Below are 241428 nucleotides of genomic sequence, written 5' to 3'. Positions count from 1 at the left end.
GAGCTCTAAATTAACTTTGGAGATAGAATGGGATACAGAGAATTATATTGACCCGAATTCCTCTCGAGGATGTCACTATCCTTACTCAAAGATGATACTTTAGAAAACCGTTTGGGGCACTGGGGAGGGGGCAGATGATTTGGACTCTTAAACAACCTTCTAAGGAAGACGGGTCTGCTTAACCGCAGCAGCTCCAGCTTCTAGCTTCATTCAGCCCGTCATGCAAGCTGGGGGCCAGAGCTGAATTGCTTGTTGCCACAAGGAGTCCTTCTCAACTCTACCTTCATGCACCACCCAGTCTCTCTCCTAAACCAATGTTGAACAAACATGTACTTAAAGAGACACTAAATTATTACAATAGTTGCTCTGGGCACTTACACATCTCAGGCTGGCGAAGGGCGGTGAAAAGGGATAGTCGGTAACAAGGGGTCCTGGCGAGAATGGAGCAGAAGCCCAAACCCAGAGGAACCGGGAAACCAGGTAGACCACCACGCTGGGAACTTGGAAATGAGGGCCAAGGGCCAAGGCCAAAGCCCTCGTCAGAACTGCCACCCACGCAGGACAGAACAGGGCTTCTTGGATCGGGTAGGAGTCCAGTTACTAAAACACCAGCACACGCCACAACAGAAAAAAAAATAGCAAAAAAACAGACCAAGCAAATGTCCAAATGAGGAACAACAAATGGCCAATATAAAAAAAGAAAATGTTCAACCTCACTAGGAAGCAAACCAAAATAAGGGTTGCTTTTTTCTTATGTGATCAGCAAGGTTTCTTTTTTCTTTTTCCTTTGTCTTATACTCTCTGTCTCTCTGTCTCTCTGTCTCTCTGTCTCTCTCTCTCTCTCTCTCTCTCTCTCTCTCTGGATGAGACCCACAGTTTAGAGAGTAGTAAGGGGACACCATTCACTGCTAACATATTTCTGGCCCTTTCCTTGCCCACAGCTGCTAGTTCTGTGAGTTGGCACAGCTTCTCTGGAGGGCAATTTGGCAGGCTGTGTTCAAAAACCCTAAAGAGAAGCATTCTTTTTGATCCAGCAATTCTACTTCTAGGAATTTTTTTCTAAGGAAATAATTAGAAGTGAACACGGAGATGAGTAATGGTGGCTTAACATTTACTGGGTGTTCACCCTGTGCCAGGCCATATGCTAAGTACTTTACACTTACACCTTCCAGCAACACATAATGAGACGAATATTATTGTGTTTATTCTCGGGTGGGGAAACTGAGGCTCAAAGAGGTGTTATAAGTTGCGCAAGTTCAAGCAACTGATAAGTGACAGGCTGGGGCTTGAACCCTGGTCTCTCTAACTCCAAACCCATGTTCTCAGCCACTGCTATTCTGTGTGAAAGAGGACGCTCCAAATAGTACTGTTTAAAACATCGAAATTTCAGGGGTCATTAAGCAAATCACATAGAGTCCTATGATAAAATACATGGCCACAAAAAATAACTTTTGAAAGAATAATGACATGGAGAAATAGTCATGATACATTAATTAGAGAAAAACATGATGTAAAATAGTTATGTCTCACTTTAATTTTAAAAATGCAACTATGCCATTTTCGTGAAGTTTAAAATTAGGAAAGACCAGACTATGATGATCAAGATTTAGTGGGGGATTAGCCCTGGCTGGTGTGGCTCAGTGGATTGAGTGCCAGCCTGTGAACTGAAAGGTCACCGGTTCGATTCCCAGTCAGGGCACGTGGCTGGGTTGCCGGCCAGGTTCCCAGTTAGGGTGTGTGTGAGAGGTAACCGATCTATTCTCTCGCACATCTATGATTCTCTCCTTCTCCTTCTCCCTCCCTTCTCTCTAAAAATAAATAAAATCTTTTTTTAAAAAAAAGAAGGATTGTTAATTGGGACGCCTGCTGGGGTACTGGAAATGCTCTAGATCTTGATCTGGGTTTGTGGTCACATCCATGTATTCGTATGTAACTCATCCATTTGTAGTTGAAATTTGTGTACTTTACTGTAAGTTTGTCTATCTCATTAATAACATGCATAAATGAATAGAAAAAGTCCTGGAGGAAAAGACCAGGAGAATTTTAGCAGTGATTATTGCTAAGTATAATTTCCATTTTATTTTTCATAATATTCTGCATATTCTGTATATCTTTTTTTTTACTATGAGCTCATATTATCTTCATAATTAGCAAAAATAATGCCAAGTTCATTATCAGAGGGCATGGGAGAGGAGGACACACACGTGAGAGCTGGTTGCTGTCCAGACCTGGAACTCCGGGGGTGGGCAGCGCTGGTCAAGGGTCTGCAGCCCTGGGCGCCCACCTGAGTCTGGTCTCGCAGGCAGGACTCTCCGGTTCCTAGAACAGAGAGAGTGAAGGATTGAAGCCCGGGCCCAGCCCTGTTTGGAAGGAAAAGGGGAGAGGCCCTGAGGTGCCTGCAATGGACTAGAAACAACGCCCTTAAGACAAATTCCTTCAATTTAAAAATCCTGCTGGCGGGTGTTACACAAACCCATCCTGGACAGCTCACACTTCTGTTGCCAGTCAGATGCCAGGCCCTCAGGGGGCACCTTGGCTGTCAATCAAAAGCCATTTCTGATGGCAGTGAGCCACCGCTGCCGTCAGCTTCTTTTAAAGAGACAGCTCCTGCCTGGGTAAGGGAAGCAGGTCCGGGCCACCTTGACTCTTTCCACTTAGAGTCTGATTGCAAGGCCATGGACAAATTAGGGAGATGCAAGGCAGGTGTCCATGGGTGCTTCCTGAGATTCCAGCCTCAGCTCCTCCCAACAATGAAATCCTGCAAACCGAGAATTGTACCAAAAGAAAAAATTTAAGTATGAAGAAATTTTGGTATGTAAGATTACCTGTAAGTATTAAATATATTTAAATACAAAACAAAAAATAACTGAGAATCAGCATTTCTTCCTTTCTTCCTTACTAAGAAATACTAGTTTTATTGGGGCCATCAAATGTAACTAGTAAAATATTCCCTCTTTCCTAGCCTCTGTTGCAGCTTGGGGCTGCCATAATACAGCTGTGACCAATGAAACATAGACTAAGAATTCGTGGAAAGCTTTTGTTTCTTGATAGAGTACTTTTGAAAAGTACTTGGTCCTTGGTGGAAGAAGAACATGATGGCTGGAGTAGCAGCAGCTGCTTTGCAACCATGAGGAAAACTGCCGAAGAACTTCAGAGAACACAAAGCTGACATCCTTGAGGCACTGAACCAGTGACAGCAATTGCCTAACTCTTCACTATTTGTTTATTTAAGCTACTGTTTGCTTAGATTTCCTGTAGCCCATGACTAAATACAATCTTTAACAGATTCATGCAACAATGTAAAAATATCAATGTAACTACTATAAAGCAGGAAGTTGTGGAGATGTGGTCAGGAAAAGTGTAACAGTGCCAATGTTTCATTGCAGGTAACCACCAACTAAAATTGAAATACAGAATGTCAACTGTAATTGGAAAAAAGACAAAGATGATGGCTACGACCTCTTGATGTTTTCCAAAGGGACTTTTGAGGAGCTAATGTCTCTTTGGTAGAAGGATACTTACCTAATGTTCAGAAATTCCTTTATCTTTACTTTCATTTAAAAATTTTGTTGAATCAAAATTAAACATCTTTCAAAAGGTAAGAAGAGTATTATAATATGAAATAATTAAAGTTATTTCTGATTATCTGTATATATGTTTTGAAAGATGTTTGCCACAGTGTTCATCTCATTTGAATTATGTGAATTTCAAGGGTTTTTTTTTTTGTTTTTAAACTTTTTTTAATTTAGCTTTGTTGTTTCTATAACTTTTTTAAAAGATTTTATTTATTTATTATTTTTAGAGAGGGAAGGGGCAGAGAGAGAGAGAGAGAGAGAGAAAGAGAGAGAGAGAGAGAGAGAAACATCAATGTGCGGTTGCTGGGGGTTATGGCCTGCAACCCAGGAATGTACCCTGGCTGGGAACTGAACCTGGGACACTTTGGTTCCCAGCCCATGCTCAATCCACTGAGTTATGCCAGCCAGGGCATTTTTAAACTTTTTTAAAAATATTTTATTTATTTACTTTTAGAGAGAAAGAGGAAGGGAAGGAGAAAGAGAGGGGGAGAGAAACATCAAGGTGTGAGAGAAACATCAATTGGTTGCTAATTGCATAGTGGCCCAAAACCCAGGCATGGGCCCTGAGCAGGAATTGAACCAGGGACCTTCTGGTTCACAGGCCAGTGCTCAATCCATTGAGCCACAGCAGCCAGGGTTGTTTGTTTTTATTATTTTTACTTTCTTACTTGTATTTTTCCATGGTGCTTTAATTCCTATAATGAGTACATGAAAATAGGGAATCTGGAAGTGCTTCTTAAACCAAAGAAGCCCACAAATGTAACAGTTCAATTTTTTTTTATTTGAAAGAACTGATGTCCAAGTTTCGGCTGGAAGAGGGGGAAGAAGACAAGTATAGCTACAACATCAATGTTTAATTGGTCTGGAGGCTAGCCAGGGCGGCAGGGGAAGATAGAGATGACTTTAGGATTTATGTAACTACCAGCAGAGCAAAGAACTGGGGCCTTGTCCAGATATTTTTAAAATAATTGATTTCCCTTTACCCTACAGCCCGGGTGAGAGCGGAGGCCGCCTCACCGGTCAAGTTGAAGACGACGCAGCGGAGGAGAGCTGATTCTGCCGAAAACTGAGTGGGTAGGGAACTGACATTGACTAAGCACTGCCGATGTCCCAGGCGCTTCACACTCATTGAACCTTCCCGACTCCGCTGTGTGTGCCGATCGTCTCCATGTTACAGACGGAAAACCGAGACTCCGAGAAGTGAAGCGAGTTGCCCAAAGCCACACTGTCAGTTAACCATCGCACGTGTCATCACGTATCTATTGGGTAGGCACAGCAGAGCCACTGTTTGAACCTAGATCTCTGTGGCATCAAACCTACGCTATGTCTCTTTCCTGTCACACCGCCTGCTGCCCAGGAAGAGCCATGAGTGAGTACAGGAATTCCAGTCACGGGAAAAGAAGGTGAGCTTTGGCAACGATCCTCCATCCCTGAGAATCTTCACCTTCGTCATCATCTCTCTGTCCCCTCACTGACCACAGAGTCACCTGGCATGGCTCCCTGGGTTCAGGACTGTACTGCCCTCTGGGTGCCTCGGACAACTGCCCTCCGCAATGAGATGGGGCTGGGGGCCCGGGGCAGCGGGGGCAGCTTTCCCCTGACCTCTCCTCGGCAGGATGCCAGGATGCAGACAGAAACGGAGATGGAGAGAGTGGAAAATGGGGAGGAGAGGAGAGAGAATGAGAGTGAGAACTGCTTGGGTTTGGATTCTAGACTCTTCCTCCAGCCAGTCCCAAGCCCAGCCCATTCTGCCCCTCCCAGGGATGGATTTGAGCCCATGAAGAACTCTCTTTTTTGTTTTTCATCAAAGCTAGTGAAGTTTGGTTCAAACCAAAGCATCCTGATGAGCACATTCTCCTTGCTTCTGGAATGTGCTAGGTTCCTAGCTTCTCCTAGAAGCTAGGTTCTACTCTCTCCCAACATTGGGCCTGCGATTTTTGCCCGTCTAGGCCCCCAGATCCCCTTCCTGAGTGGTTACAACTGCAGGCTCTGGGGTCCGAAGGTGTTTCTCCACCAACAAGCGATGTGGCCTTGAGCAAGCACTGCACCTCCTTGAACTTACTCATTCTGATAAAGGGAGCTGATACTATTCCTACAACCGGTATTATAAGAATAACACAAGGTAATGCATGCAACACAAATGCTTAGCACGACACAAATTTAGCTTAGCATCCAATAAATGGTAGCTATGATTATTGTCATTATTCAACTCTCCTTGTCAACTGACCACAATTTATCGGTTTCCCAATGCCACGAGACATCTGCTGGCCTAAGCCATTTTGTCTCAGCAGGCCACATAACCTATGCACCCCTGGCAACTTGTGGATCAGTCTCCCCATGGGTAGGAGTCTATCTCGGACCCTTAAGTTTCAACTTTGGGCTGGAATTTCAACAAAGGTTTGGAATTGCATGGCAGCCTGTGCCCAGGGATATGCCAGTAAATATTAACCACCAGCATGCCAAAACAAACAAACAAACAAACAGCAGCAACAAAAAATTTTGCCAGTTTCCATGGTGTAAACACCCACACCAAGGCTGATTTCAAGCTACCGAAGTGACGTCCCTGAACGCAGAGCCGGGGAGGATGTGCGCGGTGGGCCCTGTACTGCCTGTGCAAGTGGAATCTCCCCAAACCTGTCTCCCAGAGCAGCGACGAAAGCGGCAGTAGCACATCTTACGCCGAGTTCTCTCGAAGCAAAGTCTGAAATGGGATTCTTGACTTCTCCAGGTGAAACCTGGGAAGGGATGAGGGGAACCGAATAGGACAGGAGGAAAAGCTGGGCCAAAAATATGGGGGTTCCACTGAGGTCCAGCCTCAGCCTGGTGGCGCGAGAGCTCCGGAGTGTGACTACTACCACAGACTTGTCCCAGAGCGAGTGAGACTAGGGGTCAGGGGATTTATGCATCCCAGGGAGCCGGTCACTGGGTGCAGGTCGCCTGCAGGGGTGGGACTTCCCGGGCATTTCCTGTCGAGGAAGTTCTGTTGGCTGAAGGGAAGTCTTGGCAGCAGGGAGTAGCTGTGACCTGTCAGTAACCGGCTCTCCCAGCAGCTCGAGGATGGGCGTACCAGCCTGGTGAAGGGGCCCCAGTATCGTTTACTGTGTAGTGATAGCAACGCTGATGATACTTTTCACGGTGAAGATGATGGTGACAGAGATGCTGGAAGTGGTAACAGTGGTGGTGGTGGTTTCACCACGGGTGGCAACATCGGGCTGGTTGGGCTGGGGGCAGTGTTGATGGCAGTTGGTGACATCCTGGTGACAGTGGTAATAATGGTGGTGTGACAGTAGTGTGACAAATCGTGGTGGTGATGGTGGTGCTTGGGAGGGTGATGATGACTATGACGAAGATGCTGGTTATTGGGGGACCAAGGCTACCAAAAATACCTATTTCTTCCAGGTTTGGCTCTTCGTTGTATGCTTTGTGTCTCTACAGCAGCCCTGGGGAATAGAACAACGTAGAATTTCATCTTGTGAGGACCCGTGGGTGAAAACATGACTGACAGAGAGGAAAGACCTTCCTCTCACCAGTAACATCCTCCCCCGCACACACCACGTGTATTTTTGTAAACAAGGCACACATTCCCCGGGGCTGCGATCTACTCTGTACGCCACTGTATGTCCTGGTTCACTGCGAAACGGAGGGACCTGGTGGCTTCCGCCTCCTTCACTTGCCAAACCGACGAGCAGAGTGTGATACCCCAGCATCATGTCAGGAAGTGCTGGGGATTTCTGCACCGGAGCCATCCTGCACTTAACATGGGCTTGTCGTCCTCGGCTAAAGAGCCTCGCCCGGGGGGTGAGGGCAGAGTGACTGGTGTGAGTGAGCAGGTCCGCGTGCCCGCGGTGAGCGTGTCGGGGCAGAGCCTACGCGGCGGAGTCTCTCCCTCTATCTCGGCGTCTGCCTGCGTGTCTCCCGCTCTCACCTGCTCTCTCCCCAGAGTCGGGGTGGGGGGGCAGTGAGACAAGTGGGAATGTTCACTTTCCGCTCCAAGCACCTGTCTCATTATGTTTCCAACAGCACAGCTCCCTACCGAAGAGGCATTCTGGGACAAATGTAAGGTTTGCTCACTCCTCCAATAAATAGGTACTGAGCATTCACTCTGAGTTGTGTCCTGGTCTAGGTGATGAGGTTATAACAAGGGGCCCGGCAGGGTGGGGGCAGGAGAGATGAAAATCTCTGTCCGCAAGGGCTTATGTTCTTGTGCCTTTAAATGTGTCTCATTCTCATCACTCACAGATGAGGACATTGACTTGACCAAGGACAGGGAGTAAAGGGAAGAGCTGTGATTTTAACTAAGGCCAGCCACTTCCCCCAAACCCAAACCCTTGACCAGTTCTACACTACCTGCAGTGAACAACTTTTGTTCGCTTGTTTTCACCACCCAGCATCCTCTTGATGTTCTTCTGGTCCTCAAACGCTGGGGTTACTTCTGGAACAGCACTCGTCCCCATGCTGTCTAGAAAGACCATCGGGCAAAGCGTCCTGCCCCCTGACTGTGCCGTGGGCTCATGACCTAAGCTGTGTCATCCCAGTGCTGGCTCCTGCTCAACCCAGAGCTCCCGGAACTGCGTTCCCTTGGCGTCCAAGCTGGTTTCTCAGGCTGGGCTGCCATTCTGGGAGCCATCTCGTATCCTTCCCCCATACTTCTTTCTCCAGGTATAGAGTCCGCTTCTGTTACATGCACCCAGATAACAGGGCCGACACCTGGTCACTCCGCCTGTTAACTAGGAGACATGACACCCGCCTTGCAGGAAGCAGGAGGGAAGGTCTTGCCAAAATCTCTGGTTTCTAAGCACCTTCTCCAGACCCCGTCTCGTCTCAGCTCCCTTCTCCCAAGAGAAGCTTCCCCATTCTTTCCTGGGGCCGCCAGACATAGATACTGCACGCTCAGCAGAAGCAGAGGAGGAGTCTGAGCTATATTTGAGCTTCCCTGAGAACGCAGACGTAGCCTCCTGTGCGCTGGCTGGCCGAGGACAGTGTAATTAATGGTCCTCGTCTTCAGAGCGTGGACAGAACAGGTGAAGGCTCAGCAAGTTCAGAATCGCAGCCATGGCCAATCCCTCCTCCCCCCAGGTCTATTTTTGGATCACCACAGGTGCTAATCAAGGCCACATGTCAGGGCTACAGGGCAGAGGAGAGACGTTTCTTGGAGGACTTCTCAGTTAGGATGGCATGGAGTTTCATGGAACCAAATAAAGCTTTATTTCTCTCACGTGACGGGAAGTCTAGGGCCCTGGCTGGTGTGCTTCAGTGGGTTGAGCATCAGCCTGTGAACTGAAACATCACCGGTTTGATTCCCAGTCAGGGCACAGGCCTGGGTTGTAGGCCAGGTCCCCAGCTAGGGGAGTGTGAGGGGCAACTGATCCGTGTTTCTCTCACGCATTGATGTTTCTCTCCTTCTCTTTCTCCCTCCCTTCCTTTTTCTCAAAAAAAAAAGAAAATCTAAAAAAAAAAAAGAAGTCTAGGAATAAGCAGTCCAGCCTGGTGCACAGGCTCAAAGAAATCATTAAGGGCTGAAGCTATTTCTATCTTCCTGCTCTGTTATCCTTAGCAAGTGGCTCACACCCTCATAGTCACAAGATGGCTGCTCCACTTCCAGAAATCTCACCTACTTCCCAGGCAGGAGTGAAAGCAAAGGCGATGAGATAAGGCATGTTACTGCTGAGTTCCCCTACCCCTTTGTGTGAGGAAGACAACAGATTCTCAGGACGCCCCATCCAAGTTTCCACTTACATCTCATTGGTCAGAACCAGGTCAGAGGACCACCACTGGCTGCAAGAGATGCAGAGGGGTGTTATCAACTAGGCACACTTTATACAAACAAAATTGGGATTTTGTTACTAAGAAGGGGAGAGTAGGTACTGGTTAAGCAGCTAGTAGTCTCCGTTGCCAAAGGTGAGATGGGAGACAGAAGGCTCTGAAGGGCTGAGTGAGAGGTTCTCAGAAACACAAGAGATGGACCAGTTTTGCCCTGGCCGGCTGGCTCAACTGATTGGAACATTATCCCATAGGCCAAAGGTTTTGTGTTCGATCCCCGGTCTGGACTGTCCAGAGACAACTGATCCACGTTTCTCTCTCAGTTGATCTGAGGAGGAGTCTAGAAATCAGTGTTTTTAATGTTCTTTAAGGGATGCTAATGTGTCTCCATGGCTGAAATTCACTGCCTTGGACCTCCTGAAACAGAACCTCTGGGACGGCGGGTCTGAACCCTGACAGTTTGGGGACATACTGATGCTTCAGCTGCGCACCCAGAGACTTGGATGTAGTTAGACTGAGGTGAGGCCTTGGCATCAGATTTTCCATTCGTTATTATACTTTTCAGCTCCAGGATTTCTATTTAGTTCTTTTCATCATTTACATCTCTTTTGGTAGAATATTGATATTCTCGTTCTGTTTCATACATGGTCTTTCTGATTTCTTTTCATTCTTTGTCTATGGTTTCCTTTGGTTTCCTGAGAATATTTAAGAAAGTTGAGTTAAAGTCTTTGGCTAGTAAGTCCAATGTCGAGTCTTCCTCGGGGACACCGTCTGTCAGTTTATTTGGTTCCTTTGACCGGACTGTACTTTTGTTTCTTTGGATGCCTTGTGATTTTTTTTCCAAGAATTGGACGTTTGAATATTATAAACCCTTCTTCCCCAGGGCTTGCTGGTCTTGATTGCTGACAGCTGCAGTCATCCATTTGTTTAGTGATTTTCCCAAGCTATTTTACGGAGACTGCATTCCTTGTCATATGTAGTCATTGAAGCTGCTGTTCCTTCAGCTCACGTTCAACTAGTGCTTTGACAGAGATCTCCTTGACCGCCAGGAACTAAAACCTAAGCACACAAACAAAACGAACACCTCTCCGTGTTTGGCTTCAACACTTCAGCATAGCCGGGGGGTTTTAAAAAACTCTGCCTTAGGCTGCTTGCTCTGGGCTTTTTTAAAGTTTGTTGTTATTGCTTTTTTTTTCCTTTTTCTAAGCTGAGCATTCACTTGGTTGCTATAAACCTCAGTGGTTTTCCAGAGTTCTGGTAACATTGGTTCTGGCAGCTCCTGCTCATCTTTCCAGTGTTTCTGTGGAGGAGCCTGGAGCACCTTGCCTTACCAGCAGTCTGGGCCGCTTTAACGTAACTCCTGCAGACCAGGTGGCTTGTGAATGGCAGGCACTTATTTCCTACAGTTCTGGAGGGTGGAAGTCCCGGATCAGGGCGCCAGCACGGTCGGGGCTGGTGAGATCCCTCTTCCAGCCTGCAGACTGCCATCTTCCTGTTGCATCCTCACACGAAGGAGAGTGGGAAGGCCAAGCGAGCTCTCCTGTGACTCTTATAAGGGAACTGATACTATTCACGAGGGCGCCACCCTAAGGACCTCATCTGATTTTAATGACCTCCCAAACCTCCCCCACTAATGTTATCACATGGGGAGGGGTAGGATTTCAACACGTGAATTTTGGAAGAACACAGACATTCAGTTTACAACACACATGCTCTGCCATTTTATTTTTTTTAAAGATTCCCTGGTGTTATGAATATACGTCTGTAACTGCAAGCAGGTCCAGCCACCCGCGTCTTTGAAAGCATTGACGAGGCAGGGGCTGATGTAGAGAAAAGTGGTTTGTTTTCAGGTGCCAGCCACCTGGAAGACGGGGGACTCTTGTCCCAAAGCTCATCTCCTGGGAAGATGGGGCACTCGGGCCGCAAAGCCCATCTCCGCCTCTCAGTGCGGGCAGAGGTTTTTATAAGGAGGGAGAGGGGGACAGACAACGAGATGAAGGAAGAGAGTTGAAAAGTTCTCCATGTGCAGACGAAGACGGTCCATTCCGATAAGACCAGTGATGGTCCGGAGCACGTCATCCTGGCTTAGTCATTCTGGCTTCCCATCATCTCAGCTTCACATCGTCCTGACCCCACAGCAGAAGGTCAGCAAATCTCCCCGAGCTGGCATGCCTGAAGGTCAGAGTCTGTGCCTTTTGAAGTTAGTTCCTAGGATTCCTACACAAACATGCTGTTTATCTACAAGCCACATATTAGTCAGCACTTACGGAAACAACATCAAAGGAATGGTGGGGTGGGCTACAACTTCCCACCGTCACAATTCCCTACTGTTACATGGCCAAGGTCGGTACCCACTGCTCTGGGAGTGAAACGTTGGCATCACTGCGTTCACCAAGCTCTTCATGTGATTCTGATGTCGCCCATCCAAGCTTTCGGATCCTGCAGATGAAATAAACACTAGGATTGACCTTAGAAAGTCCAGCTTCTCTCATCTTTCTCCAGTTCCTGGGAGCCAAACCTGAACAGGTCAACGTTGGTGTGAAAGGCTCTCTTCCCACCCACTGCCCTACCTGGTGCCCACAGAGACACCTGGTGGTTAGTCGCTGCATTTGGAGTTCACGAGAGGAATTGGCTCAAAGATCCCGTTTGCTTCACAAAGGAATCAGAATGGAAGTAAGGCAAGGAGCCAGGGTGGACCAGATTCCCCTCTCTGTGTGTGACAGTTCAAGTTTTTCAGCAGCGAATCTCTGTTAAGACTTGGCATATGGGTCACCTGTCCCCAAGCTACAGTCCCCTGAAATTGCTAAGACTTCCAGCTATACTATAAGGTGATAAGCTTTCAGGTAGATGCAGCTGGAAAGAGGAAGTCTTCTCGGTCCAGCTGAGCTCTAGGATCCGCCCCTTCCCCCCCACCCCCAGAGATGAGTGAGGTCCTTGAAGAGTAAGCAGGTCTGCGAAGACCAAGGGAACTTCCTCCTCTCTCACCAGGCCTGACCGTAGACAAGGCTTTAATGCTCTGATCTCAGTTCCCTTACCTGCATGGTGAAAATACTTACCTGCCTCATTCTTACTACACCTTAGAAAAATAAATGCAGTATGCTATGTAGTGAAACAATAAAAAATAAAATAATGATAAATGTATACTTTGATCCTGTTTTGTTAATAATCACGTGTGTATCTTTACAGATGTAATTATCCTTATATAAGTCAGCGTGTGCATGTGTAGATTTATGTGCATGCCCACGCAGTGCTGTCCAGAACGACATTCACGGAGCAGGCCCTGGAGCGGAGGTGAGTTTTGCTGGTCTGTGTACTTCCCGCACTTGTTCACGAGGGGCACGTACCGTTGTTACAAAAGAAAGCGGAACTTCCAGGTCAAGAGGGCTGATGAAGCGCATCTGTTTCTCTCTCCTCCCTCCCAACAGCCCATTGAAAGGACAAAAGGCGAGTGGCAAGGTACTAATGAAAGCCACTGAGATAATAACCACAATGATACCTACTCTTGGAACGATGAGGTCTAAAACTGGCGCCGAGTGCCTGATGACCATTCCTTCCGCGTCTCTTCCACGTGCAGCCCTAGAGAGAACGTTAACGCAGGGGCTGGGCCGTGGACCCCTCCGCAGTCTGATGGAGTCTCGGAGCCTCTTCTCAGCATAACACAGGGGCGAGCAAAGGTCGGTTCGAGGTTGTGAGCGTGCAAAACGCAGGGTTTATTCTTGTGTTACCATGTATTCATGATTATATTATTTATTTGTATGAAAACTGTAAACCTGCTTTTGCCCACCCGTGTATTTTTAAACAAATAAACTTCCATACATAGGATTTCCAAGGAAATTACTTTTCTTGAAATGCAGTTATCAAAATATTAAAAAAAAACAAATCTGTCACGTAGTAACATATGTGCTTCTATATTAGAAGATTCAGCAGTGTGCTAATAAGTACTCTAAATTGCAAGTCGTGATGAGCATAAACGGTATTTTGAGAAAACTTCAGCGACGGCAGTGTGGTGGGAAAAGGTCTGGTTTCTATTGGTGGTGAAGCCCCAGGAATAGCTACTACAATGGTGGTGTGTGGCTCATGTTTGTAAGTGAAGGGAAGGCTGGATTTAAGTGGGACTTAGTGAAAATGGAGACCATTTTTTCTCATCCAACTTCACAGCTCTCCAAGTTTAATGAAGCGTGTGTTCCCATCGATCTCTGCTTAAGCCTGTGAATCTGTTTGTTTGGTCTCTTTCTCGTGTCCCTCTGTCCTCACAGGTTCGATGATCCTGGGCTGCCTTCTCAGAGCGAAGGGTGGGGCCCAGACTGAAGGGCTGGGGAAGCCTGCGTTTGCGCGGAGGCATCGTTAACCAGGAGCTTCGGTGGGACCCTCCATTAGGCAGCATCTTCAGGCCTTTCCTCCTGAGCTGGTCACACTGGCCAGAGAAGGCTCTTCTGGCTTCTCTTTAGGAGAGTGTAACCCTCCCTGCCAGCATCCGGGCATGTAAGCTGGGACAAAAGCCTGAGAGGAGGAGGCTGAGCAGCGCCTCTCAGTCCTCGGCTGGAAAGCGTTCACGCACCCCTCTGCTTGGAGGGCGACGTCCTGCCTCCCACAATGCGTGGGGTCCCCCGTCTCCACGCCCTCCTGTCATCCGCACAGCCGCGTCATCCGACACAGCAGCCTCTGCCACGTGTGTTACTTAAACGTGATTGTAATAAAATAAAGTGTATTCAAGGAAATAAACTCTCGGGTCCTTTGCCACACTCACTAGCCGTATTCCCAGCATTCCACGGCCGCAGGGAACTGTGACCGGCTCCGGTGCCGGACAGCACAGACCTGTCCGTCCTTCCCAAAATTTCCATGAAACAGCGCTGCTCAGAGCAGGGGTCGGCATATGGTTCTGTACGAGGCCAGAGAGTAAATATTTTTGGGTTTGCGTGCCATATGGTCACCACGGCACCGACTCAGCTGTCATTGTCACGTGAGAGCAGCCACAGGTGGCAACACACGGAGCACGCATCAGAACACGTGGCGGGTGCTCCAAGGAAACGTCTTCTGACATGGAAATCCAAATTTCATGTCATTGTCATGTGCCGCAAATATTACTTTTCTTTTGATTTTTCTCCAACCCTGGGCACAAGTAAAACTATTCTTAGCTTACAGACTGTCCCTAAATTGGCGGCAGGCTAGATCTGGGCCCAGATTATGGTGTGCCTGCTGCTCTCTCGGTGCTTTGCCTTTTAAAAACCCTCTTTGTGCCATTACTTTCTCAGGCTCAAAGGGGAAGCAGAGGCTGAGGTGAGCAGTCTTTTTTTTTTTTAACCTAGAAGTCTCATTATCTTTCCAGGGCCTGTCTTCCCCCTGCCCCTTAGGATGCATGAGCACGGGGCCGTGTCTTATTCCCTATTCTCCTCCAAGTGCCCCGCTCAGTGACTTGACGTGTAAGAGGCTTTTAGTCAATAGAGCTGAATGATCAAATGCTCACCGAGCTGCCTTCTTTGTATAATTTGACTTTTCACTTAGGCCTTTCAGGAAAGAATGTGCCGGCCGTGCTGATCAGAATGCCGCAGCCCGCTTAACACTTGCGTTTCTTGTTATCCGAGAGAACGCGGCCAGGACGGTTTTCCGCATCGGTCGCAGGAGCGTGGGAAACGGAATTCCAGCCCCAAGAGAAGGCATCAGCCCCTAAGCCTGTGTAGAATCAAACAAATCCCGGCTATGAAAGTGTAAGTCCCCGTTGAATTTGATAAGAAGGTTTGTAGAGGGAGGAGAAGTCGTCTGGTGGACCTAAGTACTTAGAGATTTTAAATGCTGCTCTGAAATTGCCTTCTCAGCAAGAGAAGGTCACAGAGTGTTCGAGTTACCGTGATAGCGAGAGGACAATGTGCCAAGGGCATTGTGGGAAGCCAACCGCAAGGGGCAAAAGCCACAGGTTGGGATAGAACCACGCATACCCTAAACCCCTAGCAGGTAACAGGAGAAAGCCTTGGGTATGGTGATGACCTTTTAGTTCCAACACCAAAGGCGTGATCCATAAAAGGAATCATCGATAAGCTGGACTTCGCTAAAATTAAAAACTTCTGGCCCTTGGCTACACAGCTCAGTTGGTCAGAGCATCGTCCCGACATGCCAAGGTCGCCGATTCCATCCCCAGTCAGGGCACATACAAGAGGCAAACAATGAATGCATAAACAAGTGGAACAACACATTGAGGTTTCTCTCCCTCTCTCTCGAATCAATGAATTTCACAAAATTAAAAACTTCTACTCTGCAAAAGACAATGTGAGGAGAATGAGAAGATAAGCTACAACCTGGAAAGACAATATTTGCCAAAGGCACATCTGATAAAGGGCTGCTACCCAAAACATACAAGGACATGGAACTCTAAAAACTCGACAATAAGACAACAAATAATATGATTTTAAAAAAATGGGTCAAAGACCCTAACAGACACCTCACCAAAGAAGATACCTAAGTGACAAATAAGTATATGAAACGATACTCCATATCATACATCATCAGAGAAAAGCAAATCCAATGGAACAAGATACCCTTAGAACAGCCAGATGCTGGAAACGCAGACACCACAAGCTGGCGAGGATGTGGAACAGCAGGAATTCCCGTTTATTGTCCAATACAATGATGAAAATGTTCCTCTCCTATTCCGTGGCTTTCCGCCTCTGAGTCTCACTGTGGGCTCCCTGAAGAATGACGTTACCAGACGTAAGATAAATATGTGGAAGTGATTTAAGATACAGTGAACTATACGTGGTATAACAAACACATTCTAAGCCCACTACGGTCAGGTCCAAGTGGCCTGGTCTTGTCCACAGCTACAGGAGGGGTCAGTCTGCAGGACCAGGACAGGAACCGGCTCCTGACTCCCAGCCCAGGGCCCTGCTGGCCCAGCGCACCTCAGAACCATAACTACATTTGGCTCTGGACATAGAGGAAAGACAGAGCCATTTGGGAAGAACGGAAACATTTCTTCCATGTGCAAATTGTTCTTTTTTGTGCTGGCAAGCCCAAGATGTTCTGACAAAGGTCAGACGCATTTATTTACTGTGATACTCTAAGGCTAAGAGTGAGACACAGATGAAGGGGAGTCAGAGTGGGAAAGGGAGGAAGAAAGAGATCTGTTGCCAACTTTGATAGCTGCACGGGCTTTTTTACCACAGGCAACGGTTGTTCGGGAGCACAGAGACAGCCTCTGGTTTGCTAGGAAAAACAGCAGAAATTACAAAGGAAGGCATATGAAGAAATCGTTGAACAGACAGATGACATGATCGAGGCCACTGTCCATCTGGCCCCGCCCACCTCCCCGGCCCTCCCCGCCCCTGTGTGACACTGGAGCTTGGCTGGGCTCTGGGCTTCTGACCCCTGAACTCCCTGTGCTATTCCTGAGACCAGACTGCCCGCCCCGGGTGTCTTGCCCTGCTGAGTCCTCCTGCAGGGATCCAACCAGGTGTCATCCGCTCCTCACAGACCCCCCTGCCCCCACCTCTGTGCACCCATCTTCGCACTTCTTAAGCAGGGTTGAAATCTCCCATGTGCCCATCTGTCTGTCCCACTGGGCTGGAGATTATCCACTGAGCACTCGGGCTTGGGTCTGGCAAATGCAAAAAATTTAGAAGTACCATGTGGGCCCAAACAGTGCACTGTTTAATTTGTTGCATTTAGTACCAAAAATAAAAAATCAAGAGATTTCACATGAAAATCCAGATTTCTGGCTTCTCTCGACAAATTGGAAATTCAGCAACATGAGTGTGTTTCTTCTCCATGCTCACAGCAATAGTCCCCTTTGGAGAGAGCGTGGTTTCTCCATTTTTCCACAGTCCCCACCATGCCCTACTGTCTCGGCATTAAAACCTCATACCAGAGCCATTCGTCATAGCTTTTGCAATATCATTTTTTCCTACAGTGGATTAAAGGAGAATGCAAAATATTTATTTTAACCCTGTTCCTTCCTCGCACCTGGTCTGCTTCCCTCATTTACATCACCAGACCAGACCCTGGGGGTACCCGGGCTTTCACCCTTGCACTAGGCTGGGAGCTCCTTGAAACCAGTCACACTTGTGTATTCATCTCCGTGGCTCCAACAGCAAGCCAGTGCCTGGCTCAGAGTAGGTCCCTATCAGTGCTTGTTGGAATTATGGATGTAACTCTCTGAATTGGTGTTCTCTGTATCTCTGAGTCCTGGATCTGCTTGCAACCCTCAAACAATCAAAACCTTTTTCTAGATCACCAGCTCAGCTACCTCTTATAAAACCTTGCTCTTAGCAGTTATGTGAGGGAAGCTCATAAAGAACCACTGGTCAGTAGAGGTAGTTACCATTTATTGAGAGTTTCCCATGGACCACGAACTCTACATGCAGTTTCTCATTCAAGCTTTTGCAACAACCCTGTGCCATGTGTCATGGGTCTTCATGTTAGTCGAGGCTGTCGGTTACAAGTAGAAAAACAAAGCAAACCAACCAACTCTCAAAATGGCTTGAGCCAAAGAGTTCACATAACTGAAAACTCAGACCTAACATAACATTCATTAAGCCAAGATATGGCTGACACAGCTCTAACAATTTTACACATATATGTTAATTCCTTTAATCTTCTAAACAACAATTTGAAAAAGGTCCTAATATTATTTCCAGGTCACGCATGGAGAAACTTGAGTACTGAGAGTTCAACAACTTCACTACAGTCATCACACTAATAAAGCATTAACGTTTTCCCTTCCCGGCATCTGAACCACATGCTTGGGAACCTGGAGTTCAGTTCTCACAGAGGAGGCAGAACATGCCAAAGGCTGGCTTCCCAGCATCCTTTGCACCTCAGACATGAGCTGTCTCATAGCTTCTGGCCCAAGATAACCCATGTTAACAACTAATGAGTATATTTTCAGACTTTTTTTTTCTTTTTTTTAAATATATTTTATTGATTACGCTATTACAGTTGTCCCATTTCCCCCTTCACTCCCCTCCACCCTGTACACACTCTTCCACCCAAATCCCCCCCTTTAGTCATGTGCATGTGTCATACTTATAAGTTCTTTAGCTTCTACATTTCTCATACTGTTCTTACCCTCCCCCTATCTATTTTCAACCTACAATCTATGCTACTTATTCTCTGTACCTTTTCCCCCTCTCTCCTCCTCCCACTCCCCTGTTGCTAACCCTCCATGTGATCTCCATTTCTGTGGTTCTGTTCCTGTTCTAGTTGTTTGCTTAGTTTCTTTTGGTTTTGCTTTAGGTGTGGTTGTTAATAATTGTGAGTTTGCTGTCCTTTTACTACACATGTTTTTTCTGTATCTTCTTTTCTTAGATAAGTCCCTTTAACATTTCATAAAATGAAGGCTTGGTGATGTTGAACTCCTTTAACTTGACCTTATCTGAGAAGCACTTTATCTGCCCTTCCATTCTAAATGAAAGCTTTGCTGGATAGAGCAATCTGGGATATAGGTCCTTGTCTTTCATGACTTGGAATACTTCTTTCCAGCCCCTTCTTGCCTGTAAGGTCTCTTTTGAGAAATCACCTGACAGTCTGATGGGAACTCCTTTATAGGTTACTATCTCCTTATCTCTCGCTGCTTCTAAGATTCTCTCCTTCATTTTTACCTTGGCTAATGTAATGATGATGTGCTTTGGTGTGTTTCTTCTTGGGTCCAACTTCTTTGGGGCTCTCTGAGCTTCCTGGATTTCCTGGAAGTCTATTTCCTTTGCCATAATGGGGAAGTTCTCCTTTATTATTTGTTCAAATACGTGTTCAATCCATTGCTTTTCTTCTTCCCCTTCTGGGACCCCTATAATTCGGATGTTGGAACGTTTAAAGATGTCCTGGAGGTTCCTAAGCTTCTCCTCGTTTTTTGCTTGTTTTTTTTTTAATTCTTATTTCTTCATTCTTTCCTGATTGGTTGTTTTTTTTCTTCCTTCTGGTCCACTCTATTTTTTTGAGTCCCAGTTTCCTTCCCATCACTATTGGTTCTCCGTGAATTTTCCTTCATCTCTTTTATGGTAACCTGCATTTTTCATCTAATTTGCGCCCAAAATCAACCAATTCTGTGAGCTTCCTGATCACTAGTATTTTGAACTCTGCATCTGATAGATTGGCTATCTCTTGGTCGCTCTAAAGGATGAGTCCTGGGGCATTGATCTCTTCTTCTGTTTGAGACATGTTTCTCTCTCTCTCTCTCTCTCTCTCTCTCTCTCTTTTTTTTGTCTGTTCACTCCTGTTACAGTGAGGGTGGAGCCTTAGGTGTTCACCAGGGCTGGGCACCCCAGTCACTAGATTGTGACGTTGTATGGGGGGCTAGGGCGGGAGGGAACAGTGGTGGTAGCTCCGTTCTCGGTGGGACCTCAGTCCCTTCTCTGGGATCCTGGGTTGCGCACTCTGCCCTGGTCCACAATCACTGCCTCACTGGGTCTGCCAGCTGCCTCTTGCGTACTCAGGGTCCACCCACTGCGATCTTGTGCCCCCCAGATGCCTTACACGCTCCTGGTTGCCTTGTGCGCCCAGTTCTCCCTGTTCTCCGCGCACCGCGACCTGTGCCCAACTGCTTGTCTTCTCCCCTCCTACCAGTCTGGATGAACGGGTCTACTTCAACTTCTTGGCTGTCCGACTTCCATTCAGATAAATTCTCTGTCAGTTCTGGGTGTTATTCTGCCTCTAAATGGTTATTGTTCCAATCTTGGTTGTGCGTGGAGGTATGGTGGGTCCATCTTGCCCATATTTTCAGACTTTTTCCCACATCCATATATGCTTACACACACACACACACACACACACACACACACTGCCTATACAGAAATCCTGCTCTTAACTCCTCAAATATGCATGTTAAGGGGCAATGCATCCCCAAATGGTGGCATTTTAGGCACCAGAGATTACTTGCTGAGGGAGAAAGGGATTTCACCCATGGAGGGAACCCTTCTTGGCACCCTCAAAATTGCACTGCTGAGGTGACCTTCAGGTGAGCTCATTCCCCCACTGCTCTGGAGTGAGTGTGAGAAGGCTGAGGTGGGCACCCTTGGTCCCCCCTTAGAAATAGACCTCAGCCGGGGCCCCAGGCCCGGGCCTGTGGCTCCCAGGAATGCCTGCTGGCTTGCCTGCAGAGTCCCTTCGGTCTGGACCTCCTGCATCCAGGCCAGCTCACCGTGTGTCCCCCACAAGCCCTTCAACACTTGTTTGATGGATTTTTTTTTCCTTTCTCCTACTCAGCAATTTTAATCGGTCCAGGGACCAAAGGCCCTGCCCTCAGATCAATAGCCCTGGGGAAGGACTGTAGATGGTCCCTAGGGAAGCACCTTGACTTTCCTCCTGACTCAGTTTCGGTCAAATTAAGCTTCTTCTGCTTCATTAAAGCAGACTCCTTCAAGAACACGAGTTGGCACCAACCTGGAACCCATGGCTAAAACTTATCTTTTCATCTCGTAATCAAGCTTTCAAATGGGACTTGAAATTTTTCTCCCTCCATCCATCCCTTCCATTCTCCCTTCCTCCCTTCCCCCTTTCTCCCTTCCTTCCTTCCTCCCTTTTTTGTTTTGTTCCTTAGCCACCATCATGTTTTAGAAGGGATTTAAAGCTGGAGTAAGTGCTCAGTAAGCATTTGTTGAGGAACGGGTGAAAGAATAAATGATAGAATAGCTAGCACTTGGTAAATGGTTTGGAGGAGGATCAAATGAGATGATGTGAGTAAAACTGATGTGTAATCTATAGTAAAAAAAAAAAAAAAAGAACTCAGCTAGACGGGGCTGCAGATTTATCCACTGGCGCCATCTGCTGGAAATAAGTTAACTCACCAAAGTCTGCATTAGTGAGGCAAGAGGACATTGGCTTCTGGAAATGCCTGCAAGGAGCTGAGGGGAAAGGGTGCTAAAGTGCTTTACATGCACTCTTTCTCTTTATTCTCACATGACTACAAGAGACAAATACTATTATCATTGACTCTCTGGACATTAAAAGTTGGAGGCTTGTTGAAACTTGTAGTGGATTTATCATGTATGAGGCAGTATAGCTAGTGCGTATGTGGGACAACACTGAAACCCAGCTCTGTCTGACTTGGGAGTCTGGCACGGGTTGGGTTCCCCAGGAACCAGACCCCAACACGAAGGCGTGCTTGCAGGGAGTTTGCTGTGGAGCGCTCTCAGGGCCACAGGTGGAAGGGAAAACCCAAACTGCAATGCAGCCAGCCATTTTCCTCAGCACCTGTGGCAGAGACCACTAAACGTCACCTAATAATTGTCTTCCTTTCCTCCACAGAGCAATGAGAAACTCCAGTGTCCTCAAACTGTTGGGAAACAGGGTGATAAAATCTGTGCAGTCCTGTAAAATGGGCCATAAGGACACCGGACAAGGAAGAGTCTCATGGGGACAGGGACTCTCCTCCTGGAAAGCAGAGCCAATGCACCTGTCAGATCAGGATGTGTGTCCAATCCTGGGCTTTGAATGGCATATACAGGTCATTTCCCTTGTGTCTAGGCGGATGGTTTCCCAAGTCAATGTTAATTTCCCCAGCCTCCCTTATAGCCAGGCACAGCCATGTAACTGGGTTCTATCCAACGGGATGAAAATCAGATAAGTATATAGCAGATTCTAGAATATTCTGTTAGATAACTGGGTTGCACCATATACCTCCACCTCCCCGCCTGCCCTGCCCCACCATGTCTTCTCCCTTCTTTCTGGCCTTGGATGCAGATGTAATGGCAGGAGTTGCAACAGCCATTTTGGATCATGAGATGAGTTTGGAAGTAGTAGCTATGTAGAACAAAGCAGCAAGATTAAAGGGCCTAAGTCCCAGAAGACTTTATGGCACAAACCTCCAAATAAACTCCAAACTTCCTATCTACAACTTTAACAGAGAGGGGAAGTAAAATAACTTTGAATTTGTTAAAGTCATCGATATTTGGTATCTCTGTTATTCATAGACAAACTTAACCCTGACTGATACAGCATTCAACTATTGATAGTTCATTTAACTAGATGGAAAGAAAGAGAGTTTTCTTTTGTTTGTTTTGTTATTAGTGGAAACCATAACACTCTGAAATTTTATAACTGTAAGTGGTTCAGTGTGCTGGAGAAAAGACTTGACTGGAGTTAGAAAATCCAAGTTCTAGACCCAGTCCTGTTGCTGATGAATTGTGTGACCCTTGCCATATTTTCCTCACTGGTAAAATGGGGGAGGGGTTGGAAAAGGAAGCAGAATCATTAATAAACTTTTAAAAAGGGCTTATCTTTACTAAGAATAAGAGAAATGCAAATTAAAACAAGTAGATAAAATTTCACACCAATCGGATTGGCAAAATCAAAAAGCCAGGTATTGATGTAGGTATGGAAGAAACAGAAGTTTTCATACAATGATGCTGGAAACGTAACTTGGCACAACCAATGTAAATTAACCATGGGCGTAAAGCTGAAAAAGGTGCATATCTTGTGATCCAGCAGTTCAACTTCTAAATGTATACCCTAGAGACCGTCTCAACAGTGTGTCCCATGAGATGCACCAGGATGTTTATTGCAGTGTAGAGAAAACAGCTTATAATCTCCATGTGGATTATAGAAATAAATTCGATAGGTTCATTGTGCTATATGCAGGCAATGGAGCACAAAAGAACAATGAAAATGAACCATATTTGTGAGTATGAGCATGCTTAGGTCTCGAGAGCCTGATACTGAGTGATAAAAGCAAAGGACACAAGGACACATATAACAAGGTGGCGTGCTTATAAATTTTTTTAACCCACAAAGCAATTCCATGTACTAGTCATTGATATATACATGTGTGGTAAAAATATTAAAATATGGTAGGGAAAGCTATATAACCAATTCGTGATGGCGGTTCTCCCTGGGAGAATGAACCAGAGAAGGATATAAAAGTGATTTTGACTTTATTTACAATGTTCTTTTTCTTTACTATTTAAAACTAAAAGCAAAAATAATAAAATATTTGTTACCCATCCCTCTTATGTCTTTTAAAGATTTTATTTATTTTCAGACAGAGAGGAAGGGTGAGACAAAGAGGAGAGAAACATCAATGTGTGGCTGCGTTTCATGCACCCCCAACTGGGGACCTGGCCTGCAACCCAGGCATGTGCCCTGGATGGGAACTGAACCTGTGACCCTTTGGTTCACAGGCCAGTGCTCAATCCACTGAGCCACACCAGCCAGGGCTCTCTTATGTTTTTCTATGTTTAAACTTTTGAATATATAAATAAAAATAAGGGTTGGACTAGAATAGTATCTAAGGTTTCATTCAGCCCTAAATGTATATGTACAAAACATATATGACACTTGGTATGAGATAAAGAATGACATTCAAATCCGAGGCCAATTGGAGTCCTTTCAGTTATGAGTAACCAACACACACACATGCATCACCACCAACAACAAACTGTCTGTTGGCTCATGTCACTAAATAGTCAAGCATAGCTTCAGGTAAGGCTTGATCCAGTACTCAAACTATGCTACCAAATCCATTTCTTGGCTCTTCTTCTCTCTACTGACCTCCAATATGACTACACAATGGCTGAAGCAGTACCTGGCTTTATGTCTTCTCACCACTGTGTCCCTGCGTTATCAGCAGAAGTCTTCACTAATAATTAGGGTAATGCAAATTATTAAAATGCACTTATATACTATTTTTCACTTATGATATTGGCAAACAATTAAGTCATTTCCTGGACTGTGGGTGGAAAAGTGGTGTTCCTCCAGATTGGCTCTGTCCTCTCCACCTCCTCTATGTCCCGGGAGGCAGGCCGCATGGGTCACGTCAACAGACTCCTTGGCCCTCTGTCATCTGGTTGAGGTCAGCCCAGTAGGAGAGTGGAGAGAAGAGTGATTTGAGGCACTTATTCCCTTGGCTCCTTGTAACGGGACCACATTGGTCTGGCTTCACCCATCCCTTCCCACACCACTCTCCTCCTCCGTGTCTGCTACCCGCTCTCTCCTCTTGCTCCTTCAGGCCCAAGGGGAGTGACATGCCCCATCTCACCAACCCTGGGGGACTGCGCTGTTCTTTGTAAACAGTCCTGTTATTAAACTTTCTTTGAAATTCTCCTAACGAGTGTGCCACACACGTTAGGATACGGAGAGAAAATTGGCACAGTTCCTTTGGAGAGCTACTCATCAGCAATTCCACTTCTGTTCCTACCCTAGAGGAACGCTTGCTCATATGCACAAGGGGCGAGTAAAGGGTATTTGCTACACCCTTGTTTGCGATAATAAAAAATTAGAAGCAATTTAAATGCCTTCAAATAGGGAAATAGCTAAACTCTAGTACATCCATCCATGTGACGGCATGCTATGCAGCTGTTTAGAAAGGAGACGGCTCTATTTGCGTAACGTGGAAAGACTTCTAAAACATATTTTTGCAGGAAGAAAGTAAGGTTCAGTGCCGTAAGAAATTTTATAAAAACCATAACTATTTCTATAGCTTTGTAAACTCTAGAAAACTTTGGAAAAACGTTCACTGCCCGTCTATATGGATGAATTACACATCCCCACCCCGCTGGAGTGAGGGTTGGCCACACCATTTGCTTTGACCAAGGAACTGTGCGTGAAAGTGACGTGAGACTTCCAGGGGGAAGCTGTAAGAGGTTCCGCCATTCTTTTCCCGATACTGTGAGATTAGTATATCCCAGCTGCTCCTCTGACCTGTGTCCAGAGATAAGATGCCTGAAGCCCATGTGTGGTGAACAGGCAAGGATCAAGAAATAAACCTTTGGTGTTGTAAGGAGCTGAGATCTGGAGGACGTCTGTTATTTCAGCATAAGCTAACCTACCATGATTAATGCATGAGGCTACATAATTGATACTTGGTTACTTTCTGGGGAGGAGGAATGGCATTGGGGTGGTGGTGATCGCAGGGGACACTAGCTTTTATTGTTAACATTCTCATTCTCTTAACGATGCAAACATATTCATGCTCCACTGTGTAATACAAGTGCATTAGTTAAAAGGTGTTTTCCTACTTAAAATCAAATGCTAAAAAATATCATTCTTAAAATACACACCCAAACACCCAATAAAGTAATGGTTCTTTTGGCCCAGTGGGCACTCTGAAGAAAGAGACTGGAGGTGGATGGCTCTGTGAACTTTCCAAGGCCAGAGGAAGTGCTGGAGTGTGACATGCCTTGTTGCTCTCTCTGCAGGCAGAAATCCGCAAAGCCCAGACACACTGTGCAACTGACTTCTGGTTCAGCCACCATGCGATAGAAATACACATTGATAATCTTTATTTTTTTACCTTAATGATGTCTGTCTTTCTGGTGACCTCACTGATGTGAAAGCAAAGGTGACTACTTTAATCCAGTGAGTTTGGAGAATGCTGGTCTCCTTGAGACAGCCCACCTCATCTGGCAAAGTTAGTGAGAGCTTTGGAAGCTCTGTTTCTGATTATACCTATAGGTCTCTCAGAATCAGCATTTCAGCCTTTGTTCCATTAAGATGAAAAGCCAAAATTGGCTGGACAGATATCAAACATCAACATATCATAAACAACCCTGCAATTTCAACTTCCTATTCAAGCCAAACAATAGCCCTCTTGTCTTTGAACTTCACTCTTGAGCCGACTGTCAGTGGCCAGACTCCCGATGCAGGGCCCAGTGCCCAGCTGCATGTGACCGGGAAGTTATGGCGGCAGTGGCAGGAGGAGCGGCAGCCACCCCGACCTCTCAGTCGTGGCTCTGGTGAGTCCGAAACAAAGTCCCTCCCTGACTTAGAATGATAAACGAACGCTGGGTGAGGGGTACATGGAGTTTACTGCACTATTCTACTTCTGGGTTTGAAAATTGTCATCATAAAAAGTGAAAGAGAGGAAGAAGCAAGGGGGGAGAAGAAAAGAAAAAAGGAAGAAAGGGGAATGGAAAGGAAGGGAGAGAGAAAGAAGAAAAGGAAGGAAGGAAGGAAAGAAGGAAGGGAGGGAGGGAGGAAGGAAAGAGGGAAGGGGACCCATTGTATGGCTTAAGGTCATTGGTCATGCAATTTCAGATTAAGAACAAAAAGAAACTTTTGGAGAGACAAACCAGGTTCTTACATCACACATCTATCTAAGATTGACTGAAATTTAAAAAAAACAAAAAACACAAAAAAGACAAAACAAACCAGTACCTGACAGTAGCAAATGCAAGAACTCTCTTTCATTGCTGGGGAAATGCAAAATGACGCAGCCCCTTCAGAAGACAGTTGGGCAGTTTCTTACGAAGCTAAACATAGTTTTCATGGGCGATCTAGCAGCCATGCTCCTGGGTATTTACCCAATGAGTTGGAAACGTACATCCACGCAAAAAACCTGCGCGGAGTTGTTTACGGCAGCTTTATTCATAACTGTCAAATGCTGACTCAACATACCCCCCCGAGTACGTGTGCGGTTCCTAGGGTTCCCGTAACAAAGAACCTCACACCAGATGGCTTCAAACAACCGAAAGCACTCTCTTGAAGTTCTGGAGGCTAGGAGCCTGAAATCAGAGTTTTAGCAGGGCCGGGTCCCCCAGAGACTCTGGCAAAATCCTTTCTCGCCTCCTCCTAGTTTCTGGTGGTGCTGGGCCCTCAGTGCTCCTTGGCTGGTAGCCGCATCACTTCGCTCACTGCCTCCATCATTCCACGGAACTGTACGACAGTTCCCTGGGACCGTTCCCTTCTCCCCCTGTGTCTCCACGTGGTGTTTTCCTCTTTTTTTTTTTAAATTATTTATTTTTAGAGTGAGAGGGAGGGAGGGAGAAAGAGGGGGACAGAAACATCAGTGTGTGGTTGCCTCTCGCACACTCCCCACTGGGGACCTGGCCCGCAACCCAGGCATGTGCCCTGACTGGGAATCGAACCGGCGACCCTTTGGTTTGAAGGCCTGAGCTCAATCCACTGAGCCACACCAGCCAGGGCTGTTTTCCTCTTTTTATAAGGACATCAATCGTGACGGATTGGGGCCCAGCCCAATGGCCTCATCTTACCTTGCTTACATCTGGAAAGGCTTTCTTCCAAATAAGGTTACATTCACAGGTACCACGGATTGGGGCGATGGAGAAACTGGAATGTTCATACAGTGGAATAATACTCAGTGATAAGAAGCAATGAACTCTTCAGCCATGAAAAGATATGGAAGAATCACATTGCTTAATAAAAGAATTGTCAGCCACCCTGTGAACGAGAGAGACCTGGTTCTTTTTCCCAGCGCTGTAAAGAATTATACAGATCAGCAAATCTATTAGCGTGCAAGCAGGGTTTACTGGAGATCTGTTCTTCTGGAAGAGAATGGGCCTAGTTAAGGTGGGGGTGGAGGCTGAAAGGCATAGGTTCAGGGTGAAGCGGGGTAAGGGTGGTGCAAGGAAGGGTGGCCAAAGGCCAGAGTGGCAAGTGCAGGGGTGGTGAGGGCCAGGGTGGCAAGCACACGAGTGGCCAGAGGCCAGGTGGTCGGAGGCCGGTTGGCCTGGCCCAGCGGCCAGAGAGCCAAGAACGCCAAGCAGGCCAAGCCCTTTGTGCTGAGGACTTATACAGTTGGTGGGACAAGGGGTGAGAAGGAAGTGACATATTGATTGATAGGTAAAGGTGGTGCCAGTTTTGGGGGAACAGGTGAATACCCAAATGTGTTAATGGGCTTCTCCCTTTGGGCACTATGGGCTCTTTCCGGCCTTTCCGGCCTTGGGACGAAAGCACAGTTTCAAATGCTTTCTTTCCCAGGGAGTGGAGACCATACCTAGAATTTCAAGGGCTTCCCTCCTTCCAGCCTTTATTTCCCCTCAGGCCACTTATTCTACCGTCACAGCCCTGGGCATTGTTCTGCAAAGTGCAAGGTCCCTGGATTCCTGGTCATTGCACACACCTGGGTTGTGGGTTTGGTCACAGGTCAGGGTGCATAAAGGAGGCAACCAATCCACATTTCTCTCTCACATCGATGTTTACCTCCCTCTATCTAAAAATAAATAAAATATTTGAATGAATTGTCAGTGAAGGCTATGATTCCAACCACGTGACATCTGGAAAAGACAAAACTGAGGAGTGTAAGAGGTTACTGCCAAGGGCTGGGGTGAGGGGGTGAGGTTTGAACAGCTGAAGCAAAGATTTTTACAATAGTGAATCTGTTCTATATATGATACTGTATGGTAAATGCCCAACATTACGTATCTGTCAAAGTCCATGGAACTGTACAACAGAATGAACCCTAATGTAAACTATGGACTTTATGAATAATAACATCAGTATTGATTCATTAGTTACAACCACTATACTACATAATGTAAGATTTTAATAACAGGGGGAGCTAAGGGTGTGAGAGACTGGGTATATGAGAACTCTGTGCTCTCTGGTTAATTTTTCTGTAAACCTAAAACTGCTCTAAAAAAATAAAGTATAACTTTTTTAAAACTTCATTATGAAATCTAAGGTTCAAGTATCATCTCCTTCAGGAAGTCTTTCCTACTTTCCCACCACATCCCCAGGATGGGTTAGATGCTTTTCTCCCAGGCTTCCTTAATACCCTGGGCATTCTGATGGTTGCCTCTGCCAGATTGTATGTTACTATCTCTTTATGTCTCTGTCAGCTAACAGCTGTGGTTTGCTGACCCCTGGCCTGGAATGCAGGGATGGTGAAAGCAGCTAATCTATGCAACACGTTAGCGGGCGCCCAGGGATGCCTGGCAAAGGGCACTTGTGTTCGCTCAATGCACCGATGACATCCTTTCTGGCATAATCATGAGACCTGTGACCCACTCGGCTATTTTCTGGATGAGGGCATGAGGCATAGTCATCTCATGTTAAGGCTTAGTCCAACCTGAGCAGTCTCTGGATTACTGATCTTTGATTCGCCAGAGATGGGTCCCCATGGGGAAGTTTTTGCCCTGAGAACCTTTTCCAGGGTGCCAATCCTGTGGTTTTGATGTCGAACCCATGCTGTTTACATTACACAACACTCTCTTTCAATCTTGCTCAGATTAAAAGGTGGTATGGCACGGGGGCGATTGGCACAAATGCCTTCGTGACAGGTAACACAGACGAGGAGAACAGGCTCAGGCAGGAGGGGTCCCTGGCACTTTGAAAAGTCCATGCCCCATCTAGAGTGGGCAGCTACTCCTTGGCGTCAGCCAACTGTTGCCACACAGAAATGTGGACACAGTGTTACCAGAGAAGGCAGAGATGCAGATTTCTGTGTGGACAGAATTTCACACAGAAATAGCTTAAGTCTTTAAAAACTGTTGGCAACGAACACAGATGGTTTAGAAATCCTGGAGCTAGCATTTTGGGAGGAGAAGGAATCATCCAATTGAATTGAGGCTTATGATGGGGGGAGAAATGGCAGGGAGAGGCTACAGGTTAAGGACAGCTTCCGGAGAACCTCGGCACACTGGAGGTGCTCATCCCTTGTCTTCTGGCCCTGAGTAATCACCAAACGATGTAAGCAAGAAAGGGACTTGATAAGAATGGCCGAGGGTAAAGCGATTAGCTGGAAGTCTATCCTCTAGTGAGTCAGGGTGAAGGAGAGATGACAAAGTCCTATTCACTTTGTTCTGTCTGCTGCCGGACTGTGAGGTCCGAGGCGGCAGGCTGTCTTCTGTCGGGTTCTCGCTGTGTCTCCAAAGGGAAGCACAAAGCCTGCTCCGTACCTATTTGTTGAAAGATTGGATGAAAGCGAGTGGAGGTGAGAGGCTCTTTGAAGAACTGTGTTTAAGGACCAACTGCCTTCCCCTGAAACCTGTATAATTGTATTAACCAATGTCACCCTGATAAACTCAACTTAAAAAAAAAAAGAGTCAACTGCCTTGGGAGGAACCTGATGTTGATGACGGACAGGGCAGTCACGGGAGTGGGGGACCTGTTTCCTTTCCCTAAGTTTCCTCCAAAAGCTCGGGAAGAGACCTTAGTTAGGCACACTTCTTAAAAAGATCTTCATGGGTTCGATTCCCCGGCACCTCTTCGGACCATGAAAGGAGGAAGTAAGTACCTTGAAGGACTGAAGCGAAGATTAAACGAAAATTCGGGGATAAGCAATTTCTGTCCTTCCCTAGGTCCAGTATTCCCAAAGGACGGAGCAAAAGGGGACAGACCTCAACCTCGGATCCCTAGGCGATTACATTTTGGGTGGGGTGGAAACCGGTGGCCTCGGAATTTCTCGGCCTGGCCCTGAGAGTTCTGGCTTCAGAGAAGAGGGCCCCAGGCCCGCCCAACCTCAAAGCTCGCCCGGTCCTCCTTGTTCCCATACATCCCAGTTCTGGACCCTCCTCCGCGCCCTCCACTACCTACCCCCTCTCCTCTACCTCCTCTTTCCGCTCTCCCGCCCCCATTTCCGCCCCCCTTCTACTCGCTCCAGGACCGGGCTCTCCGCCCTCCGCTGCGAGCCGGCCCTCAGCTCCGCTTCCTTCTCCCTCCGTCGCGCCCCTCTAGGGCGGCCCAGGCAACCCCGTGCCCCGCTCGTCCAATGAGGAGAAGGCGCAGGGGCGGGGGCGGGCCTCGGCCCGGAGCGGAAGTGGTGACCGGAGCGGAAGTGGAGCTGCCGCCACCGCCGCCGCCGATTCCGGAGCCGGGGTAGCTGCCGCGCCGCCACTTCAGCCGCTGTCGCCGCCGCTGCTGCTGCCTGAGGAGTAGGCCTGGGAAGGAAGCGGTCACCGCGCACGGAGCACCGCCCGCGAGCGTCTTTGTCTCCCGCAGACCTCCCACGGTGAGTGCGGCGCGGGGTCCGCCCGGGGCCCCCGTGGGGCCAATCCCGGAACTATCCCGGAGATGGTGGTGAAGGTGGCGACCGGGGCGACCCCCAGGTGGGCTCGAGGGTGACGGCGCGCGCCCTCTTCGGCCCCGCGCGGCCGCCAGCAGCGCGGGCCCAGCCTCGCCGCGGCCCCTCCCTGTTTCCGGGGCCGGCCCCACCGCTCCTGGAGAGGCCCGAGCTGCCCTCGCCGCTTGCGTCTCTGCCCGGCGGGCTGGGTGCGGCTCTGCACCCGGCCGGAGGGGATTTCGGGGCGCGCACCCCGGGACCTGCTTCACTGCCCAGTTTCGATCCCCGTGCGACCCCTCCCTGTGCCTTGGCCGTCGAGATCCGACCATTTCAGCCCTGTCACTCCTGCTGCTCGCTTTCCGGTTTCCAAAAATTAGAATTGAAGCAGATGCGGGCGAGTTCTCGAGCCCCAGTGCCCCTGGCTCCGCTCTCCTAGGATGGGTAAGGGGTTTAACCTTGGGAGAGAGACGAGAGAAAACCCCCTCCCGCTTTGCAGTAAAGCCATTTCATCATCGTTCGCTGGTTTTGGAGCCTGGCAGGACTCGAGATTCCCTGGGAAGCACAGGGTTGAGGTTTGAATCAAGAAATTGCCTTTATTGGCACCGGTTACTGAGTCAGGCTGGGTCCTCGAAAAAAAAAGAGAGAAGCTGGGCACTGAATATTTTCGCACGATATTTATTGTCATTACCGCCAGAGTCTTTTGTCCTCGCCCAAAATTCCCCCATACTGTGTGTAAGCATGTTCTAGAACTGAAATTTGCCTGATGGCCTCCCAGGTGGTAGGGAGGGGTGGGAGTGATTTGGGCCCCTTTTCTTCATAAGATGAGTACATCTTTGTCTATTGCAAATGGAGACTCGCATGTAATGGGGTTTTCAAAGGTGGCAGTATTGGTAAAATAATTTGCCGAGCTTTCTGTAAAAATCTATGTCTCATGTCCTTGCCTTCACTGCTTGTCTCTTTGGTGAAGCCAGATAGCATCAGGCCCTGATTTCACTTGCCCTGTGTGGGAGATGGAATTTGGCAAGATGTTAGGAACATAAAATCAGACGGCCACGGGAACCCGAACAGAAAGATGAAGTTTTTGTAAAACTATAAAAATTGCATTTTTCACTTTCTCAATGGTTCATATGAAACCACACACATGCAGTTTATAGAACAGGACACGTGGCTACTTAGCTTTTTGCATTTCCCTGTTAGAAATTTAAATGTATAAATAGTCCTTCGTTCTTAGTGATTCTTCCTCTTGAACACTTCCAGTGCACGCCATTCCTTATTTAGGAGTATGTGTCTCAGTTGCCCGAGTCCTCATTTTTCGTGGATTGGTGTCTTTAGCAGCACATGGGGGATGATAAGGATATAAAACCTGTCAGTTTTCTGGACCCAAATTAGAATTGTACGTGTGGTCTTCAGAACAGAAGGCTAATAATTTCAGTAGCAACTGCTGAACTATTTTCCTAGCCCCTCCTTTCAGTGAGATAAGAAACCATTCACCCATCTTACAGATGGAGTCTTTATGAGAAGTGAGGTGATTTGGCCCAGACCACACACCTGGGTTTCGGATTGAATATCTTCATTCATCAGTAGTAAATATTTATGGACTGTCAGCCCCTGGGGTATGGCTCCTACCCTGTAATCTTCTGTGCATTTCCCGTCGTGCAGTGCTAGTGTGGTGCTGAAGCCATTTTAGAACTGGAGCTCTGGAGATCCAGGAGGCAGCTCCATAAAACCAGGCTGAGCCCATTCCCATGATGCCAGTTACCGAGGCAGAGTCTCCGGATTTCCGGGCCAGTGCTGAAAGTGTGTTTTGCCCATTTGGCTATGGATACAGAAGCAGAAAGAGCACTGGACTTGGAGTCAGATCAGTTTGATTCCGGTCTTGCCTGCAGCATTTTCTAACTGTGATTTTTCAGTGTGTTGAATTCTCTGCTTCTTGGTTTCTGTATCTCTAGGGTTGTGAGGCCTTTTCCAAACTGTAGATTATTAAATACAAGCTTTTGGTTTTGTGTTCTAACCAGAGTTCACTGTTAATGGCTTTCTTTTTTTTCTCTCCATTTGCATTCTGATGAGACCAAACCTTTTTATACATGATGATTTCAAAAATTGACACAGTATCATAGAACCTTATTTTGTGTCTAATGTAGCCAGTCTTTCCAGCACATTCTCTTGTCTCTATAATGCAAATGGTTACAACCTTAAAGTGTTACTGTGACAAACTCAGAATAATCTGAGATATCGTAGGTATTTAATCAATGTTATTTTCCATGTAAATGAATATATACATACACAGATTAGACATATGTGTGTATGTCTGTATAGCATAGGCACATAGAGAGTTCATCCATCCATTATTTACCGATGAGGTAGCGTCAGACAATGTATAATAATAGCTACCACTTATATCGATTATTTTGTTTTAAGTGCTTTACACATATTCACTAATCTTTATAACCAGCAGTAATCGCTAAGTACTGTTAGCCTCATTTTACAGATGAAGAAACTGATGCACAGAGAGCTTAAAATAATTTCCTAGGGATATAAACACACACACAAAGGTAAGTGTTGTAGCCAGGAATCAAACCCAGGCAGTCTGGCTGTAATGATAGGGTTCTACTTGTAGTAGAGCAGTACATATATATATATATATATATATATATATATATATATATATATATATATATATATATCTTACATGTGAACACTGTTTCTCCTTCATGTTTTTTGTACACAAGTGCTCCGTTTTTGAAAATAGGTACAATGTAATTTATTGGGGCCGGGTTGATAGTGCTTGTGAAAGACTTTTTTCCTAGTATTTGCTTCATAGGAGAGGGAATGTCATCAGTTACTTGGGGCGCACTGATTTATCCAGTCCTGGTTCTTCCTCTAATTGAATCAGTCCAAGCCACCTTTATTAGCTTTTCTTTATCACGCTAACCTTTTTTGTAGAGTTTTCGATTTTCTGTGTTTTGTTAGGGAGGAGATCAGGAGTGTGTCTACATAAGTAGAGAGAAAATTCCAATCTGAATTCTAACATCTGCTATGCTGCCTGTTCTGTCAGTGGTATCAGACTAAGCAGTTTTCCTTTAAATGAGAAAGGGTACCCTAGAATGAACTAAGATGTACTTTCAGAGGAACTTGATATTTCTGGGTTCCTACGTTTTTATAGGGAGAGGTGACAGTTCATTAGCTGGGGAGAAGACATTAATTGTATAATAGAAACTTTAAGATTTGGAGCCATCTTGGTCTCAGTACAAATATGATCCTGTAGTGATCGCGATGGAGAAACTAAGAGTTGGATTCTGAGGGAATTTCTCTAAAAGGACTGCTTAGGAAGGAAATACAGACTGATGTACTTTCTGTTTTGTAATGTGTATGCCAAAATGCAGTCATCTTACTGCTTTCTCTGCTAAAAGAGCTAATGTGGGCATGCTAAAAGAGCTAATGTGGGCATCATTATGTGTTTGTAATACTCACAATGAGATGAAATTGATCGATGGACTCAAGAAAACAAGCCATTCCCAGCAGACTTTGGGTGAGATGACTTTTAAAAGAATCTGGTCATTGCTCTATTATGTAAGTTGCATTGTTTTCCCTAAGAGACCCAACAATAAAAGTTATTTTCGAATGGCCTTGACAAAGACAGAGGTTGGAGGCAGCAGTAAAGGAGATGTGAGCGCCACCGGTGGTGTTTGTGGCACACCTTGCCCCAAAGCTTGTTTAACAGTCTGCTGAGTTTCTGGCATATGCTGTTTCCAGCTGCTTGGTTTGATTGGGGGTTTTAAAGCTAGATAAATTAAGGCCAGTTTTCACACCTCATTGTACTAACTTCTTAAGAATTTTTGAAGAATTGTCTATTCTTTGTTTTCCTTAAGTAAGCAGTGACTGTTATAATTGATCTTTAGAAGTAGTGCTACATAGAGGAAAGAGTAGGTCCCAGATTTGCCTGTGTGACCCTGGGCAGATAGCTCTTGGCATCTGTAAATGGGACAATGACACCTGCCTCACAGGATTCTTGGGATTAAATGAGCTGATACAAACCCTTAGTGCTTTGCACATCTACACAGACCACAGTTAATGAAATTTTTTGTTTGTTTTTACTAAACCATTTAGCTGGTATGGCGTTTTTACAGCTAAGTGATTGAACTTTTTAGTAGAGGAGATGGACAGGAAGTATTCCAAGGGCTTGTTGAAGCTCAGTTTCAGTCTGTAAATACAATAATTGGTAGCTAAGAAACATTCAAAAAGTGTAGTGTTTTCTCCTGATTGGAGCTGAAGTGGCTCTATTACAAATAAAAAGCAGTGAACAGACTCACAGACACAGACAACAGTGTGGTGGCTACCACAGGGGAAGGGGGTCGAAATACATGGAGACTGAAGGAGACTAGGGTCTGGGGGGTGAGCAACAGTGTAGCATACAGGTAGTATATCTGTATATTACATATCATAATGTTGTACACCTGAAACTTACGCATAATGTTATTAACCAAGGTTACCTAATTTCATTTTTTAAAAGAATAGAAGTAGTCCAAGGCAGAGTTAGAAATACTGTCTGTTTTATAGGTGAGGTCTGCCTGCCTCTGTCCACATAGGAAATAGCAACGTGTTCATTTCCTTTAAAAAAAATGCTTCACTTGATAAAAGTTTCATATTGAGCGTGACAGGCACCCACAGATAAAAACCTGGGTTCCTACCTGAAGCTCACAATCCAGAGTGGGAGCCAACGACATTTACGGTAAAGTGTGATAACTGCTGTTGTAGAACTAGGCATGGGTAAGTTGACACGTGCCTCTCTTTCATAAAAGCCTTTAAAGAAAGCCACCTGAGTTGCAGAGAAGCGAGGCGTGGAGTCAGTGTCCCTTCACCAGCTGACCATCTGTTAGAATCTGTGTGGCGTGTACCAGGGCTGACGTCGGAGTGCTTACAGTGTGCAGACACCGTGCTGAACGTTTGCATCGAGAACGGGTGTGCCCCTTATACGAGCCCTGCTGAGGGGTTTGCCTGCGTGATGCGCGAGGACAGACTCACAGAGGTCTCGGTCACCTGTGGAGGTGGGGTGTGGCTCTGGCCGGTGGGACTGGGCCGCTCCCACTCTGTTGGTGGGCCCGGAGCTTTTGAACCCAGGTTGTAAGGTCGACCGATTGAGCTGTCCTTATGGATCAGAATTACCATATTGTCTTCTTAGATTGATCACTTAAAGCCAGGAGATCGATTTATTGTCCCGTTTGCTATTGATTCACATTGCGTGACCTTGGGCATATCACCGACCACCTCCATTGTTTTAGGTTATATTTTGGCTAATCTGACGTAATTACCAATGATACTCAGCAACTGATGTGAGAGAGGGAAGGGGTTTTCAAATAGAAATGCGGTTTCCCTCCACAATTCTGTATTCTCTGGACATGGTGCTAATGATTTTGTACTTGAGACATGCTGTGTTTCATTCTCTAGCAAAGGGCCTGCAAATGTTTGAATGGAATTAAATTTATTACAGGACTCTGAATTTTGCGTGTAGAACAGCACACAGACATTTTTAGAGTGGGTGTTTGCAGTGAGTAGTTTTCTTTAAGAGCCAGGAATGCGTTTTCTGGGGAACACCCACTAACCACCTGGTCCCACCGACTTCCTCAGTCCCTGCTGTGGTCGCTTGGCGTTGGTTTTTCCTGCAGCAGAGCGACTCCGGAGCTGTGCCTTTCTCTGTGGTGCTCTGGGTGTTCTGTCTGCAGGGCCCCGTCTGTGGACACTACTCAGAGTTTGCTGTCAATTCCTCACCCTGGGCTCAATCTGGGAACCTCGGAGCCTAGATTTTTAAGATGTTCCTGGAGGTTTTCCTCTCTCCAGATTGATACCTGTTCTCACTTCTGTATCTGCCTTGGCCTTTGATTTCTGTTTCATCTAGAAAAACAGAGTGCACTTTATTTAGACATCTGTGTTTTCGGTCCCTGTGCGGAGTTTCCTTTTTCTCTCCTGTGGGGAACCCCACCCCCGCCCACAAAGCCAGGCGGGACCCAGTCACCTTTGAACTAGCCTGTCCCCTCTCATTCTAGCTGGTCCTGCTCCAGGAAGCAGCCCTGTAACCCTTAAGTATGCGTTGGCTTCTCGAGCTCCTGCCGTGGAACCGCCCTGTCAGCCACTGGTCAAAACAGTTCTTGGAAACGCTGGTCGTTTCTTCGTTGTACTGTACATTTTTGTGAAGTAGTTTAAGAACATTTGCCTGTCGAGCCTTTTCTCCGACCAGCACTGTCTGGGCATTTTATGTACGTCATCTCGCTTGTTCGCTATTAATGTCTCCTTTTAACATTTGAGGAAACATTTAGAAAAGTTACTTTTTAAAATCACCTAGTTTCTTTGAGAAGCTCAGATTTGTTGTATGTAGGGCTTTCCTGATAACGGATCCCGCTCATGTATGTTTCACTTTGGGGCTTCGGTAATCCCCACATGTGAAAGTAGATGTAGAGTCCTTGTTTTAAACTTGAGCAAATTATTAAACTCAATTAAATTTTGAGGCTATTCTTTGCCTTGAAAACAAAACAGGTGAAAGTTAAGACTTCCAAAAGCCACGGCTGTCATTTTCAACTCTTGTTCTTTGCGGTGCCTTTTTTTTTTTTTTTAATATGGATTGACAGTGGATAACTGTTTGTTTGTTCCTTCTTATCCTTGGATCCTTGCTTCTGGCCACTGGGAAATAACCTCTCAGTATTCTGACCCTGGCTAGAAAAATATTCCTTGGGCAAAGAATGGAGATAGAGAAGCTAGGTTAGTTTATAGGTGTGCTCTTGTTTCAGCATTTACTGTCTGATTTGGGGTTCCATTTATTTGAAGGAAATCCTATAATTTCATGGGTACTTGGAAAATTATTCTTCATGATGTTTGTTAGGGGATATTTTACAAAGATGAAATAATGGTGGTACAGCTTTACCCTCCTCTTCTTCATGTCTTTTAAACGAAATTTTAATGACATTAAATTCTTTTGATGGCCATGTAATCTTGTAACATTTCTCTCTCCTTGAACCACTCCCCTGTTAGATGTTTAGATTGTCCTCTGACATGCCCGCATCTAGTGCCTTTGCACCCGAGACGGCCGGCTGCGGCCTGTGGCCGTCGTCCTGCTGGAGCTGCGGGCCTCCTCTGGTCTGTGCTGCACGAGGAAGTCTCCTGGCCGCTGCAGGCTTAGACCTCTTTCGGCCTTCCGTACACTTTTCTGCTCTGCGGTCTTGCCTGTGCTGCTCATGACAGGCTTGATGACGGACTGTGGCCTTTTAAAGGCATTTTAGGAGGCAGGTAAAGGCGGCCCTGCCAGTGTCTTGGTCTGGGCCCTTCCTTCACGAGGCTCAGAAGAAAAGTCCTGATAACAAACCATCACTATCACCACCTGACATCCAGGAAATTCAGTTGGGAACTGTTGAGTAAAACTGTTACAGTTACCATTTGTGTCCGTTTTGAGGACATTGAAGGGGGGAGTTTTGTCTAGGATGTTAACATTGTGACAAGTTCACTTCCTGTGCAGTAGTAATGTAGACTTGCTCTTCCTTCCCATGGGTTGCATATTTTTTAAAAAATCCAGGCTCACCTTTTGTGGGCTAAAAGAGTGATGTAAAGGTACTGTGAGAGGAGTGCTGTGCACTGTGCATTTTTAAAAAATTAGTTTGGATTTACTGTTCTTTAATTCTCTGCCCTCGTCTTCCCAGCACCACATCCTCTCAGGTCGAAGCCGTTGCCTCCTGTTCACAGGTGGGAGAGCTGAGACTGAGATGGAATGAGCTCCTGTGGCTGTGCAGTGGCAGACCCTGCTGTCGCACGCTGTCCTGTTGCCCTCTGCCGTGCCCCGTGCAGGCAGCCTGTGCTCTTCCTGCCCTCCCGGTAATGATTTGTTGAAAAACTTCACAGGTACTTGTTTAGGCATTCGTTTTGTGATTGGCTTGCTTTAGGCATTAGATGAGAAACAAATGTGACGTTTTTCTTCGAGGACATGCACACATAAAAATTACACGGTGCACCGCTCATCATCTGTACCACAGAACACACAGAATGTAGGTAAAGAGAAGCCCGTTGGCAGGGTGGGTCAGTGGGGTGGGGCGGTCAGGGAAGGCCTGCTGGCCTGAGATGGATGGATGGAGTTTGCATGGGCAGGAAGTAAACAGCATTCTAGAGGAAAGGAACTGTAGTACTTCCCCTCTGAAACCACAGGTAGTATCTAACCCTATATGTGCCGTTTTTTTCTATACATAACATGCCTATGATAAAGTTTAGTTTGTAAATTAGGCACAGTAAGAAATGAACAACAGTAGCTACTAATAAAATAGAACAATTTTAACAATATACTGTAATAAAAGTTAAGTGAATGCGGTGTGTCGTTGCCCCCCCCCCCCCAAGATGGCCACTGAAGGAACCCTGGCACTGTGGATACTCTGGACAAAGAGGGGATTTACGTTCTGGGTGGGCCAGAACCAGACATGACGAGATTTCATCACACTACTCATAAAACTTAAGAATTGTTCATTTCTGGAATTCTGAGAATGCATTTGACTGCAGGTAACAAACTGGAAAACGAAACCACAGATAAGACGCCTGTGCAGAAGCAGTTCTAGGCATGCTCGAACATGCCTAAAATGCAGTGGCGTCCGGCCCGGGAGCAGGGCGCGAGTAGTGGATGCGGAAGTCTGGCTGGTCTGGGGAGTCGAGTTGGGAAGGACTGTGAAAGCCAGTAGTTTAGATTCGATGGAGTGGCCAAAAGAGTTGTTGAAAGTTACTGAGTAAGGGTGGAGGCATGATGAGCCTCGTGTAATTTAAATTTTCCTGGTAGTAACATTTAAAAAGTCAAGAGAAATGAGTGGAATTAATTTTAATAGTTTTTTAACATTTAATTCCATATTCCAAATATTATGATATTTTAAACATGTGGCCCTAGCCACTTGTGGCTGGTGGCTGTCATGTTAGCTCAGGCTTGGCAGCTTGTGGACGGCTCCATGGAGGGGAAGACACAGGAGCCGTGGCCGGAAGGAATTCTGCATGCTGAGTAGATGGGAAAGGACGTTCCAGGAAGAGGAGTGGCTTGGTGCGCTCCATCCTTTGTATGAAAGAAACCCATTTTGACAGAAGCACATGTTGTGTGGAGGGCATGCTTTGGCAAAAGGCCAGGGAAGATAGTTTGGAAAGTGTTTTCTGATGGGAGGAAATCTGACTCTACTATTGGCAGTAGGGGGCTTTAAAGAATTTTGAGCAGGAAGTGACTTGATGGGAACCACTAAGAATGGGTCTGGTAGCAATGACATGAAGCGGGGGGGGGGGGGGGGGGCTAAAGGTAAGGAGCGGTTGAAAGCAGCGGGGCTAGGGAAAGGGTGTGCATGGGAGGGTTATTGTAGATGTAGAAATAGGAACAATTTAATTTCTCTGTTGTCTGCTGCCTTCCTCCAAACTGCTGGGTGTTGTGTAACCCATTTCCTGTTGAAATTGGTCTAGCTGCTTCAGAATCCATGTTATATAAGTCTAAAGTTACGTTACGTAAGCAGCAGGCATCAGGACATTTAGCCATGGCTTTCTCTTGTTGTAAGTTGTTTTGTGTGTGATTCAGAAATTTTAAACAAATGTATACTTTGTTTAAGGCATGTATTATATTCAGTCTTACCATATCGTGATGGGTTCTCAATCTCCAGGAGCTTCTGCAGCGATCCCAAAGAAGCTTGAAATAGTTGGCCCCAAACCAGAAAGATCAACATTTCATTTTGAGAAATAGGGCGTGTACTTTGGGAGGTCTCAGGGAGTAGTCAGGATTCCTCAGAGAGGTATGATTTAACTTTCAGTGTTTGGGAAGGGGGAAAGGAGGTGCGCATCTTCATGGGGGTGGGGGACGCGGAGCCTGGTAGGGCCGAAGAGTCCCCAGGCCTCCTTTAGCAGCATTGACCCTCCGTGTGTCTCTCTGATTCTTGGACAGCACTGCCTGCGGTGGCTCAGCTCTGCCTTGGCTTTCGGCCTGTGCTTCATGTATGGGAGCCTTTCCTAGGAAGAGTTGCACAGGTGCTGCTTTATGAGCTTTGGGAGTGGACCACTGGGTGGCTGCTGACTCTGAATTAGTCTGTAGACTGGGAAATTTCTAAAGTCCGTTTAAAGTTGTCGTCTTTCTGCTTCTCTCTTTTAGGAACGATGGAGTGGGGTTATTTAGTAGTGATGGAGATAGTGTCCTGATCCCAGATACTTTATGGTCAAGAAAGTTAGACATACTGAGAGAGTAGAACATTTTAAGATGATGAATTAATTTTTGATGTGCCTGTATTAGAGTAGACGAAGTTGTATTGTGGTAACAAACAGTCCCACCATCTCAGTGGTTTAATCCAACAAAAGTTTTTTCACATTGCCTGTCCAGCACAGGTGGGCAGGAGTCCCTTCACCTCACAGACACAGGTCACAAAAACTCCAGTTTTGTGACAGCACCGTCCAGAACATATGGCCTTCTAGGTGGCTGCTGTAGGAAGAGAGCCGGGCGGATCCCAGGCCTCAGTTTCAGCCTGGAAGTAGTATCGCTTCTGGTTACGTTTCATTGGACAGAACTAATCACGTGACGCCTCCAAAGTGCAGGGGTTGTTGGGAAATGTAGGAGAGTAAATGGAATATTTCATGAGGGTTATTCTCTCTCCTACAGTTTTGCTGTAGTGATGTGGGTGAACTTGTCAAATGGGTCAAGGTGAGACTTTTTCACTGAGTGTGAGCTCAGAGTCAGCGAGCTGCACCTGTAACACAGCTCTGAATGCGACGTAGGTGACAAGCGGGGGGGGAGAAACACCATTGTTCTGAACGAGAGAACCAGCTCTTTCTGCATTGTCTAGATTTGGGGTGTATCTCCTCATTGTGCTCTGTCTCAGAAAATGTTTTTTTGTGTGGTAGGGTCCTGTCTGTAGAATTTCTTCCTTGAAAATACAGAAATGACTTCTGAGAGGCAAAACCATTTTGTGAGTAGGGGTTATATTTCCTTTGCTATTTTAAAATTATTAACCATTTTCAGTCTTAAATTGTGGTACATGTATATAGTAATGAAAGAATTTGTTTTAAAAACACCGATACTGTGCTACTGTTTAAAGTGGGTTGTTTTGTACTTTAGTATATTAGTGCATTTTACATTGACGCAGGTGGATATATTGAAATTTAAGCCAACAATACATAAAACTAATTCATATTGGTTAATAAATTTTTTAGCTACATGTTATCCAAAACTTGCAGTATTCTCTATTGATGATAATTACAGTGGGGAATTGACTAAAGTGAGGTGAACAATTTAAGAGGTATTCACTGATTGGTGTATAAAGGGTTTGGTAAAATGATAAAGTGAAGCCACTAAGAGTTTTGTCTATTTCAGAGAAAGTTTTAAATGAACTCAGTTATCATTTGAAGTTCTGTTGCTGTGCATATTGTTAAATACACTCTCTTATGTCTTGAGACCTGTACCATGTACGGAATCAGTGCCTGAGACTTGTGAACAGCATAACGCTGTGAGCCTTTCAAAGCGTCTTCACGTGGATTCGGTCTGTTCCTCGCGGCAGCCTGTGGAGAGTTGGTAGCTTTCTTACTTCCCTCCAGGAACACTGAAGCGAACAGGTTAGGCGATGTGACCAAAGTCCTACACTTGGGGAGCAGCAGGTCTGGGGCTAGGTGGGGCCAGATCTGCCTGCAGGTAATTCATGCTGCAGTGTGTTCCTGTGTCCAGTTCAGCAAATTGCAGAAGATATGGTAAAAACGGCGCATATTTTTAGGTACCTACTGCCTGATGGGCACTGCCAACTACATTTAAAGTCAGATCTTTTGCTTTAAGATTGAAAATTAAAGCAACCATCTCACTCAAGATGTTTTTTTCCTACGCTATAAGAGCAAACCCAGATTCGGTCAGAACCAGGACTTTTATTTAGCATGTGTTTCTAAAGAAATAATTGCGGAGCAGTCTCAGTGTGTTGAGGCAGTTCAGGAAAGCGGAAGAAAAGAGCTCTACAGACAGACTTGAAGTTGGGTTCTGGCTTTCTCATCTCCAAACAGTGTTACCTTCTCTGAACCCCCATTTCTTCACCTCAGAGAAGGGGGAAGCGGTTGTCGTGAACACAGCTGCCCTGTAGGACTCGGGGGGGTGGGGGGCAGTTAATAGACCAAAGTAATGGGAAGACTGTGCAGTGCACTGAAGTCCATAGGCACTTCGGGTCAGTGTTCTCGAGGGTGTCTGGAAGTAGATGGTTCACGTGTAGGTGTGTTTCTTTCCAGGTGGGTGGTGAGAAGGTGGTGCACACGTGGATTTCCTGGGTCCCGAAGCCTGACATTTGCTCATTTGCTTCCTCCCTCTCCATCTCCCCCCGCCCCCCACCCCTGTTTTCCTTTTGCTGCTCTTGTTCCAGGGAATGACCATGGATAAAAGTGAGCTGGTACAGAAAGCCAAACTCGCCGAGCAGGCTGAGCGCTACGATGACATGGCCGCAGCCATGAAGGCAGTCACGGAACAGGGCCACGAACTCTCCAACGAAGAGAGAAACCTGCTGTCCGTTGCCTACAAGAACGTGGTGGGCGCCCGCCGCTCTTCCTGGCGCGTAATCTCCAGCATCGAGCAGAAGACAGAGCGGAACGAGAAGAAGCAGCAGATGGGCAAAGAGTACCGTGAGAAGATAGAGGCGGAGCTGCAGGACATCTGCAACGATGTTCTGGTAAGGCTGGGGTTTCTGTTCTGAAGTGACTTCTGGGTTGTGTTGATTTAATGTACGAACAGCTCAGAACAGCTTATGAGGCAAAGGTGTCCGAATATGCTGGAGAACTACAGATCATTTGCAACTAACTTTCAAGCATATGATGTGATTTTTCCCACCTCTGATTTGATCAGAGGTTGCTTATCACTTTTGGGGACTTTTCCTCTCCCTTCAAAAAGACCTGTGAAAAACAGGAACATTGAGTCAGCATCCCTCCATCTTTTCTTTACTGATTGAGTCCAGATAGGCAGGGTTACAGATGGATGCAGCTACAGATACGCTACTCTGGATTTCAGGAGCAAAGAGCTGAGTTGCCTTTCAGCCTTTCCCCAGTCATGCCTACCCAGTGTAAAGTCCCGTTTTTGTCTGAGAGGTAGCCACGTTGGGCAGCTCAGGCCTGTATCGCAAAGCCAAATCACAGTGGTTTGGGGTTCTCCTGTTCCGTGTTTTATAGAAGCCGTACTCGGGGGTTGATTCCTAACTGCTTTTGCTCTGACCACCATCTGGGGTGGGGCGGGGTACGCATCCTATCGCAAATTATGATCATACTGTCCCTCCCTCATCCTGGGCCCACTGGGAAAACTCTTTCTTCCAGGTGAAATCAGGTAAGAAATGAATGGTGAGGGCTGCTCTGAAGGGAAAAGGAATTCACACTTGGGGGTCCACCCCCCCACCCCCGCCCCGGCTGCCTCTCTGGGTTACTGCCCATGACACCTTTCTTTTGGAGACCTGCAGAGAGTGTGCCAGCGTCAGGCAGCTCCCACCCCTCACCCATACGGAGTTACACCCTGCCGGTCTGCAAAGAGTATTGAAATGACTCCTGCCCCTTGCACCTCCTCCCCTGGATTGACCCAGTCCCCTTATAACTAAGCCTTTGCATTGAGCTGCTCTTTTTGTTCGACTCACAGTGTAGGACTGTCGTGACTGAATGTGTCTCCTGTCGGTACCGCGGGGGTTGTTAATGGTGCACTGCTTCCTGAATGTTAGGTGCATCTGGCACTCAGATGAAGGATGGCATGTATTCCGAGGGCAAGGAAGTGCTATAATTCCTGAAAATGTAGACCAGCTTTTAAGAGCACCTGAAAGAATGTGAAGAAAGCATGGTACTTACTGCCTCTTAACCAGTTTTTCAGGATGCCACATTCTAAAACAACTCTTCGAAAATATTGCTCTGTTTACGAAGCTTGGACTCCTTCAGAACTGCTTTTGTTGTAAGCATAAATGTTTAAAGGAATTTATTCTCAGTACTAGTAGTAGCTACTTTTTAAGTGCTTACTGTGTGCCAGGCAGCCTGTTAAGCACTGTTACGTACGTGAGCTCTTTCGCACAGCTGCCCTAGAAGGTGGCTGTTGTGCTTCCCGGTGCAGAACTGAGGAAACCGAGGCTCAGGGTAATTAGGGCATTTGTCCAGGGTCCTGCAGATAGTTCCTGTTCCCTAGAGAACCATTGTTAACATTGAGAAATAGAAATAGCCCTCCAGACTTTTTCTGTACCTATTTTTGTGTGTGTGCACACATATTTTTTAATATTAAAATAGAATTGATGTGTTATTTATAATCTTTTTTTTTCCACTCAGACTTCTTTTGAGAACCTTTTCATATTATCACTGTAGTTCTGCATTGGCATTTTTAAGGCCTGCCTAGCGTTCCATTGTACGGCTCCACTTGAGTCAACCAGCCCCGTGCGGATGGCCGCAGGGGTTTCTAACAGAAGAACACAGACGTCCGCTGTTAGGGCCTGGGCTGAAACCCATTGAAAAGCTTTGGATGGAAAATTTTTTTTAATCTACAAAAAAATTATTTAGAAGTGGTAGTGTGTATCTCCAATCTCATAGTTTTAACGTCTTGTGAATATTTCCAGATTCTTAACAAACTGAATCATTTTTTAGGAGCTGTTGGACAAATATCTTATTCCCAATGCCACACAACCAGAAAGTAAGGTGTTCTACTTGAAAATGAAAGGAGATTATTTTAGATATCTTTCTGAGGTGGCGTCTGGAGACAATAAGCAAAGTAAGTAACTTTTTTTTTTTTTAAGAGAAATTTGACCAGTAGTGCAGCTAGTCTTCCTTCATAATAATTTTAACATAGTTTTTCCCTTGTTCATTCACCATGAACACTGACACTGCAGTACTCAGAATCCAAAACATCACAGCGTCGTGCTGACCTGCGATAGGGTCATGGGGGTCGACAGATGAAATGTGTCCAAGGGGAAGAGGCGGTGGAGGGCATTAAACGTCGGGTGCAGTAGTGCTTTTAAAGAGAATTTTATCTTGGGATTATTTGGTAGCTCTTTTTAAATATTTTATTTATTTTTATTTTTAGAGAGGGAAGGGAGGGAGATAGATAGAGAGAGAGAGAGAAACATCAATGTGCGGTTGCTGGGAGTTAGGGCCTGCAACCCAGGAATGTACCCTGGCTGGGAATCGAACCTGGGACACTTTGGTTCCCAGCCCGCGCTCAATCCACTGAGCTACACCAGCCAGGAAAGATTTTATTTCTTTATTTTTAGAGAGGGAAGGGAGGGAGAGAGAGAGAGAGAGAGAAACATCAATGTGCTGTTGCTGGGGGCCATGGCCTGCAACCCAGGCATGTGCACTGGCTGGGAATCGAACCTGCGATGCTTTGGTTCACAGCCCGAGCTCAATCCACTGAGCTACGCCAGCCGGGTCTTTTTATAGGTGAAACTTGAAATCAAGTTGGATGACATGAAACCACCGTACAGAGATGCATTTCTTTTATCACATGAGTTACTGTAATGGTGGTAATCGTAGGTTGTTTTATTAAGTGCGTACTGTGTGCCAGGTATTGTTGAGCTTCATTTATTCCTTACACCCCTGGGAGTTTAGGTGGGAGTCACTTCGTTTTTCTGATAAAGAAACCCAAGTCTGGAGATTCATACCATAGACCTGGGGAAGCCATACACCCAGTGAACACGAAGAGTTGGTGACTCGAGTTTGGGTCTCAAGTCTGTGGCCTTTCCACTGTAGAGCATTTTGGTTTTATGTTCAGTCTTGTTAAAGGTTATTTCTGTGTTTCTTCACTACTTCAGTGGGCTTCATCTTAGCTGTCTTTGTTTTCCTTCAAAACATTTAATATAGTACATCAAATGGCGGAGACACCAGTCCCCTCATTTGATAGCTCATTTAATCCAGCCAAGTTTGGTAAAATAATTTGATATTATGCAGCCTGTGAAAGAACCCAAGACTTTAATATTTTTTAATCTTTCTTTTAGCCACTGTGTCAAACTCTCAGCAGGCTTACCAGGAAGCATTTGAAATTAGTAAGAAAGAAATGCAGCCTACACATCCAATTAGACTTGGCCTGGCTCTGAATTTCTCGGTCTTCTACTACGAGATCCTGAACTCTCCTGAAAAGGCTTGCAGCCTGGCGAAAACGGTGAGAAGGCCCCTCTGTGGTCTGTGATAATAGGAAAACAGTGCTGTGCTCTTCAGTAACTTATTGCCTGAATGTAACTCATTGTCCTCGATTTATTTGAAGACTTTGGGGAGGTGTGGGTAGGAGTTAATGAAATAAATTCAGACCTACTTTTTGATTTCTTAACATCTGCTATTTTTGTTTTACGTTTGTTGTTTGGTTACTATTTTAAGGGCATGGTTGTGGGAAAATCAGGGTGAAGGTAGTTTCTTGCCAAGCTCTGGACTGTTGGGCTCTTGTACGTGTTACCTGTCCCTGGTGCTGAGGTTTGAGGCTCCGGCCGTGTAAGGGGGAGAAATAGGGCCGTGGTGTAGTGTGTGTGCCGGGCTGCCGGCTGCCTCCTCATCTCTCACTGACCCGGCTGCCCTTTCTACATGTTTTTGTAGTCACTGACCATGCACACTGTTACTTTAAGGTTTTCTTTTTTTTTAATTTAGAAAAGGGATGTGAAATGAATTTTCAAAGTTCCATTACTGGGTCAAATCAGATTTAATGGTGTGAATTTCCATTCTCCCTTCATCTCTTGTATCCAGACCTTTTGAGGTTTTTATTTTTGTTTTTTAAGGATTGATAGAAATGTCTTTGGTAATTAAGAAATTAGATGAATTTGCCTGGAACGAACGTTCCTTTAACAGTATACCTGCTGACTTGCTGAGTACAGTAAAGTCCTTACCTAGGAATTTTGGTCCTTCTTGGTTGGTGCTTCACAAACATGTATTATATGTTTGCCGAGACAACTGGCAGATGAAGTAACAATGGCCTGGGTTCCCCAGAGTACTGGACAGGAGGAGAAATTGTATTTACTTGTTAGCAGGAAGAAATTGGGCTAAACTTGCTCGAGAGAACCTGTGGCTTCTTTGCTAAAGGCTCTTTGTTGTAGGCGTTTGATGAAGCAATTGCTGAATTGGATACACTGAATGAGGAGTCGTACAAAGACAGCACGCTGATCATGCAGTTGCTTAGGGACAATCTCACTGTGAGTACCGCTGGCTTCGGTGCCTGCTTTGGAGGGTTGACGGTCTCTATTCACCCACCTCATAATTCACTGGTGCCTAGGACTCAAGAGGGGTTTGGCATCTTCCAAGTACAGTTCACATTGTTGAACTGGTTAAATTCACATGTTTAAATGAGCACGCAAGTTTTGACCTTTGTGTGGCCATCACTGTCGGCAATTTTTAACGCCCCGGGGAGACCAGAGGCTGCGGGCCAGGAAGCCTCCCCAAGTGAGTTTCAGTGGACCTGTTTTGACCACCGCTCTGTTTTTCTCTTGCAGCTGTGGACGTCGGAGAACCAGGGAGATGAAGGAGATGCCGGGGAGGGAGAGAACTAACGTCTTTCGTGCTTCGTGATCTGTTCAGTGTCACTCTGTACCCTCCACATATAACCCTTTGTGCGATAAAAAAAGAAAAAGGAAAAAAAAATCGTACATCGACTTTTCGATTTTTCACAACCTCAGCCTAGGAAAAATGGTCCATGGGATAATCAGCTGGTATTTGTATCTCAAACTCAGATTGGTCACATAAATGCCACGGCATTCTGAAGTTTCAATTTTTAACATTGACAGGATTACTGTGTGTTTAATTTGTTTTGAAACTGAACACTGTGATTATGGGGTTTTGTAACTAAGCAGAACTCTTACTGGTAGAAAAAACTAGACCTGAATTCTCTGAACTTTTTGGGAAGTTCATCTGATACCAGAACAGTCACTGAAACACAGCCCCATTGTAAAGTTGTGCAGAAAGTTACACAGCTTGTGTCGTAATGCTGGGACTCGGAGTGAGACAGCTGTCACTCACAGTCGAGTCTGGTGGCAGTTCACAGCAGCTCTGCCTGCCGTTTAGGGCTTCCTAGACACTGGACCGGTTTGGGCTACTGCCACTCAAAAGTTTATGGCCGCAGATGTCCAGTGTCTTCCTCTGCGGAAGCTCAAAGTTGAAGTTGATCATGGCAGGTAACTGGGTTGGGACACCATGAGAAGGTCCAGTGCTCAGAGTGCCACACGTGGCTGAAACCCCTGTCCCGCAAACAGCGCCACCGATGCGCGGCCTGCACTCCAGTCGTGGAACCCGTTTTCCCTGTAACCATGAGCTAAAGAAGAATGAACGCCGCGTATCTTACGCGTGGTCCTGTCTGTCTCCTGGGTGGCACCTTTAAGAATAATGTTCTGCAGAGATTGCCTTTCACATGAGTAGTGCTAGGTCTTTGGGTTCTTCCTGGCTCCGGGCTTTTAAATTTTCAAATCTAAACATTCTTTCCCACTTTCTGACTGTTGACTTTCTTTTTCTCTTCCCTCTTTAAATTTCTGTCCTCCTGCTTCTTTACCTTTTTTCCTTTTTTGAAGTCTACGTGTCTTGTTCACGGTGTAATACTGTATGGGCAGGGATAGGGGGCCGGAGGGGGTGAGCAGCGAAATCAGAGAGCACTTCGGCGAGTGGGCCTTGTCTCGGAGTGGCGGAGAGCTTCCAGCACCATAGCTCTGTCTTCCTGTCTCGGCACAGCTGCTGCTCTTAAGTCACACCACAATCTGAATCCAAAAAAAAAAAAAAGTATTTTTAAGTGTCCATGACTTCCTGTATTACAGCCAGCCCTGATAATGCTTGTTAGTGCCTGTCACCAGATCTCCCAACTCATCCAGCCGCGTTCACAGACATGTTTAAACAAGACCCTATAATGCAGGAAAGTTGCATGAATGCTTGCAATGGGGAGAATCCAGAGTACCCGGGCCTACCAGTCTCACAGTACCCCCCCCGTCTGTAACATTCCACACAGCTGTAGTATCCATCTGTTTGTCCATCTGCTGAAATGAGAGAAGAAACATTCATGCACTGATGAAAACAAACCAAAAGAAAAAAGAAAAAAAATCCCCTCTTTCTAGCCGAACAAAAATGTGCAGTTAAATACTTGGCGCTTGAAAATGCAGTAGTGAATGTGGAACGAGCCTGTCTGTATATCTGGTAGCTCTTTCTTGCTTTGTTTTTTCTTACCAGTATTCTGCCTCACGTTTGCTTCTGTGATGGTTATATTGCCTAGCAAGCACACCCGTGGTTGTGAAAATAGTGTAGAGCAAAAAAAGAAAAATCCCTGGTTATTGATGTACTAGATTTGTGTATGTCTTTTAAACAGTTCTAGTTTCCACCGTACACGGAATAATCAGGAAACGTGTAAAAATTCAAACGTGAAATAAAAAGTTTTATCAGTTAGTTGCCTGTGAATTGATGTGTGGAACTATCTGTTACTGCCAGAATTAGCTAACTTTCTGGCTACCCTTTGGGCTCTATAAAAAGGAGGCAACAGCCATGTCATCCTTTGGAACCAGAGGTCAGGGTGCTGGGGGAAAGAAATGACCATTAACACAGAAGCTGCCCACCTTCCAAAAACTGGGTGTTAGGTCTTTGGGGGCTTCAAAGATTGGTGTAGCCCGTGGATTTTGCATTACATTCAAGTCCCCACTCTTATTTTTTGAAAATATTCTACGTTCTTATTACTGATTTTTAGGGAGGAAAGGAGAGAGACATTGATTTGTTTGCTTATTTGTGCATCATTCGTGGTTTGAGTCGTGTGTGTTCCCTTGGATGGAACTTGCAGCCATGGCTTATCTGGCGATGCTCTGAGCCACTGAGCTACCCAGCTAGGCCCCTGCACCCGGACCTGGGCTATTACACCCTGAGATGGAACCAAGACAGAGAGATGGTTGCATAAGGCCTGGTCATCTCCAAAGTAATACCAGTCTGTCGTCTGCCCCAACGCTGTTTATGGGAGCTGGCAGCACTGGGCTTCCTCGGGGGATTTGCCCCTTTCTAAAAATGTCCGCAAGGAGAGAAGAAATAGGACAGAGGGGGTATTTTTTAGTCCCAAGATTAGAACTGGTGCATTCTTGCTGCTGTAGGCTGGGCAGCCCGACCAGCCCCCGTCCTGTCAAAATCACATCCAACCAAGGGTCAGTGGGAACCTCCCCGCCATGTTGCAGCAGGGAAATCGGGAGTACTGTCCTGCAATGGGGTGGAATTCCTTGGAGGTGAACCCACGCTACGGGTCGAAGCTGCACACTCAGACCGACAGAGGGGTCTTGCTACACAGCTTGGGAACATCACCCTGACATTCTGTTAGGTCCTCAACTTTCCATACAGGCTTGGGTGAACCTGGTGGCATGCACCTGCATGGAATGGAATCTGAGAAAGGTGGGCAGGGAATATCCTAGGCATAAGAGCCAGTGTCAAGGAATAGTGGTTGGACTCCCACATGAAGGGAAGGACCCAGAAAGGCAATGACGTTGAGGATTAGAACCCAGGTCTCTGCCCCTCCCAGAGGACTCGGCTCCACCGCCTCTCCGCAGCCGCCCCCCGGGGCGGGGGGGCGGGAGGGCTCTCCCCGCCTCTGGAGGCGGGGCCAGAGATGCCGCCCACCTGAGGCTTCTAGAACGTTGAGGGGGTTCCAGGTGGGGAGCTAAGAAGGGAGGGGCCCCGAGGAATACCGATTGGCGCGCGGGGCGCCGGGGATGGTAAAGAGAGGGGTGGCCAGCCCGGGGAGCGGGAGTCCCGCGCTCCCCGTTTCCCGCGCCGACCGCCATGCACGCCAGCGGAGCGGGTCTCCCGCTCGCCTCTCTCTACGTGGGCGACCTGCATCCAGACGTGACCGAGGCCATGCTCTACGAGAAGTTCTCGCCCGCGGGTCCCATCCTGTCCATCCGCGTGTGCCGCGACGTGGTCACCCGCCGCTCGCTGGGCTATGCCTACATCAACTTCCAGCAGCCGGCCGACGGTGAGCCCCGGGGGAGGGGGGCACCGACAGACGGGCGGCATCTCGGCCATCCGCTCTTTCATCTCTTCTGCAGCCAGGAAAACAGGCCCAGAGACGCCCCTGAAGCAGGAACGAGCAGTTGGTGTGCGTCTGCTGTTCGTTTTACTGGTGCTCCTTTTTGCAGAGGGGAGGGTATGAAAGGCTGCTTAAAAACAGGCAAGGACTTGGGGGCCAGGCCGACCTTGGATTTGAAAGCCAGCAGCTGTGTGACTTTGAGCAAATTGCTTAACCATTCTGAGCTTCCGTTGCCTGTCTAAAGAAGGGGGTGGGACCTGCCTGACAGAGTGGTTGGGAAGAGGAGAAAATTCAAAGCACCTGGTGAGGACGATGTGGAAGGCGTCGCAGGTGATGAGTAGGGAAGCCAGGGGAGCTGGGTTTGGGGCTCCGCCTCTTCCAGCAGGGTAACCGGAGGTCTGCACCCGGTGCCTCCCCCTTGGCCAGCCCTGAGAAGCCACCTCCCCTCTAGGCTCGGCAGCCCGTTTCTCAGAGCTAACAGAATTGCCCAGAGCTTTCCAGATGGATATGTTCACACTTCCGTTGAGAGGGTTTCAAGACTAAGAGCACCGGGTTTTGTTTGAGCTCTACCACTAGGGTGTGAGCTTGAGCAAGAGTTCACACTCCACGCTGCATCTGTGAAATGGGGCTGAGGCTTAATCCCCAGCAGCGTGGAAGGAGAGCTGTGTCTATGAAGTATCTCTAGTACATTCGAAGGCCTCAGTAAGTGGTCATTTAAGAACAATAATAGTAACTGTATCGTTCAGGTGTTAAGTCTCTAGAAACAACCAAAAGAGGCTTGCCTGGCCAGCTCCAAAAGAGAGCGCCCTTACCCCAGTCTCCTGGGTGGATGGGGGGGCTCCCTGAGCTGGGGGTGATTCAGCCTGTTTCCCAGTGGGTGAGGGATGACTGAGCTGGATTCCAGGGGGACTTCCCCTTTGCTCTGCTTTCCCCACCCACTGCCCTTTCCATCTTCCTCCAAGCCTTGCACCACCTGACCTTTTGGCCAGACTTCATAGGTGCTGAAGCTGAGCTCCAGAGAGGAGGGGTTTTGCCCCTGGGTGGTCATTGGCAGGACTAGATGGAAAAAGCAGACTTCCTGAAATGCCAAGTTCCTCTCTCTACCTGTGAACATGGAGGAATCCTTGGAGCAGGAGACAGCATGTTACCTGGGAGAGGGACAGGCCGTAGTAGTGGCAGGAGGACGGGCAAAGGCTACTGTTTTCAGACGCGTTGCCATTTGCCAACCACCTGTTTTGTGCTGGGCGCATAGGACAAGGCACCTTGCAGACCTTATTTGACTTCCAGCCTGTGCAGCAACATGGAAGTAGATGGTATTATCTCCCTTTGCTGAGTGTGAGACGGTGGTTAATATTATCACCATCCCTGCTTTACAGGAAGAAGCCAGCTCAGAGAGGTGATGTGCTCCTCCCCCAGAACCCTGCTGCTCGGGATCAAATCTCAACTCCGCTGCTCAGCGCCTTGAGCTTTAATTTCCTTAGACTGCCGCCACCACCGTTTGTCCTAGGAGTCCTCCTTTACATTTTTATCTGCTCAGTGTGCTTTAGCGACCACAGGAGACCTGGCTCTGCCACCGATCCTTCCCCTCTCTGAGCCTCAGTTTTCCCTTCTGTAAAGTGGGGGTAGGAATTTGTGCTCACGTGGCTACAGGGAGGAGTTTGAATGAGATCATAAAAAATGGGAGGAATGCCATACATTTCATTTTTATCCTTCCTGGGTCTTCAAGCTCTTCTCTCCAGTGAGACCCAGAGACTGGCTTTTTGTTTTTTTCTTTTGGAGGCGGCTCCCAATTAAGCACCTGAGGACCCAGGGAAAGAAAGTCCCCTTATCTTGCTCCTTTCTCTCCTCCTCCTGTCCAGCCGAGCGGGCACTGGACACAATGAACTTCGAGGTGATCAAAGGCCAGCCCATCCGCATCATGTGGTCCCAGCGAGACCCCGGGCTTCGCAAGTCGGGCGTGGGCAACATCTTCATCAAGAACCTGGAGGAGTCCATTGACAACAAGGCCCTGTATGACACCTTCTCCGCCTTTGGGAACATCCTCTCTTGCAAGGTGGGTGCGCCTCCTGAGGGGGGGATGTCTGCGTCAGGTACCTGTGTGGTAGAGCAGCCCCTCACCTGACAGTATGTGAGGTCTCTTCACGTAAGCAGCAGGTTCAGGGAGTACCTGAATGATAGTGACCCTTCCAGTTCCGTCTTCATAGACCTGTTGGAGGCCTGTGTTTCAATCCACTCCGGCTGTGTACCCGCCCTAAAGCTACGGCACTGTCGACAACCATTATTTAGCTTATAATTCTGCACTTGGCGATTTGGGTGGAGTTCGGCTGGGCAGGTCGTTTGGCCTTGGCTGAGCTCCTTCCTGTGCCCGTGGAGAGCTGATTGGCTCTGCTTTGAGGCAGTGGCTGGCTGTCAGCTGGAGCATCTCAGCTTTCCTCCCTGTGGTCTTTCCTCCCCCAGCAGCCTAGCCCAGGCTGTCCCCATGGCAACGACAGGGGCCCGGAGGTAGAGTGGGAGCTCACCGGGCCTCTTGAGATCTGAGTGCGGAACTGGCCCGCCGTCACTTCCTCTGCATTTTATTTGCCAAAGCAAGCCACAACACCAGGCCCAATTCAGAGTGAGAGGACCATAGAAACTATAGGACAAAAGCTGTGATTACAGCAAGGCCATTAATGGAGGCTGTCATGGCCGGACCTTGTTTTTATGATTTATAAGAGAATGGAAGTTTTGTATGAGTAGTGAACCTGTTCTTCTTCACCTTTGTGTCCCAGTATCTGGAATGAGATGTGACACATGGTAGATGCTCAATAAATCTTTATTCCCATTTCCCCCAATCAGGCTTAGAGGTTAAGAAATGGCTGAAAAGTGTTCTTATGGCAACTATTAACAAGATAAGTACAGTGCCCTTAGCAGGTGCTTGGCCCAAAGCAGGAGCCCAGTCAACATGACTGAATCCGAATGGAAAAGCTGGCACTTGAGTCGAAAGTGCGGGAACCCTGTTTGGGGCTGGAAAGTGGAGGAGGGTGTGGTGGGCTTGGATTTGGAAGCAAGACTAGTCCAGGGCCAACCAAAGAGCCTCCAATGCCAAGTTGATCTAGTTCCATGGAGGGCAGGAGCTGCTGGAAGCAAGGTCCCAAGGGGACACGGTCGCAGTAACATTTTAGGAGAAGCATACCAGTGGTCAGCATGGAAGCTGGGTTGGGAGGCGGGGTGGTTGCCTAGGCAGAAAATGCCACTTAGCTGAGCTGGGCACTGGCTGCAGAGGTGGGCGGAGCCAGGGGCACTTGAAATGGGCCTTAGTGGTCTTAGTGCAGGTTCAACCAGAGGGCTGGGAACTGTGTGACCCAAAGACTTTTCCCGGTCTCAAGCTTTGTCCTTCTCATTTGAGCCAGGAGGCTTGCAAAACGGGGGGAGAACGTTTGTAGGTCTTTTACAGAATTAAAACAAGTTTGTTGTTGGAACAGTACATAAAGTGGTAGCGTTTAAACAATGTAGAAAGGAATGAGGTGAAAAAGAAGGCTCCATCCTTTTCAATCCCAGTCCCCAGAAATAGTCGTTGTTAACAGTTTTGTGTGTTTCTGTTTAAAATTTTCCCATGTGTAGATTGCCACTTTATTAACCCAACGGGGCTTGATTTTTTTTTCCCCCTTAATGATATGCCCTCCAGATCAGTGTGTGTCAGCTGCATAACCTGCCGGTTCCCTTCAGCTGCACACACGCAGTCAGCCAGTATGAATGTAGCTTACCTCACTCGTCTCCTTGATGGGTACTCCGATTGTTTCTAGTTTGCTGTTACAAACAAGGATGCAGGGCCCTGGCCGGGTAGCCCAGTTGGTTAGAGCATTGCCCCCATATACCAAGGTTGTGGGTTCGATTCCTGATCAGGGCACATACAAGAAGCAACCAGTGACTGCATGAATGAGTGGAATGACAAATCAATGTTTCTCTCTCTGTGTGCTGCTTTCTCTTCTTCTTGCGCTAAAATAAATGAATAAAGACAATTTTAAATATTTTTAAAAAGCAAAAAAAAAAACAGGGATGCAAAAATAGAGGTTTGAATCTGATCCTCTTGCCCATCACCTTAGCAAGATAATTCACAACTTGTCTTTGGTACAAAAGACCTGTGCTCAATTTGAGGACCCTGTTCCTCCTTACTGTGTGATCCTAAGCAAGTGGATCAACCTCTCTGAGCTTTAGTTTCCCATCTAAAATGGAGTGTTGTGCACAAAGCAAGCCCTCTGACGTGAGCTCTTATCGTCCTGCTGTTCTCTCCTACCTGAACCCTCGGTCGGATGCTCTCCTTGTCCCTTTTCTGTATGGCCCAGGTGGTGTGTGACAGTCACGGCTCCCGAGGCTTTGGCTTTGTCCATTTTGAGACCTACGAGGCCGCACAGAAGGCCATCCGCACCATGAATGGGATGCTGCTGAATGACCGCAAAGTGTGAGTGGCGGGCAGGGGGGCGGGCTGAAGCTGAAGGGACAGAATCATGGCACTACCAGCCGGGGACCCATGCGACCCGCCACCATCTCACGGGCACCAGGCACCCAGCAGCAACCTGTGTCCTTCCTGGCGGTGTGACCCTGGGAGAGTGGCTCGGCCTCGCAGGGCCTCCCTTTCCCCAAAGAGAGATGGGGCTGCTGGTACGCTTGGAGGGCTGTTCCGAGCAGTAAGTGAAGAGATGGTCCTGAAGTCCTAGCAGGAACAGCTGACGGCCAGATCGTCCGTGGACTCAGCCTTCCTAGCTGCTTGTGAATTTTTTCTCAAGCCTTCTGTGTCGTTTCACGGGGGTTTCGGACAGGAGGGAAAGTAGGCGTGTGCTTAGCTGGTGCTTCTTCACCCGGTTCAGTTTGGCTTCGTCCTCACTTCACAGATGGGAAAGTTGGGATGCGTGTGCTGGAGGGAAGGGGCTCTGGCGGCGACCCCCGCCCACAGCTTTGCTCCTGCCCATGGGGTGGCGGGGCCCCTGCTCAGGGCTGTGGAGGCTTTGAGCTGGGAGCTGCCCTCAGAGTCTTCTGTCCGGGGTTTCCCCGGGGAGGCTCCGGTCCACGAAACTGAACCACGGCGGGCTTTTCCCAGAAGGACGTTGTCTTTGTCAGCTCCAGTTTGTCCCAGGTTACCTATGCCACTGTTTTTTCCGGTTTTTAGTGGCAGCTACAATTTGTTTGTGCTACATGGGCTGTGGAAACCATCAGATTTTCTTATGCTTTTTTTTCTTCATCTATGACACTTTCTTCGATGTGTTGACATGAATTTGGACGTGACCACTTTTAAAATTACTGCTGTTTTTAAGAGACGCCAGTTCCCCCAGAGCACCACTGGTGTGGACCGCGCCTCACTCTATCCCCACTGTTCTCCCAGCATGCCCAGTACACAGTAAATGAATGAGCATGTCCCTCTGGTATGAGTTTGATCCCAGTTTTACCAGAAGGAACATGGAGGCTCGGAAAGATTACAGAACTTGCCACAGCTAGGCAACCGCAGAGCAAGGATTCAAATGTGACTTCCAAGTTCATGCTCTTATCTGCTGTGCACTCAGCTGCTTGGGGTGTCTGGTAGGAGTTCCTTGGGCAATTGCCACAAGAATTAAGTCTTCTTAACCTTACGCTGGCATGTATAATCGTGGCCTTGGATATATTCCATCTAAGAAGTGTTGCCCTACCCGGTCTTCTGATGAGGGAATCAGAGGCCTGGAGGCTGGTAGTAATTGACCCCAACGACCCAGGCTTGCCGGACGGGCTGGGGTGGAGATGGGGGTGGCTGATGGCTGGCAGCTGCCTACCCTGTCGGTGTGTCTGCAGCTTCGTGGGCCACTTCAAGTCCCGATGGGAGCGGGAGGCTGAGCTGGGGGCGGGGGCCGCGGAGTTCACCAACGTCTACGTGAAGAACCTCCAAGTGGACGTGGACGAGCAGGGCCTGGGGCAGCTCTTCTCCCCGTTTGGTGGGTGTGTTTCCCGAGGGAGTTTGGGGTCACTTTCTCTTCTGCTTCCTGGTCAGGCTGGGAGGAGGGACTTCCCTGGGGCTTCCTGGGGAATTGTGGGAGGAAAGGGGGAACACCTTGGGCTCCCCAGCCTCCCCTTTGAGCCAGGTTGGGTCTTCCCAGGGAAGATGCTGAGCGTGAAGGTGATGAGGGATGACAGCGGCTGCTCCCGAGGCTTTGGCTTTGTCAACTTTGAGAAGCATGAGGAAGCCCAGAAGGTAGGAGCCTGCCTCCCCAGGGCCCCGTTTTAAGGAGGAGGTGCTGAGCCAGGACTAGGAATAAGGGAGATCAGGAGCAGAGGGCTCCAGCTGCCTGTGGAAGGAAAGGGAGTCCCGCCCCTGCCCCGGCCACTCGAGTCAGGGCCTTTCCTGCCTGTGCTGAAGGCAGAAGGCTTAAGCCTCCTTCAGTGGCTTCCAAGCCATGAGGCTGGCTTATTTGCATACATTCTTGCTGGAAGGTGGAAGGGGCCTTCGAGACAGCCACTACCCTCTTCTTGAATTGATGGCAGGATGGAGGCCAGGGAGGGGAAGTGCTATGCTATTTCTTGCTTCCAGGCATTTGCAAATGCTGTTTCCTCACAATACTTCCCTTTCGTATTTTTTTAAAGATTTTATTAATTTATTTTTAAACAGAGAGGGAGGGAGAGAGAAAGGGAGAGAAACATCAATGTGTGGTTGCCTCTCACACGCCCCACACTGGGGAACCTGGCCTGCAACCCAGGCCTGTGCCCTGCCTGGGAATCGAACCAGTGATCCTTTCGTTTGCAGTCTGTTGCTCAATCCCCTGAGCTACACCAGCCAGGGCCCTTTCCTACTCTTTAAGAAAAAAAAAGATTTATTAATTTTAGACGGGGGGAGGGAGGGAGAAAGAAACATCAATTTATTGCTCTACTTATTCATGCATTCATTGGTTGCATCTGGGACGTGCCCTGACCAGGGATCAAACCCACAGCCTTGGTGCATCAGGACTGTGCTCCAGTCAACTGAGCCACACGGCCAGGGCATCGCTTTCCCTACTCTTTGGACTAGTGCTTTCCAATGGAACTGTAACATGAGCCACAGGTGCGATTTAAAATTTTCCAATAGCCCTGGCTGGCGTAGCTCAGTGGATTGAGTGTGGGCTGTGAACCAAATTGTCGTAGGTTCGATTCCCAGTCAGGGCACATGCCTGGGTTGTAGGCCATGACCCCCAGCAACCACACATTGATGCTTCTCTCTCTCTCTCTATCTCCCTCCCTTCCCTCTCTAAAAATAAAAATAAATAAAATATTTAAAATTTTCCAATAGATAAAAAAAATAAAATAAAAATTTCCAGTAGCCACATTAAAAGGGGTAGAAAGAGGAACTGTGAAATTAATTTTCATAATACAGTTTATTCAACATAACATTTAAATTAGACCACTTCAATGAATATTTCACATAAAACTTGAGATTTTTTTTTACATTCTTTTTTACTGTACTTAATTCTTTGAAGTCCGGTACTGACAGCACAATCCAGACTACCCGTATTTCCCATGCGTAGTAGCCACAGTGGCCACCGTATTGGACAGCGGAGCTTTAGACTACTCGGCGCCTGCCCTTTGGGTCTCGGCTTATCCTTTTCCTCTTTCTGGAGCTGCCTCTTCCTGTCTTCCTTGACTTGTGACTGCGTCTGTCTCTCTCCATCGTTAGCACAGATTTCCACTGTGCTAACTGTGCCACTGTGCCGCTGTGCAGAGCTGCAGGTGGGGCCTGGGTGTCGTTTCATTGTTGAGTCTCCAGTATCGTATCTGCCAGGAGATACCAGACACGTGTCTGCTGAACGAATGAATGGCACGCAGTCACACAGTGACAACGCTGCAATAACAGGTGCTGTGTCTGGCCTCTCACCAGAAAGCTCTTTCCGTGGCTGCGGCCCCGTGAAGATCACTGGACAGGGAAGAGCCCAGCTCACGGTGGGTCCTGGCTGGACACCTGGATCCTGGGTCCATCTTGGCAGCAGCCACCTCTCACTGAGCACTGGGATTGGGCCAGGCACGGTGCTAAGGGTTCTGCGTACACTTTCATCTCTGCTCCCACGAGGGTGGGCTCTGCCGTTGTTAGGAGGTTCCATGGGTTGGAGCTAGTAAGAGTGATCACTGGGATTAGAACCAGCTCTTTCTGACTCTGAAGTTTGTATTTAAGTAAATGGCTCCATCGAAAGATAACTTCTTGTGAGTCCTTGGACGAGTCCCGCCCTCTCTCTAGGTTTTGCTTCCCCCAGCTGTAAAATGATTAGAGAGAGTAGATGGAAGAAGCTACAGGGGTCCATTAACTCCAGGCTCTTAGAGACTTTGGTAATGGCCTTTAAGACTGGTGTAGAACTGGCAGTTCTTGGGTCCACAGTGTATATTTACATATATTTGCATATATTTCTATATTTAGGCAAGAAAGCAAAAGTCATCATTACGGGAAACTATTTATTAGTGAAGTGACCACTAAAAAGTCAGTTCCCACCGTGGCTGGTGTGGCTCAGTGGATCTAATGCCGGCCTATGAATCAAAAGGTCACCGGTTCAATTCCCTGTCAGGGCACATGCCTGGGTTGGCAGCTGGGTCCCCATTTGGGGGCGAACAAGAGGCAACCACTTGATGTTTCTCTCACACATCACTGTTTCTCTCCTTCTCTTTCTCCCTCCCTTCTCCTCTCTCTGAAAATGAGTAGATAAAATTTTTTAAAAAGTCAGTTCCCTTCACCATTTCTCTTTACTAACACTGTTTTGTGGTCCTGACCCTTGAGTCAGGCACACGGGGCTCTGCCTTTTGCTGATGTGTGGGGGTGAGTGAGTGCAAATTCAGTTTCGTGTAGAAGGGTAGCTGAGAGAAGTTGCACACCTCACCGAAGACGTAGGATTTCATGCAATCAAAGCCACAGACAAGTTAGGGCCCGGCAGGCTCAGGCCGGAGAAAGGAAAAATCAACAAGCGTGAAGACAAAAGTGTTTTCTGAAACTAAAGTCTTCATAATTAGCAAAAGGACTCTTTGTGCCATGAAATCCAACATGAAGGAAAGGATATCGATTAGGCTGTCATGCCATTTTGAAAGAATTATGCGTGCTGCTTTATTAAAAAAAAGGCAGCGTGTAGTCAGAAACTAATGGTCAAATATGGGAAGCTTTGCAAATGTCCATTTCCCTTTTTACAATACAGTCAAAAGCAAGTTTTTTTTTAATCTACAGTTTATGCTGAAATTCTGTCCCATGCTTTTTTTTTTTAAGTGGATGACCTTTATCCTGCTACTGATTTTCTCAGCTAACAAGATGGCCTGGCTGGCAGGTGGCCCCCTCTAAACCAAGGAGGGGGGACTGGAGGCCAGGGCCTCGTGAGGATGGTCACCCAGCACTCTAGCTCCATTTCCTCTGCACAGGCTGTGACGGACATGAATGGGAAGGAGGTGAGTGGGCGGCTGCTCTTCGTGAGCCGGGCCCAGAAGCGGGCGGAGCGGCAGAACGAGCTTAAGCAAAGGTTCGAGCAGATGAAGCAGGACCGGCTGAACCGTTACCAGGTGAGGGCGAGCCTCCTGGAGGCGGCCGCGTCTGTGTGTGGAGGGCCCTGAACGTGACTCCCTCCTCTAGCAATCCCACTCCTGGGAACTTGGCTTTAGGGATGGTGGGGGCTCCAGCTTCCAGGTGATGGGTGTGCTACATGACTGGTGGGGTGCCTGGGTGCTGTGCCAGACTGGGGACAGGAGGCTTGGTGGCCAGGGCTTCCACTGCCTGCAGCACCCCACCCTCCCCCCTGCAAGGCAATCAGGAGCTGGGAGCGGAAGGCGTATCTAGCAGTGTCCTTCCCTTCCAGGGCGTGAACCTGTACGTGAAGAACCTGGATGACTCCATCGATAATGAGAAACTGAGGAAAGAGTTCTCTCCCTACGGAGTGATCACCAGTGCCAAGGTGAGGGCCGTGGGCGCCTACCGGGGGCAGAGTCTCCCCCTCACATCCTCTCACTGCCCACACCCTCCCCCCCCCTCCCATGGTGCCCAGGGAGTCGGTGCTGAGCTGCACATTGTGGGTTTGGGGGCTGTGTCTGATGCTGCTGGAGCTTGCTGTCCATCTGCAGCCTTGTCTGGGCTGGAGGGGAAGACGGTAGGAGCACAGTGGGTCTTACTGGGGCTCACCATGACCTTGGTTCATTCACCAAGCATTTCTTGAGTGCCTACTGTATGCCAGATTCCAGAAATTCATGTCTGAGCCTTTCTGTTGACTTCAGTTGTCCGGCCATGGCCGGTGTCGTACCTCTCCTCCCTGGGCCTCGATTTCTCCGTCTGAAAAATGAGAGGGGTGGACTATACCATTTTTTATTTATTCTTCCCCATCTATGAAGCCCTCTTAGCACTGGAGGTGTGCCGATGGGCTGTTTGACTCAGTAGCTCCGTGACCTTGAGCAGATCTTCTGAGCCTCATCTTCCAGATGAGGGAGTTGAACTCGCTGGTCGGTTCTCAACTCGGACTTCTTGCTAAAATCCCCTAGGGAGCTCTTAAATGCAGACGCCTGAGTCAGAAATTGAGTGTAGCTCTGCGAGGGTAAGGACTGGGCATTTTATTTTTAAAAGCAGCCATCTTTATTTTAAGATGGCCCAGTGTTCATTCATTTCATAGTTAAGCACCTGCTGTTTTACCAGGCCCTGTGGGAAGAAACGAACCCTTGTCCTTGAGTAGCGTGTAGTGTAGTGGGGAAGTCAGATGCATCACCAACTGAAATCTGTCATAAGGCAAGTATTGGAGGCAGAGCTGTGGTAGCTCAGTGGAACAGAAGGGAGGGCTTCTTGTAAGAAGTGGCAGTGGCAGCAGGATTTGACTTGGCTGTGAGGAGGTAGGGAGCTGCACATGGGAATGAGGAACTTTCCAAAGAGATCCGTGTGGATAATGGGCTGGGACCTGCACATGTATTGTGATGGCTGTGGTCTTAGGAAGTGGCATAGAAGTTCTTTTGCATGTTAAATCCTACTTTAAATGTCCTTTATGGGTCCTAGTATTTGGGAAAGAGGTTTGAACAGTTTTTGAGTTAAGGAGCTTTTGAAAAAAAAAAAAGTGACAGAAAGCTGTGGGGCATGTAAATTAGGCAACAGGAAATTTGATTTCACACCAGAAGAAGTTGTGGGCCCTCTTTTCCGGCAAGCGCACATGTGGTGCAGTATTGTGGTCAAAAGCTGGGATGTTCAAGCTAATCAGAACTAGGTCTAAATCCCAGTCCTACCGTTAACTAGGTGTGGAACCTCAGGGAAGGGGCTGTGCCTTCCGGACTCTGTTTGCCTGTCTGTAAAATGGGGGCAACGGTCTCTGTCTCTAGAGGTTTCCTGAGAGCTGAAGAACCTGCATATAGAGCGCCTGCCCGCAAAAAGCAGTGATGTCATGATCTAATTATTTATACACGTTGCGTATAATTTCAGGAGATTCGCCCACCTCCTTGAGGACTCCTTGAATGAAGGGAATTGTAAAACTCTGGATTTTTAGGTTAGAGTTGAGGCACACCTGTTTTGTTCATTGATTTTATATGTTTATATATTTTTATAGAATTTAATATCTTTACTCATAAAACAGTGATTAGGAAAATCAAATGAGTTAATGTATATGAAGTATTTTCGTTAAGCATTACTATTAAGTTCATAGTAAGCTTTGAGTAAGTGTTAGTTGTACTAATTATTATTATTATTTTTTACTATCTAACATATGTTCTTATTAACTTGTTAGGACAATATTTTTGTGCCAAGAAAATCTGGCTGTCTGATGAAGCCTATGGACCCCTTTGGAGAATAGTTTTAAAAGCATAAAGGAAAATTCATAGGATTATAATCAACAGTTATACTGAAAGAATGATCAAAATACCAAGGTGATAGCAGTATGTGCTTCTTTATTTATTTTTATTTATTTTGTATTTTACTGTTCATCCTCACCCGAGGACATGCTTGTAGATTTTAGTGAGGGGGAAGGGCGGGAGAGAGAGGGAGAGAAACGTTGATTCCAGAGAGAAACACCGATCCGTTGCCCCTTGTACGCACCTCAACCAGGATGGAGCCCACCACCCAGGCATGTGCCCTGACCAGGCACCGAACCCGAGACCTTTCGGTTTGCGGGACAATGCCCAGCCAACTGAGCCACACCGGCCAGGGCTGTGCTTCTGCATTAGTGCATCAAACTGTAAGATCCAGGGAAGTAGCAACTAGCATAAAAGATATTTTGAGATCAGCAATAATGACTGTGTTATGAAAAGATTTTCTCTTCCTGTCAAAATCACAAGCACAGCTAATACTGCTATGGTGTTTTTTGTTGCCCGCATTCAGAATAGAGGGGAATGCTAATATGAAAACACAGATGCCATTTTTTTCCCATCTGCGTTTACAGGCCCCACGAATTCCCTGCATGGGCCTCCCTGTGGGTCTGTGAACTCTCAGGGTAAGGCCTCTGTACCAGCAGGTGGCAAAGTGCAGTCGGAAAATCACTGATGCGGAGCCCGGGCTCCAAGGGAGGAGATTTAAAAACGATCTCGGCTCCATTGCTCAGGGTGTGGGTGAGCCTGGCCAGTTTCTTGACCCTAAAGAAGATGAAGAACCCTAAATAAAACGTGGACTGGATCCTGGAAGAGGAAAGGAACACCAGCAGTAAAACTGGTGAAGTCCAAAGGAAAGGCACAGTTTAGCTGACAGCATTGTGCCCGTGTTACCGTGCTGGTTTGGACACACATCCCGTGGTAACGTTGAGGGAGAGCTGGGTGAATGGTATACAGCAACTGTGTACTATTTTTGAGACTTTTCTGTGGACCTAAAGTTACTCCAAGATAAAAATATTGTTTTAATGAAAAGTTTAAGAGCCTTTTCCCCAGACTCCGAAAGACTTGACTCAGGGCCATGTGGAGGCAACAGGGAGTTCCCCAGGTTGTGCCTTGGGCTGGAGTCCTGGCTGATGCACCATCCGCCGGCTGGGTGACCCCGGGCAAGTCACTGTTTAAAAAATGGTACAAAGAACTTTTCTCTCTCTCTTTCTTTTTCTTTCTTTCTTTCTTTCTTTCTTTCTTTCTTTCTTTCTTTCTTTCTTTCTTTCTTTCTTTCTTTCTTTCTTTCTTTCTTTCTTTCTTTCTTTTCTTTCTTTCTTTCTTTCTTTCTCTCGCTCTCTTTCTTTCTTTCTTTCATTTTATTTATTTATTTTTAGAGAGAGGGAAGGGAGAGAGGGAGAGAAACATCAGTGTGTGGTTGCCTCTCATGCGCCCCCTACTGGGGATCTGGCCCAAGGCATGTGCCCTCACTGAGAGTCAAACCAGTGACCCTTTGGTTTACAGGCCGGTGCTCAATCCACTGCACCACGCCAGCCAGGGCAGAACTTTTATTTCTAGTAAAAAGAAAATGAACAGATCAAAGCACCAACAATAGAAATTCAAATTATTTCATACTCCCTACAAATCGAACTCTTTATTGGAGTCTCCAGGAAAGGCAGCTGTCGGGAGCACCTTTCTCAGGTTCCTCGTTCACAGGTGAAGCGGAGGATTGTGCGAGTAGTCTAGCAAAACCCGAGAGGTGGTCGGAATGCAGACGGTTTCCATCACGGTGACCTCACCTGGAACGGTTAAGACTGTGGCCCTGGCTGAACAGCCTGCCCTGGTCTTAGATTTCTAACCCTAGACGACACCTCACCTCATGAAAGCCCCCTCAGTGACAGTGTCCCTTTGCGGCCTGAGAGATCTTTTCAGAGAGAAAATCGAGAGATAAAAACACGGTCTGAAATGCAGCTGTTCTCCAACTCCGGGGAGCAGCAGCCTGTGAAACCCGAGCAGCCCTCTGGTGGCCAGGGGCCTGGTCTCCGGCCTGTCACTCTGGATCCCCAGGCTCCTCCCCTTTCAAGAGGGAGTTGCAGCAACATGAGGAGTGTATCTGGCATCTGGCATGCGGCGGCCCTCAGTGAATGCGGGGGTGCCAGTACACCCCTGATGGCACGTTTCTCCTGGGCCCGCCCCGGGCCAGGATGGGCCCCCGGGGGAGGTGGAGGAACAGGCCTCAGGAGTGTTCCTTCACCTTCCCAGCAGCCCTTGTCTTGTCTTGCTTTTAGGTGATGACAGAGGGTGGCCACAGCAAAGGGTTTGGCTTTGTGTGTTTTTCCTCTCCAGAAGAGGCAACGAAGGCCGTGACCGAGATGAACGGGCGCATCCTCGGCACCAAGCCGCTGTACGTGGCGCTGGCCCAGCGCAAAGAGGAGCGGAAGGCCGTCTTGACCAACCAGTGCATGCAGCAGCGCCTCTGCGCGCAGGCCCTGGGCGGCCCCCTCCTGGGCTCCTTCCAGCAGCCCACCAGCTACTTCCTGCCCACCGTGCCCCAGGTGAGGGCCTGCCTGCGGCCCCAGGTGGAGCGGGAAGAGAGCTCACGGGGAGACATAGGTTCCCAACCTGCCTCTGCCAGAGACAGCAGGTCATTTGAACCCCACCTCTAACGGGGCTAACAGTGTCGCTGTCAAACAGCGCTTCCCAAAAGGAGAGAGGGATTTGTGAATGTTATGCAGAAAAGGATTCTTTGGGCAAACTTAAGGTTGGGAAGTATTACAGTAAACAAAGGAAGCCCAGGCTTCTTCCCCACCTACGTTGTTCCACTCTGTGCCTGCAGACAGTCTGACTTTGCCAAACCAGCAGAGAGTAGGTCGTGCTCCCCCAGTTTAAATGGTCGTTTTTGCGGAGTACTAACACCGCAGAGGGGCATGGTTTGGGAAAGGAGGTCTCGTGACCCAGAGGAAGTACAAAGGTGTTAGCCATTAAAGGCTACTAGACTGGGACATTCCTTCTTCTTTCAGCAATTGCCTAAGGAGGCGTAAGTTTTGGTGGGACCTGTCGCAGTTTTATCCAAATTATTGGGTTAGTTGCTCCAATAATAAGGGGCAAGGGTTGGACCTGAGATCTCACCCTTCAAGGCTGAGGGGTAATGGACATCCCAAAACGGGAAGCAGGCCGTCCTCCTGGCTTTGTGGGTCTTTCCCAGCCAGTCCGTTGCGGGGCCGGTGGAGCCCCTGCGGTGGTGTCCCCGAGGGGATGCGGTTTCTAACTTCCCCTGCCGCAGCCCCTCACTCTGGGCCGTCTTCTCCCACACAGCCTCCAGCCCAGGCTGTGTACTATGGCTCTGGCCCCCCTGGCCCCCCTGTCCAGCCTGCCCCCAGGTGGATGGCCCAGCCTCCTAGATCCTCCCGTGAGTGACGCCGCCCCTTCCACCCACCAGTGTGGGCCCTGGGGGGTGGTGTGCAACATAGTGGTTGAAAGGTCACGAGCTTCGGGGTCAAGCCTGGCTCTCTGTCACTTCCTAAGGTGTTAATCAGGGTGGGTAACTTCGTCTCCGAGCCTCAGTTTCTCCTTCTGAGTGTGGGCCTGAATGAGACACGCGGAAGCACCAAGCACAGTGCTGACCTGTGAAAGGCTCACTTACCTTCAGTCAGCGCCAAAGATCTGTCTGATCGGTGGCTGAGAATCCTTGCAAAGCTGAGAAAATGAACTCCTTTCGCTGTGTTGCTGATGAATGATGGTTTGTCTCTAAGAGCGAAGTCCCCCCGACTTGAAACTGTCGGGGGGAGGGGACGAAGGTGTGTGATCGTGACACCTGTGCATCTTGGGGCTTCGGGGAGACGCGAGTCGGTTTGTAATCGCAAATTTCCACGCCCCCCTCCCTGGAGTTGTGGTTCTGCCCGAGGAGGTGCATCCACTCATCTTTCCGCTGGGAATGTTCCAGCTCCCCTTCCGCACCCTGGCCCCGTCAGGGTGTGGTGTGCCACTCTGATTAACACGCCCCCTTCCCCCCAACCTTTCCCTGTCCGTGTTCTCTGTACCGCAGCCACCTACCCTCCAGCCGCCTCAATGGGCCAGCCGCCAGCCACGTCTCCGTGCCCCCTGGCCCCCATCAGCAGCGTCAGGAAGGGCCCCCCCCAGATGCCACAGCAGGTGGCCCTCACCCAAAGAGTGGGTGAGTGTTGGCAGGGCCGGGAGGAGTGGGTGTGCAAGGGTGCTGGGTTGGCGGTATTGGGGAGTCAGAACTGGTTTCCACAGTGAGCCTGCCATTCACCCTCCTAGAGGGCAGGCCTGGTGAGACGGGGAGGGAGAGAGGGGGAGAAACACTGATGTGAGAGAAACATGGATCAGTTGCCTCTCTAATGAGCCCCGACCAGGGACTGAACCTGCAACCCAGGCATGTGCCCTGATTGGGACTCGAACCTATGACCTTTCGTTCTGCGGGACGACACCCAACCAACTACACCATGCCGGCCAGGGCCGAATTGGCTCATCTTTAAATTGGGGATGAGAACAATTTTCCCCGTTTTGTTGCGTGGGTGGGTGAATGGGATCGCACATGCAGGGACTTGGTTAGCGCCAGGTCTGAACTCAGTACTCACAGCAGCAGCTGCGACCGAGCGAGTAGATGGAGCCTGAAGGCAAGCACGTGTGGCGGGTGTTGGCGCCTCTGTGTGTGCTGGCCCTGCACTCGGTGCTGGGGTTCTGCGTGAATGCTCATCTTCAGGCTCCACGGCTTCAGGTGGGTGCCCGGCCCTAACATCCCTGCTCGTTCCTTCCAGCCAACATCGGTACCCAGACCACCGGGCCCAGCGAGGCAGGACACTCTACGCCAAGGAGGCCTCTCCCGACACACAGATGCTCCAGCACCCATGGGGTGAGGCCGGCCCAGCTGCCCTCTCAGTCCAGGGTCCCGGGGGCCTGCCTAGAACCTTGGCTAATGCATTGGTCCTTCCTGGGCCTTGGTTTCTTCCTTTTCTTGGCTTGTAAAGTTTCATTTATTAACATGTGCAGTTCAGAAGAGATCACTCCCTTACTAACAGGAGGAGGAAAAGGGCCAGGGTTACGTTTTGATTATTAGTCACAGTTTGGATTGTCTCAGCATTTATGTGTTGAGAAGCAGAGCCGTGATTAATCTGCACAACAGAACTGAAAATGCCTACTGTCATTAAGTTTAAAGGCTGAGTATTTTTCTCCCTGCTACCCCCCAAAAGTCTCAACCTCAGCAATTTCATCTCCCGTCTAGAATGTCAGTATGTATACTTGGAACAATCTCTTGTGGAAGGACCAAGAGTAGTCTTTAAACAGCAAAATGCTTTTAAAGTTATCAAGATGTGAAAGGGTCAGAAGTATGTTGGGAGCAGGGCCATAAAAGCTCCTTAATCAAAAGTGCTTTGTCTGGCACGAAGGGATTCCTAAGGTGTGTCTTCGCTGGGCAGCGTGCATCGGGGGCCTTTAGTGGTTCTAGCGCTGTGGAAACACCCGTGTTGGAGTGGACCTTCGTTGTCTAGTCTGCTGTGCCCTTGCTGGGGACTCTGTCCTACCTGATGGTCCTTACCTTGTCCCCTGCTCCCCTCTTCCAGAGCCTTCCTGGAGGCCTGTGCTCACCTGGCGGGGTCAAGTGTCTCCAGGCCTTGCCTGTCCGTGGTGGTGAGGGGCTGTGTCCCTGGCACTGTGCGCAGGTCCCGGAGCCTGCTGCGGGCCTCCCCGGACGGGAGCCCCTGACTGCGTCCATGCTGGCCAAGGCGCCACTCCGCAAACAAAAGCAGATGATTGGTGAGTGGCTGGTTCCCCTGCTCTGGAGCAGGAGGAGGGGGGCTGGGAGCTGGCTAGCCTGGTGGGAAACACCCTGAGTGGGGGTCAGACGTGAGGACAGGGTCCAGCTTTGCCGCTGACCAGCCTGCTGGGTGACCTTGCCCGAGCTGTCTTGTCATCCAGGCCCCATTCTCTCATCTTAAAATACTGGTCAGACCAGATGTGCCCAGGATTTCTTCAGCTCTGCTGTTCTTGACTTGATGTAGGCTGGGAGAGACCCCAGATGTGGGGAGGTCGGGGGCCAGGAGGAGGAGTAAGAGTATGGAGGGTGTGGTCTCGGGTTTCTGCTGAGACGTGGCCCATAAGGGGCGGCTCCTCGCACCTCGCCTGCATGGGGAGCAGCTCTCACCACATTGCAGCAGCCACCCAGAGGAGCCCGCTGCAGGGGGAGGACATAAGTGTGCATCGGAAAAACGGGTGCCGCTCCCCACTGGACCCTGAGTTCCCGTGCAGTTCCTCCTGTGTCTGGGACAGGCCCTGTGCGAGGGGGCCGCCAACTGTTAGTGAACGAACGAGCAAGCCTGCTGGTGGTGGGCAGGTTCCTTTCTTCCAGGCCATTGAGATCTCCTGGTCCTTCTCTGTAGCTCCCCGCTCTACTGCTCCTCAGCAAATAGCAACGCTGCTATTGCGTTGTTTCCTCAGCAAACAGGGGTCCTCCCTCTTCACTCCTGCACCTCAAAGGAAAATGCTCAGTGTGCTTCATGGAGGTGGAAGGCTCCGCAAGCCGTGCCTTGAAAACATCTGCACTCTCCTCCTGGGGAGAGCTCTCCTCCTTAGGGCACCCAGCAGCGCAGCCTGGCTGGACCCTCCACACATGGCCGGGACGGGCTAGCCGCCGACCCCGGGCCCTTCCCCAGAAGTACCTGGTGGTGGAAAGTGAATTTATCTTGTGTATTTGGCTTGCCATAAGGTCAAGTTCAGCATTATCATATCCTGTCTAGAATCTGTGTGTGTACTTAGAACTATTTCCTGCAGAATAAGCAAGCACCCTGTGCAACTGGTTCACATCTGGTGTCAAACACGACCCTGTAGACTAACCTCCAGAGCGGGGTTTTCATGCCCTCTTCACAGTTGGGGAAGAGGCTTCTGGTCACCAGGTTAAGTGACACAGCGGTACTGTGACGGCCACCCAGACGCCTCACTGCTCCGTTCCACAATAGCCCCTGGGATGCTGGGGTACCAGCCAGGGGTGCGTTCATAAGCCAGCAGGGGCTGTTCCGTACAGGTGAGCATCTCCACCCACTTATCTACGATGTCCACACCCAGCTGGCTGGCAGGATCACGGGCATGCTGCTGGAGATCGACGACTCGGAGCTGCTGCTCATGCTGGAGTCCCCGGAGCCCCTCAGTGCCAAGGTGGGCTGGGGCCTGGCTGGCAGGGGGGCCTGAGGGCAGGAGGAGAGCTCAGGGCCAGGGCGTCTCCTGGATGAGCAAGCAAACTGTCGCTTGGACGGATGAGGGTTATCGTCTCGCTAATACCTGCAGAACGCTGGAGTGGGACAGATGATTCTCTGCAGCTCCACAGGCAAGGTGTTGGCACAAGGAGCCGTGTCCTGCCTCAGTGCAAGGGTTGGGGTTTTCCTGGCTGTTCCGCAGTGAACATCTGTCTCGGGAGCTGGAAGCAGCAGTCAGAGGAGGGCGCTGCAGAAATGCTGTGGAGGGCGGGGAGGGGGACGGCTCTCCTGGGACCCGGCTGGGGCAGCGGCACTAAGCCCCTCCCACCGCCCCACAGGTGGAAGAGGCGATGGCGGTGCTGCAGGCTCACCAGGCCACCGAGTGGGCGAAAGTGAACGTGACTGAAACCAGGTGGGTGGCTGAGGGTGTGCGGACTGGTGAGAGTAGCAGCCGAGCCCAGAAACAGCGAAGAAGGAGGCAGGGACTTTCCCCAAGTCCCCAAGAGCCAGGTCGTGTCACTGCTTTCTCTGAGGTCCCAGGAACAAAGTTGGGGGAAGCGTGTGACTGGAGCAGGTGTTAACCATCAAGTACAGGGAAGGCGTTCTCTGCCAGCTGCCCGGCTGGGCCTCCCTGGGGCTCCCCCACTCCCTGCTGCCTGCCCGAAGGCCTGGCTTGGCCCGTCTCTGTTCCTAGCTGAGGACCAGGTGTCTGCCATACGTCAGAAACACTGATTGTACCCTTTCATCCCCAGAAAATGGAACTCTCACTCCCTTGGCTGACAAGACAACGGCGTTTTCTACTCCTGGCTCTGTGATCTGGAACTTAATTCCCAGTGGGGCTGCGTCTGTACCCAAGCTGTGTGTGTGTGTGTGTGTGTGTGTGGCGTGAAGGCTGGTCACCCGGCCAGCCATCACCTTTTTTGCTTTGTGCATTAAAGTGCTGCAAACTGCGGTTTGTCTCCCAGGAGGCCTTGTGTGAGGGAGGTGGGGCGGAGCGAAGGGCAGGCTTGGCTGGGTCGGGGCTTCGGCCGCAGGGAACAGAAACGCCACCACACGGAGGCCGAAGGTGAGGGTGCGGACCATGGCAGCACCGCCGGTGCGAGCCCCAGAGGAGCAGCTGTGACTCCCCAGTGGCGCAGTGAGGGCCTGAATGGTTGTCACCACCCCGAGCTGAGAAAGGAACTCAAGCCACAGACACCCACGCCTGGACGCCGGGCGGGAGCACCGCCAGCCAGGGCAGGCGAACGTGCAGGAGGCGGCCCTGCTCCCAGGCCCTGGGCCAGGGATGGTGTAACAAAGAACACGTGTGTGGACAGGAACCGCTCCAGGCTACCTTCCCAGGTCACGGTTTTCCTCCCCTGCGGGGAGGGGAAAGCCTCTTCAGGTTGTCCAGGCCTCGGCTTGTATTCATTACTAAATCAAGGTACTTGCTCTCTGGACCTCAAGAAGAGAGACAGCTGTGACTGAATGTCACCACTAAACCTGCCTCCAATCAGGTAAAAACATGCCTGCTTAGGAGGGGGCAGTAAGAGGGGACAGCCCCTTTGAGATGGTCACCTGGCCGTGGCGTTTGTGGACACAGCCTGCAGGTCTGCAGCTCAGGGGACCCCTTCCAAGGCCAGAAGCAGCGTGCTGGATGCCGTCCCGCACTGGGAGGGATGAGTCGCAAAGGGACAAGGAAAACGCTGCTCCCCTCAATGGAGCCACCAAACTGCTGATCCATTAAGAGGACGCAGCCCGGGAAAGGCAGGCAGCCCCCGGCTCTGGCTGGATGCTGAAGCACTCTGCGGCCTCGCCCGTGCCCGCCCGTACCGCGTCTTGTGAGCAAGGGGCATTTCCGGCCCCTGTCCTCCCCGCGAGGGCCTTTCCCTCCCCTCTTCCCCCAGCTACTCTCCCGTGTTGGACCTCAATTCAAGCTTACTTCCTGAGGCACCCCCTTCCCTCCAGGGGGTCAGATCTCCCCCGTTAGGTCAGGAAAGCACTGTGCGATGACTCCGTTAAAACACGTGAGTTGGTGACTGGCACTTGTTCTGGGGAATCATCTGACGTCCCGCTGTCCCATGCACTGTCAGCCCTCCGGGCGCAGGGACGGTGCCTTCATCCACTGCTCTTTCCCCAGCACGGCACGTCATGCCTGGCCCAAGCAGACTTTTCAGTGAATCTGTTCTATGAATAGATGAATGTTCAAAAAGAGGTAGCTTTTGTTACTGCAAAATTCCAGGCACTACGCTGAAAAAGCATGAATGAAAGTACACCACGTTTATGTAGAAGAAAGACGTTTAATGGAATCACTTAAACACACAGTTCAACAAAACCGGAGTCAGTCAGTTCAACGTAACCTCGGGGAACAAAGAACTACGAAACCTGGAGGGAGCCACAGTTGGGATCAAAAGGCAGGTCCCTGCCCAGAACAGAAGGACGCCGACCTCAAGGAGGCCTGTCTTCCCGCCCCGCCTTCAGAAGAGGTCACACGGCCAGGCCCCTGCAGCAGCGCAGGAGCCTCCACGCAGGAGGCAGCCCACAGCCCGTCAGAGCCACCCGAGAGTCGCGGCTCTGCGTCCCCACCAGAGCGGGTCCTGGCCAGAAGGGCCTGGAGCTCAGAGCCCAGGGCGCTATGCCAAGGACACGGCAGGATGGCAGCCCTGGAGAACCAGCTCAACAGGCTGCTTGAGGTGTGGGTGGGACAGGGTTTTCTGGTCCCGTGGGCACCCCCTACCCGCTCAGTTCGCACAGATGAACCACAGTGAGGTGAGGCTGGTGAGGTGAGTGAAAGGCAGCACTCAGCCCGGGGCATGCTTGGGGCGGGGACGGGGCCCGCGCTTTACTGAGGGCCTGTCTTCTGATCCGCTAGCTATCGGGGAAGGGGGAACGGAGAACACGGCTTCAGCACAGCGGGGGACCTTTCCAGGAAAACGACGTCTGGTTTTTGGCTACACTGACCTTCATTTGAACAAAACCTCTTAAGGGGAGGGAGGCCGTTACCTCTTCGAGGGGCAGAGGGCGGTGCTTCAGAGCGCACTCGGGGGCATGCCGGGGCCCAGGAGCAGGCACGGAGGGAGGTCGGCCAGCAGAGGTTCCTGCCGCCCCCTTGGGTGTTTAGTTTAAGCTCTGGTTGACCTCCTGCTGCAGCTTCTGGGCGGGGCCGTTCCTGGGCTCAATTTTCAGGAGGCTGTTGATGTCTGCGAAGCTGGACTTATAGTCCTAACGGGAGACAAGGGTGTGGGCATGGTGCCGTGACCGAGAGGAGACCCACTGGGGACAGCTGCCGAGATGGCAGAGGCTTTTCAAACCCCAGCTGCAGCCCACCCTGAGCTGCCCCCACCCCGGATGAGAGGCGTGTAACACGTGTCCGCAGCTGGTGCCTTCCGGTGGGGTCCGCTTACCTTGAGAGCCTTGTAGGCTTGAGCCCGCCTGTAAAAGGCTTTCACGTTCTTCCCGTCCAGCTTGAGGGCTTCGGTGCAGTCCTTCACCGCCTCCTTGTACTGCTTCAGGACGAGGTGGCACAGTGCTCTGCGGGGGGAGAGGCCAACCCAGGGGTTTCGGTCACTTCCGAGGGGCCACCCAGAGCCGTGGGGCAGTTTGAGGAGTGATCTCGGTTTCCTGAACACCTCCTCTGTGCAGCTTACTTTACACCTCCTCCAGTCCTCACAAGAACCCCAGCCCTTTTCACAGGCAAAAACGCCAGCTCGGGGTGGGGACGAGGCAGGGGGGACAGCGACGTGCTCACGGCGTGCCCACTGCTGCAGGGCAGACCCTGACCTCGCCGAGGCCAGCACTCTGCCCACCACCCCTACACTGTGCTCTTCCAAGCAATGAAATGGCCTTCTGAGACCTTCCCCTCGACAGACTAGAAAGTCACCTGCCTTAAGAACCTAACAAACATAAATACTGGACTTTAATCTGTGACATGTGTGCCAATGTGTTAGGGATGAGAGGTAAAGGTGTCTGCAACTCTGAAACACGTCACCAATGAGATGGGTCAACAGACAGCTAAATGGTGATAAAGTGAAAACATAACAGAATGTTAAGGATGAAGTTAAATGGTAGGTATGTGCATGCTCAATGAAAAATCTGTCAACTTTTATTTTGGAAATTTTCAAAATGCTGGGAAAAAAGTTTCAGAAGTAGACGCTGGCAAAAAAGCAAGTCATGCACAGCCATACAAGAGGCCACGCTGCATCTGTGGGGAGGAGAGTCTGCGTGAACCCTCCTCACCAGGGCTAGCCCTCCCCTCCCAAGACAGGCACTGAGACAGCCAGCCAGGTGTCCTGGAGCTCAGCATGGAAGTCCATCCATTCCACCTCACCGTTTTTGGGTTTGTTTTTAAAGATTTTATTCTTATACAGAGGGGGAGGGAGGGAGAAAAACAGGGAGAGAAACATCAATGTGCATTTGCCTCTTGTGCTGGCCCCTACTGGGGACTTGGCCTGCAACCCAGGCATGTGCCCTGACTGGGAATCGAACCAGTGATCCTTTGGTTCACAGGCCAGTGCTCAATCCACTGAGCCACACCAGGCAGGGCCACCTCACCATTTTGAATGGGGGCAGAGTAGTCGCCGGCTGGCTGCACCTGATTTACTTCTCAGTACAAAGCAGTCTGGGAGACAACAGGACTGAGCGAAGAGGCACTCAAGCTCGGAGTCACAAAGACCAGGCCACAGTCACAGCCCTACCATGTACGGGTTAACTGCTTACTCATCTTCCTGCACCTGTCTTCTCACAGGTGAAATGGAACCATGACCTAACCTGAAGAGCTGTTGTGAGGACTGAACGAGGCTCTGGAGGTCCATTCAGAACCTGGCGAGCTGTAGGTGCGGGGGACCTGAGTGGTGGTGTCCTCTGGGGTGTCCCGTGCACCCAGAGAACCACGGTGAGCCAGAGATGGCACACGGGTCCGCACAGACACTCACGCACGAGGTGGAGCGCCACAACAGCATCCAGCATGCGGGGGAACTTTGGCCTCAATGTTCTGTGTCAAGTTACCAGTCCTCCAAGTTAAATTTATAAAGTCAGTGTCATCACAACCAAAACCCAACAAGATACTTTTAGAAATTTGTCAAAATGATCCTAAGGTTTAGCTGGAAGAGCTAATCTAGGAAAATAGGCAGGGATACTGACTGAGCATGAGGAGAAGACCAGCCCTGTAGATATTATACAGACGAGTAATTCCCTGGCTGGTGTGGCTCAGTGGATTCAAACAGAGGGGTCACCGGTTCGATTCCCAGTCAGGGCACATGCCTAGGTTGTGGGCCGAGAAGTAACCCATCGATATTTCTCTTCCTCTCTCTCTTTCTCCCTTCCACTCTCTCTAAAATAAATAAATAAAGTATTTTTTAAAAAGTAATGAAAACAGTGTGGCACAGATACATTTTCATGAAAAACGATTTTCAAACAAATCGTCATCTCAAAACGTGGTAACTGTTGTGGAAAACGGGCTAGCGGAGGTCTCCAGAAAGCCGGGCCAACAAGGCCAGAGAGCCCGGCAACGGGGGGGGTCAGAGGACGGCGCTGCACGAACACGGGGCCAGCGGGCCGCAGCCTCTTTATCAGGCCAGCCTGGCGGACGGAGGCACCCTGGCCACTCAGCCAGTAAAGCCAGAGGTCCTACATTTAAGCTTTAAAACGGCAAGTTCTCTCTTTAACTCAGGCAGTGAACCCCAACCTGAACTGGCACGAGGCCAACCTCCTTTTATACCGTCCCACGTGGAAGTGTAACTTCCTTACGTTTCACAGCAGAAATGCTACCAGTTAGCTTCACAAGCTGCCCCAGACCCCGAATGTCACGTGACTCAGTGCACGGACCGCATCACCCCGAGAGACTCTGAAACGCAGGTCTGGCTAAGGCTCGGCCTGCAACAGACACAAGGTTTCTGAACTCAAGGGTAACAGGCGGTGCAGGTGCAGGCCCCAGTGCGGCGCCAGGGGCCTGGCCCCTTAGGCGAGACGTCACCTGTCCCCCGCTCCCGGGCTGGGCGGTAACTACCCCACACCCCACTTCTGCCCCGTGTTCTCAGCTCCAACACTTCCGGCAGGGAGGCCTCAGAGCAGCCGTGGGGTGGAAGCGGGGAAGGTGGGAAGCCTGCAAGACTTGCGCTGGGGTGCTGTCTGTGCAGCGAGACATCTGATGTGGGTGGTTAACGAGAATTCTGGGAGGGGGGCTGACAAAGCCCGGGCTTCCCTTTGGCACCCCTCAGTTTCTATCACTTTGAGAGAGAGGACGCCACTGGCAACGCCTGCCTCACGGTGAGCAAAATGGGTGTGACTGCACGTTCTGAGCGGTAACGCAGTGACGAAATGCCAGGGAAGAAGAGCCCGCCACAGGCCACGAGGAGATTATGGAACAGGATGGCCAATGTCTGGTATGCCCCGGCCAGCAGCTGGGGGGAAGGTACCTGTTGCTGTAGGTGGCAGATTCCAGGTTGCTGAATGAGAGGCTCTCACTGTACTTCTCAATAGCCTTCTTGTGGTTCCCCTTCTTTACCAGCTCGTTGCCTTCTTCCTTCAGAACTCGGGCTCTCTCCACATCCCCAGAGGAAGGCACTAGACACAGACACAGAAGCGGAAAAAGTCACGGAGTGGATGCCCAACTGAGGTCAGTGACATAGCCTCAGCGTCACCTCTTCTAGGCCCCACAGCCCTGGCCCCAGCGGTTTCCTGCGCTGTTGGAAAGCATCCTTCCCGACCCAGGATAACTTCGATCAACGGCTTCTGGGAAATTAAACACGGTTCTTCGTTCAGAAGAGGATGGGGACTCCTGGTGTAAACACATACACACAGAGTAACATGCACACGATAAAAAGCAACCCGGGTGCCAGCCCTGGCACTGCACGGGCAGCTGGAAGATCCCGTGTGGCCCACTGCTCCGCTGAGCCTCAGTTCCCTCAGCAACGGGCTGGAAATCCGAGACCACACACGGAGGAGCACAAGCCCTCTGAACTTAGAGCAGGAGAATAACTGTGTAAATAAACAAGCATCTGGTAAAGAGAGGGCCTCGCCCCCAGGCGTTCAGGAAAGGGAGATGAGCGCCATCCTCATGGCTGCTGCGGTCTGGGCCCTGCGCACCCCCCTCGCCCAGCACGCCCGCCCCAGCTTCCCAGGGGAAACGGGAGGAAGAGGAAGACGGGGAACCTGAGCCGCTAAGCCCGGCCTGCAGGCCCGAGTTAACCGTTCCAGCCCCAGCTCCCATGTCGCCTGCTTTTTTAATTTTTAAAAACTATAAAACACTAAATATTTATGACACGGGTAAGGTTTTAGGAGTAAAGCAACACCCTGGCGCTCATCCTCACCTGGGGGAACAGGACATTTCCAGGACCTCGGCAGCCCTGTGGGCCGTTCCCCAGATCAGTCCACCCCTGCGGGGGGCTGTTATCCTCGGTCCTGGGCACCCTCCCCCCTTTTTGTTTTTGGTGGTTTATTACACAGTAGTATCCATAAGCCATTTGTTTTTCACTTTACGGAAAGGGACAAATATTTCTATGTATTCCTCCATGACCTTGTTTTCGTTCTCCCCTCAAAGCTCCATTCCTGAGCTGGACCTGTGCTGATGCATTCGGTGGTTCGTCCAGTCTCACTGCCGCAAAGCAGTCGCTATGGAGACACGTCACTTCCGGTTTTGATTCTTGCTATTATAAACATTTTGCTGTGAACATTCCTGTACGTATCCCCTTATGCACATGTGCATGAGTTTCCCTAAAAGCAGAGCCAGCAGGATGCTATGTACACGCAGCTTTGCCCCTCCCCGCCCCAGAACGCGCACCATACTTGCCGTCACGCCTGCTCCCGCTGTCTGTCAGCAACACCCCGACACGCGCTGGCTCTCCACTGTCCCTGCCAGGGACTCCCGTCCCTCCTCCCTTTCCCACCTGAAGAGCTCACCCTGTAAGGCCCAGCTCAACCTACCATCTCCACTGTCACCTCCTCTGTGAGCCTTTCCTGACTCCCCCGCACACGTCAGTTCTGATTTTGGACTCCCCAAACACTTTACGGAAGCACTTGCTCTTACTCCGGCATCTTAAAACACTGCCTACGTGTCTCAGTCTCTCACGAGACCGAGGGCTTCCAGGGGCAAAGACCGCCCATCCATCCTGTCTCGGTGTTGCAGTGCTCAGCACAGGGCCTGCCGGGGCACCCAGGGCTCAGTGACTGCAACAGTGAAGTCAGTGGCAGGGGCACTGAAGCCATATAGTTCATCAGCACCCCCGTCTTCATTCTAGGGGAGAGTGGGGAACAGTTACCAGGCTCCCGCAAACCAGAGTGAGCACTACCTATGGCCAGGTAGGTTTCCTCCTGGGAAGGGTAGTAACTCCTGCCGGCCACGCCAGGCTCCAGCCCTGACCCTTCTGCACTGTCCGGCCTCAATGCCTAGCTTCCGAGCTGGGCGGCTCCCCTGGAGCAGTATCGGAAGGTCAGTGTGCCCCCACCCAAGGGGGCACAGGCGACCCAGGCAGATCACCTCCTGTGCAGGGCTACCCGCCTTTGACCTCCCTTCCCTTACTCTTCCTGCCCGGGGACTCGCACAGGGCTCATTTCCTGGGGAAGCACCACCACCGCCCGGCCGTGGAGGTCAGGGCTGAGCTAACCACAAAATCGCAGGCCTTGGCCTCAGGGACTAGTTCGGGGGATGGCCTGTGACCAAACAGGCCAGAATCAGTGAGAAAATAAGTGAGTTGGGGATTTGTGGAGAGGAGCTCTCAGAAAAAAAGTTTTCCCCTTCCCCTAGGTGATGAGGCATACGGATGGGTATACGGATGGGGGCCCGGAACCCCAATAGCTCTTTCACACTAAGAGGGGAGCCTGCGCAAAGACAGCCCTGAGCACCCCAGAGAAGGGAGCTGAGCGCGTACGGGGAAATGGGTCAGAGCCTGATGCTGCAAGGAGCTGGTGGGCAAACCCTGCCCAACCCTGAACTCTCGACTTCCCAATCGCATGAGCCGATAGCATCTCTTTCATTATTTTCACCATGGTGAGTCTTCTGACCTTGTAACCAAGGAGTCCAGTGTTATATATCCCAAGGGCTGCTGGAAAAGACGGGAACTAACACCGTACGGTTCTGTGCCAGGCTGGGAGTTCGACGCGCCTGAATGCCTGCAGTGGCGGGCGGAGGGTTTCCTCACAACCCTCGTTGTGGAGCTGAGACAGTCCCTGAGAGGTGGAGACTCTTTTTGTGTTAATCTTATCTTGATAACTCGGCTTAAACGAGGCTGATTTTGACAAGATTTGGCTACGGGGAAACTGTAAGCGGGAAGACACAGCTTACCTCTGCCCTTGGCAGCTGAGATCTGTTTGGATTTGCTTTTAGCCGTCTCTTTGTGATGCTCCGAAGACAAGGGATTCCACTTCTTCTGGATGGAAGCAGGCACCAAGGGCACGGAAGGCACCTTCAGGCGCCAGTCAGGCCCCATCGAGTCCATGAGAGCTTTGGTCATTCTGGAAACAAAGGCAGGATTACAGGGAGGTCTCTGGTGGGGTCAAGATGACGTGTCTCCTCTCATAACCCCGAGGGGAGTGTGTAAGAGACGGCTGATCATCTTCCCCCAGTTTGAACCATCTCTTTCAATCCGCCTGACACGCAGCAGGAAAAGAGCGGGAGTCTGCCACCCACGAAAGTCTTCTCCGTTCAGCCCCGGGACGCTCCCCCTGGCCTGGCCCTCACTGGTCACGCTGCGTCAGCTTCAGAGCGGAGAGCTACTGCTTGTTGCGAGTACTCCCACCCACCTTCACCCCAAAGGACCACGCAGTCCCTAGAAGAGGACTGTGTGTCTCATCTTTTCTTTTCTTTTTTTTTATTGGTTTTTAGAAAGTAAGGAAAGGAGAAAGAAAAACACTGATTTGTTGTTTCATTTATTTATACATTAGTGGTTGATTCTTGCATGAGCCCTGACTGGGACTGAACCTACAACCTTGGTGTACAGGGATGATGCTCTTACTCAACTGCCTTGCCTGCTGGGGCCTGTGTGATACTTCTCAACGGATCTATTAGGAAGCCACGCAAGCACCTGGCATGTGATTAATGCTCAGAAATATATATATTTTAAATTTTATTTTAATAGTTGTTCAAGTACAGTTTTCTGTCCTTTATTCCCATCCCAGCTCACCCACCCTCAGAAATTTCTTTCTAAAAGCAAATCTCTCACGTCATTCTCACATTTTAAAACCCTTCAGTGGTTCCACTTCCCTAGGGCACGAGACTCGGCCCCTTCCCACCCGCCCCTCTTTATCAGGTGCCGCTTTCCCTCTTGCTCCTTCTGTGCAAGTCTCTGCACACTGCTGTCCTCCCCCTGGGAAAATCTCCCCCTCTTCCCAGTCCCCCTCCCCACCTTCTCAGCCCAGTGAACGTGCTGAAAACCATGTCCGACTGTCAACTGAACTCTACTGCCTAGCTCATCACCGCCTGGCGCCCACCAAGATCCAATACGCATGTGTGGAAGGAATGAGTCAGCAAAGCCAAGCGTACACTTTTCCTGCTTTTGCAGCCACGTTCCTACGACACTAGAATGCAAATGACACGACGACAAAATCTCGGTCTCTGACTAAACCCCCAGAGCTGTTTTTCTCATTGGCCCGGCCATTTCAAACCCCCACTCCCCCCACTCTACCCCCACCCTTCCTCCCCCCAAATACAGATGCACCTGCACGGGCACCCGACCCTTCCTATTTCTCACCACAAAAGAAGAGCTGGCAACGCCAACCCCCCACCTAGGCTCTGGACCCCATCTCCTCCTGCCTCTCTCAAGGACCACCCTCAGCCAGCTCTCCCCCTCCCACCCCGCCCCCACCGTATCCTCATTTCTCTCTGCTGGCTCCAACGGTGGCATCTGACCCTTCCCCCACTCGATTAAACCCTCCTGGAAGCCTGCGCCCCTGCAGCCACACTCCTCTGCCTCCTCGCAGCCCGCCCGGCCAGCCTTCTGGATCCCACTGCCACCTGGCCTCTGACCCTGCTAAACCCCCTGTCAGCATGACCAGTGACGTCATTCCAGAACCCTTTGTCTGCTTAAGCTCACTGCAACACGTGACCTGAGGGACAGCTCCATCCTTCTGGAAACACTCCTCCCCTCGTAAGACTAAACGCTTCAAGTTTCCTCCAGCCGCTCTGGCTGCTGTTCCTCCATAGGTCCCTGAGGTGCTGGAATTTCTTGGAGCCCCTCCTCCTTCCGCTACACACAGGTGCATGCTCTTTCCCCCCACAGCACCTCGATCGCCTGTGCTGACAACCCCCAAATCTGTACAACTGGCCTATACTTCTCTCCTTTGCTCCAAGCCGCGCACACACACAGGGCCCTTGTGAAGGGGGTGTGGTCCGATACACCGAGCCACACCCACAAACCACACCCCTGCAGCCCCAGGTCCGAGGTGTGCTGTGCCTCGGTCTGTCTTTCCCCACTCTAGTTAGCTCTTTGAGGCCAGTGGGGTCTGTGTCTCTCTTCTGCTTGTGCATTCCCACTGAACCTGGCACAGCACCCCAAACAGGGCTCAACAAATCCCTACTGTGTGAATGAATTTGAGCACCTAGGCGAAAACAAACAAAACAACTCAGTAATCCTGATCCCTTAAATGCCTACCAAATACGACAGCAAATTCTCCTTCCACGCTTTCCCCACAAGGTTATTAGGGTTTTTAAAAAAAGATTTTATTTATTTATTTTGAGAGAGGGGAAGGGAAGGAGAGAAATATCAATGTGTGGTTGCCTCTCGCGCGCGCGCCCTAGTGACAACCTGGCCTGCAACCCAGACATGCCCCCTGACTCGCAATGGAACCCTGGACCCTTTAGTTCACAGGTGGGCACTCGATCCACTGAGCTACACCAGCCAGGGCAAGGTCATTAGAAATTTCTAAGCTGATCCCAAAGGGATCCTGCCAGAAGGTATCAAAGTGACAATTCCAAGCCAATGACGAGGGCAAGGAGTGCCAGAGGGAAGGACCGCAGCGGCTCAGGCTCACCTGTTGACGCCTTCCAAGGCCGACAGCACGCTGCCGTCGACCTGCAGCACAGTCTTGTAGTCCACGTAGGCCAGGGCGTACTTCTCCAGAGCCTCGTAGGCCGACGCTCGCCGCAGCAAGGGCTTTATGCTGAAGGGCATTAAGGACAGGGCTCTAGGGGAGGAAGCAGAACTGTCATCTGGCTGCCAAGTCACCAGGGCTCTCCCCCAGCCCCATGCCCGCAGCTCCGTCCAGGCAGGCTCGCCTACAGCATTCCATGGCAGGGGGGTACTCGGGGGGTGCGGGGCATTTCTGGCACAGAGACACTACTAAAAATGTCACAACTTAGAACAGGGACTTCTCAACTCAGACTGAAGTGGAGAAGGGAAAGAGGGCAGAGAGCCACTAACACTGTAAAATCTGTGTGCGTGCGCGACACTTTGCATACTTGCAGTCCCCCCAAATCAAGAGCAAGTGCCTTGTAGCTTTTATGCTTCTGCTGCTTCCAGAGTTGGGGCCCAGTGGGAGGACCATCGAGGCTGTGGACGCAGATGGAGCGGTGTCTGAATTCCGCCTGTACCACTGACCAAGTGGTCCCACTGTACCCCCTTGGTCCTCTGCAGCCCGGTTCCAGCCTGGGAAGGACGGTCAACTTAGCCCACAGCGTGGCCACGAACAGTCTAAGGACACCTAGCACTGGGCCTGGTACTGGTCGACTTAGCTCAGACCGCACGAGCGTGCTCACCTCTCTGCCACCTAGCGCTAGGGCGTGACTCCAAGGCAACGGATACCAGGTCTAAGAGCACCTTAGGTATGCACGGTAATTTAGCAACGATGAAAGAAGGCAGTATCAGACTTGCTTGAAGAAGAAAGAAGTATGGAAAACTGTCTAATGCCCTCTGCACCTGGGCACTGATGTGCACCGTCTCCTCCCATCTCCTTGCTTCTTTCCCAGCTGTTAATCTCTCTCTTGCTCTCTCTCCCCTTCCTCTCTCACCTGCATCCAGCCCAGAAAAAGCCTGGGCCAGCCACTCCCTGGCCTGTAACCCTACCTCACCCCCACGTCCGTACTCTCACAGACTGCAAGGCCACCAGAAGTGCCCTCCCTCCTCCTTTTATAGCAGTAGAGCTAAGACTCCAAAGACACAAGACATGGACTCCAAAGACCAAGTACAAAGTACAGCCTCCTATTCTCAGTGACCTGGTGACACTCAGTGACACTTCCCAGTATCCATCACAGACGTAACTGGTGGGATCACTCCAAAGAGGGAGTAGGCCAGGTGGACCCAGCTTCCTCGCCCGAGCCCCTCGGGCGCCCCCGAGGTCCCCTCGACCCTTACGCAGTGCAGTCTTTGATGCAGTCCCTGCAGTTCCCATCCTTCAGGTGGCATGCCGCTCGGTTGGAGTAGAGAACACTCTCTTCCTTAGGGTCCGATGCACCTGCCCAGGTGGAAGCAGAGGGTGTGAGGCCGGCAGGGGGGGAAGTGGATGCCTGGGGCTGTGAAGTGCACCGAGCTCTCTGGGCTTTGGTAAAAGGGAGCAGAAGTGACCGTGACTTGATCGGCTTGCCGGTCTGGTAGGCTGGCATTTGCCGTGAGCACACGGGAGCGAGAACACCAAGCGTCTTACTCACTCACGCCGGCACTAAACTCGGTACCAGGCAAAAGAGAAACATGAAACAGGTGGCTTCAGCCCCAAAGAAGCCCATGCTGTAACTACTGGGGAGGAGGAACGGGGGTGTTAATTCTATTACAAAAAGCATGTAAATCAAACAAACAAACAAAAAAAGGAAAAGATAAAAAAGACTAATTCTACCAGTCCAATCAGACAGGACTTTGCCAGGAAAAGGTGCCCTGGGCCTGGCAGGACTACAGAGGACTTACGGGGGAGGACTCAAGCTCCCCCACGGGGAGGATCATTCAGGCATTTCTCTAAAAGCAGTCCTCGCCCTCGGGGAGCTCAATAGAGCTCACGTCCTCTATTGTGGCCACGATGATTTTCATTTTTTGTTTCTTTCTCTCTTTTTAAAATTTTCATAGAGGACACTTTTTCATTGCTTTTAGAGAGGGAGGAAAAGAAACATGGATGCGAGAGATATGCATCGATCAGCTGCCTCCTACACGTCCTGAACCAAGAATCGAACGTGCAACCCTTCGGTTATGGGATGACACTCGGACCCAATGAGCCACGCCAGCCAGGGCAATGCTTTTCATTTCTAAAAATAATGTTTCAACTACTGCACACCCATGAACATGGGCCATAGTTTTGAAAAAAGAAAAGGAAAGTACTATGTGTTGACCCAGTAATTCCATTCCTAGACATATACCCCGAATAACGGAAAACCAGTTCTCTTGGGAAAACTGTGAAACATACAGAAGACGGTACAGCAGATACTCAGCATCCGTCCGTCACTAGACTCGGCATACATTACATTTGCTTCCAGCCTTTTTCTTTTTTTTTTTAAGATTTTATTTATTTATTTTTAGAGAGGGAAGGGAGGGAGATAGAGAAAGAGAGAGAGAAACATCAATGTGCAGTTGTTGGGGGTCATGGCCTGCAACCCAGGCATGTGCCCTGACTGGGAATCGAACCTGTGACACTTTGGTTCGCAGCCCGAGCTCAATCCACTGAGCTACGCCAGCCAGGGCTAGCCTTTCATTTTCCATATGGCTGAAGCTCCACTCATCCCCACCCCTCCCCCTCTGCTCAGTCCCCAGAGCCCCGCGTCAGCACAACCCTGAAGCCAGCACAATCCTGAAGTGGGTGTGGAACCTTCTCACCCCTGCTCGTCTATCTTTATCATGTATGTCACCACAGGGGAGATACCATGTTATATCTTCTAAAGCTTTTCCGACAGTGGCACCCTATTGTCTACCCTTCTGCAACTTGCTCTTTCTACTAAACATCATGCTACCACAGGGATGCGTATCTTTCACTCAATACCAACAATAACAATACAATGTAACTTTTTCTTCTTATTTTGTCCGACCCTGAACGACACAGTGCTGTACAGAGTCAAGTAAAATTTATCCTTGCCCTTAAGGAACAAGTACAAGCCAGAAAACTTGTAATCTATCGCGGGTCCCCAGAGCACAGGGGCTGGGGAGCAGCAGTGCCGCGGTGGCAAGGACATGGGAACCTACAAACCAGCCTGTGTCGCTACGCCAGTTGCCGACCCCTCTGCCCCTGTGCGCTCACGAGCCACAGAGACACCCCTGCACAGACTGGCTACGAGGGCTCATGCGTCAGGCTGCTCCCTGCTCTCCTTTCAAGGGAGAGCTGATCAGAGAAATCAAGGGCTGTGCCCACATATTCTTTAGAAAAGGACGAGAACCAAACTCCGGTCCTCTCCTAGATCTTCTTGAAACCAGGCCAGCTCTTCTAGGGACCTGGGGTAAGTTCATAAAAAGCACACACTTTTCCATGCAGGCTGGGGCAGGATGAAAGAAAAAAAACAGAAGTATCAGTATCTTAGATTCTTCAGCAACTTCAAGCGAGGCTGAGGGGAACAGGGGGACCTAAAAAGGAGTGTTCTAGAAAAAAAGAAGGGGGCAAGATGGCTGAAACTACAAAACTTCAACAACAACAACAAAAAGACTGCAATTTGGAGAAGATTTGGGGAGAAGTCTAGCAAAATGATTAAAAACTTGGACTTGGGAGTCAGACCCATATTCGAATCCAGCCTATGACATGCCTTCGTTGTATAACCCTGGGACAGGCGACTTAGTCACGGGTTAGTATGAAGCCACAAAGGGGTGATGTTTGTAACATCCAGCACACGGTAAAGCACTCTACAAACACTAGTCAAAAAAATGAGAAAGAGAAGGCAGGCAAAGGGGAATCGGTACGCTGCAAAAAAGGGTCCCAATGAGAGCTCCTTGGCAAGAGACCTTGGAAGAGGGTTTGGGCAAAGGGCTGTGGTTGGGCAAAATAAACCAGAGCCTGGGAGAACTAATAAGAATGTGCTTCCCCTGTTTAGAACTCTCCAGTAGCTTCCCATCAGGGAATAGAACCCAAACCCCTTGCCATGGCCTATCATGTAAAATGTCCACACAATAAGGTTCTGCCTGTCTAACTGACCTCATCTTTCTTCTCCCTCCCCTGGCTCAGGATGCTCTGGCTCCTGGAACGTAGCAAGCTTATTCCATCTGAGTGCCTTTGTACAGGCACATCTCAGAGTGATCGTGGGTTCGGTCCCACAGCTCTGCAATAAAGCAAGTAGTAATCTTTTTGCTGGGGGAGGGTCTTGTCTTCCATTTGTACAAAACACAACATCCGTGAAGCGCAACAAAGAGAAGCACGACAAAACGACGTTTGCCTCTACTTACAATTCCTTCCACCTGAAATGCTCGGCACCCAAAACTGTGTGCACCTGGCTTCTTCTCATCATTCAGCCATCACCTCAAATGTCACCTCTGCAAAGAAACGGTCCTTGACCTCCCCATTCTAATGGAGCTCCCTAGTGAACTCGCCATCACGTCATCCTTTGTGCCTTCTATGTGCCCCCAATCATTATCGTACAGATCTCGTTTACCAGCTTAAAATCCATCCCCTCCTTCCAAAACAACAATGTATGATTGTTGAGAGAGGGGACCTTCTACGCCTGGTTAGATACTCAGTACATAGATACTCAACAAATGTTAATTTCAATAAATGGCCAAGGAGAAAGGAAGGCTGAGCTATATATATCCTCAGGGATCAGAACGAGGCCTGAATAACAGGATGCTGGCTGACAGAAAGCAGGCAGCTCACACCCATCAGGATGGCCACTATCAAAGGAACAGAACACAACGGCGTACGTGCTGGTGAGGATGCTAAGTAGTGGAACTACTGTGCATTGTGGGTGGGAATGTAAAATGGCGCAGCAACTACGAAAACAGCATGGGGGGTCCCCCCAAGTTAAAAACTGAACCACCCTATGATCCAGCAATCCCACTTCTGGATATTTATCCAGACATTCAAAGCAGGATCTCGGAGACACCTGCACACCCATACCATCACAGCATTAGCTAGGAGGGAGACACAAATGCCTCTCAACGGATAAATGGATGAAAAACAATGGTATATCCATGCGATAAAATATACTGGTGCCTTAAAAAGAAGGAAATCCTGTCACATGCTACAACATGGATTAAAACATCCTCGAGGACATCATGCTAAGGGAAATAAGACAATCACAAAAGACAACAGCTGTATGATCTCACTCATTTCAAGTATCTAACGTAATCAAAAGCCTACGTACACAAGGTAGGAAGGTGGATACCAAGGGCTGAAGGGAGGGGAGAATTAGTGTTGAATGCATATTGAGTTTCAGCGTTGCAGGAAGAGAAAGTTCCAGAAATCCGTTGCACAATGTGAACAGCATATATTTGCCACTACACTTAAAAATGGTTAAGATGGTAAATTTAACGTTTTTTTACCACAACTAAAAAGAGATAAAACATCTATTAACATGGAAATGTTTCTGACATGTCATTAAGAGAAAAAGAACCAGTAATAAAAACATATTGCTTTTTTTTTTTTAAGGCGGGAAGAATGGAGCATGGAAGTTTCTCGTAGGATGCCCACCGCAGGGAATGGGCCGGAAGGGTGGTGGGAGCGCCCAAGCCAGGAGGCGGGGGTGGGGGTGTTGGGGGTGGGGGTGTTGAGGGTGGGGGGAGAGCTGGGGGGGGGGCGGGGGGCGGGGGGGGGGCGGTTGTAGGGGGACACAGTCGGCTCGCAGGGCAAGAAGGCCCCCCCAAAACAGGGACAGACAGAGCGAGGTCTGGGTAGTCGGGGTGGGGGGAGACGGGGGGAGAGAAGCAGCCCTGGCCGAGAAAAAAGGAGAGGGGGACGGGGGCAGGGTCGTACCTCGCTCCAGCATCAGCCTCAGCGCGAGGCTGTAGTACGTGGCGGCCTCGCAGAATTGGCCGTTGCGAAAGCTCACGTTGCCGGCGGTGCGGAGCTCCTCCACAGAGTTTGGGAGTTTGGGGGCCATCCTGGGGGTCCGGCCAGCAAATGGCGGCCGCCTCCGTTCGCGCCGAGTCTTACGGATCAGAGCCCGGGGATAAAGCCCAAGCGGAGAGGACTCGGCCCGACTGCTACGCTGGCCGGGGCGGGGGAGAGACGCAGAGGGCCGGGGGTGGGGCCTGCGTGCCTCGGGGGTCCGTCGTGCCTGGTCCTTGGCGCACGGCGCATGCCCGCTTTGGAGCTGACGTCGCCAAACGCGGTGTCTGGAGCTACGCAGACCTCCTTGAGTTGCTAAAACGTTATGGATGAAACAGGGAAAGAGGCCGGATCCCAGTTCACCTCGCGCTTACATTTAGTGGGAGCTGGCAGGCAAAGACCCCTGAGCACATAAAAAGGATAATCTCATGTTATTAGTGCCGTAAGAAAAGCAAAACACTAATGCTCTAGAAAGGGACCACGTGTAAACTGTTTTACATAAGGGGGTTGGGGAAGGCATCTCTAAGGGACTAATAATTGAGCTGAGACCTGAGAAGATGTAGGCAGAAGTATAGCAAGAGCAAAGGCACTGCCCTGAGGGGTGTGGCTCCGTTGGTTAGACGTGGTTCTGCAAAGCAAGAGGTTGCTGGTCCGATGCCCAATCAGGGCATGCGCCTGCGTTGCAGGTTTGGTCCCCAGTTAGGACACATAGGAGGGGCAATCAATGGATGTTTCTCTCTCACATTGAGTTTCTCTCCCCCTCTTTCTCCCTCCCTTCCCCTCTCTAAAAATAAATGAAATCTTTGAAAAATAAATACAAAGACCCTGAGGCTGTAAACCAGCACCTTGTGCTTTATAGATATTATGTATACATGATAGCTGAATGTACTGACAAGTTGATAAAGATCTTTCGCTGAGGGAAATCAACTTATCTTCAGCCTCATCTGACTTTAATGTTCCACTTAATACCCCATTTTTAAAAACTGCCTTTTGCTATTTGCATACATTATGCTTTTTCTCTTGCTTCCTAACCTTTGCCTCTTCTCCCCTCTCCTGGAATTTTTTCCCAAATACTTTTCTCTTGCCTTATCCTGACTCAACCTATAATCAAGTCAAATGTCTTCTCCCATGAGAGCTCCTCCAAGGAATGAATACTCCTGCCTCTGCTCCTATTGCTCCTGTGGTTTATCCCTAATTCAGCATTGATTACCGTGTGATTGTCAGTTTTTAGTTTTTCTCAAAGACTTTGAGGACTTTAAAGGAAGGAAGTGGGTCCGTATCTATGCCTGCCCAAGACTTAATGGACCTGGCACCCAATAGGCACTTAAGAAATTTGCTGACAAAGACCTGGTCTCTGCCTTCAGGAATCTAGTTAAAATTATTTGTTTAAACTCTTAACCCACCAGACTATAAACTTTCTGAGGGTTGGGTGACCATTCCATCTGAAGCCCATCAGCCCAGCTCAGGTCCCATAGAAAAGGAAAGAATGAACATTTAATATGGCAGGAGAACCAGATAAGACTCGCGGCCAATGTAGCACCAATATGGGGCATGGTAAAGGGGGGAACTTTGTTCACTGTGAAGTGCTCAATTGTGAAACAATTCAGTGGTTAAGCGGGCTGGGCTTGCCAGACATGAAAATGCTGCCTCCAGTGGAAACCAAAAAGTGAGCCCCGAGTAGACACAGGGGAAACTGGACTTACATTAAGAAGAGTGCCCACCCCCTGCTACCGATTGGCCCATTTCTATGCAAATAAGGACTCCAAATCCTCACAGTATGATTGGTCTAAATAGCACTATCTTAATTGGTCAAAATGGAGCCACTTTGATTGGTTGATAGGGATGCAAATGAGGATAGAGATGTGCGATTCCAATGGCCATGGAAAAATCTCAGTCCTATTGGTACAATTTAATCCCAGGAACTCTTCTTTTAAAAAGGTCAGCTCATCCGCCAGGAACACGGTGCAATATGAAGGCAGTTCAGTGTGGCTTTTCTGTGAAGCACGGCATAAATGAGACACCCATGTTTAGCACCAGCTGCTAGGCTCTGTTTATAAATTTGAGCCCAGTCAGTCACCAGGAGCCCCTCTTAGCAGGTACATTCATTTCTGGGGGTTGACAGGTACCAACAATAATCTTATTCTTTCGCCAGTGATTGGTCAAGGGGTTAGAATGTAATCTGATCTGACCAAAAAGATAAATAAGATGTCTGCTGGGTGTTCATAGGAAAGTTTTTCTTCCCTGTGACGAGGTACAGGACTTCAAAATAGCTTCTTTTGCTCTTTCTCTGCTTTGGGTAGTGTGGGGTTAAGGGCATGATACATGGAGGTGTGGTACATTTTGTAAACAATAAATACACAAACGTGAGAAGCCAACATGTTGAGTAGGAGAGAGGAGGATGAAGTTGACATTGTTAAGCCACTGAGTCAACCTCAAATTAAGAAACAAGTGCCATGGTGCCTTAGGTCACCATTTAGATGTTTGGTGTGTGTTGGTTTTTTTTTTTTCCCCAGTTGCTTGCAACTGAATACATTCTAAGTAGTATACCATCCAAGTGCACTTGTGGCAAATTGTAGTTTCCAAAAATGGCTGAAAAAATATTCCCACTCCCCCATCAAGAGATAGGATGTGCCTGCTTTCTTTGAACCTGCGTGGGCCTTCGGGGCCTCCTTCACCAGTGGAAAAGGTGTTATGCACCTTCCAAAGCTAATGTCTATCTTCTGGGAAAATCCTGGGAAGGAGACAAAGAAAGGATGCTTGACACTGTGTATTGATAAACTGACACTTACTTTAAAATGTTTACAGAGTACCTACTCACGTACAGGGATGAACATGTGGGCACAATAGGTCAGATCCTTCCAGAAGGAAAATATTCAGTGGGAAGTGGGGCCTGAACATACCGTGAAAAGTAAGATCATATAGGAAAAGTGCTTGGGGGTTTCAGAGGACAGAATATTGACTTCTTGCAGGAGGGACCTGTGACGGCTTCCTGAACTGTCGAAACTCTCCTCGATCTTTAACTTCCTCAGGGTTCCCAGTGCCATCTGTACAGATTCCTAATAGAGCAAAGTGGCAAATAAAACATGGGTTTTTGTGGAATTAGGAGAGTCTTGGGTTAAAAACTTTGCTCTCACTAGCTGTGCATGTATGAGTCTTAGCTTCCTTACCTGTAAACCAGAGATAGTAATTCTTATTTCATAGTGTTTTAATAAAGATTCAGTGACAATATAGGATTAACTGGTACACAGTAGATCCTCAGTAAATATTTTCTTCTTGTGTCAGGATAATGGCTCCACGATCCCATTTTTAGAATATGGGGTACCATACACCAAGGTGGCCTTCAGAGGTAGTTGCTTAGATGTTAAATTTCGTAGATGGCATCACTTTGGGAAAAGCAGGACAATTACAAACAGTGAAAGTTGCTCTGGGCGCCTTCTTCTGTAACTGTCTCCATGGTAAATTGGTGGCATATGCCTTTTTCCTAACACTCGCTGATGGCGTTGGCACCTGAGGATTTACCAGCGGCAGTAGCTGAAACCAGAGCCCAGAGAGGAAAGGAAGCTCTGACTCTCGTGCCCAGTTGGAGGGGACACATCAGTGGTTGCCCCGTTTGGTGGCACAGGGTCTAAAGTCAGACTAACTTGACTTTAAATTCCTAAACCTATATTATGAGTTTGCGATCTTCACCTTTGTGGCCTTATGAGAGTAATAATCGGACTTACGTTATGGAGTTGATCGGAGCTTTAGATGAATTCGTATTAGTAAAGCACTGAGGGCATAGTAAGGCTGTGTGTCAAATAATACATAAGACTGGGAATAAAATTACAGGCTTGATATACTGATTAAATGAAATAATATATGAAAGCAAGTACATGGCAAGAGCTCAATAAATATTAGCTATTTTTATGTCTGCAAAGGGACTCAAAGGTGAGGCAGTTAAGCAAGAGGGTGGGGCAATTTGCAGGCCGATGCTCTGTGACATCCAAGGACAGAGTATGCTGGGTCCAGCTTCCATCTGGAAGAATTCCGCCGGGTAAGAAAGCTAGAAAACCACCAGTACCTCCAGGAGTCCCTGGAGCCGCGCTCCCCAGGAATCGCTTACAACTTGGCTTGTTAAGAATCCACAGCTCTTATCAAGTCAGCGCTTCGCACGAAGCCTCAGTATCTCCGTCTGAGAAATGAGGGCCTGGGACCGAGGCAGAGACGTGTTCCGGGCCGGGGGGCCGACCGTCTTCGGCGAACAGCGTCGCCACGAGACAACGCCCGAAGACATCTCCATCCTGGCTGAAAACTCCCTCGGTAGGGCCTGCCTGCCACCACAGTTCCGGGTCCACCCCCACCCTCGGCGCACCACGTGATCCGGGCCGCGTCCTTCGGCCTCGCCCAGCTCCCCGCGCATGCTCCGCTTCCGGCTTGGGCGGAAAGCGGAAGTGTGGGAGGGTCTGCGGGGCGGGCTCGGGGAGGTCCCAGGGGAGGATGGAGCAGTGAGCGGGTCTAGGCGGCTGCCGGCAGCGCCATGGAGACGGTGCAGCTGAGGAATCCGCCGCGCCGGTGAGGGGCCACTGGCTAAGAGGAAGGGGATGCGGGAAGGAAAGGCGGGAGCTGGCGGAGGAGAGACATGCGTGTGCAAGCCCGCAGAGAGAAGGCACCTGCGGGGCGTGGCGACCCGGCTCATAGGGCACCTGCTGAATGGGGACCTCTGGCGGGTGGGGGTCCGATAGAGAGGTGCACGCGAGGAGGGGCGGTAAACGTGGGGTTTGTTGGGGAGAGTACTTGCTGTGGGATCATTCCAGGGCACAGGAGGGCACCGCCAAAGGGAGTAGCAGCCGAGGAACGCGGGGACAAGTTAGGGAGAGCACCTGCTAAGGGTGCGGTGGATACTGGGGGAGGGCGATCCTAGAAGGGACTCGCTGAGATCGGGGGAATACTGAAGCAAGATGAGATCCTATGAGAGGTCTAAAGGATGGATCTGAACAAGCAGAGAGGAAGGCTGGGTGGACTTTGTAAGGGAGGGAGTTCCATCTGAGGGGTGCAGTGGCGGGGAGGATCTGATGAGGGCGAAAGCGCTGCTCCTGAGGCTGAAGGTGTACCAAGAAAGGGTAAAGGTCTAGCCAGGGAGGGCTTCGTCGAGCAGAGCGTTTAGGAAGATGATCCTAATCCTAGAATGGTGATGGCATCTTTCATTCCTGGTATCCACTGTCTTATTTTCCTTACATCCTCCACAGCCCTTAAAAACTCAATGCTGGGAGGTAGATAAGGAAATAAGAGAATGCTTTCAAGGTGGCAAATTGAGGCCTGGGAGAGTTGAAACACAGTCCTGTGAGTTTCCTTCTTTGCTCTGGGTCTGGGTCATTGCCTTTTTCAGGCCTCTATTGTTTTGTGAGTATCAGCCCCAGATCTGAGGCTACCTGGAATTGTTTTAAGCCAAGCGGAGCCTAGAAAGTCTGAACTCCTGCGTTGGTTGCGGTTGTATCATTGCTTTGCTCTGTGGACACCAGGGTCTTATGTCACTCGGCCACATCTGGAGAAAAGTAGACAGTAGAGATTGAGGGAGTCATGCTTCTCTGAGGTGCAGAGTAGTTAACTTCTGTTTCGCAGAGACCTCTGACTTCCTGCAGCAGAAAGAGCACTGAAGTAGGAAGTGTTCAGTGTGTGGGAGTGCAGGGCAATAAAGAGGTGAAGGGAAGGGATTGGCGGCCTGGGCTGCGCACTTGGGGTTTGTTTGAAGTGCACAAGCTCTGCAGAAGGCAAATAGCTGGTTGGGACGGACATCCTACTGGGGTGTGCTGAGACTGAAATAATCATGATTATCACCCTCATACAGCACTTACCGAATGCCAGACACTGTGCTCAGTGCTTTCCAAATCTCCTGTTGAACCAAATGAAATTGCTGATATTTGACCATTTTTGACCTATAAAAATGGTAATGTCATATGATTCGACTTCTTTTAAAAAAAGATTTTATTCATTTATTTTTAGAGAGAGAGAAAGAGAGGGAGAGAAACATCGATGTGTGGTTGCTTCTTGCCTTCCCCCAACCGGTGACCCGGCCCACAACGCAGGCATGTGCCCTGATTGGGAATCGAACCAACGACCCTTTGGTTCACAGGCCGGCACTCAGTCCACTGAGCCACACCAGCTAGGGCTGATTCAACTTCTTATTGACTCATTTGGTCCCCACAACAATCCTATGAGGTGGTTATTTCTGTGTCTGTATTTTACAGATGATAAAACTGAGGCACGGAGAAGTTAGTGATTTGCTGGGGGCCCCATGGTTATTAAGTGGCAGAGCTGGGATTTTAATCCAGGCAGCGTGGTCCAAAGTCCCTGCTCTTAACAGCTTCACTCTGATGCCTCTCTGGAAGTACCTTGTTTCCCAGGGCTTTTCGTATGTCAACAAGATGTGCTAAAGCTCCATAGTGATCCAGTTATAAATGTACACTGGTTATATAGCTTTCTGAAACGTGTTCATTTTTTTCCCGAGGCTTAGCTTTAATTGAAAAGAGGATTAGGCATCTGAGTTTCGTTTCTACCTTTGCTTTGTGTTGCGTAATCCTGGGAAAAAGAGTACATTTTTCCGTTTTTTTTTTTTTGACACTATTCCTTTGACTTTTGGATTTTAAAAATGCATTCAACATGCAGGAGAAGAGCGTCGCAGGGCCGAATTTTCGAACGACTCGTGCTTTCTTGCTCTCATAACTAGGGGACTGCCTAGTTAGCAGCAGATTAATTTATTATCATTTGTACTGGTTGTTAGGACTGCAATTTGGTTTTGCAGACTGAGTGAGTTAGATAATGGAAATGTATTTTCTCACGGTTCTGGAGGCTGGAAGTCTGAGAAAAAGGTGCCCGTGGGATGGTTTCTTTTGACGCCTCTCCCCTTGGTTTGTAGATGGCCGTCTCCTTTTTATGTCTTCCTACCATCTTCCCTTTGTACCTGTCTGTGTCCTCATGTCCTCCCTTAAGGTCACCAGTCATGTTGTATTCGGGCCCACCCCATATGACCTAATTTTACTGTAATTAACTCTGTAAAGGCCCTGCCTCCAAATAGGCACACGCAGAGTTACTTCAGCATATGAATTGAGGAGGTGGAAACACATTGCTTTTATTTTCATTAAAAAGGACTTCATCGGTTTGCCTTCTGTTCTGTGTTGTAACCCACCCGCATCAAATGCTGTGTGGAGGGCGGGCTGCAGATGCAGACATGAAATGAAGCTCACGAGAGCCCTAAGGTGGGAGAAGGAAGTTTGAGACTTAGCCAGACCTGTGAGTAACTACTTCACAACCACCCTTATTTGTGTTGGGAAAGGTACTGTATCTTTTCAGGGATCTGGATGGTGTGTGTCTCCAGCAAGGGACAGCAGTCCCAATATGTGAAATGCTCCTTGTGTTCACGCATTTGACATTTGCGTGTGACTCAGTGGGTGATGATAGATTAATGTTGATGGTCACGTAGGAGGTGGATTTTTTTTAGTGGTTTGCCGTTAGGTAATCGTGTGGCGGAAGGGGCAGAATGCATTTCTGGGATGCGAGCCATCCACGTGGCCACCTGACTTAGGAGAAGAGTATCTGTCGGTATCTGGTCCACAGAGGATGCGCTGGCCAGGCCTGTTCATTTGTGAGCGAGCGCTGAGACTGCCTAGGACCTGGGGAAGTCCTGGCTGGGAGAGCTGAATCACCAGAGCCGGCTGGTGGGTTCCAGCGCTGCTTTCACAAAGAGTCATGGTATAAAATATCACCACGTCACTTATCAAAACATTTCCCATAGAAATCCTGTTTGGTGATAATAACCCCCTGATACGCCTTAGGGTGAAATTCTGTTTTATTTTGAAAACCCACAAAGATGGCTGATAAAGGTTTATGATTCCCCTCATTATAGTCCTTAAGCCATTTAACAAATATGTGTGGACCACCTCCGGGTTATCAGGCACCAGTGATACAGAGATCTCTTACGACCAAGCTAAAACAAACTAAAAAGCACTTAGCTTGTGTGTAAAAAGTATCTGAGCAGCCCCATAAAGTTTGCTGTGCGCATATTATCAGGGGCCCACAGCTGTCTCTCTCCCGGGCAGTGGTGGTTTCCTCCGTTGTGCCGCCACGGTCGCCGGGTACTCGAAATCGTGAGTTTTGCTTTTTGCAAACCACAGACTCAGTACTTCAAAAGAGCACATCTGATCTTCCTTTTCATAAGCTGTTTATAAAACTTTTAATTAAACTTGAGGAATCAGGTATTGTCTGTTGTTCACGCAGTTATAAATGCAGCGCTTCCAAAAACCCCCTGATTTATGAGATGCCGTTCTAACCTCGGAGTTCATCGAAATTTGACTTCTGAAGTCTGAGGGGGAGTTTCACTTCAGCCCTTTCTGTTGGGCAGCTGGGAGTTTTTGGTGATGTCACTGGCATTTAATTTTTAGGACCTATTGAGTTTTCAAAGGTCAGCGCGGTCATTTGTTACGTTAATTTTTCAAGTTCCGGCAATTACTGACTTGGAGCAAAACTGCATTTCTCGAGTACATAGTCTTGGGTATTTAGAAAGTTCTAGAAGGTTGTCCCTTTGCGATCAGTGTTTGTTGACACTGTTTAGAGTTTTGTTGTTGTTGTCTTCTGGTTTTATTGTTTTCTCTAGGAAGTTACACATTTGTGTGTGTGTTTTAAATTTCAGGGTTTTTTTTTTCCTTGTCAAAATTGGTATTGTTCAGCTAGTTTAAACCTTTTTCTGTACAAAGAAATCACCAGTGTGACTACTCCGTATTTCACCATTTCCTGAGCTCTCTTTTCTTTGTTGTCTTTTGTAGGTTCAGGAAGTCACTGTGTAGAAGACACACACACACACACATATTCCTTTGCAAACTCCTTCAGTAAGCCCACTCATAATTTTCGGAGGTCTCAGGGTTTTAAAAATATTGTTAATTTATAACCTCCCGTGTTTATTACCATTGTCTAGTGTGGTCAGAAAAATCTGAATTACCTGGAAGTTGTAGCAACCACATGTATTTGATTTGGGGGGGCGAGGCAGAGGTGCATGGCTACTCAGGAGAGAGTCGTCGTGATAGGAATCAAAACCCTCCGCTGCCTGGCTATCTTTCACTTTTGGTCACGTCCAAGCGTGTATTTTCCATTTCCCACTCCTGTGATACCTGTAGAATCTCTGTTTCAAAAAAATTATCAACAACTGGCTAAGGGAGACCCAGGGTCTTCTTTTCTGAAGAGCGAGTTAGACCATTTTAATTCACGGAGTCTTAAGATTTAAATGACTTCTGACGGTTACGTCTAATGCTTGAATCCACTCCACTAGCATTTCAGTCACGTGACAATTTATTTTCTGTTTAAAGTCTAGTGATGAGGACCTAGGGACTCCTTAAGGCCGGCTAAGCCACTTTGGAACCACCTTCATTGTTAAAAAACTCGAACACTCGTTGGACTGGAGTTAGCCTTGCAGTAGCTCTCCACCATCTGGTCCTAATTTTGCTCACCAGAGGGACCGTGGTATACCGCCCTCCACCCTCCCTTAAAATTCTCTCAGTTAACCTTTGTTGTTGTGCACTAGGGAAGACTCCATAGAGACAGTCCTAAGACGCTACTTTTAAAATAAACACTGTATTTCGTGTTCTAGTTGCTAGCATGTAAAATGTATTTTGTGTTTCTATTTCTTCATTCACAGGCAGCTGAAGAAGTTGGATGAAGATAGTCTAACTAAACAGCCAGAAGAAGTGTTTGACGTCTTAGAGAAACTTGGAGAAGGGTGAGTGTACAGAAATAGGGGCGGGCCAGGAGGCCGCCGTCATTTTCTTCCCCCAACACCAGACCCCTCCTGTGGCGAGCTCTCGCAAAGCCAAGGGGAAGAAAAGGGAGTGAAGCGCCCTGGCCCTGCCCTGGGTGGGGTGGGAGGTGACTTTACAGCGTGGAATGCTCTTCCCTCTTCTCCCCAGTCGCTGCTGTAGGGCGGGTTCAGTGATTCCTGGTCTTTTCAACACCAAGGACGTCTTTTTCTTTTTTTCACTCTTGTAGAATCCATGATTAGCATGATTTTTATCTGTTTAACGGATGGCACTAATTAGTTGATACTTCATTAAAAATTTTTATTAGACATTTTCATTTGTAGCTCATAGCTTCTGATTGATATGCAATCGTTTATCCCCTTAAGAAATGTAATTCAGCATTTTAGCTAGTGCAACCTTGTGAAATATAATAAATAAATCAAGGACTACCACTAGTTTTATAGTTTCCTAAGAGATCCAAAACCCCAGGTTGGGAACTGGCGGACTTCTTGAAACACAGCTTTGTGAATGAGTTTGTAATATACCAGAGAAGCGATACTTAGTAATAGCTAGTGGCCATTATTGACTTTCATGCTACATAAAGCTTATGTCATAATTTTTGTACATTTTCATTCTTGTGTGTTTATTTATTCTCCTCTAGTTACCGGGACATTTAAAATACTAAGGATACCCTTCTTAAGTGTTCATTGTTGTTAATTTTTGAGTAGGTAGTTCATATTCAAAATTTGGACAGCATAAAAGTTCGTACAGTGGAAAAGTCTGCCCCTTCTGTCTCAGCCATCCAGATGCAACCAGTATAACAGTGTTTTATGAATCCTTCAGAAATAGTTTGTATATATGAGCAAATAAGTGTGTGTGTGTGTGTGTGTGTTTTCAGTCTTTAGGGAGGACTGGTTCAAGGGAAGACCTGAAATACTAACTTTAAAAAATGTCTATTTACTGTATGTTCAGATTTCAAATGTCTGTTGTCTAATTACTGTGCGCTTGTTAAAACCAGATCTTATATGTGTCATTAAATTATCTGGGGGGGTTAGTGTCATTTATGCCTAATATAGATCAGTAATAATGTTAAGCCCCCTCCTGGCTGATATGGAGTAGGTTTTTTTCATGGATTATCTCCATGTGTGGGAAAAAATTAGTCATCACCTTTTTGTGAGTTGAAAACATAGTCTCTGGAGTCGCACGAGAAATCCAGCCGAGGAGGGAAGTGAAAGAGGACACCATCTGCGCTGCGCGAAGACAAGTGCAAGATGACTCTGAAGGCTGCAGCTGTCTCGGCAGCGTGTGAAGGTACGGGGTGGCGACAGTCCTCTCCACCTCATCTCCTGCCCGCCACATAGAGCTTTCGCTCGGCGTCCCTGCTCTCTTCCTCGGAGAAGTGAGTCAGAGGCCCTGCACCTAACAATGCTCACGGGTTCGAACAAGATAAGGATAAGACAAGGCATAACCGACCATGTAACTGACTTGTTCTCTCGCTTTTTAATAAAAGTGCGTGGCAGTAGTAAGGGTGTAGACCCTGACGTTAGGCAGACCCGTGTTAAGACCCTTGCTCGCTCTGCTGTGTATTAGTCATAATACATGAGTGAGCCTGAGCACACTGCTTAGTATTTTGAAGCCTCACAAGCCTCAGCCATAGAACGGGGACATGACTATCTCCCTCATAGGGCTATGTCAGGTACTAGTTACTTAGTGCAGTGCTTGTCACATAGTAAGTGCTCAGTAAGTGGCGACTATGACTTTATCTTTAACTGTATCGACTGCAGCATTTTTCAGGCCTTCTCATGTCCAACGAAGTTAAATCTCCAGTCGTTAAGCATGTTTAGGTGTTGAAGGGAGCTCTGTTTGGCTTGATTGGGTTTGGGGAATGTCAAAAGAAAACTACAAACAGAACATACCAGGAATATATTGTAAGGAAAGACTAAGCTAATTATGATTTTTTAAAATTTTGTTTTAGATCTATGGATATCCTCATCTATGGAAACTTCCCTATGAAAATATTACCAGGGAGAAAACAAATGATGCTTCAAGTCTGTCTTCCCATGGTGTGTTTTTAAAGGACAGCGCGAATACTTGGATTTTTGTCGTCATGGCTGAAGGGACCTCAGCAAGCCTCTTTTAACTAGCAAAACCCTGAAGGAAGATTTGACCACACTTTCTCGGTGCAAACTGCCACGCCCTCCTGAAACTGTTCCGGAAAATGAATGGATCAGGAACTCTCACTGGCTCCTCCGTCTGTGTGGGAGGAGCTACGGCTAAAGGATGGTGTTGGGTGTTGGGTCGGAGGCTGCAGTCCGCCTGCTCTTTAAGGAAGCTGTGTGGGTCCCTGGGACAGCAGGGCCAAAGCTCCAGACCAGAATGCCTGGGCCGCACGTGGGGAGTGTTTTGAATTAGAGCCTCGTGCCTTTTGCCTTCTATTTCATATAACAGTCTACACACTGGCTCCTTTAGGTTTTTATCACAGGATGATAACATCGTGCCTGTGGTTGCATGGCCAATGCGTGGAAATGTGAAGATTTGTATCTGGTTAATTTGCCCTCAAATATTTCTGGTTTTCTACGTTGATCCTTGCCTTGTAGGGCTTATGGGAAACACCTACTTCCTGACTTTCTTTGCCAGTTAAAATTCATTGAGCCACTTAGTTTTTGTTACAGAGAATCAGGTCTTAAAAAGAGACTTGCCTGTCAGTGAGCATGATTGCTAAAGCCTTCTAAACCCTCTTTGGCTTCCCGTAAGTGCAGTGTGTAGAGTTCTGAATTTTAATTGCTCCAGTGAGCTATCAGAGTTTTCTTTGCTACCGAGACAGTGTAGGGAAGCATGGGGTTGTTCTGGGCAGTGTTGCTGAGTGAGTGTATGCCGAGACCTCTCCTTTCCATTTTGAATATATAAGAATGAGTGAAAATTATTTTTTAAATATTAGGACACATAGCCAGGTGTGTACCAGTGATGGAAAAGATATCTGTAATAGTAAGAGGGGGGTTAAAGCATGCCTGTCCTCATCAGGAGATGGCAGGTGGGCTTCCTACATGAAGTTGTGGGCTGGGGCAAGGCTCTGCATCTGTGAGCTGAAGCTTAAATAAATGCGTCCGATCGCCACTGGATAGTACAATACCATTTGCCGGTGGCCTGGGGAACAAGGAGAGATACTGGTCTGACAATAGGAACTGGACCTGACTGCATTCAGGTGTGATCTCTTGAGGGGGCACGGCCCCCGAACTCCTGAAACAAGATCTGGTTTGAGTTGGACAGCCTGGACGACTGGGCGGAGGGACCTCTGAAACCATCCTGATGCCCTGGAGTCCTCGTGACGGTGAGCACCGTGCAGAGGAAAATCATTCAAGGTAAAAGGAAATGTGTACCAGGAAGAGAATCCACTGTCCTGAGATCCTGACAAAGAAGTGGAAATAGTGGAGCAATCTGGCATGGGATTCAACACGTTTGTTGATGATTTTCAAAAAGATAAAAGGAGGACATGACATTCTTAACAGAACACAAGACCATGAACATGAACAGCCCCATGAATAATTAAAAGTTGGGAATCTTGACAATGAAAACCACAATTATTGAAATTCTAAAGGCCTAGTAAATTGGAGAAACAGCAAACTAGAGAAGCCGAAAAGAGAACTTGTGAACTGAAAGATAGAACTGAGACCGATCACAAAAGATAGCCCAGAGAAATACAGTGTTAGACACCAGGAAGAAGCACGGATTGAGGAGGTCCGGTACAGGTCCCAGGGGAGTTCTAGAAGGACATATTAGAAGAGACAAAGAGGAAGGAAAGAGATGATGCTGAGGATTCTCCAGACTTGAAGAAAGACACGTGCCTTCAGGTTGAAGAAGTGTCCGCAGTGCCAGATAAATCAGCTCCTGGTTAAATTATGGTAAAATCAGAGAATGTTAAGGGTAAAGAGGAAATCTTTAAAGCTGCAGAAAGTGAGCTCACCTATGAGATGTGAGGCTCTGGTGATAGCTGGAAAACCGCAGTGAAAACGCTGAGGCAAAGCTGTTGTCGAAGAAGAATTCTATACCCACCAAAACTCCTTCCAGAATGAAAGTGAAATAAAGGCCTTTTCACACATATGGGAATTAGTGTATCCAGAATAACGTTGGATGAAAGTGACAGAATACCCACCTAACAGTGGCTAACCAAGGAGGACATTTAACAACTAAGTAATAATAAACCTGAGGGTGAAGGATTCCCGAACGGTTCAGTGGCTGGGTAACAGTTTAGCATTTGTGTAATTCTCGTAGTCGCAACATGACCGCATCAGTTTCAGGCCTCATGCCTCTCATCTCAGAAACCAAAATGGGAAAGGAAGTGACAAGTAAAAAGGGGCCTTCTCGTGTGCTTCTCTTTCACCTGGGAAGAAAGTCTTTCCCAGAAACCCGTCAGCAGAATTCCCCTTAAATTTCGTTGGCCAGAGCTGGGTCACTTGCTGATAGAAATAGGATTACTGTGGCTGGCTTGGACCACCGTGCTGTATCCCCTGGGACCAGGGCCCACCGCCCTGACAAATCAGAGGGTTATCTTAGCAAGGAAGTAGGGTCTTCTCCATGTGATCAATGGTTACTTTACTCTTGCAAAAAAAAAAAAAAAAAGGTTTTATATGACATTTAAGGATCATGATACTAGTTTTGCCAATGTATGGGATTTTGAAGGAGTGGGATTATGTGCTCCACATAGATTTTTAAAAACACCTTGAAATTATTTGTAAGTACGATTTTGGCAGCTCAGAGCACTCAGCTATTTGGATATATTAGGTTGCACTGTTGTTCTGATTTTTGCTCACCAAGACAATAGGAAGAAACAGGTGTATTTGGGAACCATGAAAGACAGTGTACTCATTATTTCACTGACAGCCACCAGGATTTCAATGAAGATACAGTCTGGCCAAGATGATGATGGCATGTCATTTGACCACCACAATCGTCTCGTAAAGTAGTTTGTGTTGTCATTTTACAGATGGGAAAATGGAGGCACAATAGGGTTAATACTACGTCTGTAAATGTGGTGGTAGAACTAAAATCCCAGGTCTTTAGATTCTAAATCTGATACTCTCGTAGCCTCCAAATGGAATGGGTACATATGCTTTTTGTTTATTTGGTAATAAACTCTTTACGATAGAGTAGAAGGCAAAAAATATGTATGTGCTCTGTTCACCTGATACTAGCCTTTAAAGAGGCTGAGATATTTAATTTGTTTCCATAGTGTTTTAAATTTCATTGCAAGTAAGAGGAGCAAGGAATGAAAGACTTCTTTCTCGGTATTAGAGTGGATGCAAGTAAACAAAGACATCTACTTTTATGACTCAGGCTAGGTGTGGAGCGAGCATAGACTTGTGTCCAGTCACAACTGGACCCAAATTCTGGACTGACCACTTATTTATCACTTATGTGACCTTGGTCAAGTCATGTGATCTCTGAGCCTTTCCAGATTTACCTGTGAAATAGGGATAATAACCCCCCCTTCATTGTTTTTTGCAAGGATGAGCTGAGATGGTGCACAGTTTCTGGCAGACATCAGGCATGCAATAGTGGCTACTATAATAATTATTTTATACTGATACACTTAGCACAATTTAAATGTCAAGTTTTTAAGATGCCGTTTTGTGGCAGTTCTCTTGATGCCAATGCTTCCTCCCTAAGTGCTTTCGCTATCTCAGTTTTGCAAATGTAACTAAGTATGTATGTATTAGCACTTAGGCATATGAATTAGAGCTGTAAGTTGTCTGTGTTTTACCAGCTTTATCTCTTGGCTTGCTCTGACTTTATAAATGTTCTCTCAATTATAGGTCCTATGGCAGCGTCTACAAAGCTATTCATAAAGAGACCGGTCAGATTGTGGCCATTAAGCAAGTTCCCGTGGAGTCAGACCTGCAGGAGATAATCAAAGAAATCTCCATAATGCAGCAGTGCGACAGGTAAAGGCATGTGGTGTTACTTTGGCGAGAACATGCTTTTGAATTTGCTGTGATTATTTAAATAGAGTTTGATGCCTAGAGTTGCATTTACTTAGATGTTTGGCAGAAGGGAAAGTTTAATGGAATCACTATGCATGTTTTTTTCAGAAAAGTATGAAAAACTTTGTGTTTTAGTAGTTTATCTTTTATAGTTTCTATTCCTGCATAGGTTTTTGTTTTGTTTTGTTTTGTTTTTTCAGTAAGCCCTTTTTAAAACTAGGAAGAAGAGGCAAAGAGGGAGAAGATGATGCTAGTTGTTTTTTTTTTTTTTAATAATCTTTTACTTCCTATTGAGAAAACATTTCTACAGCGGCAACTAAGAAGAGATCATTCAAACGCTTTAAGCTTTAGAAACCTTAGAATATACAGATAGATCTGTAAAAAGAGAGGACTTGTTTTTGTATTATTGTTAGTATTTCTGTGTTACTGTTAATTTTTAAGAACTTATTCAAGCCAAGAGTAGCTAAGTATTTTATTTTTGAGGAACTAAGATTTGTCAAATGCCGTAGCAGGAAGTCAGGCCAACAGGCGACCGCAGAAAAGCACGTGGTTTCTGCTCCGACACTCCGTGACAACAGGGGCGGTCACAGCGACGGAGCAGACTTCCTCAGTGCCGTTGAGACTTGAGAGAAACACGCACTTAGGGCGACGCCGGCTCCGGGGAGTTGAAGGAGAGTGAGACGGGCCTGCACTTGAGGTTGCATTCATTGTTCTGCGGCCTTTTTGGTCAGCAGATGAACTTGGTACCTATTTTCTTTTTTAAACACATAACCCTTCAACATTAGGGCAGGTGGAGATTCTCCGAGGAGCCCTTATGTCTCACAGACTCGTGAATACAGTCGTCTCTCTTCTCCCTCCCTCTTATGTTCTAAACTTTGGTGGTTACTCAATATGAGATTTTTTTAAAAACCTCGTATTTCTTCATTGGCTTGACCAGAGTAAGTGAGCAGTGTTGCTTTTTCTCCTCTGTCAGATGCATTACAGGAGCTTTTTCCAGTTGGCAGATTGGGACTTCACCACTTTTTTTTAATAGTCTATTTTTATTGTGGGTTTTTTTTTTTTTGCCACTTTTGAGCAGCTCTGCAAGAGTTATGTTCCAAACAGGGTACACTGATGTCTGTAATTCGTTAAGAAGAGATATTTTGAAGATCCTACTCTGTGCTAAGTGCTGTAAGAAATATCCAGAAATACAGGGCTGAGTTCTCATCCTTGGGGAGTAGGCTGATTGGACGGGCCAGGCATCTAAATGGACAGGAAAATCCAGCTGAAAATGCAAGGTGGACAGGACGTGTTCCGACAGGAAGTACCTGACAGTATTACCTCGCAGACGCTGCAGTACCACGGGGATTTATGGAAGAGGGAGCGAGGGTGGCGATAATGCACCTTAAGAGATTCATTCATCCGTGTCTTCATTAATAGCCACTTGCGTGGTTTTATTCCTGTTGTCCTTGTCACTGGCGTGTTTCCCAAGGATACAGGGACCTGAAATTCTGAGAGTTAATAAAGCTGAGTGGATTTTAACATCTTTAGTGATTATGTAACATTGTTTAGCCCTGGTAATAAATGTAGCCAGTTAAAGCTGGTGGCTCTTGGATGGCAAATTATTTCCTTTTAATGTGATGTCTGGCTTTGAATTTCCTCATTTGGTATTTCTCTTCAGGCTTGAAACCCCTGATTTTTTCTTTATAATACATTGTAGTGGTTTTTTTTTCCCCCAAAGTACATGTGACTTTTGGAAAAATGCAAATAAAAAGAAAAAAGTAAAATTACTTCTCCCTTTGGAGAAATAATCATTGTTAAATACTTCTTGGTATACATACCCTTCCATATTTCTTTTTGGAGTTCCACTATTGTGTAATCTCCATTTCGTGTGTGTGTATGAATAGGATGTCTTCCGCTATCAGTATTTGGTAACATTTTCCATGGAATCGTGGCTATTTTATTATATGGATAGATCATTACTTTTTAACTAAACTTCCTAATGTTAGACATTCAAATATTTTATTTACTTTTTTATGGAGGGGGAAGTAAGGGAGGAAGGGAGGGAGAGAAACGTCCATAGGTTGCCTCTCACACACCCCAACTGGGGACCTGGCCCACAACCCAGGCATGTGCCCTGACAGGGAATCGAACCAGCAACCGGCCACCTTTTTCAGTTTGCAGGACAACGCTCAATCTATTGAGCCACCCTGGCTGGGGCCCTAATGTTGGACATTTAGATGGCATCTAAATTTTCATTTTTATAAATACTACTATGATAGTGATCATTTCTTTTTGAATATCTATACTTTTTAGGATGAATTGTGCACTTAGAAATGCCAGGTTAAAGCACCCATACATTTTTTCCCACTTTTATTATATAGTGCCCTGCAGAAAAATTATGCTAGTTTACATTCTTATCAGGAGGGTGTGCATTTTAACCATAAATATGACTACGTGATCTTTTGAGCGGAGACATCTTCAGGTATTTAACAGCACCAATTAATGGAGGGGTGTGAAGCCTTTCCCACTAATTTGTATTGTCTCTCTCTCTCTAGCCCACATGTGGTCAAATACTACGGCAGCTATTTTAAGAACACAGACTTGTGGATTGTGATGGAGTACTGTGGGGCCGGTTCTGTGTCCGACATCATTCGATTACGAAATAAGACAGTAAGTTTACCTTCTAGAGCGATGCCACCGCGCCAGTCTCTCATGCCACCCACCCTCTTCCCGCGGCCTGTGCCGGTGCGTGCTCTCCTGCCGTCAGCTTTCCCCTTTCCGTGGGCCCCCCCCACCCCACGTGTGCTCCTTGATGTCTCTTAAAAGTGGCAGTTTTGACAGCCCAGTCCTGTGATATTTACATGCTTCCCTTCTTTTTGTATTAGGAAAAAAATGACTATCCAGTCTTGGTTAAACAGGAAATTTAAATGTTTAAATTTGGATTGAGCTTTCTTCTCCCACTCCCAGTGTTCACAGATTCACTTTCTCTATAGCCTGTCAATCAGAGAGCCCTTTCTGTGAAAGACTGTTTGCTGTACAGGGATTGCATGGCCGTCCCTAGCCACGTACAGTTACTGAGGACTTGAAATGTGGCTTGTGTGAACTGAGATATGCCGTAAGTGTAAAACACCAGACTTTGAAGAATTATTCCAAAAAAAAAGAGTGTAAAAAAATATTAAATAATTTCATATTGAACTTATTTTGAAATGATAATACTTTGGATAAATATGATTAAGTAAAATGTATTATCAAAATTAATTTTGCTTGTTATTTTTTTTCTTTTTCAAGTGTGGGTACTACAAAATTAAGAGCTGTTACTTGGGGCTCACATAGGTTTCTTTGGGCCCAGCTGTTTATAATAAAGAGCCGGGAAGCAGTGGCGAGCTTTGTCCCCTCTGGTCACAGAAGGGACCCCAAACTCTTGTTCGGTGCCCTGCCGCTAGTGTCTGCTGGGACTTCAGTGAAAGCTCTGTAACCTTTGGCACAGATTACTTAATTTGGGCTTCAGCTTCATCATCTATAAAATGGTGATGGTAATTATATACATGTACCTCATTTGATTATTATAAGGATTAAAGGAGAAACATTAAAGGAGAAAAGTATTACAGAAATACTGCCTAGTGTAGATTAAAGGCTTCATCATTGTTAGCTATTTTTAAGCATAGTACCCGGTTCATAATACATGCTTCTTAAAAATTTGTTGATTGGTTGATGGTGTAGTAGTTCTTAAACCGTGTGCATTCTCACATGCCTTGTATCCTTTCATTTGCATGGCACTCTTGAAGACAGGAGATACTTTTATTCTGTAGTTTGAGAAACTGAGACCAAGAGAAGTTGGATAACTGGGTTAAGTCACACGGCTGGAAAGTAGAGCCCGGAGCGAAAGCTGGGCCTTTCTGCTTCCAAATCACATGTATTTGGCGCCACAGTGCCCTCCCTCCCGAACGTGAGTTGTCAGTCATGAGGGCAGCTGAGCGAGAGCCTGTGGATGGAGCGTGTTTAGGGCTGGGACTGGTCGGGTATTCCGTGTCTGTCTCCAGCGTTCTTTTATGTGTTCCTCATCATTCAGCAGGTATTTTTTCAGGACCCTGCTTCGTGTCAGCTGGCTTTCTTGGTGCTAGGGATTCAGTAGTAAGCAGATGAAGGGCATTTGTAAATGTGGCGTATGTTTCCAATAGGGAAGACATCACATAAATGGGTATGCACATAATGTGTAATAGGTCAGGTGGTGGTGATGCTGCTTTGACCAATTAGATAGGCTAAAGGAATAGAGAGAATGACGTAGGAGTGGAGGGAGCCAGGGAGGGCCGCTGATTTTCTGACGAGGTGACATTTGGACAGAAACAGTGAGGTAAGGGAGCAAGTCACACAGAGATCTGGGTGACGAGCACCATAGGGAGAAAGAACAGCAGGTGAAAAGGCGCAGACGAAGTGTGCTTGGAGTGTTCGAGGAACACCGAGGAAGCCTGCAGAGCTGAGATGGAACGAGCAAGGCGGGAAGTGGTAGAGGGTGCGGGTGGCTGGGGGCCAGGCCGTGGGAGACCTTGGAGAAGACCGGGCTGCCTTTTAACTTGGGGTGGCCTAGGAAGCCTTAGGGGTTTTGAGCAGATCTGGCTTACATTCTGAAAGGTTTGTTATGGCTTCTGTGAGGAAAGTACATTGTAGAAGGTCAAGGGCAGAAGCAACGAGACCAGTTAGGAAATTGTTAGACTAGTTCAGGCAGGACATGATAGTAGCTTGGACCAGGGTGATTGCAGAGGATATATTTAGATATATTTTGAAGACACAGAAAAACCAAGGATGACCTCAAGATTTTTGGCTGGAGCAACTGGAACAATGAAATTGCCTTTTTTTTTACTGAAAGAGAGGAGACAGGGAAGAATAGAGCAGGGTGTGTGGTAAGAAGAGGGTAGGGTGGTGGCAGAAATAAAGAATTTGAGTTGGATGTACTGTGCTTTTGATAACTTGTTAGGTATTCATTGGAGACGTTGCGTAGGCAGATACCTGAGTGTCGTGTTTGGGGAGAGATCTGGGCCAGGGACGTAACTTCGGGAGTGGTCTGTGGAGTGATGCTATTACAAGTTGTCAGATGCCATTTACAGGTTGAATGAGATCTTGTGTTTATATTCTGGGAAGGGAGTTTGGGTCGATTTCTTTTTTCCTCTTTCAAATATGCTGATGTGCACTGACAGAATTTTGATTTCTCATTTTTTTTTTTTTCAGTTAACAGAAGATGAAATAGCTACGATATTACAATCAACGCTTAAGGGACTGGAATACCTTCATTTTATGAGAAAAATACACCGAGATATCAAGGCTGGAAATATTTTGCTAAATACAGAAGGACATGCAAAACTTGCAGATTTTGGGGTAGCTGGGCAACTAACGGTAAGTATGAGTGTTACCTTGTACTGGTAGCTTTCAGCGGTGTCCTGAGAAGGAATTTGTTTTATTTATTTGTTTTTAAAATATAACATTTGATGTAATTTTATTAGTGGGAAAAAAAAGAAAAATCATAGAAGATAACCAATAGCTTACCAAAGAGCTAGTAGGTTATTTTAGATTCTTTCCTAGGGTTCAGGTCCCCTAGTTTAAGTTTGGTTAACTTTGATAAAAAAAATAAACTCTAAAAGAAGAAATGACAGAGTAGAAGTTTAAATTATATTGGGTCCCATGGTTATATTTCTAAAAGGAAGAAAAATTAAATCCAAACTGCTTTCCTTGAATAAGACATAGTGTCTTCTCATTGAACATGCGGGCAGCAGTTGGCAGTCACTGAAAACACTGTCCTTGTGTGGTGCCAGGATGCAGCCTCTTGGTGCGCCTTCTGCCTCACCGGTGCGTAGCAACAAAAAGTTTTCAAAACAGGAAGTCTACCATTAATTATCTGATTTTGTACAATATGTAAGTGTATATGGAATACATGTAGAAAAAATAAAAACAGTCTGGAGAGGTGTATACTAACAGTTGCAACAAAGTTATAGCTTCAACAGTTTTCTGGGGTGGTAGATTATATAGATACGTTTTGTCTGTTTGCTTTTTTAAAGCTGGTATTATTTTTGAAATTTGAAGTCTGCCTGGAACATGTTAGTCTGTTTCTGGACTTAGTATTTTACGTTGACCTAGTTGGTTTAGTATCTACTCATCACTTTTAATTTTCAAAGAATTTCTAGTTATCCAAATGCCTGTTTCTAGTTATAATGCTTGAAAACAACTTTGACTACCACCGTTAGAAAATACCCCTGCAGATTTCGAGTTTCAGAGCAAAGGAAATGACTAAGCAGTAAGATAGTTCCTGTGTTAATTTTTTTACATAGGACTGCCACAGTGAGATCGATTTAACAGTATCACCTGTCCTTCGCTCCTGACTCACAGAACCTACCGTGAGCCACGGGCGCTTCCGAAGGAAGATGGGTGAAGATGACAGGAAGTTCTTTTGCATATTTAGTTGTTTAAAATCCTTCTTTTCCTAAAATACAGGAATTCTAGGAAGGCTGTCTTTCATTAGGGCTTGCCACTCTGGGGAAGCATGCAGGTAGTCAATTGCCCATGTGTACTTTATCTGTTTATTCCTCTTGACTCCCTAAACTAGGACTTTGTGTGTGTGTGCGCATATTACATAAAAATATATGTATGTACTATGTAAAATATATTTTAAATTATATGTGTACATATGTGTGCATTTACATATATGCATATATAATTTTCTTTTTTTAAATTTCCCATTTGCACATGTAATACATGCTCATGTAAACCATAGAGTGTTACAGAAGGATATGGGATGGAAAGAAGTCTTTAGTGATTGTAACTTCTGCCTATAATTGTTAATAGTTCGATGTATTTTTTTTAAGATTTTATTTTTTATTTTTAGACAGAGGGGAAGGGAAGTAGAGAGGGAGAGAAACATCCATTTGTAGTTGCCTCTTGTACGCCCCCTGCTGGGGACCTGGCCCACAACCAGGTATGTGTCCTGACAGGGGAACTGGTGACCCTTTGGGTCACAGGCCAGCACTCAGTCCACACCAGCCAGGGCAGTAGTTTGGTGTACGTTATTTGAGCTTTTTGTTTTTTTGCTATCCATATAACAACAATATTTATTATTATTGGTTGTTGCTCCATTACTTTTCTTTTATAAAAACAGGTTATATTATATATAATTTCACGGCCTAATTTTTTTGCTTCACAATATACCTTGTATGATTCTTCCATGCCAGAAAAATGTATTTATCTCTTTTTTTTTTAAATGTGGCATTTCATTGTATGGGTATTTATTGTTTTTAACTTTAGATGGTCCTTTGGGTTATTTCCTTTTTCTTCCCTCTCCCCACCTGTTACAACTATGTCTGCAAAACTTGCGTGTGCGGAGTGGGGCCAGAGCGGCTGTGCAGTTGTTCAGAGAAAAGATTATCTGATAGTGAACAAAAATACAGGAATAAACTCTGGGCTTCACGTACTCCCAACTGTAAACACCCTTTGCCCCCTCTGTGTATCTTGGGGTGCCTACACGGAAGATACAGGTCTAGAAATAAATTTGGATCAAAGGATATGGACATTTAAATTTAATAAATTGTGCCAAATCGCCCACTAAAAGTTGTACTGGTTTATACTTGAATAACAGTATAATACTGGTATATTGGCAACACTAGTTATTAGTAATCTTTTTAATTTCTGTCCATCTTATTTTAGTGTTTGATTGATTATTATTTTTTATGTGAGACTCTTTTATGTCTCTAGGTCATTTGAATTTCTTTTGGGACTTACTTGGTCATTCCTGGAGTATGGTTTTTATATGTATTTCAAGTAGAAGACATGTCTTATTGTTGGAAAAGCCTCTTTTTCTTAACAGTTTCAATGCTTAGTGTTCATCTCTCTCCTTCCTGTTTCAGGACACCATGGCCAAGCGGAACACGGTCATAGGGACACCGTTCTGGATGGCCCCCGAAGTGATTCAGGAGATCGGGTACAACTGCGTGGCAGACATCTGGTCGCTGGGGATCACTGCCATAGAAATGGCTGAAGGCAAGCCCCCCTACGCCGACATCCACCCGATGAGGGTAAGGACACGGACGGGAAACGTGGGCTGGTTAGTTACTGTCATCGCCGGAAAGTTAGTTACATGACATACTTGGTTAGGTGCCAAGTGATAAATGAATTAATTGTATATCATGGCTAAGTGTCAGTCTGGACTCCAGCTGAGACACTTCTGCCAGCTGTAGCCTCTAATTAATTCAGGTAAGAGTTACTCCTCTTCGTTCTGGAAGCTGTGTACCACCAGCCCTAGGCAGGCTGTGGGCCACAGAATGCTTGGTGTGACCTGTACAGCGTCTGATTTTTCAGTTTGCGTGCTCACGTTTTAACATAACAGTATCCACTGGAGCCGAGCAGCGGTCCCCTCCTTTACATGGGGCAAGGGCTTCCCTCCTGTTCAGTCTCCGCAGTTCCGTTTGCCGAGTATCGGTTGTCACTTACTGCGGTGTTTTCTCTAATGTTTGACTTACAGTGGTATTCAGAGGACAGCAGACTGCTCTTTTGAACTCATGTCGCTAACACCCAGGCTGGTTCATGTGTTGTCCTTTTCCTGCCTGGCCCTCACAGGGGTTCAAATATTCAAGGACTGGTTGGTAGCTCCCCAGACCCTCTTCAGCTGAAGGTTCTGTACTCTCGCACCTCTGTCTGCTTCTGGAGTGTTAGGGGCCTGTAGGTACACTCTCCACTGAAGCGCCATAAGGGGTTTCCAGGCCTTGCCCACCCCCAGGACCCCTCACCATTGACCCCTCACCGTCGACCCTTCCTCAGGGGCTTTATGGTTTTCCTACCTCCCAACCCAGCTCCTTCCCTTTGCTGGTTAATTACTTGTCGTATTGAAAGGCTTAACAGTTTATTTAAAAAGTATCCATGGACCTAAAGGTAAGCTCCTCTCTTTGTGGCGGGCGGTGGGGGGGGGGGGCAGAAGTGGGGAAGGTGGGATGATTTACTGGTTATATTTTTAGATTGAAAAACAGTAATTTAAGCTGAATATAGCTTAATTGCAAATAGCTTTTTTAAAAAAAATTGTGGCTCTTTTATTGAAAACTCAATATGTAATAGTTTTCTTTTATGTTTTTAACTAATTGCAGTGTAGTAGGCCATTTTTATTTTCTCAAGTATGTTGAATTGGTTTGCTTGGAAGTTAATGAATCGCTTGTAACTTCGGGGACTTCTGGGTTCACGGTCTCCTTGGAGTCACTGCTTACATCCAGGGGTGGCGGGAGCCTCTGGGGGGAGGGAAAAGTGACAACTCTGGGGCTGAGGTTTTATCTTCAGGATATGGTGCTCTTAGGTCTTGTCTATTCACTTTGAAAGGCAGTGTCCTGTGGTTAAGAAAAATCAAAAGCTTGGTGGGTTTTGTGAGGTTTGGGGGACAGGAACACGTATGTGGGAGAAGGCGAGGGAAGGGAGGGGAGGGAGAGTCGTACGTCTTACTGTGAAGACTTAGACTTTTGTTGGAATTTGGGTGGGCTCTTCAGCGGATAAGAGAAAAATTATATTATCGAACTTCAAATGTATTTCTAGTTCCATTTTTATTGGAGCATCACTTTTATTTTACCAAACCTTTTTTTTGTTTGTTTTCACCAGGCGATCTTCATGATTCCCACCAACCCTCCCCCCACATTCCGGAAGCCGGAGCTGTGGTCAGATGGCTTCATGGACTTCGTGAAGCAGTGTCTCGTGAAGAGCCCCGAGCAGAGAGCCACGGCCACGCAGCTCCTGCAGGTGAGAGTCCGCTAACCCACCTGCTGCACACGGTAAAGAAGCGCGAACCTTACCGCCTCTCGGGAGCCTTGGATCTAAGTAGGGAAGACTTAGAAAAGAGTGTTAAGTCACTGAAGGAGACAATGTGACCAGAAAATAGAGGGCTCTCTGGGTTAGCGGTGGGGGCTGACAGTTTGTGAGTGCCTGCTGGGTGCTGGGTGCTGGGTGCTTTTCACGTGTTGAGTCATTAAATGATGACACAGACCCTGGGAGGGGTGGGATCATTTCCTTGTCATAGGTGAGACGTGGAAGCTTACACAGGTTAGCTCTTCTGTGGACACTCAGCAGGTAAACAGCGGCGCTGAGATTGGAACCTAGGTCTTTTTGATTCCAAGGCAGGAGTGCCATCAGATCTACCCAGTTCTGGCAAAGAACGGAGATGGGTGGTAGGTGGTGTTATAGCTCCGGCTGGAAGGAGGTGCTTTGGATTGGAGACACTAGGAGGGCTTTCCTGCAGGAGGTTGCCTGGACCTTGAAGGATGGGTGGCATTTGGCAGGCAGCGTGCTTAGTGGTTAGGAGCTTGGATTCTGGAGTTCAGACGGCCCAGGTTCGAATCTGGGCTCCCTATTTAGTAGCTTCATGACCTTAGGCAAGTAATATAATTTCTGTGTTATGTTAGTTCTTTTATTTATAAAATGGAGATAAAGTGTCTCACATGTTATGAATGTTAAGTGATGTATAACTTTGAATAATAATTTACATGTATTAAAGATAGTATGATATGGATTTGGCAAATACTCCCTGTTATTGGGCTAGGCCAATGGTTTTCAACCATATCGGACCCCATATATATGAGGTCTGTCCAGAAGGTATCCAACCATGTAATATGGAAAATAGAGACATTTATTGAAGAAGATACAAGCTACAGAAAACATTGTACATAGGATAGTGACACCTTGGTCCCCTTCAAAGTAGGCACCTTGGGACCAGTTCCCCTAATCTCACACAGTTCTCCCAGTCTCCATCAGCTGCCCTGTTATAGTTTTCTGAATCTCTTCAGCAGTCTGAAATCTCTTCCTTTCAAAGGTGGTCTTAGTTTTGGGAAAGGCCAGAAGTCAGAGGGCACCAAATCTGGGCTACAGGGGGCTGAGACACCTGGGTGATTTGGTGTTTCACAGAAAAACTGCATGAGACGTAGTACATGAATTGGGCACGTTGTCGTGATGCAGCTGCCAATCACCATTTGCCCATAGCTGTGGCCTTCTGAATCATACATATAGATTCCGCAGAGGAATGTTCAAGCTTAACGCAAAATTTGATGCAGATTTGTTGTTCTACTCGCTTAGTTATTCTCAATGCGATGGCCACACAGTACACGTGCTCACTCTACAGCGTCTGCCACCCCCACTGACTAGTACAGTGAAGTTGTCAGTGTTCACACATGCGCATCCCAGTCCACTCTCCTTGGTTGCCAGGTTACATTGAGGTCACACAAACCATTCCTGTGATGTTAACAATGGCTGGACTGTTTCCAGACAGACTTTGCCATATATATGCATGTATTTTTTAACACTCATTACTCTCCTGGACTGAAACTCATAGGTGATAAATCTATTAGTGTCCGTAATTTTAAAAGAATCAGTATAATGTCTGTGGTACAACAGAGACATGTAAAGATAATAATTTATAATGAAATAATATATTTGTCAATATAGAAATGCTTCAGCTTTACTCAACTTACAGACATAATGAAGTAGAGACCTGTACCTGTCATCATGAAGGAATTTAGATTTAAGAGCAGTAAAGAGGACAGAAACCATTCCATTCACGAAATGTGGGAATATGAAGGGCGGACACTTGCATAAAACTAATACTAAGTAATAGCAGCCCAGACTTTTTGTATATGATGAAGGAGGGAAATGATTTTATAGGTTTTCTAAGTAGAGGGAACAGGAAATACGATATTCTTGCAAACAACTGGGTCTTATTTCCAAGTGTAGTGGCAAAATTCTTTTCCTGCCTGCCTGGGGTGTTGATAAAGTCTCATGGAAAAGACATCTGCTGCATTGTGACCCTGCCCCCCCGGTGAGGTATGTTTGCAATCCATAGAGTATTTACAAAGAACCTGGAGACCACAGCCTTCAATAGGTCGTGGGGAACAGAGAATGGATTACAAAGAGAAACACTGGGGACAGTATCAGAATGAGTTTGGAAGGCTATAAGCAACCGCCCCCCAACCCCCGTGAAGAATTTCTATATGTAACTTTCACAGCATAGATTTCTTACATTGTGCTTCAAACAACTGTAAAGTGCTATCAATATTTAAAAACTTCATTTTTATAAATGAAACCCAGCAATATTCCTATGTTTCCAGTGTTTGCTGATTGAATATTTGAGCCTACATCTATTACAATGTTTGTGGTACTTCTGCAGTAACTTCACCTTTACATTGAATTCATTTTTACCTAAATACATAGTTGGAAACACTGTAGCACATTGAATAGAAAGAATAAGCAGGGTGAGTAAATTACTCAGTGATTTCTAAACTGAGTGAATAAATAAAAATGATTTATTCCCTTTAAGCCCCTACTCCAGACTCACCTCCCAGATTACGAGACCGTTTGCTTATCTCTTGGAAAAGTTTCCAGCATTATTTATCAGAAGGCGCGTGTGTTCTGAGACATTAAAAGATGTGCGGAATGTGCTCGAGCTTATTGTTGTGCCCGAGTGTGGCGTCCCTGCCTCTCTTCCCGTGCTGTTCGTGTTCTCCCAACATTGTCACTACAAGCTCCCAACACTGTACAACTTCCTCCCCGGGGTGGCTGCACCCTGTTGAGAATCTCTAGATTTGGCAGAGAAAGAGGGGGAGGCAGTGCCAGCCAGGCCAGACAAGGCGGGCAAAGCCAGAATGTGCATCTGCCCTCTTGTAAAGTGAGTGTGGTTTAGCCGTTGTCCAGAGACCAATGAGAAAGATGAAATTCATTGGCTGACTCGACAGCTATTATCAAGTAGCTACAGTGTGCCAGGCACTGTTTGGCACCGTCGCCCATACACTGTCCCAGCCAGCGTCGCCCCCTTTCTTGTTTCAGCACCCATTTGTGAAGAGCGCCAAAGGAGTGCCGATACTGCGGGACTTAATTAACGAGGCCATGGACGTGAAGCTGAAACGCCAGGAAGCCCAGCAGCGGGAGGCGGACCAGGACGATGAAGAGAACTCGGTGAGTGGCAGGCCTGGCCGTGGGCCTCAGGCGAGAACGTTTCTTATTTCACGGTTGCCAAGCCAGGCCGGACGCGTGGAGGTTGGATCAGCCGGGAGCTGGAGACTCCTCTTGCGTGACTGTCCCGTCCTCGCTTGCTCTTCCCATGACGCTTCCTGAGACACTTGCAATTTTTAGTTTTCATTCAATGTAATTTGTTATTTGGGAAAGAGAATGCTCAGGCCTGAGACTTGGTTTTTCCGTGTCCTTTTGGGGAGTCTAGGGTTCGTACTAAATATGTAGATTTGACACTGCCAGACTCCTTGACAACCCTGAGAGTCCAAGGGCGTGCGTCTCAGCTCCTTAGGTCTGTGTCGCAAAGCTCCATTGAGAAGGGGAGAGGGAGAAGGTCCTTTAGGGTGAGGTGTGCTGCTCTCACATGGGTGAATTTACGTTCTTTGGATGAATAAGAGTGCTCTCAGTTCTACCAAGTGGGCTTAGAACCTGAATAAATGTCAAATCCAGAAATACTTGCCCCAAGATGAGTAATAGCAGTTCAGAACACTCGCTTCTGATCAGATCAGCCCCAGTCTGAGATTTTGCCCTTTTACAGGAGGAGGACGAACTGGATTCTGGCACGATGGTCCGAGCAGCGGGTGACGAGATGGGCACTGTCCGCGTGGCCAGCACCATGGGCGATGGGGCTAATACCATGATTGAGCACGATGACACGCTGGCGTCACAGCTGGGCACCATGGTGATCAACGCCGAGGATGAGGAAGAGGAGGGGACGATGAAAAGTAAGGCTCTGATGAAGTGTACTCACTTCTCAGGCGGACTGTGCACGTTCCAGAGAAGACAGGTTCACGCGGTCCACGCAGGCTGGCTCTCCGGGCCCTTTTCTGCTGCTGCTGCTGCAGGCAAAGCAGCCAGAACGCTGGAGGGAGCGGGGGAGGCTGCGGCTTTGGGGAGGGGAAGGCTGACACGTGGAGTCAGAGGCAGGAAGCATCAGCAATTAGAAGGGACTTGCTTTTGAACCTGAATGGCCATTCTCTCATTGCATGATGTCATTTTTGCCTCCTTTTCCTGGATCGGTGCAGGCAAGCACATGCATTGTTTTGATGCATAATTCTGAGCTGTTGACTCTGCATATCTTTAGCCTGTTTTCGTAATGTTCTGTGTGTCTCCCCCAGGTTTACCAATACTTAGTCTATTCAGAATGATTGCACAGATGTAAAAGTCCCATCAAATTCCTTCCAGGTTGAGCCCATCTCCACTTCTCATCCTGCTGATCCTTTTATGCCTATGGCTAAGGCCTAACTAACACCTGTGTGCAGCTCTCGTTGGGGTGCGCCCTCTCCTGCCTGTTTCAGTTGTTTCCCTTCTTCCCTTCGCTCTGCATTGCAGACCAAGTCACAGAGAAAAGGAATTTGAGAGTACGGAGTGATGATAATTGAGTTGTATAAGTAAAGCCTAAATTTTACACAGGTTTAAACATTTAAATCTCTTACGATCTTTTCATCATTATCTTTTTCCCTTCCTTTTTTTTTTTGTTTTAAACATTGTATGTGTTTATTTTTAGAGAGAGGGGGAGAGAAAGAGAGAAACATCAATGTGTGGTTGCTTCTCTCACACCCCCTACAAGGTGACCCGGCCCACAACCCTGGCATGTGCCCTGACTGGGAATTGAGCCGGCGACCCTTTGGTTCTCAGGCCATCACTCAATCCACTGAGCCATACCAGTCAGGGCTTTTTTCTTCCTTTTCTAAAATTTACAGTTTCTTCCTCTAAACCAGGGATTGGCGAACTATGATCCACATCCCAAACCTGGCCTGCCACCTGGTTGAGACAATAAAGTTTTACTGGAACATGGCCACGTCCATTCATTTACATATTGTCTATGACTACTTTTGTGCTACAAAGCAGAGTTGAGTATTTGTGACTGAGGCCACGTGGCTTCCAAAGCCAGAAATTTTTGCTGTCTGGTCCTTTACAGACAGAAAAAGTTCTCGAACCCCTGCCCTAGACGCTTTGCTTTGCCAATGATAATTCATTTAAGAAGTTTTTCTTCCGTGCGGATTGTATCCCAGGTACTTCGGTAGCTGCTGAGAGTACTGCAGGGAGTGAAGACACAGTTCTTGCCCTGGAGGAACTCCCTGTCTAGCGTGAGGGACAGACCATTAGTTATATTCCCATGTATGAAATGAGTTCTGAAATAGAGGTAATGCGGGCTGTTGTCGAAGCAGAGTGGGAGAATGTTTAAGTTAGACTGAGGGTCACTGGAAAACCCCTGAAGGAAAAAGGCAGGCAGGCTGGTGAGTGGGTGGTGGGTTGGAGATGTTCCGGCAGGGGAAACCGGCAGGGGAAACCGTGTTTCCACACATTCCTGGGGGTACGAGAACGGCCGGCGAGTTCAGGGGAACCGCTGCTGGTCTGCTGGGGCTGGGACAGGCAGAGCGCGCTGGTTCTCACCTTTCGGGTGTTCGTATTTGTGATCAGCCCTTTGTTTCTGAAGGGGAAAGGTTTTACTCTTGTTTTGTTGGGGGCCAAGGCTCCTCATTGGTGGTTGGCCCCTGATCTTCCGATCCCATCCGATCAGAATCACAAAGATGGGGAAGAGTAGTAGTAATATAGTTGATGGAGATGTGCATTGTGTAACCTTTCTGGAATGCAGTATTGATCAGGAGTTTAAAGAGTTCAGACCTTTGACCCAGTAAATTCCACTTCTAGGAATCTGGTCCAAGAAAATAATTGAAGATATAAGCAAATTATATTCAAGAATTTTTTTCAAACATGTTACTTAAAATTATAAAAAACAAACAAAACCCCCCCCCCCGGGGTATGTTAAATATTTAGTGGAGATGTTTGGTCAAATAAATTATGATACGACCATAGGATGGAATACTACACTATGTAAAAATCCTGTTTGGTGAAAAATACTTAGGATACATTGTTGAGCGATAAAAGGAGTCGTCAAAATTTACAAAAGGAAAAAAGTAAATTAACATATATTAATATATATATATAGCAAAAAGACTTTTCTGGCTGGTGTGGTTCAGTGAATTGAGTACCAGCCTGCAAACCAGAGGGTCCCAGGTTTGATTCCCAGCCAGGGCACATGCCTAGGTTGCAGGCCAGGTCCCCAGTAGGGGGCACATAAGGGGCAACCACACATTGATGTTTTCTCCCTCTCTTTCTCCCTCCCTTCCCCTTGCTCTAAAAAAATAAAAAAATAAAAATAAGCCCTGACTGGCGTAGCTCAGTGGATTGAGCGCGGGCTGGGAACCAAAGTGTCCCAGGTTCGATTCCCAGCCAGGGTACATTCCTGGGTTGCAGGCCATAACCCCCAGCAACCGCACATTGATCTCTCTCTCTCTCTCTCTTTCTCTCTCCCACTCCCTCCCTTCCCTCCCTAAAAATAAATAAATAAAATATTAAAAAAAAAACTGTAACTTGAAAACCATAGTTATAAAAAAAATAAAATAAAAAAAATAAAAATTAAAAAACGACAACAAAAGAGCGAGAGAGAAATAAACCAAATATTAGAAGTAGCTATTATGATTGACAGGATTATAGATATTTAAATTTATTTTCTAGCATTTATTGGCAAACAAAAATCCCACCAAAAACACTGCTGGTGTCATAGTGCATCCTGTAAATTAGCACTTCAAACTATGCATTGCCTTTAGAATCCTTTTTTTCTTTCCTTCTCTCACTGCTTTTTGTGGCCTTCAAACTGGATATTTACGAAGCAGCATTTGTCACTCCCTGCTAGTCCCTTGACGTTAGCATTGCATTGTGCTCTTCGGCACGTTCCACCCCCTAACTCGGGACTGGAGCTCCCTAGGTAAACTGTGTCTGGGGCTGCATAACTTACCAAGTGAATGCTTTGAACTCAATTATTTTCTTTTTTTTTTTTTTTAAGTAGTTCATGTGATTTGTTAGGAAGGTTTGTTTGGCAGTAATTCTTTTTTTTTTTTTAAGTCGCCCATGTGATTTACTGGGAAGGTTTGTTTTTCCACAATAAGCTGCTGACCTCTGGTCTTTTGCTTCTGAGTGCCATATCTTTGTTTGAATTAATTATGCAGATGATTATAATCACCGTGCAATATATTGAGGCTGATGCGTAAATGTGTGCATCCACGTGTAATGGAAAATCTGCCTTTTTTTAATTTAAAGAATTAATTCTTTAAAATTACATTTGCTCCAAATGTAATTACATTTGCTCCAAATGTAATTTTCATATTTCAAGTGCTAATTAATTCAGTGGGTTGTTTGTTCAGCGTCTGAGCTTGGATCGTTTTAGCATACCTAATGAGAAACATGCATCTTTTATTATAGTCATGATGAAAAAACATTTAAAGACCTCAGCAGTCACTGCTGAGTGATATTAAATATACTCAGTTCACAAACAGTCTGCCACAGGTCTTACAATGCAGCTTTTAAGTCGCAAGTTTGATAGATTTACCACTTATTTTGAGATCTCCACCCCTTCGTGTTTTCAGGGTTATTTCAACTTTTCATTACAGAAAACTAAAGCACAGAATCATATCATGACTCCATGGACCTATCTCCCAGTCTCAAAAATGATGAACTCACTGCCCATCATATTTCAGTCCCCCCTCCCCCCGCAAGGAAAGAAACAAGCTGAAATAGCTTAGAGCAAACCTCAGGCACCATATCATTTCTTCAGAATTGATTTTAAACATTTAAAGGAGACTGTTAGACTAAGTCTGACTCAGATGCTGTCTGTGTTGCATTGGATAATTCACTTTCCTTGTAGGGCCTCTGTGCCCTAATCAGTAACATTAAGGAATTATTATTATTTAAAGAAAATGTTATTGACTTTATTGGGGGTGACATTGGTTGATAAAATTATATAGGTTTCAAGTGTACATTCTAGAATCCATCATGTGTATACTGTATTGTGTGTTCACCACCCAAAATCAGGTCTCCTTCCATCACCGTTTATCCCCCTTTACCCTCTCCTCCCTCCCCCCACCCCCTTTCCCTCTGGCAGTCACCACACTGGTATCTGTGTCTATGAGGTTTTTTGTTTTTGTTTTTGCTTAACCCCTTCACCTTTTTCACCCCGCCCCTACCCCCGCCCCTCTGACAGCTGTCAGTCTGTTTTTGTATCTGTGAGTCTGTTCCTACTTTGTATGTTTATTTTGTTCATCAGATTCCACATATCAGTGAAATCGTACAGTATTTGTCTTTCTCTGACTGGCTTATTTCACTTAGCATGATGCCCTCTGGGCCCATGCATGTTGTCACCAAAGGTGGGATTTCCTTTCTTGTATAGCCGAGCAGTGTTCCCCTGTGCAATGTGCTACAGCTGTGTTATCCGCTTGCCTGCTGACGGGCACGCGGGCTGCTTCCAGGTCGCTGCTATAGTGAATGATGCCGCAGTGAACACAGAGGTGCATGTATTCTTTCCAATCAGTGTTTCAGGTTTCTTCGAATATATTCCCAGAAGTGGAATGGCTGGGTCATGAAGTTAAAGAATTATTAAAGAATTTTCCTCGTCCCTTATAGCTGTAATAGTCCACATGTTTTATAAAAACCATATAACTCACAACTAATACTATCCATGAAATTCTTCAAATACTTCTGGAAATTTTCCCAGGGAATGCTAAAAAGAAGGAACATTTTATATGTAGATGGTCCCTGCAGAGTTATTCATAATAGTGGAAAATCAGAAACAACCAAAATGCCCAGCAATGGAGAAATGATTAGAAGACACTGTTAAGTGTGCTAAATGTAAAAAAGGACTATACAGCAACATGAGAAATGCATACGCGTCTAAGTGGAAAATAGTCAGAAAACAGAGTATCTGGACAGCTTACTGCAGTATAGGAGCTATGCAGGCATAAAGTCAAGAATAGGAGTTCTTCGTTGGAGTAAGGGTGAACTCCTTTCTTTTTTTTAACAGTGCATTAATAGTGGTATGATACCATTGACATAATTTTCAATACAACAAATGACATAATTTTCAATACAACAAATGAGGATAGAGACAAATGAAATATCTAACTTTTCTCAGACAAATGAATTTTTTTAAAGATTTCATTTATTTATTTTTAGAGAGAGGGGAAAGGAGGGAGAAGAGAGAGAAACATCAATATATGGTTGCCTCTCACATGCCCCCCACTGGGGACCTGGCCCGCAGCCCAGGCACATGCCCTGACTGGGTATCGAACCAGTGACCCTTTAGTTTGCAGGTTGGCGCTCAGTCCACTGAGCCATACCAGCCAGGGTGACAAATAAATTTTTTTAAAAATCTGTAAAATATAGTCAGTTGTCAGCGTGTATCAAAAAATTCAGAGAAGTTCCCAAACAGAAATTATTAATGCAAGAATCTTTTTGTTTTCATGTTAAAGTTTTTTTTTAATTGTAAACTAAAATTACATTCTATGAAACTAATGCAAATGGCTTTAGTGGTATGTATGTCTTTTCTTAAGTTAAATAAAGGATAACAGTTATAATTTTAATTTTCAAGGATTAAACATTTCCCAGAAGTTCAAAGAAGGCACTGGTTGAAAGCTATTTATTTTCACCAATTTTAACTGATCAAAACTTCAGTTCTCTACAGGGTGGGGGGAAAATAGGTTTACAATTGTGAGTATGTGAAATACAGAATTTATTCTTGTGTTATTATATATGAATTATCATATTACTTTTCATACAAACAACTGTAAACCTACTTTTGCTGCAACCTGCATTATACTGCCCCTCAGCAGAGCCCCCGTATTAAGTTGTTGAGGGACGGGGCCAGGGCTCGTGTTCGTGTTGCGGGTCCCACGTGGGCGAGCCTCGGCCCACCTGACATAGCTCTCCTTGCCGGTTATTCGAATAACTGGCCGCCGTACCTGTTTCCCGGGGATTTCCAGAAGCACAGAGCAGATGATTTTCACAGGGGGCCCGCCTCTGTTGACAGGGCAGCGATGTTGTTGCATGAGGGAGCATGTTTCTGTTGTGGATACCTGCGTCTACAGTAGAGTCAGATTGCAGTTGGAGGGAGATTCGAGTGGGCTGAGATACGATTGCTTTATATGACACCTCCAGAGCACCTGTAAGAACCATGGAGTTAAACCATGGCCCACACTGCTTTGAAAACACATGTCTGGATAAAATATCAGTTTGGAGATGTTGAAAGGCTTCTGCTATTTGTTTATGTAAGTGGGTTTTTTTTATAAGAGCTATAGAAGAACTTTATTCAACCCCCAAGAACAGAAGGACTTGTTCCCAAAGTGACACGAGAGGTTCTGTCAGTGTTAGGATAGTTGTATTTCCCCTGGCCAGCAGAGGGAGCTCTGTCATAGGTTATGAGTTAACATTGTGTTCCCATTTGTGTTCACAAATCTCCCTTTTATGGTAGGATTTATTCAAGATTAAGACCATTATTTATTTTTAAATCTATTTTAAGTAAGCACAGCAACACTAGGGCAATGTCTTTATTTTATTTAGGCAGGAGTTTTGATACCTCACACTTGGCCAAGTTCAAATAAAACCGAAGTCAGCCAAAACCTGTGGAATAGTTTCAACTTTCCCTCCCTCTTCCCAGATTTCTCAGAATTCTTAACCAGAATTGATATGCTCTTTCTGCATCGTGGTACTGTGCATCTAGTTTTGAAACTGTCATCAGCTAAAATGACCCTAACCACGTAATTGAATAAATTTAAAAAATGAAACTTCAGATTCTTGTGCAGAACTGACTTGGGGAAAGTTATTTTACATATCAAAATAAATATTATTAACAACAGCTGATAGCTTTTGTGGCCTGGCCTCTTTGGTTTCCGTCTGATTCTCCACGTTGGCCTACACAAGAGTCTAGTGTTTTCTTTGGAAATAGCTTCCCCCACCCCTTTTTAAAATTGACTTGTGGAAGTTCTTTATTTTTGCCATTATATGCATTGTAAATATTTCCTCTCAGCTTGTGACTTGTACTTTTAATTTTGCACGGTCTTTTCTTAGAAAGTAACTTCCATTTTCACGAAGTCACATTTATCTGAATCTTTTTTACAGTTTGCTTTCTGCGCCTCCTGTAAGAAATTCTTTGCTGCCCAGGTGTCTGAAAAATGGTCTCATAGATGTTTTCTATTAAGTTGTAAAGTTTTACTTTTCACATTAAGACTTTATTGAACATGTCAGAAATATGTTTTTGTTGACAGTGTGAGCCATAGTTAGCTACCTTTATTTTCTCCACCCGAAAGACTCCTCTCCTCCCACGCAGGTGACTGGTTCTGTTGTCTCTGCAGACCCCCTCTGACTGTCAGTCTAAAACAAATCTCCTTTCCCACAGTTTACTGCTTGAAATTTAGGTCATGATTCTTCCCTGTAATTTTTAGCAACAGTGTATCGAATTTCACAAAATAGCACGGGGATTTTGACTGAGTTGCACTGAGTACATAGATTAATTAGGTAGATCTGCCATCTGTATGATGGTAGTCCTTTCTGCTCTTGAACGTGGTTTATCTTTTCATCTGTTTGGCTTATTTCTTGTGTCCTTGGATAACTTGGTGATTTTATCCACAAAAACGTTTCAGATCTTTGTTAAATTGATTTATTTTGGATTGTTTTATTCAGGGTTTTCTGGAGTTGTTTTTTTTTATGAAGACAATCTTATTGTTTGTGAATTATAATCTGAGATTTTTCTTTTGATCTTTATACTTACATATTTTTCAGTGTTACCAAGACCTCCCACTATGGTTTTAAATAGTAGAGGTGGTGGTGGGCATTCCTCACCTGAAAGAAAATTCTCCTAGTGTTTTTACCAGTAAGCCTGACTTTGCAGCAGGATTTGGTATAGATACTCGCCCATAATCAGATAAAGAAGCTCTTATTTTTAGTGTAAGAGATTTCATTTTTTAACCAAAGTTGGTGTTAAATTTTATTGTTTTTTGAGTCAAACCCTTAAGTGTTTAATTTCCCTTCTTAATGCATTCAGTTCATGTTGTAATTTTTCCTCGAAGTTCTGTTTTAGCTGCGCCCCGTAAGTTTTGTATATGGTGCATTATAAATCTTTTTCCCAACTTATGGGGCTTTGTGCTCTTTTACATATTTATATTTCTTTTTTAACCCATGAATTATTCAGCAGTGCTTTTTAAAAACCACTTACTTTCACATTTCAGTGTCAGAGAATCGTGGTTAGAGAATGTGGTCTGTGTGGCATCTTCTCCCTGGTGTTTTCTTGGGACACTCGTGTCACGGCACGGCAGTAATACCGTTTCTGGCCCTGACATTCCACGTTACCAATGCCCACCATGTGACGATGAACAGGCGGGTTTTATGAGTTAGCTAGCCAGTTGGATGGAGGGACATTTTTAGAAATATGTCTCAATTTGGGATAGTGTGCAAACTGAAAGAGTTTCACTTGAGAGTTTCCTAATAAAATGATACCTTGAGGTTGTTGGTTTTTACTAACTGATTCAGGTATTATTTCTTTGATTAATATTGATACAAATATGTGCTTCAGAAAATCAAGCATATTTAGAAATGTGTTAATTAGTGTTTCTATATGTCATTGAGAGTATTGGGCATGGAATACTATTAGTGCTGTGAAAATAAGGAAACTTTATAGGTATTGTCACCAGTGCATTTTATATTAAATATATATGGGTTTTGTTGGAGTGTCTTAATATGCAGAAGAATGGTTTTAAAAGAATGTCTCCTGTGTTTTATTGATCATTATCAAATAGGACATTGATATTTAGGAGCTAAAACAACAGCTTCTAGTTCTGTACCACAAATATAGAAGGAGTCCAAGCTTAAAGCATATCTTTTGCTAAAAGAGCATATGCTTTAATAATACTGTATGTATGAAGTGTATTTGAAAGCCAAAAAAAAGGTTTTTGCAGAGGCAGCGATAACAGAAAGGTCTCGGAGCACCTGAGAGAGCCCGATGCGTGTGGGTTCCCAGGTTGGCAGTTACAGGCCGTGGCCTCAAGGAGGAGGTGACAGGCGCCCCAGGACGGTGTGGCTTAAGATAACGTGCGCCCCACCCACTAAAGATCGGACACGTGGTTCTCCCTCCCTGGGCTCGTTGGCTGTGTGATGCCATGGCCTTGTCCTGACCGCATTCCCAAGAGAGAGATGCCCCAGCAGCCAGTCCCCCTCCTGACTCCGGGCCTGCGGGGCCGAGGGGTGACGGAACCGACAGGTGGTTTCCATGGACCCACAGCCTTTCCGTGAACTAAGGGGAGTGAGTAGATGGTTTCCTTTAAAACTTGCACTGCGTTCGTACGTTTCTAGTGTTTACTCCAGAGCCATTGCTACATGAATCTTTTTGAAGCAGCGTCTGAAAGCGTCGTGGCATCATTGGGTTACAGCAGCTCAGAAGCGTGCCTTAGGTGGGGCACTGGAGGGTGTCACTGGGTACAAAGGCCTGCAGCGGTGGTTCCCCAGACAGGTGGTTCCCCAGGTCCCGTGGAGACGCCTGTTGTCGGCTGTGAGTTTCCTCGTGTGGAAAACCAAAGTTCAGGCTCTAGTTGGAGCGCTTTCATTTCACCACCGTCCATCAGATACTAGTGTCGGAGCTGCGGGAGATGGAAATTCTTGACTCCCGGCCTAGCGTCTTTCCGCCGGCAGCCGTGTGAAGGGGGCCGTTGTAACACTGCCGCCCTTGTGTGCTGTCTGCCCGTTCCCTCGGCCTCGGACGACAGCGCTTGCGAGGACAGGGAGCAGAATGTACAGGACTGCAGGTATTTTAACACTGCTCTTACCACAATAGGCCTACTGTCTGGGGTCTGATCCCCGAGACGTTTAAAGCTGTCATCAGACAATATTAAGTGGTCGTCTATCCCTGCCACTCACAGTCAGCAGCATATGAGAGTCCCAGATAGTGTAGGTATGCCTACCGAAGCTAAAACTTAAAACTCCAGCTTTGTTAGAATCCCATCTCTGGGTGAGAGCAAGAGAAGGAAAAAGAAGGAAAGAAGAGTAATTTGTGGAGTCAGTAATTTGGGTTGCAACTTGGCTCAGAGTCTTTGAGACTGAGTCAGACGGGGCCAGTTCCTTCCTTTCTCTGAGTCCCCAGTTTTCTACTCTGGAAAAAAGGGGCATGAAAGACCCTCCTTTGTAGGGCTGTGAGGATGATACGAAATAGTCCATGGAAGATACTTAGCAGTGGCGTTTTCAGTGGACCTAACATCTCCTTGAACCAGGGCTGCTTTTCAGCAACCTGACTCCTTTTCTCTGGCTAGTTAGCTGGTAGCTTTTACTCTGGGGATCAGGGGCGTTCTGTGAAGGCCAGCTCTGTGTCTGAGCACCGGCATGGGAGTGGTCCATGTAAAGGCAGGTCAGTTGTCGGCTTCAGTGATGTTTTTAAAACGTGCTGAGGAGAGAGAGGGAAAGCGAGATATTGTGTGTGTGTATGTGTGTGTGTGTGTGTGTGTGTGTTTCACATTCCTCGTCAGTGAGATGATAGATGTTCTGAGGATCTGTTAAACAGCTCAGAATACAAGATGGTGGATTTTAAAGAAGGCTAGACTGTGGATCCACAGGAGCCTGCCTTTGTAGTTCCAAACTCTTATCTCAATGCCGCGGAATGTACGACCGCCCGGAATTTTTCCCATTCCTGAGAGATAGTCGCTGTGACTCACCGGATGCATGTCAAAAGCGCCCTCCTGGGTGAGACTGACGGTGGAAGAGCAGGCCTCTTGGTTCTCAGACTTTTCTCACAGTTGCACGAAGAATCCAAGGCCACCGTGCCAGAGTGGAGACTGGGTCCTAATTTGTGCCCAGTTTTTCTAATGGTGTCCAGATGTTGGACCCACTTTTATCTTTGGAAACCATTAACATTCTTGATTCTTTTGGGATGAGCCAAAAAGCGCAGACTCTTGGTGCCTGAAAATTCATTCAGAGCACCCTGCCAGACCACATGTCAGGGCACGCAAGTTCCAGATCTCAGTGTGACTTGGGGGAAAGGCCCCAGACCTGCGTTTGGGGGGCGATGATGTGCTCCGTCATAGGTCCGTTGGCAAAGGCGAGCCAAGAGAGGGCAGTATGTGATAGTAACAGAGAGCAAAGGAAGGTGAGTCCCAAAAGATACACTCTGGTTCTTATGCCTAAGAGGCAGATCAATCTGCTTCAGTCAGTTAGGGAAACGTATTTCTCTGTTGCTCCCAGGGGTGTCCAAGCCCCCGCCCAAGGGCCATGTGTGGCCAGGATGGCTGTGCATGCGGCCCAGCACAAAATCGTGCATTTACTTAAAACCTTTCTTTGCTCATCAGTTTTCGTTAGTGTTTGTGTCTTTAATGTGTGGCCTGAAACAATTCTTCTTCTTCCAGTGTGGCCCAGAGACCCCAAAAGGTGGGACCCCCCCCTGCACGCTGTTTTGACCTGCTTACTCTTCTTGTTCTGCTAGAAATGGAGATGCATTTTGATAAACTTAAATGTATCTATAAAAGAAAGTAGCTGGTCCTCTTAGGTGTTCTAAAAAAAATATCACTCGACACAGTATTTGTTAATAATAATAATGTCATACAAACCAAGAAGTATTTATTAGGCAATCACTGTGTGTCATTACTGTGTGACTAACTGTCCAAAAATGAAGTGGGACTTTCACTGCTGACTAAGAGTTTGTAGGTTAAAAGGGAAAAATGACAGTTGTTATGCCCACTGTCTAATATTTGTGGAGTGTCGACTGTGCTGTACCTGTTCTTTCTGATTTGTTGCGTGGAGGGAGCACCGCCTGGGTGCTTCAGATAGTGGTGTTCACTGACGCTGTACCTTAGTTAAGGCCGACGGACCTCCGCATACGAAGGTAATGTTCTCCCGGCCAAATGCTGGGTTAGTCATATGGAAAAGTGTTAAAGGATTTGTACAAAAGGAAGCAAATACGTGGATATACAGAAAGGCCAGGGGAGGAGTCACTCAGGTGGATACCATGTCAGAAATGTAGAAAAAAACATTGACTATTCTGTTTGACTGAAGTGGATGTTGACCAGATACTGGAGAACTCTGAATGCCGAAGGAAGGAGTCTGCGCCTCCTTCTGCTGGTAATGGTGTAGTGTGAAGACAGTTTATCAGAAAAGTGATACAACAAAGAGTTTCTTTTTGGAAGAGTCGGTTGGATGATTTGGAATCTGAAAGGACCAGAAAAGGTGAGACCAGTGAGGGAATTGTTGAAGTAGCAAAGGCATGGATTATTCACTTGCATAAGCCTTTCGTATCTTCTTAGGCGTGCTGCCTCTCTCCCTCCAGCTGGCGACCCTGTGACACTGGGATTTGCATCTCTTTGCGTACGTGATGGTTCACCAGCCTTCGAGAGCCCGGGTACCGCTGCCCGGAAGCCAAGCCAGTTTACAGAGAGGCACTTACCCAGACTGGTTAACTAGTTATTTCAGTCGGGCTCCAGGGGGTTTTGTGACTTACGATTCCAGTAATTCTTCGTGGTTTCGAAGAACATTCAAAGGAGCAGTATGGCTGCACACTGAAGCTCGAAGAATAACTTGTGTAACTAAGTGAGTTAATACGTGCAGGCTCCCAGTAACAACACCAAAACCCAAACCCACACGCACATCATAAATGTTGTCTGGAAAAACAAAAGAAAAGCAACTGTATGACAAAGCATACTATCCCAAGGAAGAAAAAAGGTTTTGCGGGATTACTCAAGGTTTTCTCTGGCAGATATTCTCGTGTGCAACTGAGAAGGAAATGCAGGCTGTGGTCAGTGTTATAGTTTAAACAGAATTCATTACTAGTGAGGTAGAAGAGAGTTACTTTTGGAGAAATTCAGGGGAGAGTGGGTTGACCATTGCAGTCCACTTAGTGACGGTCTTAAAAATGAATGTTTGAAGGGGAAGGGTGTCGAGTTTAATGTCTAAGAGATGGTCGTTCCAAAGGGAAAGATAGGTTTCAGACTTCGGCCCAGCCCCTTCCCAGTTATGGTGGCCTTGGCGTTATGTTACAGCCCGGGTGAATCCAGAAATAAAAGAACTAGAAGAGAAATAAGGTCCTGCTATTTTTTAAGTCAGTTATTGATACATGTTTGCATACCATATAATTCACTCATCTTAAGTGTGCAATTCCGTGATTTAACACTCCGGAAGTTGTTACTGAGAACTGTTTTTATAAAACTGCCATTGCTTCTAACTTAGAATTTTGTCTAAAATGAAGAGACTATACTTCCACTAATTTCCCCCACTGTGCCAACAGGAAGTCTTAAGCAAGCATGTGTTCATCGTCACAAGGTTGCTGAGGTGTTGTCTAGAATGTTCTGTGAAATCTGTGCATATAAGGAGATGCACAGTGTTAGGAGGGTTTTAAATGGTCACTCAGTGAATTGTATCCAGGATGGCTGCACCCAATTTCAATATCATGGTATGGGTAAATATAAAATAAACCAAAACCACAGTATATCTTATACTTTTGTAAACAGTGTTTTGTAGGTAACTTTTCAATTTTCCCAAAAGGCAGATCTACTGCAATATTTTGATTTTACCCATGTTAATTTTGAGTTGGCAGAAGTAACCTAACCAACTACCATTATGTTTGGTACTAAGGGATATACATTTCAATCAACTTATTGAAATGCAAAAAAAAAAACCCCACCAAAAATAAAAAATAAATACAAGTCAGTGGTTTTTTAGTGTATTTATAGAGTTATACAACCATCACCATAATCCAGTTTTTAAAAATTTATTATTTTAAAATTGCAACATAATCCACACATCATAAAACTCACCATTTTAAGTTACAATTCTGTGGATTTCAGTGTATTAACAAGGTCGTGCCACCCTGACCACTGCCGAATTCCAGGCATTCTCATCACACACACACACCCGCCCAAAGACACCACAGCCCTGGTGGCAGTTGCTTCTGACTCCCCGCTGCCCTCGCCTCCAGCAGCCAGTAATCGGCTTTCTGTGCCTTCAGGCTGGCCTGTTCTGGACGTTTTATGTAAACGGGGCCATGCAAAGTGTGGCCTTTGTGTCTGGCTTCTTTCATCAGTTTAAGGTTTTCAAGGTTTATCCATTTTGTAGCATATATCAGCACATTGTTCCTTTTCGTGGCTGAATAATATTCCATTGTGTGGATATAGCCTATTTTGTTTGCAATCTAGTTTTAGGACATGTTGATCACTCCCAGAAGAAACTTCACATCCTTTAGCAGTCACTCGCCATCCCGCTTCCTCACCCCAACCCCGTAGCCCCAGGCAACCACTAACCAGTCTCTACAGATTTGCTTATTCTGCACATTTCATAGAAATAGTCATAGAATCCTGTTGGTGGTCTTTCGTGACTGGCTTCTTTCATTTGACATGATGTTTTTGAGGTTCACCCACATTGTACCTTGAATCGGTATTTCATTCCATTTTATTGCTGAATGATACTCCACTGAGTGTGTACACCACGTTTTATTTATTTATTCACCCGTTGATGGACACCTGGGTCCTTCTGCTTTTACCTAGCATTTTTTCAAAGGGAAGCAAATATGAGCTACAGTTGCACTTATGAATCCACCCCATTGTCCGTGGGCCTAGACAGATGGTCCATTTCGCCGGCCAGATGCTGCTTACAAAGAGAAATGGGCCAGTCCCGGCACGGGAATTCATGCCTTTCCTCCATCAGATAAAAGAATCAGAGCAAGACGCGGCTGTTTTCAGAGTTTGACTTTTCTGCTCTCCCTATGGCTTCAGGTTTCTGGCATTATCATTCAACCGAACGTCTTCATTTCTTGAGATACACCTGAAAAGAGGCCCCAGCGCACATGGGGACAAAAAGCCCGTCGGCCGCCGGAGCCCTGGGGAGCAGGTTGCCTTTAATCAGCTTGGAATGGTTCCCTTCGCTCTGGGCGCCGACAGGCTGCCGTCTCCGGAGTGCTGAAAGGACACTGCGGAGATAAGGTTACTGGGAAGATTCCGTTCCCCTGCTCTTTCTGCGCTCAAGTTAGTGGCAGCTCTGACATGTGAGGAATTTTCATTCTGTTTTTAGAGCATCTGCAACATGAGATGCAGCGAACCACACTTGAGGCCTGATGGTGAGGGTTTGCGTTCCCTCCTTGATGGTAACCGGCCCTGAAATCTTCAGCAAATTTCTCACCTAGAAGGTGGAAATAATAATAAAGGCCCCAAAAGACTCGAGCATTACATGAAATAGTCCCTTGTCTGGCACTTGGTAGGTGCCTAACAAGGGCACATGTTCTTCCCTCGTGCTTATGTACACGGTGGCCGTGACATTGGGATGCGAACTTCATGTGAAAGTACCTAGTAAAAAGTACCTAGGAAAAGTACCTAGGTATTTAGTACCTAGTAAAAAGCTGGAAACTTAGAAGGTATCCATTACCTATAAGTTGAATTTGAACTTCGGTTCCCAAAGAATGGAACTCTTCTTGTAGATAGAGCGGTGTGTGTGAATGAGGGAAAGATAGATACTATGACTTAGTTTTCGCTGCATCACCTCAAAACTTAGAGGTGAGCTGGTGCATTGCAGGTGGCGCTGGCCGACTTGTGAAGGCCTCAGCTAAGGCATCTGCTGACTACGGCTACTCTCCACGTGGCGCTTCAGCATCTGGCAGGCTCACCCAGGCTTGTTTGCATGGTAGCAGGACCCAGGAGCACTTTTCACGTAGTTGCTGTTGTCTCAATGGCCAAAGCAAGTCACCTTGACCGAGCCTAGAATCGTCGTTGTGGGAGGGCCCTACAAAGGGCAAAGACACCAAGAAGAAATGATTGTGTCCATTTTACAAACAACATACCGTAATACTAATTATGACAGTGATACAGATTTGTCTACTGAGAATTATTATCAGTCTGTAAGAATCAGACTGAGAGCAGGTAGCATAATTTGATCAGTGTTTTTAAAGATACGTTGGTCACAGCAGGAGTAATCTCTCCTCCATATAAACGTAACCTGTCGGCGAAGCACTCAACTGAAAAAGACAAAGAATAGTTGGCGATCGAACTCTAAAAATATTAGAAGTCTTTAACCGAGTTGGGAAGGGCTAATGTCATTAAATAAGAGAAGTCACGTGAAGGGAACAAATGTCCTCATTTCCTCATGTAAACAGTGGGAGAAGTGAGACAAATGATTATACTTCGGCTTCACAGACATCCCTTTGCTTTTTATGCTTTTTAGAATTAGCCCACAGAAAAGGTACTTTTAGTGTTTCATCCCTGTTTTAAAGACTGAATTTCTCAAATCCACCAGTGTGACATCTGAAAGGAATTAATGAAGCACCATAGAAGTGTATAGCACTAATTATACAATTTGCATGGTTAGATATGGTGCTTACTTTAAAAAAATGCCTATAGTCTTTGTAATAGTTCCATAGGGGAACTTGTTTTAAGCTGCCTGTCATTTCTCTCCAGAAGTTGTCATGTGTGTTGATGAACTCGTACCGGTCATTGTCCTGTGCACGTGTGATGACGGATGGGTGGACAGACATGAGATGACGGCAGTGAAGAGGGGAGGCTGGTGGCTGATGCACGCGACTCACCCTCAGACATTAAGTGCGCGATTTCCAAGGAAGGAGACATTCCATCTGTGTGTGCTTTCTAAGAAAGAGGATATTCTCTCTTGCTGCCATTCCACAGTTGTCAAGTGGTGACCCTTCTAAAGAAGAGCTTTTCCCTTCTCTCCTCAACCTCCTTCACTTTCAAATGACTCCGCTGAGCTCTGGGATTCTCTTTATTCAGTGTCCTGTTTTCGGTGCTCCGTGTCCCCAAATCTCCCAGTGGAGTCCCTCAAGGTGGTTCCTCTGTCCTGTTGATATGTCCCCATCAGGTTTTGAGTATTTGCTTGCCTTTTTTTTTTTTGACTCAAAAAGATGCGCAGGCGCACTGTCGTGCCCTAGACCTGGAATTAGTTCTTTCCCTGAGGACGCCTTCGTTCCTTTGAGCGGGGGATGGTATGTAGAGACCCAGATCTGAGCCTTCGGTGCGCTCCTTGGTGGCCGGGTGTCGTGCCTTTAAAGCCTGTAATGAAAACAGCTCAGAATATATTTTTTAAATACATTCTGTACATTATAGTACATGTTAATCCTTGCCGTTCAAATATAACACCAGAGGGTTCTTCTGCACCTTCCCCTGTCCCGTGTTTTGGTACCGAGATATCGCCAGACCTCCTCCGCAGGGCTTGCACTGTTTCGCACTCCAGCAGCGCAGGAAAGTGCGTGTCCCCACACCCGTGCCGGCAAACAGAGGGCTGTCGGGCTTTTGAGGTTTTGCCGATCTGCAGTGTAAACTGTTGGACCTCTTAAGTAGTTTTGTTTCTTTGATTACCTGTGAACCTAGGCATTTTTTTTTTTTTTCAGGTTTAAGGGCTGATTGGATGTCTGTGTACATTCTGTCTTTTCACGTCTTCAGCCCTTTTTCTTTTCCTTCGGTCTTCTCTGCCTTGATTTTCAGAATTCTTTGTGTACTTTAGGAGCTTATCTCCCTCATATATAAAGAACTCCTAAATTTTTTTTAAAAGGAAATTCTTTAAAAAATGACGGTATTCGTGGTGAGTGTTTTCTTCCAGTTCACTGTTTGTCTTGGCTGATCGGGCGTGTGTGCTTATTAATCTTCAAAAATGTGTGTTTTCTTCACACAAAAGGCTTTCATCCATCCATTTTTTATTGCATCTGGGGTTTTGCCATAGCTTGAAAGCCTCTTCCACACCCAGGTTTTAAATTGTATTCACACATGCTTTTCTCCAGTACTTATGGTTTCCATTTTCACAATTAGAGCTCCGCTCCTCTTGGAGTTTTCCTAGTTTAAGGTATGAGGCGTGGCTCCAGTTTAATCTTTTTCCAAAGAGCTCTCCAGTCGTTTGGATAGCCATCTGGGCTTTCTCTATTGTTTCCAGACTTCCTGTTCTGCTCAGCTGATCCAGGTATCTAGTATTTCGAGTCAAAGGGCACCGCATTCCTCACGTGTCAGCGGTCGCGTGGCTCAGGGAGGCTCTCTAAACACACTCCGGGTCCCTGTGTAGGACCGCGTGTGGGCTTGCTGCAGTCAGTGGTCCCAGGGAAGAACGCTGATGGGAAGGACTTAGCTTAAAGCAAGTCCCAAACACCCCGATTTTCCCAAGGTTTATTTGGTTGTAGTTCCTTCAGAACTATGTGATGAAATAATACCTCAAATTTAACTTACAAATTAAACAGTAAGCGTGAAACGTGCTTAACATCGTACCTAGCACAGACAAAATGAAATGCACACTCAACACAATCGCTGACTGGTCTTAGCAAATCTTTGTGTAATTCCTGATAAGGGAGGAGGCAGCCAACAGTGAAGTGAGCCGTTGGCCACAGCTGGGAGTGGGCAAATCTGGGACTGGCTGCTGTTAAGCTTAGCCACAGAGATAGTGGGATGACAAATGTCTGCGAGGCAGCGGGGTTGCTGGCCTGGGACTGGATTAGGCGAGGTCAGGAGATCAGATTGCAGGGAACGGGTGCCAGGGGAGAGACACTTGCTGTTCTTCATCTGCTAGACCCTTCCCCTTCTCCTCCTTCTTTCTTAAGTAAATGTGAATTTGTTGGAATGCTATTTGGATAGCACAGAACCATGCTCGGAAATAGGATGAAACCAAGGTAATCTTTTTAAAAAATTTCCTTTTTCAATTACAGCTTATATTCAGTATTATTTTGTATTAGTTTCAGGTTTACAGCATGGTGTTTAGACATTTATATAACCGAAGAAGTTCTCCCCCCACATATTTCTACTACCCCCCTGGCACCATGCGTAGCCCACCCATTTCTTAAGGCTCTGAACCTTCTGTCTTTTTTTCTGGTTTCTGGAAGGAGGGCTATATGGACCTACAGGCTCATGGAAAGCACTAGATAAAAGCTATACTTCCCAGTATTAGACTCCTGAGCACAAGCCAAAGCCACTTCAACATAGGAAATAGGTGCATTGAGCTGGCTGGGTTTTTCAGTCTTGCCAGGTAAAATTACTCCTTTTGCTGTTGTTACTCGTGATAACTGGTAACTGCCGTCTCCTCCTCTCGTGTGGTGACTGCTGTTGCCTGACGTCCCTGCTGTGTAACTGCTGGTGCTCTTCTGAGGCGGGGGTTGAGGCCCACCCTGAGAGTGTCTTTCCGGACCTCCCCAGCTTGAAGAATTCTCCATCCTCTGGGCCTGTGTAATTCATATGATCAGTTCTGTCCACTCAATACTTACCCTGTACCATCTTCTTTTAAAAAATGTTTAAAAGAACTATGTATGGTTTCAGGTGGGCACTAGATTTATCGAGGTTACCACTTCGTATGTTAATGTCTAATCACCGGGCTGTATACCTGGAACTAGTATAATATTGTATGTAACCTGTAGTTGAAACATTAAAAAATTATTTAAAATAAGAAAAATGTTTAAAACAAGTAATAAAATCACCTACAATCCTACTATCAGAGACAAATCCTATTAACATTTTTGCATATTTTTTCAGTCATTTTATTTTTTCTATGTATGTTATTTTATAGAATTTATATCATATTGTGTATGTAATATTACATTTTCCCTGTTAACTTTATCATAAGCCATTTGTAAGTGGTATTTTATTTTTTAATTATATTTTATTGATAATGCTATTACGGTTGTCCACTCTTTCCCCTGTTGCTCCCCTCCACCCACCACCCCACACTCCCTCAGGCAACCCCTACACCACTGTTCATGTCCATGGGCCGTGTGTACAAGTTCTTTGCCCACTCCATTTCCTATACTGTACTTTACATCTAGATGGCTGTTCTAGAGCTACCTGTTCATACTTCTTAATCCCTTCACCCCTTTGCCCATTTCCCTATACCCCTCTCCCATCTGACAACCATTAAAATACTCTCCATATCCATGATTCTGTCTCTGTTGTTTGCTTAGTTTGTTATTTTAGATTCAGTTGTTGATAGATAAGTATTTATTACAATTTTATTGTACATAGTTTTGATCTTCTTTTTCTTAAATAAGTCTCTAACATTTCATGTAATAATGGTTTGGTGATGATGAACCCGTTAGTTGTTTCTTGTCTGAGAAGCTCTTTATCTGCCCTTCAATTCCAAATGACATCTTTGCTGGGTAGAGCAATCTTGGCTATAGATCCCTGCTTTTCATGATTTTGAATATTTTTGCCAATCCCTTCTTGCCTGCAAAGTTTCTTTTGAAGAATCAGCTGACTGTCCTATGGGAACTCCCCTGTAGGTAACTCACTGCTTTTCTCTTGCTGCTTTTAAGATTCTCTCTTTATCTTTAACCTTTGGCATTTTAATTATGATGTGTCTTGGAATGGGACTCTTTGCAACCGTCTTGTTTGGGACTCTCTAAGCTTCATGGGCTTGCATGTCTATTTCCTTCACCAAATCAGGGAATTTTTCTTTCATTATTTTTTCAAATAGATTTCTAATTTCTTGCTGTTTCTCATCTCCTTCTGACACCCCTATGATACGAATGTTGGAATACTTGAAGTTGTCCCAGAGGCTGCTGACACTATCCTTATTTTTTTTGGATTCTCTCTTTTTTTTCTTGTTGTTCTAATTGGTGGTTGTTTTGCTTCGAATGTTCCAAATTATTGATTTGGTTCTTGGCTTCATCCATTCTACTGTTGTTTCCCTGTAAATTGTTCTTTATTTCAAGTAGTGTATCCTTTGTTTCTGACTGGACCTTTTCTATGCTGTTGAGGTCCTTACTAAGTTCCTTGTGCATCCTTGTAACTAGTGTTTTGAACTCTACACCTGATAGAGCACTTACCTCTATTTTGTTTACTTCTTTCTCTGGAGTTTTGATCTGTTCTATTTGGCCATGTTTCTTTGTCTCCTCATTTTGGCAGCCTCCCTGTGTTTGTTTCTGTGTATTGGGTAGACCTGCTGTGACTCCCTGTCTTGGTAGCATAGCCTAATGCAGTAGATGTCCTGTAGAGTCCAGTGGCACAGCCTCCCCTATCACCCAAGCTGGGTATTCGAGGTACACCTTTCCTGTGAGCTAAGTACACCCTCCTCTTGTAGTTGATCCTTGGTTGCTATTGGCAGGTCAATGGGAGGGACTTACCCAGGCCAGTCAGCTTCAAGGATTGGCTGTGATGTAAATGGTAATTTAAAGTCATACTACATTTCAGCCACTGTGGAAAGCAGTATGAAGATACTTCAAAAAATTAAAAATGGATCTGCCTTTTGAAACAGCAGTCCCACTCCTGGGAATATACCCAAAGGAACCCAAAACACTAATTTGAAAGAACATAAGCACCCCTATGTTCTTTGCAGTGTTACTTAAAATTGCCAAGATATGAAAGCAGCCCAAGTGTCCATCAGTAATTGAGTGGATAAAACAACTATGGGACATTGAAGCAATGGTGTACTACTCAGCCATAAAAAAAGAAGAAAGTTTTACTCTTTGGGACATTGTGGATGGACCTGGAGAACATTATGCTAAGTGAAATAAGCCGGTCAGAGAAAGACAAATACCATATGATTGCATTCATATGTGAAATCTAATGAACAGACTGAACTACCAAGGAGCATGGGGACAGACTCATGGATGGAGAGCAGGATGACAGCTAGTGGGGGGAGGGGAAGGGAGGGATTGAGCAAAAAGGGAAAAGAACTCATGGACATGGACAGCAGTGTGGTAATTTCCAGGGTGAGGGGGTATAAGGGGACTAAATGGTAATGGAATAAAATATAGTAAAGGTTAAAATAAAATAAAGTTATGTAATTCATGGAGAAGATTTGATTTACTTATATTTTCTTTTTTATGCATATTTTTCTCATTAATCCAACTGAGATTATCAAGGGAAGTCACTCAGCTGAATCATACTGAATATCCCTTTCCTACTGCAAGGACGATGGAGAATGTTGTGTATATAGATGATTAATAAATATTTCGCTTGTGCTTCTATTTTCAGTCTAATATTACAGGATGTGTTTGTTATAGGAGACCTAAAAAATACTATTTGTACCTTACTCAGAGTCACTGTATCACCCTAGTCTTGCCTCTTAGAAAAGGGGCCCTGAGGAAATCTTTGCATGTATTTTAGGTGGGCCGTGAATCCTCTGAAATTGTGTAAGAAATATTTTCAGTGAGCACTTGTACATTTTCTTACAGTGTTCATCAGATTTTTGAAGAAGTCCTTATCCAACAAAAAGCCCCAGACCCAGAGGCTATCACCCACCTGGATGGAGATAGATCTATTAAATTTACCCGAAATCTAAGATGTATTTCACCTTTTATTTTTCCTGGTTTTCAGGAAGGGATGAGACCATGCAGCCTGCAAAGCCATCTTTCCTCGAATACTTTGAACAAAAAGAAAAGGAAAATCAGATCAACAGCTTTGGCAAGAGTGTTCCAGGCCCACTGAAGAACTCTTCGGATTGGAAAGTGCCCCAGGATGGAGACTATGAGTTTGTAAGTAGTGCCGGAAGTACGTGGCTGTGTCCGCTGAGAGAGCTATCTGAAACATCACGCCTCCAGTTCTGTTGTCTCCACCGCAAGTGCCTGGGCGTTTCCCCAGAAGGTTCCAGTCCCCTCCAGCCCCTCCTGGGAGCCGCTCTCGGGCTGAGGGCCTCATGAGTTTGACACGGCGTTTTGACCGACACTTGAGCTGTTCTGGTTCTCCCACTGAATGGCATCTTTCCCACTTTAAAAATCCTTTACTCACTTGCCATTTTTCTTGTGTTGAGTTTGACATGGTTAATGGAAAAAGAAATATTTGGTCCTCAACTGAAAATGCGCCGTCTTTAATAGTCTGTTGCAGACTGTGAGTTTGTCCTTCAGAATTAGGCCGGAGGGTAGTTAATGCTGTTTTGTGGCGGCGTTGTTGCTTTGCTAAGCATTATCCTAATTTCAGGGTCTCTGAGAGGGTTATTCTGCATTTTGCCAAGGATGAATATTTAGTTGTTCCACAGCTTCTCGTGAAAAACTGGGTGTGTTGTTTCCTCTCCGCCGTGGAACATTCTCTCTCGGCCACAGACACTTGTTAATGTTCACAGAGATTTAATGAGCAGAGGCAATAAAAAATTTGGAAAGGAAAAGTAAGCTAAGGACTGCGCGTTCCTTTTCTGAATATTTTTAGAGAAGAATTTTCTCTTTAGGAATATTTAATTTTTACATTCTTTTAAAAAATGTACATTCTTAAATTTTGTTACAATTTTTTTTTTATTGATTATAAGAACTTAGTTCAGGCGTTAGATTTGGATTCTGAGAGAGAGGCCTTTCTGGTTCTGGTTTTCCACTCTCCTACCGACTGGCTTAGAGGAAATGATGTCGTTCTTCCATAACACAATTTCTACTTTGTAGAGTGGCAGCAGTGTCATAGTTATACAGCTAATGACAGAGATCTTTTGAGGACCAGAAGTAGCTCACTTGGGGTTATTTAACTGATTAGTCACTGAACCCATATTAGAACTCAAGTTTAGTTTGTTTTAGCATCTCTTTGTTCATTCATTCATTCATTCATCATCTGTCACTACTACCATTTGTTCACTCATTTATTTATTAGTTTTCTGAGTCCCTGTGTGAGCTTAACACTTTTCTAGGAACTTAGTAATGAATAGAACAGCCGAAAATCCATCTCTCGTGAAGGTTTCATTCTAGAAGATGGACAATAAGGAATAAAATATTTAGTGGGTCACATAGTGGTAGAAACTATAAAACAGGAAAGCGAGACTGGAGGCAAAGGCGTGTAAAGAGAGAGAGAGAGGTAGGGAGGGAGCAAGGGTAGGGGAGAGAGAGAATAGCAACTTAAAATGATAGTTAAGGAAGTGGTCGGGCCGCACCCCCAACACAGTGAATCAGAATCTCTGGAGACAGGTGGTGCCCCGTGATCTGTTTTAACCTACGTACAATGATTCTAACCCACCGCAGTCATGTAGGTTTCTTCTTTTCAATTGGGTGCTGTAGAAATCCAGAGACAAGGATGTATTTATATTTTATTAATGTTGCATGATTTAAAAATTTTTCTTTTTACTCCCCTTTTGAGTCTCCTGGACTCTTATTGGAGGTATCAAATAAGGAAAATGTGCATTTGTAAATGACATCTGGCAAAGGAAGAAGGCGGTCCACTGAGTGAAGAAAGCATTCTGAACAATCTCACGGAGTTTACAGGAGGGCGTGTAGCAGACTAGCTGACAGGCTTCCCTCAACAGTCTCGCCCAGAGACTTTCCGACTTCCTGACAGGCAGCATTTAATTATGGAAAAGATGCTCTCTTTCTTCCTGTGAAGGCAGTCGCTATTTTGAAATGAACTTTCTGCCCAAAATGGCAAATAGGGAGTAATTTCATCAGTAATGCAGGATGTAATGCTAACGGAAATCTTTATATTTTCACGTGAAACTCAATACTTGTTGCATTTCTAAAACAGAATTGCCTCACTTGCCAAGTTGAAAATGCAACATAGATTTCCTTTAATGTTTAATATTTATAGCGATTAAATGTAAATAAGAGGTGCTTGAGAATAAAATATTTTCTAAAAACTGGTATTTCATATTCTACCAACAGATTGCATTCTTGGAGATGAATGTTACTTTTGTGAGAGTTCCGACCCTCCCGTTTTGCCATTTACAAAGCCACAAAAAGCTGTAAACTTGAATCCCCTTTGACTTGTGTGTGTTCCAGAAACACACTGCGCGATTTTAGCCTGTGGTGGCCGGATGCCGAGAGCGAGGAGCCAGACAAACAAGCTTCGTGCTCTCCGGAGCTGGAGCGTGGGGGGCGAGGCAGGCGTCGAGTCAGGTCACGTATCAGTTCGGGTAACAGTCATTTAAAGAAAGAAAGCGCAGTAGAGAGAGAATGTGAGGGAAGGCCTTGCAGAGGGATGAGACATTCAGCAAATACCTGAGCAAAGAGGGGAAGCGAAGATGGGGGACCGACAAGCACAGCAAAGACTCTGAAGCAGGACAGGTGGGCGCAGGTAAGGCAGGAACAACATCCGTGAGGCCGGGGCAGAGCGACGCACAGGGTGGGGTTCCCATGCAGACGCGTCAGTAATCACAGTCCACGTGAGTGCGTTAACATCTCCTGTTGAAAGACAGACTCTGGATAAAGACAGCTGTCACAATCCAGCCAAATACTGTTCATAAGAGAAATAAAATATCACTGAATACTTATAATAGAGGAATGGGAAAAGATATACTAGGCAAATACTGAAAAAAGTAGGTGAGACAATATTAATATACAATAAAATAGAATCCAGGGAAAACAAATACTGTGTGGGAAAGATAGATATTGCTAAAAGGCATATTTGATCCAGTTTTTATCCAAAAACTGATAGAAATACAAAGAAATATCAATGAGAAGACTGTCATAGTTGAAGACTTAAACATTCTTCTCAAAAAGTGAACTTTCAATTAGACAAAAACAAGACTTAACACAGTTAACAAGGTTGATAAAACAGAAATGGGAACACTTTTCAAATATCCATGAATATTTTAAAATATGTGGAATATCACAAAATCTGACTATGTCTTAGGTTCTTAAAAAGAAATCTCAACACAAATCATACAGACCACATCACTGACAGTTATACAATAAAATTAGAAATTAACAACAATAAAGTAGCCAGAATCACTTTATCCATCTAAATATCTCTAAGTATATCTCTAAACAATTCTTGCTTTAAAGATAAAATCAAAATAGAAATTTTAAAACTATTTAGAAGTGAATTATAAAACTAAAATTCTGATCCCCGTAATTCAGACCTATGGGATGCAGCAAAAATGGTATTCAGAGGAAGATTTGTAGCCTTAAATGTACTTTATTTTTAGAATACAAGGAAAGTTGTAATTAAGATAAAAGTAGGATGAAGATAAAAGCAGAATTTAGTGAAATAGAAAATGAAACAATTGATCGATGAAATCGAAAGTTTGCTCTTTGAAAGGACCTGGCACTGAGCAGGTTTGATTGGCTTTGTGAAGGAAGATACCAGTAGACTCTCCTGGAGGAGAGAGGGAGAGAGTGTCCATTAGAGACAGAAGAATGTTAGAATGACAAGAGAATTATTATTTATAATTTTGTATCATCCCATTTGAAAGCCTAGATAAATATATATTTAAACATTATGCCGTAATTACTTCCTATATGGAAGTGTAAATGCTTAAAAATACCCACGATATGTTTGAACTAGAAGAACAACGAGGTTGGGCTTATTTCCAGAGGTCAGAACTTACAAAACTGCCTGGCCGGCGTGGCTCGGTTGGTTGGAGAGTCGCCTGGTGAACTGAAGGCCGTGGGTTTGCTTCTCGGCCAGGGCTCATGCCTGGGTTGCAGATGCGGCCCCTGGTGGGGGCGGTGTGGGAGGCAGCCAGTCAGTGTTTCTCTCACGCCGATGTTTCTCTCTCTCTCTCTGGCGTCAGTGTATATATGAAACTTAAAAACTTACCAAACTGCAGTAGTGAAAGCATTGTGATATTGGCACAAAAATACAATGTAGACCCATGGTACAAAAAATAGAGTTCTGAAACATACCTGTGTGTATATAAGAACTTATTATATAATAGTGATAAAATACAAAGTAATGCAGACCGTGTGATATCCTTTGTGTAAATTTTTAAAAAGCACAAACATGCTACATATTTCTGTGTATAGCCACACGTGTAACTGCACGGATTAAAAAAAGAGGATATAAAATTACATAAGAGTCATTACCTTCGAGGACAGGAACTTTACTTTTAACTGTTTTTACAGTAAGAATATATGACTATATTAACATATTACTTGCTTAAATTAAAAAACAACAACAATGGTTTTTTGAAATAACTTCTTAGATTGTCCTGGTTTTAGTCTGGGGTCAGCCAGAGTGTCTACAGATCTCAGATGAAACACAGTACTTTTCAGTGTTTCTAACTTTGCAAGCATTGTTGGTTATCAGCTCTTGGTATCCTTAGGTTTTGGAGCAAGTTTCCTGTTTATTCAGACGAAGCTGTTTCCAGATTTCTTACGACTTGCTCTGTAAAGAGAGTCGGCGGTAGCTGGCCCCCACACACGGATTCAGTCTCTTCAGCAAAGTCCTCTGTGTGCGCTTTGTGTGGGCAGGCAGCGCGGCAACGTCCTTGACCGCTGGGACTCCCTGTGCTCCTGTCTGTGCCCCTGACACCTGGCCATTGCCTGACCAGAGTCAGTACACTGTTTTGAAGCTATTCTCAGACGTAGTCTCTGAATTAATTCAGCAAAGGCGGTCACTACCCAGAGAGAGTTCATAGTGTAGCAGAAAAGATGATCAAATAATTTTGATGCATTGTGCTAATAATAGTAGCTTACATTTATTGAGGATATACTATGTGCTAGGCATTGGTGTGAGTCCTTTGTGTATGGCTCAGTCCATACACAAAGTCCTCACAGCCATCCCACGGGGTAGGTAATGTTATTGTTGCTATTTTGTGGATGAGAAAACTGAGGGTTAAAGGGGCTGAATAATTGAGTTTCTACAGAAAATAAGTGGCACAGCAGGGATTTGAACCACAGCAGTGGGCTCCAGAGCCCATCCTCCTAACCGCCTACACTGTTAGGGCCCGTCTCTAGGCTAGTTTGGTAAACTCTGTTCACGAAGTGCAGATACCAAGTCCTGTAGAAGCCCAGAAGAGGGAGCAAGAACTTCAGCAAGAACCCCAGGGAGGGCATCAGGAAGTCTCATTTGAAGGGTGTTTGGAAAGATGACGAGGAATTCTGGAGCTAGAGGAGGAGGGAAAGGGCGTTCTGGGCCGAGGGGGAGGTGCGTCCCTGGGGGCGCTGAGGGATGTGGCGTGCGGGGAAGGGCTGGGCAGTGTGCTTGGGGCATATGGTCCGGATGGTCCAGTCCGGGTGGGAGCGTGGGGAAGGGGCCGCGGGCGGAAGGAGAGCCCTTCTGGCGAAGCGAGTGAGTGCCCAGTGTGCCCGTGTTTCTCCTGGAAACATGCCGTACTCTTTGGAGATTTTTCCTTGGCCAATCAGAGAAATGAACAACAGAATTCTAATGCAGCCCAAAGAGCTAATAACCTACTATCTCTCTGAAGTTGTGTCATAATGGGTCCATCAGGATATAATACCATTAAACTGTTAATTCAAAATTAAGTTGATAAAAGGACATAACCTCAACAAGACTGATTGATTGGATCCCCTGGGTACTTACAAAGTTATCAGCCATTCTTAGCTTTGTGTGGTAAGGAAGGATACATTTTAATCCCGAGTTTTCCCTGGGAGGGTGGCGTTGTCTGATTTTATGTGACTTTATCTTAATCATTCTGTCCTGGATCAGGGCTCCAGATATGATTGCAAAGTCGAGGTTTCTTTGGGTTTTTATGGAGAAGCTTTACTGAATTATTAGGACATAATGAGTTACTCATTTTTTCTTAGGTTGCATTTTTTGCTTTTGGTTCTACACGTTAGAAATTAGACATTTGATAGGAGGTGAGAATTATTATTACCTTATTTATAATTTAGTATCATTGTTGCTGTGATAGCAGAGATGATTTATTTCCATGTGTTCAACTTAATGCTCCTGAGGATGCAGCTGAATGTTTTGTGGGAACCTTGGTATCTACAGCTTGAAACTTTATCTGCCATCTTATAAAAACAAGAGGAATACTGTACTCCCAGAACGTTCTGTCTTTGAATTTATGGCCCTTCAGTTTCAAAATGAAACTTTAAAAATTAGTGCATGTTCTTCAGTATCCCAGCCTCCATTGGTAAGATAGAATCTGAAAAAGTTTCCATCGTTCAACTCTGACAGCCATCAACCCATAACTAATCCTCCACTTCTGATATTCCCACCACTCGATTATTCTGAAAAAAAAAAAAAAAAAATCCCAGGCATATTCCGTTTCTAAATATTTTCATACGTGTCTGCAAAGATCCCTTTAAAAACGTCACCACAGTGCTTGGGCAGCACATGCGCTAGCAGTGGAGCAGTGCAGAGGAGAAGCACAGCGCCTGTGTGAGAAGGACCCGCAAATTCGTGAAGCGTCAAAAAAAAGTGTCTTTATCATACCTTTACAGATTAATAATGATTTTTTTAATGCCATAAAATACCTACCGTGTCAGTGTCCAGTTTTTTCCCACCATCTCGTACTTTGTGGGGGTTTTTGTGTTGGCTTGTTTACAGTTTGTTTGAATCAGTGCCGTGCTTTAACCAACGGAGCTAATGGGCCGGCCTGCTTTGTTTGAATTGGGGTCCAAATAAAATTCATACATTACAGTTGCTTGATAGATCTCTTAAATTGCTTTTAATCTGTGGGTCCCCCCTTAATGCCATGCACCCACACCCGATTTTTGATATTACTGAAGAAATCAATGTTATCCCAGACCATTCCCCACATTCTATTGCTAATTGCATCTAAGTGGTCAAATTTAATGTGTTTTGGATTTCTTATAGATTGGCAGTTTGATCTAGAATAGGAGTTCTCAGGACCGCTTCAGACTTTTCAATGTTATTGGGGACCCCAGCAACTTTTGTGTGGAGAGCGTTATATCTGTTGATATGTACTGAATGTGAAATTAAAACTGAGAAATTTTAAAAATGTTATCAATTCACTTAAAAATAAACCCATTACACATTAATATAAATAACATATTTTTGAGAAAAATAACCATATTTTGCCAAACCAAAAAAAAAGTGAGCGAGAAGAATGGCATCATTTACATTTTCTTCAAATCTGTAGCGGTTAACGTGTGATCACACCTGCTTCTGTCAGCCAGGCTGTTGTGACACATTTTGGCTGAGGACACGAAGGAAGTCCGAGCTGAGAAATGTGGTTGGATAAGAGGGAAATGTTTTAATAGCCTTTTCAGGTACCTGGGGGCGTGCTTCCTTGAGGCTACACTGAAACTTAGCACCTGCTGGTTTCCTAAAAGTGTCTAGTTGGTATACAGTATTATATTAGCTGTATTATTTTCACGGGCACAGTATAGTGATTTGACATTTTTATGCCTTAAAGTGTGGCCCCCTCACTAATGCTGGTGATCATCTGTCCCCGTGTAGCGTCATCACAATGACATTAACTGCGTTCCCCTTCACCGTGTCCCCACCCCCTACCCCCTCCATTCTGGTACCCGTCCCTTTGATCTGTTTCTGAGCCTGTTTTTGTTTTGTTTTCTATTTCTCACATATAAGTGAAACGGTGCAGTATGTCTTTCTCTGCCTGACTTCACTTAGTGGAATACCCTCTAGATCCATCTATGTTGTTGCAAATTGCTAGATTTTAATCTTTTTTTGTTGCCGTGTAATATTTCATCGTGTGTGTGTGTGTGTGTGTGTGTGTGTGTGTACATTACATCTTTATCCATTCATCTATCAACGGACACCTAGGTTGCTTCCATATATTGGCTGTTGTAAACAGTGCTGAGTGAATATAGGGGTGCATGTATCTTTTTGAACTTGTGTTTTCGTTTTCTTCAGATAAGTATCCAGAAGTGGGATTGCTGTCGTACAGTATATCCGTTTTTGCTTTTCTGAGGGATCTCCGTGCTGCTTGCTGTAGTGGCCACAGCACCTGCAGTCCCACCGACAGTGCACAAGGATTCCCTGTCCCTCACGTCCTCACCGACACTTGGTACTTGCTGATTTTCCTGATAATAGCCCCCCTGACTAGTGTGACATGGTATCTCATTGTGGCTCTGATTTGCACGTCTTGCACTTTGAGTGAACTTTCACTCACACATGATTTTGTAACATCACGCACTGGTCCTTTGGAAAACACTGGTTCCCTGAGTTCCATACGAGATCGCAGATTTTCCAAACGTTGGCGTATTGAACTCTACAGTATTAAAAACAATCACATTCCTTGAAGCTACCACCAATCTCATCAGAAAAGTTTCTGAGCGAAGCTGTCCAGCTCCTAGTGGTAGAATTCCAAAGTTCTCATTTTTGTTTGAAAGTTTGAATTTCATCACTGGCAAATACTCTGTTGTTTTTCTTGAAGTGACAGCCTCAACTCATTTTTGTGAAATGCCTGCCAGGGTTCAAGTCCGAATAACCGCAGTTTGTTAGTCACTCTCTCAAGTACAAATGGCGCTCCGTGCAGAAAGCAGCTAGGTTGGCGTTCAGCTCATTTGCACCAGAGCTTTGGTGCAGGACAGCAGAGTTATGCAGACTTAGCTTCTGCCCCTCCCCCTCCTACTCTCGGCTCCTCCCTCTTTTTTTGTTGTTACATCTTGGTTTTGTTTGCTCACATACAAACACAGGTCTATTTGTACTCCCATTTTAAATAAGCAGCAGTACTCGGTACACACTTCAGTCTATGATTTTGTTTTCCCATAACTATATGTAAGACGCCCCTCTGCTGCAGTCCGTAGAGGTGAGGCAGTCCTCACTCCGTGTGTGGTAGGTAGTTCGTCCAGCCAGTCCTCTGATGACGGATGGGTGTTGGTAGTGGTTCTAAAGTTGGTCGCAGCGTCAACTTAGAAATATAAATAGAGAATGAAACTTTTTATGATTACCTCTATTTTTTAAAGTTCATGCTTTAGCCTTTTAGCTTCGAGAAGCAAATTACATACTTTAAGCCTGTAGAACTTTTTTTTTGTAGTTAAGGCTGGCGATGGTGATGGTGGCAAACAAAGTAAATTTATTCAGAGGTGTGTCTCTGCCACAGTCTGGTGCTGTTTGTGTAAACTCAGGAGACTAATGTAGTTGTAACACCTGTGCCACGCGAGCGTCATGAGTAAGCGCTCTCCCTGCGTGTTGGATGCCCCAGGTGTGGGAATGTTGCCAGGATAGTGTTAAGGAGTAAAGGAGTTCCCTGCAGGCCTAGAATTCCTAATTGCTGTAACTAGAACCTGATTACTTAAGTCTGAATCACGTTTCAACCAAGGCAAGATTTGGTCCAGTTGCTTTAATTTTGCTGAATTAATTTGAAGTCTGAAAAATGACTTTAGGTTTTATATTATTTACTCTCCATTGATCAGAAGGTCCCAAAAACTAAATGATATTGTTAATGTAAATTAATTGTTAATGTGGACAGCAGTTTTAAACTTTCAGCTGAGAGGAATGTGAACTATTTTTCTCATTGCCGAGTCCACAGCCATGACCTTGAGCTGTGACCCCATTTACCTAGACCAGTCTTTTCGCTCTTCCTCCTTTTCAGTGCCACGTGTGCTCCCTTCTCAGCTTCGCCTCCCATTTCTTCCCTCACACGGGCTCTTGACGGCTCAGTATATTCCCACAGCGTGAAATGTTGAGAACACAGGAAAAAGATTTTTGCCAATTTTCTGCCCCCCTCCAAAGAAAGAATCTTGATCCGAATTCTTAAAGTAGTAGCATTTGCTTTGGTAGCCTCATTCATACCTTTGCAGGTTTTCTCATTACCTGAGATGGGTTCCTTCTGTCATCCCCGCCCCACCCCACCCCAAATCCCGATGCCCCACCCCTCAAATGAAATCCAGCGGGAGTGAGCATCCTCTGTCTCTGACCGTGCTCGCCCCACGCACCAGTCTCTCTGAGTGGTAGGCAGGTCCCTTGTCCCTTCTCCACGTCGCTGCGGGGGTTGCTGCGGCCGGGAGCGACAGTGGGAGGGATGGGGGTGTCAAGAAGACTCAGACGGGAGAGGGCTGACCGATGGTCGGTCGTTTACTGCGTGGCCACCACTGACCGTGATGTATCGTAAACAGCTCGGGGTGCCGGTTGTTTCTGGACAAGGACGTGTTAGATTTCACACTTGTCAAGAAGCCCTTAAACGGAGTTGCAGCTGGGTCAGGTCTCACGGGAGTCCATCGCGCCTGCGTGGAGCCGAGCAGCTGCTGTCCTGGCTGAGGCGGTGGCAGCAGCAGGCCTGGCGGGGAAGGTCCCCGCAGTGGGGCTTCAGGGTCCAGTCCCGAGCCAACTGGGGCCGACCTGCCCTCCTCTCTGTGCCTGAGCTTCCTTGTCTGTGAGACGAAGGGCATGCTGGCAGCTCTGGGATGGACTCGGGGGGTGGTGTGTGTGTGTGTGTGTGTGCGCGCGCGCGCGGATGGGTGTGGGGGTGCACGCGAGTGCCCTCAGCTTACCCCAGGGCCTGTGGCACAGACAGACGGGCCCTGCACGGGGCTCACCTCCTCCGCTGGCCCTCTGCCCTCCCTTTCTTTCTCCACACGTTGTCCTTTCCTGAGGTGCAGGAACCCAAGCCGCTTTCCCCAGTGATTGCCACTCACTCCCACTGTAAAGGCCGAGATCCGTTCCCGAGGAACGCTTGCCCCCAGACACTGCTTTAAATAAAACTGTTCTTTAGAAAGGAACTACGGCTATTGCTAGTTGGAAATTGATTACCCAGAGTGGCCGTGGGTATCATTTTTAGAACGTCCCAACGTTTGCTTGCTTTCCCTTACATTTCTGTTCCATAGAGTGTTTTCTTTCTACCCACCTCTTGGTCGTAAGCTTCATTTCCTGGTATTTTTCCAGTGGAGGCTCACACACTCCCGTTGCAATGCACAGTTTGGCCAATAGGTGTCACCCTCTCGCTTCTTGTGAACGGCCTCCTGTGTGGCCTTGCCTTATGGTAAAGTGGGGTCACCTGCGGCGTAAGATGAGTGATAAAATCCGTCAGCCTGGAAGTTGGACATCACGTGAAGTGCGTTTTCTTGAAAGGAGGAGTAACTTGTAACATTAAATTGTGTCAGAATCAGGGCGAGTGGGTTTGCGTGAGCCACGCTCCCCTTTGAGTTTCAGGTGTGAGTCTGTGAACATCAAGCCTGATACCACCTGCCCTGCTTTTCCCAAATGTAATGGAGGCCAGGGTTCTTTTCGACCAAGTTTGTTCTAAATTCTACCATTTAGAACTGTGGTGGAATTCTACTAGCAGAGAATTATAAGACTGCTTGTGTTTTTTGTTGTTGTTCTTGTGTATTAAGTATTATTACTTATTTTGTTACTATTTCACTCTTAATTTCACCTTTGTACAGAAAATTATTAGATTTTTGAACAGTAGCAAATAATCCAGAGACAGGAGAAGGCCCAAGGGGCAGTTCAGCCCCGACTCCCGCACTGGTTCTGCTGCCGGCGGTGGTGTTATCACCTCGTGCTCATGTAGCGTGTGATGCTGCTAAAGGCACACTCATCGTTCGCTCCTTTACCTGACGATGCTCACAGTGTTCCCGTGAAGGAGGCAACGTGAGATTTCTTATCCTTGTCGTAGTTTAAGTCTCTGAAATCCAGAGACATTGTAAGGCAACTTTTCCGCCTAGGGCTGCAGTCAGGTCTGGGCCCCAGATCCTGGCCTGGCTTCCTACCTCTGGTCACTGTTGGGCGTTCTCCCATAGGAAGCAAAACAAAACAAACTGATGGTGACCTCCAGGCACGTAGCGGCTAAAACAAGCGTAGGGGCTATAGTGGCCAGGAAGAGTGGTTTCCGGTGTGTTGTCTTAGTGGGAATTTTGTAACATTAGAGGAGTACTTATTATTGACTCGAATGGTTTTTTCATACTTAGAACGTAAGGCCCATGGTTCAAGCTTTGCCTTTCATTAATTATTTACGTGAATTGTTCTTTTGTTGGAACAATTGAACTTACACTTTCTTTTGATATTCTTTGTTATTTACTTTGTAACCGTGGGCTTTACGGTTATTTTGCCGTTGTTCAGGAAATGTCATGCTAACTAAAAGGCATTATTATTTTACCAGCTCTAACTTCTGTGGAAACAAAGGTGTCTGTTGTAGAGGAGCCTTAATGACCGAAGCAGACGTTTGACACACTCGCAGGGGACACTTCTGTCACAGTGTGCCTGTCAGTCTCATCCAGACACTTATTCCCGAATTTTCCCCTTTCATACCCTGTTACCTATTCAACGATAGCTTTTCTTTAAATTTATTGTTCTTACCATTGTAATAGATATTGAATACTTCTAGTCATCTTTATATTGGTTGCTCATTATCTTGTCTACCCCATCTTTATTTATTTATTTAAAAAATTTTTTTTTCAGATTAAAACACCTAACATCAGGTCTGCCCTCTTGGCAGATTTTTAAGTACCCAGTACAGGACCATTACCTGTAGGCACCACACTGTACAGCAGATCTCTAGACCTTGCTCCTCTCGTGCACCTGAACTTTGTACCCTTTCACTCACAGCGCCCTGCTTCCCCTCTGTCGTGTCGTATTTTAAGTTTTATTGGCAGGGACTCTTGCTCTCTTAAGGTTGCAGAACTTGAAAAGAAAACGGTGAAAATAGCAGTTACAGAGATGTGCTATTTCATTACTTGGTTCAGACCTATTGTGCATTCTTTGAAAAACTTTCCAAATGTTTTTGTTACTTTCTTTTCTTTTTAAAGATTTCAATTATTTTCAGAGAGAGCAGAAGGGAGGGAGAAAGAGAGGGAGAGAAACATGGATCGGTTGCCTCTTGCACACCCTAACTGAGGACCTAGCCCGCAACCTAGTCCTGTGCCCTGACTGGGATTCGCTGGCGACCTTTCAGTTCGCAGGCCGGCACGCAACCGACTGAGCCACGCCAGCCAGGGCTGTATGTTCCTTTTGAAATATCCATTCATCTGAGTGTACAGGAGCATATTAATTAGCTTACGGATTTGGTAGGTAAGAAGTTTCAGTGTCCTTCCCCTTCTTGGGTAGAATGTTAGTGTAACAGAAAACACTGACTGGACCTGCCGTGTGGGGAGTCGCCTAGGTCAGAGCGGGGTGCAGCACGTAAAGCATTCAGCAAAGTGCCTGGCAGTCCTCCTCTCGTATGAATCTGTTCCTTTCAAAGCGACAGCTTACAGAAAGTTAGAGAGCAGTGGACCGGAAACGGACCTCAGCTCCAACAGTAACTAGCTTTGTCATCCTTAGACAAGCCAGGTAATCTTCCTGGGACTCTTGTTTCTTCATCTGCTAAGTAAAAGTGAGATTAAAAAATCTTCAAGAGCCCTCAAACTCTGCCTTTGTTTGCTAAACTTTAAAACGGAGATAATGCATACCTGTCACAGGGGCCATGTGAGCCTGAAAGAGATTGCCTATGTAAAGCAGGTGTCAGGGTTCCCCCGTTCCTTTAAAATGCAGGGAGGTGCTCAGACACCCTGGAGGTCAGAATGAACACAGGAGGCAGTGCAACTCCCTGACTCAGAGCCAGATAGACCCGGGTCCCGTCCTGGCCTCACTGTCCGTGAGATCTGCAACTCCAGGCAGGTCACTTAACCTGGAACGAAGACACTGACCATGTTTACTTCAGGGTTATTGAAAAAATTAAATTAGAAAATACTGTTAAAGTGCTTAGCAGAGTCCCTGACACTTAGTAGGCATCGGATACATTTTACTGACATGTGTGGTACTTAGGTGGGACAGGCGAACTGCCGGCAGGGAGGAGTTAAAGGTGATGAGGCGGGCTCCCAAAACGAGAGCAGCAGGAGGCAAGCCCGAGGCCTGTTTCACAGTTTCGTTGAGGGTCCTGCTGCAGCAGCCCCCCCTTCCTAGTTCGGTGTTGTTTGCTTTGGAGTATTTAAGTGTTAAGATGAGCTGAATTCTGTTGTGACTTTCTTATTCGCTGGGTATACGTATCAAGCGTACAGATTCAGACAGACCTTTTGTGTTTTCTCTGGTCAGATCACTTCCCTCTGCAGCTTCCTGGAAATTTCCCATATTGATGTTTTTAATACTGATGGTGTTGTTAATATAAAATAGCGGTGTGGGGAGGGGATGGTACTGAAAATGTGAGAAGAAAGACACAGAAAGGCATCCTGGGAGCCATCACTTGTCACCTGCGGGAGCCGGTCTGCCCGGCTGAGTTCGCCCGGAACACAAACACCCTGGGACCGGGAGGGGGCCGCTGCTGGAGGAGGAGCGGACTCTGCCGCCGTTCGGACCCACCGGTCACTCCCGCCCGCTGTCTGTTTAGGGAGATCGTACTAGGGACTATTCAGACATGGATGTGTCTTTTTAAAAAACCTTATCTATATCCCTTCTTCCTTAAACTAAACTGGTTATTTGGGGACAGCTGTAGATTCACGTGCAGTTGTAAGAAATAACGGAGAGATCCGTCTACCCTTTCCCCAGTTTACCCAGTGTTAATGTCTCGCAGAGCCGCAGTGCAGTGTTGTAGTGCAGTGTTCCCGGCACTGAGTGATCCTGGTGAAGAACAGCTCCAGCTCCACAAGACTTGCTCCTGTAGACTTTTGTAGTTACACGCTTGCCACCCCGTTCCTAACTCTTAGCAACCACTAATCTAGTCTCTACTAAATGTATCTGGTTTTGAAGTTAAAAAAAATCTTAAGTCGTGGGGTTTAAAACGAAGTCAAGTGTGGAAATTTGCTGTGTTTTCTGAAGTGGTCTTGGTCTCAGGTGTGGCGGGAAGTTACCTTCACACACCGAGAAGAAGCATCGCTGTTCCAGACCCAGGTGCAGCTTTCCTTCCTTTGGAGTGCCGCTGAGACTGTAGTTACGAGCCAGGACTGATTGGAACCAGTGTCCGGTGTGAATTCGGGCGTGATGAAACACCGCGTGCCGCCCGCCCCATCCCCATCATCCGAGGCAGCCCTGCTCCGTGCGCCTTGGTGAGCGAGGGCAGCAGCTGCCGGAAGTTCAATGCCGAAGGAATGTGTTCGACACCGGTGCTATGAGTTCAGCTCTTTGTGTGAGAGTGTTAAGAAATTGTGATTGAGCCCTGCCTGGTGTGGCTCAGAGGGTTGAGCGCCGGCCTGTGAACCGTGGGGTCGCCAGTTCGATTCCCAATCAGGGCACGTGCCTGGGTTGTGGGCCAGGTCCCCAAGTAGGGGGCCCCGTGCTAGACAACCACACGTTGATGTTTCTCTTTCTCTTTTCCCCTCTCTCTAAAAATAAATAAATTAGAAAGGAAAACGATCGTGCTTGAGCTCCCGGTATGTAGTCAATATGTGCAGTTTTACGTACAGTTATACAAAATGTACCTGATGTGGAGGAGTTCTCCTTTTTTTAGGAGAAAGGAGAAGTCCCGTCTCAGTTTTGTTATCACGGAAAATGGAAAGCCCACAGGAAGCCTGCTTATTCCCTGACCACTGGCCTTTGGCAGCGCCCCTTTCCCCGTCGGTCCCCTGCCCCTCTCGGTGTTCTGTACCTGGGCCCCGGAAGCAGCTGCAAGGGCAGCTCAGTGTGTCGGGCTAGATGACGTCAGAGGTCCTGTCCAGTCCTGAGAGTGAGTGGTGCCGCATCAGTGAACTCTGGTAGCTACGCAAATGTGATAGGCGAGCCTTCAGCATCCATAGGAGGGGGGTGGTCTTAGGCTGGTCTCAGAGAGGCCAGGCGGCCGTACTTAGTTCATGGCTGTGGATTATACATCTAACCTGGGGGGCGGGGGCGGTGGAGGGGCTGGGGAAGGAAGAGTCCGTTCGGCTGTAGCACGTATAATTTTTACAATTACTGAAATGGATATTAAACATTGTTTTAATGGCCATCTTTGCATGATCTCTATGTCCTTAGAATTAATTTCTACAATAAGAATGCTTGGGTCAAACTTTACAGATTTGAAATTGTGGTGGGCATTATCACATTTCCCTATTGTTTTGGTGTTTGAATTGCCAGTTTGTGTGATTTATCTAAAGTAAGGGCATTCTTATTTTTCCTTATTGATTTCAAAGAGTTCTTTGTATATCAAGTAAGGTTGCAACTGGGGCAACATGTATGGTACATTTTCCCAGCTTCTTAAAACTTTACATATGGTGTCTAACTATTCAGATATTTAAAATTTTTATGTGCTTTGATTCAGCAGCTTTTTCTTTGTGGTTTATGGAAATGTTATGCCATATTTAGAAGATTTTCCCATCCCAGAATTATGAAAATATTAACCCTTTGTTTTAGGTTTATTTTTAGTATTTATTCTGCCTATAATTTATCTTGTTATAAAGAGTAAGGTTGTAATCCAGCTTCATATTTTTCTAAACAGCTAGCCAATTCTCCTAAAAACCAACAATTTCTAGTGTACATGGTGAATTTGGAATTACCAAATCTTGATGGCGCCTAGTATCTAAAAGTGGCTTGTTTTTATAGAAAGTTTCCACCTCAAATTCTGAGTTTCAATATTTTTCTGCTTTTAAAACCTCTAGAAAGGAGCTGTGAACCGAGCACCATATTGGTTTTGGCATTAACTTTAATGCATCTCAAATAGGCTGATTCTACAGAATTTGATCCAAAGTACTTCTATGTCTTGATGCCGTTTGCCAAGCAAAATTGATTCTTTCTAACCAAAAGGCCTGCAGTGCTAGACTGAAAAAAGAGTCAGGGGTCCTCCTAGGCTGGTGGCAGTTTATGTGATTTGGCATCAGGTACAGTGCTTCTTACTTTTCTCGTAAGTTTCTTTCTGTTCTCTAGCCTTCAGGGTCAATGCCTCTCATTGTGGGGTCGGGGGTCAGGGGACAAATTCAGATCCTTTCTGTCCCAGTCCTAGCATTGTAGCTTTAAAATGCTTTTATTTTTTCCTCGGCAGTATAGTGAATAGCTATCAGAAGCCTTTCTTTGACAGTTATTTCTAGCCTTTTCTGTATTGTAGAATTTATCTGTATTATTGAGTTTGTTGTGCTGGTATATTTTTACCTGTAGTGACATGTGATCACAGAGATTCTCTCTGTAACTTTAATTAAAGGTGCTTTTAGTTCTTCTAGTTTGAAAGTTTACCTGACTACCTTAGTACCTTGGCTGATTCCTCTTGTCATAATCTCCTAAATTATTAGAGTGGGTTTTTTAAAAAGTAGATTTTATTATCGATGCTTGTTTTTAGGTCAGTTTTGTAGATGAGAAGGCACATTCTGTCATTGTGTTTGAGAGGCCGTGTACAGAATGGTTAAAACCACCGGAGTCTTCCTGCTCGATTCCTAACCCACCTTCTCCACTCACTCAGTCACCGGGCTCCTGGCTAACCCTCCGTGTCCTTACCTAGTGGACGGACGGGGATGACGGCTGCACCTCTCGCTCAGGGCTCCTGTAGGTATCAGGTGAGATGATGCATGCAAACTGAATGCATGCCGTTTTTCCATCCTTCTTTTTTAGTGTTGGTTTGCTCTCCTACGATGTTGCGATGCCATTGTTTCCCTCTTAATTATACAGAGAAGGCGTGTCCATTGTAGAAAGTTTAGACGTCGAAGAAGAGCTTAGCGAAGAACATTTCTCCTACAGTTCCACCATCCCCAGCAGTAACCACAGTTTACGTTCTAACCTATTTCTTCCAGTTTCTAATACTTCTCTATTATCACACATGTGTGTATTGTAATATATATTACCACGTGAGATCGTTCTGTGTGTATAATATGGTATCTTGATTTTTTTACTTATCTTAAACATTTTCTCATATTAAAAACACTTAAAGAGTAATCGCTTTTGATGGTTACATAATAATCTATCACGTTATATTATTTTGATTGACTTAGTCCTCCTTTTATTTGGCATTTAGTAGTATTTGGACATTTTTCGTTGGAGTTAGGTTACTTTGAAATCATTCTAACTTATTAGACCAGGCGTCTTTTCTTGTCAACAACAGGCTTAAGAGTTGAGACTTGTGTTTGCCTTTGAGGTTGTTTTTTTTTTTTTTTTTTTATTGTCTGCTGAGTGTGTGAGTTAAGCTAGGATTTTAAACGGCAGACCCTATATTCCTAGACTTTGGCTTTCTCGCCTGGACTGTCTCCATGCTTGTCTGTTCTTCAGTCTCTCTTTGATGAGCTGCTTTTCATAATCCGGCGCTGGAAGAAAGATGAACGGAGACCATGGTTAGCATTTCGGTCTCTGACCTGCAGTGCCGCGTGAATGCCCAGCAGCCGACCCAAATAAACACCAGCTGCATGTCGATGGCTCTTTACTGAGGGGACCATGCCGAGGAGTTTCTGGTGAGAAGACTGCCCTAAATTGTTCTTGACAAGGAATACTATTTTTGTTTCACATTTCTTGTTTTTCCTGTAAAGCTGGGTTTAAAGTATGTTAAAGCTGAATTCATTTGTACTTGGGAATATAATGAGATCTTGTACTTTTTACTTGGAGAAAACCAGCCAAGAACAGCAGTCCGAAAAAGAACTACGTATCCAGAACTGCCAGGGAGACCTGCTGTTTAGATACGCTTTCTGAGAAACCACATGGCACATGAATGTCTTCTTTGTCTCCAGTCACAGTGGTCGCCTGGCTCCGCTGGTGAATCGTGCTAGCTGACCTGAGCTTGGTTTTCAGCTCAGTCGCTGCAGTGGCGCTGAGAGCAAGACTTACGTGCCAGGGCCTCGTGACCCGGGAGGTCGCTCAAAATGGTGCCGGCCTGTGTGAGCTCCACACCGGTTCTCATTTCCTTCATTTGGTTCTGGAACTGCCTGGCAGCTTTCTTCCTCAAAGTTCACTCTCCGGGGCCAGTTACTCTCTGCTGTTAGAATACAGGGCGGGTTTTTTATCTTAACCACATGGCGAACCAAAGAGATGGGTCCCGATCTTGCGTTTTCTAAATTTGGGTAGAGAGCATATGAATAGTGGTAAGAAATCATTTAGCTCTAGATGGCTTGGAATGAAGGTCAGGAGTGGATCCTAAGACCCGCAACAAGTGTCTTGGCACCTCGGGCCCTAGGAGGTGCAGTCCTGAGGTCACTTCCACGTGGCTTCACTGGAAGCGCAGGTGCCAAATGGCATGTATCTTAAATTCCTGGAGGCCGTCGTCTTGCTCAGGAAGCTGTTCCAGCACTGTGTCGCTCAGAGAAATGTGGGCTTGCAAGAAGGGGGAACTCTGCAGGTTGGGAAGTAACTCATGTCATTGCTGAAAAGCTCTGCCCGAAGATACAGTGTTTTCTGATTTCGGCCCAAATTGGTCCCCAGGGTCGTCCGACCCCCGTGTTTGGTTCTTTCGCACAGAAACTCTGTGGAAGGTTGGCTTTATCCGGCTTCTCCGTTTTACAGGTGGGGAGAGCCCCTGGTATTGCGGTAACCTGGCTTGAGTAAACCTTGTCAGCCTTATTATGCTAAGTAACTCTTTGTCACTGAGGCGAGCAGCTACGTCTCGAGTGCTCTCCTTACTCAGACTCCTTGGCGGAGAGGAGCTTCGTTCTCCAGCTGAGCTAATGAACGTGAAAGCACCTGAGCAGCAGCAGACATCAGGTGACGTTTCAGACAGAGCCAGGTCCCGCTGTGAGCTCCGCTACTGGTGACATGTCGCCTCGGACAGATTAATTCTGCAAACTTCAAATGTTCCATCTATAGAATCAGACTAATAGTAATTAGAGCTGTAAGATTCAATGACGATCAGATGAGATAATACCTGAAAGTGCTTAACACAGTGACCAGCTGGTAATAGTTAATGCGTTTTTAAACGCCAGCTAATTGTTCTCGTTACTGTGATTATTTTACAGCGAGTCCGGAAATCCCGCCCTCTCACCACGGCGGCGCTGCTCACACGTCCGCCCCACCTCTCGTTGTGTCCCCCCGCCCTCCCGGGAGTGACAAAGTTAGCGCTGTACGAAAACGAGGTGGGCACAGAACCAGTGTTTCAGGCTCCTGGGGACTTCCCCCCCTTTCACAGGAGGAAGCTTTGGGTGCTAAGTAATCTGTTCGGCTGCCAGAGCTGGTGATGGGAGGTAACTAGTCCTTCCTTTCCTGCTCACAGGAGAAGCCCTCTGCTTGGTAACACCTGCTGGTCTCTGTTTTCCAAGATTACTTCGTCCTCCGTGGCTCTGTCACTTCAGCGCACGTTTTGTGATCATCCAGCGGATCCTGCTTTGTCCTTGTGCCCAGAATCCACAGTCCGCGGTCTTTATGGGTTTATTACAGATAAATCTATGGGGGCGTCTTCCCCCTAGAAATCTTGATTTGTTACTTTTTATTTTGGGGGGCATAAAATTTTGGATTTTAAGATTTGCAGCTTGCTTTTCATCCCTAATATTTTTTTCTTGATCAAATGTATGAGTTTTCTTCTCACCGCCCCTCCCCCGCAGTTGTTTGAAAGAACCCACTTTTTGTTTTGTTGGTCCTTGCTTTTACATTCATGAATTTAAGTTCTACCTTTATCTGCTTTTTGTGGGTGTATTCTGTTTTTTTTCCCTCCAATTAAACCATTAAACTTAATTAATTTCCAGTCATCTGTTTTCTAATATATGCGCATAAAGCTGTTCCCTTTAAGTCTTACTTTACCTTCTATAACTTTTGATGAACACTTTTTGGTTTTGTAAAGTCAGGTTTGCTGAGGTTTGGTTTACATATCATAAAATTAAGTGTACAGTTTGATGAGGTCTTTTTTTAACTTTTTAAAATTTATTTTTAAACAGAAGAGAAGGGAGGGAGAAAGAAGGGGAGAGAAATATCAATGTGTGGTTGCTTCTCATGCACCCACTACTGGGGACCTGGCCCGAAACCCAGGCATGTGCCCTGACTGGGAATCGAACCAGTGACCCTTTGGTTCACAGGCTGGAGCTCAATCCACTGAGCCACACCAGCCAGGGCCAGTTTGATGAGTTTTGACAAGTGTATACAGTTGTGTAAATAACCACCATAAACAAGATATCGAATGTTTCCCTCACCCCCAAGAGTTCCCTCATGCCTTGTTTTCATCCCTGTGATTTTGTCTTTCCCTCGATGCCGTGGGAATGGAGTCACACAGCTGGCAGTCCTTCGTGTCTGGCTTCTTTCCTGTTCTGAGATTCCTCCGTATTGTTCCATTATCTGGAGTTGTCCCTTTTGTTTGCTGAGTAGTTTCAATTTTGTGGGTATACCACAATTTATTTATCTGTTCACCGTTAGTGTAGTTTTCAGTGGGATCCAAGGAAAGCATTTTAATTTTGCACTTGGGCTGCACGTACAGATACCAGTGTATTCTGGATTTGAAATTATTTGGGCATTTCTTGTATATAAGTGTTATCTGGGGTTTGGAGTTTTGGAAGGTGTCCAGGTCGTGGACAGGTGTGCTCCTGTGTCCTCGCTGTGTCCCTCCTCCCTGTAGTAGCATGGGTTCCGTCGGGAGGCAGAAACCACACAGTGGGTCAGACAGAAGTTTAATACGAGGAGTCATTTCCTGTGACAGAGAGGAACTAAGATGGAGGGGAACCGTGGTTCCCTAAGGCTGGGGAGCAAACCCAGCAAAGGACGAACTGCCAGGGAGGGGTTCCAACTCAGTGGAGAGGGGAGCCCCTGGCATCACAGAGGAGTCTGGCCACACCAGAGATGGCCCGGGGGCTCGGGGCGAGCCACAGGCTGCCCCTTGGAGTGCAGGGGGGAACAGGCGATCAGCAGCCAGCAGTGTGGGCGTGCACTGGGGGTCCAGGCACCAAAGGGCTCAGGAAGCCTCCAGAGCTTGCAAGCTATGTGGGGGCTCTGGGGCCCGTGTTGACGGGACCTCCCAGAAGGTTGTGGCCAGACCAGGGTTGCAGAGAGACCACATTCTGAGCCCTGCTGGGACGTTCCACCCACTGTCCTCACACCCACACTGGCGCCCCCATGCGGACACACTCAGGAGGGCCTCCCCTCCCTGCCCTGTTCCTCGGCCTCTCTGCTGAGAAGGTGTTAGCTTAACATCACGTACACTTTAGGGGCGTGCCTAAAGGGGTTCTGTGGTTTATTGTAGAGTGTGTACAGGAGGGTGCCTTTGGAACGAAGAGACAGTGAATTGATAACTGATACTCTGTTTTGTTTTGTTTTTTGAAGAAATCCTATCAACTCAAAAGCACCAGTAACAGTATGCTTGTGCTATTAATCAGTCACTTCAAGAGGGGAAAAGGGTTTAAGAAAATGGGAACTTACAAGGAATATGTTTATTGACAAGTACAAACATCATATTAGTGACAAAAGATACCTTCCCATTGTATATTGTCATACACGTCGTGATATTATCAGTTACCCTCTCTGCTTGTCATTGTAGATTCCAAGCTGTTTACCAAACTCCAGACTGGAGACAGTTTCTTTCTTCATGACGCTAGCTCCTTATGGAAAATATTTAGGATGCAAATTTTAAAAAGTTTTATACCAGAGAAGCTAAGTGTTTTTAACCCTGAGCTTAAATGATGAGCATATTGCAAGCAATATGGTGGTCATCCTTTCAGAATGAACAAACTCGGAGTGTGGTCTCTGCAAAGAATTTTTTCTGCTGTGAACTTACACACATTTGAAAATGTTACCACGTCATAGATTAAGTCACATTTGTTTTTCATACCAATTAAACATTTGTTGAGAAGAATAAAGGATTGTCCCAAAGTATATGGGACATAAACACGTTAATACTTCTGCAGAATAGGAATACTATTATTAGACTATCTTAAATCAGAAAAATTTTAAAGATTATAAAATTCTTTCTTAGGCAGTTATGTGTTTTTGGCAGAATTGAACATCAGTCTTTCTTTCTCTCTCACACACACCCCTTGTCTATACCTGATTTATGTTTTCGATAAGACTTGATGGCCATTGCAGAGAAATTCTGACATGCCTTGCGGCGGATAGAACTTGCCTTCTTTTGTTTCAGAATTTTTTTTCTCAAATGCTATTGAGGGGATTTGGGGGACCCTCAGGGATTTACAACCTAAATAAGGTTTTGCAAAGTCATTATATAGGTATTCCCAGCAGTAGGACTGACTCACAGAGGTTTTTATATGCGTTCCAGAGATTGAACGCTGTTCACTTAACAAGTTTTCCCAGTTTAAAAAAAGCCCAAACTGTAAAAATGTAGGCCTGCAAAATAGCTTACTCAGAGAATTTTATTTGCACTCTTAACTAGTTTTCTGTACACATTTTGTTCTTTTAGTGTATTTAAATCGGATCCTGTGTAGTCAGAAGATAACTTTTAAGACCCTTCTATTAAGTAAAGTGGGACCGGTTTGCATTTTAGCCTTCAGATTTGCTCGGGAGCCTTTGGGCTTCTTCTGTTTGGCAAGACGAGAGGGGAAAAGCCTGGCCTTCTGTTATCCTGGAAATTTCCAGCCCGACAAAGTGTACGGAGGCACAACTTGCAGGGATTCTTACGCAGTCAGCTAGCTCTTTTCCTGAATTATTAAGCCACATTGAAGCAGCAGCTCGGTACAGCTGGTGTTTAGGTACAGCTATCTTCTGAAAGATTAATGTCGCCGCAGGAGCGGCGATACTTTCGACGTCACCCTTCGGTGCTCTCACGTATCGGGAACATTGTATTCTGCTCTGTTCCTGTGCCCTGCCCTCTCCAGACACCCAGGTATTCCAGGGCGTTTACTTACCCCAAGCCGTGTGTTTGCTGACTCTCCGAGAGTTTTCCTCTCACAGTTTGGCTTCCTGAGGTGTGAAATTTATACACCAATTTAGAGCGATCCTTGAAATAGAATTTTTCTTGAAAAGCAATCATGAGCAACCACGACTAGAGAGAATTTTATGTCCCTTTTTCCTTGTGACTTGCCTGCAACCACGACCCTGGAGGATCATTCATTCTGATTTTGGCACGCACGGGTCAGTTTGGGCTCCTTGACGTAGCCTTAGTTAATGAACTCATTAGGCGTATTTATTGATTAGAGATTTTCAGAGCTTCTTGAAAGCCCGGCGTCTTACTAATAATTGAGGGAACCCAGTAAAAGGTTATTTTCAAGTAAGGATGCAAAGCTTAAGGATATATTTCTTGATTAAATATTTATTGAGAACTCTTTTCTGTGGGCCTGACTCTGAAAATATATCAGATGTAGTCCCCACTCTTAAATAGCTCCCACTTTGTGAAAGAGAAAGACAGACGGGGAGAAGGAGGAGCTGGAACTGGAGTTGGGCTGGAAGGTTCGGTGGGCATCCCCTAAGCCAAAGACACAGAGAAAGAACTCCGTTCAGCAGAAGCTTGGATGCATGGACAGTGTAGCCCCTGAAGGCATTTTGAGTGGCTACATTAAGGTTGACAAATGAACTCATAAGTCCTTTTGCTTACAGGATGGGCTAAAAGTAGACTTATAGTTGTTCATATGGAAGTTAATACACTTGCTAGTTAGCAATAATAATACAAGAATATATTCTGTGTTTTGCATACTCACAACTGTAAATCTGCTTTTGTCCCACCCTGTATTTAACCTAATTTTATTGGTTCCCTGTATCTCAAGGGTAATCATTATTTGAAATAAAGTTGTTTCACTTTTTAAAAATTCCATAATTCAGACGCTGCCCGAGTTAGAGTGAGCGTCCATTCTCTGCACTGTAAGTGCACAGACGTGCCCTGGCCGGGTGGCCCCACTAAACACAGCATCGTCCTGCCCTCCAAGAGATCGCAGCTTTGATCCCCCTGCCCGGGCACATGCCTGGGTTGCAGGTTCGATCCCCTGTCAGGGCATGTACGGGCGGCGACCAATGGAAGTTTTGTTTTCTCTCTGTCCTCCCCCCTCTCCCCTTCCTGTCTGTCTAAAATCAATAACCTATCCTTGGGTGAAGATTTTTTTTTTAAAGCTTTTTTTTAAAAAAAGATTAATTTATTTATTTTTAGAGAGGGAAGGGAGGGAGGAAGAGAGAGAAACATCAATGTGCGGTTGCTGGGGGTTATGGCTGGCAACCCAGGCATGTACCCTGGCTGGGAATCGAACCTGGGACACTTTGGTTCCCAGCCCGAGCTCAATCCACTGAGCTACACCAGCCAGGGCTGATTTTTTTTTAAATGTACGAAAAAGGTAAGATCTTTCTCTCTGAGACTGACCACAGAGGTGCTTCCTCCTCTCAGCTCCCACAGCACACGCTGCCCTGACACGGCGTCGGCCCGGGCTGTGTGGTCGGACGTGCTAAGGGCCCACATCTAACTCAGCTGCCCACACGGACCGGCTGTCGGACCGGGAGCAAATGTCTGTGTTTCTACGCCCTGGTCCCCACTTCTGTGAGGTGGGGTGACACTACTCATTGTATACACCGCCCTGAGGACCCCGTGAGGTAATGCGTGCAGAGTGCTGAGCGCAGTGCCTCCTGCTGGCACGCCGCGAGGATTTCTAAAGCACGTGACACCTGACTGTGTGGTCACGGGCGCTGGCCTCTTCTCCCTTCGGTTGTCAGGGAGAAAAAGGACAACGGCCAACACAGCAGTGGCCGTTCCGTGCGAATGCATCAAAACTGTACCTGTTTTTTTGTCAGATTGCCAAAAAATACATTTTTTTTTTGTTTTGCAGAGCCACAGGACTTTAGTAAGTAGGTTGCGTGTGCCATGCGATGAGAAAGGGCGGACACCGCTGGCCCAGCACATAGTTTCAGGCTGCGCGCAATCAGTAATGCCAGGCTGCAGCTCATTCCCATGACTTATCTGCCTCATTTATCTGCACTTCCAGTGTGAAGGGATCCTGCCGTAGACTTTTCTCCTGCACACACCCTCCCTTAACTACTCCCCTGCCATCCCTCCTCCTGCCCTGTCCCAGGCCGGGCGAGCACAGGTGTGTGACACAGAAAAGTTACTCCCTACGTCTTTGTAATTAAATACTTAATGCTAGATAGTGGCAGTGCAGTGCCTTGTGGGAACCATTAGTCCCTCCGGTTTGGGTGTGAGCTCCTTATGGTACTGGCTGCGCAGTCGGTCATGAGGGCAGAAAAAACCTGGGCTCAGCCAAAGGCTGTAACAAAACTCACAGAACAGAAACAACAGTAACAAAAAGCAGGTGCACCGTGATATTCCGAGTTGTGAAAGTTCACGCCAGAGCAGAGGTGGAGTGAATTCTAAGCGTGCAGAAGTACTAGTTCAGAAATTAATTTTGTCCATGTACGTTTGAGAATGATTTTCAATAAATCACAAATAAGTAGCAATATGCAAGTAACATACTTTCGATTATAGTAAAACCTCTTTGTTTAAAGAAGAAACCTTTTTTGCTTGTTATCTTTTTGTTTATGCCATTTATCAAATCATGTTCTTTGCACACACCCACACACGCTCTGTATACTGAGCCCCTGCTGGGCAGGAGGCTCTCTGGATTCGGCCTTCAGGCTGGGGGAGGCCGGTCAGCTGACCCCCGCCAGAGCCCCTGTCCTATTCCCAGGCCTGCTTGGACACACGTGTCTCTGTGTCACCCAGGCCGGAAGGCTGCGTTTCATTCCTGGCTTCTCGGCACATACTGTATATACACGCGGGCATGTTCTCTTTGTTCGGAATTTTGATAAACTATTCCATGTCATGGTTTGAAGTCACCATAGACTCAAAATGAAGTAGAAGTCATCTTTAGTGGATATAGTTTTACAACTTTTCTTCCTTATTGGAGAAACATTAGGAAGATTTTATAAGGGCCTGATAGGAACAAAATTTGCATGACCATAGTTTGAATCAGAGGAAATCACTCATTAAAATTCTCACGAGGTTCATTTAAGGAGCAACATCTTTTGAAACGGAAGGGTCTGGCGCTTCCTTAACCTACACAGGTTGTGATTTGTCAGCTTCCTTGTTTCTCTGCTCGATTATGTTCTCACTCACCTGCCATGAGATTACTGCATCACCTGGGAATCTTATCCTGCTCCGTCGCCTCTCCCCTACAGTCCTACAGTCCACTCCTAGACAGAGACAGGAGGGGTGAGTGTCTTTGGTGAAACCGAATCAATGCCCCAAATGCCTGTAGACGGACCTTCGTACGTTTTCTCTGCTGCGCGTTTGCTAACCTTTGGGGCTGGTGTTGCAAGTATGAGATGGCATGTTGATGGCTTCATTCAACTTCGCAGCTTCTATCAGGCTTCCTTATCGTCTTGCTCAATTCCAAAGGTGTGTTCTTTCCTAGTTCTTGGCCTCAGTAAAATATCACCTGTGACAGGGCATCCTCCTGACTCACCCGTCCGGAAGGGATGGTGTTTGAGGAACCCTGTTTGTGACGTTGGATGCAGAATTGTGGGGGCCCGAGTACAGCCCGCACAGAACTGAAGCCTGTCCTTAAAGCTCCAGCAAGCCTCTCTGCGGTGGCTTTTATAGGGCGCCTCGTGACACTGCTCGCACCATACGCAGACTTCTGAGGTGAGAGGGAGCACCTGGCGTGGGGACCAGCCCTGTTTGTTCCCAGGAGCCTGTGGCCGCGGCAGGTGAAGCGCTGGTACGCATTCCTTCGAGTTTAGTTCAGCTTAGTTCCTCTGATTCATGACAGGCTAATTGTCAGTGTAATTTCTCTGAATTATCGCTTGTGATGAAATACAGCTGGGCCTTCTCAGCTGTTCCCTGGGCCGGTTGAGCAACCAACGGTGTATCAACATTGACACGGTGCAATTCAGAATTTCACAGCTGCAAAGCTACGTGAGAAGAAATCGGTTCCCATCAGCCGTCTGTGTTCGTAGCAATGCCGGAACCTGAGGACCTGGCCAGAGCCTGGCCCAGAGGAAGCAAGCCAGACTCATCTGACACAGTTCACTGGAAACCCCTCCATGTGTATGTCGTGTGTCCCGCACGGTATTTGGGGCTCATCAAGCTCAGTTCGCACAGCAACAGCAGCTACCGCTTCTGTTACTCACGAGTTTCCTCCATTTTCCAGAAAAGGAGTTAAGGAGGCAGCTCCCACTTACCAGCATCATTCTGGTGTTCACCAGACACTGTGTTGCATACTTTACCGATACCTCGAGGCCTCACAGCCTCCCCGGTGGGATAAATGCTGCTGTCCTGCACCGAAAAACAGGAAATTAATGCACAGATTATGTGTCTTTCCCAAGGGCACCCAGCCACCAAGGGCAGAGCTCCCAAGGAACCCAGGTCCATCCGACTCAAAGGCAGTGCCCTTGCCGCTAACCCTGCCTGCCTCTCCAGCAGATGCTGCCTCCTGTTTCCACGTTGCCCGACAGTGTTCCTGGCCTCGTGGAGCTGCCGCCAAGTCGGTTGGTTGGATTGAATCACAGTCATTAACTCTGAATGGAGTCGCTGCACCTGAGCTCCGTGCAGCACGCACTGGGCGCTGGTATTTTCCCAGGAGGAAGCGCAGCAAGTTGGGCAGCCCCGCTCATCCCTGTTTCACAGACGAGGGGACCCAGGCCCAGAGGGGCCATGCAGTTCGCCTGAGGTCAGCCTCACTGCTGGGCGGTGGCGTTTTTGAACATGAGAGCCATCAGATGTCATTCGTGTCCGCTAAATTCATTACCCTTCCAGCCTGCCCATGTTCGTCACTGAGCGGCCCGTTTCCAGAAACCTCCTGGTGGCGGTTATAGTCTCTTCCTGTTCTTTGCTGTTGCCCTTTGGGGGAACTACTTGCCTGCTCTGACCCTCACCGACCTCATCTGTAAAAGGAGGACAGTAACGGCACCTTCCGTACAGACAGGTTGCATGAAACAGTGCAGACAAAATGCCTAGCTCCACGCTGAACGCACGGCATGTGCTCACGTAACAACATACTTCTGCCACGTTGGCGTGTGGCATCGGCAGTGAGACAGCGTGGTGTCCCGCTGACACTGAGGGAGGCTGACTCTCGGACTGAGAAAATGCCTCCTGCAGATGGAACACATTTCCAGAGACCGCACTGTGTCAGAGAAGTCTCGTCTGCACGTGCGCCGCTGCCTGCACCGGCTCAGACACCTGGCAGACGTCATCAGCCAGGGTCGGAGGCAGTGGGGAGTGGGCTCTGGGCGCTCGCCAGACAGCAGTGAGCGAGTGCGACCTCACAGCATCAGTGCCTTCCGCCACACTCAGAGCCCAGCCCTCTCCGCTTCCCAGGGGCCCGGGGAATTCTGAATAACCGAGGATGAGCCTTATTCTCCCTTCTCCATCCTCCTCTGGCTCTCCCGGGAAGAGCGCCGGAAACCCCTGCCCTCGGTGTGCTGGCTCCAGCACCGCCCACCCCCTGGCAGCGAGCCTGCTGCTGGGGCTTGGCGTTCGTTTTGTCCTCTCCAGAGGGTCGCATCTTATCCCTTTGATACTCTCATTCCTTCCAAGTGTGTTCCTTGTAGAAGTTCTTTTTGGTCAGGAAAAATAAAATTAAATCGGACATGCCCTTTAGTGCTGACTAACCCAAGAGTGGAGACCTGCTTGTTAGCACTGGGTATCAGACAGACATTTTAATGAAGGAGCAAAGGTTGCTTTCAACTCCAAAAGGATGTTGAGGGGAAGATGAGCTCCTTGGGGGCAGAACTGCCTTCTCGTCCCACAGCGAGCCCTCTCAGCCCCTCCCCTGGAGCCCAGCCGCACATGGTGGGGCTCCGGGACCCTGCCACTGGGGTGTGTGTGGCCGCCTTCCCCTGCGGACTGGGAACCAGGGGCCCTCTTCCGCTCGTCACCAGGGCTACGCTCAGCACAGTGAACAAGACAAAGACACTGTCCCTGTGCGGCTTTCGTCCTGGGAGGAGAGACGAGCAAAAGAAAATCAGTGAGGACAATGACCAGGTGCCGTGACTGGTGTGGAGGACGTTAACTAGGGGCCGAGAGAGAGAGAGAGAGAGAGAGAGAGAGAGAGAGCGCGATGCGGAGGAGGCGGCCTCTCCAGATCGGATGCCCGAGCGTGGGACGTCTGAAGGGGGAGTAAGAACTCGGGATGAGCCGTCAGGAGAAGGGGCATTTCCCCTGAGGCCGGAAAAAGCGAGGCCTGCCGGAGGATCGAAACCCTGGCAAACTGTGGCCAGAGGGTCTGAGCGAAGGGGGAGAGCGGGAGGTGCCACAGCTGGAGGGGCGGGGGGCCGAGGTGTGGGCCTTCGTAGCCCCCAGGAGCCATTGGGTTTCGCTGGAAGCATAGCAGCAAACAAGGGTGGGGTGATTAGTCCGTTTCTGTATTTCTCACTGTGTGTTGCTCAGAGAGAGCGGTGGCCTGGATGGAGGAGTTGGAGGGGAGAGGGACTGGAGGGGTCGGGCGTAGGTTACACTCGTGTTTCAGAGACGGACTGAAATGAAGGTGGACTGGGGCAGGCGGGTGGTGAGGGAAGGGGACGACCCGGGGGTGACTGGAGCGCCCTGAGGTGGGAGACTGCAGGGAGTAAGGGAAGGGGCTCCGGAGCTGTGCTGTGGAAGTGAGTGTCACGTGGCGGACTTACATTGGAGCAGGGGACCGGCCAGCGGGGACTGAGCCATCCAGTGGGACCTGATCTGGACGTGTGAGCCAAGTTCAGAGGAGAATTCTGGTCCGGAGACATAAATATGGGAGTCGCAGCGCAGGGGGGACGTTTAAATCCCAGGGGATGACGTGCTAAATGGTGGCCTTCCCTCTAACTTGTGACAACAGTCCCAGCTGCCTGCGTGGCCATGCTGGGAGTTTGCTCCTCCGGGCGCTGGCTGTGGCAGAGCGGTGGGACCCCGGTCACGTGACTGCAGCACGGGCCCCCGGGCATTCATTTGTGCCTCCCACAGCCAGGAGGGTGAAACGCTACACTTGGCGCCAAAGAACCTTTCTCTGAGCCTGTTTTCAGAAAAATCCATATCTGGATGGTGTGGCCGAGTCATTAGCAGGGACCGGCCGGCTGTTTCTAATAGGTCAGGTGTAACTTAAGCCGCAAAGGCCTTCGGGCAGGTCTGTCCTGAGGGCGGCTGAGACGGAGCAGAGGAGCTTGCTGTGGTCCTGTGTCCGGTCAAGGGCACAAAACGCTGCACAGAAATGGGAAACTCAGAGGAAGCTTTCCACCAGAGGCAGGCCGGCTGCTCTGTGAGCATTTCGCCACCAGGAAAACGGGAAGGACGCTGTGGAATCACGCTTGCCAAACCCGAGGGCTTGTAAGACAGCCCTGAATAGCTTCCTGAGCACGCAGAGTGCTAAGCCCCCCTGTGCCTCACCTCCCCACCCTGCCCCCCCGAGTCTGGTCAGTGGCTCTGGGCTCGGGAGCCTGTATTATTCTCACCAAGTGACTCTGGTGCAGGCGACCCATGGTCACACTTCAGGAGATGCCGAGTCTAACAGGACCTTTGGGGTCATCTGGGCGGCCCTCTCGTAAAGGGGGAGACGGGCGTGCGGAGCAGGGGGCCTGCCGTTGAGCCGCAGAATAAGCCAGAACGCCAGCGTAGTTCTGCCAACTCACACTGCTTCGTTCTGCCGTCGACCCTTCGTGCTGATGATGGATAAAAGAGGCGTCCCCTGAATTCCCGGCTCCTCCCTTCACTGTGTTGTTTCTTATTTTCTCAAAGCACGTGTCACCTTCTGATGTGCAGGAATTGACTGTGTTGTCTGTCTGTCTGTCTGCCTGTCTTGCCTCACTAAAACGTTCGCTTCGCAAGGGCACTGGTTTTTGTGTGTGTTGTTGTCACTGGAAATACCGCTCCGCCTGCCTTCAGAGGGCGCGGGCGAGCGAGTGTGCAGGGCCGCGGCGGCCTCCCCGGAAGTGGGTCGGGCCTGTCGCCGCAGGAGTGCCCCTCCGGGCGCCCTGTGTGCCGTGGACAGTGCCTGGCCCGTACGAGGTGTTCAGGGAATATTTGATAGACAGACAGACGGATGAAAAATACTTTGTTGAACTGTTAGTGGGCCATGCAGGAAAGTGCCAGCCCTTAGCGTAGAATGTTGCAGCCCAGAATAATGTAGAGTATCTTCTTTTCCCTTTGTTTGAGACCTCTGGCTGAGATCAGAGGTTACAGGCCCAGCTTGTTTATGGGAGATGGAGAGAGGCTTTTTAATAATATAATACTCACAATACTACCAATGATAGCAGCGGTAACAGCTCTTAATAACCGCAGTGCAACTGCTGCCATTTACGGAATCTTCAGCATCAGCCACGCAGGTTCTGCATGACGTGCTGAGCTGAGAACGTCACACCCGTGACTCATCCAGTCCTCGCGGCAGCCCCCGGGGTGGAAGAACTGGTATCGTCTGTTCTCCAGAGGGGAAACTGAGGACCGAGGAGGCGGTCCAAGGTGACACAGCCACCATAGAGGCCCAGGATCTGCGGTCCCAAGGTGAAGCCCTTCACATCATGGACAGTGTCGGGTTTGGGGCGGCCCCTGCAGAAGGGGGTGGAAAGGCTCAAGACCAGGCGAGCATCACTTTCTGGGGTGTGCTGGGCCAAGAACACCGGCCCCCTAGAGGGTATAAAACTGCAGCTGGAAAGGAAGGGGCATTTTCCAGCCCGACTTCCCAGTGTGCCCCCACGCTCCCGAGTCTTTCCGTCCTCGGTTACAAAGAGCCTTTGGTCTTAGACTGTGAGGCCTTTCTCGCTGCTCAGACGGCCTCCTCCCTGGAGTGGGCCGAGGCAAATGCCTACGGCGGCAGGTCACCGAACCGTTTCTGGGGAGGCCACCGCGGCCCTACACACTCACTCACACCCACCGTCCGAAGGAGCGGGGACAGAAAGGGGCCCCTCCACCACCTTCCCGCACCCCTTCCCTGCCGGGGCCTCGGGAAGGGGTGAGGGGAGTGACGGTCCTATAAATCTTTGCCGGGGCTGAGGGGGCCTTTGGAGTTCCTGAGACCGGGGCCTATTAAAGGGTTGTGAGCTCACAGAGTGGATTGCCGCCTGCTGAGGATAATGTCGCATTCATTCCCACCCTGCCAGCCAGCCTGGCCTCGCCGGGATTCAGGGAAGACTCCGTATACATGGCAGCCGGGCCACGTGCCCGGCAGCCGCAGACACAGGTTGACCGGGGTGCGCGCCTGGGCTGCAGCGAAGGGACGGGGTCGCCATACACGGTGCCATCTGCAAGCACAGTGCCCCGGGGCCCTGCGCCGACAACCCCACAGGCCTGCTCTCACTCCGTTCTGATAACGCAGCTGGGGGGCGCTGCCGCCCCACTTCTGCAGGTGGGGAAGGCCTGGGGGCGGGCACTCGCAGGGGCGGAGCCGTGTTTTCAGCAGCGCTGAGCTGGCTGTAAAGCCCACGCCTGAGGCGAGCCGCTCCTTCTGCGGTGCTAGTGAAGGGCGTGGACTCTGGGTTTGAGTCGGCTCTGCCCCGACTAGCCGTGAGACACCAGCAAGTCGCGTGTCCACTCTCTTCCTGCCCACTGCCTTCGTGGGCTTGTTCGTCTGTAACAGGGGAAATGACATACTTAAAGCAGAGGGTTGTTGCGGGGAATCAGTCAGTGTACGTGAAGCACTGTGTGACTGGCACGTAGAAACCACTGCACGTGCACGTGCTGGCCATGCTGCTGTTCGTTTGTGTGTCCTATCTCCTCCTGTGGGTGGTGGAAACGCAGAAGTGTCCGGGTTTCTGCAGCCCCCCCCCCCCGCCGTCATGTCTGTATCCCCATAGCACTTATGCATGTGATCCACAGAAAGCGTTCCGAGTCGGGCCTGGCGTCTGAGTGTCCCCCGCAAACACCGCGGTGATGAGTATGGCAGCGGGGGGTGTGGGAAGGCAGGGGTGGGGAGAGCATCGGACCTTCTGGCAGCGTCCGGCCTGCTTGGTGTGGTCACTGTCCAGATGTCCCTGTGCTGGGCAGACAAGCGCCAGGAGGCAGCCGCTGGTTTGCACGCATCGAGTCGCTGCTCCTGTAGTGCCTGCCAGTGCGTTAGAGGGGCGGGGAGGGGCGGTGTGAGTCGCTAAGTTCCTGGTCCAGGCCCGGTCCGTTGAAGAGATCAGAACTCCGCCCTCTTATGGAGATGGTGGTCTCAGAAAAGCTTGGTGGTGTGCCGTGGTTTGAGGAAACTGTCACTGTCCTACCTCTGCCACCCCAAACTCGCTGTGGCCGGGTGTCCTCCTCCTCTCTCCCTCCCCCCGGGGCACCTGTGAAGGCTGGCTTCCCTGCGGGCGGGTGGGCCACTGATCCGGGCTCTGCTGTGACCACACTTCCCACTTCTCTTCCAGCTTAAGACCTGGACGGTGGAGGACCTCCGGAAGAGGCTCTCGGCCCTCGACCCCATGATGGAGCAGGAGATTGAAGAGATCCGGCAGAAGTACCAGTCAAAGCGGCAGCCCATCCTGGACGCCATCGAGGCCAAGAAGCGGCGGCAGCAGAACTTCTGAGCAGGGTCCGGCCGGGAGGGCCCGCTCCCGCCAGTCCTCAGGGGAGCGCGGGGCCGTGGCCCCTGGAGCTCGCCAGCCACCACTCCTGCGCCCTGTCTCCCCACAGCACCTTCGTGAACTCAGGAACGTGCGCCAGAGGGAAGGGCCGCCTCGCCAGCCAGCGGGCCGCCTTGGGCGTGGGTCTAACTGGGTCAGGGGAGCCACTCCAGAGGACTTACACTGGCGCTTTCAAACTCAGAGTCTTAAACCCCAGGAACAGAGACCCCTAGCCGAGTGACAGCTGGGGAAGTTTTACAGTGTCTGTTGTGTCTCTTCTCCCAATAGCTTTCAATTGTTCTTTCTGGAAAGACTTTTTAGAAAACTATAAATATGCCTTTGTATAAATTATCGCTAGATTCCCCACTCAGCGTGGTGGCGTCTCTGTACAGGTACAGTGTTCAACAGTTTGCCTCTTTTCTGGAAGATTACGGTACTGTGAGACCCGAGGGCCGGGGCGCCGGGCGCCCTCGGGGTCACTCACCTCCCGGGAGCCAGCCTCACCCTCTGGCAGGGATGCATTTAAAATGGGGTTCAGGCCAGTTTTCCCATGGTTTCGGCCTCGTGCGGGCCAGCCCCCCCTCCCCGGCTTTGGGAGCTGTAGGTGACAGCCCAGGGAATGCCTCGGGGGCCGCGCTGACGCTTTGAGCCCCAGGAGAAGCCTGGCGCCCTCGTTGCAAATTGGCCTCTGTGGCTTCAGCGCCTTCTGTCCACCGTCACTCTCCCAGCTGCCCAAAGCCACAGCACAGACACTGCCCAGTGCCTTAGAGGGGACGCGACCCGCCCAGCAAGGGGACAGGCCTCTCGGGAACCCTCAGCAAACACGGGGCTGGGTTCCGTCCGCAAAAGGGAAAGGGTGTTCCAGGTTCTCGCTGTTCGTGTGAAGGTCACCCACGTGGCATTTAGCGCCACGTTCCTTACAGGGGTAGAGGGCATTGATTTTGTGAACTGCATTCAAATATGTGACTTTTTTTCTTCTTTTTTAAAAAGATTTTTACTGCTAAGGGGTCTGGAAAGGATAGTGAATGCCAGACTTAGATTTGTTCTCCAGGGGCCTCAACCCAGACACGTGGAAAGCCAGAGCTGGAAGGGACCCTAGGCGTCATCTGATGGGGGCCGGGGTGGGAGGGCAAGTGACAGGGCCAAAGTCACAAAGCAAGGTGACGTCGGGGCCGGAACTAGCCCTCAGGCCCCTCCCCTGGTTCGCTGCCCACCCAGCCCCTTCTCCGGGGGAAGAAACTTGTGTCAGTTTGGGTTCAGTCGTTCAGGGGAGCCTGCGAACGGGAACTGGCTCTTGCCTTGTCGCTTCGGTGGCTGAGGCTCTGGAGAGGTTCCCCAGGGAGCCATTCCGTGGCCTCTGGGCCACGTGCCGGGTAGCAGCCTGGCCTCACGCAGGCAGGTTTAGGGCCGAAAGCAGGGCTGAGGGCTCACAAAAGACAGCGCTGAGCCCGTCTGCAGCGTTGGCTCAGGCCACCTGTCATTTAGTCACGCAGCAAAGAGGAGACAGCTGGGAAAGGCAAATGCGTGTTTATTTTCAGATACTTCTGCCTTTCAGAGGCAGGCCAGGGGGCTGGGACTGGGCTGCACCTAAGGATGCTGCAATTTGACTCCATAATTGCTTCTGCTTCCCAAACCTGGGAATCAATGGAAAGGCAGGGAATGTTCTTCTGTGGCCAGATTCTATTCTCTGCAATTAAAGCAAGTTTTAAAAAATGCAAAAGGCAGTTGTGGGTCTGCAAGGCGTGGCCAGCGAAGCAGCTCCGTGGCAGACACAGAGAGGAGAGGACAGTGGGAGGTCCCCGTGGAGTGGTGAGTGGCAGCTAGTGCTTGCGCACCGCCCACGGTTTGCCAGGCACAGGGCTCGGGAGGCTCCTGCCGTCTGCTCCCAACCCCACAGTGTCTCTGCGGGTCAAGTGTTTTGCCTCCACTTCTCAGATGAAGAACCGGGTTCAGAGACGGGGATGTTCTTGCCCGAGCAGCGCGGCTAGGAAGTGGTGGGATGGGGATGCGTAGTGCCACTCTATGGGACCAGTATTTCCAGGGCAAAGTCTTTTTAAAGTGAAGTGCCCACCTTTTCTTGCACAGGCTAAATAACCCGTCACAGGCATTTTTCAGTAGGGAGACAGCTGAATCAGTAGTCAGGTGTGGCAGCCAAGCGAGTCTGAAAACCCAGATCATGGAGCAGACACCCCGCCCCCCCGCCCCCGACACACACACACCCTCTGCTGTGCTAAGGAACAGTCCCGCCTCGGTCTCTTTCCTTTCGAGAAAGGACTTCGCACTTGGCCCGACAGGAAGGCCTTTTCTCCCATGCTAAGCTAGATTAAGTGAAGAAGGTTTCCGTTTCTCCCCATAAATATTCCAGAATCTCAGTCTGGGGTCGATTTTGTCTCAGGTGTGGGCACACCTGCCACGCCGGCCAGCAGAGCACGTGGCTCTGCGGTCTGGCCAGACAGGGTCCTCAGCCAGAACCCAAGTTCTTTCGGGTCAGTTCAGCGTCCTGACAGAGTGTGTGTTTCCTGCCGACAGGGAGGCAGAGGGCATCCCCCAGCCGTGTCCTTCCTCGAATACTCAATTCAAGGCAGACCCGTCGGCTGTCACGGAGCCCTGGGGGTCACTGCTGAGCGCCGGTGACTCAAGCTTCCAGGGAACTCCCAGCCCCTTCCCTGTTCTCTCCTTCTAAGAAACAAGGACCTACCGCTAATTGTGTCTTTAAACAATGCTGAAGTATCTAAGAATGTGGTCATGGTTTCCTCATCCGTAATTTGAAAGTACATTTTTATTTTCCTCTTTCCATTGTCCCTTTTCCCAACTGTGGGTTTGGTTGGTGCATGTTTGTCTGGCCAGGTAAATAGGCAGACCACACCGCCTCTGCTTTGAAGCAACTTAAGAAATACAGCCTTTACTTCTTGAGACTATACACTCCGATCCAGGTCACACTTAACTTAGCAGCCAGCATTTAAACCTCAATAGCTCTTACCAATATCAGGAATGAGAGGGGTCCTTGTAGATCCTAGAGATATTAAAAGGCTCATATCATGAACAACTTTATGCTAATAAATTCAACAGTGTACGTGAAATGGACAAAGCAATTGAAAGATACGAAGTACTACACTCAAGAAGAAACAGATCATCTGAATTGCCCTATATCTTAAAACCTAATAGCTGTGGGAGATAGGGGTACCCTTGTCCTCTTTTACAGAAAAGGAAACTGAGGCTCAGGGAGCTCAAGTCCGTTGCTGAGGGTGACAGAGCTGGAATACGGCAGAGCCAGGACCCAGAGTCGGTTCCAGCTCTGGCTCCGGCACCCCCTTCCAGCGCCCCCTCCAGCCTACCATGCGGCCTCCGGAGGTCGCAGCTCCTCCTCCAGCGGGAAGTCGCTCCTGCCGCCCGCGGCCTCCCGCCCCAGCCTTCCTTGGACACCCTGTCTGTGTTTTCACCGGGATTGTGTGTGTCGTCTTTGGAACCCATGTTCTTACTTGTGTTTGGGGGGGGGCGGGGGATTGCTTCCACCAGCTTGCACTGAGACCAACTTGGGGGGAAAAAAAAAGCTGTTGCAGGTGTACAACTTCAAAATGTGAATTTTGTAGCTTTACCTTTTTGTAACAAAAACTAATATAACACTGGCTTAAGTGCTGACTTGAAATGCTGTTTTATAGGGTTTGGATGTACATAATCGCTGAAGTCAGCCGTTTGTATATGGACGAGACATCGCTTCTTTCCTTGCTCTCCCCCTTTTTTTAAAATTTGAGATGCTTCCTAGGTGCCTTTATGTTGGAATTGTTTCCCCTCCTTCCTTCTTCCTACGCCTTGTCACCTTTGTTTTAAATAAACTGCCCCTCGGACCACAGACTCTTCTCTTTAAAAACGAGACCCTCCCTCTGTAGCCTAAACAGTGGTGTTGGGGACCTTCACCGTGACAGTGACTCTGTGTGGAGTTTATTCTGGAACCCAGAGCAGGGGGAGAGGGAGCAGGACAGGGAGGACGCTTCCGCTGGGCCCCCACCGCGTGCCGGGTGCCGAGTGAGTTGGCTCGGGTATAAAGAGGAAGCAGACACAGCCCTTGCGGACCAGCTGGGGAGTCCGCCAGACACCCAGGGACCACACGGAGACACCGGCCGGCCGCCGTGGGAGGGAGTGCGCAGCTGCGGGCACAGATGGGGGAGGGGCGGTCGGTTCTACTGGGGCGTCCGAGGGGCTTTTCTGGGGCTTCTGCCTCAGTCAGACTTGAAGGAGCTGAGGCCGTGGGGTGGAACACTTCATTTCTGCCTGCACAGGGTAACATCAAGGGAAGGGCAACAAAGCCAGCCCAAGATGCCTCGGGTGCAGGACGCAACAGAGGGCTCTTCCCTGACTGAGGGGAAAGACTCACGTGGCTCGGCCGTGGGGCTGAGATCCCCGAGCCACAGCCGGCGGTCGAGGGTGCAGGCGGCCGGGTCCACAGCACCGCTGCACTTCGGTGGAGCCAGCCGCTGACAGCAGGAGGACTTGGGGTGAGGACAGGAGGACCGGCCACATGAGAACACGGGGTGGGGTGGGGGGGGCACCCAGGCCGTCCAAACCACGGGCGGAAGCAGCCCTGCCCTTCCCTACTGGAGGAAGCTCCCAAGAGCCCGCCCGCCTGCCCCACCCCTCGGGGTGCCCAGCTGGAAGGCGGGCATCAGTTTGGGCCTAGAGGGTGAACCTAAGACTCCGGGTGAGCAGGAAGGAATCTTGGAGCCAGACAGAAGTGCAGAAACTTGTTCACTGATACCGTGAGGAATGTGGGGAGTATTCACGGGAGCGGGTTTTTGCGGTGCTTGAAGAAGGAAGGGGGACATGTAACATCGGACCAGGCTGACCCTGTACGCATGCAGGTACCAGGGGTTCTGCATTGCCCCTGCTCGCGCCAGGAGCTGGCTGGCCTCGCACTACTGACGGGCTGGCCAGTGCAAACTTGGACCCAAGGCTGGCCCACGTGAAATGGAATTAAAGGCCCCAGATCCCTTAGCATCACAGGGGAAAGGACCCAAAGGTTTCTGCAGACGGGGACGCTGGCCTGGATCTGTTTGGTGCCCCCTTCCTGCAAATACCTCTGCCTGTGGCCGCCAGTGACCTCAGGACACTTGACCCTGGCTTTGAGGGAAGTCTAGGCCAAGAGCGCTGGGTGGAGGGGCTCCTTGATACCCGTGGAGAGGAAGAAGGCAGAGGTGTGGGGGGCCAGGTGTGGGTTAGCATCTGACCCTCAGAACTTAAGTGGGAGTGGCCACTGTAGCATTGAGCAGGCTCTGTGGGAGGCAAGACCTCAGGCTAGAGGACCCTAAAAAGTTTACTTGGAAGTAACCACTCAAGTCTTACGTGATTTGTATAACCAACAAAACATAAGAACCCAAACAAAGCAAAACAAAAACCAAAAGCATTCTCTAAAGCAAGCAAACCAAAAGAGAGTCCTGGCCTAGGCCCCCCCTGCCCTAGGCAGGTGCAGAGCATCACTGAACACCTGGCCTTGAGCTTGGTCCTTGAGCTAAAGCCCTTTGGGTGAAACGCACACTGCTTGCCCTTGAGGAAGGACGGCTGTACTGCGGCCACACGCTCGCAATGTGAGTGTTTCCACCTTCTCCAGGAGGACCTGTGGCCTCGGACCACGGCGACTGGGTGCTAAAGAAAGGCAAATACCCCAGTCTCTCGGGGAACCTTGGGTGTACCCCTGGAGCTGATGCCAGTTTCTCGTGTCCGAGAGGACACTGTAGGTCCATCGAGCGTGTGAAAAATAAGTGTTCTGACCTCTTCCCGTGTCACTGGGGGTCTATGGGATCCCAGAGCTGTCCTCTCTCTCCGGTTTCTGGGCGAGAGTGTGAAAAGATCCCCACGTGGCTCCCTGACCCATCAAGGCCATTATCATATAGAAGGCCAACAGAATCCAACAGAGCAACTGTTCCAGAACAGAAAAAAGAACAGCGGTGCTGTGTCTCTAGAAAGGCCGTGGAGACTGGAGCCTCCACTGGACCCCGCAGAGTGACGGCCCCCGTGAAAGCACCATTAGCTTCCCCCTTTGGCTGGTGCCAGATGGGATGGGTCTTGACAGGAGTTATATTCATCCAGGGGCAATTCCGGCTGTAGCTGCTGTATTAGCCATGCGCTCCTCACCACAGCCCCTGGAGCTAAGAGGCATCTACCGGTCTCGTCTCTTCCAAGAAACAAGCCACTGGAAGCCTGTTGCTGGAAAGGAGACGAGTTTTCCTTTACCGTCCACTCAGGGAAACCTCAGCGCCCTTCCAGCTCTGTATCTGGAAGACTGATTCCCTGACACACTACAAGGCAGCAGACCCACCTGCTGCATTGGTGAAATCACACCATCATTTCCTCACGCTGGGTACACTTACAAAAACTGTGTGTGCAGCAAGAGCGTGTGCCCGGCCGCCGAGAGCTGGGATGCAGTGGAAATCTCCCATCTTCGCCCTTTAACGTCTCCCCCCTTTGTTTTGGGGACGTCACGTGGCCTTTTCTTTGGGTGACGACCTTTCTTCCATCCCACGTGACCTGTTGTAGGTGTTCATCCAGGGACCCTGTCCCCCATCCCCACTGAGGGACGGGGTATGACGCAAGCTGGGCAAACCAACCCGTCTCCTGGGATCGGGGCTGTGAGCAGAACGGCCCAGGGAAGGACGGTGATCGGAGGAGGGTCATTCGGACGGCAGTGTCCCGCACTGAGGGTTCATGGGTCCCGCACGGTGGCCCGGGGAGCTCCCCTCATCCCCGTCTCTCCTGGCGCCTGGACAGCCTGCTTTGCCTCTGCCTGGGGGGTGAACCTCAACACTCTTCTGCAGCGGGCTGACTGGTGGTGCCCAAGACACGCCCACGTCCTCATCTCTGGAACCCGTGCATGTGACCTTATTTGGGGGAAAGGCCTTTGGGCAGATGTGGTTAAGGATCTGGAGATGAGATCATCTTGGCTTATCTGAGCGGGCCTTAAATCCCGTCACGGGTCTCCTTGTGAGAGAGGGGGACACTGGGAGACGGGACACCCAGAGGATACGGTGCTGGGAGGGCAGAGGCAGAGTTAGGACTGATGCAGCCACAAGCTGAGCCACGCCGGCAGCCACCAGAAGCTACAAGCAGTGAGGGGAGAATTCTCCCCAAGAGCCTCCGGAGAGAGTGCGCCCGGGGGACACCTTGATTTTGGGTTTCTGGCCTCCAAAATGGTGAGAGCATAATTCTGTTGTTTTAAGCTATCAAATTGGTGGTCATTTGTTATGGCAGCCACAGAAAATACTACACCTACCGATACTAATACACCTTCCGATAAGTCCATTTTTTCTTAGGTTTCTATTGCTTGGGGCCAAAGAGCCCCAGCTGTAACTGTCATCTGTCACCTCGGTGACTGAGGCTAATGAATTACCCTTTTTGACCAGCTTAGTTCCAGTTGGATTCCCGTCACTGGCAGCCTGTGCCAAATCTAAGATCAAAGACAATGGGGATCCTGAGTCACCCCACGTGTCACCCCACCCTCCCCAGTCACCCAGAAAACACGCCGGGCAGCCAGCTCCGTCCGGACAGAAACGGGCCCCTGGGCCCAGCCTCTTTATTTGCACGATGGTTTTCATTGACACACGGGAAGGGGAGGGAGTGGCTGCTTTTCCGCCAGGAGGACCACGCACAACCCCGTGACAGGCTCGGCCCCGACGATTCTCCCCTGAGCTTCCCCACTCCAGCCGTAGGGACTTGTCCGTGGGCTCAGGAAGCCTGGAAGCTCACTGGCTCCTTGGTGTGTCCAGCAAGACCGCTAGGGCGGCGCATACAGCCCTTCCGGTCTCGGGGCCCTGACCCGGGCAGAGCTGGGCTTGGAGGGCAGAAGGTGAGCGTGCAGGAGGGCCAGGGCGTGTGTGTGGTCATTCACGAGTGGCTCCTTGGCTTCGCTCCAGGCTCCGCTCCGATCTGGAGACGGGGGTCCTTCCACGCCCCAGGCGCCGTGCATGACAGGCGACCTTGCACACACGTGCCATTCACTCTGCTTGGCACGCACTGCTTTCCGGGGCCGCCACTGGCCAATCACTGTTTACCGTATGATGGCGGGTTAAACCGGCCCTTGCTCAGGAGCCCTCTGACATTCCCCGCCCACGGTCCCTGCCGCAGCACACACCCTTGCACTTCTTGTATTTAGCAGAGCTCACTACTGCCTATTCCTGTGCTTAGTGGATTAAAACCTGCCCCCCCACCCCGCCCAGTCTGTAAGCTTCAAGACATGGATATATGTTTTGCTTGGCATTCCATCTCCTGAATCCACTGAGATGGCAATAAATCACAGGCCAGGTGGGTAAAGTAAACCGCAGCGGCGGGTTTACTCACACAGGAGCGACTGTGCTGTGTGTGGGGGCGGGGAGGGGGGCAGGGCGCACGGTGGGGAGCTGGAGGGAGAGTGCAGCCTCACCCGAAAGCATTCACGTCTTGTAAATACACTAAAAACACCGTTCGTCTCAGTAAAACCTGTCTGCAGGCCACACGTGAAGCCCCAGCTTACGCCTTTTCCGGTGGCTACTTGCTGAACGAGTGAGTGAAGAACCTACAAGGAGATCATTGTAAAAGCCTCCAAAGAGCGAGGAGGAAGAGGGGGTGCAGAACTGAAGGGACCTCCTTTTTAGTCAGGTCTACATCCTCTCGTGGGCAAGGTCCCCCTCCGGCTCCTTTTCCCCCTCCTCCCCAGGGCTCAGCACACGGTAGCCGTGCGAATCGCTCAATCCACTCCGTGTTCCCTAACCGCCTCCTCCGCTCCAAGTTCAGGTTCAACCGGACACCGTGCTCCGTCTTTAAGCTCAGTGTGCTGGGGCGGACAGAGCCACGGCCCAGCAGTGAGGGTATAGTGATGGAGGTTCCGGCAGCAGTGTGAAAGGGCTAAGGGAACCCTTTGCCTCCCGACTTTTTCTGCAAGTGGAGAGGATTCAGTAGGCAAGCATAAGAGATAAGCCCCCAGCAAGGGTGAGGGGGCTGGAGCTTGTCACAAGGGACCGGAGCCTTAAGCACTTGCCAGGGTGGTAACTCAAGGTACGGCCGGAGGTCTGCAGGGCCGGCAGACGGGAACTGCCACAGTTGGGGTGGGGGGCGTGGGGATGGGTGCCCACGCCTGGCAGCTCCTTGCCACCAACACTGCTGAGCCAGGCTGGCTTGGAATCGGTGCCTCCCCTGTCCCACTGGGCTTCCACCTCTCTCTGGGCCCAGAGGGCGGCCACCCGACAGGTGGGCTGGAACCTGGACATGGAGCAGGGACTTGCCCGCCTCACACATCAGGTTCTGGCACAGCTGGGCCTGGACCTCAGGCCTCGGGCCAGCCCGGGGAGGAAGCTTCAGCTAGTGCTGCGCACGTCTTGCACATCAGCCAAGGAGGCGGCTCCCTCTTCCTCCCAGCTCTCATCTTAGAGAGCTGACTCCTTGTGGAAGCTCCTGGAAAGGACCGCAGCTGAGGTCCAGGACTCCTACATCTGAGTCCTGTCTGGTCCCTTCCCTAGCTCTGACAGAGGGCTCTAACTCTATGGGTCAGCTCGGAGGACCCATGAACCCACTAAAATTCCATGCAAACTGCACGAGGGCAGAAGACAGAGGGTGGAAGAAACATTGTTTCAGCAGACAAAGAAGCATGGATTCCCAACTCGACTCCACTACTAGTTGTGTAACATTTGGGCAACTCACTGCACCTCCCTGAGCCTCGGTTTCCTCATCCGTGAAATGGGGATAATTCTCATCCTCCAATGTAAGGCCAAATGTGACCCAGCTGATAGACAGCAGATGTTCGGGAATGGTTAGCACCCTTCCGACTTCCTCCCTGTGGCTCATGCTGCTTCCCGGATGGCTTGGAGGTCACTGGGTTGCTCTCCAGGCTCACAGAATCTAGGGGAACACCATCCTGCCCTGAGCCTTCGGGGGCAGGGACCCAGCCTCTGGGTGTCACTTCTCAGCCAGGGCGAGTGACCCTGAGCGGGCGTGCGACCACGAAGAACTTCAGCAGGGGACGCTCTCTGCTCTGTTGTAGCTGGCTGCAGAGGTGTGGGAAGGGGGTGTGAAGCCCTGGTTTTAGTAAATCTGAGAGTCTGGAGGCCCACTGGGGACCTGGGCCTCCAGGTCTGTAGACCTTCCCTCCTGGGAGGTCTCATGGGAGGTCTCGCGGGACGTTTCCAGAGACCCCTCCGACACCCCGTCAATGCTGCTCAGCAAGTCTTCAAACTCCTGGTGGCCGCTGTTGCGCACGGCAGCTTCCAGAGCCTTCTGGCGCCGGTAGAAGTGAGAGAACTTGTTGAAGATGATGGTGATGGGGAGCGCTACCACCAGGATGCCGCCCAGGATGCAGCCTGAGGCTGCCAGCTTGCCAGCCACCGTCACCGGCACCACGTCCCCGTAGCCCACAGTGGTCATGCTCACTGTGCCCCACCACCAGCAGGCAGGGATGGTGTCAAAGCCCGAGTCCTCCTCCTTCTCGGCGGTGTAGGCCACGCCGGAGAACACGGACACCCCCACGGCCAGGTACAGCAGCAAGATGCCCACCTCGCGGTAGCTGTGCTGGAAGAGAACGGAGGACGCTGAGTCAGAGCGGGTGTTGGGCATGTGGGGAAACTGAGGCCCGCAGAGTAGAAAGGACAGGTCCAAAGTCACAGAGGAAAGGAAAGCTGGTGCCAGGACCCAGCTCTGCTGACTCCAGACTAAGGTCTTTCGACTACGAGAAGCAGCCGAACTCCCTGGGACTGAACATAGGCCTGATTTCCAGGGCCCAAGCTGCCTGCTAAGCCACATTTGCTTCTAACGTGGGTGGCCAGTGGCACCAGCCACTTAATGAAAAGCTTGTGATTTCTGCACTGTTGCAGAGTCAGGAGAGCCACAGTTCATATTCCACAATGCAAAGCCTTGGTTTCGTGTTCTTTTGACTGGTTCATCACATTCCTGATGAGGGGAAAAATATTTTCTGCCTCCCAAGGATGCTGGGAGGATGTGCATGTTCCCTACACTGCTCACTGAATGCACTGGCCTCTGGGCGTGTGTATTTGCTCTGCCCCCGAGGCCCAGCCCTAGGGCGGCGTTCTCACACAGGGCAATTCTGTCCCCCTCCCCTGCAAGGGGACATTGGGCAGTATCAGCTGGGAGAGGTGCGCTACCAGCATCTAGTGGGTAGAGGCCAAGGATGCTACGAAGCATTATCCTACAACACACAGGCCAACCCCCACAACAAAGCGTGATCTGGCCCCAAATGTTAACAGAGGCTGAGAACTCCTCTTCGAGGCCGAGACTCCCAAACTGCAACCTGCAGAGGAATCCTGTAGAGATCTTGTTTAAAAGGCAGAACTCAGTTGAGGAGCTCTGGCACAGGGCCAGGGACTCGGTAATGCCAGCAAGCTTGCAGCTGCCGAGAAAGCTGCTAGTGGTCAGGGGCTTCACTTTCAGTAGCACAACACTCGTCTGGAGTCTTACACCTGTGTCTTGGGCCCCGGAAGCCTCCACCGATACTCTTCTCCCCTCTGCAGAAAGAGCTGGCAGCGCTGGGCCCTGGCTCCCCGCACGGTGGAGGCAAGGCCGAGTTCCGGGACGGAGGGATCATCCCTGGAGAGGCACTGAGTTCGGGGTGTATGGCCAATGGAATTCTCTGTACCTGCCCAAAGCCCCCGCATTCTGCCCAGGTCACTCTGCCTGCACCCAGCATCCTGGCTGCCCTGCCATGAGCGCATGCACCAGGCTTTACGTGCCTTACGGGCGGAAGAAATCTGTCAGCACCCTCTTGGGATCCCTAGCACAGTTACACGGGGCTTAAGGAGAAAGAACATGAAGTGCCGGAGTCGGGCGCAGCGGGGTCCTTCTCTAGGCTCTGCCCCGGACTCGTGGAGGAACCTCTCACAAGTCCTGTCACCTCCTGGGGCCTCAGTTTCCACGTCTGCAGAGTCAAGATAATAATACTTGCCTCAGCGTAAACCCCATTTCCCTCGGGATGAAGTCCAAACTCCTGGGCCAAGAGTTCATGGCCCGTCCATCCCCTGTCCCACTCACCTCTTCAGCCTCATCGACCAGCACCCCCTTCGTCCATGCCCCCTCCCATCCTTCATCCTGTTCCCCCTTCCGGCCTTTGTCCAAAATGTTCACATGCCCTCCCCCGCAAAGCAGGCTAATTTCACCCCCTGGAGGGTGAGCTCCCCAGGGCAGCGATTCACCCCCAGTGCAGGGCGTGGCTCAGGGAGGGCGGCTCAGCACATTGCAACCAGGCTTTAAAAAGCCAACCTCAGGCTCTTCATCTACAGAAACGGAATAAGCAACAGCATCTTCCTGAGGAAGTTATCCGGAGGATGAAATCGATAATGGATGTGGAAATGGCACAGAATTAGCCCTCGGTAAGCATTAGCCCCGGGGCTATTACTAGACTTGGCCTGCTACGTGTGACCTCTGATGCCGGTGCCCCGATAACGTCAGCAGAAAGGCTTAGTGGGGAAGCCAGGCAGCGTCCTGCGTTGCATATTTTAATGCTGTGTATTATTTGATATTTGACATATAGATTAAAGGCGAACCTTTTCCTTTTCTTTCTTTTTCTTTTTTAGGAAAGGAAGACCAGCAAAGCTCTGCCTCAGTGTTCTCCCCTGGGACACAGAGATGCCCAGAAGCTCTTCCTTACTGGGCTGTTGGGAAGGTCAAACTGGCCGTGAAAACGGACACCTGTCATCCAGCCCCGTGTCTGGTACAAAGGATGCCGTTTCAGTTTCACTGAGCGCCCGGACGCAGCAGGCTTGTTAAGTTCACCTGCAGACCTGCTCCGTGGTTACACCTGCCTCCCCCCTTGACCCCCGGCCCGGCCTCAGAGGCCCTACCTTGAGCGTGGCGCCCAGCGAGCGCAGCCCCGTGGAGTGGCGCGCCAACTTGAGCACTCGGAAGATGCGCATGAGGCGGAACACCTGCACCACCTTGCCCAGGTCGCCGAGGTCCTCGCCGCCCGCACCTCCCTGGTGGCCGAGCGCGGCACCGGCCACCAGCGTGAGATAGAAAGGCAGCACAGACACAATGTCGATGAGGTTAAGTGGGTGGCAGAAGAAGTTACGCGTGCTGGGCGCCAGCAGGAGGCGCGACGACACCTCGAAGCTGAACCAGGCGATGCAGAAGTACTCGAGGCGCCTCAGCACCGGGTCGTCGCGAACGTCTTCTGGGTTGCGACCCGCGGCCACCGCAGCCACCGCGGCGGCCGCCTCGCGGGCCTGGTACTCGGGCAGGCTGTGGATGCACATGGCGGCGATGGAGGCTAGCACCACGCCGATGGAGACGCAGCTGAATAGCTTGCTGGGCAGCGAGTAGCCTGGGTTCTCCATGGTGAGCCAGAGGCGGCGGCGCAGGCGGCCACAACGCGCGGCGCCATAGCGCGCCAGCTCGCGCTGCACGTCGGAGATCTCCCCCGGGCTCGGGTCCACGCTGCTCGGCGCGTCGCTATCCTCGTCCCAGGCGCGCGGCCGCGCCACGCGCCGCTCCAGGTAGCGCGCGCGGCAGCACGTGGCCAGCGCGCTCTCCCCCAGGCCCCAGTAGTCGGCCTCTTGGCCGAAGGCGAAGACGCACAGCTCGTCGAGCACGTGCAGGTGGCCGGTACGGTAGAAGTGCAGCAGTCCCAGGAAAAAGCCCGGGTGCCGGTCGAAGTAGAACTCCCGCGCCGCCGAGTCGTAGTCGTCGCACAGGCGCCGCGCCTGCTCCTCCGACGCCGCGGCCTGCAGGCGGCCCAACCGCGTGCCCGGGAAGCGCGCCAGGGCGCGCGCGCTCAGCCGCCGTCGCACGCCGCCCACGTTCACGCGCAGAGCCTCGTCGCTTCGCCTCCAGGGGACCCTGGCGCCGCGCCCTGGGGACTCGCTCACCATGGTTGCCGTGCGCCGGCCTAAGGACACGGGAGGAGCCCGCTGAGGGGGGTCCCAGGACCTCCCTTCCGAAGAGATCATCAAATCCCCCTCCCCATTCACCAGGCAGGGGTGTGAGAAGCTCCGTGTGAAGCTCCTGGTGTGCCCGGGCGCGCAGTGGGTGTCAGGTGCCCCCCCGCGACTGAAGAGCCAGGTTTGGATTTGACCAGCCCTCACTCCCCGGCTGGGCTCTGGTCAGATCACTGACCTTTCCTACCCTCGTCTCACCGGCGTAAACAATCCGAGCTCCAGCGCTCCACCTTGGAGGACTATGGAGGTGCTTGAGTTGCCATTGTCCTGGATGTCCCGGCGCCTGACTGGGGGAGGGAGGGGCGCACCTATAGGATGTCTCCCTTTCCCAGACAGACCTGGATTTTCGAAGCCCAGAGGTCTACTGCGGGGTCTCGCACACGAGCACTCGGAACCTCAGTTTCTCCCTCGGCGAAATGGGGGTAGTGCATGCCGACCACCTAGGGCCGTGCTTGTTCTCCAAGGGTGTTCCCGGGGCCAGCAGCGTCAGCATCACCTGGAAATCACCTGGAAATCTGTCAAAATGCAAATTCTCAGCCCGCTCTAGACTTGCTGAATCAGAGTCTCTGGGGATGGGGACCAGCCGCTGTCTATTAGCAAGCTCCGAGGGTGATTCTGACTCACAGTCAAGTGCGACAGCCACTGGTTTACGCTATTTAAAGGGTCTGTGGGTTTGAACTTGGGCTTTCTTGGGTGACCGGAGGCAAGTCACGTCACCTCCCTAAATTCCTGTCAAGTGGAGATAAAAATACCCACCTCCCACTGCGAGGAAAAAGGTTAGATGAATGTCTTTATGGGGCCTGGCGCTCAGAAGGTGGTTTAGTAAATTGTCCACCTGTCTCACTGTCTCCTGGGGTCAGGCAAGCCTTTGTTTATCTCCACTGTAGGTGCACCTGGCGCCTTGAGGAAGATGCTTTTTCCACGTTAGCTTCTTGCACAATGCAGACAACGCCACCTGCGCCCAAGGAAGGCTGGAGGCTTATGGGAGGCTAAGGGAGGGCTCAGCCTTGGAGGGTGCTAAGGAGATCTTAGACCCTGACACCACCTCCGTCTCTAAGCTCTGCTGGAACCTAGGGCCAGACTCACCCCCTTACCTCGGTAACATCATCCGTGCTGTGGGTTCAGTGATGCCTGCCTCCCGGGAGGACAGGGGATTGAGTGTGCGTCAGGCGGCTGGCCCAGGGCCTGGCCGGGAGCAGGAGGGGTGTCCTTCACTTACCCTCGGCTTGGCGTTAATCGAGCCGGGGTTTTGTCCTTAGTTCTGTTCCTTGTGTGACTGAAGGCCAGTCTCCTCCTGCTCTGGACTTTAGCTGTCTTATCTGTAGAATGGGGACAATAACACTTCAGTGGGAGGGTTATTGTTGAGGACGTGTGCAAAACCCCGGATACTACAGTCTGTGCCGGATAAACGTTAGTCCCTGGCACATCTCTCTGGTCAGGGCTGGCTTCCGGTTCTGAGTCTGCCTCTTACTGCTGGCCTCGAGCAGGCCCTTCTCTGAGCTTCAGTCCCCCCACCTGTAAAGTGGGGGACACTGTCCTTGCCCTGAGCACTATGAGGATTGCACCGGGCACAGTGTGTTTCAGCAGCACGGTCCCTGGCGCGTCAACTGTGCCCAGTGGGGACGTGTGGGCTGCAGCGGCTTCCCACCCTCCGCCTGGACTTGGCGTCGGGGAATGAAGTCTCTAACCCGGATCCATCACCCACCAGCTGCCCCTCGGGGGGTAGATCCCCTCCTCTCTCTGGAACTCACCTTCCTGCTCTGTGAGAAAGGACAGTGAGTTCAGCAAACCTTCCCCGGCAAGAATCTGAACGCCGGTAAGAAAGACTAAGCTCAAAGTTACCCAGCTCGTCCGTGGCACAGGTAAAGCATGAAGCTAGTTTTGTGATTCTCAAAACTCTTTCCACGCTTATCTTGGTCACCTGCTGTGTGCTGGTCGCTTCCCCGGGCCCCGTGCACCCTTCGGTGGTTTGAATCCCTACCCCAGCCCCGCTGGGGAGGTTTTCTTAATCCCGTTTGACAGATGAACGAACAGGGCCGGCCCCAAGTGCGGCCACCCCACACCGCTCCCTCCTTGGGGGTCTCAAGGAGAGAGCACGCCACCACGCGGAAGCAGGCAGCCCCACCTCGGTCTCCCGCAGCCCCCGCCCCTTCCTCAGACCACGCCCCTCCCCGAGGGAGGCCCCTTACCTGCGGCCCAGCGCGTCTGTCCCCGGAGGCTGGGGAGCCGCTGCGGGCCGGCCCGGGGCTGCTCTGTGCCCCGGCGGCCCCGCCGAGCCTCCTCGCTGCCGCGGAGGCCCTGCAGCCTCCTCCTCCTGCTCAGTCTCCCTCTGTCCCCCGCGGCCGAGGCCGCATCGATCGCTGCCGGGGGAGGGAGGGAGACCGCGGGCGGCCGGAGGCGGTGGTTTCTATTCCTGACTCGGTTGGGGTTTGCGAGGGTGTCTGGGGACTGGGCCCTACAGCCGGGACGTCCTCCCGGCTCAGGGACCAGGGGGAGGAGGGGTCCGTTAGGGGACTATACCCCCTGAAGAGGCATTTCAACCGGAGCTCCTCTCACAGAGGAGCAGCAGTAAGATCAGCTTCCCAGATGGGTCGGTGTCAGTCTCTCTGGTTCAGGTGGCTTGTCTAAGTTATCGCCGACACCAACTTGATAGGGACCGGGGCGTAGGATCCCCCTTTTACAAAGGAGGCCCAGTCACCTGCTCAGGGCACTTACTTAGGAGCTGAGACAGACACTCACGCCCTTTAAGGCTGCCCCTGGGGATCTGCGTTGGGCAGAAAGTGGCCTCACCCCGCCGTGAGCGGCGGGCCCTCCCCAGCCTACTCTGGACCCGGCTCTTCCCTGCTGGCTGTGAAGCCTGGAGCAGAACTCTGTGCACAGCGGAAGTGCTCAGTCACTTGAAACGTTGCTGATTGTATCAATATCTAATGGGGCGCACAGGATGGTTTAATCCCAGCTAGTGCACCTCTTAGCTGGCAGTCTGGGCAAGTCGCTCATTTCAAAGCCGCTGTTTCTTCATTGTCCAATGGGGATTTCGGGGCCCATCTTTCTCAGGGTTACAGGGTGGATGAATGAAATGGTGGTTACAAGTGCAGGGATGTACTACAGGGTAGTAATCATCACCCAAATCAGACAAGCTCTTACCGCAGTCAGTTTAGAACAAACAATCCCCAGATCTCAGTGGCTTCCTGTCACGAACATTCATTTCCCTCCTGCGAGTGTGAGAACTGACTGGGACATCTCAGCCTGCCCCCCTCGTCCCCCTCCCCACCCCGTGTCTTCCATCCCGAGACCGGTGGCTTCTGGACAAGCTCTCCCCAGGGCAGAGGGCGGAAGCTGCAGGCAGGAAGGCTGGTGCCGTGCCCTGAAACTGTCACACTGTCGTTGCGCCCACATTCCATTAGCCAGCGCAAGTCCAGGGCCAAAGCCCTCCCTCGTCACGGGGCCAGGCGTGTGTACGCTCGCCCAGCGTGCACATAAGGGTGGGGAGGCGAGGGTGCGTGTGCCCAAACAATGCAGTGTGCCCTATTATCTGTGTTAAGCACCTGAGTTTACAGATGGGGAAACTGAGGCCCGGGAAGAGGATGGGAACCCCACGCTCACAGCATCAGTGGCTCTCACATTGCTCTTCCCTTCTCCCAGGCCTCGTCGTGTGTCCCTATAATGGGCATTTGCTGCTTTTGAGTCAACAGCGGAGGCATTGGAATCCCACTAGCAGGACTCCGGCAGTGAGGAAGTAGGATTCTTTCCATCTTCCGGCAGGGCAGACAGGCAGGCGGGGCGGTGACTCCCCTGTGACCGCAGTGCATCGTCAGGGGAACCAGGGAAGAAGACCCAGGGTTCCCAACTCTGCCCCCACAGTTGACCATCCAGCCCCAGGGTCTATCAGCACCCACAAGCACACCCAGCATAAAAAGCAGGGAGGAGCCCACCCAACCCCACCCTCTCCCTCAAGCAAGTCCTGGGCAAAAGGGACAGCCAGGAATCCAGCTCTCTGGGTCCAGGAATGTCCCTTGGGATGGCTGGCATTCCCTCATTGACATCCCCCCTCCTTACGGGGCCCTGACTACAGACTGAGCCCCTTGAGAAATGGGGGCAAGTGAGGTATTATCCAATGGTGGAATCAGACCCTCCCCAAAGTAATGGCATCTCAACTGCTCAAGCGGCATTTCCCCAAATGTGGAGCAATCTGAAATGACCTTAGGGTGTATGTGGATGCAACATTATCAACACTGAAAAGAGTCACCAGGGGGACAGTCTCAGGTTAGAGACCTGTGTCCCAAAGCGCTCTAACCCTTGCTGACCTTCACGGGTTGCTATGGAGAGCCGGCTTCAGGCTCGCAGTCCTGGCGGGTGGCAGTACCAGGCTAGAATTTAATAACATCATTTGACATTGTTGAATCAGACATGGTTTTAATGGAACTTCACTCTTTTCATTGCATTTGCATTTGCTTTTGCAATTACATTCTATTTGTGGCCAGCGCTCCTGCATATCCTGCTTACAGTAGTGACATCGAGGTTTTCTTTTGAAAACGTTTATATACAAAAGTGAGTCCGCCAAAGGAAGAGCGTTGGATACACAGGAGCAGAGGCCATGCACATGAGACTGCACGACGCTGTCTTGCAGGCGAGGCGAAATTGAGAACCGTGCAAACAGACACGTTCGGGAAATTGCTGAAACATGCACTCAGGCGGCCGGGCTCCCTGAGGTGGGGGGTCGGGCCCCCACAGAGAGGAGCTTACCTGAATCAGGCATTTTAGGTGGGAGAAACACACATACAAAGAGATGTGAAGGTGAGTGTTAGGAAGGACGGGGAGCTCGGGCGGTGGTGGGACCAGGGAGTCCTTTGAGGTCTGGCCACGGACTGTGATTCCCAGGAGGAAAAGCCAGGGGCGGGCGGGCAGGCGGCAGGGGAAGTCATGGCAGGTCAGTGTCTATCAGAAGGTTGGAGCTGCTGTTGGCAGAGGTGGTGCTGCCCAGGTGGCAGGTCCCAGGGCCCCTGTCACCACCTCTTCCTGCGGGGGACCCCGTCCTGAGGTTCGGAGCCACGGGGCCTGAACCAGAATTAGCCTGAGGAGAGAGAAGGAAAGGGTTAACCACCTCCCATAACAGGGCTCTAACTCCTGGGCTGGATCCCCCACCCAGACCCGTGGGTCCAGCCCTGGTGGCCGCTGAGGCAGGACTCCCAGGGAAGGCAGGACTTCCCCAAGGGCACACGGGAGCTCCCTTGTGGTCCAGGGGAACCGAGGATTCCCGGTTCCTCCGTCATCCTAACAGGACCCCTCACACCCCTGGGCCACTTCCCCAGTGATGGCCACAGGGAGGCTCCAGCTTTCTGGGGAGGCATCCTGTTAGGCTTGTCCACCTGGGATGGCATCTTCGAGCAGGGCTGAGAGAGGGAACGCACCCGCCCCGGCACACCGAGCCCTACCTTTGACGGGGTTCCGGCAGTCCCGGCCGCAGGCGCCCAGGCAGCACCGGCTGAGGCCCCGGCAGTCGGAGTCCTGGTGGCACAGGTGCTGGATGGGGCTGAGGCACTGCAGTCGGTCCTCGGGGCAGGTGCCCTGTTTTACTGCAACACAGGGGCCGGCGAGCCCCGCTTGAGGCTCCGCTCGGCTGGGGGCTCGGGGCTTGGGCGGCGGGTCAGCCAGGTGCAGAGGGACACTCACCCGAGACCATCCGGACGCACTGGCGGAAGCAGTTTTTGCGGCAGCACTTCATCATGGCAGGGCACTGGCTGTCCCCCAGGCACTGGTCAGGCACCGACTGCAGGCACAGCCCATCGTCCGGCGGACACCCCCCAGCTTTCTCTGTAAGAGAGCCCCCAAACACTGCAGCTGCAATCACCCGCTCTGGATTCTCCTTATAGTTCTTGCCTGTCCCTGGGCAAGTCATTATTTGTCTTTTGGGATGAGCTTGCTTTTATTTATTTACTTCTTATTTAGTCCTTTTATTGAGGTGTAGTCCACCTATACCATTATGTTAGTCTGGGGTGTACAACATCGTGATTCAGCATTTGTTATGTATTGCGAAAGGACCATCACAGCAAGTCTCGTTAACATCCGGCCTCATACACATAACCCTCGAGAGTGTTAAACACGTTTCTTTCTTGGGAGGAAAACGTGTAAGATCGACTCTCTGAGCAGCTTCCAGGTGTGCACTGCAGTGCGACCCACTGTGGCTGCCATGCTGTGTGTGTGTGCGTCGCCTCTGAGTGGCTTGTTTATTCTGTAACTGGAAGTTTGTGCTTTCTGTGTCCCTCCGCCCCTCTGCTGCTGGCCACCGCCAGCCCGTCCCCTGTGTCTGCGGGCTTGGTGCTCTGTGGTTTTGTTTGTTTTGTTTGAGCTCTAGATTCCACGTGTAGGTGAGGTCACACGGTGTTTGTCTTCCTCTGTCTGACTTGTGCCACTGAGGTCCACATCGCAAATGGCTGGCAAGTTGTGGGTTGTTTTTTACTCCAAGCCTCAGGTTTTTGTCTGTGAAATGGGAAACTGGACACCTCCCCCCCAGCCCCACCTCCTTCTGGGCAGGTTTAAGACTCAGATGGCATAAAGGATGGGGAACAAACCAAAGTTTCAAATCCCCACCTGCACTGACAAGGCCACGCCTGGTCCGGCCCCTGCCGGTCCCTCTGGCCTCATCCCCTTCACTCCCTGTGGCCCCTGCCCCACCCCAAGCCCTTCTCTCTGCTTTGGCCTTGCCCTTCGCCTGGGGCTCCCTCCTGTACCCCGTTCATCGGGTCTCAGCGGAAACACCACATCCCGGGGAGACCCTGCTTCTCTGACCCCAGATGAACTAGGTCAGCCTGCCGCACCCCACACACTCCCAAAGGACCTTTCCTCCGGCGTTGGTGACTCTGCCCCTCCCACTTGGCCAGCAGCTGCGGCAGCAGGCCCCTGCCCACTCTGCTCACCGTTAGGCCAAAGCGCAGCCCTGGACACCAACTGTAGGGGCTCGGGGACTGTGTGACGGAAAGGGCTTTGAAGGGAGAGCCGGCACCGCAGCTGTGTCAGCGGTCGGCCGCCCAGCGCAGCTGCACTGGGCTCGTCACTGCTGCAAGTGGCATTGTTTCAGGGGTTGGTATTAACTTGGTGTCTCAGGCTGTCGTCTGAATGACTCTAGAATGTTCTGTCCCGGAGCTTTACCTAGCCACTGCTCTTGTTAGGATCTGGGCCATCTCCAGATGTCATGCAAAGGCTCAAATCCGTATCTCCCTCCATTCAGAGGGAGGAATCAAGGCCTGCAGGGGCAGTGGTTGCCCAGACCCACACGGGTTCGGGGTCCTCATCTCCCAGGGCAATGCCCGCTGGGACCGGCCCTCCCCTCGGCTCTGGTCGGCGCTGAGCCCTGGGGACAGGACTGGGTCCCGGCCTTCACTTCAGTCTAGCACCTGAGACAAGGGTCACCAGGGGCAGCTGGATCCGGGGCTGTGACTTCATCTTGTGTCTGCCTCCCCCCTCCAGCCCCTGACTGGGTGCTGGCTGCTCGCATAGTAGGCACCTTGCTCACACAGTAAGTGCTCAAAGTCAACTTGGGTTGTGCAATTGGGTGGGCTTAAAGTCTAAGGGTGTCCAGCCCATGGCCCATGGGCCAGGTGTGGCCCAGGATGGCTATGAATGCGGCCCAGCACGGGTCTCTTCGCAATGCAACGTGACTGCCGGAAACACTCTTTAGACGCTTCCTCCCGGGGCCTGTGCCACCACCTCTCACTGTCACAGACCCCCGGCGTATGGGAGGGGGTGAGTCTCATGCACCGAGGTGACTGCGCTGGCTGTCACAGGAGTAAACGGAGATGTCCCTTCCCTCGCCCTGCTGCTGCCCTCCCCTGCCGGGGCTGCGGCAGAGCCCGGCAGCGATCTCAGGGAAGGTCAGGAAGGATGGAGATGCGAGGCGTTCGGGGAGACCAGCGTGTATTACTCCCCAGGACACCATCTGCTAGTGCAGGGAGGCCTCGCTGTACGGGAAGTAGGTCTGGGAGGCGGGGGGGAGGTCCTGATTCCACAGACCTGCCCTCAACGGCCCCCTTTGACACTGACTCAGAGTCAGTCTTTGGCCTCGGGCAGGTTGGTTCCTACTGAGCCTCGGTTTCCTCATCTGCAAAGTGGGGATAAAAATAGTCGTGACCTCATAGCCTTGCGGTGAGGAGGAGTGTGGTGATGGGTGAGTCACAGCCAGCGTGGGGTCCGGCCTTGGAACTTGCCAGCACCCTTCCCTCTGTAGCCTGGGGTTCGGAGCACTATCCTCCCCAAACCACCTCGTCCCCGGGGCTAGGCTGGAGGGGGCACAGAGGATGCCGGGAACTGCTCCCCAGGACCCTGTGGAGGAGGGGACCTGTCCCCATGCCTGTCGCCTTCCCCAAGGCAGGGCTGGGGTGACACAGGCGTATGTAGGTCAGAGGGTTCTGGCCCCAGAAGGGCATGGATGTGGAGGCCTCGCCCAGGTGGGAGGCACCTGTCTAACCACCCCGGCAGCCCACGCCTCCCACACCTAATGACAGGTCAGCCCCAGCCTTCTGGGGGGAGGCAGGAAGAAGAGAAGAAGGGCTACAATGTCCTCCCGGCAGGTCCTGGACCCCAGAAACCACGCCCCTGCTCAATCCCAGAGTCGTGTCCACAGACCGGGCTGGGGGCCGGAGAAGGCCTGAAACAGACGGGAACAAGACGGGCCGGGACGAGACCAGGTGCGGCCTTGCTGGCCACAGAGGATGACAGGTCCACGCACCTCCGTGGGGACAACCAGAGCAGAAGCGGTACAGACGGGCTTGTCCCCACAACGTACGGAGGCACAAAGAAAGATACACATGCACAGCACAGAGACGGCATGCGTGCACCCGGGGCCCCGCACTCGGCTGTGAAGACAGGCCCAGACGAGCTCGGAGGCACCAGCCAGGCGGCGTTTGCGGGCACGGACGTGGGCAGGCTGGGGGCACGAAGAAGCCCAAACAAAACGCAAGCCCTGAGAAGCAGACGCCCACAGCACACACACAGACACGCACTGAGCTCCCTGCCTCTCCCAAGCCCTCACGCTCCCCAGAGGGGTGGGAGCCCCTGGGTACCTGGAGCAGAGGAACCGGCCCACACTCACCTCTGTTCCTCCTGCCCGAGGCGGCAGGCAGCTGGCTCCCCAGGAGGGCCGCCAGGAGGAGAAGGCTCTGGGCCCTCATGTTTCTGCTTCGGCACGTAATGAGGTCAGGGCCCAGGGGCCCCCAAATTAACACCTGCGGCCCCAAGGAAGCTGGAGCAGCTGCGTAAGAGAAGGAAGGAGAAGGGGCGGATGGAGTGGCAGGTGTCTGCCTCATCCTGGCCCCACCCCCTGCCCAAGAGCCGCAACGCAAGGATGCTTGTGCAAGAATTGACGATGGGTGGGGGCGGGGCCTGGGAGTTGGGGGCTAGGTCCAGCCCTGCCTGTGTTGCTGAATTGGTCTGTAACCGTGGGCCAGTCTTATCCCTCACTGGGCCTCGGTTTTTCTCATCTGTATAATGGGTGAAGGCTGTTGAGTCAAATACCCCCTTTCCTGGCTCTCTATGATCTTGAAGCCTGAGCAGTGGCTTAGGCAGGGGTAGAAGTCAGCTTTGGATGGCAAGGATATGCGGAGTTCTGGGTGCCTAGGGAGCATTAGGGTTAGGGCCGGAGCTCCGGGCGGGAGGAGGCTGGCCCAGGCTGGCACTGCGAGTAAGACTGGCCCTGCCCTCTCTTCCTGGGCTTCCACGGGAGGCAGAGGGACAGCGCTCCCTGCCTGTGATGAGTTCAGCTCCAGTGGCATCTGGTAGAATTGCCTCGGGCCTGGGTCTGGCTCAGCCGCCGGGAGTGCGTGAAGCACAGTTTTGGATTTGGCTTAGGTTGCTGGTCACAGAGGTTCTAAGTGGCTTCTGGGACCCCTTCCCTGGCACTAAGGGATCCTGAGCCAAAAACTCATCTCAGCCAAGGACCCCACCTTCGATTTCACATCATTTGGTGGAAGAGAGGCAGCTGGGGCTCAGGGTTCCCAGGGGCCCCGAACAGAAACCCCACTGAACCATGGGACCTTTCCAGAACTGGAGGAGATCGGGACCTCCCTCCCCACCCCCTCCTGTTGGGAAGATGAGGAAACTGCAGGCCAAGCACACACAGTTAATTTCCAACTAAGCTGGGCCTTCTGTTACTGCTTCTCCGCAGCCCCCAACCAGTTCCTGGGCCTCCGACCGAGGATGCTGAGGGGGAAGAGGATGTTCCGGTCCAGCGCTGCCCTCAGAGCAAGCTCTGCCTGGGGCTGAAGCTGGAATGCTGACTCCTAAGATCCCAGGAATCAGGGGCCTTCCAGTCCAGGATCTGACGTTACTTCTGGAATTCTAGCATCCCCTGGGGGGCTTTGTTTAGGAGCTATTTTATTTATGAGGCTATTTTTCCACTGCTTTCAAGCTACATGTGTGTTTTAAAGAAATGCTTTTTCAATTAAGATTATTTTCTAGACTTTTTGTGGGCAATGCTGTGTCCTCCAATATCATCAGTTCCAACAGTGACATGGTATTTGGTAAGACTGATATGCCAAAACATGCCTAATCAGTTCCCTTTCATGACACGTCTAGGTGTCCACTTTTCTGCTCCCAGAAGTAAAGCTGTGACAACAGTCTCTGTGGATACATTCTGAGTCACATCTCTGACTATTCCTTGGGGTAAATTTGTCAAATTAGACATGTGAGGTCAGTCAAAAAAAATCCTTTTGACTCCAATGTCAGATAATAAGTCACTATATAATTCTCTTGTGATTTAAAAAAAATCCAAACATGTTAATTCTTTAATCCAGCTGAAATTTATTTGGGCAAAAGGTGTGAGGTGGGCAATGCCTTTTTTCTATGGCTGTCCTGGTACCATTTAGTAAATCATTCCAACCTTGCCCATTGGTTGGGAAGCACAACTTTATCAAATCTTAAGTCTTATACGTCGTAACAAGCCAAGCCCGGGTTTCCTGTCGTCTTCCTGTGACCCTGTGACTCTGTGACTCTCGGCTCTCCAGCCAGAACTGCTTCTGCAACTGTTGCGGCGTCACAATCCAGGCTAGTGATGGCAGGGTCCCATTACCCTTCATTGTTCTACATTTTCAATCGTCCATGTCCTAAGTATTTTATCCTTCCCTATTGACCTAATCATCGTGTGTTCAGTTCCAAACATAAATCTATTGCTTTTTATAAAAAAATCCTCATAAAAATGTTCAACAACACACAAAAGAACAGGCGGTACTTTCATGAAGTCGCCTGTGGCCCTCACCCAGATTCAACAAAGAACGTTTTCCCCAGCCTCACCGAGCTGTCACGGACACACAGCATCGTGTAAGTTCAAGGTGTGAGGCGTGGCAGTCGGATACATGTAAGTACTGTGAGATGCTTAACACAAGTTGGGTAACACTGCCCTCACCTCCCGCAGTTACCGTTCGGGTGGGACAGGTACTCAATTCCAAACTCCGTTTCCTCTTCTGAATATCACAGGCCGCCCGTGAACAACCCCTGGCCCTGGATGCCGGTTTCAGAAAGCTGTTCATTTTTAGGGAATGCATCTGGTTGGTAACTGCTAAGCTACAGACGTCAGGATGGAGGAAACGAGAAGGGGGAAGATGACCATTTCCTTGTTGTCGCTGAGGACAGTGGGCCGTGACGCTGAGCAGCTTTCAAGTAGACAACACGGTACTGACGGTTGTAGTCTCCGTGCTGGACGCCAGCGCCCCAGAAACGGTTCATCTCATCACCGAAAGTCTTGACCATGAACGCTTTCCACCACTTCTTTGTTATGTATTCCCACCCCTTCCCTGCTGAAGGATTTTAAAGGAAATCCCGTGCACCCTACATTTTACCCTTAAGAACTTCAATATGCTCTTCCTGAAACAGGAAACTTCCTGAAGAAAGAAGGGCATTTTCTCACACAATTACCATGTTGTTGTTGTTCCTAATAATATTAGCATTGATGTCTTAACATCATCTAATATTCTATCTTATTGTCTCAAAAATGGCGTAGTGCCATTGGTGCATTCGAGTCGGAGTCTAAACAAGGCGCACACCTTGTGTTGGGTGCAACGTCTCTTACATTTACTTTAACCTAGAACTTGGCCTCCAGCTCTGGCTTCCCTTCCTGCCCTTCCTCCTCCTCCTTCTGCATGCTGTTTATTTGTTGAAGAAAGAAGGTGAATTGTCCTCTAGAATGTTCATCGTTACGTTCCTGTGATTTCTTTCAACTTCCTTCTCTACCCTTTGTATTTCCATAGGTGAACATTATTAGCTCTGGAGGCTCACTGAGGTTCAAGTTCAGCTGTCTTGGCGTGCACATGTTACAGGTGTGCCTTCTCACCTCAGGAGGCACACGGGTCTCGCCCACCCACTTTCAGTGTTGCGAAAAGACAGATGGATGTGTTTCAGGTGGGATGGCCTGATGCCCCCTTGTAAAGTTGGGCTTTTCTAGTACAAACCGCCAACAAACGGTGGGGTGAGGAGCAGGCACCCCGTAAACACTCGGGTGCCGTCGGGCTTCTCACCCAGTGATTTTTGAGGCCATGATGACCACTACCTGAGTCAGTGGTTCATTAGGGGACACAAACCCACCAGGTATGGACTGTGGTTGCATTGAAGGTGTAAACTGTGTTGGCCAAGATGGACGGCTTTACCGTGTGGAAGTTTCCTGTTTCTAGAAAAGCATATCTTTTAAAAACTCTTCTTTCTCTTACAGAAACTAAAACTTCAAACTATTACAAATAGAGCCATTAGAGGGCTGACTCTTTTATCCACCTGCTCTCCCCTTGTCCTAGCTGATCAAAGTTTCACCATGTCTGCGTTCTGCGGTTCTACGTTTGCTCTGGGGCTAGCTCTGCGATCCAAATATTCCATGCTCAGCAGTAGCTATTTTGCTAATTCCTGCAAACATTTCTTTCTTTCTTTTTAAGATTTTATTTATTTACTTTTAGAGAGGGAAGGGAGGGAGATAGAGAGAGAGAGAGAAACATCAATATGTGGTTGCTGGGGGTCATAGCCTGCAACCCAGGCATGTGCCCTGACTGGGAATCAAACCTGCGACACTTTGGTTCGCAGCCCGCGCTCAATCCACTGAGCTACGCCAGCCAGGGCTGCTTTCTTTCTTTTTTTTAAGGAGTCTTTACTTTTAAATGACTATCAGTCGGTACACACAGTAATTACATGTAAAAAGTTCTTGAACTCTGTCATCTGGTAACTTTGGTTAAGAGATACTGAAAGCAGCCCAAGCAATTATATTTATCGTCTAACCCTTAGCCAGAGAGGGCTGTTTCAAGGCTGGCTGTGGCTTTACACAGGTTACGGGTAACTACTGCTTTCTCATAGATGAAGACCCTGACCTTCAAGAAAGCCAAAGGGGGAAAATATTTTTTAAATCTCTTTCTTTAAAAATGGTGAGGATTTTTTTACTTCATCTAAGAAAAAAAGGTCAGTGTACATATCTTGAGCTAAAAGGCTCGGAAAACAATGTATACCCATTAAATTTCTAAGAAAGATGAGGTGAAAAGATGAAATCTTCGGATAAGCTCTAAGTTTGCACAAGGAAACGAGATTTGCTATTCTCCAAAAGTAAAAGGACCTGCTATGGAACAGACAGAAATAACTTAATGCCTTTTCATAAGAATGTAACTCCAGCTTTGCAAAAGCTTCCCACTCTCGGGAAGCATCTCGAATGTCAACCCACGGAACAGGCGCTTCTTTCTGCTCCCCCGTCCATTTAGGCGGTGGTTTTCATCGGTTTCTGGCCGGATGTCACCGACGGCGGCCAAGAGGTTAGCCCGGACGTCATCCCTGTATGGCGGGAAGTAGGTCTGGAGGACGGTCACCTTCTCCCGTCTGTCCTTCTCTTCACTGTTGCAGCTGCCATGGGGATCCCAGAGCCTCAGCTCCCTTGGCGTTGAACTCCTTCTCCCTCTGCAGGTGGCACTGTGCAAGTTCAGCCCAAGCCTCTTCGGCCAGCTTCAGCCTCAGGCTATTTTCCTTGCAGGCTTTTCTGGACCTGCAGCACCTGCTGGGCATCCTGTGACAGGCTGGCCGCGCGGTGGTGGTAACTGCTTGCACAGGTTTCCCGGTTGGAAATTCTCATCCGTGACCAGCGTAGTGTGGACTCCTTGATACCTTTGCTCTTTTCTGTACGTAAACACAGGCATACGTGGGAGTTTTGTGCTTGTACTGAAACATCCCCAAAACACAGCTATTACTCTCCAACTTGCTTCTCTCTGCTGGTGAGGTTGCATGGGCATTTCCAGAAGTCAGTAAGCAGAGAACTAGCGATATTTGTTCTTTTTCTAAGATACTTATAAATGGAATAGGATCACATCAGACAATTGCATTTTTAAATGAAGTAATATTTATCTATTTCCTCTTTTTTTTTTTTTTTTTTTGCTTCTCCCTCCTTACCTTGGTCCCATCAGCCACTCAGGAAACTATGTTGCTGTTAAGACATGCAGCCCTCGTGGTATAACTGTAGCTATGTGTACATAGAACGACCATGTTAAAAACATACCCTCACCACATGGAAGCCTCTCTTTTGAGGCCCTCTGTCCTGTTGCATTTGCATATGTACCTATCATTGTTCTAATACCACTTTATCTTAATTACTACTGCTTTAAAATAAACTTGGCGGCTGCCGCATTAAAGTCCTATTAAATTATTCTTATATAAGAGTGTCTTGGCTATCTGGCCTTTTGCATTTTTTAGTATGTATTTTAGAATCATGCTGCCAAAACCTTTTTGGCTCCCTTTTACAAAAGCCTTTCTGGGGGGTTCGTTGGAATGGCATTGAATCTAAAAGCCAGTTTGAAGGGAGCTGGCCTCTTTACCACACCGAGTTTTCCAGTGCATTAGCATGTGTATCTTTCTCATTGGGAGTGCTAAAAATGTCTCTTACCGAAGCCGTAGAGTTCTCTCTGTAGTGGTTCTGACCAGAATTTATTAAATTCATTTATAAGCCCCTCATAATTTTTATACGATTTTAAAAATCATTAAAATTTTATGTATTGGCTGGTGTTGTTAATGTATGAAATATAATATTCTTTGTGTGCATCTGTCATGGTGGACAGTTTCCTCATTTTTATTTACCCTTTTTTGGCTTTTACTACATATATAAGTGTGCCTAGGCAATTTATTACTTAGCCTTCCTTAGTTTTGAGCCTTATGACAGCATGTAATCCTAAATATTTTCTTTGGGGACTTGCACTTTTCTTCCCACATTATTTTAATTGGAGTCACTTTGTTGCAGTATTTATATTTATATTTATAAATTACATTACATTTATAAATATCAAATAGCCACATTCTTTTTATACTTATAAGATATTCCATTGTATTAATATGCCACAATCTGCATGGCCATTATTTCTTGTTGCTGATATGGACGGTTTACAGTATTTTGTTACTAGAAAGAGCACCTTCGTGAACATTCTTGTGCATGTCTCCTGGTGAACATGTGAAGACATTTATCTCAAGTGTATGCTGAGGAGTGTAATTGTTGGGTCATAGAGTTTGAACATGTTCAGTTTTAATTGCAGATGCCCAATCCATTTTCAAGTAGGTTGCACCAATATAGATTCTCACTAGTAACGCATGAGAATTTCTTTTCTCCTCAAACCAATGAGAAAAAAAGATAGACACCCCATTACAAATGGGCAAGCTACTCGAATGGGCTAATTAACAGGAACCCCAGGAAAGTGGTTACCGTCGGGAAGGGGAAGGAAGGAGGCAGTTGGGGTCATGGGGCAAGAGGGTAGGACGGTGGGGTTCACATTCAGGAAGCATTCTTCTCCTGTACCTGGTGGCCAGTGCAGACTGCTGAATCTAATGCTAGTCTTTCAAGAGTGCAGTTTGTGCCCTGGCTGGTGTGGCACAGTGGATTGAGCGCCAGCCTGTGAACCTAAAGGTCCCCGGTTCGATTCCCAGTCAGGGCACATGCCTGAGTTGCAGGCCAGTTCCACAGTTTGCGAGAGCACAACCTGGGTTGTGATAGGCAGCTAATTGTTGTTTCTCTCCCTTTCTCCTTTCCTCTTTCTCAAGAGAAATAAAATATTTAAAAAGAAAGAAAGAAAAAAAAAAGAATGCAGTTTGTTCTACACACTTTTTGTTTGTGTGGTTTATTCTGCAATAAGCTGCCTTTTAAATTTCAGTCACCAACAGACTCCAACATTCTGATCTTTGTTTATTCTGACCCTTAATGTGCGGGCATCGGTGGACACGCTGTCTGTGTCCACAGAGCCGAAGGATTGGGGGGGATTAGCCCGCTGGCCTCCTACCCGGTAATTAGTTTGCTTTCTTCTCCGTCTCATCCGAACCCCACTCCGTCACTTCCACATTTCAGGTTCTGTCCCCGGTAACACCCAACTCCTGGGCATTAATTTCTATCCCTCCCAACGTCGGTAGCTATGACAAAATACCAAGTCAGACTCGCTTAGGCGGAAAGCTAGGTCACTGGGTCATAACCCAACTGTGGGAAGGGCGTGGGAAAGCTGCTCTTAGGGGAACAGGCAGTGAACGGTGGGCTGGTGCCTGCCGAATCCTCTCCCGCCACTTTTCCCTCTGCTTCTGTCAGTGCATTTGCTACTAGGTTCATTTTTTTTCTCTCACACAGCTGAACTCCTCCCAGACCGGAACCATAGCTTCTGGGATTCCCAGGCTCATCTGTAGCATGTTCACCAAAAGAAGGGCCTTCCCTCTGCCCCTTAATGTCCATCCAAATGAAGGATGTCAGTCGACCCACCGGCGCCAGGCACACACGCATGCGCACGCACCCCTGCTTTCGTGATTGACGAGCAGTCCCCATTAAACTCTTCGGTTGACACTACAAAAAGCCAAGAGTCCTTCAGAAGAAATGGGGGGCTCTTCTAAGAAGGAGAATGCCCACCACACGGATAATTTCTATTCCTTCCTGTTACTTTTCCGAGTGATCTCCTTCTTGCTGTGATTCCTCGGGCTTCGCCCCCTTCCATCCAGAACCAGACTTCCATCCGCCCTGTTCCTTTTCTGCTCCCTCTCAGACACGAACTGTGAAATGGCACCGTGCAGTGATTAGCCATGACACTTTTAAGGCGAATTTGCCTTCGAGAGTTTTCTTCAGGCCAGGGGAGAGTGGAAGGGGAGCCCAGCTCGGTGCTGGGAGGGGCAAACTGTGAGAGCAGCTCACGGTGGGGGAGGGGCTTGTGGGGTCAGGAGTAATGGGGGAACACCACCCCGGTTCTGAGATCAGAACAGCGGACCACTGACTTGCTGGATGACCTTGGGCTGGATTTCCTCTGGGCTTCATATTCTTTCTAAATATAAAGAACGTGGCCGTGATGGCATCCAGGGGGCCCGCAGCCCCGCAGCCCCGTGGGAAAGTAGGACAGCTCTCGGCACCATCAGAGGGGAGGTGACTCGGCAATTGCCGTTTCTCTCTGTGAACAATAATCTTCAGGGAAAGCCCCAGGTTCCCTCCCAGGATGGGGGTGGAGAGTTCCTGGCAGAACCACAAAATTGTAGGCCCTGCTCCTTGTAAAACCACAGACCCGCCCTTGGCACCGGGCCAGGCTGCGGCAACATAAAACAGGCCTGGCCTCTGCTCTCAGCCACACACCCTCCTGACAACATGAGGTCTAGCAGTCTCCTGGTGCTGGTGGTTTTGGTCGTCCTCGGGGCGCTGGCAGTGCACGCAGCTGTCGTCGGGGGTGAGTGGACAGGTGCCCCACCGGGGCCAGGGTGGGTCGAGGAGAGGCTGTCAGGGGCAACCTGGGTCCTGGCGGGGAGCGTTTCTGCAGCCCCAGGGGGTCCAGGCCTACAGGTCAGCCTGTGGTTACTTCCATCATATCCAGAAAAAGCGGGCAGTTGCCCAGGACCCCAGGAGCTTGTCACCCCAGGACTGAGGACTGTTTGTGGAAGAAGTGTGGCCATGGCCTCAGGTGCTGTGGTGTCTGCGATACGCAGAATGCAGTGAGGAAGCGCAGGGCCCTGGGTGTGGGGTCTGTCGCCTGCCTGACTGCCCCGTAAAAGCACCTGAGAGTCGTCAGTCCTCTAAGAGGAGGTTAAGAACCAACGGGGCCTTAGAAGCCGTGTAATTTGAAGACCGCCATATTACCAAGGAGGGCTCCGGGACCCAGAGAGGAGGGAGAAATCACCGAGGCCATCTCCAGGGCCAGGTGGAACTCAAATCTCGGGCCATTTGTCTCAGGGCTCTTCTCCCCTTCACCGGTGTCCTTGGAAGTGACAAGGTGTCTTTCTCAGCTGGGAGTCACCCCAGTCTGGCATCTCCTCCTGAGAGAGCAGCTGGACTTGGGATGGAGGGGTGGCCAAGAGAAGGACACTGGAGGCAACCTTGGACTTGTAGGCCCTCCCTGCAAAGCTCAGGGAGTCGCCTTCCAAGACCACAGACCTGGGTCAGCCTTGGTGACCCTCCCCATCTCAGGTCACCGTTTGGGGGCACTGGAGTGAACAGCGGCTGGATAGGGATGAGATATTTGAAGCAGGGACACGGGGTCTAAGCGTGAATACATTTCTTCTTTTGGCAGTTCCTTATAAAGGTCAAGAAGCAGACAAGGGCCATGTTCTGGTCAAAGGACAAGGTCCATTTGGAGGTCAACACCCAGCCAAAGGGAAGGGTCCGGTCAAGACCCGCGGGCCACACCAGGTGGGCATCAAGCGGGGCACCTGCCCCAAGACCCTGATCAGATGCGCCATGTTGAACCCCCCGAACGCCTGCCTGCGGGACTCCGAGTGCTCCGGACCCAAGAAGTGCTGCGAGGGCTCGTGCGGGAAGGCGTGCATGACTCCCCACTGACGTGAGAACCCAGTGCAGGAAGGGGTAACTCCCGAGGGCGCGGAGAAGGCCGGGTGGTGCGGGATGGTCCTCGGTGGGTGGGAGGGAGGGTACTGGTCGGTGAGGGGGAGGCTGAGGGGTCTTGGAGGCTGTAGCTGGGGTCCTGAGAGGCATGATGTGTGGACCTCACATCCAAGCCTCTGAGTGCTCCGACCTGCTGAGTCACCTCCCTGGTTGTCCTCTCTCCTACCAGGTGGAGCCTGTCCTCGCCGCACCCGCCAAGCCCCCCGGGCTGGCCTCCCCGGTCCCTGTAGCACACCCCTTTCCCACACTGCTCATTCTCCCTCTCGCTGAGCACGCCCAGGCCTGGGGCTGCTTCTCGCACTGACTTTCTAATAAAAGACTGTTTCCTGCACCATTCGTTTGGTTCCTGTGACTTCTGTGCTCCTGGTAGCTCCTGGAGGTGGGTGTGGGGCTGGGACTCCTGCTCTCCAGGGAGGGTGGGGCGAGCGGCTTGAGGGGAGCTGGTCCGGGGGGTTGTGGGGGAAGGACGGAGAGCTCGGGGTGGGAGCAAGAGGCACAGTCCTCGGGCTTCGTATCAGGAATCCCACAATCACACCAAGAACTACAGTCTCCGTATCACCAGGAAATGGACATCTGGGTATTTTGCTTGTTTGTGCATGAGATGCCTCGATTAACAACACGTAACTCCTTTGGGTTAAGCAATATCCTCTCCCACATTCTATTTTAAGGTGTGAGTGAGGAGACAACACACACCAAGTCCTCCATCCTTTAGTAGGGACGTTGAATAGTGTAATCTGGAGGCATAAAGTTGGGGGCGGGCAGACCCGAGGAGCGACAGGAGAGGAGAGTCTCTGTGGGCCCTTATTTTAACCACAGGTCACACGCTCAGCTTCTGTGCCCCACGTTGTCCCTTTCTGCAGCTCGGTGTTTTCCCAGAGGCACCCGTGCATCCGTAATACCTGTCCCCTAACCTTTAACTGCCGTATCACAGCAGAGCTCGCCACCGCTGCCTCTGGGCAGGCGGTGTCACACCCTGTGCGGCACCAGCAGTGCCACAGCTGTGGACATCACTTTCCACTCCTCTCCCTAGAGTGAGACGCTGCAGCCCTTGGCTGCCGGAGTACATTCTAACTGTGTCCTTCCTCCGTGTCTGCCACTTACCGTCACTAGTCCTCACATCCATGACAGAGCCTTTGCGTGTGTCCTTTGAACCAGTGCACATGCACGTGGGGTGGCTGCAGGGAAAGCAGGCATGTGGGCCTTCCAGCTTCGGTGGGGAACATGGGCTCAGCCTCCCACTCCCAAGACTGACCGGTGGAAACGCTCTAATGATAGGGACGGTGTTTTCCTGCACAGCAGCCAAGCAGTGACAGTTGTCCAAACCATTCTCATGCCCACCGTGAGCACCGGGGCGGCTGCGACGCACTCGCCCCGCACTTTGTGTTCAAGCCCAGCTTCTGGCCTAGAGTTTAACCAGCTCTAAAAAGGAAGGAGATTGGAACTAGTCAGGCTTCCAAGGCCTCTTGGCTGCTACGCACCAAACCACCTACCGCCTCATAAAAGGCATTTTTCAACTCTGCGTGAAGGGGAAGGGAGAGAGCAAGAATGATGGGGAAGATAAGACGCTCTGGGGCTGCAGAGATTCAGGAAACGACCCAGAGACGCTTGCTGAGGTGCCCCGGATGAGCCCTGCAGTCCTCAAGTTCACGGCTGATCGGGAACAGCCCGGCTGCTCGCAGGCTCCGCCAGAGACAGAGCGTTCTCCCGCAGAGGAGTTTCCTCGAGCTGTAACTCTGAGGTCCTATCTGCAGGCTCAGTTCTGCGTGCACCCGGAAGGCTGAGCAGCCAGGGTCACTGAGCATCGCTGGACATTCTTTGGCCTCTTCTGAGGCCCTCCGTGTGCAGAATCTCCTCATCCAGGAGACTCTGTTCTAGCCAGCCACGTGTGTCCGCCCCCAGGCATCCGACGTGACAGGGGTCATGCAAACAATGCACACTTCTCGGCTTGTCCCCGAGGCCCTGTGCCACCGTCTTCCACTGGATTTGGACTTGAAAGTCCCCTTTGGCAGAATCCAGACAAACACCTTCATCCTGCAGATGGGGAAACCAAAGTGTAGGGTGCCGTTCAAGTGCATGCTAGGAGTCAAGGGCACACCTGAGGCAGGGAACTACCTGTCCCAATGTGTTTTTTTCTCTTCTGTAGGATGTTGACTAAGTCAGGAGGACTCAGCCTTAAAAAAATAAAAAAGGACTCGCTGATCTATTCGTTTTACCTGAACCAGAAATCAAGTTTGCAGCAGGAATTTCAGGATCATAGAATGACTCCAACCAAAGCAGAGAGTCAAAGCTAATGCAAATTTGGGGAGAAGACAGGAACAATTCAGCTATAAACGGACACTCCACAGAAGGCCAAGTGTTCTGCATTCTTTTGGTGTCTTGTCAGTGATCTTTCAGCTCTTCTCTTGCCAACTGACTCCTCACCGGGCAGAGACCTTTGCTTAGAATCTCGATTCTTCCTCACGCAAGATGGGTGTTAGGAGGCCAGGCCGCTCATTTCACAGTGCCTGGGGCCTCTACACAGCCCCGGGCACGGGCGCAACCCCACACACGTGCAGCCTTCTGAACCCCCAGGAGCAAGAAAGGAAATTTCAAAACCTCCCAGACATTTCACTCCCCACTTTTTCCTTCTCTGTTTCTTTGGCCAGTTTCTTATCAGCGCCAGTGGGCCTCACTGTCTGAAGCAGCTATGATGTCAAAAAATTGGCCCAAGGATGGAATTGACCCCCCAAAGTAAGCTCTGAGTTAGGTGAAACAAACACACGCCCTGAGAATGGAACTCTTTATGAAGCTCCCAGACAGGCCACAGAGTGACAGTTTTCTGGAGACGGGGCTTCGGAGAAGCGTCAACTCTGTTCTCCCCTGCAGAGGTGGCTGGGCCGCTGGTCCTCACAGCTGCTCCCCACCAGCTGCAGCGCAGGCCGGCTGCCCGCGAGGCTGCCGCACAGCTGGGAAGGTAGGGATAGGAGTGGGAGAGGTCAGCGCCCTCTTCTTGCTGAGGTTCACCTGTTTTTCTTGAGTGGACCCTCCAGGGACTGTTGTGAGCCTTTGGTTAAATTCTAGAGTTCTGAGAAGATTGATCCTTGACAATATGTATTAGTGTTCTAGAGGCTTTCTTTTTTTTCCCCCTAACTTTACTTTAGTCATTGTTCAAGTACAGTTCTCTGTCCTTTACTCCCATCCCAGCCCACCCACTCCTCCCCCTACCTCCCTCCCATTTCCACCCCCCCTAGTTTTTGTACATGTGTCCTTTATATTTGTTCCTGTAAACGCTTCCCATTCTCCCCGGAAATTCCCCTGAAATTCCCTCCCCTCTCCCCTCTGGTCACTGTCAGCCTGTTCTAGAGGCTTTCTGAAAGTCCTTCCCTCTGTGGTAGGGGACTTTTTTAGAAACCTGCTATCAAAGTAAAGTGAACTTCTAATCCTGTACCATTATATTCTTCTATCATTAATAGATAATTGATTATTAATTGATTAAGTGACTTTTCACATATTTTACTACTGATCATATGATTTTTCCCCTGTAACTGTAAATAGGGAATATTCCATTGACCTGCTTTTGAATGTTAAACCAACTATACCTGGTTGAAATAACACTTCACTTGTTCATGATGAGTCACCATTTTTATGTATGGCAAAATTCATTGGCTAATATTTTGTTCTGGATTTTTGCCTTATTTTTCTAGCAAGATTAGCATAAAGTTTCCCTTGCATGTAATATTCTTGTCATGTTTTGGTATCAAAGTTGCAATACCAAAGTTCTTTGAAAACAGGAGGTCACAAGTGGGTTGTGGAGCTGAAAATAAACGTCTTGAGATTAGACGTGCAGACACTTTGAGTTATTGGCCTGTTAAACAAATTGGGAAGGATTTTTTCCCCCTAACTTTTGACTGAAATGCACAGAGGGCTGGCCAAGCCACAGCTAGACGACAGCAGGGAAATGCACGGTAAAAAAACACAGTGAGGTAGCTATGAGATTGCACCAGAAAGAAAGGACAGAAACCTCACACCGGTCAGAATGGCTGTTATCAGAAAGTCAACAAGCGACAAGGGTTGGCGAGGATGTAGGGAAAAGGGAACCCTTGGGCACTGTTGGTGGGATTGTAAATTGGTGCAGCCACTATGGAAAATGGTAGGGAGTTTCCTCAAAAAAATTTAAAAGAATTGCCACATGATTTAGCAATGCTACTTCTGAGTATTTATCCAAAGAAAACAAAATTCAAGGAGATGTATGTGTCCCTATGTTCACCGCAGCATTATTTACAGCAGTCAAGATATAGATGCGACCTAGGGGTCTGGGGACAGGTGAATGGGCAAAGATGTGGTACTGCATACACACCACGGAACATTATTCAGCTGTGAAAAAGATCAAAATCTTGTTATCTGCGACAACATGAATGGACCACAGAGTACTATGCTAAATGAAGTCAGTCAAATAGAGAGAGAAAATACCATGTAATTTCACTGGTATGTGAAATCTAAAGAAAACAAAACAGACACAGACTCGTAGAGATGGAGGACAAATTAATGGTTACCAGAGGGTGGGGGAAGGGGTGAAAAGGGTGAAGGGGAATAAGGGGTACTTCCAGTTAGAAAGGAAGTCAGTCACAGGGACGCAATGCACAGCACAGGGAATACAATATTGCAATTAACTTTGTGTGGTGATGGATGGTTGCTAGATTTATTGTGGGGATCCCTTCATAAGGTATATAAATATCAAATCACTGCTATACACCTGACACTAACAAAATAATATATGTCAACTATACTTTAATTGGAAGGAAGGAAGGAAGGAAGGAAGGAAGGCCGGCCGGCCGGCCCTGGGAAGGACAATGGCCTCCCATTGCCTCGAACTCCACTGCATAGAGCAAGAATTATGAAGGGCCAGCCAGGACGCTGCTTGGCAAAGAAGAAGCGCCCGTGGGCTCTCGGAGTTATGCCCAGAGGTTATTACAGAGCCTCTGCGGGCGGTGAAAGAAACAGCTGATAGGAAAGGTCAAATCAAGTCGCTCCTGACCTCGGGCGGTGGGATCTACAGCTCCCCCTGCCGGCGGGCCCCTGCATAGCAGATATAAACAGATTGAGCCTCAACGTTCACCCACACGGATCTGCAAGATGAAGCGGAGCAGCCTCTCTGCACTCACCATGACCTTCGTCCTCCTCCTCCTCCGCCTCCACGTGGCACAGCCTGGGAGGACGAAAGGTGAGTGTAGGGCAAGGCGGTCCCGTGTGTGGTGTGTGGTTGGTTGGGGTGGGGAACGTTTCCTCCCAGGAGTCCTGGGTACCCGCTGGCACGGCTGCCCAGCCATGATGCACGGCTGCCCCCAACTCACCCCGTGGCCTCGTTCCTCAGCCGTGAACAAACCTGGATACTGCCCAGAGTTCACACTTTCCTGCCCTTTCATGATGTTACCTCTGTGCCATCGCGACAAAGGTTGCAAGAAGTCCAAGAAGTGCTGTTTCTACAACTGCCGTAACCAGTGTATGGACCCGTGGTTTGAAGTAAGAGGCCTCCCCTTCCCCTTCCTGACTTTGCCCCAGAAACGTCCCCGGAGAACCAGGTGCCCCAGAGGGGGCTGAGAACTGCCAGTGCCCTTGGGAACTCTCGCGATCAGAGCTTTTCAATTGGGATCTGCCCTGAAATCTGCCTGAAGGGCGTAGAGAGACCTCTTGGCTCAGAAAACACACAGTTCATTTTCATGTAATGGGCGTTCCTGTTCTCCTGGGAAGGATGGGGACATTTGGGGGAGGTGATCTTGAAACGCCTCAGCTGTTACTGAGTTTTTATCATGGCTGTTTTCAATTGTCCTTTCTGCTTGTAATAATGAATCACTTTCCTCTTCCCATTTAAATTGTGAAGTGAAGGATTATAAGATTGTGTCACTCCTTAGGATGGCTTACCTAGAACTGCTGATGCCCAGGCCCCGATTCTCAGGGCTCCTGGGAGGAGAGTACCCAGCAGGAGTCAGGCCCCAGCTGTCCTGGGACCCGGTCCAGGTCCCCTGCACGGTTTGCACCATTTTATAGCTCCGGTTCTGTCTTCCCTTCTCAGGTAGAAACCCCTTCTTAACCAGGCCAGAGAAGACACTGGTGACCCAGGCTCAGACCCGGATAACTGGTCTCCAATTCTCCCACGTTCTGCTCACCCCCAAGGCTTCCTTTTGTCCGAGTTCAGTGCTTATTCGTATGACAACAACACAAAGAAATAAAGTGTTACATATTTACAACGACTGTCCTTGAATATCTGTGGCTGCTGGATCTTGCTCGCGTGTGCACTCTCTCTCTCTCTCTCTCCGCTCCCCCCCCCCCATTCCTGTCTTTAGCCTCTCGGGAAGATCATTTCATTTAGGGTTTGTTTAAAAAATAATAATAAAGGATGAGGGCACCGTTTCCCATGTAGTTTCAATCAGTTCCTGCACTTCTGTTTTTCTGGTGTGTTTCTTTCTTCCAGCGTGTTCTCACACTCGGATCCTCTGTTGGTCAGATTCCAAAATCTGACCTGGGGCCCTGGGGCATTTTGAGTCCTGTTCTCTGGGTGTGGATCCCATGAAAGGTGCACACATTATTCTGAGGTGGAGGAGCGAGGCTTTTTGCTCCATTTTCTCTGACGCTGCTGCTGGTGGCCTTTCCGCCTGTTGGAGCAGTGTGACCTAGGACTGGATTTGGGGCTTTGGCTGGAAATGGAGGAGAACAGTGCCTCAGTTCTGGGCTACACTTAGGGTCTAAAATTTGGGCCAGTATAAATCAGGAAAAGAAAGATCTATCCGTTGCCCACCTTAACTACCTTGACTCTTAATCTGGGCGGGGGGGGGGGGGTGGTGTTAACCCCTAATCTAGCCAATAATATTGAAGTGTTACTTAGCCTTGTATTTTCCCACTTCCTGCTATGTGAGTCTGTCTTGAGTAGGGTCCACACAGGGATTTCAGGGTGTGAAGCACAATCTACAAAAAATCAATTTTGGGGATTCATGTATCTTAAACAATATTTTTTTAAAAAAACAGCATAGTCCCTAGAATGTTTCAAGTTGACATACGATATTTCCAGCATAATTTACATAGTTGTAAGTGATAAAAATTTTAGGTCTATGATAAATATTCTCATTTGAATAAGATGGAGACCTCACTTTTTTAGTGTTTTCAATGGAGTCTACTTACCATCTTCATTTGATAGTAATCGCTATTAGAAAGAACAAGTGGTTTTTTCTTTTCCTGACCTTCTTCTGCCTGCCCACTTTCTTTCCCTTCATTGCCTGAACAAGGCAAAGAAAAACGAAGGGCGAGCAGGTGCATCTGGGGCCTTTGAAAAGCGGATGTCAAGATCGGAGTAGACAATGAAGAGTTGATTGGGGGAAACGCCTATTGGAGGGGTCAATGGGAGGTGAGAGGAGAGTCCTCAGACCGCAATGCAGGGCTCACTCCCTCCAAGGAGGAGGGAAGGAGGGAGGGTTGTGGGGCAGGAGTTTCTGAACACAGCACAGTATTAGGAGAGTGTCAGGGGGACCGAACGGGCTTGAACTAAAGTCACCTGTTGGAATGGTTCAGAGAGGAAGGGACCCTGGCCACCTGGCGGGTGATCGCCTCTCCTTTTCTTACGGCCAGCACTCAGTCAGGCCCTTGCACTGGGCATCCCAGGCAAGGGAGCCCCGGCGAACAGGGACCAAGTTCTCGGTCAGGGCTTCATCCGGGAGTTCGTCTGGACCACCTGAAATGATCCTCTAGCTGAAGAGCTCTGTCCACCACATGCGCCCTATCCATGTTCTGCTCTGCCTCACTGTGCTCCGTTTCAACATTTCCTTTGTTCTCTTATTCTTCATCTCACTCCCCCTCTGAGTCTCTCTGGCTTTTTAAAAACTGATGGTTCATTTAAATTTTTTTGCTGTACTTTTTCTCTCTCTTTGCCAGTATTTTGGTCTCTAGCTCTGAATTTTTGTCCTGATGTTTTCACGTGCTGGTCTTTTTTTCTCCCCTCTCTGTTTCCATCATCTTCTGTTCTTTATCTTTCCCTGGGCCGGGAACACCTGAATGCGACCCCTACACATTCCGTCTCCAGCCAGGGACCCCTCATTGCCCTCTTACTGCCCCCTCGCCTGTCTCTGGGTCCTCACTGCTCTCCCACAACCCTGGTTTCTGGGGACTCCTTTCACCTCCTTGGAAGATGGTCTCTTGAGCCCTTGTAAAACCCACCTCCCTCCTTCTCACGCTGTCTGTCTTCAGAGGAAGACGAAGCCGGAGCCTGCCCTCCTGTTGCCCCTTAGTGGCGCCAGGTGTGTCAGCCCTCACTGTGCCCGTGTGAGTGTTGCTGCCCAGAATGCTGTCCCACTGTGTGTAGCATGCTGCCCCACTGCGCATAGCATGCTGTCCCACGAAGCCTGCAAACCTGCTGAGCCCGGGGACAGGATCCTACCTGCAAGGAAGGGGCAGAGGCTGAGACTGAGGACTGTAAGTCTTGGGGTACAGGCCAGAGTCCCTCTGAATCTGGCTGGGGACAAGAACCAGGTAGGGCTGGCTCTCTGCTGCTGCCAAGTTTGTAAATCTTATTTTATTGGTCACTCCATCAGTTAGTGAAATCGACGGTAGTCGTCTTGCCTGTAGGTTGACCAGCGGTCCGTCCACCTGTGGCACACTGGATTAAAAGAACCCGGCCTTCTTTCATTGGGTTGCTTAGGCCTCAGTTTGGGGACTGGGGGCAGGGGAGAGGGGTTGGCTTCTATGGAGCAGGACAAGATGGGGCTGTGGTCCCGCACAGCAGAGGGTCTCAAGCTCTGGACCTGCTCTGTCCAGTTCAGGTGAGGCCTGGGAGGTGTTCAGTGGCAAAAGGCACTGGTTAGATGCTTGACCCCCCAAACAATTGCAAAAATGATGCTCAGTGCTGACACAGCCCGAAGACCTACCCATGCAGGGCAGGAAGTGGTGCGTTGTCCCCGAGGAAGGTAAGAAGAAAGGTCAGGTTCAGATCCATGGCCCACCTGCCACCACCCCCGCCCCCCGCTACGTGGCCCAGATCCCTCGGAGCTCTGCCTTCACGGGCCGGGGGCTGCTCACATGTGACCCCCAGCAAGACCCTCATCCCCGCAACACCACCGGCCACAGTCCTCGGGGCGCAGGGCCTCGGAGGACGGCCCGTGGCGGCCTGGCCCCTTGGAAGGATCCCTGGGCCCAGGTAGGGAGATGACCTGCTGAAGCTGGGAGACACGGCCCTAAAAGAAAACAAAAGGAAAAAAATCCTTGTGCCTTTGTGGTATGCAAAGACTTCTCCCATCTGTTGCCAAAAGCATAATAAAGAAAAAATGATTTCATCCATTTTCAAATTGGGGTTTCATCAAAATTAAAAACTGCTGCTCTTCGAAAAACACTTAAATAAAAGACAGGCCACCAATTGGGGGAAAATATTGGCGAAATCCATATCTGTTAAAGTGTTTCTATGCAGAGGGTATAAAGAATTCTCAAAACTCAGTAAGAAGCAAACAAGCAACCCAATAAAAATGGGTAAAAGGTTCAAACAATTGTTTCATCGAAGAAGAGAAGACACGCGGATGGCAAACAAGCACATGAAAATATTCACTCAGACTCGGCTGGTGTAGCTCAGTGGATTGAGCATGGGCTGCGAACCAAGGGGTCACTGGTTCAATTCCCGGTAGGGGCACATGCCTGGGTTGTGGGCCAGGTCCCCACAGGGGGACACATGAGAAGTAACCACACATTGATGTTTCTCTCCCTCCCTTCCCCTCTTGAAAAAAAAATCTTAAAAAAATATTCCCTCACTGTTGGTCTTTAGGGAAATACAAAGTAAAACCTCAGCGCGATCACACCTCTCACACTGCTGGCGGGACCACACAATGGGAAGCCACTCTGGAAACAACGCGATACTTTATTCTAAAGTTTACACACACTTCCCATACCACCAGCTGACCCTGCTCCTAGAGCTAACCAAGAGGAATGTAAACATAGCCACACAAGAGCCTGGACATGAATGCTTATAGTAGTTTTATTCATAATCACCAAAAACACAGCAAACAGAGTATCTTTCAGCTGGGCAGTGGACACACAAACCGTGCCCTGGCCACACCATGGAATACTACGCAGCACGGAAAAGGAACCGATTTTAAATACATCACTCTAAGTGAAAGAAGACAGACTCAAAAGGCTACATGCTGTTTGATCCGTTTCCATGACAGCCTCATAAAGGCCAGACTATGGGAATAGAACACACCCCTGTCGTTGCCGAGAGCTGGGAGCAGAGGAAGGGACTGACCACCAGGGTGCAAGCGAGTTCTGAGGGGTGGCAAAAAAACCTCTCTCTTATTGTGGTGGTGGTTCCACGGCCTCTGTTAAAACTCATAGGATGGCACACTGAGTGAATTTCACAACAGGGTGACTTTCACAACAGTGACAAGTCTGGCACAGTCCTTCTCCCTTAGGACCTTATATTCTCATGGGGAAGCATTTCCATAAACTGGCCCCGATGATCATTAAGATGGTGGTAAGTGCTGCCCTGGCTGGGTGGATCAGTTGGTGGGAGCACTGTCCCATATACCAAAAGGCTGGGGGTTCGATTCCTAGTCAGGGCACATACCTAGGTTGCAGGTTCAATCCCCGGTTGGGGCATGTGTGGGAGGCAACCAATCGATGTTTCTCTCTCACATCAATGCTTCTCTCTCTCTCCCTTCCTCTCTCTCTAAAACCAATAATTTTTTTTTAAGAAAAAAGAAAAGAAAGTGCCCTGACTGGTGTGGCTCAGTGGGTTGGGCATCATCCCACAAAATGAAATGTCTCTGGTTCGATTCCCAGTCAGGGCCAATGCCTGGGTTGTGGGTCAGATCCCCGGCTGAGGGCGTGCGAGAGGCAACCAATGGATGTTTCTCTTGCACATCCACATTGATGTTTCTCTCTCTCCCCCTCCTTTCCCCTCTCTCTAAAAGTAAATTAAATCTTTAAAAAAGAAGAAGAAGAAGAAGAAACTGTTAAGTGCAGGGTAAGACGGAGCACAGGAAAGAGAGAGAGAGAGAGTCTTATGTACAAAGGAACCCTATCCTAAGGAGAATGACGCTTAGTGACTTACCTGGGTGACTGCACGTCCTCACGCGAGCTAAGCGAAATAACAGAAATGAGAGGCTTTTTAAATATTTGTCTTTATTTTACCAGAGCTATACGTACAGGGAGACCGAAGAGTCACACAGCTGGGAGAAACGCAGCGCCCACCCCCGCCCCCCCACACAACCCCGCTGGGAACCCCAGAGGGAACCATCGGGCTGATCTTACTGGCACGCGCCTCCAGGTCTCCAAGCAGAACTCCTGCCGTGCTACATCCTGACGGTCCAGTTTTATCCTCTATTGACTTCCCGCGACGGAAGAGGAGGTTTCCCACCACCTCTTCCCCCCCACCGCCAACACCCGCGGCAGGCAGGCAGGCTCACCCTTCCATCCCCCTCCCTCCCGTTAAAGTCACATGAGCATCTTCATTCCATCGGCCCCACCGTGCCCATTGTCATGACTGGGCAGACACGGACCACAGCTGAGCTGTGCCCTACACTACACCACGTTCCCTTGGGGGCTCGACTTTTGTATCCGTTCTGAAATGGAAAATTGTGAGTTTCGCCTTTGCTTAGTTTTATATGCCCTTATGCTTCCCCATCACCTATTCAACCACAACTCTTCACCAGCTACCAAAGTCTCCCCTCCGTGCATGCACATGCATCTGGTGTTCTATTCAGTCCACCTGCCAGAAGATGTATTTCCTAGAGACCTCTGGCCTGCTCCGGTCCGGGCTGGTGGCCCCGTATTTCCGGTCCTCACCTGTCACTCTAGGATCTTCTGTCACCAGCGACGCAGGATGGGAGGTCCCTTCTTTTCTCCTTTATATTCTATTTCCTGAATCCTATGCATTTTTTTCTTTATTTCACCTTAATAGCTTTTCCTCTGCTATTTAGAATTGCTCACCCTGACCTCCTTGCACTCAGCTAGTGCTCGGTAAATGAGAGCCTTCCTTACCAATGAAAGGGCAGTGGGGCTCGTCTGGGGTGTGGGGGGGAGGGTCTGGGCATGTTCAACAGCTCTCCTTCACCCCCTCGGCTGCTCCCCTGGCCGCTGAGAAGAATCCTCTCAGCTGATCTCAGAAAAAGTGGCTCAAATGTCATTTCCTTCACATCAGCCTCAAGGAGGAGTGTGTTCAGTCTCCTCAATGTCCTTCCACCTTTGTATCTCAAATCCTGCTCGGGCACCTGGTCAGTTTTTATTACCCCCCCCCCCGCCCCACTTCACAGCTGCTAAGACTGAGGCCGGAAGAGGGATTCATTGCTGTACCTGCTTCACCTGTTACATAACGAGGATTCTTTGAGAAACCCCCTTGTGACTGGCAGAGAACCTGGAACTGCAGGTACGATGTGGACACAAGTCAGGAGAGAGCCAGGGTGAGGGTGCCACCTCAAGTTTGGGGAAGGGAGTGGCCCTGGGCAATCCCCAGGAGCCCGGAGTGTGAAATAGACGGGTTTCTAAGAAGCTCCTTCACAATGTCCTTCCGTTCTGCTCTTTACTCGCCCCTTTCCCCCTCCCCTCCCCACCCCAAAGGGTCCCCTAAAGTGTGGCTTCCTGACCAGCCCCCTGCCACCTCCCCCTCCAAGTCCTACATTTTCCTTCCTAGGCCTGACGCTCTTGTCTGGGGTGGGAAAGAGCCACCGACCCTCGGGGCGGTTGGCAAGGTCACCTTCTCTGTCTGAGTTGCCGGCTTATGAAATCGCAGCAGGGAGGGCGGGGCAGCTCGGGTGGGACCACGCCCACGGGCTGTGGTATAAGGGACGAGGCTGACGCTGGCCCGTAACCCCACCTGCCCTCACCATGAAGCTCACCAGCCTCGTGGCCTTCGTGGTGCTCCTGGCCCTCGGAGCCCTGATGTCCCGGGCTGTGGAAGGTGCTAGCAAAGGTGAGTCCGAGCCCCTCGGGCCATCCAGGGGCCTGCGGGCTGACCTGGAAGGCGTCTTTCCAAGGGTCTGGCCCCTGGCCCCTAATTTTCTACTGTTTGGTCTTTTTTCTCTGTCACATCATGTTGGTGTCCTTCTGTCTAATTTTCTAAACGTGTGTCTTAGAGCTTTCTGACGGCCCCTTTCTCTTCTGCTATTTATCTGTCGATCTGCTGTCTTTCTTTCGGTTTCTGATGGGCTGTCCCTCCTACTGTCGCTGTCCCTTCACTGCCTCCCTCCCAGCCAGGGTGGACCTCTCCCTCTCGCTGGGCCGGGCTCACCTAACGAGCTCTGTGCAGCCGCGTCCTGGACAAGGCTCCTGCTGGCCTGCAGTGGCCAATTGGTACATTTTCAAGACTTTTGTGAACTGGCTGACATCGCATCGGCAGCTGGAAATCAATCGTGGTGGGAGTATTTACACCATGGAAATTGGCAAATGCTACAAAGTCTGCTTCTTACAGCATGTATCAGCACGCCGCGCTCTGCAGCTTCTTTCTGGGCCTTTGACCCCCTCTTGGTTGAGTGCTCAGCTGAGCCGCTCCCTCCGTTCTTTCGGGGTCAGCCACCTGGGTTGGGTTTCCTTCCCCTTTCTGGGAAGCTGATTCCTTGGCCAGGATGGTGGCCACGACTCAGAATCAGCTCCTGCTCCCTCCTCTGTTCTTACCCTTCAGGAAAAGCTAAGCAGGGAGACTGCCCCTTCTTCCCCCGAACCATATGTCTTGTATACGAACCCCCTCAATGCAACAGTGACTGGCAGTGTCCACAGAAGCAGAAATGCTGTCGCGACCTTTGTGGCATCAAATGCTTGGATCCTGTGGACCCGTCACAGCCAGGTGAGGCAGTAGAATCCTGGAAGGGGGGCCAGGAAGACTTGAGCTTGAGGACACCCATCTGGGAGAAGTGGAGGGGAGTCCCTGAATGGGGCTGGATGGGGGGCGGAGCCAGGGCTTGTCCCCACCCAGCTCTGCACTCTCAGGTGGTCGGGGCTCCCACGGTCAAAGGGGCTCCCTTGGTGGGAGGGGTCTCCTTCGGGATGTGCACCAGTCTGTCTGGGTACTGAAGTGGGGTAGAGATGGGGGTGGGGGCTGGGTGGTGTCTAGGGGATCAAGGCCCTGAGATGGCGCTTTCTTCTCACCAGTGAAGGTCAATCCTGGAAAGTGTCCAGTGGTCATCGGCCAGTGTAAGATGCTCAACCCAAGAAACTACTGCCAGAATGACAGCCACTGCCTAAACAATCTCAAGTGCTGCAAGGGGGTGTGTGGGAATTCGTGTGTGAAGCCAGTGTGAGGTAAGGAAAAGATCTGGAAAGATCCACATCTCACACGTCCTGACACAGCCTCAACCTCCTGGTGCCCTTCCGTGTGAAGGAGGGTGCTTGGCATCTCCCGGTACCCGTCCCCCACCCCGCCAAGCAGACCCTCTGCCTTTCAACACCATTTACCCCCAGTTCTCCAAACAGGAAGTCCCCGAGGCCACCTGTGACTGGCGGTGCTGGGTCCTGGGAGGCAAGGATTCTTGGAGTGAGTCGGGAGGAAGGAACCATAAAAAGGGGCATGAGTTCTATCTTTTAATATCATCTCTGCCTCTGACTGACTGGGTGTCTATGAGCAACTGATTGTATCTTTCAGAGCCTCCGTTTTCCCATCTGTAAAATGGATGCAATTATATCCACTGAGATACTGTAAGAAATGTGAAAGTGCTTTTTAAGATCGGAAAGGCTCTGAAACCAATACAAAATAATATTGAAAGTAAACTGTAACTAAAAATGTTTTAGATGATTAAGATGGTAAATGTTATGTTATGTGTATTTTACCACAATTTAAAAAAAAAAAACAGAACGTAATTGTAGGTTCTCTGGCTCAGTGGTATACGGCAAATGCTTGCCGGCCCGACAAACCTGCCTCTACCACTTACCAGCCACAAGAGACGGGCAAGTGACTTAGCCTCCCTGAGCCTCAGTTTCCTCATCTATAAAATGAGGATGATGATGAGGATCATCATAACAATATCTAATTTATAAAAGCTTGAAAGAGTAAATGAAATAGTACTGTTTGCCAACATAAGTAAAATTCGGAGGATAATAGTTGGCATATAAATTGTAAATAATAATGACAATAAAACTATGTTCTGTTGCTAAAAAAAAAGAGTAGAGGTCTTGTGTGCACTGGGATGGTATTGCTATGGCTACGGCCTCGACTGGCCGGTGTGTCTGGAACCACAAAATCCCTGGATGATGCACAGATGCGGAGGCCTTTGCGGGCCCCTCGGGTGCAGTGCCCTCATTTTCCCAGCGGAAGACTGAAGCAGAGTCACAGAAAAGCTGGGATTTGTTCCTGAGTCTTAGCCTGAAGACCAGCACCGTCCACCTAGTCCAGCACCTTGTCCCAAGGGACTTAGGGCCTGGGGGCCGGAGGTCCCTCTCGGTGGGAAGGATGTTAAGGGTCGCTCGGATGTTCCTGTGCTGAGGCTCTGCTTTCTTTTCCTTCCACAGATTTACTCTCCTCACTTCAATACGATCAGGACCTCCTGGTACATCCCAAGCCTGGAAAAAAATGACAGTACCTTGGTGAAGAGGTGGCTCTGTGGCCAGTCCCTCCGTGGGGGCTAAGATTGGCCTGCTTTACCTCTGCACCCCCAGCATCCAACACGAGGCTTGGCCCAAACAGGAGATGCCTGTTGATTGGTGAATAAACACACGTATGACGTTTCTCTGTGTCTCCGTCTTCCTTCACCCATTGAGTCCGGCCTGGAACGTGGTGGGCGAGAGGAAGGATGATGAAAGGCCTGCGTGTGTGTGTGGGGTGGGGGGAGGCTTCTCCCACAGCCTGTGACGCAGAAAGGAGGAAGCATTTGGGGCCGAGCAGAAACGGGTTTAAATCCTGTGTCTGCAGATGACTGGCTCTGTCATTGGGGGCCGATGACTTTGTCCTGCTGAGCCTCGGTTTTGTCGTCTGTGACACGGGAACGCTAATAGCAGTGCCGATCCCATCCAGTTATGAGGGTGAGGGGTGATGATAACGTATGAAATGAATAGTTCAGTGACGGTCACACGGCAGGTTCTCAGTAAATGCTCGACCTATCTCAAACATGTATGCAGGACCCATGGATACAGGCAGGACGTGGACGGCAGCATGGGGATTGGCCGGGGGAGGCGGGGTGGGCTAGACAGAGGAGAGTAAAGTGGGGAGAACTGGGACAAGTGCACTAGAACAACAACAAAATATTTAATAAAAAGTGCTATCCGTACCTCAGAATAAAAAGGCCTTCTTAAGCAAGGCACAAAGAATGAGGGCAATAACTGATACATCTGGCTACATCGACATAAAAACCATAAACGCAAAAGAGTTAAAAAATAAGTGGTCAGCTTTGAAGTCAAGATTTGGGATAACAATAACAGACATAGACACAGAACGGAAAACACGTGAAGGGTTTCCGCAGACCAGTAAGGAAAACAACCGAGCTCTTATGGAAAGGCACTCTGACCGGAGGAGCAGCCGGCAGAGGGGTGTGGTTGTAACACACGGCCCAGGCGGACACGGGAGAGCTTCAGCCTCCCTAGTTATCAGAAACACCGTTTCTCATCCACCAGAACGGCGAGAGTTAAAAGTCTACCACATAAACTCTCCGAGACTCGCACAGTGTGCCGATGGAGGTGTAAGTGGTACAGCCACTTAGAAGACTGAGGGGCTACGCCTAATAAAACTGAGCGTGCACAAAAGCTATCATTGAGCTCTTTCTCTTCCAGAGACACAGGCAAGTCAAGACGTTGCCCCAAAACATCAGAAACGGAAACCACCCTAAAGGGCTCTCATTTGTGAAATGGCTACATTCTCATGCCTTGATAAGCTTTAGAAAAATTCAAACAAACTTATATGAGTCAACATGGACACAATTAACCCCCAAAAAAGGTTTGCTGGGAAAATCAGACTGGTGATATAATGTAATATAAAATAGTCATATATATATATATATATTTAAAAATCCCATAACACAGCCAGCATTTCATGGTACGCACCCAAGGATACTCATCACAGGCAGGGCAGCGGTTTCCTCTGAAGAAGACGACTCAAAAATGGGACTGGTGGTGCTGGCCAAGGAGACTGACAGTTTACCTTCAAGAGTCATTATTACCTGAAAACCAAACTAACATATAATGCCCTCCCCTGGTACTTCCAGGATCAAATGCCAGGGCAAAACAAATCCTTTCTGGTGGTTTTCCAAAAACCACACGTGGAGTGCAAGAAGCAGAGACTCAAAACCCATCTCGATGAAACTAGAAATTCCCTGTACCCACTGGAAGCCGAATTTTTGCATTGGAGAAGCGTTAAAGCTCACGGTTTGCAGCAGGAGATGTTTGTGCTAGAAAATCATTTCAGTTCAAGAAACGACTGGGGACCAGGGCCGTGGCTAAGGAAGCATAAATCTGGCCAGCACAGAAAAGAACAGAGTGGGTCTGAAGCACAGGCGAGCGACCCTACAGCAAGAGAGAGATGGACCCTCAGGTAACCAATCTTAGTGACCCCCAGGATCCGCGGCCCCCGCTTTTCCCTGGGCACACACAGCTGGACCGAATTCCCCGTCTTCCTTTCTGGTGGAGCGCAGCTGCGTGATTGGGTTCTGTGGGAGTGGTGCGGTCCAGCTCGGGACCTGGCCCGTCACACTTCTCTCAGCACCTGCCTGGGCGTGGAGAGCACTTCGAGGACCAGGAGGAAGGAGGAGAAGGCAGGAACCTGGGATCCCAAGTTTCTGTGTGGATTGCAGCTGCTTCCCACTTGCTTGGGGACTATGACGCGAGCGAGAAATGAATTCTCACTGTGTTAAGCCACTGAGGTTTGGACTTTGTTTATTACGTGAATAATACAGTTCTGATCACTGTTTGGAACACACTGGATGACCCCACTTTATTTCCTGCCCTTGAGTTCCATGCGATGCCTCATTTCATAACGGACCCCACAGGTCAGGGTTTGTCTCCAGTCCACCTTTGGGTGGGGTTGGGGGTGGGGAATGAAAGCAGATGGACCAGAAACCTCACTACAAGAATGCCATGTGTAAATAAATTATCGTCACTCTCCAGGTCCCCTGAATATAGAGCAATTTTCTCTTACATAGGCTTCTGGTGTTTGGTTGGGGAGGGTGAACTTGACTTTCAGTGTCTGTTCATTGGGCATGGAGGGGAGGTTGCGGAGGGGCCAGGAGGACAGGGGAAGGAGGAAACCATCCATCTTGGCGGGAGTGAGAGGAAAGGGTGCCGTCCTCCACTCTGGCTCAAGTTTACTCCCAACTAACTCATCTAAAATCAAATATTTGAACTTCAAAATTATTTTTCCCTGAAAGCCTTCCAAGGCCTATATGAAGGAATCTGATCTTATCACATGGTTCCCTGAATTCTAGCCTTACTGTCCATACTCTGAATATATTTTATTTTATTACACTTTATTTTATTTTTTTGTCCTCACCTAAAGACACACATATTGATTTCAGAGAGGGGGAGGGGAAGAGAGAGAGGGAGATAAACATCAATATGAGAGAGAAACATTGATCAGTTGCCCCTCACATGCCCCGACAGAGGACCCAACCCTGCAACCCAAGCATGTGCCCTGATCAGGAATCGAACTCAGGAACTTCTGATTTATGGCATTGAGGCTCTGACCAACTGAGCCACACCAGCTGGGGTTGGGTGCGCGTTAAACCTGTCCTAGGCTGACCGCGGAGTTCTGTGCTGAAATAGCTTCTTTCTGGACCCTTGGTTTCTCCCTTTTTAAAGAAGAGGATGGGGACATTCTCTTTCATCCTGACTCTTTTCAAATAGGCCTCCTCTCATGGGAGTTAGCTTGCGGGGACGTCCCGTTCTTCCAGCCCAAACAAACCTTGCTTCTGTCTCTAAGGTACAGGCAACACGGGGATGTTGAGAAATCACTTGGCCAGGTCTCAAGAGCTGAGGCTGATTCCTAAGTCTGCTGTTGACTCGTCTGTGACACTGGACGTGTTTCTTGGTTCCTCATTTGTATGACACACGAGGGAAGATTCAGGTCCCACTTTGTTCTGCGATTTTACAAACTAATGATTCATAGAAGCACCCGGAGGGGAAGTCCCAGTAGGACGGGTCACAAGTCCCTGTGACCATAGCTTCCCCTTACCCCTTCGGCCCCGCCTCAGCCCCATCTTCCCTAGTTGCCTGGTCTGCTTCCAGGGCCCCAGACCTGAACAGACCCCGCACCAGGGAAGACGCACAAGAGGTCAATAAGGACGTGAAAAGATACTCCACATCATACGTATGTCATCAGGGAAATGCAAATAAAAACATTGAGATACCACTATAGGCTACTAGCACGGAATCCAGAACACGGACAATGCCAAACGCTGACTAGGGTGGGAGCGGCATCGCTGGTGGGGAGGCCAGCGGCATGGCCACTCCGAAGACAATATGGCGGTTTCCTACAAAGCCAAGCGTGCTCTTCCCATGCAATCCAGCAATCACCCTCCTCGGTATTTACCCAAGGGAACTGAACACCATGTCCACACAGAACCCTGCACATGCTGTGCTCATCACTGGCAAAACTTGAAAGCAACCAAGATGCCCTCAGTAGGTGGATGAATAAGAAATGGTGGCCCACCCAGACAATGGGGCATTCAGCACTAAGAGCAAGGGAGCAGTCCAGCCGTGAAAAGACATGGAGGGATCTGAAGTGCAAGTTACGACGTGATAGAAGCCAGTCTGAAAGGTCTGCGGATGGTATGATTTCAAGGATACGGCATTCTGAGAAGGGCGAGGCTGTGCAGCCAGTAAAAAGTCCAGTGGGTTCCAGGCATTGGGGAAGGAGGCGTGAACAGGTCACAGCACAGGGGATGTGTAGGGCAGTGAAACTGCTCTGTGCGATGCTGTGACGATGGATGCGTGTCATGCAGTTGTCCTAACCCACAGAATGCACAACACCGGAGCGAATGCTAATGTCAACCACGCACTTCGGTGATGAGGGTGTGCCCATTAATTACAGATGATGAACTGCGGGGAATGTGGGTGATAGAAGAGGCTATGGCTATGGCCAGGGGGTGAGGGGTGTGTGGGAAATCTCTGTACTTGCCTCTTAACCGTGCTGTGAACCTAAAACTGCTCTAAAAATTGTCCTTAAAAAATGAATCAAATGTAATTTTGGGACTCTGCATATTTTTTTAATTCATCAGTAAGAGCTTGAGGTTTTTAAAGTGATCGTTGCCAAAAAATTAGAGGAGAAAAGTAGAAAGGAAGAAAATCTTAGCAGCACATTTTCAGCCAGTGCTGTGTGTGTCGTTCAAAAGTGTATCTCCTTTGCGAAGGAGGGCTTGGCCTCCGTCCCCTGCACAGTGACACACGGGCACAGTGTTTTGCCCTGAGCCTGGGGTCCTCATTCTGGAGTAACCTTTGCTGGAGGTGAGGAAACGGTGCAGCTGGACAGCTCCGGTGAGGTCTTCGGCATTCGCGTTTCCCGACATAACCCGGAGCGGGCACTGACGTACCCTGTTGGGTCCCGTGAATTGCAGATATTTGTCTATTTTTCTGAGTGTCCAGTGAGTATTGGTTGGATCAGATGACAGGCAGGCAGATTTATGACACGTGGCCCCGAAAGAATAAGCAGCTCTGAGAAAGTGGACACTCTAAATCTACACAGAGAAAGAGAAACATTTTCCTAAACTGCCCACAATTTTCAAAGCCATCCTCCCCACCCAAGAGCTAGCATGGATGTCGTTTCACAAAGCATCCCCTTTGTTCCTTTCAAATTGCAACTCTTGCAGTCTTCGGGGAATAAGCAACAGCTGACACAGAAAACAAAGCAAGGCTTTAATGGGACTGGGGGAAAAGCGGGTCCCTTGCCTCCCCGCCCCCTCCCATTCTGGAGGGGAGGTGTGGGTCATTCTTTCCGGTCCAAGCGCATTTTCTCCCTTGACTGTGGTGATGCTGTATATATAATTTCATATCTTCTAATCTGGTACACGTTATAGCACAATACCCCAATGTTATACAAACTTCATACTCATCTTGATCAGAGAGTAGGTGCCGTGTTCTTTGGGCTCATCCATTGCCTGCACAGCCTGAACTTGGCATTGAGGCACCACACGGGAAGCACTATTTAGCTGAACTCAACTAATAACCATATTGCCGTTCACTTCAAAGCTATGTCATCATTTCTGTGACTCCCCTGGACAAGCCAGTTATTACCAGTTCTTGGTTTCTATTGTCTGCTCTGTGTGCATGTGAGCCCTGTGGGTGAGTCACTTTTTATTTCAGATTTTTCTGCTAGGACAGATGCCAGAAGCGAAATGTACTGGGTCAAAGGGTTTGGGTATTGTTCCGGCTGCCAATGCAAATCAGCCCCACTCGCTGCTTTCCCCAAGGCCTTTATGAAAATCACATGAGGCAGAGGATACAAATGTTGCGTTAACTTCCAGGGAGCCTAACATACAGTCAACCCTCAGAAAATGCTCGCCTCGTTGAGCAAGAGACACGTCACACTTAATGTGCAGGGAGGCGTATAAGTGTGTCTTTAAGATCCAGACCTGGAATGTAGACGTGCCAGGCTTGTCAATCCTCGCTGTGCACAAGAACCATGAAATGCCGCCATGGCTGGGTGGCTCGGTTGGTCGGAGTGCCGTTCTGTACACCGAAAGGTTGGGGGTTTGGTTCCTGGTCAGGGTGCATGGGTGGGGCAAGAGACCGATGTTTCTCTCTCTCTCAAATCAATAAACATATCCTTGGGTGAGGATTAAATATATATACATAATTTATATATATAAAATATGCATAAATAAAAAATATAAAATATATAAATAAAATTTATATTATATATTTATATAAGTATTTATATATTTTATACATAAAATAAAAATATATAAAATATATAAATAAAATATTTATTCATATAAATAAATTATATATATATATTATATATATATAATTTGTCCCAATGCCATTTGGGCTTTTTTTTAAGACTTTATTTCTTTTTAGAGAGAAGAGAAGGAAAGGAGAAAAAGAGGGAGAGAAACATCAATGTGTGGTTGCCCTTCATGCACCCCGCTACTGGGGACCTGGCCTGAACCCAAGCATGTGTGCTGACTGGGAATTGAACCCGTGACCCTTTGCTTCACAGACCAGCGCTCAGTCCACTGAGCCACACCAGCCAGGGCTCAGTGTCATTTGTTGAAAAGACTCTTGACACTCTTTCCCCTGCTGCTTTGCAAAACAACCTGTGGCACAAATCAAATCCCTGTACGTGCAGGGGACTGTTCGGGGCTCTTTATTCTATCCTGTTCGTGTTAGTTTTCAGGTTAGTGCCTCTCGGCTCCAAATCCGTCCTTCGTTGCTGGCATGGACTGTGGGAACGTTTTCCCTTGCCAGCCGGCACGATGTTACTCTCGGTCACTAGTGGGTGCGGGACAGGCCTTGGAGCCCTGGTTTTGGTGGGCTTCCCTTTTTCTCGCTGCCGTGCTGGCGTGGGGCCCCGCCAGTGGAGCTCACCCAGCAGGTGCGTCCACGGGAACCCCCACAGGCAGCTCTCAGAAGAGCCCCAAGGGCGACCCGGCAGGCTTCCCATGAGCACGGGCCCTGCGGGCGCCCCCACTGTGCGATGTTGACTCTCCGTAGACTTCCCGGTTCCGGCTTCCCGGCTAGCTCAGCAACATCGCCCGCAGGCAGCTTCCCCAGCAGATCTGCCCAGCACCCCAGCTGGCCTCTGCCTTCGGACTGTGGACCGGCCCAGGTTCTGGACAACCCTGGTGACCTCTCTGCCAACCAGGGGACTGCCACCCCACCCTCTCCAGTGAGTCTGATTCTCGCCTTTCACAGGGAACGCACACTCTTTCCCACACGTGCCCCCCCACCCCCGCACTTTAAGTTGTACAAGCACTGGGTGTCTCACAAGAATCGGGGGAAGCGGTCAAGCACCAGACGTTGCTCATAGACCGCTGGACACTCCCTGGGCTTCTCACCTGGTGAGAGCAGAGCCCCAGATCAGAGGCCAGGTACCCCCGACACCGCACCCCTGCCCCAGCCCGAGCAGGTAGAATCATCTCCCCCCACCCTCCATGACCACCACCCCCTTCCCGAGGCCTGGGTGTCCCCTGGACGTGGGAGCTGGCTCCCCTCTAACATCAGGCCCTCGGTCAGTGGAGGTGACCAGTTGTCCAGTGCTGCCTGGTTACCTGAAGGATCAATGACTGTTACCTGAAAAGCTCACCTCCTGACAGATCGGCGGCTCCTCTAACCAGGTGGGTAACTTCCTGTTTGAGGCGGCGTGACTCCCTGACCAGCCGGCAAACTCGGGTCTCGGGAAGGAGGAGGCCTGGCAGGACCCTGTCGCCCAGTCCTGTCCCCTAGACGCTGCGTCCCCAGCCTCCCTCCTCTCCATCAGCCGGGCTGGAGGGTTAACAGGGTCCAGGCATTTGCATCCACAAGCAGCCGGGTAGCGTTTCTCCTTCTTTGGACCCTGTCCGTCACTCTGGCACTCGGGTTCCTCTGATCTAAAGTGCTGGGCGGGGTTTCTAGGTGGGCAGGCCCTAGCTTTCAAAGCTTTTGAAGAAAAGGTAGAGCCCTGGCTAGTGGGGCTCAGTGGATTGAGTGGCGGCCTGCAAACCAAAGGGTCGCCGGTTCAATTCCCAGTCAAGGCACATGCCTGTTTACGGGCCAGGTCTCCAGTTGGGGGCGCACGAGAGGCAGCCACAGGTTGATGTTTCTCTCCCTCTCTTTTACCCTCCCTTCCCCTCTCTCTAAACATAAACAAATAAAATCTTTGAAAAAAAAGGAGAAAATGTCGAGTTCAAGAGGGGGTTGGGCGCTGAGGAGCCATCACAACTCCTGAACGCAAAGCACTGCTTTCCAGGACGGACCCTCACCGAGGTGACTGTCCACAGAGGGGAACACCTGTCTGACCTCCGAGAGGAGGGACAGGCTTGATTGGACCGCACGCAGGGACGAGATGTCGCAGAGTCCGGGAAGAGGCAGAGCGCTCCCAGCCAGGGAGTCCTGCCCCGGGGGGAGAAACAAGCCTGTGCACGGCGTAGAGGCGGGCCGGGAGTGATGGAGATGGAGAGGAAGAAAAAAACATAAATACAACTGACCAGACAGGTCGAGAGCTAGAGCCAGAGGCAGGAGAAGTGGGACTAAAGACAGAAACAGAGACAAAGCAGAAGAGAGAGAGGGAGAGAGAGAGAGAGGGAGGGAGAGGGAGAGACTGATGGTTGGAGAGTCACAGCAGACAGGCTAGGAGAGGGCAAGAGATGAGGGCACAGAATGAGAGAAAGAGAGAGAAATAGGGTTAAGAACAGAGCAAAACCTGGGCCAATGGGGTGGCTGAGTAAAAGAAGCACTTCTAGCCCTAGCTGGTGTGGCTCAGTGGACTGAGCACTGGCCTGTGAACTGAAGGGTTGCCAGTTTGATTCCCAGCCAGGGCACATGCCTGGGTTGCAGGCCAGGTCCCCAGTAGGGGGGTGCATGAGGGGCAACCACACATTGATGTTTCTCCCCCTCTCTTTCTCTCTCCCTTTCTCCAAAAATAAATAAATAAAATCTTTTTTCAAAAAATAAAAAGAGAGAGAAAACAAGACCCTAACCCTACACCCAAGATTGTACCAGGGTGATTGGAATTCACCATCTGTGCCACCTCCTACAGCCCTAGGTGCCAGGGTTCCGGGGCAAGAAGCGTGAGGAGCAAGAGGCTGTTGGATTTCCTGGTGACGGTAGGGGCGGCTCTGACGGCCAATGGCAAACTTCACTATTTGCACGCTCACCAGTGGGGTATATACGCCGGAATGTCGTCGGCCTCTCTCAGGCGGGATTGCATAGGTGGGAAGCTCAGTGAGAGACCAGTAGCCCTGACACCACGAGACAGTGGCTCTTTCCCGTCCCAGACAAGACCGTGAGACCAGCTACCAAGGAGAAACGAAAGAGTAGCAGATGTCACCAGGCTGATAAAGAGGCTGTCTCTCATGTTGCTCCTAACCCTGACCATCTCGGGGGCCCCAGGCCCAGCAGCTGTATGGGCGGAAAAGGACAGAAGGGGTTAAGTGCAAAGACGCTGTTCAAATCTGGAGCAGAAAAGGTGTGGACTCCCGGCTGAGACCGTGGGCAACACGTGCCTGATCCTCACGTTCCCGGGCTCTCAGGAAACTCTGCTGATTGCTCAACTCAGTCTCCTTCTCAGAAGTTCAGGTGACGTATCACTCAGCCAACAGATTAGTATTTCCCCCCAATATCTGCACCACGATATCCCTCGTGCCTCCTTCACGTGCAGTACAAAGAGAGCTCCACCCGTCCCCGTAACCGACATTTAGTGTAGGCGTGTAATTCGTGACGTCAGAGGAACGGTTCCTAGCCTGGTATCCCCCACAGATCTTGTGTGTTAACAGAATGTGGCACATGTGTGCTCCCCAGTCTGCATAGATTGTTTCCAGTTATCAGGAAATAATATACTCCAGTATATTAATACTCCAGTTATCAGGAGTGATCGTTATCCCTGGCTGCAAAGCCCAAGCTCTTGCCTCAGTACCATGCGACTGCTTGATGTTTGAACTTTCCCCCATTCATTCCTCAAAGGGAAGGTTTGTGGACATTTATTTATTTATAAAGATTTTATTTATTTATTTTTAGAGAGGGGAAGAGGGAAGGAGAAAGGAGAGGGAGAGAAACATTGATGTGTGGTTGCCTCTCACGTGGCCCCCACTGGGGACCTGGCCCGCAACCAAGGCATGCACCCTGACTGGGAATCGAACCTGCAGCCCTTTTGTTCGCAGCTCGTGCTCAAGGAGAAAAAAGCTACACCAGCCAGGGCGGTTTGTGGAAATCTAAATAGACATGAAAGAGTCAGGCTTCATCGAGCAATGATGGCTTCACAGGAGGTAATTTTTAAAGTACGAGGCGGTCTGGAAAAAGTCCGGCCATTGTTCATATAACAAGGATGGTTTGAGCAGCATCCACATGGCCTGGCAGCCAAGGAGGGTGGACGGGGATGCACATGCGTGAACAGTGATGACCTCGCTGTACTAGTCAGTGGGATGGTAGACGCCATTGAATGAGCATGTGCACTGTGTGGTCATTGGATTCAAAATGACTCAGCAAGTAGAGCAATGAATTTGCATCAAATTTTGCATACCTCAATGGAAACTATTTGGATGATTCAGAAGGCTGCAGCTGTGGGCAACAGGTGATTGGCAGCTTCATCATGACAACGCACCCACTCGTGCACCCCATCTCATGCAGAGTCTTTTGGCAAAACGTCAAATCACCCAGGTGACTCAGCCCCGCTATAACCCAGATTTGGTGCCCTGTGACTTCTGGCTTTTCCCCAAACTTAAATCACCTTTGAAAGGGAAAAGATTTCAGACTATCGATGAGATTCAGGAAAATATGATGGGGCAGCTGCTGGTGAATGGGAGAACTGTGTGAGGTCCCAAGGTGCCTACTTTGAAGGGGACTGAGGCATCATTGTCCTGTGTGCAGTGTTTCCTGTGTCTTGTATCTTCTTCAGTACACGTCTCTTTTGCATAGTATATGGCCGGATGCTTTCTGGACAGACCCCGCATTCTCCTGCTAGGCAGTCAACTGCAGATCCCTTTATGCAGAAGTCACCTAATGGTTTCCATTTTGGTGGGAAAAGAAAATTGGCATGCACTGAGTAGCTCCTGTGAGCAAGGTGCTTTCACTCCCAGCTGGCAAGGAAGAGAGAGGGAGGGGTCTGACTTCCACTGATAGTAACACTGCTCCTGTCTCCCTCGATGCCACACTCAAGAGGCCATCTGGAGTTTTCCAAGTATTTGCTTCTTAAAGAGTAAAAGGCAGAATGCCACAGCTAGAGGTCTCCATCTGCAATGGATTGATAAAAGCCAACTCCTTTCTCATCCGAAAAGAGCCCTGTGATCAATTAGTAATGTCTGCCCCAGGCACCATAGACATATAATGGTATTGTATGATCATTTCTGTCCCATACACCGTGCATTTGAAATCTTTATGTCCTAGACTGGTAGGATTAAAAGGATGTCAGAGGTCATCTAGACCAAGGGACAGAAAACAACAGCTCCTGGGCCAGATCCAGCTGCCCGTTTTATGAAAGTGAAGTTTTCCTGGAACAAACCAGACATCACTGGTTTGTGTGTTGTCTGTGGCTACTCTCCAGGCGGAGATGAGTAATTGCAGCCGAGTCCGTATCTAGACCAAAACTCCGGTTTGCCGCAAGAGACGGCAGCCCTCCGGAGAAGGTACAAGCCCCAAGTTGCACAATGAGTTAATTACACAGCACCAGATGGAGCGTTTCTAAAACTGGCTACTCCCCTGCCGATTCCCGGAACCTGTCTGAAGGCCGGCACTCCCCTCCTCACCTGGCCTCCACCCAGGACTTTCAGGAAGCCTATTTCACACACCCTCCACTGCCTCCTGCTGAAAACCACAGAGTCATTCATTCATTCATTCAGCTCATTCACACAAAAATTATTCAATGAACTCTCACCGCGTGCCAGGCATTGTGGTAGGTCCCGGGGCTACGGGGAAAAAGACACATGGAGTCGGTGCCATGTGGTTGATAAGAACCCAAACTCGAAGAGGATCGAGGGGTCAAATACGAGGTGACAGAGGAGATTAGACCCTGGGTGGCGAGCACACGATGCAATGTGGAGATGAGGTGTTTTAGAATTCTGCACTTGAAACGGGTATAATGTTACTAACCAATGCACCCCCATAAACTGAGTTTGAAAAAGAAAAGAACCTAAACTCAAAGTCAGAATGGCTTAGTTTGGTTGAAAGTCACTGGCACGGAGCCTGGGCCACTCAGCCCAGTAGACACTGTTCCCATCACAGTCAGGTGCACTGTCCCTTTGGCACACAGGGAGCTCAGGCTCCAGCTGCAGCCCCAGGCCCCGGGCCTGGGGCCCCCCGACTCTCTACCCTATCAAAATGCCCAGAGCTGCTCCTAGGGAGTGCGGGGTCCTGGCAACTGTATTTCACCGGGCCTCTACCTACAGAAACACCTTGATTGAAAATATATTACAAAGTTCACGGGCCCTTGTGAGGTGCAGTGATTTCATCCGTGAAGATTTAGAACAATGGTGGAGAAGAGGTGCCAGCGAATTTGCTCACTGTCCCTCCAGGGAGCCTGTGAAGACTCTTCTCAGTGTCCATGCAGCATCTCTTCCTGGACAGCCCTGAAGCCAGGTCGTCATGTTCTTCGGTGACACGTGTGACTGGTTTTAGATCTCCCAGCACACGCACACAGACACCAGCGATGGCATTCCTGTTCTTCCTCGGAGTGCCGCGGCTCCATAGCGCTTGTGTTAAAACAGTGTAGACCTTCGTGAGGGTCCGTTTCATGGGCCAGCCCGGCTGGGCTCCAGTGTCCTGTTGTTTGGCCAAACACCAGTCTGGATGTTGCTGTGAAGGCATTCTGTAGATGGGATGAAACTTTTAAATCAGTAGACTTTGAGTCAAGAAGATCACCTTTCATAATGTGGGTGGGCCTCATCTAATTGGTTGAAGACCTCAAGAGCAAAGACAGAGGTCTCCCGCTCTATCCAGTGTGGCTCAGTTGTTTGGAGCATCATCCTGTAACCAAGAAGTTGGGGGTTTGATTCCTAGTCAGGGCACGTGCCTGGTTGCGGGTTAGAACCCTGGTCTGGGTGCATACAGGAGGCAACAATTGATGCTTCTCCCTCATATCAATATTTCTCCCTCCCTTCCTCTCCTTCTAAAAGCAATGGGAAAAAATGTCCTCAGGTCAGGATGAAAAAAAATATTTAAAAAGACAGAGGTCTCCTGAAGAAGAAATGTCCCTTGAGACAGACACCTAGAAACCCTGGCTGACTTTCTAGCCTGCTGTTCTGTGGAATCCAGGTGCAAGGCCAACGCTGGCCTTGCATGCAGTCCAGCCTGCCCTGTGGATTTCGTACCCGCCAGGCCCCAGGGCTGCATGAGCCAATTAGCCCATTCCTTAAACTAAATGCCTATCTGTCTATCTGTCTATCTATCTATCTTTCTGTCTGTCTATGGGTTCTGTTTCTCTGGAGAAACTTGACCAATACAACCTCCTTTCCTTGGTGGTCCCCAGTACCACGTATCCGATGCCAGCTGCGGCAGTTCGCCGGAGGCCGCCTTGTTCCAGTTACTGTTTCAAAGGCCGTTCCTTGCTGCTGCCCACCTGTGCAGCGGGTGGGAGGCGGGGCCTGGCGGCAGGTGGGTCCTGCCCGAGGACGTGCTGAGAACGCACAGTAGCGGGACAGGCCCCAGGACACCTGGGAGGGTCTGCACTGTCTCTTCCCTGTGGTATCCCCAGGCCTGAGGGGCAGCAATGTTAAATGACAAATAAAAAACATCATGAGAGACTACAGAAGAAAGGAAAATGGGGGGTGGGGTTGTCTGAATGTTTTTGTTTTGTTCTGTTTTTGTGCCTCAAACAGCACCTTTTTTTCTGGCTTTGAACAAAGAACCTCACGTTGTCCCTTTGCCCCGGGTTCGCAAATTATGCAGCCAGACCCGAAGGGGCTGCAAGCGCAAGGCGCAGGGCAGGACCCGCAGCTGGCCGGGTCTAAGGGGGGTGTTTCAGCTTTCCCTGCACTGATGGTGGACGGCATCTTTGCCCTTAGCTAAAATACACTGTGTTTCTGAGTCCCAAAAACAAATAAACAAATGTTCCCTTTGGAATCCAGAAGTCAGGAGACCAGTCTCTCATGGCTCATTCCTGTACGAATGAGCCAGCCACCGCCTTGCTCTGTGCCTCAGTTTCTCCATCTGTCCCAAGCTGATAACTGTGCTGTAAGAAACAATGTCACCCCAGGAGCCTCAGCCCACGTTCTGATGTTTGCTGCTGCCTCTATAACTTCACTTGAACTATTTCCTCGAACCAAACCTACAAAATATTCAGTAATGACAAAAAGGGAATGGAGACTCAGGAGCCCGGAGGCCTGGAGAAGTAGGTGGGGGTGGGGATGGTAAGAGCGTCAGGGAAGAACTCTGCTGAGTGAGGACAGGCAGAGCAGACTGGGAAACAGAGGAAACCAAGGCGGTCCAGCCATTCCAATCGCCTCTGGAGGTGCCCGGGCGACAGAGGTGCAGCCAGATCTCCCCACACCTGAGAGAGAAACGGATGCCTAACCACTCCCTTCCTAGTATTTCCCGGTTTTCCCGAGGACCCAGCACAGTCTGCATTTCACAAGGCCCTGCCTGGGGTGCGTGGTGGACACGGATGGATCAAACCAAAGTCACCTTCAGCGGATGTGCTCATACCAGGGACAACTCATCCCTTTTCTGTCCCAGGAGGAGAAAGAGAATCTTTGGACCACAGGGCTGCACACTATCCATCCATCCATCCATTCATTCATTCAACAGATATGTGTAAGACCTACCACGTGCCAGGCACTTTCTAGACATGGGGAATTCAGAAGTGATCAAGACTCAAAGTCTCTGTTCTCCTGATTCTCATGTACAGTTGGGAGCCCTGGCCAGGGAGCATCGCCCCAGTGGGCCAGGGTTGCGGGTTCGATCTCTGCTCAGGGCACATAAAGAGGCAACCAATGAATACATGGGTGGGAGGAACAGCAGGTCAATGCTTCTCTCTCCCTCTCTCTCTCTCTCTCTTTCTCTCTTTTTCTCTCTCTCAAATCAATACATTTTTTGAAAAATGAACATAACACCAGGAGATTATGTTCTCCTGAGAGCAGCCTCCATCCAGTGAGGGAGTGTCTGTCCTCTCTGTTCGGAGGCACGAGGGAACAGGGTATGGGGAGGAAATCGGACCCGCACTCAGCACCAGGGACTGGCGAGTTATCTTCCCGCCCTCAAGGCTCTCTGGGATGGATGAGAGTTCAGCACGAAAGAACATCAGCTTGGGTTGAAGAGAGGCAGGTTCTAATCTTGGCTCCAACGGACTCCCTGCATCAACAACCTTCCCTGGGCCTCAGCCTCTCCGCTCATAGAGCATGGGTCCCCTCGGTGGTTCTCCCTGGCAGTGGAGAAGCCCCAGGGAAAACTCAGAAAGTGGTGTTGGGCTTTGAAATGATGGCAGAGGCCCACTGGTATCCAGTGGGCGAGGCCAAGGATATCAGACATCATGTGTTGCCCCGACAACCTTCACACCTAACAACCAACAGCCAACACGCTGCACGACTCAGAGTGTGCCAGTGACGTGCATCGTGCCGCCACGGACATTCGTGTGCACGGATTTGCGTGGATACCCGTTTTCGGTTCTTCCGGTTCTACACCTAGGAGTAGGATTGCTGAGTCACACACTGATTCCTTGTTTAACTTTCTGAAGAAGCGCCGGCCTGTTTCCCACGGTGGCGACCTGTCCGCACAATGGAGCATCACTGAGCCGTGAAAAGAAGCGAAGCGCTGATGCGTGCTACCACGGTGGATGGACCTCGGAAACATCACGCTAAGTGAAAGAACCCGGACACGAAACGTCATCTACCGTGGGAACTATGTGTGTGTGGCACCCAGAGAAGGTGAATCTCTAGAGGCAAAAGGCAGGCGGGGCGCTCCCAGGGGCTTCATTCAGGGAAAGGGGAAGGTGGGTGATTCTTAAAGGGAAAGGTGCCATTTGTGGGGATGGAACGAGACAGAGGTGGTGGCTGCACAGCACTGTGGGTGTACTGAATGCCACTGAGTTGTGTACACTTCAAAATAGTTCAGAGCTACGTTTCTGTTCTGTGGATCTCACGTCCACTTTTAGGGTTCGTCCCTGATGGACGGAAGGATAATAGTGTGAAAAGCACACTCCTGGCACCGGGGACACCTGGGTTCAAATCCTGGCTTGGAAGCTCTGTGGCCATGGGCAACTGGCCACTTGGAACCTTGGTTTTCCCTCCCCTAGGCAGAGGGTTTAAACGAGGCAGTGCAGGTGCGGGGCAGAGCGCGGTCCCTGGCACGCTGGAGGGGTCCCGTAAGTGACGGTTTGCTTCTCTCCCTTTCCCACTATCTGGAGCCCAAAGAACCAGGAGAGTCAATAGCCCTTGGGGACAGCAGCTGTGCCAGCTGGGGCAACCGAGAAGGGCCGTGAGCTAGAACAGGATAGAAAGGCCAAAAATCGGGGGGAACCAGGAAGCCAGAGAACATGGAGAGAGCCGTGATTCAGAAAGGCAGTCAGGGTGACGGGCTAAGGTCACAGGCCCCTCCTGCCCTTGGTTTGCCCGTCCGGGGCCATGGCTAGCGCGTGCTCCCAGCAGAAGAAACAGCTCCGTGAGTGATAGCTCTGCCAAAGGCTGTGGAAGATACTGGCCTTTTAAATATTCAGATCTCCAGGGAAGCAAGAGGGCTGAGGGCTGGCTCTCTTTCCTTCCAGGAGACCTGGGCTCAAGAGTACCCCAAAAGGTGAGTGCTCTGTGCCGAGTGTTATCTGCTTCTGGCCACCAGGAGGCCCAGGCCCAGTGCCTGCTGAGACTCTGTGCCTTCCTCGACCCAAGCTTTCTCGGCGTTGTCGCTCTCCTCCCCTGCCTCCCCTCACTGTTACTTGGATTCTTTCTGCTCTTGGGTTAATGGGCTTTACTGAACCGAGTCCTTTGTAAGTCTGCTACCCTTTGAAGTAGGAGGAGTACACACAAAGAAGCAAAGGCCAGCTACCTAGTGTGTGGGGGACCTTCGTTCCTATCCAAAGGCAGAAGGGGGTAAGAGGAAAGGGAAATGAGAGAGGAGAGGGGGTTGGGGATGGGAGCGGAAACCGGCACCTGTCAACACGACACCCCTGGGGAGCAGCGGGCTCCTCTGTAAACCCCGCAGTGTGCCTGGGGTGGCGGGGTCTGCAGGGTGGCGGAGGGGCCTGAACGGGGAAGGGGGCCTTACAAAGGCCGGCCTGGCGCCTCAGTCCGGGTGCCAAATGCCCAATGCTTGATTTGGGACTCAACTCCAAGTCAGAGCTTCAGGCTCCATCCAGTGGCTATTGAGCAGATGACAGGATAAAAGAGAGAATGGGAGGGGAAAAACCCCACACAAACAAACAGATGGCAGTCCCTGCCAGCGCCAAAGGAGGGAGCCTTGCCCTTGCCCTTGGTGCCACCCCATCAGGTGACCTCCTCAGTCTAATCAGACCCCCCTAGGCAGCTGCCTGACCCGAGTGGGCTTCTCCCACCGTGTGATCTTGGGCAGCTCGCTCTGCCCTCTAGGCCTGGCTCCCCAACTGTAACATAAAGGGATTGGGCAGATGAGGTCATAAACCACGCCCTGCGCTTAGCACGGTAGCCGTCTAACCCTCAAATCCAGGTACGTCTCAATCATCCTGTCCCCACAGACTCCCATCATGTTCCCACAGACTCCCATCATGTTCCCACGTCATTCACCTGTAATTCATTCACCTGCAAAACCCTCCGTGGCCACCTGCGGAAATCCCAGCCACAGGTCAAGGCTTGGCTGCAAGGTCTGTAAGAGGGGGGTGATAAAGGCAATGATTCCTGCCTCACAAGGTGGTTGTAAAGATGAAATGAAAATGCCTGCAAATCGCTGAGAGCAATGCTCAAGAATATGTTAGCAATTGTTATAAGAAGAGCTGATAGCGACCACTAATTGGGGGCCTAAGATGTGCCCGGGGAAAATGTCAGATGGCTTAGAATACTTTCCTCAATTCTCACCCTCGCTCCTGGGTGTGGGGGGTGGGGGGGGGGGACCATGTCAATCCCCATTGTACGGATCCGGAAACAAACCCAGAGCAGTTTGCCCACAATCACTCCAGGACCGGAAGCAGTTTAAATCTTTGCATTTTCTTCCATGCGCTTGGGAAGTGGTATTGGTCTATGATCTTTACCACAGAGGGCTGGTTTTAGGGGTTTTGTTTCCAGGAGCAGAGGCAGAGAGTGTGGGTCACAGGCTGGGCAGGCAGAGGCCTGCTGCTCTGTGCCAGAGGTCCTTCTCTGCTTCCTGCCTAGTGCA

At 48.8% G+C, this 241428-nt stretch overlaps 9 protein-coding genes across 9 annotated transcripts; 6 read left to right on the top strand and 3 right to left on the bottom strand.

The window, feature by feature from the left end:
• Positions 1–30749: 30749 nt before the first annotated feature.
• On the top strand, positions 30750–50337 carry YWHAB (tyrosine 3-monooxygenase/tryptophan 5-monooxygenase activation protein beta). Its single transcript, XM_045832924.1, has 6 exons — positions 30750–30945; positions 43359–43661; positions 45589–45712; positions 46935–47098; positions 48018–48113; positions 48411–50337. Exons 2-6 carry the CDS (start codon positions 43362–43364, stop codon positions 48465–48467), a joined length of 741 nt encoding a protein of 246 aa, XP_045688880.1. The 5' UTR covers positions 30750–30945; positions 43359–43361; the 3' UTR covers positions 48468–50337.
• Positions 50338–51702: 1365 nt separating this feature from the next.
• On the top strand, positions 51703–71922 carry PABPC1L (poly(A) binding protein cytoplasmic 1 like). Its single transcript, XM_045833303.1, has 15 exons — positions 51703–51895; positions 53809–54002; positions 56272–56387; positions 57746–57885; positions 58048–58142; positions 61307–61444; positions 61738–61833; positions 65977–66243; positions 67004–67097; positions 67734–67862; positions 68470–68564; positions 69370–69463; positions 70728–70858; positions 71235–71308; positions 71649–71922. Exons 1-15 carry the CDS (start codon positions 51703–51705, stop codon positions 71674–71676), a joined length of 1884 nt encoding a protein of 627 aa, XP_045689259.1. The 3' UTR covers positions 71677–71922.
• Positions 71923–73155: 1233 nt separating this feature from the next.
• Positions 73156–88932, bottom strand: TOMM34 (translocase of outer mitochondrial membrane 34). The gene is made up of 7 exons (XM_045832988.1): positions 88666–88932; positions 84156–84255; positions 82837–82989; positions 80153–80322; positions 77289–77436; positions 74280–74406; positions 73156–74097 (listed from the first exon to the last, which is right to left on the bottom strand). Exons 1-7 carry the CDS (start codon positions 88790–88792, stop codon positions 73993–73995), a joined length of 930 nt encoding a protein of 309 aa, XP_045688944.1. The 5' UTR covers positions 88793–88932; the 3' UTR covers positions 73156–73992.
• A 4242-nt stretch (positions 88933–93174) lies between these two features.
• On the top strand, positions 93175–178732 carry STK4 (serine/threonine kinase 4). The gene is made up of 11 exons (XM_045832922.1): positions 93175–93291; positions 98402–98482; positions 104309–104437; positions 107014–107128; positions 109682–109846; positions 112345–112512; positions 114074–114211; positions 117281–117409; positions 118002–118188; positions 140542–140699; positions 174688–178732. The coding sequence occupies exons 1-11, from the start codon at positions 93257–93259 to the stop codon at positions 174844–174846; spliced, it is 1464 nt and encodes a 487-aa protein (XP_045688878.1). The 5' UTR covers positions 93175–93256; the 3' UTR covers positions 174847–178732.
• A 4643-nt stretch (positions 178733–183375) lies between these two features.
• On the bottom strand, positions 183376–189262 carry KCNS1 (potassium voltage-gated channel modifier subfamily S member 1). Its single transcript, XM_045833352.1, has 3 exons — positions 189119–189262; positions 187689–188731; positions 183376–185406 (listed from the first exon to the last, which is right to left on the bottom strand). The coding sequence occupies exons 2-3, from the start codon at positions 188712–188714 to the stop codon at positions 184924–184926; spliced, it is 1509 nt and encodes a 502-aa protein (XP_045689308.1). The 5' UTR covers positions 188715–188731; positions 189119–189262; the 3' UTR covers positions 183376–184923.
• Positions 189263–193596: 4334 nt separating this feature from the next.
• Positions 193597–197944, bottom strand: WFDC5 (WAP four-disulfide core domain 5). The gene is made up of 4 exons (XM_045833492.1): positions 197866–197944; positions 194451–194591; positions 194213–194353; positions 193597–193851 (listed from the first exon to the last, which is right to left on the bottom strand). The coding sequence occupies exons 1-4, from the start codon at positions 197942–197944 to the stop codon at positions 193847–193849; spliced, it is 366 nt and encodes a 121-aa protein (XP_045689448.1). The 3' UTR covers positions 193597–193846.
• Positions 197945–206319: 8375 nt separating this feature from the next.
• Positions 206320–207951, top strand: PI3 (peptidase inhibitor 3). Its single transcript, XM_045833383.1, has 3 exons — positions 206320–206446; positions 207284–207553; positions 207785–207951. The coding sequence occupies exons 1-2, from the start codon at positions 206368–206370 to the stop codon at positions 207550–207552; spliced, it is 348 nt and encodes a 115-aa protein (XP_045689339.1). The 5' UTR covers positions 206320–206367; the 3' UTR covers position 207553; positions 207785–207951.
• A 4776-nt stretch (positions 207952–212727) lies between these two features.
• Positions 212728–213793, top strand: LOC123814722 (WAP four-disulfide core domain protein 15A-like). Its single transcript, XM_045832632.1, has 3 exons — positions 212728–212815; positions 212966–213114; positions 213665–213793. Exons 1-3 carry the CDS (start codon positions 212728–212730, stop codon positions 213680–213682), a joined length of 255 nt encoding a protein of 84 aa, XP_045688588.1. The 3' UTR covers positions 213683–213793.
• A 6634-nt stretch (positions 213794–220427) lies between these two features.
• LOC123815220 (antileukoproteinase-like) lies at positions 220428–223274 on the top strand. The gene is made up of 4 exons (XM_045833465.1): positions 220428–220528; positions 221237–221398; positions 221704–221853; positions 223057–223274. The coding sequence occupies exons 1-3, from the start codon at positions 220444–220446 to the stop codon at positions 221850–221852; spliced, it is 396 nt and encodes a 131-aa protein (XP_045689421.1). The 5' UTR covers positions 220428–220443; the 3' UTR covers position 221853; positions 223057–223274.
• Positions 223275–241428: the final 18154 nt, after the last annotated feature.

This window comes from Phyllostomus hastatus, unplaced genomic scaffold (assembly GCF_019186645.2).
Source record: "Phyllostomus hastatus isolate PE091 unplaced genomic scaffold, TTU_PhHast_1.1 phas_contig_17, whole genome shotgun sequence".
Lineage (NCBI taxonomy): Eukaryota > Metazoa > Chordata > Mammalia > Chiroptera > Phyllostomidae > Phyllostomus > Phyllostomus hastatus.
This window is presented reverse-complemented; position numbering and strand designations above follow the sequence as displayed.

What these genes read in the sequence shown, in the direction of transcription:
- WFDC5 (XM_045833492.1), bottom strand. Translation starts at nt 197,944, where the DNA reads ATGAGGGCCCAGAGCCTTCTCCTCCTGGCGGCCCTCCTGGGGAGCCAG. An exon ending in CTCGGGCAGGAGGAACAGAG is followed by an intron (nt 194,592 to 197,865) that starts GTGAGTGTGGGC and finishes GCTCTCTTACAG; the next exon opens with AGAAAGCTGGGGGGTGTCCG. An exon ending in GTGCGTCCGGATGGTCTCGG is followed by an intron (nt 194,354 to 194,450) that starts GTGAGTGTCCCT and finishes CCTGTGTTGCAG; the next exon opens with TAAAACAGGGCACCTGCCCC.
- KCNS1 (XM_045833352.1), bottom strand. Translation starts at nt 188,714, where the DNA reads ATGGTGAGCGAGTCCCCAGGGCGCGGCGCCAGGGTCCCCTGGAGGCGA. An exon ending in CGCTGGGCGCCACGCTCAAG is followed by an intron (nt 185,407 to 187,688) that starts GTAGGGCCTCTG and finishes GTTCTCTTCCAG; the next exon opens with CACAGCTACCGCGAGGTGGG.
- STK4 (XM_045832922.1), top strand. Translation starts at nt 93,257, where the DNA reads ATGGAGACGGTGCAGCTGAGGAATCCGCCGCGCCG. An exon ending in TTAGAGAAACTTGGAGAAGG is followed by an intron (nt 98,483 to 104,308) that starts GTGAGTGTACAG and finishes TCTCAATTATAG; the next exon opens with GTCCTATGGCAGCGTCTACA. An exon ending in CGGCCACGCAGCTCCTGCAG is followed by an intron (nt 114,212 to 117,280) that starts GTGAGAGTCCGC and finishes TTCTTGTTTCAG; the next exon opens with CACCCATTTGTGAAGAGCGC.
- LOC123814722 (XM_045832632.1), top strand. Translation starts at nt 212,728, where the DNA reads ATGAAGCGGAGCAGCCTCTCTGCACTCACCATGACCTTCGTCCTCCTC. An exon ending in ACAGCCTGGGAGGACGAAAG is followed by an intron (nt 212,816 to 212,965) that starts GTGAGTGTAGGG and finishes CTCGTTCCTCAG; the next exon opens with CCGTGAACAAACCTGGATAC.
- PI3 (XM_045833383.1), top strand. Translation starts at nt 206,368, where the DNA reads ATGAGGTCTAGCAGTCTCCTGGTGCTGGTGGTTTTGGTCGTCCTCGGG. An exon ending in GCACGCAGCTGTCGTCGGGG is followed by an intron (nt 206,447 to 207,283) that starts GTGAGTGGACAG and finishes TTCTTTTGGCAG; the next exon opens with TTCCTTATAAAGGTCAAGAA.
- PABPC1L (XM_045833303.1), top strand. Translation starts at nt 51,703, where the DNA reads ATGCACGCCAGCGGAGCGGGTCTCCCGCTCGCCTCTCTCTACGTGGGC. An exon ending in GAGTGATCACCAGTGCCAAG is followed by an intron (nt 61,834 to 65,976) that starts GTGAGGGCCGTG and finishes TCTTGCTTTTAG; the next exon opens with GTGATGACAGAGGGTGGCCA. An exon ending in CAAACAAAAGCAGATGATTG is followed by an intron (nt 69,464 to 70,727) that starts GTGAGTGGCTGG and finishes TGTTCCGTACAG; the next exon opens with GTGAGCATCTCCACCCACTT.
- YWHAB (XM_045832924.1), top strand. Translation starts at nt 43,362, where the DNA reads ATGACCATGGATAAAAGTGAGCTGGTACAGAAAGCCAAACTCGCCGAG. An exon ending in ACATCTGCAACGATGTTCTG is followed by an intron (nt 43,662 to 45,588) that starts GTAAGGCTGGGG and finishes ATCATTTTTTAG; the next exon opens with GAGCTGTTGGACAAATATCT. An exon ending in CTTGCAGCCTGGCGAAAACG is followed by an intron (nt 47,099 to 48,017) that starts GTGAGAAGGCCC and finishes TCTTTGTTGTAG; the next exon opens with GCGTTTGATGAAGCAATTGC.
- LOC123815220 (XM_045833465.1), top strand. Translation starts at nt 220,444, where the DNA reads ATGAAGCTCACCAGCCTCGTGGCCTTCGTGGTGCTCCTGGCCCTCGGA. An exon ending in TGTGGAAGGTGCTAGCAAAG is followed by an intron (nt 220,529 to 221,236) that starts GTGAGTCCGAGC and finishes CTTACCCTTCAG; the next exon opens with GAAAAGCTAAGCAGGGAGAC. An exon ending in TGTGGACCCGTCACAGCCAG is followed by an intron (nt 221,399 to 221,703) that starts GTGAGGCAGTAG and finishes TCTTCTCACCAG; the next exon opens with TGAAGGTCAATCCTGGAAAG.
- TOMM34 (XM_045832988.1), bottom strand. Translation starts at nt 88,792, where the DNA reads ATGGCCCCCAAACTCCCAAACTCTGTGGAGGAGCTCCGCACCGCCGGC. An exon ending in CTCAGCTGCCAAGGGCAGAG is followed by an intron (nt 77,437 to 80,152) that starts GTAAGCTGTGTC and finishes GTCTGTGTCTAG; the next exon opens with TGCCTTCCTCTGGGGATGTG. An exon ending in AAGCCTACAAGGCTCTCAAG is followed by an intron (nt 74,098 to 74,279) that starts GTAAGCGGACCC and finishes GTCTCCCGTTAG; the next exon opens with GACTATAAGTCCAGCTTCGC.